General features: G+C 43.7%; 29 protein-coding genes, 1 long non-coding RNA gene and 1 other non-coding gene across 70 annotated transcripts in view; 16 read left to right on the top strand and 15 right to left on the bottom strand.

Annotated features, from left to right (window-relative positions):
- Positions 1-1,488: 1,488 nt before the first annotated feature.
- LOC129190840 (P2Y purinoceptor 14) lies at positions 1,489-6,488 on the bottom strand. Its single transcript, XM_054793491.1, has 2 exons — positions 5,837-6,488; positions 1,489-2,759 (listed from the first exon to the last, which is right to left on the bottom strand). Exon 2 carries the CDS (start codon positions 2,755-2,757, stop codon positions 1,765-1,767), a length of 993 nt encoding a protein of 330 aa, XP_054649466.1. The 5' UTR covers positions 2,758-2,759; positions 5,837-6,488; the 3' UTR covers positions 1,489-1,764.
- Positions 6,489-7,410: 922 nt separating this feature from the next.
- Positions 7,411-12,616, top strand: shkbp1 (SH3KBP1 binding protein 1). Of its 2 annotated transcripts, XM_054793450.1 has the most exons (17): positions 7,465-7,554; positions 7,998-8,051; positions 8,327-8,372; positions 8,453-8,585; positions 8,653-8,733; positions 8,810-8,974; positions 9,046-9,136; positions 9,220-9,410; positions 9,482-9,597; positions 9,675-9,762; positions 9,843-9,959; positions 10,037-10,207; positions 10,298-10,453; positions 10,515-10,611; positions 10,673-10,857; positions 10,949-11,051; positions 11,145-12,616. In XM_054793450.1, exons 1-17 carry the CDS (start codon positions 7,499-7,501, stop codon positions 11,836-11,838), a joined length of 2,544 nt encoding a protein of 847 aa, XP_054649425.1. In that variant the 5' UTR covers positions 7,465-7,498; the 3' UTR covers positions 11,839-12,616. The 2 variants fall into 2 exon arrangements, with proteins under 2 accessions (XP_054649424.1, XP_054649425.1); XM_054793449.1 differs by having other exon boundaries at positions 7,411-8,051; positions 8,327-8,376; positions 11,145-12,613.
- Positions 12,482-17,811, bottom strand: esrrd (estrogen-related receptor delta). Its single transcript, XM_054793483.1, has 8 exons — positions 17,610-17,811; positions 16,381-16,573; positions 16,153-16,297; positions 15,511-15,627; positions 14,944-15,048; positions 14,712-14,873; positions 14,292-14,564; positions 12,482-13,177 (listed from the first exon to the last, which is right to left on the bottom strand). The coding sequence occupies exons 1-8, from the start codon at positions 17,651-17,653 to the stop codon at positions 12,939-12,941; spliced, it is 1,278 nt and encodes a 425-aa protein (XP_054649458.1). The 5' UTR covers positions 17,654-17,811; the 3' UTR covers positions 12,482-12,938.
- A 200-nt stretch (positions 17,812-18,011) lies between these two features.
- On the bottom strand, positions 18,012-57,572 carry LOC129190811 (latent-transforming growth factor beta-binding protein 4). 9 transcript variants are annotated; one of them, XR_008573085.1, is made up of 38 exons: positions 56,636-57,571; positions 53,835-53,899; positions 51,889-52,276; positions 48,688-48,869; positions 40,678-40,920; positions 40,533-40,612; positions 40,279-40,449; positions 38,629-38,731; positions 38,203-38,259; positions 37,819-37,941; positions 37,325-37,501; positions 37,121-37,258; positions 36,187-37,008; positions 35,952-36,077; positions 35,619-35,750; positions 35,407-35,532; positions 35,200-35,316; positions 34,948-35,067; positions 33,509-33,622; positions 33,291-33,410; positions 33,100-33,219; positions 32,899-33,024; positions 31,556-31,693; positions 31,346-31,468; positions 31,132-31,263; positions 30,929-31,054; positions 30,656-30,811; positions 30,313-30,564; positions 30,162-30,233; positions 29,755-29,883; positions 27,261-27,401; positions 27,036-27,188; positions 25,320-25,421; positions 25,032-25,203; positions 24,628-24,914; positions 24,405-24,557; positions 21,353-24,336; positions 18,012-18,144 (listed from the first exon to the last, which is right to left on the bottom strand). XR_008573085.1 is itself a non-coding variant. In XM_054793438.1 (38 exons), the coding sequence occupies exons 3-38, from the start codon at positions 52,435-52,437 to the stop codon at positions 24,194-24,196; spliced, it is 5,916 nt and encodes a 1,971-aa protein (XP_054649413.1). In that variant the 5' UTR covers positions 52,438-52,494; positions 53,835-53,899; positions 56,636-56,688; the 3' UTR covers positions 19,921-24,193. The 9 variants fall into 9 exon arrangements, 6 of the variants coding, with proteins under 6 accessions (XP_054649413.1, XP_054649412.1, XP_054649411.1 ...); XR_008573084.1 differs by having other exon boundaries at positions 18,021-18,144; positions 21,348-24,336; XR_008573083.1 differs by having other exon boundaries at positions 18,065-18,144; positions 19,255-24,336.
- Positions 57,573-57,862: 290 nt separating this feature from the next.
- LOC129190828 (interleukin-1 receptor accessory protein) lies at positions 57,863-67,565 on the top strand. The gene is made up of 13 exons (XM_054793471.1): positions 57,863-58,110; positions 58,799-58,884; positions 60,611-60,806; positions 61,029-61,112; positions 61,197-61,404; positions 61,521-61,689; positions 61,774-61,845; positions 64,951-65,077; positions 65,911-66,059; positions 66,128-66,271; positions 66,643-66,786; positions 66,885-67,286; positions 67,419-67,565. Coding segments are annotated over exons 1-12 (1,779 nt in total). The 5' UTR covers positions 57,863-58,108; the 3' UTR covers positions 67,283-67,286; positions 67,419-67,565.
- Positions 67,394-70,964, top strand: LOC129190844 (uncharacterized). Its single transcript, XM_054793503.1, has one exon. The coding sequence runs from the start codon at positions 67,394-67,396 to the stop codon at positions 68,174-68,176; it is 783 nt and encodes a 260-aa protein (XP_054649478.1). The 3' UTR covers positions 68,177-70,964.
- A 4,363-nt stretch (positions 70,965-75,327) lies between these two features.
- Positions 75,328-84,803, bottom strand: gmnc (geminin coiled-coil domain containing). 5 transcript variants are annotated; one of them, XM_054793492.1, is made up of 8 exons: positions 84,541-84,803; positions 83,510-83,591; positions 83,356-83,437; positions 79,535-80,521; positions 77,587-78,368; positions 77,403-77,485; positions 77,216-77,332; positions 75,328-77,068 (listed from the first exon to the last, which is right to left on the bottom strand). In XM_054793492.1, exons 5-8 carry the CDS (start codon positions 77,663-77,665, stop codon positions 76,403-76,405), a joined length of 945 nt encoding a protein of 314 aa, XP_054649467.1. In that variant the 5' UTR covers positions 77,666-78,368; positions 79,535-80,521; positions 83,356-83,437; positions 83,510-83,591; positions 84,541-84,803; the 3' UTR covers positions 75,328-76,402. The 5 variants fall into 5 exon arrangements, with proteins under 5 accessions (XP_054649467.1, XP_054649469.1, XP_054649472.1 ...); XM_054793494.1 differs by lacking the exon at positions 83,510-83,591; XM_054793497.1 differs by lacking the exon at positions 79,535-80,521 and having other exon boundaries at positions 77,587-77,690.
- ostn (osteocrin) lies at positions 84,548-90,849 on the top strand. Of its 5 annotated transcripts, none has more exons than XM_054793511.1 (7): positions 84,548-84,848; positions 84,965-85,156; positions 88,854-88,959; positions 89,848-89,934; positions 90,141-90,313; positions 90,400-90,526; positions 90,590-90,843. In XM_054793511.1, the coding sequence occupies exons 3-6, from the start codon at positions 88,918-88,920 to the stop codon at positions 90,485-90,487; spliced, it is 390 nt and encodes a 129-aa protein (XP_054649486.1). In that variant the 5' UTR covers positions 84,548-84,848; positions 84,965-85,156; positions 88,854-88,917; the 3' UTR covers positions 90,488-90,526; positions 90,590-90,843. The 5 variants fall into 5 exon arrangements, with proteins under 5 accessions (XP_054649486.1, XP_054649484.1, XP_054649482.1 ...); XM_054793509.1 differs by having other exon boundaries at positions 89,815-89,934; positions 90,590-90,839; XM_054793507.1 differs by lacking the exons at positions 84,548-84,848; positions 84,965-85,156 and adding an exon at positions 85,178-85,726 and having other exon boundaries at positions 90,590-90,849.
- Positions 90,840-97,669, bottom strand: LOC129190820 (protein IWS1 homolog). The gene is made up of 15 exons (XM_054793453.1): positions 97,474-97,669; positions 96,476-96,558; positions 95,588-96,239; positions 95,368-95,427; positions 95,063-95,270; positions 94,893-94,947; positions 94,697-94,803; positions 94,472-94,622; positions 94,308-94,390; positions 94,107-94,236; positions 93,840-93,957; positions 93,654-93,765; positions 92,718-92,774; positions 92,450-92,561; positions 90,840-91,510 (listed from the first exon to the last, which is right to left on the bottom strand). Exons 1-15 carry the CDS (start codon positions 97,514-97,516, stop codon positions 91,382-91,384), a joined length of 2,100 nt encoding a protein of 699 aa, XP_054649428.1. The 5' UTR covers positions 97,517-97,669; the 3' UTR covers positions 90,840-91,381.
- A 111-nt stretch (positions 97,670-97,780) lies between these two features.
- wdr74 (WD repeat domain 74) lies at positions 97,781-101,839 on the top strand. The gene is made up of 2 exons (XM_054793486.1): positions 97,781-98,582; positions 98,773-101,839. The coding sequence occupies exons 1-2, from the start codon at positions 97,974-97,976 to the stop codon at positions 99,292-99,294; spliced, it is 1,131 nt and encodes a 376-aa protein (XP_054649461.1). The 5' UTR covers positions 97,781-97,973; the 3' UTR covers positions 99,295-101,839.
- Positions 101,840-102,010: 171 nt separating this feature from the next.
- zgc:162872 (BAR_ACAPs and ArfGap_ACAP domain-containing protein) lies at positions 102,011-112,737 on the bottom strand. Its single transcript, XM_054793452.1, has 22 exons — positions 112,612-112,737; positions 111,596-112,500; positions 111,459-111,516; positions 111,152-111,271; positions 111,029-111,082; positions 110,886-110,944; positions 110,499-110,682; positions 110,374-110,418; positions 109,238-109,333; positions 109,070-109,144; positions 108,837-108,940; positions 108,676-108,727; positions 108,448-108,548; positions 107,997-108,371; positions 105,918-105,987; positions 105,736-105,830; positions 105,075-105,154; positions 104,845-104,999; positions 104,642-104,751; positions 104,451-104,561; positions 104,295-104,356; positions 102,011-104,224 (listed from the first exon to the last, which is right to left on the bottom strand). Exons 2-22 carry the CDS (start codon positions 111,646-111,648, stop codon positions 104,109-104,111), a joined length of 2,175 nt encoding a protein of 724 aa, XP_054649427.1. The 5' UTR covers positions 111,649-112,500; positions 112,612-112,737; the 3' UTR covers positions 102,011-104,108.
- A 208-nt stretch (positions 112,738-112,945) lies between these two features.
- On the bottom strand, positions 112,946-115,521 carry ilkap (integrin-linked kinase-associated serine/threonine phosphatase). Of its 2 annotated transcripts, none has more exons than XM_054793488.1 (10): positions 115,071-115,521; positions 114,639-114,779; positions 114,416-114,533; positions 114,232-114,338; positions 114,068-114,161; positions 113,867-113,954; positions 113,651-113,787; positions 113,435-113,554; positions 113,241-113,322; positions 112,946-113,162 (listed from the first exon to the last, which is right to left on the bottom strand). In XM_054793488.1, the coding sequence occupies exons 1-10, from the start codon at positions 115,108-115,110 to the stop codon at positions 113,028-113,030; spliced, it is 1,062 nt and encodes a 353-aa protein (XP_054649463.1). In that variant the 5' UTR covers positions 115,111-115,521; the 3' UTR covers positions 112,946-113,027. The 2 variants fall into 2 exon arrangements, with proteins under 2 accessions (XP_054649463.1, XP_054649464.1); XM_054793489.1 differs by having other exon boundaries at positions 112,947-113,162; positions 114,652-114,779; positions 115,071-115,090.
- A 144-nt stretch (positions 115,522-115,665) lies between these two features.
- LOC129190843 (fibroblast growth factor 12-like) lies at positions 115,666-146,082 on the bottom strand. 2 transcript variants are annotated; one of them, XM_054793502.1, is made up of 5 exons: positions 145,706-146,082; positions 127,041-127,151; positions 123,773-123,876; positions 122,973-123,171; positions 115,666-119,657 (listed from the first exon to the last, which is right to left on the bottom strand). In XM_054793502.1, exons 1-5 carry the CDS (start codon positions 145,731-145,733, stop codon positions 119,488-119,490), a joined length of 612 nt encoding a protein of 203 aa, XP_054649477.1. In that variant the 5' UTR covers positions 145,734-146,082; the 3' UTR covers positions 115,666-119,487. The 2 variants fall into 2 exon arrangements, with proteins under 2 accessions (XP_054649477.1, XP_054649476.1); XM_054793501.1 differs by lacking the exon at positions 145,706-146,082 and adding an exon at positions 128,978-129,843.
- A 1,080-nt stretch (positions 146,083-147,162) lies between these two features.
- LOC129190830 (nucleotidyltransferase MB21D2) lies at positions 147,163-153,720 on the bottom strand. Its single transcript, XM_054793473.1, has 2 exons — positions 153,340-153,720; positions 147,163-152,846 (listed from the first exon to the last, which is right to left on the bottom strand). Exons 1-2 carry the CDS (start codon positions 153,587-153,589, stop codon positions 151,582-151,584), a joined length of 1,515 nt encoding a protein of 504 aa, XP_054649448.1. The 5' UTR covers positions 153,590-153,720; the 3' UTR covers positions 147,163-151,581.
- Positions 153,721-153,957: 237 nt separating this feature from the next.
- On the top strand, positions 153,958-158,287 carry LOC129190836 (presenilins-associated rhomboid-like protein, mitochondrial). Of its 2 annotated transcripts, XM_054793484.1 has the most exons (11): positions 153,993-154,047; positions 154,665-154,713; positions 155,854-156,046; positions 156,107-156,247; positions 156,320-156,368; positions 156,514-156,609; positions 156,719-156,868; positions 156,940-157,010; positions 157,082-157,183; positions 157,251-157,348; positions 157,630-158,287. In XM_054793484.1, exons 1-11 carry the CDS (start codon positions 154,008-154,010, stop codon positions 157,748-157,750), a joined length of 1,110 nt encoding a protein of 369 aa, XP_054649459.1. In that variant the 5' UTR covers positions 153,993-154,007; the 3' UTR covers positions 157,751-158,287. The 2 variants fall into 2 exon arrangements, with proteins under 2 accessions (XP_054649460.1, XP_054649459.1); XM_054793485.1 differs by lacking the exon at positions 154,665-154,713 and having other exon boundaries at positions 153,958-154,081.
- A 379-nt stretch (positions 158,288-158,666) lies between these two features.
- Positions 158,667-162,896, top strand: LOC129190847 (claudin-4-like). Of its 2 annotated transcripts, XM_054793513.1 has the most exons (6): positions 158,667-158,779; positions 158,841-159,073; positions 159,177-159,341; positions 159,425-159,506; positions 162,282-162,395; positions 162,613-162,896. In XM_054793513.1, exons 2-6 carry the CDS (start codon positions 158,857-158,859, stop codon positions 162,707-162,709), a joined length of 675 nt encoding a protein of 224 aa, XP_054649488.1. In that variant the 5' UTR covers positions 158,667-158,779; positions 158,841-158,856; the 3' UTR covers positions 162,710-162,896. The 2 variants fall into 2 exon arrangements, with proteins under 2 accessions (XP_054649488.1, XP_054649487.1); XM_054793512.1 differs by having other exon boundaries at positions 158,667-159,073.
- Positions 162,897-163,276: 380 nt separating this feature from the next.
- exoc3l2b (exocyst complex component 3-like 2b) lies at positions 163,277-191,254 on the top strand. 2 transcript variants are annotated; one of them, XM_054793447.1, is made up of 15 exons: positions 163,277-163,462; positions 176,454-176,948; positions 177,062-177,288; positions 185,474-185,736; positions 185,824-186,096; positions 186,167-186,285; positions 186,389-186,503; positions 186,711-186,821; positions 188,402-188,502; positions 188,575-188,691; positions 188,770-188,905; positions 189,170-189,292; positions 189,377-189,532; positions 189,596-189,717; positions 189,833-191,254. In XM_054793447.1, the coding sequence occupies exons 2-15, from the start codon at positions 176,491-176,493 to the stop codon at positions 190,122-190,124; spliced, it is 2,613 nt and encodes an 870-aa protein (XP_054649422.1). In that variant the 5' UTR covers positions 163,277-163,462; positions 176,454-176,490; the 3' UTR covers positions 190,125-191,254. The 2 variants fall into 2 exon arrangements, with proteins under 2 accessions (XP_054649422.1, XP_054649421.1); XM_054793446.1 differs by lacking the exon at positions 163,277-163,462 and adding an exon at positions 166,604-166,799.
- Positions 191,255-191,489: 235 nt separating this feature from the next.
- Positions 191,490-196,874, top strand: LOC129190817 (zinc finger protein 345-like). The gene is made up of 6 exons (XM_054793451.1): positions 191,490-191,983; positions 193,877-194,057; positions 194,152-194,438; positions 194,542-194,611; positions 194,769-195,540; positions 195,679-196,874. The coding sequence occupies exons 1-6, from the start codon at positions 191,846-191,848 to the stop codon at positions 196,466-196,468; spliced, it is 2,238 nt and encodes a 745-aa protein (XP_054649426.1). The 5' UTR covers positions 191,490-191,845; the 3' UTR covers positions 196,469-196,874.
- A 1,629-nt stretch (positions 196,875-198,503) lies between these two features.
- Positions 198,504-202,895, top strand: LOC129190815 (zinc finger protein 345-like). Its single transcript, XM_054793448.1, has 6 exons — positions 198,504-199,276; positions 199,799-199,979; positions 200,063-200,409; positions 200,537-200,606; positions 200,761-201,529; positions 201,724-202,895. The coding sequence occupies exons 1-6, from the start codon at positions 199,139-199,141 to the stop codon at positions 202,517-202,519; spliced, it is 2,301 nt and encodes a 766-aa protein (XP_054649423.1). The 5' UTR covers positions 198,504-199,138; the 3' UTR covers positions 202,520-202,895.
- Positions 202,896-203,120: 225 nt separating this feature from the next.
- LOC129190832 (E3 ubiquitin-protein ligase rnf168-like) lies at positions 203,121-212,275 on the top strand. 3 transcript variants are annotated; one of them, XM_054793475.1, is made up of 10 exons: positions 203,121-203,386; positions 203,809-204,003; positions 204,082-204,283; positions 204,348-204,412; positions 205,884-206,039; positions 206,159-206,241; positions 206,362-206,434; positions 207,275-208,703; positions 208,783-208,913; positions 209,010-212,275. In XM_054793475.1, exons 2-8 carry the CDS (start codon positions 203,845-203,847, stop codon positions 207,932-207,934), a joined length of 1,398 nt encoding a protein of 465 aa, XP_054649450.1. In that variant the 5' UTR covers positions 203,121-203,386; positions 203,809-203,844; the 3' UTR covers positions 207,935-208,703; positions 208,783-208,913; positions 209,010-212,275. The 3 variants fall into 3 exon arrangements, with proteins under 3 accessions (XP_054649450.1, XP_054649451.1, XP_054649449.1); XM_054793476.1 differs by having other exon boundaries at positions 207,275-208,913; positions 209,010-209,076; positions 211,895-211,924; XM_054793474.1 differs by having other exon boundaries at positions 207,275-208,913.
- Positions 212,276-212,498: 223 nt separating this feature from the next.
- LOC129190852 (transmembrane 4 L6 family member 5) lies at positions 212,499-214,717 on the top strand. Its single transcript, XM_054793519.1, has 4 exons — positions 212,499-212,652; positions 212,723-212,877; positions 212,963-213,155; positions 213,644-214,717. Exons 2-4 carry the CDS (start codon positions 212,723-212,725, stop codon positions 213,662-213,664), a joined length of 369 nt encoding a protein of 122 aa, XP_054649494.1. The 5' UTR covers positions 212,499-212,652; the 3' UTR covers positions 213,665-214,717.
- Positions 214,718-216,337: 1,620 nt separating this feature from the next.
- On the bottom strand, positions 216,338-223,151 carry LOC129190851 (protein phosphatase 1 regulatory subunit 14A-like). The gene is made up of 4 exons (XM_054793518.1): positions 222,467-223,151; positions 218,546-218,626; positions 218,419-218,451; positions 216,338-218,326 (listed from the first exon to the last, which is right to left on the bottom strand). The coding sequence occupies exons 1-4, from the start codon at positions 222,677-222,679 to the stop codon at positions 218,189-218,191; spliced, it is 465 nt and encodes a 154-aa protein (XP_054649493.1). The 5' UTR covers positions 222,680-223,151; the 3' UTR covers positions 216,338-218,188.
- Positions 223,152-224,373: 1,222 nt separating this feature from the next.
- Positions 224,374-232,496, top strand: spint2 (serine peptidase inhibitor, Kunitz type, 2). Its single transcript, XM_054793482.1, has 10 exons — positions 224,374-224,906; positions 227,006-227,176; positions 228,630-228,680; positions 230,305-230,340; positions 230,713-230,874; positions 230,963-231,013; positions 231,077-231,244; positions 231,308-231,352; positions 231,412-231,520; positions 231,612-232,496. The coding sequence occupies exons 1-10, from the start codon at positions 224,504-224,506 to the stop codon at positions 231,694-231,696; spliced, it is 1,281 nt and encodes a 426-aa protein (XP_054649457.1). The 5' UTR covers positions 224,374-224,503; the 3' UTR covers positions 231,697-232,496.
- Positions 228,462-228,549, bottom strand: trnar-ucu (transfer RNA arginine (anticodon UCU)). Its single transcript is given in 2 exon segments — positions 228,462-228,497; positions 228,513-228,549. It is a non-coding gene; the product is annotated as a tRNA-Arg (tRNA).
- LOC129191457 (solute carrier family 35 member F2-like) lies at positions 232,455-237,910 on the bottom strand. Its single transcript, XM_054794828.1, has 8 exons — positions 237,828-237,910; positions 237,586-237,766; positions 236,620-236,727; positions 236,379-236,538; positions 236,136-236,292; positions 234,201-234,253; positions 233,964-234,118; positions 232,455-232,708 (listed from the first exon to the last, which is right to left on the bottom strand). The coding sequence occupies exons 1-8, from the start codon at positions 237,908-237,910 to the stop codon at positions 232,517-232,519; spliced, it is 1,089 nt and encodes a 362-aa protein (XP_054650803.1). The 3' UTR covers positions 232,455-232,516.
- Positions 237,911-240,595: 2,685 nt separating this feature from the next.
- On the bottom strand, positions 240,596-257,782 carry capn5a (calpain 5a). 2 transcript variants are annotated; one of them, XM_054793458.1, is made up of 13 exons: positions 257,610-257,782; positions 257,468-257,535; positions 256,374-256,537; positions 253,660-253,791; positions 245,149-245,348; positions 244,840-245,032; positions 244,520-244,713; positions 244,328-244,405; positions 244,050-244,245; positions 243,758-243,880; positions 241,695-241,891; positions 241,272-241,617; positions 240,596-241,194 (listed from the first exon to the last, which is right to left on the bottom strand). In XM_054793458.1, exons 3-13 carry the CDS (start codon positions 256,527-256,529, stop codon positions 241,018-241,020), a joined length of 1,992 nt encoding a protein of 663 aa, XP_054649433.1. In that variant the 5' UTR covers positions 256,530-256,537; positions 257,468-257,535; positions 257,610-257,782; the 3' UTR covers positions 240,596-241,017. The 2 variants fall into 2 exon arrangements, with proteins under 2 accessions (XP_054649433.1, XP_054649434.1); XM_054793459.1 differs by having other exon boundaries at positions 241,272-241,408; positions 241,493-241,617; positions 257,468-257,777.
- On the bottom strand, positions 246,155-246,602 carry LOC129190853 (small nuclear ribonucleoprotein F-like). Its single transcript, XM_054793520.1, has one exon. It carries the CDS (start codon positions 246,562-246,564, stop codon positions 246,304-246,306), a length of 261 nt encoding a protein of 86 aa, XP_054649495.1. The 5' UTR covers positions 246,565-246,602; the 3' UTR covers positions 246,155-246,303.
- On the top strand, positions 248,798-250,713 carry ompa (olfactory marker protein a). Its single transcript, XM_054793517.1, has 2 exons — positions 248,798-248,972; positions 249,134-250,713. Exons 1-2 carry the CDS (start codon positions 248,904-248,906, stop codon positions 249,563-249,565), a joined length of 501 nt encoding a protein of 166 aa, XP_054649492.1. The 5' UTR covers positions 248,798-248,903; the 3' UTR covers positions 249,566-250,713.
- Positions 257,763-261,308, top strand: LOC129190833 (uncharacterized). 4 transcript variants are annotated; one of them, XM_054793481.1, is made up of 4 exons: positions 257,763-259,405; positions 259,764-259,883; positions 259,971-260,343; positions 260,410-261,308. In XM_054793481.1, exons 1-4 carry the CDS (start codon positions 259,384-259,386, stop codon positions 261,206-261,208), a joined length of 1,314 nt encoding a protein of 437 aa, XP_054649456.1. In that variant the 5' UTR covers positions 257,763-259,383; the 3' UTR covers positions 261,209-261,308. The 4 variants fall into 4 exon arrangements, with proteins under 4 accessions (XP_054649456.1, XP_054649452.1, XP_054649455.1 ...); XM_054793477.1 differs by having other exon boundaries at positions 257,765-259,405; positions 259,711-259,883; XM_054793480.1 differs by having other exon boundaries at positions 257,766-259,405; positions 259,711-259,883; positions 259,974-260,343.
- LOC129190856 (uncharacterized) lies at positions 259,689-271,286 on the bottom strand. Of its 2 annotated transcripts, none has more exons than XR_008573089.1 (8): positions 270,854-271,286; positions 270,396-270,456; positions 270,092-270,136; positions 267,886-269,823; positions 261,831-262,103; positions 261,511-261,707; positions 260,955-261,164; positions 259,689-260,689 (listed from the first exon to the last, which is right to left on the bottom strand). It is a non-coding gene; the product is annotated as an uncharacterized LOC129190856 (long non-coding RNA). The 2 variants fall into 2 exon arrangements; XR_008573088.1 differs by having other exon boundaries at positions 270,546-271,286.
- The window catches only part of myo7aa (myosin VIIAa), a 26,908-nt gene continuing 11,307 nt past the window's right edge, over positions 261,504-277,104 (top strand). The window contains exons 1-22 of one of the 11 annotated variants that reach the window (XM_054793428.1): positions 261,504-261,712; positions 263,073-263,138; positions 268,459-268,572; positions 268,657-268,809; positions 268,974-268,991; positions 269,454-269,638; positions 269,709-269,830; positions 269,979-270,121; positions 270,291-270,404; positions 270,535-270,603; positions 270,666-270,750; positions 270,847-270,923; positions 272,931-273,050; positions 273,119-273,261; positions 273,336-273,546; positions 273,654-273,789; positions 273,863-273,969; positions 274,178-274,237; positions 274,427-274,564; positions 274,732-274,890; positions 275,013-275,105; positions 276,930-277,024. In XM_054793428.1, the coding sequence (XP_054649403.1) occupies positions 263,121-263,138; positions 268,459-268,572; positions 268,657-268,809; positions 268,974-268,991; positions 269,454-269,638; positions 269,709-269,830; positions 269,979-270,121; positions 270,291-270,404; positions 270,535-270,603; positions 270,666-270,750; positions 270,847-270,923; positions 272,931-273,050; positions 273,119-273,261; positions 273,336-273,546; positions 273,654-273,789; positions 273,863-273,969; positions 274,178-274,237; positions 274,427-274,564; positions 274,732-274,890; positions 275,013-275,105; positions 276,930-277,024 (2,360 nt within the window). In that variant the 5' untranslated portion in view covers positions 261,504-261,712; positions 263,073-263,120. Of the gene's footprint in view, positions 261,713-263,072; positions 263,139-264,640; positions 264,871-268,209; positions 268,330-268,458; positions 268,573-268,656; positions 268,810-268,973; positions 268,992-269,453; positions 269,639-269,708; positions 269,831-269,978; positions 270,122-270,290; positions 270,405-270,534; positions 270,604-270,665; positions 270,751-270,846; positions 270,924-272,930; positions 273,051-273,118; positions 273,262-273,335; positions 273,547-273,612; positions 273,790-273,862; positions 273,970-274,177; positions 274,238-274,426; positions 274,565-274,731; positions 274,891-275,012; positions 275,106-276,929; positions 277,025-277,104 lie in introns of those variants that run through there. The other 10 variants (XM_054793430.1, XM_054793429.1, XM_054793424.1 and 7 more) reach the window with 10 other exon arrangements.

Genomic DNA, 277,104 nt, shown 5'->3' on the forward strand with positions numbered 1-277,104 from the left:
CAAGGGATTAAGAGGAAATAGCTACTTATTTTGCACTATTATTTCACTCCCTCGTTAGACCGCGGCTTTTCAGAAATTAATGAATTAACAAATGATCTCTGTTTTGTGATAGACTATGGTCTATTATTAGTTCAAACACATTGAAATACAAGTGATATGTAGTATTCTGGTCACTAGGCGGCAGTAATGACAGAAAATATTGATGAGACATTAGCTTACATTGCTTTACCTTAACACTGCATGAAGTCAGTCATGGCATGTTCAACATGAGTTAAAAAAAAAAGTTATCCTCCCATTCCATGTGGAAGTGGTACGTTTTTGGCTTCTTAAGTTTAGAAGAAATAAATTCGAGGTTAACTGGTTAGCTCGCTAGCTAGTGGCCATCTCAAGTCTCTGCAGAGTTGGCCAATGTGGTGTAGAGAATGAATAATATGAGTATAAAGGTGATTAAAGGGGCGTTATTTCATGTCTACGGGACTCTAATAACATTAAAAACTGTATTTAGAAAGTCATAATAAACAGGTGCTCTGTGCTAACTATGAAAATATTGCATTTACTAACACTGAATCCCATGTTGCAGAAATTATCCCATTTGGGTCTGGAACCAATTAACAGCTATAAACGAGGGATGACTGTAGTATTATTTAGTTCTTATTGGCACATAGCGGTTAAAATTTTTTTACAAATACCTGTAAGTGTGTCGATAGAAATATTTATTGGTCTGTGTTTCATACTGATTATAATCATCAACACATTTTCTAAAAAATTATTAAATAATCTTGAAAAATGTCCAAGTGAAAAGTGAGATTGTCATACTGGTCCTGTATTTACAATACGGATCAATGCCAAAATCTGTATGTTATCGCCCACCACTAGTCTGAATGTTTACTGCAGTGAGTTTCAAACCTCCAGTGTTGACTTAAAACTCGAGTAGAATTTTGCTGTTCTCACCTGAGGCAAGAAGTTGAGCTGAGAACAGGAAGTAGACAATTAAGCACACTGTGTGTTTGGCCTAGCATATGTCTACTGAGTGACCTTTGTGGTCGTCAGTTGTGTTACAATGACCCTCTCTGGGGTCAACTTTTATTTTTGAAATGGCATTTCATCATGAGAGCTGGTCAGTAGTCTGTTGCTTCTTTGCTCAGAGCTTAATTTTGAAAGGTTCAATTTAATTTTGAGAGGCTACTTAAATACTTTAACTAGCATCCCAACGCTGCTCTCTAGTGGTCATACTGCAGCATTTTCACCTAGATGCATACGGACGCCACCAGAGGGCAGTGTAAATACACACTACAGTACTGTATATGGCGACCAGTGCAGTAAAGTCTGAGTGAGGATGATACACTTTAGATATAAATGTAAATGGTGTAAGTGTTTAGTCCAAGTGGTGTTTGTTCTCACTGTGCAACATGGCCTAAAACACAATGACGCAAGCATACACACAAACACACACACACACACAGCTTCAGTGTAATACTCAAGTCAACTTTTTAATAGTAAGAATAAAATGCTGACGTGTGCTTTCACACTCGTGAGCAAGCTGCCACCAAAGCAAACCAAGTGCTTTCTACATGACAACATGAGCGTGACTTTTGTCAGCAGTCTGGTGTTGCTGGTTTGATGTGCCAGCCGTCATGGTGCTCCACTTCCTCATCACACGTCAACAAACTGTCCCGCTTTACTTTGACTCAACTGTCCAATTACTTTGTTACTGTTCTTTCTAATTAACATCTTCTCCTACCACATGTCCCCCCCGGCATGGTCCTAAATATTGCTGAGGCTGGGGGCGGTGGTGAGAGACGCGGGTCTCTGTCTTGTGGACAGCTTCCTGAGAAGGGATTCTCTGAATGTTTGGCACATGAGGAAGTAGATGATGGGGTCGAGGCAGACGTTAAGGGCGGACAGGAAGAGTGTTCCCTCCTTGAGCTGGAACAGCAGGAAGCGCAAGGCTCGGCTGAAGCCAGAAGAGGGCATCTGGCTCAGAGTGTAGGGGATGCGGCAGATATGATAGGGCACGAAGCACACAAAGAAGACAGCCAGGATGCAGAAGATGCTGCGGTTGGACTTGCGGCGCACGTCGGCACTGTCGCGGTGCACCCTGCGGTACGACTGGTAGACCCGGCGGGCAATGGAGGCGTAGCAGAAGGCCAGAACCAGCAGGGTGATCCAGAACAGTGCCACGCTGAAGAGGGTGGACACCTGGTGCCACTGGACCCCCAGCGGGCTCTTCAGCAGCATGCAGTGCCGAGAGCTCCCCTCGTCGGCTGGCTGGCTGGTTAGCACCGCATTGGGTAAAACGCAAAGGAGGAGAAGGCTCCAGGTGAGCAGCGCCAGGATCCGGGCCACGCTCACACTCTGCAGGAAGAAAGAGGCCGAGGCATGTCGCACAATCTTGACGTAGCGCTCCAGGCTGATGAGGCCCATGAAGAGGATACCCACATACATGGACGAATAGAAGAGCACCGAGGTGTAGCGGCACACCACCACGTGAAGGCGCCACCCACCCAGCCCCAGCTGGACCGCCACCCTGAAGGGGAAGGTGGCCAGCATGAGGAGGTCAGCCACCACCATATTCTTCAGGTAGACCACCAGTGCTGAGTCGCTGGGAACACGGAAGAAGATCCAGGCGGCCACGCCGTTGAGGGGCACGCCCACCACGCAGATGACGAAATAGAGCGATGGAAGCACCTGATGTGTGAAAACGCTGCTGACGTCTGATTGGTTGGTGGGGAAGCGGGTGGAGTTAATGCCATCCATCCCTGAGAAAACATGAAAAAAAGTGAAAAGTGAAAACTTCTCAACAAGGAAGTCAAGTCTAACGGGGGCGGCAGTGGCTCAGGAGATACAGCCAGGAGATGGCGGTTTGATCCTCGCTCCTTCCACCCAGTCACTGTCGTTGTGTCCCTGGGCAAGACACTTCACCCACCTTGCCTCCAGTGCTGCCCACACTGGTGTGTGAATGTGAATGAATGTTTGGTGGTGGTTGGAGAGGCTGTAGGCACGACTTAGCAGCCATGTTTCCGTCAGACTACCCCAGGGCAGCTGTGACTGCAGATGTAGATTACCACCAGTGTGTGAATGAGGAGTGAATTAATAATGGGTTCACTTCATCGTGAAGCGCTTTGGGTGCCTTGAAAAGTGCTATTAAAATCGGATCCATTATTATTATTATCCATCCATCCATTTTCTATACCGCTTCATCCTCATTAGAGTCGCGGGGGCATGCTGGAGCCTATCCCAGCTGACTTCGGGCGACAGGCGGGGTACACCCTGGACTGGTCACCAGCCAATCGCAGGGCACATATAGACAAACAACCATTCACACTCACATTCACACCTATGGGCAATTTAGAGTCGCCAATTAACCTCACCTGCATGTTTTTGGGAATGTGGGAGGAAGCCGGAGTGCCCGGAGACAACCCACGCGCACACAGGGAGAACATGCAAACTCCACACAGAAATGCCCAGGGGAGAATCGAACCCAGGTCTTCCCGATCTCCAGGCTGTTACTGTATTGGCCAACGTGCTAACCACTAGACCACCGTGTGGCCTATTATTATTATTATTATTATTATTATTATTATTATTATTATTATTATTATTATTATTATTATTATTATTATTATTATTATTATTATTATTATTATTATTATAAGGCTAGGGTGTCCAAACTTCTTCCAGCAAGAAAGAAAACTTGAAGGATGCTGGGGACATTTTGATACCAGTGACATACATCGAGGTTTATGGCTGGTGAGGCAAAATTGAAAGACTTTTATATTTAAGAACTATTTTTTTGTGTTTGATCTTTTGTTTGTTATTTGCAGAAAGCATCTGATCGGCCTCTGCCTTTCCGGAGCTGATAAATGTGTGCAAGGGTGCTCTGCTCTGCTCTCTTCTCGCTGCTCCCCACTCTGCTCGTGCTGCCTTTGTCTGCAGAAGGCTCATTTCCACCCCGTCATGCTCCAGGGCCGCTCAGCCGCTGGCTGCTGGTATGACGCTGAGGAGCAGGTTGGCTTTCGTTTTTCTATTAGTTTTTAATTCTTGTTTGTCCTGGTGTGACTGGCTTTCCTGTTTTCAGTATTGGTTTTGTTAAGGGTTTTTAGTTGCTTCTTTTTTCTTGTTTAGCAGTGAGGTGACAGGATGACAGCCTTCTATAGGGTGCACGAAGCAGCTGATCATGGATCAGCCTAGGATTTGATTTGTAAATGTGCAAATTCAGCAAAAAAAAAAGATTGGAATCATACAGAAAATACATTTATAACATGGTTCTATACATAGAGAAATATTAATATTTATTTTATGTTATTATTTGTTTCGAGGCTCTGCCTCGCCTGCTTCCCCTGATCCACACGCCACTCCATGATATGTTAAAGATGCTTCCGCCCACCGAGACAAAGAGACTGTACGCCTGACAAAAGAGCTCACGCCATTCATGCCGAGTGAATCCTCTTCCTGTGTGTTTGGAGGCGAGCGACAAGGAAAACAGACACACATGCACATGGCAATATTTTGGGGGCCAGCCAAATTATGAAATTCATTTTCATTTATTGTGCGATTAATTAATTAATTTATTATCGTCTCATGCCTCGTGCCCACGAGACAAAAGAGTTTTTTCTTAACTCGAAACCTTGTCACGTTTTAATCTTGCGAGATTTTGTGACACCCCTACTAATAATATAGCTAATTAATAATGAATTTATTTTATTTTTACAACATACTGCGGGTCAATAAAAATAGAGCTGCAGACCATAAATGGCCCCACTGCCATAGGTTGGACACCCATGCTGTAAAAAGACGACGTTAATAAACACTGAAATGTGACATGAGCCATTCTTTCTTGAAATTGCAACAATCAACACAACCAAACTGCTCTAAATTCCCTGCACACATTCACATGTCATTGTGTTCACTTGTGATTCATGTTCGTCCAACACATACTTCCTTCTTCCATCGTGCACAGGAGGACAAACAAGACCCCCGAGGGGGACCACGCGTGTAGTTCCTCAGTGGGACTGACTGTCCCGCTGCCAAGTGACCACTTCACTGACCCAACATAAACGCATGATAAATAGCAACAATTATGGAATGTTGTCTTCATCTTGAGTCTATTTTTGACCGCTTTATTTGACATGACACAGCTGTACGACTCCCACTTGGAATATTTCACATCTCAACAGATTCCATCCATCCCAGAATTGTTTCTCTCCTTCAGCTGACTTTTTTTTTTTGCATAACGACCCAACCCTCAACGGTGTTGAGTCCTGCTCAAGCAGCACCCTAACTTGACTAAAGTTAGGGTGTCACAAAACAGGACAAGCACTTTAGGATATTTGAAGAATTGAAAATGATGTAAGAGAGGCTCCTATGTGACATGTGACCGGAGACACAGACATTCTGACGCATTGTCCACAGCCCCACTCCACTTCTTGAGTCTCTGTGCTGCTAAAAGCCTGACTGAAAGCGTACATGTCCACTCATGGACGTGTGGAGTCCTTCATGCATTTTCGAGTAACGTTTTGAATGTGAGGTACCACAGGGGTTAGTCCTGTGCCCTTTTCTTTTTGGATAGTTGTCTTCTTCCTCCTCATCATCATCAGACTTTACACCTTTTTTCACATTTTCTTTCTCCCACAGCTGAGCAAACAGTGTGTGTATGTTAGTGTGTCTTGACTAACACTGAGTTTATCGACATCATAAATAAATCGCACTTCATCAGTTTGAACTGGAAGACATTAAAAGATAGCATGTTGAACTTTCACTTTCACAATAACAGCTTGTTGAAAGAGCGCTAAATAAAGCATTAACTTTGCGCTGCATTGTAAAGTTTAGTACTTACCTCACAAACATTGGACGAAGCTTAGCTGTGAGCTGCTGACTTTGTGTCTTCTTGTGGTTGCACTTCTCTGTCCGTCTGATGATGTCCCTCCGCCCACGGTCTCCCTCTCTCGCTCTCTCTCCTCATGACCATGCCCCCATGGCGCCATCATCACCGTTCCTCCGAGTCGTGTCCACCAGTCAGGCATCCTAGCAGAGACGCATCATTGCCTGCCAACATGACTGTAGTGACTTGGGTATGGGACAATTTTTGGTTCTCTTCAAAGTCCAGTTTTGACACTAATGTGTCCCATTGGTTGCCAGGTTCACCTTCATTCCATCCCTGATGAGACATCAGGAAATGGTCCAGACTGAAGCTGGACTCTTGTTTTCACTTGGTCCACAACGTCCTTCCTTCCACAGTGTCATCTTTGGACTAGGCTGCACTCGTCCACCCACCCCCAGCTGAGAGTCCAAACAAGGTCTACCCACGCTGCTTTGCTCTTTTGAATGACAGGAAGCACGCCAGCAGGATGTGGAGCATCTCTGCTTAAACAACATCTGCAGATGTAAGCACCAATGCAAATAGAAACACTTTGTTTTCAGAAGCAGGTTGATAGTTCAGTGTTCAACACTTCTTTGTCGGCAAGGGCCGATACGCCATGGTGCTTCATAATTACATACATACTCAAAGAACTGTGGAGCACTAAGCAAAATACAAAAAGATTAGTTGCCTCTAGCAGAAGCGCCATATTTATTCCCTTACTGTAGTGACGTGTCAGTCGCAAACGAATCGGCTCTAAGAGCCGTCTCTTTGAAATGAACGACAGGAGCCGGCTCGTGTCTTTGGGAGCCAATTGGGAGCCTGTTATTTTTTTCCTTGTCTTTTGTTCTGTTAAAGGCAAATGTCATTGGTCAAGATGTGTGTCGGTGTGTCTGTGTCCACACTGAGCACAAGGAGGGTCGGGGTTAAACACACGTTGTGGTGCTCTTAGAGCTGATTTGTTCTGGAGAAATTTGCATGAAGAGATCTGACCTATTTTGGCTTAATTTGTCTATTGAGATGGGTCTTTGTTTTTGTATTTTATTTATAATGTAACATTATCATATTTTTTGTAGCTGCTCATTGAGGTTTCAATAAGTCTGTTTAAATAATAAACATTTGATTTCATGCAGTTTTTACATTGTTAATTCATTTTACACAGTACACATAATTTGGTAATAAATCGACAATAAAATCTGAGGAGCCAATTGGGAGCCGAAAGAGTCGGATCTTTTTATTAAGCCGAGCCAAAATAACCGGCTCTCTAAAAAGAGAGTGAGTGACACCTGTTGGTGTGGTGGAGACATGGCAGTTACATTAAAAGAACTGTGATTAAAACAGTAATTTGAAAACCTATAGGAGTGTCACTTTTCAATCAACATAATGAAGATAATTATATACTAGTGCAATGTGCTAAATAGTCACTTATTTGTCTGCGACTTATCTTTGCAGCAGAAAATGAGACTGAGTCCTGATCCAGTCCCAAACTCCTCTGCAGCTTTTCTGTCCATCCAGAAGCCTTCACTGTCCGGCCGGAAGTGGATTTAAACACCACGAACGGCAACTGAATAGCTCCCCAAACATGGATTAAAATTGTAGTTGTTGTTTCTCGGGTCGCCGGTGCTTCAGAGTGTCGAGCCGATGTCCAACACGGCGAGGAGCGGAGACTTAATCCACTTAAACGTGGGCGGGAAAAGGCGAGGAAGCGCAGACATATTTGATAGCTAAATGCAGCTAAGCTAGCTTAGCTGTGGGAAGTTTCCAATGTCGGACACGTTCAGGTCCCAGCAACTCCGTCACTTAATTACATCCTTTCACATAGATCTACGGTGTATTAAAACACACACCCTGGGTCTTGTTACACTAAAGTGCAGTATTCAACGAGCCGAGGCTAAACGTTAGCGTAAACTTTGGGCACAAAACAATGGCTACTGTCCGACAATGGAAGTAACTAATTGTGACATTCTATTTCCTGAAACACACAAATGGCTGATTTTAAAACAACTGGTGGGACGAAGGTTGACGAGAAGTTTCACTCTTAGCTCCTCAGTCTTCATGTTTTGTCACATTTCCCCCTCTTAGCTTCTTTTGTGTTTAAAAACACACTGAAGTGCTCTCTGAAATGTGTGTTTCTTTATAGGTTCAGCACCTCCCGACAGACGCTCACTTGGGTTCCTGACTCCTTTTTCTCCAGGTGAGTGAATAAAACAAACATATACCGAACTGCTCACGCAATAATACTGTTTATTATGTTTTATATATAATAATATTAACATTTAGAATATTGTAATTATTTTTAGAAATAATTAAATTCAAACAGCATCACTGAGCAAGAGACAACTGAATCTTGTAGTGTTAAATGTTACTTGTTTGATGACATTACGACTCAAAAGGATGTTCATATGACTTAATTGCAACAATTGTATATCACTATTATAACTGTTGGGCGGCTTGTGTATTTCTTTTCAGTCTTTTGAGCGGACGGATCTCCACTTTGAAGGATGAAACCGGCGCCGTGAGTCAGTTAGCAGCAGCTAGCATCAGGTAGCATGGTTGTCTTTGTGCTGAGTGGTAACACCCCCTTGTTTGCCGTAGATCTTCATCGACAGGGATCCCTCTCTGTTTGCACCCATCCTCAACTTCTTGCGGACCAAAGAGCTCCACCCGCGCTCCATCAGTGTGCACATGCTCATGCACGAGGCCGAGTTCTATGGGATCACGCCGCTCGGTGAGCTAGTCCGCCGCACAGGATGTGGGATGTTTCCCGTGGGATGACGTCCTTGTTGTGTGTCCAGTGCGTAAGCTGCAGCTGTGTGACGAGTTGGACCGCTCTTCCTGTGGAAACGTCCTCTTTAACGGCTACCTGCCGCCACCGGGTAATACTAAAACACACCCAGTGGTCTCATGGCATCCTCCCCCGATGGTGATAATGACTTCCTGTCTATGTCGCAGTGTATCCAGCCAAGCGTCGCAATCGTCACAGCGTGGCGGGGTCACAGTTTATGGCGGGTAGAGTCATGCCTGGGGAGAGAGCGCCCGTCAGACGCAGTAACACCATGCCCCCCAACCTGGGCAACTCGGGGATGCTAGCCAGAGGGGAGGACAGGATGCCTGGAGGTTAGGAACCTCTGCTTGTCAAAGTTGGCAGAGCTCTGCATAAAAATTACCAAGACAGAATATTTGTGTAGGTTTGTCTTCAGATCCGGGCCTGGTTCGGATCATCTGTGGCCATCACAACTGGATTGCGGTGGCGTACTCTCAGTTTGTGGTGTGTTACAGGTACGCGTCATCGCCAGCAAAGCTTTTATTCCACTGTGACAATAACAACTTTTAAAAAATGTTCCCTGTGTTGCATCTGCCAGGGTGAAGGAGTCCACCGGGTGGCAGCAGGTCTTCACGTCTCCTCGCCTGGACTGGGTCATCGACCGGGTTGCGCTCAACGCCAAGGTGATGGGCGGCTCTCTGGGGGACAACGACAAGATGGTGGCCGTCGCCTCAGGAACTGAGATCATCCTGTGGTCCATCTGCTCGGACGGCAACGGGAACGAGATAGGTGAGTCTGTCGTTCCCCATGCGGCCAACAGGTGGCCTCAGAAGGAGGCCTCAAAGTGTGTTGCAATGCAGGCGTCTTCAGCCTCAACGTTCCTGTGGAGGCGCTCTTCTTCGTTGGTAACCAGCTGATTGCCACCAGCCACACTGGGAAGGTCGGAGTGTGGAATGCAGTGACTAAACACTGGCAGGTGGGCTTGAGACGCGTCTCATCGACGTGCGCGTGAAGAACCGCCGTCAACGTGTTTTTTTTTTTTCGTCTGAGCAGAACCAAGATGTTGTTCCCATCAGTAGCTACGACACTGCGGGATCATTCCTCATCCTCGGATGCAACAATGGATCCATCTACTACATTGGTAACACACACACACACACACACACACACACACACACACACAGCTGTTACATCTGCATGTTGTTGTTGTTGTTGTTTCAGATGTCCAGAAGTTTCCTCTTAGGATGAAAGACAACGACCTGCTGGTGACAGAACTTTACCGTGACCCGACTGAGGATGCCATCACTGCGCTGAGCGTGTACCTCACACCAAAAACCAGTAGGGACCCTCAGAGACACCCAGTGCCGCGACTCGTTAACGGTCATCTTTGTCACGCTTTTCTCTGTACCTCTCAGGCGACAGCGGCAACTGGATCGAGATCGCTTACGGCACCAGCTCCGGCTCGGTTCGGGTCATTGTGCAGCACCCGGAGACAGTGGGCTCGGGCCCTCAGCTCTTCCAGACCTTCTCAGTCCACCGGAGCCCCGTCACCAAGATCATGTTGTCTGAGAAACACCTCATCTCAGGTACCGGACAGGGACCGTGTGACCTCTTTGCTTGCTGTCCCGTTCTTAGCAGATGTTGTCGCTAACGTTTACTTGTTGGTGGGCCACCAGTGTGCGCGGACAACAACCACGTACGCACTTGGACCGTCACCCGCTTCAGAGGCATGATCTCCACCCAGCCTGGCTCCACGCCGCTCACCTCCTTCAAGATCCTCAGCCTGGACGATGCCGACGCTCATGCAGGCTGCAGCGCCGGCACCGAGATAGGTAGCATACTAGCTGTTAGAGGGGTCAAGGGTTGCATGCTAACCTTGTGTTGTGGTGTCAGGACCATATGGTGAGAGAGACGACCAGCAGGTGTTCATCCAGAGAGTCGTACCAGACACGGACAAGCTCTACGTTAGATTGTCATCCAACGGCAAGAGGTGTGTGTGTGTGTGTGTGTCATTGATATTTCTGGTCTTGTCAACGCTGATTGTTTTTTAGGGTGTGTGAGGTGCGCTCAGTGGACGGCACGTCAATCACAGCCTTTATGGTCCACGAGTGCGAAGGATCCAGTCGTATTGGCTCACGTCCACGGCGCTACCTGTTCAGCGGCCATGGCAACGGCAGCATCCAGATGTGGGACCTGACCACCGCCATGGAGATCGCCGGCAAAGTAGACATCAGAGGTCAGACCCGTTGGGTCCCCACCCTCGTGTTATTATGGCGAGCTCTGTGATTGGTTGGCGCTGACGTGGGCTCTGATTGGATGTATTGCAGCACTGGGCGGGCCTACAGAGGAGGAGTTGCTGGAGCTCTTGGACCAGTGTGACCTGGCTCTGACCAGAACACCTGACAGCACGCCCAGAGCCTCCACGTGCAGGTACACACACACACACACACACACACACACACACACACATCCATCCACACACACAGATGATGATGCTCATTGTGTGACTTCCTGTTGCTCCAGTCTGTACTCACAGCTCAGTGACAGCTTCAGACCAGAGCGTCTTCATTCTGCAGGAGGAGGAAGAGGAGCTGGCGCGTTGGGTTCATCTGGGTCGCTGTGCGGTAGCCTTCCTCGCCAAGCTCCGCCCCCAGTCCCACTCACCAGGCCCACCCGTGACCCGCCCTCCTTCGCCTTCCCCGCCTGTGGATCACAGTCCCTCTCCGGCTGCAGCCCGCGCCCACATCGCCATATGGATCGAGACAGGGAATGGGGGTCTGTTCACAGGGGAAGTTTTGTGGAGCGCTGCCAGGAGCTCGCCAAGGGTTCTGAGGTGGTTACAGGGTCGGAGGGCATGAGGCGGAGTTTGGCCGTGTGCAGCGAGTTAGAAGCTCGCTTCGGCCTCAGGACGCCGAGCACCTTCTCTGTGTCGCCCGGCCCACGCCCGTCCCCCCGGGGAGGACCTTCTTCTGTGACATCATCATCACCATCACCACAATGCAGGGCGACGCCCACTTCCCCCACAAGCCCCGCTTCAGCATCTGCAAGCCCAACACGATCTCAGACACCCGGTTCCGTTAGACGCAGCTCCGCTACTTCTCCGTCAGACCTCCGGACGTCGCCTGAAAGCCTGAATAGTCCAGACAGCCCAGCCAGCGGCAGCACCAGCAGCTCGACTGCCAGCCCCAAACCTCAGATGAACGAAACAAGCTTCTGACCATCTGACAACTCATGTGACAGGAAGTTCCGCCTGGTGGCTACTTCCTCTCCACCGTCTGTTGCCACAGTTGCCACCCTAGCCAACTTGTCGCCAAAGCTGCCTGACAACATTCTGACTTCAGCCAATCCAGTCAAAGGTTTGCTAAGCTCCTCCCTCTCGTGAGCACTGCCACTTCTACTTCTACACTTAATTGGTTGTCTTACATTTGAAGGGGAAAATAAGCTTTGAAGTGTTTGCTAGCTTGTTTCATTAGCTGCCTTCAAGTGCCCCGAAACAACATGAAATGTAGCTTCAGGTTTTGTAAATGTGAGCACCTTTTCTATTTTCTTACGGTTTCTGCAGCTCATTTTCTGACCCGCTTGGCCTTTGACCTCGCGGTTTTATTGTAGTTGTGAATGTGCACACTTTTTAACAAGCATCAGGAAACACCAGCATCATTACGCTTCCGAACAACTTGTATTCAGCATTCCATCATTATGACATCATTTGTAAATACGATGAGTGAATGTACTCAACTTTGTCATCTTTCTATCAAGTGTGTGTGTGTGTGTGTGTGAGTGATAGAGCGAGACAGTAGACAGATTTTCCTACAAGTGATTTGCTGTAAAACAATATAAAATTGAAAGTCTGACTAAAAATATTGAAAATAGGTTCTTTTAATGCAAATGAACTTGCATGAAGGTTGATTCAAGTAAATTCTTCAGCTCAGTGAAGAAAACTAATCAGTGATCGATAAGTGATCAAAGCGCTGTCAATCAGCAGGTCATCACACAGTTACAAGTCTTAAATCATCAAAAATGAACTTGAGAGCACCCTGCTGGGTAAACATGTAACTAAAGTTGGCTAAGCCCCGCCCACAAAGCAGCAGTTGCATCCGTGCCCGCCGTCTTGCTAACCAAGCTAGCATATAATCAGTGCTAATGCGCCTGCTTGTGGCACCAAATATTCCATTTGGCGGAAAGAATCCACACAGCGAGGTGTGATAGTCTACTTTTCGAACAGTTCTTCTAGACGCAAAGTTCTGAACAGAACTGTTTCCAGTCCAGAGTCTTTCATTGTTCTGCTGTCACTGAGCATGGATGATGGACAGGAAGTGCTCAGACCTTGGCGTCCAGCATCTCCAGCAGTAGCCTGTGAAGGGGAAGGCGGCGCTGGCGGTGAGTCCTCAGCAGAACCTCCACGGCTCGCTCCGCCGTCTCACGTAGCAGCGGAAGGCTCATCAGCAGGCGTCCCGCTCGGTGCTGCTCCCTGCAGGACGACTCATACTCCTGTAAGGCCTCGTGTAGACCGTCCTGGAAGCGCTGCACCGAGTCAGGACAGTCCAGTGGGTCCACATCTAGTGAGGCGGAGACATGCAAATTAAGTGGATGAGTGCATCTTACCCAAGAAGATGAAAAGGATAAATCATATTTTATAACCAGGTCCTCCAGTAGTCACATTCTTTATTATTAATGTTATTGTTTATGATAGACAGTGTCTGCGTGCGTCCATGCGTGCACAGTCACAGCTGGAGGGACACATCAGACTTGCTTTGTTTTGTGCGCACTATTGACGTGCACGCTCTGCTAATGGGCCTCATGTCCTCCAGCAGACAGTTCAAGAGAGGAGACCTCCACCGGGGAGTCTATCACAGACTCTTATTGATCGCAGCTTCAGACGGCTACAAACTAACGAACGCAGCTGCTTGTCTCATCAAGTAAACAATTAAAACATCACAATGCTTGTGACATCACCAATGAAGAAACACTTCAAAAAGAAGACACACACATATGAAGGTACTTACCAATCAATATTACTACAATGCCCCCCGCCCCCAGCCAACCACTGATCAATACCAATAACCACTCCTCAGGGATCAATACGCTCACACCAACCCCTCCTCCCTTAACATCCGTAAGTCTCCCCTCTCATCGAAGCTCTACAACATTTGTATTTTGGGATTTTTTTAGACTTAATTACATGCTAAAGCCAATGCAATGTGGGTCAAAATATACTATGTACTTAAACGCAGGGTGTCCCTTAAGTCTGAGCTTATAATATACACATAGAGTATACTTACATTTAATACTTATGTCATTTCATTCTTAAATAAATAATGACTTATTTAGAAATAAACATCGTTTTAATAAATTTAAGAATTCACGCACACATATATGGAATATTACAAGTACAAATATATTCAAATTTATTTAAAAAAAAGATGAAAATATGTATTAGTGTATTTATTGCATTATATATATTAAATATAATATATGAAATATAAGAAATGTATAATTGTAAAGTATATTAATTTGTATGGATACCCTGTATATTTAACCGACAAAGCACATTTTTTTTTTTTGTAGTAATTGTTCCAATGTGAGGCATTGATTTATTTATTTGAACCTGCCACGGGCCGCAGCAGCAGGACTATGGACCTCTGGTGTACAGCTGTGTGTGTGCGTGCGCACCTGCGTTAGCGAGGGCCATGGCCTTGAGGGTGACCACCTCCTCGGTGCTCAGCTCCATGAGGCGGTAGCGTGACGTCAGGTGACGTAAGGCGTCGTACAGCTCGCTCAGGCCGGCGAGGCGACACTGGCTCTCATCCAGGCGAAGGTTCTTGGCGAACACCAGCTCCTCACCCGCCGCGCCCTGCGAGCGCCAGGCCACGCCCACCAGTAGCGCCTCCATCCAGCCACTCTGCAGCAGTGACATCTGGTCGACCAATGAGAGCGCAGAGAAACCTGGAATGTACAAACGTGAAAAAGTCATGTATGTGTGTGTACATGAATACATCACAGCATATCATAGCAACACCCTGATAGCAGGCACATGTGCCCCCTAGTGGCTGTGAGTCTCCATACCAGAAAGTAGCTAGCATTAGCGTGTACCTGGGATCTGCTTGGCCCAGCCAATCAGAACGAGCAGCTGGCGGTTGAGGAGGTCACAGAGGGTAAGCAGGGTGCAAAGGCTGCCGTCATTGGTCGATTCATCCTGATTGGCAGCCAAAGGTGCGGGCTCTGTCAGCAGCAAATGGGAAATGACCTTGTTTCCTAAGAAATGCACAAAGAGTCACATGACGTTCAAAATGGTGTTCACCAGTGGCGTCACGTTTTCACTCACGAATGCTGCAGGCTGCGTGCGGCACTCTGGGATGTGAAGCCATTCCAGCCTCCACTCGTCTTTTGTACTTCTGGCGTCCTCCTCTCACTCGATCCATGCGAACGCCTGCCGAAAACACACCTTGCTGACTTTCATACAACGCCGCTTCTCCACCATTATGGGAGTCCATAAGCTAACATGGAAGCCAACACGGAATATCACAGACGTTAACGAGAGATAACGTGGAAGCAAACAGGGAAGTAAGCTAACACAGAAGCCAGCATGGAATAACACGAAAGCTTACATGGAATACCATGGCAGCCAATGTGGAAGCCATCATGGAATAACACGAAAGCCTACATGGAAGCTAACAGGAAAGCCAACATGGAATACCATGGCAGCCAATGTGGAAGCCGTCACGGAATGACAAGAAGCCTACATGGAAGCAAACATAGAAGCCAGCATGGAATAACATTGACGCTAACTGGGAAGCCAACATGGAATAATACGGATGCCTACATGGAATACCATGGAAGTCAACTCCGGAAGCTAACATAGATGCTAGCGTGTAGAGGAACCACCACTGACCTTCCCTCATCATTCCGGCCTGGAGACACTTCTGGAAGCGACACGCTTGACACGCTTTCCTCCTTCGCTTGTTGATCTCACACTCGTTCATGACAGGACAGCTGTACTCCATGTTGCCTAGCAACCACAGACACTTTGTATTCAAAAATGTCCATGGCAGGTCACATGACAGGAAGTGCCGTGGAGCAAAAAGAGCAACTTGAAAACATTGACCTGATCAGAAATAAACAACGGATTCGAAGTGTCCTCATGAGGATATTTGATACATTCAAGATCAATCGGATGTGATTATTGGCGCCAACATGCGATGCCCATGCCGCCATCATGCTGTGTGCTCCCACAGTAATCAATAGAAAGACTACAAGTGTTTGTTGGGACTCAGCCTAGCGAGACTTATTGAGATTGGGATTGATGAGTCGCACCCCCCCACCGCCCCACACCCCCGCAGACATGATTTAACCCAAATAAACATCTGACGTCCAACGTATGTGAAAAAGCATCCACTTCAAATCTGCCAAAGTACACTACAACGGTTTTATCCAGCAGGGAAACATGTACAGTCTTTGTGATTCTAGTTGAATAAGTAATGCCTTCGTGGTCACATGATCATCAAGCAGGAAGCACGAGTGCTGCATCTATCACCTTGGATGGTACGCTTGAAGAAGGCCTTGCAGGCCTCGCAGGACGCCACGCCGTAGTGGAAGCCTGACGCCATGTCGCCACACACCAGACACAGCCGCTTGGGCGCCACAGGCGGCAGGAAATCACCTCTGAAGAGGGCCTCCACCTGCGGGGGCCAAGCCACACTGTTACAACTTCAATGGGGGGGGAAGAAAAGCATCCTAAAAAAATGTTTACAAAGTTTGCCACCTCGTATGAAAAGTGATCCGACGTGGAAAAACACGAGGAAGCGTCAGACGGCGCCGTGGAACTCGACCCTGACGGGGAGTGCAGATGCGGGGGTCCACACAGGAGGCTCAGGGGGGAGGACGAAGACGAGGAGGACGACGGTCTGGGAAGGAGGAAGGCTGGGGGGGAGGAGGGTGAGGAGGCGTCCAGGAGGCTGCCGAGGAAGACGAGAGCGTGATGAAGATGATAACAAATCATCGGCGTAATCTTGAACTACAAATCTCTGTCCTTTTTGGATCAGAGTGAGACATCTCGGTTAACATCAGTGTTATATTGTTGAAATGACTATCTTTCCCTTTTGGATCAGAGTGAGACATCTGTCATCATCACTGTTTTGTTAATGAAATAAAAGTATCTTTCCTTTTCAGATCAGAGCGAGACGTCTTAATCTTAATCTTAATCTTAGTCAAAATCACTTATGATATAAAATATTAATACCTTTCCCGTTTGGGTCAGAGGGAGACATCTTGGTCAACATCTCTGTTCTGTTAGTGAAATTTAAAAAAATGTGTCCTTTTTGGACCAGAGTGAGATGTCTCAGTGAACATCACTATTTTGTTATTGTAATAATTGTTTATTTCCTTTTTGGACCAGAGTGAGACATCTCGGTGAACATCACTGTTATGATATTGAAATAAAAACAGCTTTCCTTTTCCAATCAGAGTGAGATGTCTCGGTGAATATCACTGTTTCGGTATTGTACTAATAATATCTTTCCTTTTTGGATCAGAGTGAGACATCTTGGTCAACATCAGTGTTATATTATTGAACTAATAATATCTTTCCTTTTTGGGTCAGAGTGAGACATCTTGGTCAACATCACTGTTATATTATTGAATTAAAAATGTCTTTCCTTTTCAGATCAGAGCGAGATGTCTCGGTTGACAATATCTTTTCTTTTTGGAACAGAGTAAGACATCTTGGTCAAAATCACTGTTGTGATATAAAATATGAATACCTTTATACATTTGATATCGGTGAACATCGCTGTTGATGTTACTGATAAAAAAATATGTATTTTCCTGTTGGACCTTGGTCGACGTCAAAAGCTGTCCAACAGACTGTAAAATAGTATTTAAAGGTCGGATGACGTTCTATTGGCCAAATGGGTCACATGGCACCATCATGTGACTGATACAAGCGGCACTTGAAGAGAAAGTTTAGCAATAAATCATCTGGTTGAGTCTCACCACTCTGTGCTGACCAAGTGATAGTCCAGATCCTCCACATCCATCCTGGTCCTGATCCAGTCCACTTTAGAACCTGGTCAGGATAAAAGATGACAGAAGGTGCGTTCGGGTGCAGTGGTCAAAAACAATACAATAATGCAGCAGACAGGTGACAGGAAGATGGATGAGAGCTCGTCTGAGGCGTCTCTTATTTATCTGCGTCCCATCATGGCAGGGAGGGGGTGGGGCCGGGCCGCTCAACCAATCACCAGGGGCGGATTGGTTCTTCAATCATCTCTATTGATTTGGACAGTGACAGATGTAGGCCGAGCCGCGGCTCGTCTGCACCGTTATGAAACATCACAACATTGTCCACACCCCAGTGCCATGGAACCTCGTTTGAAGTGGACCGTTTGGTTCTGACCCGCTGTGGGCTGTGGGGTGCAGATCAGGGTCACACAGCAGCTCAGCTCCCTGTAGGGATCTAGGTCAGCGCAGGTCACGGTTCCCTGGAGCAGCAGCAGCGCTACACTCTCACTTCCCGATTCAGTCACGTCTTTGGAGTGCAATAAAAAACATGTATAAATACCTGCATGCTTATGATAGAATTGATTATCATTGCTATCATTGACAAGACATTTTCAACACAATCAGTGTTTCTTGCACTTTGACAAGTACGTTTGTCCCCTTGCCAGGTGTTTTTGCTTTTGTGTTGTTTTTCTTTGGCTTTGTGGACAAGACATTTTGATACGCATTTGTGTTTTACAGCGGTTAACTTTTGTGACAAGTCTGTTTGTCCCCTTTTTGTGTTTGCTAAGTGTTTTGTTTTTGTTTGTTTTGCTTGTTTTCGACGAGACATTTTGGTATGCATCGTGTTTTTTGCACTTGTGTCAAGTGTCTGTCCCCTTTGCCGTTGTTTTGTTTGCTTTAGACAAGACATTTCGCTCAACATTTGTGTTTTACAGTGCTTAACCTTTTTGCACTTTTGTGACAAGAATGCTTGTCCCCTTTTTCTGTTTGCCCAGGGTTTTGTTTTTGTTTCTTTTTCGACATAGCGTACGTGAGTGTTTGGGGTTTTTTGTGCTTTTTCTTTGGCTTGTTTGCCAAGTGTGTTGTTTTTTCTTTGGCTTTTTGACAGGACATTTTGATATGCTTTTTTTTTTGCAGTGGTTAATTTTTTGGGGAACTTTTGTGACAAGTATGTTTGTCCCCTTTTGTGTTTGCCAAGAGGTTTGTTTTTGTTTCTTTTGTTTTTTTTTGACAAGACATTTTGCTATGCATGGTGTTTTTTGCGCTTATGTTTGCCCCCTTTGCGTTTGCCAAGGGGTTTGTTTCTTTTGCTTTGTTGACAAGATATGCATTTGTGTTTTACTGTGTTTTTTCTTTTTTTGCACATTTGTGACATGTTTGCTTCCTTTGTGCTTGCCAAGTGTTTTGTTTTTGTTTCTTTTGCTTTGTTGACAAGACATTCTGATATGCATTTGTGTTTTACTGTGGTTAAACTTATTGTATGTTTGTCACCTTTGCGTAGTTTGCTTTTTAGACGTAGCATACGCAAGACATCTCGCGATGCAGATTTGTGTCTCAGTGGTTGACATACATAAACACATCTTTAGATAATCTTAACTAAGCAAACAGACAACCTTACCTTTTGGTGACAACTTACCTTGGGAACATGTCAGCAATACACAAACAGCCAAAACAAGTCAAACCAAGAGCATGTCCGACCCTGCTCTTCTTTAAGTAAGTACAATTGGACCTGTTTGGGGATTCTCCTGAAATGAAAATGGTTAGCAGGTCATGCAGTGGTCCCCAATCCCCGGGCCGTGAGTCATTTGGTACCGGGCCACAAAGAAAGAAGAAATAATTTCCATTATTTCATATTTTTTTAATGTTTTATTTTGAAAAGTGGCTGGATTCTCTCTGTTACATCCGTCTCACTTGACGCATGTCTATTTGTGTGCTAACTTTATCACATGCCGCACAGATAGACTACTACTGTATTTTTACCATTTTTCTTTCACCTCATCTTTGGTGTCAAATGCTGATACTATGTGGGAATGCATAAAGGTAAGTTTTGATGACTTATTGAGTGCTAATGTGCACATTTGTCTCAAGTTAATTCATGCTAGCACACTGCCTTTTACCACACACGTCAAACAGCCATGTCATCATCTTTCTGGAAAAACTTGGCTGGAACTTGAACTGGTGGATGGTGGGTCTGCATTCATTTGGTGCTTTTAATTTGTTATTCATGTCTTAGTTTTACACAATACATAACAAATAAGATAAATTAGATCGCTATAATGTACGACCCCCCCGTCCAAGGGAGATTGTGGGAACACAAGCCGGTCCGTGGGTCAAAAAAGGTTGGGGACCACTGCTTTACAGTACATACATAGTACTTATCTTGCTAGGTGCTAGCATATTACATTTAGATTTAGAACTTTAGCAGACGTCTGTAGAAGCAAGAATTAGCATTAGCATGTTATTATACTGTATAATAATACAGTGTTCCCTCATTAGGTTCCCAAAATAGCCTGCAATAACTGAAATCCACGAAGTAGCCAACTTCTTATTTATGTTTTAAGGCTGTAAAACCCCACACTGTACACTTTTTACACTTTTCTCAGACAGGCAATAACATTTTCTCACATTTCTCTCTTGTTTAAACACTCAAAAAAGTTCAAACCTTTGTTTGAATTTTAATGACCAACACAAGAAATGATTAAGTCACTCACGCATATTTCACTCCTGTGACCGTGCCTTTTTGTCATGGCGCCGTTCCGCTGTATTGTAGCGTTTTTGTATCCTTGTTAAAACATATTGCCGCAGACGAACTGAAGATTAATTTACAAGCTAGCAAGCAAGCAAGTTAGCGACGACACAGTAGACATGGCAGGGCAGCACAAAGGAGATTGATTGACAATGGTCTACAGCCAATCAGGATGCAGAAAACAATGGGCGGTGCAGACAGACGAGAGAGGGAAGAGACAGACCCTCAACATCTCACAATGCAATTCTTCTTAAAGGGCCAGGCTCGGCCTGTGACAGTGTTCATACTCTAAAATATCATTGAATTGTGTTAATTATGTTAATATTAACAATTACCTGACATATGGCTGGGATACTATATCAATATCACCGCTAATAAAATCTCATATATTAACCATTTTTCTATCAATTAACTACTTTATTTATTTGATGTACTGCAATTTGGTCGGTAATATTTGCTATTTAAATAAACGTGACCTTGAGATGTTGCAGAGGAGCCATTGGACAAAATACACACCCCCCCAGCCCAATGCATCAGCATGTTTGTTGGTATGTATCCTCTTCATTAGCGCACACCCACTGGACCCACTGTGTGTGTGTGTGTGTGTGTGTGTGTGTGTGTGTGTGTGTGTGTGTGTGTGTGTGTGTGTGTGTGTGAAAGCTGATATTCCGCTGGCTCACACGTTGTGTCGGTACTGAGTGAACCTGTTTAATCCCATTAACACTGCCTCAAGAAAGAGAGAGTGTGTGTGTAGACGGGCTTTATCTGCGCATAAACAGAGAAGGCATTAAGGTTACGGAACCAGGTGGGGGATTAGTTTGGGTCAAGACGCAAGCTTCACCTGAGTGACGGTGCAACAACATGCCAACAATGTGGGTCACTGACCGGAGGAGTTCAGCGTTACAAATGACAGCAATATATTTGTTCATGTTTTCTAACATTCTATTTGATCATGAATGAGATATTATGAATGGCAGACTGACCTCACCTATTAGGGATTTGAACCAGTGACCTTCAGGTGCCAAATCCACTGCACACCCTGTCTGCAGGGGAGCCGGCCTCACACACTCCACGTCACACAGAAGAAGACAAGTGTTTGGATTAAAAAGGTGTGCAAATATAATTCCGCTCCCCCCCCCAAAAAAAAGAAAAAAAAAAGGAGTACCAGAGACCAAAAGGAGTAGGATGACTTTGTACGTATAAATAGAAAAGCAAGCGTGAGTCTCTGGCACTTCTTACAGTGCATGTAATAACAACATCAGGAGGTTTCTCACCTTCAAAGCTCATGAAAACACATTCATACCAGAGGATAGGATGTGAAATATTCTTCAATATTTAGTTATTAGTTAGTTATTAACAATAATCCATAAATATCAGATGCAATTTAAAAAAAAAAACTTCTAGGGGTGCTCCGATGGATCAGCCACCGATCAGTATCGGCAGATTTCCGTGAAAAAGCACGTCATCTGCATATGCCGATACTTGCATTATAACGCCGATCACCTGCGCCCCCATCGGAGCATCCAGCCTACTTTCCCTTCACAAAGCCAAAACAAGCATGTCTGCCGTGTGGGACTTCCTGTCGTTGTGAGAGTGACGTAAGTTTTGCACCCTGCAAAACATGCCACGAAAAATGTCTCGCCGGGTGTGGCGCGTTAAAAAGTTTTAGTTTGGTGCGGCATCTGGGGGGTGGGCACTTGGCAGGGTGTGGTGAGTTTCCGAGGCGCCCGATCCTCTAAGTTTCACCAGTGATTTTGAAAATGTAAATCAAATGTTTTTGTCTAAATGTTATGGTTCCCCTTGCAAATCGTACAGCCCAGGGGCCACCAACACTGGTGACCCCTCGTGCAGCCAATACATTTAAAAATGTACACTCAATCTACGTGATTGGTATTGCTACCGGACGATTTCACTCATGGATGATCGGTACCTGTATCGGTATCGGCAGCATAAAACCCTGATCGGAGCATCCCTACTAACTACAAAAGCTACAACTAAAAAAAGATTCAAACTGCATGAGCTTAAACCTTTCGTCCAATAAAAAGACAATGATGTCGTTAATGGCGAGAAAATCCTCAAAGTTGTTGCAAAAAAGTTATGCTTAACATGAAGAATATTTCACAAACTGAATTTCCTCCAAATGAAATCAACTGAAGGGCAGTCACTTTCACGCAAAATACAATTAAATATGAAATACACTGAGTTAAGAATTTGAATTAGAGCCGGCTGGCCCATTATGTAATACAGTAATCCCTCGTTTATCGTGGTTAATTGGGTCCAGACCCGACCGTGATAAGTGACTTTCTGCAAATGGAATACTTTCATAGTTAGAGCATAGAAAACCTGTTTACGACCTTCTAAATATGTTTTTTAACATTATTAGATCCCTCTAGACATGAAATAACACCCCTATAGTCACCTTTACACTCCTATTACCCAATACAGTAGACATAATAAGAGAAAATAAGACATAAACAAAACTCATGCTTGTGTGTTGCTGTAAATGTGTTCCGATGCTAGGGGAGCTGAGCGGGGAGCTGAGCGGGGAGCTGAGCGGGGAGCTGACAGGAAGTGACGGCGGGGGTTCAGAGTTGAGTTTTAGCTTGCCGTGGTTTACGGCCTCAACAGTACCCCGTGTTAAGGAGTATTGCGCCTGTTGTGGGATAATTCAAACTTGCAATAAAAGCCTGTTGTTACGGCGATCGAGTCTGGTGCTTGTGTGTCTCACCAAACATTACAGTAACGTTACTGACACCTCGTGACCAGTGTAGAATACTACATATCATCACAACGTCATTGAATACATCTTCTGAATGCCTTATATTTGTATTTTAGTTCATTTAGACATTTTTATGCTTGAAAATGCTTAATTTAGGCAAAAAAATATATAAAATTTGCTTAAATATGAATATTTTTGGACTAGTAATAGGACGTATTTAACCACAAAACAGCATGCTTTATTAATTAATAAACCATGATAAGAACGACGCTGCGCAAAGTGGCGAGGGATTGCTGTATCGGCGGATGCTAAGGCGCCTTGGCCTCCAGGGGGCGCCAAAAATGCAGAAAAATTCACCTTCAGTAGTTTTTACTTTGATGTGTTAAAATGGAAAAGTTCACATTGATTCAAATGTAAAGAAATACCCAATTTATATTGCTACAAATAATAACAAATAAATGCCATGGTTTTCGTACATGGTTGCATATAGTTGTATATGTTTGCATACGTAGTTATAACATAGTGGAAATGGAGCTCATAGAGTGATTGTGTGCAACCTGTGTGATTATTTAAACTGTTTGATGTTGTTGTTGTATTGATAATTTATTGCTGTTATTATTTATCTCCTTATTTACAGGATTTTTATTTCGTGCTAAGATTTTTTTTAACATATATTTGCAATTTGTTACGCTTGTAAATTGGGTGGCACGTTATTTCACAAGTAAAGACAATAAAAACAATACTAATCAATTTCTTTTGTCAGCGTATGTAAATGTCAGATGGAGGGGGCCGCCATATAAAAATCCCGCCTACTGAGCCATTTTGGGCTCTGCTTAATATGAATTTGCGCTTGTGACCTTAACTCTTCTTCTCGCTTCCTTCCTTCAACAGTAGAAGAAAACCTTACGTCTCCTCAGGCTAACATCAGAACAGACGTCCTGACTGAGCTAACAGAGACGCTAAATGCAAATTCAACCTCAGAGTCTTCAAGCTGGCCCAGTTTGCTTGACGGTCCACGTTCAGGTCCTGCTCAGGTTTAGTTGGAAGTTAATAAAAAAAAAAAGGTCTTAATGAGGTTCTCCGGACCATTTTGGACCAGTCCCGCCTGGTCTAGGCGGCCACACAGTGATTGGGCCTGTGGGACATGATGTAGCCTCTCCGACACACGCAGCGGAAAGAACCGTCCGTGTTGACGCAGCGTGAGTTGACACACGGGAAGTCCACGTCCACGGCGTCCTCGCATTCGTTAACATCTGCAAAGAAAACACCGTCGAGATGACTGAGTCCTAGAAGTGAAGAACAAGGAGTAGACGTGTGTCACCTATGCACGTCATGGTGGTCATGTCCAGCTGGTAACCATGGTAACAGTCACAGGTGTAGCCCTCGTCCACGCGGATGCAGGTGCCGTTCTGGCAGTCGTGAAGAATCCCACAATCCTCTGCTGCACTCAGTCCGGCATAGGAGTCGTAACGCCCTGAAGAGCACAGGAAGTGAGGTCATCACAGCCTCCAGCTTTAATGTTGCACTTTCCCGATGAAACTCACTCTCATACACCCTTCTCGGGGCCCCGCCCCCTCTGCTCCTGTCACCGAAGGGGGGGAAAGGCGGGCCTGGCCCCCAAGACTCCTGCTCATCCTCGTCCTCATCCAGATCCTCGTAGGCTCCCGGTAGAGGAGCCAGGCTGAGAGGAGGAGCGTCAGGCCGGGCCGGAGGTGGCGGCCGAACCCCAAAAGCCCGCTCCGTCCGAGGGTCTGAGGGGAGGCGGGGGAATGAAGGCCTGAGCGGTGCTCCATCTGGGACACCGTAGTCTCTTTCCGAATAGTAACCACTGCTGCACATCAACATACAACGTGCGTGTCACTGGAGTAGCTCATGTGGATTCGTACGCCTCAAAGTAATCCCCTACAAAGGGTGACGTGTACAAGGTTCGACTGAGTTTAGTCCTCACTCAAAGGGTTCTCCTCGGTAGGTTTCATCAGGTAGGCTGAAGCTGGCTGGGGTCCTGCCTCGGAAGCCAGAGCTGCTGCCCCCTCCTGGAGAGTAATCATCATAGTCGGGACCACCAAAGTCTGTGCTGGGGGGGAAAGTGTCGCGACTGAAGGGTGGGAAGAACAGAGGAGCTGAGGGGGAGAAGTAGAAGCAAGGGAAGAAGACGAGGAGGAAGAAAACAAAGAGATGAGGACGTTAACAAAAAGCAGGGAGAAATCCAGAAATAAAAGTAAAAGCTGGTTGGTACCGCCTCCTCTTCCTCGCCCAGATGGGTCTGATCCAGTCGAGTCTGGGAAAGGTTCCGGAAAGACGGGAGGAGGAAAGGAACTGCACAGGCTGGCAAAGTCATCTGTGGACACACGACATGTCCGTCTGTCAATCACGAAGCAATTCCAGATGAGGGAGAAAAGCAAGAAGGCAAAGACGCACGAGGCTCAGAGGTAAACATGCTCACATTCAAAGACACTTCAGCATTTCCAGGTGTGATTCTCACAGACAAATAAGATGATGCAGTCATCAAAACGCTAACTTCACCAGCCTGTGGAACCTCACTCCACTCCACTCCACTCCACTCACCATGAAATCATCAGCGAAAGCTCACTTTTTTTTAAATTACAGCTGCAAAATAGCCCACCAGGACGCCAATGTAAAGGTAGGGACCGTTAACCTTAATTTTCACAAATACTTGTGCTTTTTTGTTGTGTTGTTAAAGTATATTGTATATGTTTATAAATTGGTATATCGTTTACAAACTCTGGGAATACATTTTTGGACACAAGAAGCCAAGAATGAGAGCCAATACAGTCGTCCCTCGCCTCTCCGCTTCAAATTTCGTGGCTTCACCGAAACACGGTGTTTCCAAAAATATTCAGTATTAATGAATAAATCATGCTGTTTCGTGGATGAATACTGCCTTTTATTGTTTAGAAAATAAGCATATTTAAGCAAATTGTACGTATTTTTGGACTAAGTTTTCAGGATAAAAATGGCTCAGTGAATAAAATACAAATAAAAGGCATTCAGAAGACGCATTCAAAGACGTTGGTGATATGTAGTATTCTACACTGGTCAGTAGGTGTCAGTAATGTTACTGTAATGTTTGGTGAGACACACAAGCACCAGACTTGATCGCCGGAAGAACAGGCTTTTTGTGCAGGTTTGAATTATCTCACAACAGGCACAATAATCACGGGCTACTGTTGTGGCCGTAACCCACGCCAAGCTAAAACTCAACACATTTACAGCAACACAAACAAGCACGAGCTTTATTTATGTCTTAGATGGCTTAGTTTCTCTTATTATGTCTACTATATTGGGTATTTGGAGTGAAAACATGACTATAGGGGTGTTATGTCATTTCTAGAGTGCTCTAATAATGTTAAAACCCATATTTAGACGGTCATAAACAGGTTTTCTATGCTCTAACTACCAAAACATTCCATTTATAAATAAAGAATCCTACTTTGCACAAATTCAATTATCACGGTCGGGTCTGGAAATGAATAACTGTGATAAAAAAGGGATTCCTGGAGTAGGTTTTGCTTTTGTTTACTTATAATGCACAATTTATTTCATTTAATAAATAACTAGGAATAATTGTATTTGATGAAATTTGTTACATTGTCCTATGCTGTTATTATACTATACATTCTAAAACTGTTCATAAATATGTGTGTTGATATAAATATGTTTTTGTTTTCCTAGAATCTCCTGTCCTGTGTTTATTTTATATACTTGTAGGATACAATTGTACAGAAGTATCTACCAACTCCAGTTTAAGCAGCAAACTAGTAGGGTGTGAATGAATTGCACCCCCTGCTGGTTGCTGCCATGGACTACAATCAGTAATGTTTCAACACAAAGCAACTACAAAAGTAACTTTGTTAAGATATGTAGTACCTCGTGTGAGTAGTAAATAGTGTTGCTAAGTAGTTGTTTAGCCTCATTGTGTTAACTGACTCACCTGAGTCAGTGGAGGGGCAGAGGGCGCACTCCATGCCCCAGCCCTCGCCATACAGACAGCAGCAGTCCGTGAAGGTGACTTGCGCCCCCAAGAGGGGACTCTGGCACATGAAATCAGCGCTGACGGTCTGCCAGCACACGGACAGGTTCTCATCTGCAGGCACAAAGAAGCTCATTATCCCTCATGAATATTCATGAACTTAAATGCTCGTTGAAGGCGGCTCACCCAGGGTGAGGTGAGACGAGTTGACGCAGTTGCGCTGAGTGTCGTCGAGCACCAGCGGAGGCGGACAGCTGCAGTAATACGAACCGATTGTGTTGACACACTGGCCTCCTACACACGTCTCCTGCTCACACTCGTCCAGGTCTGAAGACACAATCACACTTTTACTTTCAGTACGCCCACGTTACACACTTATTTTGAAGTTATGGTCAACATTGCAGCTCGTTTTTTGCTCACTGAGGCATAGGCCATATTTAATATGAAGTATTTCAATGTACCCTGGAATTAGTCATTCCTTTTTCACCTGTCTTAAGACTCAAATGTAAACGATTACACAAAGCTCCACTTTATTCACTTTTATTTGGAAGTTTGAAATGGTGCTGCTGGGTCAGGTGATCAATCAAAAGTGCTTTTTAATATTCCATAACTTGCACAGTTTGAACACGATGTTTTTGAGATGTCATATTATATTATATTGTATTACAAATTTGAATTGTTTTTTAAATGATTACCAAAAAATAGGTTGTTTTTTTCAGCAGAAAACACATCACACACCCTAACTCAGTAATTTAGAAATAAGTGAAAATAAAGGTCAAATGTACAGCAGGGGTCCTCACACTTTTAAAAAGTCCCAAAGCTCTACCTTCTACTATAAATATAGAAAATATACATATTTACTACAGTATATTAATTTTAAAAATCAGAGTACGCGTATTTATGTACATCATACAGGTATATCTTTCTATAAAACATAACCATCCGTCCATCTTCTATGGTGCTTATCCTCACTGGGGTCGTAAGTATGCTGGAGCCTATCCCAGCTGACTTCAGGCGAGAGGCGGGGTACACCCTGGACTGGTCGCCAGCCAATCACAGTAAAACATAACATACATAAAATCTAACCAGTCAACTTTGAAATACTATTGTAAATATTAATTATTAGTATTTCACATTTTCAAAGTTTTTCGTCAAGTGCCGAGATTTCACCCTTTTTTGGCGGTCCTTGAATACGCCATAGTTGCTGTGAGAGGCAAAAGTGAAACTTATACAGTGGTACCTCGGTTTTCGTTATTACCGTAAATCAGTCCAAATGAAAAGGCCATTTTTCCCATAAGAAATCATGTCAATACAATGAATCCGTTTCAGACACCCAAAATATTAACAAAAAATACATTTTCGAGAGGATAATTATAGTTTTACATGCACAAAACTGCACAAAATAATTATAAATGATGAATGGATGGAAGCAATTGTTTATGCAGACTTCCCGTACATCCTGGCGAGAATGAATTCAGTCGAGTTTCTCTCCTTTATCAAATTGCCGGCACTTGCAACTTTCTTTGGCCCCATGGCGGATTATTTAGCAGTCGCACTCAATAAAAAAATGCACAGACAGTGAGTCAGCGATGCGTAGGGTGCTTTGTTTGGACACTGGATTTCGCAGAACGATACAGTACAGGGCAAACAGACTAGTTTGTTACGTGTTAGAATTTTCAACAAAAACTGTATCATACAAAAACTGGGCATACAAAAACCGAGGCTTTACAGGATATAACTTCTACATCGTAACTGATTCCATACGTTCATTGATCGTCTCACATTAGCGCTCATTATTGGTGAGTACCTATAAATGTCATACTTTAAATGTGTTTAATAAGTGTGAGACATACTAAAGAGAAAAGAGGATGGGTTCTGTATCGAATCGAATCTAATGATTCCAACAGTCACCTTTATTGCAAATGTTGATCCGAAACCGGAGAACGTCAACATCAAGCTGTCAGGAGGGTTAGGAGGCGCAGCCAGCCATGTATCAAAAGTAGACATTTTAATGGCCGTCTCAATTACTCATAGATTTTCAGCAATCGCCTGAAGCGTAACCCGTGCAAAAAGCGGGGAGCAGTATCGTATAGTGTCAGCCAACCGGCATAATATAAACAAAATGCTAGTTAATCCACAGTGAACGTGATGATGTCACTCTTTCACACTTCTATGTGGAACTTTCTGTGGTCTCCACAGAGGCACAACAACTTTACACAGTCACACTTTGTTGACGGGACACACTGATGGGGGCAGGGGGGCAGGTGATTTCATGACATCATTGCGGAAAACACTCGCAAACTTCACAAATTACAACATGTGTGAGGGAATTTCACGTCAGTGTTCCACACGTGAAGTTTTATTACTTTTTTGTGTATTTCCATGTGACCACATCACACACAGGTCATGTGACTGGCCAACATGTGACTTGTGTTTTGTTCAAATTTAGCCACACTTTGATAAACAGGTCAAGAAGGAATGTTCCACTTCTGTTGACTGTTTAGAACTTTTAAATGACATGTTTTGTTATGTGTTAACTTTAGCTAGCCATTGGCACTCTTACGGAAGCAGAACCTTCCCTCCACTCTTTCATCTTAGGCCAGCATGGACTCATGACAAGACCACAATAATCAAATAACTGTGTGTGTGTGTGTGTGTGTGTGTGTGTGTGTGAGCGTACCAATGCACTCCAGCAGTGTGCTGCTGTACACAAACCCGCTGGAACAGTAGCAGTTGTATCCGGGAATGTTGTTGACGCACACTCCGTTCTTGCACACCTCTGTATGGAAGCGTTTGCACTCATCCACATCTGGCAAACAGTAAACATTGGCGCCCACGTGCGTGACATTTCTTTCACAAGACAAACAGTTTACAGATGTATTTCTCTTGAAAATGAGCACAAACGTTGTGGAGATGTTGACAATATTAACTGGGAATGTCGATTTCTCGGGAATTACAGGAGAATTCAAAGAGAGCTGATGTCAAAGAGAGCTGTAATGATGAACAGGGAGTACAGCACATATCATAGCAGCCCTCACATAGCATGCACATACGCCCCCTAGATACTGTATGTGTGTGTGTGTATACCTGTGTAGCTGAAGGCTCCAGCTCCAGTGGTCACGTATCCTCTCCCACTGGGACACAGCGACAGGAAGTCAGCTGCACATAAACCATCACGCATGACCAGTGAGCGGAGGTACGCCCTCCCATGACCGCACCCCAATGAGCGGCGTCTCACCTGTGCCAGCTAGGGGACAGGCGTGGTATTGGCAGCCCAGGCCCCACCCCTCTCCCAGTGTGCAGCAGCACTCCTGCTGGCTGGTGTTGGTGGCTAGCAGGCTGCAGGAGTCACCCCCAGCCAGGTTGTAGTAACACTCTCTCAGCTCACCGGGGCTGGGTGGGGGGAGGGGGGGCAGCACCGGAGCCAAGTCAAATACACTGGCATGGAAGGAGGATGTGGACGAAGATGAGGAGTGGATGGGGAAAGTCCCTGCCGTGGAATAAGAAACAGGTTGCAATCAAATACAGTAGAACCACTAAGGTAGGTGGGTGTGTGTGAGTGTGTGTGTGTGTGTGTGTACCTTGCTGTGGTGGCGGTGGCGGGGTGCTCACACACTGTCTATTCGTGGTGTCAAACTCTTCTCCAGGTGTGTCACATTCACACATGAAGGATCCCTCCATGTTGTCACATCGAGCAGAACCACACACACCTGGCATGGACACACATTCGTCCTCGTCTGGAAGACACAAGCATTCAATCGGAATGTCCCTCAGTGACCTGCAGACCATCAATCCCATTAATCTGGACAAAACAGCCCCGCCATTTGATGTGTATAGTGAAGACAGTCACATACCCACACAGAACTTTCCATCAGCGGTGGAGGTGAAACCTTGGTCACATACACACACGTACGTTCCCACCACATTCTGACAGACCGCGTGATCACCGCACACTGTCCTGTTCACACACTCGTCCACGTCTGGTGGAGGAGACACACAAAATATTTTTTTCCACTGGGAGGAATGTGTCTGTGTGCGCCTGCAGATGTCTGCTCACCCTCACACTGGCCAGCAGCAGACACCTGGAAGCCTGGCTCACAGGAAGTGAGGCAGCGGTAAGAACCGATGGTGTTCTCACACCTGAGCGCTCCACAGACTGAGCCTCCAGACGAGACGCACTCGTCCACATCTGGCGCGGACACACACACACACAGACACTTGAAACCAGACCAGTAATAAGCCTAACATTTACGGAGTGTGTGTTTGTGTACCGAGGCAGGTGGTCCTCTCAGGGTTGTTTGTGAATCCAGGATGACATCGACACAGGAAGGAGCCGTCAGTGTTGACGCAGTCGCCGTCCGTGCACGCCCTCGACCTCGTGCACTCGTCCACGTCTGCACAGACGACCAGAGAGCCGTCACAAATTGAGACATGGTCATGGCATCAGTCAAAGTCAACAAAAGAGAAGGCGGCGTGCTGACCAACACAGGTGGTCTTGTTGTTGCTGCTGCTGCTGCTCAGAGTGAATCCTTGAGGACACACACACGTGTATGAGCCTGGTGTGTTGACACACTCTCCCGTGGGGGGGCACCAGTTCTCCTCCAAGCATTCATTGATGTCTGACAGGAGACATACACACACAGATATACGTCTGTGTTACCATGGTTACCTCATATTTTGGTGCATACAGGTGCACACCTTCCAAACTACAATTACCTCAGCTGTGCCACGTTAGCGTTACTATTAGCAACATCCACACTAATCCACGCTGATCACACTAATCAGACTACAGTCAGTGTAGACTAGAAATGTCCAAAGTGAGGCCTCCGGGCCATTTGCGGCCGAAGGCTGTTTTTTTTTTCTGAAAATATTAAATTACATAAAAAAACAACATCAAAACTGGAAAATAAGTAAAGTCAAACTATTAAGAGAAAAAAGTTGTAATCTGATGAGGAAAAAGTCTTAATTTTACGAGAATAACGTTGTACTATTAAGAGGAAAAATAACGTCATTTTAGTAGCATAAAGTGGAAATGAAAAAAAAAATGTTATTTTTTTTTTAAATGTTGTAATATCATAAACAACAAAACAACAAATAAAATTTGAATTTTTTGAAGATTAGGTCCCAGCAAAAGTTATAATGTTACGAGAATAAAGTCAAAGTATTATGGGAATAAATTCATAATGACAAGAAAATTAACAAGAAGAGCTAAAATTGCTGAAAAATGTAAAAAAACAAAACAAAAAAAACCTGCAAAAATGGACAAGACAGCTGTATTTAAAAAAAATATTAAGATAAAAATACTAAATCAAAATTTTTAGGGTAAAAAAAGTCATATTTTAACAAGAAGAAAAGTCTCAATTTTACAAAAACTCATAATATTATGAGGAAACATGTCATTTATATACTGTATGTTTTTTTAAGTATTATGAGAAACAAAACAAAAATAAAGGTGTAATTTTTGGAAAATACAGCTTACTATGTGAATAAAGTCAAAATATTAAACTATACTAATAATACTTTTTTCACCTATATCACAAAGCTGAGATGCAGTTTTTTTCTTGAAATACTGTACAGTATATTGAACCAGTGTCGGAGCTACGTGGTGCCAGGGGTGACCACCCCGGTCACTCTCCGGCCACCCCATTTCAGTTATTAATTTATTGCTACCCCTACGTGAGTAATGGTCTCACCTTGGCCACCCCAATGAAAAATTTCTGCCTCCGCCACTGTTTATAACTTCTTAGCATATTGTATCTACATGTCGTTTTACAAGAAAAAGTTTGGACACCCCTCGTGTAAACAGTGGAGCAAGTATGCTCACCTCTGCATTGTCGCCCCCGTCCGAAAGTTCGATACCCTGGAAGACAGTCGCATCGGAACGAGCCAACAGTGTTGACACACACACGTTCTGCCTCACAAGCCGAGGGGCTCACGCACTCGTCGACGTCTGCGCGAGAAAACACTAATGAATCACACATCATCAACAAAAGTTAGTCCTATGAGTGTGCGTGCGTGTGTGCACCTTCACACAGTCCGTTCACGGCACGGTAGCCTTGGTGACAGTCCACACACTTGTAGGACCCCTCGGTGTTGATACACTGCCCACCTGGACACAACGCTCCGTCCTCACACTCGTTCACATCTGGAGAAAAAAGGAGATGTGTGTTTGTGTCTTTGTGTGAATGTGTGTATGTGTGCGCGCGTGCACTGTACCTGTGCATTGTCTATTTGTCAGTGTGTATCCCGGTCGACAGGACACACAGCGGTACGAGCCCATAGAGTTGACACACATCTGACCAGGACACTGAGATGGCTCTGCACACTCGTCCACATCTAGGCACGAACACACACGGACATACACACACACACGTCAGTCATTCACTCATCCCCACAATCCTGTCTGTTCCCAGTCCATCTTTGTGCACGTTCACCTGTACAGTTGTTGTTTTTCAGCTTGTAACCGTGGCGACAGACGCAGCGGAAGCTCCCAGGTGTGTTTTCACAGCGACCGTTGGAGCAGAGAGACTGACGACACTCATCGATGTCTGCGGATACAAAAACACTTGAATGAATTGTGTCTATTTGGAAGACAACTGCCACTCAGTCTGATCAGGCTTCTTTTGCTCTTGGCAATGCTCTATAACCTCGGTTCCCAAAGTGGGGTACACATACCCCCAGGGGTACACCAATAGTGACAGGGGGTACGTGAATAAAAATGAAAAACAACTAGCACCTAACACTTGCAATTCCGAGTGCGCCTGAAAGTCTCACGGTGCAAGAAGGGCGCAGAAAGGAGATACAGCACGTGGGGTAACTGCTCTGTGTGCATCATATGAAGAAATAAGTAAGCTTGATGATTATTTTGTACATTAAAAGTGTTTAATCTTGAAGATTTAGTTTATATTGTTGTTCAGATTCCCGCACAGCGCAGCAGTGAGAACCTGTCAGTGTGAGTGGGGATTCCCCCTAAAGTGAGGCTTTATCGTCGGTTGTATGTATTTTTGTACTTCAGATATTGCTTTATCATGATTGTTACATTTTCCCCTTCAACTTGGTATTAAATTAATATGCAGACTTAAACCATAGCCATCTTGAGTGGGCAAAATAGTGATGCTCAAACTGAACCCATTCAAAACGGAAGGATGCCAACATCAGACTGGAATAAAGGATATGTAGGATGATTACTTATCTATTTGTCAGTGCTCATGTGAAACTTTATCAAAATGTGACCGTGCAAAATACACATTTTTGAACCGGAAATACTATAAAATAAATTAACCAATTAATAATGTTCAATATTTCAAGTTAATTCAGATAAAAAAGGTGTGTGTTTTTTTAAGTGTGGTGGAGTGGGGGGTACATGGCTTCAGGTCAAATGTCTGAAGGGGTACGCCACTGTAAAAAGTTTGGGAACCACTACTCAATAACCCATAGCTCTTAGTCTTGCAAATGAGGTGAAGCCAGGGCCGAGCCAGAACAATAGATGCTAACGAGCCAGCGTCAGAGTCGTTCATACCCAACCCAGGGAGCGACACTTCCCTTTTATCGGAGGTGCTAATAGCAGGAGAGGATTATACCACTACTCCGCCCAGGCTTAGTGTAAGGAACCAATAGAAGGAGGGTGTTGGCACACCAATTCCGCCCACTCTTACTGTATTTAAGGCCTAGGCTACCAGCACTTATTAGTTCGCTGACGAAGCTCTTCGGATGAGGAGCGAAACGTCCGACACCTTCTTCACAGAAGTACAGATGACGTCTCAAGAAGCCTTTCCCTCACTGCTCAATAAGATATAGGCAATAAGAATAATGCTTTCTGGTTTTATGATCCCATATGACAAATGATGATGTCAACACTAGCAAGGTGTGTCACCTGTGCAGAGTCCATTGAGAAGTCCGTATCCAGGCTGGCAGGACACACAGCGGTAGGAACCTTGATTATTGACGCATTCCTGACCCGGACACAGCAGAGGATCCTCACACTCGTTCACGTCTGGGAGACGAGACACACATACACAATGACAACATGCAACAACTAAAAAGACGTCATGTGATGTTTTTGACTTCCCAATTCGAGTCCCTCAAACTAACAGCTCGCGAGTTGATACCACCACGGCCTCCTTACCTGTGCAGGTGCTGCCGCTGAGCTTGTAACCATGGCGACAGGCACACGTGAAGCTGCCAGCCGTGTTATGGCAGCGAGCACCACTGCCGCAGGGACTCTGCTGGCACTCGTCCACATCTGGGAGTTAAGGGGGGGCGGCGAGTTAAGTGAGGACAGTGACGTTATGTGAGCAAGCATGAGGACGTGAAACTGGCAACAGGAAGTCACCTTGACAGCTGCTCTGCTGAGCGTCGCTGCTGTATCCCGATGGACACACACACCTGAAGCTCCCTGCACTGTTCACGCACTCTCCGGGTGAGCACACACCTCGAGACCGAACACACTCATTCACATCTACACACACAGGCACACACAATTGAGTGGATTTTTGTGTGTTGTGGGTGTTTTTATTCGATGTGTGTGTTTGCATGCACACTCACCTTGACAGTGCGTGCGCCCAGAGTTGGCCTGGTATCCCTGATCACACACACAGGTGTGTTTTCCACCCGGCTGCGCCACACAGCGACCAGCGCCACACACACCTGGTTTGCTCTCACACACATCTCGCGATGCTACACACACAAATCATGTAATTTACCACTGACGTCTGAAATGTCTCAAATGGCCCATTCAAAATAAATAAGAGCTCTAGATAACATAGTAATCAAACAATAGAATGACCTGGATGAATGATAATGTTCACAGGCATGAATAATAAAAGTCGTGTTGTGTGTTTTGGTAAGAAGATTAAAAGTGTGTTTTCTGGCACTCACGCTGGACACGGGGAGGACGTGTCGTCGGCTTCTTCGGAGGCGGGAGCTCTCCGCCAGGCCTTGAGTCTCGCTCAGGGATCTGCTGAGGCGGTACTGGGAGAGAATCTCCTCTTCCTGTCGGCAAATCTGCTCAAACACACAGAAAGGAACCAAGCAAGCAATTGGTCATGTGACCTGTGTCAGACAGTTCATCCAGCAATTTCACTTCCTCTTGTGCCTAGACTCCCACTGGTACCTTGGATCCTGCTGGTTCCTTGGTTCCTGCTTGTGCCTTGACCTCCACCGGGACTTTGGCTCCTGCTGGTGCCTTGGCTCTCGTTGGTGTTGCGACTGCTGGTTGTTCCTTGATTCTGGGTTGAACCTTGACTTCCACTGGTGCCTTGACTTCTGCTGGTGCCTTGGGTCTTGCTTGTGCCTTGACTCCCACTGGTTCCTTGGGTCCTGCTGGTTCCTTGGGTCTGGCTGGTGCCTTGGGTCCTGCTTGTGCCCTGGGTCCTGCTTGTGCCTTGACCTCCACTGGTACTTTGGCTCCTGCTGGTACTTTGAGTCTGACTGGTGTTGCGACTGCTTGTTCCTTGGTTCTGGGTAGAACCTTGTCTCCCACTGTTACCTTGGTTCCTGCTGGTACCTTGAGTCTGGCTGGTGTTGCGACTGCTGCTTGGTCCTTGGTTCTGTGAAGAACCTTGACTCACACTAGTGCCTTGGTTCCTGCTAGTGCTCTGGTTCTGGCTTGAGCCGTGGCTACCACTGCTTCCCTGGTTCTGACTTGTACCGTGACCCCCGCTGGTTCCTTGGTTGCGGCTGGTACCTTGACCCCCACTGGATTGTGGTGGTGGTCTCTTCGACGATGTGGTTGGTCGTGGGCGGTTTGGCTGAACCGGGACACTGCCTGGAGTTTGAGGTTTATGCCGGGCGGCGCTCCCAGGGTTCACGGGTTTAGGGGGAGGGGGACTGACAGCCACGCGAGGAGGCGGCGAACTGGGTCGGCTGGATGAGCTCGCTGTCCCTCTCGCTGGGGGTTTCTGCTGAGACCTAGTGGCCCCGGCAGAGGCAGCACCTGAGGAAAAAAGAGGCAAATGGACGGAGGTGAGATCTCTAGTCATAAAAAGGGAGGAGTTGGCACTGATGAATGGGTCACTCTATGTCCAGTGCGGTTCTGTGACTCGTACCCTGGCGATCCATGTTGTCATTGGTTACCAGCTGAGCCCCTCGGGTGCCCAGCTGCTCTGCCGCTCTCTGACTAAACTGCAGGGCAGAGGGAGAGTAGTGGTAACCAGGACCAGCAGGACAGATCTCCTTAAAGGTCGCTGGGAGAGAAGACATCTTCAAGTGATACACTGCACCTCCTATAGATCACATGACTGGAGACCGACCTGATCCGAAGTAGGGGCACCGCTGGCAGGCGGGACCCCAGGCCTTCCCCACTCGGCTACAGCAGCAGATCTGTTTAGTGATGTTCCTGAGGATGGGCAGGGAGCAGGAGGATGGACCCAGACCAGAACCCAGAACCCGGTAACACTGACCCTTCTCTTCTGATATCACACTCTGCGCTGAGAGAACCACGTACAGATAGACTTTCAGTGGTCAGCAAGCAAAACCAGAACAAAACTTTACAAAATGTACTGTATCACACTGGCAGCTGAAATGAAACTGAATTGTTGACACATTGCTGTGCACGTGTACTTTAGCGCTCTCTGGAACTTTGGCTTGCATGTATTTTTGTGCAAGCAAGTACTTTCCCTGCGCCGATACCACTTATAGTTTTAACACATGGATTTATGACTGGCCAACGGATTTTATTGAGACTCAGGAAGCTGACCCGAGTTATTCCTGATGTCATTCTCAAGAGGGGTGTGTGTTTACTTACAGATGCAGAGTCCATGTGAGGCGTCCAAGATGAAGCCCAGCTTGCACACGCAGCTATAGCTCCCCCCGGTGTTCACACACATGCCGTTCTCACAAAGTCCCGGCTGGAGGCACTCATTCACGTCTACAAACAATTAAGAGATATGGATTACTTTCATCAATCATTTGCTTACATTCAGTAGCTGAGCCAACACCTTCTTTCACCCATGACGTCTGACGAGCTTATATTTTTAAATGTCCTCAAAGACAAAGAAATCATAGCGCGTTAGTTCAAGTGTGGGACATTCCAGCATCAGTGGTTAGTTCAAATTGTCTAAACTTCACCTGTAGAAAATCCAACTTTATGACATAATGAGACCTCACGAAGCTGCGATATCAAACTCACCAACACAATTGGTTCCGTTGCCTCGCTCGAAGCCAACAGGACAGCTGCTGTTTGGACCTGATGGTGATTAATGATGGATTATTGCACAACGATCACGTGACCACATGTAAGAAAGCAAACTAAAAGATAACATTTTTAAGGTGACCCAAGTTTGACATCAGAAGTGAGTTGAGGTTCAGTTTAGGGTCGTGTTTTGGAGTTTTGGTTGCGCTCGTTAAGGAGTAAGGAATGCGTGAAGTCCTCTGTGTGTGTGTGTGTGTGTGTGTGTTATATAAGCATGTGGAAACCTTCCCAAATATTTTACTCATCCAGGATCACCACACGCTGACAGAGGAGAGCAGTGTGTTTGTTTTCTTGGAGTGGCTCCTCTTTGTTTGCTGCTGTTGTGGAGGAAAGAAGTCAAAGGTGAAAATGAAGTGTGCTGACCTGCATGTTGAGGGCACAGGACGCAGTCAGTCGTGCCCCAGGCCTTCCCGAGACTTCGGCAGCACATCTCCTTGCTCCTCAGGCCCGGCAAAGGAGAACTACACTGCACACACAACAACAAACGACAACATATTGAATCAAATCTGTCAAGAATGTCAAAATTATGAATCCCATCCAGGTTGAAGTGAAAGCAGCAAATCCGCACAGAGCAAACTACAATAGGTTGTCTAAGCATGTGCCTCCTGATGGTGGCGCTACAGGTAGGATCATGTGTGTGTTCTTCTTCTGGCCGGCAGCATCACTGGTACGTTTGCCTCGTGTTGGATGTTTTTCACGTGAGGGTGGAAGTAAAGTTTACGACTCTGTGATTCCCTGAAAGGCTGTCAGGAGACGTTCTGGTTCACATTAAGTTCCTGGATGCAGAGGTGCACACATGTTTCGCTGCATGTGAAGACAAAAACAGCCTGTTCGCACTTTGTTTCGGACACAAGCCGTATTTCACGCTGGTCGTAAAAATAAGCGCTTTCGTCTTTGGCTAGAATTTGCCACAGAAGCTGCCGAGACACTACGTCCACGACGCGACAGCCTAATTTATGAACTCAAGTCTTCCAGTGTTAACTTAACCTACATACGCTTTGCAAGTTATTCTTTGCAGTGTTCAAAGTTAAAGTGAAATGGCTTCCTGGAATAAATGTCAGCCACTCCTTGTTAAACATTTGAGGTTAATCCCATGGACGTGAACAGGGAAGGAAACAAGGGGGCGAGCATAAAAGGACTATACAGTAATCCCTCGCCACTTTGTGCTTCAAATTTCGCGGCTTCACTGTATCACAGTTAAAATATATTAATAAATCATGCTGGTTCGTGGTTGAATGCGGCCTATTAGTCCAAAAATATGCATATTTAAAAACATTTTATGTATTTTTGCCTAAATTAAGCGCTTTGAAGCATAAAAATGGCTAAATGAACTAAAATTCAAATATAAGGCGTTCAGAGGACGCATTCAAAGATGTGACGGTATGTAGTATTCTACACTTCTACCAGGTGTCAGAAATGTTACAGTAATGTTGCGTAAGACACACAAGCACCAGACTTGATCGCCGGAACAACAGGCTTTTTATTGCAGGTTTGAATGACCTCACGACAGGCTCGTTAATCCCTAACACGGGCTACTGTTGCGACTGTAAGAATCGCCAAGTTAAAGCACAACTCTGAACCCCCAACGTTTCTTCCTGTTCACCCCCAACTCATCTCCCTGACCACCGGATACACGAGTCTTATTTATGTCATAAATGGCTTATTTTCTCTTATTATGGCTACTATATTGGGCAATACGAGTGTAAAGGTGACTATAGGGTGTTATTTCATGTCTACAGGGCTCTAACAATGGTCAAAAACTTACATAGAAGTCTGTAAACAGGTTTCCTATGCTACAGAAATATTCCATTTATAAATAAGGAATCCTACTTCACGGCAATGTATTTATCATGGGCCGGGTCTGGAACGCAGGATTACTGTATAACATAAACTTTTAAATGCCCACAGAAAAGTGGATGTTTTGCTCCCCAGTCAGCAGTATGATGACCTAGGGGCTTTGCCCTAGTCCACCATCATGCTCTTAAAAAGACGAGAACAAAGTGAATCTCTCACCTGTCCGTCTTTCACCTCTCTGAAGCAGTACTTGAAGCCTGTGTGTTGGGTGTAGACATCACCTCTCACCGTCTGGGCCTGGACCTCCACCCCTGCTGGTGCAGGAGCCCCCGCGGATCCCGAGACCGTGCCTGTTGAGAGCGTTTGAGGCACGGGGATGAATCCAGACACCTGCAGAGTGAAAGATGGACACTTTGTGGACACAGAGCTAATAATACTGACCGCACGTGCCATCAGCCAATCAGAGTACTGACCTTCATCACTTGGTGGACCTTCACGCTGGCCTCAGGGGGGTGCTGCACTCTGACCTTCACCATTGAGCGACTAGGAGCTGCTGGGAAAACAGAGTGGTCAAAGTCGTGAGGACCAGTGAGTGCGACCAAAGAGAATCTAACTCACATCCAGGCCTCCCTAACTCCTGGTTCTGAGCTCCCAAAGGCAGGAGAAACTCAGACTGGGTCAGGTCCTGATTGGGTGCCATGACTGACAGGCCGGCAGACTTGACAACCTCATTGGTGGACGAGGGGGAGGAGGTGTGGGTGACTGGGATCTGGCAGAATTTTCCAGTGAAGTTTGACGGGCAGAGGCAGCGGTCCTTAAGCAAGCAGACGCCGCCGTTCTTACATAGCAGAGGACACAGAACTGCGGAAAGAACCAGAACAACACGTTTGGATTATTAGTGCATGCCAGGATGAAATGGCTGCCATGCGGTTGCTATGAGACTCCCAAAAACATGCGACGGAAGGAGATGTGTTGATTTAAAACACAGCCCGGCCCGTCCTGGTCCAGAGGCCACTGGGCACTGGGATCCAGCCAGCCAATTCCTACTTCCTGTGCGACAGGAAGTGCTGAACCTGCTGCTAATGAGCCGATAACACTCTGGACAACTGCAGCAGACAGGAAAAGTGCAGCTTTTTTTGTGTGGTGGTGTACAGTACTACAAACATATTGCATTTCAACGTTAATTTTCATTCAAAGACTTTCCCTTCACCTTAAATCAACAGTTTGAATGCAGATGATGCAGTCATCGACTTCTTCCCTCAAGGACATTGCCTTGTAATTTGCTTTGACTGTAACTCTCTGTCTGACCTTAGCCTTAAAGATTACAGCTAAAGAAGCCACTAAAGAAGCCAGCCTTCAGTAGTGGTGGGCAGATCGATTCAAATATCAGTAGCACAAATCTTATTCATGCCTTAAATGGCTTATTTTCTGTCATTATGTCTACTATATTGGGTAATGTACTGTAAGTGTAAATGTGACTATAGGGATGTTATTTAATGTCTAGAGGGCTCTAATAATGTTAAAAACACATTGAGAAGGGCGCAAACAGGTTTTCTATGCACTAACTATGAAAATATTCCATTTATAAATAAGACATCTTACTTTGTGGAAATGTACTTATCACGGTCGAGTCTGGAACCAATTACCCGCAATAAACGAGGGATAACTGTAGTTCAGACTTTGAGATTTGATGACCCAGTAAATAAAGTAAACTTTGCTTTGTTTCTGAAACAACAATAACAGCAGAAGTCAAACCTGTTGTGTGTTACAAGGCAGTTTTGGGTGGTCCAAACAATGACAATGTTAAAAAGTTACTCCTACAAGTCCAATGAGCACCTCCAAGGGCGATGGTGAGTCAACTCGCTGTGCGCGACAAATCTTGTTTTCACCATACCAATCAACCAGCCGACCCCCCCACCCCGCCAAAAAAAAACCCAAGATAAATTCTGTTGACCCATGGTGTTGACCTTTGATCTGCGTGACATCATCACCTGCTGGTTCTGGTTCTTCCACGTTCCCAACACTGACTGTTTAAACATTCACACATCAGCAATAAAACATGTGACGCCAATGAAAGCCACATGTCCTCTTGTGCTCAACACATCTCTGAGCTCACTTTCATCACAAAGTCAACCAAACAACCGCTTGACTAACAGCAGGTGGCGCTACCGCTTCTCCTAATCCCATAGCATTGGCACGACAAAGTCAACATCAATTTGCCGCTTTGAGGAGGAACTCACAGACTCGGAAGCCTGGTCCGTCTCTCCGTACCCCCGCCGGCGGTGCTGGTCCGCTGAAGAGCGTGGTCACGTTTCCTCGCTCGCAGTGGTTGATGCATCGCTCGTGGTTGCAGCGCACCTTACAGATGGTCGGCGTGAACATCACCTGGAGCCTCTCCATGCCCCCTGGCCTACCTCCCACCCGGGCCTGCCCATCAGCAGGCAGAGGACAGAGCAGGATGACGACGGACGACAGGAAAAAGACGAGTCTCGGCCGCAGCATGATGGCAGTTGTGGCTCCTCAGTTTGTCTTGAAGAGGCTCAGCATCATCCACACTCAAGAAGGCGAGTTTGAGCTGCTCCACCAAGAAGAAGAAGAAGGAGGAGGACAACAAGGAGGAGGAGGTTTTGTGTGTGTGAGCACAAAGTGAGCGAGCGCTGCTCTAAAAGCCAGGAGAGAGAGATAATTGAAAGCAGTGTGTTGGAGTGGGCTCAAGTCCAAAATAAACGTCAAGCACCGATCCGCTCCATCAGGCCACACAGACACCGCCGCTCTCCTTCACGACTTTCCTGCTTTCTTCTCCCGGTTTCTACGTGGCCTGCTGCAGCTTCTCCCTAAGAAGGCTGCAATAAATAAGCTGACCATCTCCCTGCACGGCTCGGCTCCAGCATGTCAGAGTGATGATGCAAGCCTGGCTTGAGTTTCACCCTTACAAAACATGTTGCGGCTCAAGGAACTCCTTGTGCAGCTCGAGGAAACTCCGGGCGTGTCAACTTTAAACCTGCATGAAGTGATTTATTGGCCACTTGGAGGCCGCTGAAACAAACACAGAGCGTGTGCTGTTTGTGTTACCATGGTGTTGTGTCATTACCAAACGCTCACATGTGGAAGCAGGCTAAGCGACTAATCTGCATACCGTGTCTGCATGCTGCAGGCCCGCTTCTGCCATCCAGGCTTGCTGGACGCTCGTTGGGAGAGGAGATACAAACGCAAGAACAAAGAGGTGATGCAATGTCACAGCGCAGCATCCGGAAAAGTCCTCAAAGAGAGAACAGTCCAGAGCACTAAAGTGAGGCAGGCTGCAGTTACACTACATGGTATCACCATTTTAACTCCCAAGTGGTCCAGTCACTGTAAGCAGGGAAAACCACATGGATTTAAATATCTTCACAAAGACCAAACTATACGCTACTGTGTGTTTACAGACTTGTACGGATAATACAGGCGGCTTTTGTTCTTTTATTTCGCTATTTTTCCTTCATTATGTCTCCTAAGCGTCAGGCTTCTGATAGCAAGAAAAGAAAAGTGAAAAGATAAGTGAAATTCGACATGGGAAAATACTCAGAAAGTGGAGAAGCACCGATCCACATTTGCTGCAAGCCCGGTCCAAATCCCTTAAACGCATTCAGTGACCATCATCTGACAGGTCATTTAATTTAATTTAACTTAACTTAACTTCCATCCATCTATTTTCCATGCCGCTTGTCCTCAATGGGGTCGCCAGGGTATGCAGGAGCCTATCCTAGCTGACTATGGGCGAAAGGAGGGGTACACCGTGGACTGGTCATCAGCCAATGGCAGATCTTATTTAATCTTACAATTCAAAATAAAAATCAGTAAAAGTTATCAAATAAATTAAGTACAAGGAATAAATTAAACCATAATTTAAAAAAGGAGGAAAAACGTCTTAATTTTATTAACTCAAATTAATTTAATTTAAAAATTACAATTAAAAATAAGAAAATAAATAAAATACAAGGAATACATGAAACCATAATAAAAAAGGAGGAAAAACTCCTATTAATATTTGTATTAAATTAAATTTAATATAATATGTCCTTCAAATAAGCTGCCCTGTGTACAGTGTGAGTGACTGAGGGGTTTATTTAGCTGTAGTTTAGCTAAGTTCCGACTTACACTAAAACTCGACTACATCGGCTTCGTAAAAACAAAACTTGTATATAGACTGAAGACCTTATACTAACATTGTGCATGCTGTGTGTGTGTGTGTGTGTGTGTGTGTGTGCGTGTGTGTGTGTGTGTGTGTGTGTGTTTCAGCAGACAGATGTTCAGTCCTAACGACAATGAGAGTGATTGACAGGTAGTGACTATGGGAGGAGGTGGGGGTCAGGCCGCTATAAAAGAGCTTTAAACACACACACACACACACACACACACACACACACACACACACATGTAAATGTTTGTGAGCGCTAATCTCCGCCTGCATTGACAACAAGCGCAGGCTGAGATGCTGACAGGTTATCTGTCTTTGGTTGCTAGGATACAACGAGGAGGTGAGGTCACACAAACCAAGACAAAAAAGTTTAGATTAAAGTGACTCTGGCATGTTTCCTGTCCTGATCTCGTCTACTAAATCATATTTCATTTCCTGTTTCCTTCCCATCACAAGGCAGACACTTCCTGGTTGATAGCGACAAACCGTGGCTAACTTGAATTTGTGTTCGGCCTTGTTCCTACCATGTGTATGTAGTCTTGTGGGACCCTCGTAAAGAGCACAGGGACAGTTCTTTATAAAGGCGTCTTGTTCCTGCGGCTGTTTGTGTATGAGCTCATGTCCTGACACACTTAGTGAGCTGTGAGGTCCATAAACAGCCGAGCAGCGCGGAAACACTGTGAGCATTATTGCTGCACCGCCATGCCACACCTCCGAGGGACAACAACACGATCCACGCCAAGATGTCCAACGCTAGCCTTCAAACAGACAAGGTCAACAATCACCAAAAGCAAAGACAGCGTCCATCGCCCCTCAGCTTGATGCAACAAGGTCTTTCATGAAGTACACACAACTTTTATTCAACGTGTACGACAATTCTGAATTCAAGCAAAGGTTTCAGGTAAAGTACACCTCTAAAGTCAAACCTAGACGTCAGCGTACCTCCCGAGAGCTCAGTTCGAAAAGGGCGAGTAATTGATATAAATGCATACCGTACTTTCGCGACCATAAGGCGCACCATATTAAAAGGCGCAGTCTCAGTTACGGGTGCTATTTCTGTGTTTAACACATACATAAGGTGCGCAGTATTATTGGGCGCAGGCATGGTAAAACATACGCTAGCTAACAGCTGGGCAAGTTCTCCATCAAACACGGCAGGTTCCCTCTTGTCATTGTCAGAGTCAGTCTCGTTGCCGTGTGGCTCCTCATAAATGATGCCGGCTTTTGCAAAAGCTCGAACAACAGTGCAAGCAGACGCGTTAGCCCAAGCATTCACAATCCATTCACAAATTGTGGCGTAACTCGCTCGCCGCTGCCTCACACTCTTAGTAAAGCTGTGTTCACCATCTGCCATCCATCGCTCCCACGCCGCTCGCAACTTCACTTTGAACACCCTGTTTACACCGATGTCCAGCGGTTGGAGTTCCTTCGGGCCACCTCGCTTTGTTTCCGCGGAAACCCAGCTCCGTCTTCTTCACTTGGCGAAGCTCGTTTTCCTGCTCCTCCACTTGCGAACCATGGATTCTCTCGTGGCTGCTCGATTCCCATGTTCCTCCGCGTAACTGATAGCTTGCAGTTTAAACTGTGCTTCGTAAGCCTGTCTCTTCGTAGGTGCCATTTTCGGGAGGTCCTTAGCCAAACCCATGTTGTTTTGCACAATGTACATACCGACACTATATACCTACTGGGGGCGAGCCTTTAGCGTCCTCTTTCAAGCGCACCCTTCCCCCTTTCACGTCCGCATGCTGTCCTCAGTCACATCAGCCTTTCTTCTACAGCATATAAGCAGTGTGTCGACAGGAAATGCTCCCAGTCAGTCAAGAGGAGCGCTCATCAAAGTCACACATCATTTACTCGGTGCACACATAAGGCGCGCCGCATTATAAGGAGGCCTGTCTATTTTGGAGAAAATTTTGGAGAAACTTTTAAGTGCGCCTTATGGTCATGAAAATACGGTATTTTTGACACACGGCTCCCCCTCCTGCTAGCTTGACCTTCTCCAATTTCAACATTTGCAATAAAAGTGAGTGTACTCATTATTACATTAGCTTCAGCCCCGGAACGGTCCCCTTCTCTCTTCAATTGCCATTGTTCACTCGCGACACAATCCAGGTTTAAGCCCTAAATATACGTCACGCACTTATTCAACGACATTTACAGTAAATGTATATGTGCTCACCACTGATGAATGATTACGTAAGACGATCCATCAGCAGTCACAGCACACAACTATGGTGCGTTCAATGACCGCCAAACAAGTTGGGAAATCTCAATGATTAATGAAAAATCCTTATCAGGCAAGGATAAAAACATAAACATGTAAAAACGGTGGTCTTGCTAACAGTGGTACATTTCACCCGTAGTATCATGTACTGCTTTTATAAATGATGACCTATTTATGGTAAATGGGATGAGTCGGCCTATTGTGATGTGATAGTATGTACTATCATCATTTTTTAAATTTGCTACAGTTTCTCAAATTTTTTTCCCCTCCCGATTAGAAACAGGAAGTTCATCCATTTTCTATGCCACTTGTCCTCACTATGGTCACAGGGTTATGCTGCAGCCTATCCCAGCTGACTTTGGGGGTGAGAGGCGGGGTGGTGGCCAACCATTCGCAGGGCACATATAGACAAGCAACCATTCACACTCACATTCATACCTATGGAGAATTTAGAGTCTCCTGTTAACCTAACATGCATCTTTTTGGAATGTGGGAGGAACCCCACGCACGGGGAGAACGTGCAAACTCCACACAGAGATGGCCAAACGAAGACACAGATCTTCCAGATCTCATGACTGTGTGGCCAACATGCTATCGACGAGGCCACTGTAGAAACAGGAGAATGGAGAACGGGTAGGATTTTTAAAAAAACTCTGCTTCTCCCTACTCCTTGTTGGACATGTTGAATTGTGCAAATGCAAACATGTAATATTGCTCAGTCTAACTTGTATAGCAGGTTTGAAAGAAAAGAACCATAATCATAACCCATTGTTTAACCCCGGAACAGACTATTTCTATTTCCATGATTTCCTACGGGACTAATGACCAGGGGTGTCCAAACTTCTTCTACCGCGTATAGAAACATTCCAGAATGCTTTGATATTATTAAACTTTTCACCACTCAAAGATGGCCGCCTCTCCAGGGCTTGCGCACAAAAGCAGGAAGCGGTTAATGTTGTAATCACATTGCAGGGATCAGGGCTGAACTGTGTGACCATGTTCACCTTATCTGAAGCCCCCAAAGCAGCATTCCACTGGCATGACATCAGCAGCATTTTGTGTGTGTGTGTGTGTACGTGCAGTGCAGTGCATCAATCATCAAGTCCATATCAGCTTCACATTGGCTATTTGACAAAATAAGGATTAGGAGCTCCGACCTGGCTTGAACACAGTACATGTCTGTTAGCTTAGCGTCATTCGTAAAAGATAAACATGCATTAGTGCACACATTGAACATACACAATGTTACACATTAGGTCAGTGGAAACCTTTTATAGTCTGCTGACGTTAGCAAATAATAATAACATCACTGTAATGCACATGCCAATCTTCAGACCATGTATGGTACTTTTACTAAGACTTCCGAAAGTCGTGATGCGAAAAAGTCACAGTTCACAAGATCTCGTGGAAATCTCGTGCAGTTCTCCTACCCGATGGATAACTTAAATAACGTTAATAACTTAAAACCACACCAACCTTATAATATGGCGCTTCCACGACATGTAGAACAAGACTACAGAAATCACTTGCAACTAACTGGCGCCAGACCCGACTGTCTTAAGTGGATTTCCTCAAAGTAGGATTCCTTCTATATAAATAAAATACCTTCGTAGTTAGAGCGTAGAAAACCTGTTTACAACCTTCTAAATATGTTTTTAACAATTATTAGAGCCCTCTAGACATGAAATAACACCCCTATAGTCACTTTTACACTCATTGTACCAAATCTAGTAGATATAAGGTAATCAGAGAAATTAAGCCATTTACGACATACGGTAATAAAACTCCTGCTTGTGTGTGTTGCAATAAATGTGTTCCGGACGTGTGGACAGGAAGTGACTTTGGGGGTTCAGAGTTGAGTTTTAGCCGGATTACCGCCACAACAGTTGTGCGTGTTATTATAATTATTATGTCGGTTGGTCGCGTTTCTGTTCCTGACAGCTAGTGAGCACTATAGAATACTGCATATTGGTGCCTTATCCTTGTATTTTAGATCATTTAGCCATTTATACTTGAAATTATACTTGAAAATTCAAAATATGTAACATTAACTAAAATAAGCATATGTTTTGACTAAATAAGCACGATTTATTATGATTTTGAAAAACCCTGATACAGTGAAGCCTCGAAATTTGAATGGAAATGTGGCAAGGGACGCCTGTACAACATTTTGAAGTTGAATGTAGGATAGGGCCCCTTCAAAGTAAATGGGCGTGCAATACTTTACCTGCAGCTGCAGCGGCAGGTACAGTGAGGTTTCCCTCCCCAGCGTTTAACGTCTTCAGCGATGACGCCGAAGCTCTGAGTTTTTTCTTCTCCTTTTCAATGTGCTTCATCAGGACGGCGGTCATCTTGTCCCTTCTTCCTCCCACGGTTTTCTTTAGCAGGACGGCCTGGGCCTCACGCAGACTGTCAAGCACACGCCAATAAAAATGCCTCATAATGAAAGAGTATGCACACGATGTTCCTCTTGCTGGAGCTTTCAAGTTTATTTGGCCTTCGTGCTGTGTCGCAACCAAAAGGCTTCATTGGCAGATGGAGCTGGCGGGTGGAAAATTAGCAGACTTGAAGTTTATTTGAGGACTTTAATAGAGTCAGTGTCAATTAAATAACATCAAATGCAGTAAAAGAGTGGCTGAGGTGCACGTGCGAGAGATAGATCACTGCTTGTATTGCTGGCTAAATCCTCACAGCTAGCATTCTCTCATACAAGTTAATACCGTATATCTTTGACATGAAGACTGAGTGGTACAAAAAGTGGGTATGCAATATGTAATGCACATAGGGGCACCGCGCTAGAAGGGGCACCAAAGCGATAGGCAGGATTTTTAGGAAGTGTTTTTGTATGAATTGTGCTGTATAATTATACCTGTAACTACATTATTCACGTACTGTAAGTCAAACAATGAACTAAATAACATATAATTACTAGGGTTGCGAACGATAAAGCGATGCAAACGGATATCCGGTTTGACAAACGAGAGATGCGGCCCCGTCGGTAGCAGCCTCAGGGACCACACTGGAAAACACTAAAGGCATACAGACCCATCATCCACCAGTATGAGCCTGGAGTTTGTTTTTCAGAGAGAAGATTATACGTCGCTGTTTGATGTGTGTTATGTGTGTTTGATGTGTGTTGCACCCTACAAATATGCACATTAGCACTCATTAAGGTCATCATATCTTACCTCTATGCTTTCCCACATGTTATCAGCATTTGGGACCAAATATGAGGTGAAAGAAAAATGGGGTAAATACAGTATAGTAGTCTATATGTGCAGCGTGGGAGAAATGTAGATGATGCGTTCAAGGACAATCGAACAAACAACATAAACATGCAAAACTGGGGGATTTCTAACTGTATATTGTTTTTGGAATAAAATAATGGCCCATATCGATGTCATTATTTTTTTAATCATTGCGCCTGAAAGTTTCCCTGTGGCAGCCCGGTGGTTGGGGACCCTTGCCTTACAGCAGGGGTCACCAACGTTTTTCCTTGTGAGAGCTACTTTTACAAAATGAAAATGGCCAAGAGCTACTCATTTTTGTAGCATTTATTTTCAGAGCTTATTTTAAACCCAAACAAAGCGAATATGCTTGTTTTACCAGAACATGAACAAAATGCTGGTGTCCACAACTCACATGTTGTATTTCAGAATGCATTTCTTTCTACTGTTCTTTCATTATTAACTGAAAACCTGAATGAAAAGCAGGCTCGCGGGCACCTCATGTGGTCGTGGGGGGCTACCTGGTGCCCGCGGGCACCACGTTGGTGACCCCTGCCTTACAGCATGCTTGATGTGTATGATATGATTTTTATACTTTTGAAAATACTGTAAGAATGCTACTTTTATAGAATTCGCTTCTTTATTTATAATGTAAGATTAATGTCTACATCAACAAACGTAAACGTAGAATCATATCTTTTATATACTGGATGGAATCGTTCTGTTTATAAAATATATCGATTTTAAATCGCGTTGTAACCCGTGTGTCTAGATGCGTCTCGAATCGTCTATCACAGAGATTTATATCCCTAATAATTACATTGTAAATACGCTGATCACCTGCTGTATTAAGCAACATAAAATAAAAGTCTGCAATGAAAGTCTTATCAATAATAAGTCCACTAATATCTGTTAATGACTTTTACCATTATTAGAGCCCTGCAGACATGAAATAACCCCCTTATAGTCACCTTTACGCTCCTATGATTCTTTGTTTCCGCCACATTGCGCAACACTGATGTGGAGGCTACAGGATCACTGCAGGGCCACAAGAGACGGCCGCCGGTCATAGAATAAAGCAGGCTACGAAGCTAACTAGTTAGCCTCCAATTTATTTGTTCTAAACTTAAGAAAGTGTTTCAAACAGAAACACAGAGGGGAAGAAATAAAAAGCAAAAAACGTACCACTTCCACACGAAATGGAATGTAATTAAGTATTAATACATCTATAAAGGGTGGCAGTTGCCCAGGAGGTGGAGCAGGATGCCCAGAAACCGGAAGGTTGGGCGGTTCGATCCTCGCTCCCTCCACCCAGTCACTGTCATTATGTCCCTGGGTAAGACACTTGACCCACCTTGCCTCCAGTGCTGCCCACACTGGTGTATGAATGCCAATGAATGTTTGGTGGTGTTCAGAGAGGCCAAAGGCACGAATTGGCAGGCACGTTTCCGTCAGACTACCCCAGGGCAGCTGTGGCTACAGATGTCGATTACCACCACCACCAGGAGTGAATGAATAATGGGTTCACTTCATCGTGAAGCGCTATAAAATCGAATCCATTATTATAAGATATTATACTAGTAGCTATTTGCTTTGTCATCTGTAATACAAAAGCTAAGATGTGGATGTTTTGTTCAGATAGCTTAGCATATATTGACTGACCTCCATTGGATTGTTTTTAGTATATGTATTTACAGTATTGTATCAAAAGTATCAACATGGCCCTTCCGCATCTTTGAATTTTCCATATGAAAAAAGTTTGGACACCACTTCTATCCGTACCAAAGCAGAGTTTAGAAGCTGCTCTTCATGATCAACCAAGCTCTTCTTCAAGTATTTTTATGTTCATTCCACAGATGCAGCCTCGCTTTGAGTCAACACAGAGCAGTTTTATCCGTCCTGAAGTAAAAAAACAGCCCGGGGGCTGCTTGGACTCCCACGGTCTGACCTGACTGAGGCCAAGACCTCTGACCTCAGCCAGGCCGACCTCCTGCTTGAGTCTGTGTTGGGAGTTGGACACGTCAACGTCTCAACTGACTCAGAGCTGGGAAAGTGAGAGTGAGCCTAGTTGTTACTTATGGAACAGAGTCTCGACTGAGGAGCTCCACCTGCTGCTTCAACATGGAAACTGCAACAACTGTTGCTTCAAAAAGAGGATGATGATGGAAAGAATACAGAAAGACAGAAAGTTGATGTCTCACCTCAGAAAAGTCTTCTTTGCAGGTACAGGCTTCATGTCCACTTTCCTCTCGTCCTCCAGATGAGAGTGTCTGCTCTCTCTGCTAGAGTTTAGATGTCCCTCAGCTGAGAACTTGACCTCCTCTCCCACCTGAAGACTTCTCTTGTTGTCACCTTCACCTCTAGACCCTAAGAGTCTCACACTATTACCTTCTGGAGGTTGTCCAGCCGAGCGTTGAAGATCTTTAGCTATGTCTTCAGAATGGCTGGAGGAGGGAAGACTCAGGTGCTGGACGGGACCTGTCTTTGAGATGAAGGATGCGCCACTGGATGGTGACATCATTACCTTGGAAACCACACACTGACCTTTTGGACATGAGGCAGTGCCACGGCAACCAGGGAGACACCTCCCTGCAGGAGGAGGGGATGTAAGGTGATTAATACAGTGTATTATTAATAATAAATAGAGGCTTATACAGACATAAGCCACACCAACTTACAGTAAACAATTCCACCGTACCAGCATCAATATCTGTGTGTCTACACTGTACAGCTACAGCAGGGGTGTCCATAGTGCGGCCCGGGGGCCATTTGTAGCTCACGTCTTTCTTATTGGCCAGCGGCACATTCTAAAAATATAATTTAACAAGAAAACTAAAAAAAATAAAAAGTAAAAACAGCAAAAATGGAAAAATCAGCAGTAATTTTACAAGAATAAAGTCAAAATATTGAGGGAAAAGTCATAAACTAATGAGAAAAATACATTATTTTATGACAATAATGTCATAATGTTATGAGGAAAAAGAAGAAAAAAGTCATATAAAGTATTTAGAGGAAAAAAAGTCACAATTTTATGAGAAATTCGTAATATTATGGGGGAAAATAATGTCATTTTAATAGTGTAGAGTTGAAATATTAAAAAAGATATAGGTTTTTTTTTTTTTTTAAAGAGACACAAACCAAACAAAAACATCAATTTCTATGCCGCTTAATCCTCACTAGGGTCGCGGGAGTATCCCAGCTGACGGGGTAGAGAGGCGGGGTACACCCTGGACTGGTGGCCAGCCAATGGCAGGGCACATATAGACAAACAACCATTCACACTCACATGCATACCTATGGACAATTTAGAGTCTCCATTAACGGTTTTTAATGTTTTTAGAATGTGGGAGGAAACCGGAGTACCCGGACAAAACCCACACACGCACGGGGAGGACATGCAAACTCCACACAGAGATGCCCAACCGAGATTCAAACGCAAATCTTCCACATCTGAAGACTGTGTGGCCAAAACGCTAACCACTTATCCACTGTGCGGCCCAAACGCTAACAAATTAAAGGTGTCATTTACCTAATATTAGGTTGGGGAAAAAGTTATGATATTATGATCATAAAGTCATAATATTACAAGGTTAAAACTTAAAGATTTTTTAAGAAAAAAGTTTAAATATTTGGGAAAATTAAAAATAAACAGCAAAAACAGGAGAAAAAGACTAAAGCTGATAGTAATAATATGCTATATTACCTACTGCATATCACAAAGCTGAGATTAAATATATGCAACTTCTTAGCATATCTACATGTACATGTGTTGGCTTAGAAAAAATCTAAGTGGCCCTTGCATCCTTTCATTTTAAAGTAGTGGAGAACGCTTGGACACCCTTAGTCTACAGTGTGAACACTGTGTGATGTGTACCGCATGTGTGTACTGTATATGAGAGCAAGCAGGTGACCTTATCGAAGTGTGTTTTGGCGGACATGCTGTTCAGTGCTTGTACTTACAGACGTGTACTTTGGTTTTATTTTTGTTGTTTTAATGTCTCATAAAATTAAATTAAAAAGCGCTGTGTATACACACACACACACACACACACACACACGCACACACACACACACGCCACATTACCAATGAGGGAAACAGGAAATTAAGAAAGCGGGCGTGGCAGCCATGTTGGAAGTTAATACTCACGTTTGACACACCTGCTGGTTCTGATCCATCGCACCTGACAGCACCTGTCGGCACATGCACCTGATCTACACAAACACACCACGCACACAGAGGGAAGTGTTCATGTCAACATGAGGTCGTCAGCAATGAAGTCACTGGTCTGACAGATTATTACTTCAAATGACAAAGAGGACACATCATTTCCGTGACAACAATGCCTTTTTTTGTTGCGTTTTCTTCCACAAAAAGCCCTTCGGGGAAGTCAATTAGCAGATCAACGCTAACTTCGTGCTCCTGAGAGAAAGTGGCGGGGCGGCGTGACCTCGCAGGGGTGTGCGACAGGAAGCGCGCGGGTCAAACTGGACTTTTGTTGGTTTGCGCCATCCGCTCGCACGTGTTGTTGACGCAACGAGTGGACTGCATGGCACACGAGGAAGTGGCACACACCGAGCGTCAGCCAGAGGGAGGACGCGACCTCTCTGAGGATTTAATCATTACTCACAGTGTGCTGCTCGTATTGTAGGGAGGGGGCCTGGCGCACGCGCGCGCACACACACACACACACACACACACTCAATGATTTAAACATCAGTCAAAACATGTCATTGTTGTGAGGGGTTAATATGACAAAACAGTGAGCAGTGTTTCAGTCCACATGCATTATTCCTACTTTGGCATAATACAGTAGCTCGCAAAAGTGAGTACACCCCTCGCACTTTTACAAATATTTATTTTCTCATGGGACAATACTGAAAAAATGATGCTTTGATACAATGTAACGCTTGGATAACAGTGTAAATTTACTGTCCCCTCAAAATAACTCAAGACGCAGTCATCATGCCATGTCTAAACCGCTGGCAACAAAAGTGAGCACACCCCCTAAATGAAAATGTCCAAACTCTGCCCCAACTGTCAATATTTTGTGAGGCTACTGCTAGATATTGTTAATATGATTACACTTTTAGATTCAGTCTAATAGCTTCTCATTGAAGGCCTTCATAGCACACACACACACACTCACATAGCACAATCACAGTTGCACAACACTTAGATATGACTGATGGAAAAATACTGGTACAAGAGGCAGACACACAAAAGATGCATTGTTCGCACTCTCTCACACAAGCTTAACTTTTGCAACTGCTTTGTATGCGCTGTACACCCATCAATCTTCCTTGTCTGTTGTGCTAAATTCCAGCGCTGTAACCAAATAGATTGCTTTTGTTTTTTTAAAACAATTTGAAAACCTTTTAAAATTGTATGATCGTTGACTACTTCCAGCAAAGCGGGCCAAGAACTGTGAAGAAAAGCCAAAGAAAAGAAATAGCTTTTATCATTACTACCATTAATTTCCATGCGGCAGCACTCATAGGTCTATTTTATACATTTTATTTCATTCAACTACCGTGCAGCAAGGCCTGCTGTATGGTCTTGGCCACCGTGCTGCAGCTCAGTTTCAAGGTGTTCACAACCTTCATGAAGAGCAATTTGTTTTTTTCAGATCCTCAGGCAGCTCATTGGCATGAGGTGCCATGTTGAACTTCCAGCAACCAGTGGGAACGATAACAAATTGAACACAACTGCTCCCCATTCACAACTTACACCTAGTAAGAAAAAATGAGTGCATGTATGTGTGTGTGTGTGTGTGTGTGTGTGTGTGTGTGTGTGTGTGTGTGTGGATGTGCGTGTGTGGGTGTGGGGAGTCCGCTAGAATGCTGTTAAAAGCAGTCGTGTCGGTGTCTTAGGCGTCTTTGTTCTCCGGTGAATTCATTCCAACACAAAGATTAAACGACAAACACCTAACGCTGACCTTTCAAGACTTAAAGTACTTTACTGAGGTTTGAGGCATGTTTATTTTTCACTGACATGAGGTCACACTAACAAGAACGCATGGAGGCTAATTTATGAATAGAGCACACACATCACATCTAAGAACGCATCTGAGATGGTCCTCACCGGACACTCACTGCACGCATGGTGGCGCGTTAAGACAGCCGATATGTGTAAATTGTACTTTCAGCAGCCTGACTAATCACTCATCCTCCTAATGTTTTTTTACACACACACACACGCACACAGGGTGAGTCAGTTCACTGGGTTTAGCATCAATCGTGTGTTTGTTGACTTTGCATCCATCAATTTACTGACTGACTGACTGAGGAGAGAGAGAATGTGACACATTCCTGAGGTGTCAACATGGTAACACACCTGAGTGGCTACTGACTGGCAGCCTCCTTCAAGGTCAAAGACATTTTACCAGATGGTTTCTGGAGCAGCTTTGTGCATTCCCTTCATGTGCATATGCTTTATGTACTCTTTGTATGTGGAGCGTATGTGTTTAGAAATGAGGCAGACACCTGGGAAGTAAGAAAATACATCTAGAATCTGGAATTCCTACTCGGGAACATGGATGTACTCCTTGCAAGGGGACTATTTGCTACTTCCCGGCAGTCAGGAACAATCTATAAGTGATTCATCTGTCAATGTATCACACTAAAGAGCATTAGAATGGAAGCAACTAATATAACTAATATAACTAGTATACTGATACATTATATCAGTAATCGATGATGGGTTTGACAAGTAGTATACACAAACATGGTGTATGACAATGGCACTGAAAAATATATTATTATTATTATCATAGTACACATGCAGCGGTAGCCATTCATTCATACTCTTTACAATATGAACTATATACAAGCTGTACATAAACAACTATATAAACAGTCTAATGCGGGTTTATGTTTAGCACTGTTAGTTTTAGTGTTGATTAAAGTAATAAAAAAAAAAACAAGTGTCAAAAGTAGAGCCAAGCTCACCTAGTCTCGGCAGCTCTCTCTGGGGGATCTCCTCCGAGCTGCCCCGCGGGCACCCTCACCTCCACATCCGGGATCCGTGCCTGCAGCCCCGGGCCTCGCCGACTTCCCTCCCGGTCCCCTTGCGCTCCTCGCTCCCCCGGGGAAGCAGGATGCTGAGCGGCGGCGTGCACGCTGACGCTCCAAGTGGTGCAAAGGCACAGCAAGAGGACGCGCATGGCGACCATGAATTAGAAAAGAACCAAATTCAAGTTAAGAAAGTGTGAGATCTGACGTGGGTTCGTGCGTGTGGGCGTGCTCGATGAGGCTGCAGAGGCGAGCCAAAGTGTGAAAGGCCACAAGTGTTAAGAGACACTTTGCAACGTGTGCGGGCCAATAGAAGAAGAGCAGCGCAGCCAATAGGGAGACGTCATTGACATGTCACGTGATGCAACACCAAACCCAAGTTAATGTGGACAAAAATGTGTTGGAATTGAATTCAGTGCGATGAGCGGTCCTAAGTGGTGCAGGTGAATATTTACGTGTGAGCTTGCACCTGCTGCCAGGGAGCTTGCTCTGCCTTGTAATGACAGCTCATCTCCACTAGGGGGAGACATTGTGCCGACTTTGCGTTGTGACAAAAACAGCGCTACTTTGTCTACTTACGACTACTATTACTAATACTACAACCCTTGTACGTTTTAAATATGCTGCACACTGCTCATACTTGACAACTGAGCCAATTGTTTGACTTCTTCCAAACTGGAATGTCATGGTTTGTGTTGTGCTACCTAGGCTACGGCTGTAACATGGCTATCGTGTAGTTATGCTAGCGCTAACATAACTTGCACAACATTCAGTCACTTAACAGACCACTGGTATCAATTACACACGCGTTTGTCTATTAAAATGGTTAACTAAACACTCGCTTTGAATCAATTTTGCAGGTACCTTTGTGTCAAAAAATCAGGTGTACCGACCTGGAGATTTAAACAGGTATAGCGGGAGAAACCAATGTGTCTCATATGAAGGGGGCGGGGGTGCCAGGATTGCACCATGTTCGTTGACTTTGTTTGGTTAAGTCATTTGAGACATGATGTCATTTACATGTGTAAATGAAATACACTCACATGTTTGAGTAAGGGCTAGCCGCTGCTTGTGTCCCTAATGAAGTGGCCACTGCCTGTGTGTACTGCATACGTGTGTGGTTCTGTGGGAAATTAAACAAAAAAATCGATGTCGCAACACTTTGGAGGAGGAGCATTTACCGGAATACGCTCAACCTTCCTCTCATGCACACACGCTTTCTCTTACCATTTAATGTGTCTTTATCTGTTCAATTTGAACGCGTGCAAGCTCATCTTAATGTCAGGAAGCAGCGTGTGAGTGTTCATACAGGAAGTGATTCAAGCCTGTCAGTGGGACGGTTCACACCGAACACTTCATGCCGTCCGGACTTTGAGCTGCTGGCAGACTGGTGTTCCCAAGTTGGAGTTAATGTAAGTTCAAGTTTATTTTATATATTTCGCTATGAGGTATGGTATTGTTCACTGTCTCTGTCAGGTTTTATTTAATGCCTTCATTATAACAGAAGGTACAATTCTTTGTGAAGTACTTCGATATGTATTTCACTGTTTCATTTAAAGTACATGCAATTTCCTCGTCAGGCAATTCGGCCACAGCTCACTGATCCACTGGTTGATTGAGTTCAGAGTGGGTGTGATGAGCAAAAACATAGCAGACTCCTCCTTCAGCTTTGTTTTTGTCACACAATTTTAAAATGTGCATTTTTGCCAGAGACCTTGATGAAACTTTAATGTGGAATACTTTTATTCACGTAAATATGCCAACGTTGTGCTGTGTGAGACAGAAACATGTATTATTTTTTGGCTTACTTTATTACTACAATGTGCCGAGGGCCGCAAACACCCCCGAGCCGCACTTTGGGTACTCCCGGAATACATAAAAGTAAAAGCCATGAGACATGCACGAGGATGAGGTTCGTAATCATCCATCCATCTCGTCTCCGTAACGACCACTGATTTAACGCCGCCTCAGCAGTCGGTGCACTTGTATAGCGCATGCGTGTACACACGCACACACGCACACACACACAGGCCGTTGTTCGATCCTCCTTTGTTGCCAGTGTTGAGTGAAGACTGTGCAATAAAAAACGTCTCATTGCAGGACAGCCTTCATCTTCACCCTCCTGCGCCTCTCTCTCGTGGTTGCCACGGCGACGCCAGCCATCCATGAGTCCAGTGACCCATCAGGTAGGTGACAACTGAAAATAACAAATGTTTTTGGGAGTTTCTTCATCAAAGTGTACATTTACCACACCACTAATGTGTCCAACAATGTGATATTAAAGTCACATACAGTATACATAAACAACAGTAATTCCTTATTTATAAATAGGCTTTTTTCATAGAGCATAGAAAGCCTGTTTACAACTTCTAAATACGTTTTTAACATTATTAGAGCCCTCTAGACATGAAATAACAGCCCTATAGTCACCTTTACACAATATAGTTGACATAAGAGTAAATAAGCCATTTAAGACATAAATAAGACTCATGCTCGTGTTTTGTTGTAAATGTGTTCACTCGGGGACCTGAATGGCAGGCAGACAGGAAGTGACATCGGTGATTCAGAGATGAGTTTAGCCTGGTGTGGGTCACTGCAGCAACAGTAGCCTGTGTCTTCATTGGGGATTATTGTGCCAGTTGAGATATAATTCAAAACTGCAATAAAAGCCTGTTGTTCGGGCGGTCAAGTCTGCCGTTTCTGTGTCTCACCGCATATTACAGTAACATTACTAACACCTAGTGACAAATGTAGAATACTACACATCATTCACAGTGTCTTTGAATGCGTCTTCTGAATGCCTATTATGTGTTTTAGTTCATTTAGCTGAATGCTTAATTTAGGCAAAAGTTTCCTTCAATATGAATATTTTTTGACTAATAATAGGCCGTACACTATCACAGAAAATGATTTGTTAATATATTTTTGAAAAACCGTAAGAGTTAAACTGCAAAGTGCAGAGGGACAACTGTATTCTAAAAAAACACAAACATTGGTAATAGTGTTTCTCTACAAAGTGGCAACTGTCCATGCATTTTGTTTTTTAAATTTAGTATGACTGCTAAATAACCCGCCATGGGGCCAAAGAAACTTGCGAATGCCAGCAATTTGATGAAGAAGGTGAGAAACACGATTGAATACAATCTTGCCAAGATGTACGGGAAGTCCGCAACAGTAATAACTTCCATCCACCATTCTTCATTTGTAATTATTTCCTCCGCCAAGCGCAGCACAAAGCGCAAGCGCAGTGTGGAGGTTATGTTTTTGCCGGCGTTTATCTGTTGGTTCGTTTGTGTTCAAAATAACTTCAAAAGTTCCAAATGGACTCCGCAAAATATGGTCAGAGCACTTGGGGAAAAAAAATACATGACAAGTTTCCAACGGATTCACACGGTTTGGTGGGAACTATATTGGGGGGAACTATGGCGCTTGGCTGCTTCTCTAGTTTCACGTTGTTTTCTGCATGTACTGTAAAACTATAAAATATATTTTTGGGTGACTGGAACAGATTAATTGAATTTACATGATTTGCTATGGGAAAACTTACCTTGGTTTTCGTATGTTTTGGTTTAAGTCAGACCTTTTGGCACGAATTCCTGATGAAAACCGAGGTACCGTTGTATTTAACGTTTTAAAATGTTTACACTACATCTGTGGAGGCTTCATTAAACACTGAAAGTGCATGCACGCCCCGCCCGGATGCCCCAAGAGACCAGGGCTGTTTGTAATTGTAATGTGGTGTGTGTGTGTGGAGTGTGGAGTGATGGTTCGTGTAGGTGGAGGGTGCTAGAGAGCATTTTAATTGGAAGACAAATACGCCACATGGGAAAACTTGACAGGTCAATTACAGACACACGACATGCACACAAAGTGCACAACCATTAATTGCACCACTCCTGGTCTTGCTCTCAGAGGCAGCCTGCTACGACTGGGGGGAGTACACCTTGGAGAGGGTCTCCGTCCTGGAGGGGGAGGCAAGCTGGCTGTCCTGTCCTCTCTTTCGTCACCCCTCCCTTTACAACTACTCCTCCTCCCAGAGCGCCGGACAAAACCTGGTGTGGTACCGCCTTTTTGACGGACACGAGCTGGAGCAGCCAATCACGCACAGGTAACCTTTGAACCCTAGCTTGTCGCTGAGAAATACAGTGGAGCCCCAGCGTTTGGTTCAACTTTAGGGGGGAATTTGTCCCTGAAAGGGGAATAACAGCTGTTCCGAGGTTCTACATGGGTGTTGTTTCTTGTTTGGGATGACTGACTGGGTCAAGTGGCTTGTAAGGATTTTGTGTCCATCTCCATTAGGGTCTCATTTTGTGTTGCTTCTGTGCTGCAGCGTGCGGCTCAGCAAAGCGAGGGAAAGGTTGCTGCTGCAGCCGGCCATCGCCAACGACACGGGCCAGTACATCTGCATGCTGCGGTCAGAACCACAGCTGATTTCTATCACCATCCAAGTACACCAGAACGCTTCGCTTTGACCACCGTGTGGTTGTGTTTCTCACAGCAACAAGTCACACTGCAGTAAGATGGCCGTGCGTCTGACGGTGTTGCGGCGCGACGAGGCGTCACCGGGCTCTGAATGTGATCTGCCGGTTGCCACGGCAGCAAGTCAGGTGGTTATTTATTTGCAGAAGGGCAAGACGATCAACTGCCCGGACTGGCAAGAGGCCACCAACATGGCCGACAGCCCACCCACTGTCAGCTGGTACCATGTGAGAAATCTAGTCATTTTACCTTGGCTCTATTTTTTGCAACGTCTACCAAAATAGGGGTTTCCACGGGTGCGTGTGTGTGTGTGTGTGTGTGTGTGTGTGTGTGTGTGTGTCAGGAATGCCAGCAACCTAATCAGTGGACCAGTGATCGTGAGCAGATAGGCGCCAGTCTAGAAGTCCACTACATGACTGACCCTTACCAAGGCCTTTATTACTGTCAGGTGCACTACCAGAGGGGGGGTCGAGCACTGACCTTCACCAGGAGCGTCAACGTGACCGCCGTCTGTGAGACAGCCCGTGACATTGCTGTCATGTCACAAACACACACACACACAGTAAAGCTGTGACATGTCGCTTGTACTCTTTTAGATTCACCTTCCCAGCACGAAAAGCCCAGCATCCTCCAGCCGACCGAAGACCAGGTCTTCCCTGTCAAACGAGGTGAGTGACCCCTCAGTAAGCTGTCTCGCCGCTGTGATGTCACACTCTTATTACGCAGCTCTTGTCATCACGCTGGAAACACAAGCTTGACCAAAAAATAGCATGCTCAACTAAAGCGCCATACTGTACATTTTGGTATCGATCTGATACCAAGTAAATACAGGGCCGGTATTGCCGATACGGAAATAGATACCGATACTTTTTACTTGAAAGGTAAAGCTGAACTGAACTCTGAACCCCCGACGCCACTTCCTGTCCATCTGTTTTTCAAGGCCCTAGGGTGGGGGGCCCCAACCAGCGGGCTGCGCCTTTTCAGGCACAATGATTAAAAAAATACACTTAAAAAAAATACATTTGTAAGTAACTACATCAAATTGATGTAAATGCATATCAATTTTGGAAATATAGGCCAAAAAATAACATACAGTTCGAAAACGTTTTTGCATGTTTATGTTGTTTAGGGTCATTGTGTTTCGGAAAGCTGCAACCCATCCCACTGTGTTCCTTGAACGCACCATAGTTGTGTGCGTGTGCTTCTACTACTATTACAGTCATCTCTTGTCATATCGCGGTTCGATTATCACTCCCTCACTGTATTGCGTTTTGTCAGAAATGAATGAATGATCGCTGTTTTGTTGTAGACTGTGTTCTGTGATTAGTCAAAACATATTGAACATGACAGATGCAGAATTCTGGTCACTAGGTGGCATTGAGACATTACATATTACCTTAACACTGCATGAAGTCAGCCATGGCATGGCGGACATGGTAGAGTGAAAAAAGGGTTCTCCTCCCATTCCATGTGGAAGTGGCAAGTTTTTGGCATCCTAACTTTAGACGAAATAAATTTGAGGCTAACTGGTTAGCTCGCTAGCATGCTAATTCGCTAGCTTGCAGCCGTCTTGGGACCCTGTAGCATAAGAGTTGAGCAATGTCTTGTAAACAAAGGGGGCCGGGGCGGTGCTGGGGGAGACCGTCTCTGGGGGATTGGGAGGGCCGGACTGGGTGGGGACAGGGGTGTGGCCTGCGGCCCGCGGCTTGCCCAGGTCCGTGCTGTGGTGAGTGGCCTGACGGTCGTGTGTCCTGGGTTTCTCCCCGCTCGGTTCAGGCGGTGGACATGTGGGTCCCCCGTCCTTCCTGCTTCACTGCACCAGTTCACATATGTATAGGACTTTGGGGGGTGGTCCACGGTCAGGCGTGTGGGGTTGCATTGCGGTGGTTTCTTTGCCCCTGGCATGCCTCAGACTCTGTCGCCCCTCAATTTTAGCCACACAATAGACACGGTTGGGGAGGCTGGGCAGGTGAGGGGCCCACCATACTTCAGCTGTTTGACCAATTTTATTTGCCGTGTTGGCTGTCACTCACATACATTCCTACCATATACATACATACTTGTCCTCACACTCCGCCCCCCTTTTACTCTGCTCTTCTTTTCTATCCCCGTTCCGGCCGCTCCAAATTTGTGTAACAATAAACATCAAATAAAGTAAAATAAAATCTACAGTATACTTGTATAACAGAGTATTTTACTTTGGTGTTGTTTCTGTCTTCGTTTCACACAATACATAAATAAGATAAATTAGTACATTATAATGTACCACCCCCATCCTGGTCCACTAGAGTCAGTCTGTGGGTCCAGAAAGGTTGTGGACCACTGCCCCAGGAAACACCATTTACAGTAACGCACACGAGCATGAGTCACATTTATGTCTGAAATGACTTATTTTCTCTTATTATGTCTACAATATTGGGTAATACTAGTGTAAAGTTGATTATAGGGGTGTTAGTTCATGTCTAGAGGGCTCTAACTATGTTAAAAACTGTAATTAGAAGGTTGTAAACTGGGTTTCTATGCTCTACAAAAATATTCCATTTATAAATAAGAAAGCCTACTTTGCGGAAATATACTTATCACGGTCAGGTCTGGAACTAATTAACTGCAATAAACAAGGGTTTACTGTAAATAGATACTATACTGTAAGGCAACGTATCAATATCAACAAAATAATACAATTACTTACTTTTATTACATACATTGCGCAAAATAATGGTACAAAAATAAGTAAACCAAAGCAAAACTCCTAGTGGCTTTTTTTTTTTTTAAACTGGAGTACCTATAGAAAACCCACGCACACACGGGGAGGACATGCAAACTCCACACGGAGATGCCCAACGGACATTCGAACCCAGGTCTTCCCGATCTCCTGACTGTGTGGCCAACATGCTAACCACTCGGCTACCGTGCGGGAACTTGAAAATAATGTTTAGTAATGTCTAGTATGAATGTATGTAATGCATATGCTACAATTAGTGCCACAATTAGTTTGAAAACAATTTAAGATATAATCAAAATGTTTCACTGCACTGTATTTTGAAAAACATGCACCGGAATCGCCTCTCTGGCGTGTCGGCACTATCTGCTCATGTCACGGCACGAGCGTCGTGTTGACGTTCACTGTGTTCCTTATCATGCAGATTTAAAAGCTTGTCCGTAAAATGTGTAGTCCATTGACGACAGCTTGTCACATGCGAAGCCTATCCATGCCAGCGTGTGTGATCGCCTACAAATACACCGTGCTGTCATAACCCTGGACTCTCAATTTATACTCTTTATGCAGGACACATTTCTATAACGAAAACATTTCAATTGTATTGTTTTGTTAATTGTGTTATTTTGAACTAAAACTATATTATTAACTCTCACTCAAGTGCTCTCAGCAACTTTGCCATTAAACAGTTTTTCAATGTTCTCGGTTCATGTCCTGCTGGTTGTTGAAAAATGTCAAATAAGTTCCTAAATAAATAAAGTCATAAAAAATGTGTCATATAAAAAAATAAATTGCACACGCAGCAGCGGCACGACAGTAGCGGCAGTCCCATGCAGCCCACCACCACAGCTTCAGAAAAGGTTTTCCTAGGGGAAACCCTGATGTAACAATCATGTAACATGGATGCTAGTATATAGAGTGACAGTACCCTTAATATTTATACAACCCAAAGTGTGACCGCTTTCATCTAAAAAAAAAACAATAAAACTAAATAATCAATTTGGGAAAGTTTTACAGTGTGACAAATTTTTCCTCTTTCGTTCTTTCCTCCCCTCAGATTCGAATGTGCGTCTGGTCTGCAGAGGATATTTTCCCTACCTGGACTCAGCCTGGGAGATCTGGTGGACTGTCAATGGAAAGACGCTGGAGGAGCTGGCCGACCCAAGATTCTCCAGAACCAACCAGTACGACAACTTTTACTTTGTAACGGGAAAATCTTCCATGCGTTTTGGACCTAGAGAGTCCTGGAGCCTCATGTACAAAGGGTGCGTACGCACAAAAAAAATCGGCATACGTCTTTTTCCACGCACACAAAATGTGCGCTGCTCCACGGCAACTTCAAGGCTATTCAAATTCTGTTACCTTGGGGGTAGTCAGAATCACTCACTCGTGATGCCACCACAACTGTGAGCACAGTGTCCCCCAAAATGGCTGCCATTCACTTCTCAAATGGTGTGAGTTGTCACCTCCCCCCCCACCTGGTTTGGCCGCACTTTGCAGTGGGCAGCCATCCTCCGCTTGACTTCCACCTTTGTATCGGACCATATTTTTATGTCTGGAGGTGTCAGCTGCTCCGACCCCACAGCCTTACCCGCGTCACATACGGTTCCCCACTCTAATCTCTTGCGTTTGGCACTAATTCCAGAGGACAATGAACCAAAAAGCACATTTTTACACGCCTCGACTTCATTGTGGAGCGTCTCCAACTTACACTCGGTGAAATTCCTGAACGATTCATTCTGTTTTATGACCCAAAAGGCAGCAGAATCGCATGTGCTGGGCATAGAGTCTGGTACTCCAACATGTGCGCTCAATTCAACGTTGATTGGGACGTACAAAGGAAATGTGCTTGGATTCATGCTTGTGCACAATTTCATATATCAGCATTTTCTCAGTTTTAAGCATACGCCATGTTTCAGTAGGAAACCCACGCAAGTCTTTGTACATGAGGACCCTGGTCTATGCTTGTCTTGCTTCATCCTGTGGAATTTCCTCCCGGTCTTGTGTTTGCTTGCAGCCAGGTAAATTACGACTTCGGGAACCGCATCGAGGAGAGCGTATTGCTGATCCGGGACTTCCGCTCTGAAGACCTGACCACGACGTTCAACTGCTCCGTGAGGAACAAGCAAGGCTTCGAGACCCGCAGAGCTCAGCTGGAGGAGGAAGGTGAGAGGAGACGCAGACTCTTTGTTTGGACACACGCTTTAATGTGGGCCTTTAATGTGTTGGATCAGTGTCTTTGCCCACGGTGGAGCTGGGCTGTGGTCTCGCCCTGACGCTGGTCCTCATGCTCGTACTCTTTGTGGTCTACCACGTCTTCTGGCTGGAGCTGCTGCTGCTTTACCGCTCCTGGTTTGGTACTGACGAGCGCGACACAGGTGAGCGTCACCCAGTCATGTCATCATGTCCATGTGTAGAACACTGGAGAGCCAACTATATGGACAAAAGTATAGGGACAGAGCTCTAAATCAATGAGAGGTTGATTTGGTTGAGTTGAGATTGAGTGTCTTTGGCAGTTCCAGAATTCTAAATCTTAGCAAGACAATTCCAGGTCCATAAAGACATACTTAGATCTTGGCCACAGTCTTGAGAGTTGAAGCTCTTCTAGCTGCAAAGGAGTGGACTGATTGAACCCCATACAAGGTTCATCCTTGCTGCAGTTACATCTTCAAGAGTGTTGCAAGCCAAGGTTGTAATTTCCAGTGGAGATAACATTTTTATGTGTGTGTGTGTGTGTGTGTGTGTGTAGATGATAAGGAGTTCGATGTGTACATCTCGTATGCCCGAAACAGTGATGAAGAGAAGTTTGTTCTATGGACGCTTCGCAGAGTTTTGGAGAACGAGCTGGGATACACAGTGTGTATTTTTGACCGGGACAGTCTGCCAGGGGGGAGTAAGTTCACACTGACACACACACACACACACACACACACACACACACACGCGCACAGTCATCTATCCATCCATCATGAAACCCTCATGTCCCTGCAGCCATCACAGATGAGACTCTGAGTTTCATAGCTCGTAGTCGGCGCCTCCTGGTGGTCTTTGGTCCTGGTTACGCCTCCCGGGGCTCGCATGCCCTGCTGGAGCTGAAGGCCGGCATCGACGGCATCATGGGCGGCCACCTGCGGATCATCCTGGTCCAGTACAAGCCGGTGCAGCGGCAGGATTGGGTGCAGGAGCTGAGGATGGCCCGCGTGGTTCTGGCACTGGTGCGTTGGCAGGGTGACAAGTCGAAGGAGCTGACGTCTCGCTTCTGGAAGAAGCTGAGGGTGGAGTTACCCGTCAGGAGGGTGGGTCTGGAGGAGGAGGCGGAGCTTATGTTCAGTCAGAACAGAACCAGCAAACACACGGACCTCAATGAAGCACACAAAGTCCTGAAGTGAAAGGGTAATTAGGACCGAAGCTTGATTGATCCACTGGAAGTTACCACCAGGCGAAACCACCATCATCATCATCGTCAACAACAACAAACTGCCATTTGTGTTTAATATTCAATGATGTCATCTTGTCTTGTGTCAGATCCCTCACCTGTTCTGGTCCATTCCATGCTGAGGAGTCGCCGCCTGCTGTTTGTCCTCAGTCCTGACTTCCTGGCCGAAAAGAGCTTCAGCCTGCTGGAGTGTCATCTGGGTCTGGACCTGCAGCGTGCCGGCAGGGTCTGCGTTGTCACGGTTACATACAGCTCCATCAGCAAGCTGCGCTGCCAAGAGGTAGCCCGATTACGACAGGCGGCCTCGAGCGCCATGACGTGGCGAGGGAAGAGATCCGAGCCACAGCGGTCGCGGTTCTGGTTGCGGCTGAGGCTGGCTCTGCCCATCCGACCCATCACTATGGGCAGGAGGTTGATTGACAGCGCATCCTCTCACTCGGACCTGGCTTCGCTGGAGCTGCTCGGTGCTCAGATCCTAACAGCACCAGCGAGGTCAAGCGTCGCCACCACACAGGCTGCGTCCAATCACAGCCACAGACGAGTCCCACCCAGAGCGAGGGGCATGACAGCCACCAAGCCACAGAACAGCAAGGACTGCTCAGCGTGTTTTGGATTTGTGACAGCACCACAATGTAGAATACAAACACAGAGCCTGAACTCCTCCCATCACGCGCATTATTCCGCCCATGTTGAGCACTGTCCAGCCAACTCTTCCAATCATGCTGCCAGCGACTCAGACTCCACCCACATTGATCACAGTAATCCAAACCCATCCAATCATCTTCATTGTAGTTCAAACTGCGCCCATAATAACCCTTGGAAGTTGATCTCTGTACAAACTGACTAAAGTGATTTTAAACGTGCAACGTTTAAGAAAAATATTTGCATGCTGCTGAAGGATCTGCAGGATTTTTATGTTTTTTTTAATTACAATTGAAACATTTTGTCACTAATTATTCCCATCTGTGTTCGTTTAATCTTTATTCTATTGCAAGTCCTGCGGTTAAATTGTTGCTGACGTGAACAAGGGAGCGCTTACTTCATCCTCCACACCAATAGGGGGCAGCATGGCACCACAAATGTGTGGTCTCTAGCACAGCTTTCAACAAACAAATGAGCTAAAGTTTCAACCAACAAAGTGAGAGCTGTTGAGAGATACTGGAGCCTGAACTGCTTTTAAAAAAAAACACATGTAGCCGCTGTATCTTAGCCTGCTAGCGCTAGCATGCTAACATAACACAATAAAACCAGTAAGGATGAAGTGTCAATGAAGCAGTTAACCACTTCCAGCAGAAACCACTGAAATCAGCTCACTTCCTCTCTTCTGGCTCAGGTTTCCGACACAAAAGGGCTTTTTCACAGCATGGTACCTGCTTAGGTTGCCCCAGCGCCTCCTGAGCCCTCCTTGGCGTCTTCTCCTGTGAGGTCAGAGGTCAAGTGGAATGCTGTGTGGCTTAAAAGCCGAAGATGAGTAAATGAATTTTTTATTGCATCACATTAAGGGAAGCTGGCTCAATTGCGACCTCTGGTGGACTACTTGCTATTAGCAAGATTTTAAGTGGAATTTGCTATTTTAAACCATTTGTACTTTCTCTGAGAGACATTTGAGCCACGGTGAACAAGGACTGGAATGTGGCAGCTGAGATCTGTTCTCTGTTGACTGGATCAACTGGTTATTATAATTACAATGCTTTATTGTATGTGTGTGTGTGTGTGTGTGTGTGTGCCATGTCTAAGGTCGCCTCCATTCAGTTACATGCTTTCAACACGCGTCTGCTGCTACTTGAGCCTCAACTAAAACACACTGTTCTTTTCTCTATTTTTATGCTCGGTTATATTTGACATAGACTGAAAGTGAAAAAAATTAAGACTTGATACACTCCTGATTAGGTGTCTAGTGGCATGTTGGCCACACAGTCACAGTCTGGAGATCGGGAAGACCTGGGTCGATTCTCCCCTGGGCATTTCTGTGTGGAGTTTGCATGTTCTCCCCGTGCGTGTGTGGGTTTTCTCCGGGTACTCCGTTTTCCTCCCACATTCCAAAACCATGCATGTTAGCTTCATTGGAGACTCTAAATTGTCCATAGGTATGACTGTGAGTGTGAATGGTTGTTTGTCTATATGTGCCCTGCCATTGGCTGGCGACCAGTCCAGGGTGTACCCCGCCTGTCGCCCGAAGTCAGCTGGGATAGGCTCCACCATACCCGCGACCCTAATGAGGAGAAGCAGTATAGAAAATGGATGGATGGACACTCCTGATAACAATCTTAAGACTAGTTGAAAAATTGCTAGAATTTGCATTTTGCACATTTGGATCTTAATGAGAGCTACAATATGCAAAAGCAAGAAGGGGGAGTGAGACAGAAACATTTGGAACTTGTCATTTCAACAACAAAAAAAACTGAAATAGGTTGTTTAACACCTGATCAAAAGTTTAAGACCACAGGCTATAAAAGCCAAAATTTGCTCAAAATGTTCATTTTCTATCAGGCATTCACACTGTCATGCCCGCCTGATGGCTCTTTTTGAACATGGTGGGATTGTGGAGATGCATAAGCAAGGCCTCTCGCAGCGTGCCATTGGTGCTGAGGTTGGGAGCAGTAAATCAGTCATTGTAAATTTTTTTAATGATCCTGAGCATTATGGAACAAAAAAGTCAAGTGGAAGACCCCCCCCCCCCCCAAAAAAAAAATCACACCAGCGCTGAGCTGGAAGATCCGATTGGCCATCCATCAAGACACAGGGCGGTCTTCCACCCACATTAAGGCCCTTACTGGTGCCGACTGCAGCGCAATAACCATCAGACGGCATCTGCGGGAAAAGGGTTTATAAAACAAAAAAGGAATTCAAAAACCTCGTCTCCTTCAACGCCACAAAACTGCCCGTTTAGACTTTGCCAGGGAGCGTCAAACATGGGACATTGAAAGGTGGTAAAAAGTTTTATTCTCTGATGAGAAAAAATGTAACCTTGACGGTCCAGATGGCTTCCAACGTTACTGGCATGACAAGGAGATCCCACCTGAGATGTTTTCTACCCAGCATAGTGGAGGGGGTCCATTATGGTCTGGGGTGCTTTTTCATTCAGTGGAACACTAGAGCTTCAGGTGGTGCAGGGTCGTCACACGGCGTCTGTGTGGTAACAGCTGGGTTTTTCAACAGGACAACGCTGCAGTTCACAATGCTCGCTTGACCAAGGACTTCTTCAGGGAGAATAACATCACTCTTTTGGACCATCCTGCATGTTCCCCTCATTTAAATCCCAGAGAGAATATTTGGGGATGGATGGCGAGGAAAGTTTATAAAAATGGCCATCATTTCCAGACAGTTGATGCCCTTAGTGAAGCCATCTTCACCACTTGGAGCAATGTTCCCACTAGCCTCCTGGAAACACTCGCATCAAGCATGCACAAAGCAATTTTTGAAGTGATTAACAAGAACGGTGGAGCTACTCATTACTGATTCCTACTGAGAACATTTTTTGTTCTGGTTTGGAGAGCTATTTGTTATCTTTAAAGCGATGGTCCTAACCTTTTGACCAGCTGATAAACGTTTAATTGTTGTTTTCAATAAATGACTTTTTCAAAGTGCTTTTTGTCTCACTCCCCCTTTTTGCTTTTGCATATTGTAGCTCTACTTAAAACCTCATTAAGATCCAAATGTGGAAAATGCAAATTCTAGCAATTTTTCAACTGGTGTTAAGATTTTGATCAGGAGTGTGTCTGTGTGTGTGTGTGTGTGTGTGTACATATATATATATTTCAAAGTATTTGAGCAGTGTTTCCCACAGGACTGCAAACTATGTGTGGTGGCGGTGGGTCGTCTAATTTGCATAATTGGCCATGACACGTGCATGTACAGTATTTGTGGTAGACGCTGTAGGAGAGACGAATAAACTTGTGGGAGACAAAAAGTGTGTGAAAAAACATACAATGCACAACAAATATGTTTATTATGACAGCACATATGAACTTTTTTTTTCTCCCTGTCACAAACAAGACTGAGCCGCCTGTGAGTGCTTTGAGATGGGGGAGGGGCCACAGGGGTTCCCGCTGCTCGTTGAGATGAGCGATATGCACTTTCATGTCAGAGTCGCTCTTAGAAAGGCTACAATTTTTACATATTCATGTCTTTGTTTCACTGATTATGTTTTGTCAAGCATTAAGACAGGGGTGTCCAAAGTGCAGCCTGCAGCTGTTTTTTTGTTGTTTTTTTTTTTAATTGGCCCGCAACACATTCCAACAACAAAAAGCAATCGCAAAAATTAGCAATAATTTTACAAGAACAAAGTGAAAACATTAAGAAAAAAATTAGGAAATAGTCGCAATTTTACAAGAATTACATCGCAATGTTACAAGGAAAAATACCATAATTTTAATCACAAAGTTGAAATATTAAAGAAAAAAATGGTCATAATATTTTGAGAAACAAAGAAAACAAAATAATCTTATAATTTTTGGAAAACTGGTTGGGGAAAAATGTATAATATTTTGAGAATGAAGTTCAGATATAATGTGAATAAAGCCATGATTACGAGAAGAAAATTTACAAGAAGACACTTGAAACAGTTGTAAAATAAAATAAAAAAAATTAAATCTAAAAAACAGCTGTGATTTTACCAGAATAAAGTCAAAATATTAATTAATATTAATAGTCAACGAGGAAAAAAAGTGGCAATTTTACAAAAAATAAATGTGTAATACGAAGAAAAATAATGTCACTTCCATAGCATAGCGTTGAAATATTAAAGCAAAAAAAATATTCTTAAATCATAATATTATGAGAAACAATGCAACAAAACAAAATAAAGATGTAATTTTTGGAAAAGTAGGTTGGGGAAAAAGGGAATAAAGTCATAATATTACAAAAAGAACATTTACATAGGCTATGGAAGTAGAAAGTTTAAATATTTGGGGGAAAAAAGAGCAAAGACTTACGTTAATACTAATGATGTGCTTTTCCACCTATATCACAAAGCTGAGATGCAGTTTGTTCTTGAAATATATATAACGTCTTAGCATATCCACACGTGTTGTTTTACAAAATCAAGTGGCCACCCCTGCATTAAGTTTCGCACTTTGTTCGGCGATCCTTCAACGCACCATAGTTACATTATTTGTCGATTATTTTCTGGCAGACCGGGTGCGTATGAGGTGTGTTAACAAACCGAGTTACACAGACCGTGCCGTTATAAGCGAGGACGAACAGGTAGCGCCAAATTTATTTGTGGCGGCCCGCCACGTGACTGAATGGGAAACACCGGACATGGAGAAAGGACATGAACTCAACCATTGCCATTACCAAGACTTGCGAGTGTTTTAGAGGTTGAGCAGCACAAAAAAGCATGCTGGTATGTAGTTAGTCATAAAGACACATTAACCAGTCTACACATTAAGCTAAGAGCTGGAAGATGTTTACCAGGGATGCTCCAGCCATGAATTATACCTGGAAAGTTGTACATGTGGTGGGGATTCAAACAATAAAACAGTAGTAGTGGTAGTGGTGGTGGTCCACAGGTCTCCTTCACACTCACTGATGTTCAAAAGTTAAGAGTCGTTCAATTCAAGACATCATATCAGACGCGTGTGTGTTCAGTCATGCTTTCGCCTCGTGCTCGTTGCGTAAACATTAACATTCACTTTTCACGCGCCTCCTGCTCCTTTTCACACTCCATCGAGCACGGCAGCCAAAGAGTCAAAGGTGAGCGACATCTTAACTTAAACGGCACGCTTATTAGACCCTAAAAGCAATGTGCCTGAACAGACAAACGAGTCAATGAGTGAATGAATGAACGCACGCATCATTCATCATTCCTATTCTGCGGATAGTTAGGACCGCTGCTTTAGACAAGCAGGTAAAAGTCGTACTAGCTGAAGTTTTGGAAATGTTGGGCTTAAATTCTATAAATATCCAAACAGCTATTCATTAATGAATAGAATATGTTATTTGATCACTGATTGCACAAGCAATTAACTAACTTGTTAGCTTCACAGCCAATATTTAGAAGGTGATTAGACTGAAATATAAACACACACACAAAAAAAAGCTGACAAGTTTTGCGTGTTGGGGTTACATGCACACTTAAATCACGGTTACATTCACTTTATATTAAAAGCAAACATTTTATATTCACGTTAAGGCGTGGCTAAGTGCTTCGTCCGCTAGGTAGCTAGCTGATTTTTTTTCTCAGTTGTTGAATATTGAAGTTATAGGCTCACATCACTTGACCAGAAATGACATCAAGTCACAGAAAGATCTAGATTTAGATGTGCCAACATAAACTAGTTCACCGTTTGCTACTAGCTGGTGGATTGTGTGCGTCACATGATTCAATTAATCCATCAAACATGCGTGTTACTCACGCCGTCCATGATGACAGCAGCTGTTAGCTGATTGACGCTCTTCATGTTAATGTGTCCATACCTGTCAACCCTCCCGTTTTCACCTGGAAACTACCTTATTGTGTCCCACTTTCCCGGTGCCCACATGTGATATTAATTTCCAGTATTTTTCCAGTTTTTAAGCATCGTGGGGGGAGGGGAAATACCTCTTCGTGTTCTGCCAGTGCAGCACAGCTTCCGGTCCACTCGGCAACATCGGCGCCACACATCCTGTAGCCGGTAAAGTCAGAATTTATCTTATTTTATCATGCAAATGTTATGGTATGATGTTTCTGGCAGACGGGCTGCCATCATGTGGGCGGGGCCAAGAGATGATTGCGGGTTAATGTAATGTGCCTCTGTTACACCTCCACCTGACTGACAGCTGCTGGCCCCGCCCACCTACCCTCCAACAGCAGCCGCCATGTTAGAAAGTTTGTCCCATTTCTTTCCAAGTTTAGATGAAGACTGTACATGCTGCTTTTCCTGTCTTTCAGTGTACTGTAAGGTGATGTCAAAGTCACCAGGTCCACTCAAGAACCAGAACCACGCCCAGACCGTGAGGGAAAACAAGAATCAGCTGTGAGAAGTGTCGACTCATTAGTGGTCCACGTCTTGGGGTGGGCGGGTAGTGGGGGCAAGCTGTCAGCATCCACGAGAATGGGCCGCCGAGGCCGTTCTCGCGGATCAGCTGAGGAGGATTGAGTTTCAGCCATCCAGCCTCCTTAATGACCCCTTTCCGTGGCCGGCAGCGGCTCGCCGCCAACACGAGAGGCTGTGATCCTCAGCAGCACCTCTTTCACATTCCCGTGTCGCGCTCAGGAGTCTCAATCTGGGCGACATCTGCGGCCCGGCCCAGCCTTGTCATTAGGGACAGTTCACTCGGACACCGTGCCCCAAAAACTTCCCTCGGCCTCCGAGCGCATCTCAGGGGACCGGGATCCTGTACTGGGGGACCCCCTGGGATATGAAAGCCCACCATTGTTACCTGTCAGGGGAGGACCTGGGGGATCTCCAGGGACTCACGGACCACCTTTTGTTCTAGAACGCCAGGAAGAGATCTGACTACTTTAGCTTGGAAGTAAGCTAAAATGCTAACGTAAATGTTAGTAATCATAACATGATGAAAAAATACTTTTCCAGAATGGATGGCGTCCAAAGTGCGGCCCGGGCACCATTTGTGGCCCACTGCTTGCTTTTTATCGTCCCCGAGTATGTTGTACAAATAAAATTAAACCGAAAACATACCAAAATGGAAAAAGAGCAAAAAGGCACAATATAACAAGAAAAAGCCAAAATGTAGATAATAATAAATGATAACACAAAGACGCTTTCAATATATACTAGTACAGCCATCTCTCTCCATTTCCTGCTTTGAATTTCACAGCTTTGCTTTATCACGGTTCTTCATTCATTCATTTTTCCAAAACATATAAATTAATAACTCTGTGCTGTTTTGTGGCTGAATACGGGCAATTATAATTTTAAAAAATCTGCATATTGAAGCACATTTTATGTATGTTTCTTGCCTAAATTAAGCATTTAAGCACAACAATTGAACTAAAATACAAATATAAGGCATTCAAAAGATGCATTCAAAGAGCACCAGACTTCATCGCCGGAACATCAGGCTTTTATTGCAGGTTTGAATGATCTCACAACAGGCACAATAATCCCTAACACTAATTCGACTCTGAACCCCTGACGTCACTTCCTGACCGCGCTACCGGAGCACATTTAGAGCAACACACACGAGTATGAGTATTATTATTTATGCTGCAATCCCATAAACACTGCAGGATGAAGCAAAAGCCAAGGCAAAAGAAAAATGCTGCAAATGAAAAAAAACACACAACCTCCCCCTAAAAAACACATGCATGAGCGAAATGCTGCAAGTTGAAGGAATAAAACAGAAGTCACCCAGGCTCCTGAGACATCCCAGGGATGCCAAGAAGAAAGTTGATGGAATTAAACTGTCTATTTTTCGTTGATGGGGTGGCCTTTTATTGTGGCCAGCCTAAGTGCAATAATCGTGCTGTCTCATCAGCATCTTAATATGCCATACCTGTGAGGAGGGTGAATTATCTCGGCAAAGGAGAGGTGCTCACTGTCGCACATTTAGACACATCAACAATATTTGAGAGAAAAAGGCCTTTTGTGTACAGAGAGAGTTCAGATCACAAAATATGGGAGCAAAAACAAAAGTGTTGCATTGCCATTTCTGTTGCATGTGTGTTGCGTTGTATGTAAAAAGTGCCAAATGTTGACAAGTGTCGTCGTCTGTTCGGACAATGCTTGTTGTCTTTATGAGGTCAGAATTATTTTAGTTTGAGTTTTTATTCAAAACATGTCTTGTTAGCAGACGGTGATGTCACAGTCTGAGTTCATAAAAACAAAACGAGTTGCCCAAGGCACCTGCTTCACATCCACAACAATGTCCTCCTTGCGTCTTTTACAGCTAACATACAGCCACTTCATTGGGAACACATGCTGTCTTTAAAAAGATAATAATGTTTATTATTGTGTGTGCAGCCTTCAGTGACGCTGGCTGCTAGTTGTTAGCGACTTAGCTCTTTAGCCACACTTCAACTTGACTTTTTCTACACTAGAAACTAATAAAAAAATGATCATTACAACTGAGCAGTTGTTGGCGGCACATGATTTCAATTGACTAAACAGTTTTCAGGCAGTTGCTGTCATCCAAGTGCATTGTGGGACGTCTGCGTGGGCACCCAAGTGAAGTTCCAACATCCCTGAGGGTCCCTCCTGACGAAGGCTTGTCCCTGAGGGAAGCTGAGGGTCTTGACGCTGCTGGAGGGACTGAGGGACATACTGAAGGCCAAGTCTGAGTGACCAGCTCCTTGGGTCCAGGACTGGCTTTCAACTGGACTGGCGGTCCAAGGTGACCAGTAGGCTGAGTGGAAAGGCTGAGTGGAGGAGCAAAAGTACGGCCCTCGTGGCGTCTGGCTGAAACGTCTCTCCGCGTCTTCATGCGATCCTGTCCTGGTCCACATGTGGACAGGAGTGAGTGAGTCAGCGTAACTGAGTGGGCCTTCAGAGCTCCTGTAGCTGCACTCGCTCTCGACAGGAGAACTTTGGTGGTAAGAAGGTGGCGGCGTGACTGACAAACTTTGCTGGCATACGGCTGAAGACCCATCAATGGTATCTCTGTCCTTCAGGCCCAGCGTCCTCAGGACCCACAGATCCAACGCCGGCTCTGACGTGGCCGGCGACTCCGAGCGGAACTCGGAGGCGAGGTTCCTGCAGACACGCTTGCTGACCTGAGGGGACGCCTGAAGACCGACGTTGTGGAAAGATCCGTGGTCATGCATCAGGTTTCTCTTCAGCTTCCTGGCGGTCAACTTGCGGACAGCAACATCATCATGACAAGATCCTTATATCTTTTCCTCTCATGAGTTGGTGTTACAGTGCCACCTAGTGCTTTGGCATGCACTGGACAGCATAAACAACATGGAGGAGGACAGATAAAATCCAACTTTTTCACTCACCTTGCTTTTCTCTTGCAGGTTCCTGACGAAGGAGGAGTTGAGGAACTCTCTGAGTTTGCTGTTCTCCTCCTGGAGGCGAATCAGCTCCTCCTCCCGCTGCAACAGCGTGTCCTGAAGCTGCAACAGTCACACACACACGCTTAGAATACACACATGAGATGAGACGACTGGCATGTTGACGCGTCACCTGTTTGTTCCTTTGCAGGTGTGGAGACAGCTGCTCTGCCCACATGTCGCCAGCAGGGGGGGTCCTGTTAAACACACACTCCTCTGACACACACACACACACACACACACATTAGCTTGAAGAATAATAATGAGTAAAAGTAGTGGCTGGAAATGTAACTTTCAGCGTTACAAGACGTATTCACCCCACACACACGACGCCTCGCCAACACCGACGAGGTCACAGGCATCGCTGGAGGCCCAAGCAGAGGTCAGGGTTTCCATGGAAATGTCAAGAGTTGAACAGTTTCTGTGACAATGAGGAGATGCTTGCTTGAGGAGATGATCATTACCAACACCTTAGCATGGACTCCTTGTGTTAAAGGACATGTTAAGAAAACTGGTGGGAGATTATACATCCTGGGACGTACTAAAAACCTCCTCCCTCTCAGAGCATGAATCACCATCCATCCATCCATTTTCTATACCGCTTCATCCTCATTAGGGTCGCGGGGGCATGCTGGAGCCTCTCCCAGCTGACTTCGGGCAACAGGCGGGGTACACCCTGGACTGGTCGCCAGCCAATCGCAGGGCACATATAGACAAACAACCATTCACACTCATATTCATACCTATGGACAATTTAGAGTCTCCAATTAACCTCACCTGCATGTTTTTGGGAATGTGGGAGGAAGCCGGAGTACCTGGAGAAAACCCACGCGCACACGGGGAGAACATGCAAACTCCACACAGAAATGCCCAAGGCATACATTCGACCACTTATAGAGTATGCTTCTCCTATTTGGAGTGGAGCAGGGACCACAGCACTTACACTATGAGACAGACTGCAGCCTCCGATTACTAAAAATCGAGGAACCACTCAGAGCAGGAATTCTTCCACTTGAACATAGGAGGAAGGTTGTATCCCTTTGCACTTTTTACAGACACTTCTTCATGAAACCATCATCAAAACCAGCTGGAATCCTGCCTGAACAACAAATGCACGCATTACTTGATCTTCTGCAAGTAGTCAGCCCCACGTAGTCAATATTCCCCCGGTCCAACACCCAACGTCATCTTTCTTCCTACATCCCAAGAACAGTCAGGTTGTGGAACTCCCTCCCATCAACCATGTTTCCAGAGACTCCTAACATGAATTGTTCAGCAAAAGTCAGCAGTTATTGCACATTTTTTGAACAATATTATTAGTGAATGAAATACAAAAATCGGCTTTTTGTGTTGTGGCTATTTATTTATTACATTTTAGGGACACTTTGACGGCACCACCGGGCCTTGAACCTGCTCATGAAAACTTTTAAATAATGAATTCATGGGTTTTTAACAATATCCCCAGGGCAGAGCCGGCTGGCCCATTAGGCAATATAGGCATGGATGCAGTGGCCTCCAGGGGGCGTCAAAAAATCAGGGGGAAAAAAAATCCTTCCATCCATCCATTTGCTTCTCCTCATTAGGTTGATGGGAGGGGGAAAAAATCACTTTCCAAATTATATTAAAACTAGTTATTACTATAAACCGACACATTGATTCAACTGTAAAGCAATGGCCAAATTATATTTTTTTAACATAATTTTGCATAGTTATATATTGGAATTTTATATCACTGTTTATATAGTTATTTATTTTTTGCGTATAGTGTAGTCATTGCATAGTGTAAATGTAGCTTATATAGAGTACAATCTGTGTAGTTATTTAAATTGTTTAATGTCAATTACTGTATTCATAATTTCGTATTATTATTTATTAACATATTTTTGTATTTATCTGTAATTTATTTAGCATGTAAATGACACGTTATCTTACAAATTAAAGACAACAGTAAAAACAATGCCATTTTATTTATTTTAATAGTCAATTTTATGTCTCCGCAAAATACAATAAAACAACAAATGCATACTGTTAATTATCAAGAATAATACATATGACTGTTATTAATGTGGTACACTGTCATGTGTAATGGTGCAACTTCAAGGTGAAATACTACAAAATCTACATGTATTACTGCAATATTGACCGGTGTACTAAAGTATTACACCCTGCCAACACTAACATTCCACATGTTGACGTCCAAGTTTCATCAAAACTAACCAACAAAAGATGCCGCATGCATTTCATGCCACTTGCACGTCAACTCACCCACACGCGCACACGAGACGTGGCCTCGCGACGTCCACGCGCAGCGCGCACCCTCAAAAGTCTCCCCCCAAAAAGTAGAAATAAAGTCCAAAATGGAGAAAATGGAGGCGAGAAAACATGAGCTACCGCTGCTGAGTGAAAGTGAAAAAAAAAAACACACCAAAAACACCTCCTCGCCGAGGCTCACTGACACACGCGCACGCACGCGACGGCCATTAACACCTCGACCAATCACACTGATGTAGACTAGTGACGTAATCCAGTCGCGCGCATGTATTAATATATTCTACAATCAGGCATCAGCAGCAGATTATATGACACACTTTTTAGTACTGGAATTAAGTATAAAATTAGAATAGAAAATAACGTGAACAACAACATGATATCACGCAAACGCACACACAGTAAGGTGCGTTCAAGTGCAGCAACAGTAATTAGACGTTTAATTATCAAAGTGAAGTAAAGACTAAAGTCACTGTTTGCGGTTGGGGGGAGACATAGGTGTCTTGTCCAATCATGCTTTGCGTCAGTGAGGTTGATCTCATGACGTCATCTTATTATGGGATGGAGCCATCAAAAAGGTGCAATTAAAGCCAAACAGTTGTCATTGCTGCGTTTGGCAGCCAGGGGGCGTGTCCCTCAGCAGGCGCCACACTTGGATGTCTGACGCGTTGCCAGGCAGCACGCTGGGTTGTCCTCTTCCAATTAGACGCAGCCGCCGGGTCGCCATAGTCGGACAAACGCCGGCAGGATTACCCGACGTCTGTGGCGTTCGGGTCAGGGACCAGCTGCTGTCCTTTAGTGGACCCAGGGTAACCCTTGAGCCCTGGTGCATTGTCCACTGGAAGGAGACTGGGAACAAAATGGACCTTCTTCCACCAGGTGTCAGTTCAATAGATATTTACAGCATGTTTGGCCACCAGGGGGTTAACAGTTAGCATTGATTGAAACACCTCAGCATGTCTCAGGTCCACGGTCATGTGATGACTATGAGGAGACATGGACAAGTAAGTAGTCAACTTAACCAGACCAGACTGGATGAAAACTGACACGTTCAAAAATGTGACCCAAAAGGACGAAGACGTTGCCGAGTAAAGACACAAACGATGACGTGCTAGCATAAATGTCACAGAGTGGAGTGTCTCGCTGACTTTGTGGACTACAGGTGGTCTACCTGGTGGTCTAAGTCATGTCATGAGGACAGATGCCAAATCCCGCCCGCCCCGCCTCCTGCTCCGCCTCCCCGCTGGGATCCTAATGACTGGGGGACGGACGGCGGGATTTGTTGTACAACAGCAGCGGCTGCGCGGCCGCCGGCAGTGAGCTCGCCGCCGGACGTCTTTGAGGCGCTAACAGCCACTCACGCCCTCGCCACACGCCTCAGCGTCCTCTTAACAACTGCGTTTGCTTGTCCGCTGCGTCATGACCGAAGTTGACAGACAGGCCATCGGGTGAGCTCACCATAAACCCACTCGGGTGTGCATGTTGTTAAGTGTAACAAGAAGTTAACCACACTAGAATGAAAATAATATAGTGGACACCTAACAGGCAATGAAGAGGGAATGCTAGCTTTTTTATGATTTAAGTTTTATTTCCTGTTCTATGGTTATCATCACACTTTACCACCATTACTGGTACCCTTCTGTCGTAATGTTTAAAAAAGCCAAATAAAGAGAAAATCAAAAATTTGTGGGGTAGATACTCATTGGCATGTTTCTCCTGAACATATTGGTTGAACTCCAAATTGTACCACCTTTGAACCGTTCCATTTTGGAGGTTCCACTGCATGATGTTTTTGTGTGTGTGTGTGTGTGTGTGTGTGCGTTAAGCTGCCTGGTTAATGTTGAGTGTGTGTTGTCCCCTGTGGAGACGAACTAAAGACAACAATCTGGAACATCTGACTTCTGCACAGGAGGTCTCACATGTACACACACGCACGCACATACGCACACACACCTACACACACACACACACACAACTACCCCCCTCAAAACATGATAAAGTGGGAAAATGGATCTTGTGAGTGCGTGTCCACGGGGAAGGTTGTAAAGCTAAGTTAAGCTAAATTAAGCCTCTTTTTACCAGCACAATGGCGGCATGCTGACAGCTCGGGGCCAATTAGAGGGAGAGACAGAGACAACACGTACACACCTACATGCGTGCACACTTACACACCTACACACCTATAACTGTGCTCAAAGCAGCTGCTCCTAACATTTATTTATCAAGATTATCATAAATAATAATAACCATCATAATAAAGTGCCTTATCCAATAATAATAATATTTACTTCAATAAAGATGCAACACACACAAAATGTTCTGTTGACCAAGAAATGATCACATGACCTTTGTCCATGAGACCAATCTTTATGGCTGCTAAAATCATTATTGTATTTATGAGTACTACATGCTAGTAATTCTATGACTGATGAGTATTTATGAGTACTATGTTAGTACTTCTATGACTGAGTCGTATTTCTGGAGTACGACATGTTAGTACTTCTATGATTGAGTAGTATTTATGAGCACTAGAATAGTATTTATGAGAACTACTGTACATGTTAGTAGTACTTAGACTTATGAGTACTACATGTCAGCAGTTCCATGATTGATTAGTATTTGAGTAGGATGTTAGTAGTTCTATGGCTGATTAGTATTTATGAGTACTACACAGTAGCAGTTTTGTAATTGATTAGTATTTATGAGTAGGACTACTACATTTTAGTAGTTCCATGATTGATTAGTATTTGAGTAGTATGTTAGTAGTTCTATGAATGTTTAGTATTTACAAGTATTATGTTACTAATTCTATGATTGATTTGTATTTTTGTGTACTATATTTTAAATTAGTAGTTCTATGATTAATTAGTATTTACGTGTACTACACATTAGTAGATTGATTAGTATTTATTAGTACTATGGCAATAGTAATAGGACTGATTAGTATTTATGTGTACTACATTTTTGTATTTCTATGTTACATTAGTATCAACGAGTACTATGTCCGTAGTACAACGATTGATTAGTATACCAATACTACATGGTAGTAGGTCTATGATTGATTAGTATTTATGAGCACTGAAATGGTATTTATGAGTACTATGTTAGCAGTTCTATGATTGATTAGTATTTACAAGTACTACATGTCAGTAGTTCTTTGACTGATTAGTATTAATGAGTACTACATCTTAGTAGGTCCATTACTGATCAGTTTTCATGAATACTACATGTTTGTGGTTCCACACTTAATTAGCAATTCCGAGTGTTAGTAGTTGTATGAGTAGTCATGAGTACTACTGTACTTAATGAGTACTTTTTGTTGTGCAACCTGATTGCGTGTCAGTTTGCGAGCCCCGCCTTCATTCCTGTGTACAAAGTCCTGTGACATTCATCCGCCACAAGTGAAACGAAGTATCAGCAGTACTCCCACCTTAATCCCACCTTTACTAAGGAGCTGACATCGGGTCGGGTGTCGAGCGGCGGCGAGCTTCCCTGCCAGCCCCCTGATTGGTTGGCCGCACGCCTCCAGGTGGTCAGGAGAGGGCGTGACCAGCATCTGAACGTGTGTCGCTGCTCGAGCATTGTTAGCATCTTTTCTTGTTGTGTTCGAGGAACAAAGCGTTCCAGTGATTGGATACTTCCTGTGTGTGTGTGTGTGTGTATTGTGTTACAATAAGAGTGAAGGAATGAAGTGTGCTGCAGGTCTTTGCTAGAATTTTAAACCACCAAATTCCATTCAAAAAGTAAAACCGTTTAATACCTTAATGACCAGCTTATCACTTTCACTGCTGACGTGTGTTTGTGTGTGTGTTTCTGACCTCGGCAGTGTCACATGTTGCTTCCCGCCAGTTGAGTGTCACTATGAGCCATCCCCTGATTGGCTGCCTGCTTCACCTTCAACTTGGGAACAAGAGTGCAAAGTTTAGTTTGCTACGGTACATAACTGTGTTTCTATTTACCAAAATGATGTACCGTATCGGTCTGTAGTGCACCATCTTTTGGCAGCCTGCTGTTGTGGTACCACGCACTGTCACGGGGTACCTCAAGGGCGGAGCTAGACAAGGTGCAGTTAGTTCAACTTTGTTTAGTCAATCCAAACCACCACTTTAATCAGGTTTAATGCCAACAGGAATAATTAAAAAAAACACACCCAACAACCTCAAAAACAGTGGTAAATCAGTTAATTTGTTCCGAAAGGTCAAAAACCGAGACGTATGACAACCGAGGGAAGTTTTCCCATAAGAAATCATGTTAATCAAATTAATCAGTTTCAGTCAGTCGGTGTTTCGGCCTTTCATCACTAGACACCCTCATCAAAGGCGGCCAACGACAGGGTGATCGATCATGAGTAGAGTAGTGACTGGAAAGTAGAGGGAGATGAGCGAGGCAGTAAGGTCCCAGCCTGGGATCAAAAACACTGGCCCGCCCACTGGGTCATCGCTCAGCGTCCCCTGAAAAATGCGGGATGGATAGAACTCATTGTTGATGCAGACTTCCCGTACATCCTGGACAGATCGAATTCAAAAGTGTTTCTGACCGTCTTTATCAAATTACTGACACTCGCAACTTTGTTTCGCACTCGATAAAAAATAGACAGTGAGTCAGAGTGCTTTGTTTGGGCACTTTTCGCAGAACAATACAGTACAGGGCACACGGACAAGTATGTTACGTGCAATACTGTATGAAAACCGAGACAATGTAGGAAAACTGAGGCAAATTTTGGTGAAAATTTTCACTGAAAACCGAATCATACCAAAACTGAGTTTTAACTGTATAGACCACAAGTTTTTCCTTAATTACATATTAGCATGCTGCTCTAACATAACTAGCTTTAACATGTTCATCTCCTCTTAGTGTGAGCGCCCCCTACTGTGATCGATACATAAATAAACCCACGGGCTAATGTTAGCTTCATGGTTAGCTAGTGTGCCGACTCCTTGTCTGACTACCACCCCCTGCTGGCAAGGAGACCTATCTCCTGTTGATGTAAAAGTACAGCTTACATGCTAGACGGTGCGTTCAAGTGTAGCTTTAAGGCTCAGAAGGTAAAAGGTCAAGATGGGGGCGTCTGTTGGTGGATGTGAACGGCACGTAGGTCGAGACCACTGAACTCTATAACTGGAATGGCCCCGATCGCTTGCTGCGCATTGGAGGCCTGAAGCCACCGGAAGTATAGAAGTCGCCATGTTGTTTCACCCAAAACAAGAAAGCCTAACAACTAAAAGGAGTTCGAGATGCTGTCTTGTGCTGCTATTAATTGCACAAATCGTGATACTCGTGAAAATCGCGAGAAGGGACTTACATTTCACAGGTAGGTAAATGCTTATAAATAATAAAAATAGTTTAAAAAAAATAGATACTTTAAATCAGTAAGCATCTTTTCATCTACAGGTAATTAGTTGTAAATTTCCCCTTATTCTCCTTTAGATTTCCACACTGCAATGCTCAACTTCTAAAGCAATGGGTAGTAAATATGCGGAGAGACAGGTGGATTCCTGCAGCCAGATCGCAACTCTGTTCAAGTCATTTCACCGAGGAGAACTTCGACAGGACCAGCCAGACAGATTGCGACAAAATGCAGTTCCAACAATATTTGACTTACCTGATCATCTTCTAAAGGTATGCATTGCATTTAACTTTGATACTACGTAGATCCTTATCATAACAAATACCTTGTGAACACTGAAATTGAGTTGTTATGCATTGTAATTTCACACCATAGAGGTAGGAAAAAACTTGAAATTTTGAGATTTGGGTCTAGTAAATTTGCTCTGTTAATTTTTATACCGAAACATAATAAATGTAGTGAATGAAGATACATGTACGTGTATGTGTGTGTTTTTTTGGGTGAAGCAAGATGGCCGACCAATGGCTTCATGCCGTCAGCAGGGACGCCCCTTCCAGTAGTATAGAGTTCAGTGGTCGAGACAGCAGGAGAGCGAACAGCTGCCAAGCCTGACCACTGATCTGTATTATATATCTGAATAGCTCATTGACGATGACTTGTGAAGGCAAACGGCCGCCATGTTGCTACTCGCAAGAAACACTTCTCGGGCAAGCTTTTTGCATTCGTAGTGAACTTCTTTTATTAATTCGGATTGGACACACATTTTGCCTAAAGATGCCTGCATGTGCAGCTATTAACTGCACAAATCGCCAGTTCAAAGGCTGTGGACGAACATTTCACGTGTAAGTATGATTGAAATGTTGATCTATGATTGATAATTTAAGGGTTTTGTCGATCTCTCAGATATTTTCGATCGTGTAAAATTCCTCTGATTAAATGTATGTCCAGAATTGATACGTTTATATAGCTCTATAATACCTAAGAGGAAATTGACGTATTTTTTTTGTTATATCATGATATATGTATTTTTTTTAAGGGACGAAGGTTGCGTTATTTGAAGGAATGGGAGAATCTCAGTGCTTCCATGATGCTTACCAGGCATTGTATACAGCCAGTTTGCATACAATTAACCCTGCATGACCCTTTATTTGGATAAACAACTAATTTTTTTTTTTTTGCTGCTGAATGACTGACGTAAAAGGATTCATTCATATGATATGTTCTGGAAAATAATATTACTGAACATGCATACCGGTATGTTTGAGATTGCAAACAACGTATTGTCTTACCCAAAGCATATGGTTTTGTTTCAGTGTTGCTGTTTTTTCTGTGTGTGTGGTTGTATGTGTTTATGGTTATTACATATTATGGTTATCACATATTATTCCTGTGTTTTTTGTTCAAATATATTTCTATATCAGAAAAGAGGTTATTTCTATTTCATAACACAAACAAAAAAAAATCAGCAAAATGTTAAATGATTTTAAAACTTGTCCAAAGTCACTCTCTTTTATGATTCATATTTTGTACAGACGAGAGCATAGTGAATTGTATTAAAGTAAGAAAAAAAGTAAAGGATCATGACCATGGATTTTAGTCCAAAAAGGGATGGGATATGCAGATAAAATTAAAATCTCTTTCTAGAGGAGTAAAACTATGCATTGCTATAGGGGAGTGCTGAGCCAGGGTGCAGAGTAGAATTTTGTCCTAAAGGCAATGAGAATTGGAAGGGGAAAAAGTACATTTAATACAGCCAAAAGATGGAGAATAACGTATCAAATCGTTTTTAAGGAACGAAGGTTGTGTTACTTAAAGGAATGTGAGAATATCCCCGCTTTTTAATTTAAAATATAGATGTTCTGCGAGCCTCTTCATCTGCTTTATACACTACGTACGCTGTGCGAATGTCGTCGCGATGTGAGTGGTAAGATGGCGTCTCTGTGGCTTCAGCGGCTTGCACTCCGGCGTGCAACGTATGAGCTATCCAGATATATTATACAGGTCAGTGAGCCTGACGGGACCAAGTAGTGAAGCGTGTACTCTACCTCTGCTGCCCTCCTGTGGATACAGGTGGAACAACAGTGGACCACGACTTTGGCCAAGTGGAGCGAAGGTTTTTAGCGTTGTTCGCGCATGTAAGTGTTTTAAGTTCAGTTTTTCCCTTAGATCATATTTGTCCTAAGTAGTAATACACTACAAATATGTACTACAAAGACAGGGCTTGATGATTATTTTGGCAAGTCAAAGTGGCTGGAAATCCAGTAGATGGAGGACACCACGAAAGAGCAAAAAACCCAAATGCTAACATCATCAGTGTCATTTGTGTAGTGTATATTTGTGTAATATATCGAGTAATATGTTTAGTGAAGATTCACTGTGATGTATAAACCTTCCTAAAAAACTTTAGTTATGATTCTGAAAGCTATGTGGGTCGCACTATCGCCTTTCTAAACAGGAAGAACCAACTAGATTTAAGCTACTCTTATTTGTATGTAAATGCAAATATAGGACACGCAGTGTAACCCAACTGCAGGGATGGATATAAACTTGGTTGGGATGGCAACAGGGAGGAGGAAGGCCCAGGCGGGACATGGGGGCCAGGCGAGGCCCAGTGGACGTAGTGGAATGACATCAGTGTGACCTGAGAAGGTCGTCACTAATTAACAGCAGGGTTATTTCCGTCATTATTAGCAGCGGCTAGATTGCTATTAATAGTCCAGGTGTGTTTTCTCAATGAGACAATCCTCCGTCCTGAGCGGGGAAGCGGGGGGGACGTTCGGCCCAGAGGGGACATTTGACATTGGGGGAGGAGCCTGTCTCCCATAGCAACAGCAACACAAAGAACTAGTACACGTCCAACACTGAGACTTGTATTTCAAACTTTACTTGTTGGTCACAAAGCTTCTTACACAGACACATTTTGTCTTATTATTGAATATACAGTATAAATGTTGACATTGGTACTATATGAGCACATGTCACAGTAGTCATTTGGCAACATGAGTTTATAGTTCTGTACTGCATCATACTGAGAAGTGTTTGGAATTCTGTGAATCTTTCATGTAACTAATTAAATCACTAACATATTGCAAACAATTGTTAGTACGATGCAGTACAAGCACAATAATCACAATAATGAGGTTATCATTTCCATGAAGAAAATGATGTCCGGTTTAAACAACAGGGGCCCACGAAGAGATCCCTGTGGGACGCCACATGTGATGCAACAACAAGTGCTCGGTCAAAACGGACTTAGTCATAAAAGCTTAAAATTGTCACAATCGTTTGTACTGTTAAAATGAGCATTTGTGCTGTCGTAGTTTTTGGTTCAGTAAAGATTGAAGTGTCCAGCGATGACGCCATCAGCAATTTGTGCGGCTTTTGTTTTTGAGTTATTACACATTATTTTATACGTCAATTAAAGTTCTCTTATCAACCCATCTGCTCTAAAATATAGATGCAATCTTTTGTTCCATAAAAATGATTGTTGTGATTTTTTTTTTTTTTTAATTCTAAAAGCATCCAGCGATGACATCACCAAGTGCACTCAGCTGCCCCAATTGCTCCAAATGAAACCAAAATAGTCACAATCATTTGTGCTGTTAAAATGCTCATTTGTGCTGTTTGAGTTTTTACAGATTGCTATCGGTCAAATTTCACCCAGAACCCCATTTGGACAAAAAAAAAAAAAAAAATCGCAATTGTTTGTGCTGTAAAAATTATCGTTTGTGCTGCTCTACTACCAAAATAATCTAATTCTTTGCTGTGTTTGCAACTAATTGAGCAAAAATGGTGTCGCAACTGTCATGACCTTCTTACCTGATCATAACTTGTCTTGCGATTGGCTAAGAAGTTTTGATAATGGCCTTCATTCAAGCTGGGAGGAGTCGAGGGGAAAGGAAAGGTGAGTCGAGGTTCCAATAAGAGCAAATGAACCTCATGATGCAATCACACACGTTATACTTCCAGTGGAAAAGGGGTTCAGGAAGTGCTGTCACAGGGGGCGAGGCAGACAGCTGCTATAAAACCTGACATGAAGTCTGCACACGGCAACACACAAGAGGACACATTGAAGGTAACATGCATGCGTGTATGTGTGCCGTTCCCGCCGCAAATTCATATTTTTACATTTTATTACATTTTCTGATTTCTTGCTGACCGTTCTTGCTCTTTTTCTGATCATAATCTTTTTTTTGTTACAAGTTGAACATATTAAAATGTTAAAATATACAAGTAGTGTAGCAGTAACGGTATATATTAAAGTAGCAATACAAATGTTGGCCAGGGATGACTGTCACTGAACTGTATACATCAGTTCTACATGTCATTTTTACAAGAAAGATGCCTGATTTTATTTATTCATTTATTTTTGGGGAATAAAATGAAAATTTTGCATGACTCTGCATTTGCGAGTTATTTATAATTAATATGAATAATAATAAAACATTTGCAGCAATGCATCCAATCCACGTCTTCTTGTGAATTAATTGAAGATTATTCAATATTTTAATATAATAAATATTAATAACTAATATTAGTTTTTGTTAGTGAAATTTAAATGTCTGTCAACACAGTTTAAGGACCTTAAGAAAAAAAATTGAGGATGATTTTGAAGACCAAGGTGAGGGAAGACCAAGATATTTTTGTGAATGAAGAATTTACTGTGTGTGTGCACGTGAACCTACTCAGTGCATCATCAAGAATGTGTTTGACGTTGGTGCCGTGTGTGTTTATGCGTCTTTATGTGGGGTTGCCAGTGTCAGTGTGTGTGTGTGTCTCAGGGGGCAAAGCAGGAGCTCGTTTTTGGACGGTCAAAAGGCGTTTATTTGCAGAGATGGAAAATACTAAAATTAGCTTGATGTTGCTAGACAATACACATCGTCAGCAAAGCTAAAACTGGCCTGCTGTGTGTGTGTGTGCTCCACTGGAGGTTTCAGCACACTGCAGGTGCTGTTTGTTGCAGATGTACCCGTGTGGCTCTCTGCTCTTCTTCTGTCTGCTGGCCATCACTGTTAACCAACACTTCGCTGACCAGAGCACCCTCCAACAGGTCAGAAAGCACTCATAAGCTATATGGACACAAGTATTGGGACACAGCTCTTAATCAGTGAATTAGTAATGAGATTGGATTAGTCAAACTTGACCAAAAGCAAGGTCCATGTCTTCCCAGAAAAGTTGCTCAAAGACTCAACATTGTCGTCACTTTTCACTGCCTCGAGCTGTCCCAATACTTTTGTTCTCCCACCTGTGTTGCAGCATGTAGACCGGTCCAGGACGGCCACTGGGCCACAAGTGCGTGGATCAAAGTTGGGTGTGAAGATGGAGAGCGACATCATGGAGCTAAAGAGGAGGAGGAGTTTTCCAGTCAGCGTCTCCCCTTTAGACCGTCTGTCCATAGGCGCCGTGGCCAGCAAGCACGCATCAAGCAGGTGCAGTGTTACTATGACAACTAAAAAAGTCCACTATGATGTCGTTGTAGTTCTCACCTGTGACCTGCTTTTCTTCCTGTCAGCAGCCAAGTGATTGAGTTGCCAAGGCGACGGCTCCGGCTGCCTCCCATCGACAGGATCGGCATGCGTCATCTGCCAAACAGGAGGGGATAGGCCACACCCACTCCCTCAGGGCACACCCCCTCAGGACAGGTAAAAATGCGCTCATTCATGAATAACTTTGATGGTCACTGATGACATGCTTCTCTTAATCAGCCACCTCTGAGCCACGCCTACCAGCTGTTAATCAACCATCCCACGCAAGTCTGTTTTTATACTTTAATTGTTCAAAAAGTGCCCTTCAAAAGTGTTTTTGCTAATATTGAATAAAAGGCATTCTTAATATTATTGTTAGTGTTAGATGTGTGTCATTACTACTCAACAGTTTTAAATAAAAACATCCAACATCCTCTTTTATGGTTAATAAATTCTAATGTGTGTAATTGAAGTCAATATTACAGTCAAGTTGGCTTTGAGTTTTTATTAAAAAAAAAAGCATCAGCGACCGCATGGGCCGACTGAGGCTCTACAAACTGACCCAGAAAGAGTTGTGACAGTCATCACCAGTGAGACCTGATGCAAGCAGACCACAGACCTGAGCAGCAACAAAAAGGTTGAACAAAAATAATAGAAAGGATGCTAGCCCAAAGGGTTCTGAACTGTTGTGACCTCTCCAACCATCCATGACATCTGTGTCAAATTGTCAATGTGCCTCATTGATGCTTAAACGTCACCATAACAGGCCGGTGTCACTCACAGAAGCCATTTTCACTGCCAAGAGGTCGTCGTTATCATCCAGCATCAAGATGATAGCTTGCGAGGGGAGATGCTCCACACGGTACATTAAAAAGTGCAACACAGTGAGAGGTGATCTCTTTTGATAATTAAAGAGATGACGTGTAGTCGACAATCACTCTCAGGTCACATGACTGACAGCCAGACTGAGTTGAACCAAACATTGAAAAAAAGAAGAAAAAAAAATACAATAAATCCTAAGGGGCTTTAAAATCAGAGTGGCATCTTGTTGCCCTCCACACTGATTTTGACGGCATGACCTGTCTTGGTGAGGCGGCGGATGTCGGCGAATCGTCGCATCTGTTTGTCCATGCGGGTCATCCCCCCTCTCTTCATGGGACCCTGAGGGACACACACAAAGCGAGAGAGTGATGTTTCAGCCATAATGATACATGGGAGGTTGTCATAGCAATAAAAAGCTTCAAAATGTCATCACAAGTTGGACAGCTGGACCAGAAAAAAAACACACACACACACACACACACAGTTCAGGTTAGACGGGGCTGGACCATCAGAGGGTCCATCACTGCACGCTGCATGCAGGGTGCACTTACTGCCCCCCTCAGGTCAAGAGCAGGTACTACAGGGGCATTCGGTTGCCCTCCACGCTGATCTTGACGGCGCCCTGGGGACGTAGCTGTTTCCTCTGCTCGGCAAAGCGCCGCTTGTGCTTCTCCAGGAGGCTGAGGCCTTTCTTACAGGCGCTCTGCAGAGGACCAATCAGAACTCAGCTGCTGACATAACCAACGCTCCACTCTCTTCAGCAGCTGTCATCCTTTCCTGGTCTGTGCTGGTGAGAACTGCTTGAACGGAAGTTGCTATGTCTGCTGGCACGTTGGTGACAGCACAGAACTTGGAACATCGCACACAACTTACGGATCGCAAAGAGTTTGTGATGTCCGACTGTTTTGTGTGGCCATGAACGTGTCAGACGGAGAGTTTGTGTGTGTGTGTGTGTGTAGGCCGCTACGTTCAGCTGATACTCTTTTGGTTATGTTTGCTGACAACTTTAAAGCACGGATGTGGCTCATGGATAAAAAAAAAAATCTCTGTGGTAGTGGTATCGGCAATTTCCAATACATGAAATACCCTGGTATCGGAACCCGACCCCGATACTGGACCGGATCAATCGCTTCCCTAATTTTATCACAATAAGACATCATAACAGATGTAAGGCATTATATCACTGTGTGTTGTGGGGAGGAAAAAAAAAAACAAAAAACACACACACTTTCAGTACCTCCTCACACTTGGACTGACATACGACTGTGAAACACTCACCCGGCTGGAGTCCATCTCCATGTTCCATTTGGGCCGTACAACATAGTCTTTGTTGGAGGGCATTGGCACTCGAGCCCTGGCACAGAAGCCCGGGTCACCGGGTCGCAGCGCTCTGTGTACCGGACACAATTTAGAACATTCATGTAAATATGAGCTGCAACTTAAAAAAATAAAAATAAAAAAATCTGTTTTTATTGTCTGGTTCATCATCTCACTGCATTACATGTGTGTCCAAAGGCTGTTACCATGGCAACACAATCAAACTTACTTCTCCTCTCCGGTCAGCTGCTTCTCCAAGTCTCGACGCGGCGTCTGACCTCCAGAACTGAGGAGACAAAGAGGAGGTGGTGGTCAGCGTCACGATAAGAACTTGGCAGGTCCACTGACAGCTGACAATGAACCTGGGTCTTCTCAGGTCCAACCTTGCATGCGGTTAGTGTTACAGTTCACCGCAGAGCAGCCAGCATGACATCACTCACGTTACAGCAGAACCAACACTGAATGTTGCTCTCACTGAAGGTTCTGGTCACATATCTGAAGGAAGTTTTTGGTTCTGCAGCAATCTTTATTTATTTATTTTTTAAACTCAAGTTGCCGCCATGTCAATCGGACTGGTGTGCATGCGTGTCGGAGAACATGCAACACCTGTCATGACTTATCTCGGCCGGTGGCGCTTCTACAAAAAACATGAAGGCTGCAGAAGCTTGTATTGTCTCTGGTGAACTTTAGTACATGTAGTTGTGTTGTGGGCTCGCTCTGAGCCCACAAACGAACAAATAAGGAGAATGACAAACAACAATCAGGTCGTGGGTCATGTAAGTCGAGTGACAAGCATGCGTTTGATGAGAGAACCTGCTTGGTGGAGAGAAGACGTCTGGTTCCTGCGCCCTCTCCACCTGTTGTGGCTGACTGGGTGGAGGAGGTAGTGGAGGAGGAGAGATGAAACAAAAAGAGGACAGATGATGCTGAAGACGAGAATGTGTGATGAGGATGGGAAGAAGTGATGATGATGAGAGGAGATGACCAATGAAATGTAAGGAGCACTGAAGCTAGCTAGTTAGGGTGATGAAGACAATGTTAATGTGTGATGCTGGCAGACGTGACGTCGGGCTGTCCAACCAAAGTCCAAAAGATGTCTGGTCTCACGGTGGAGAATATAAGAGACAAGGTCAATGTAGTGATGCCAGAGAGGTCACTAGGCTACCTTAGTCGTCTGCGCTGAGGCATCTGCTGGTCGAGGTCTCGCTGCTGTCGCTCCTCCCTAGTCATTCCTTTGTAGTTGGATGTCAGGCCAAAGATGGGCCGAGACCACTCGTCTGGACACAACAACAAGGATTTGGTACTTTTTGTTACTCCAGGATCGTTTGCTTGGAGCATGAAGACTCCTTACTGATGAGCTTGAGGGCGAGGTCTTTGTTGGATCGGGATTCTTTGGGATGTTTGTACAGGAACATGACGGCACGTCCGATCCCGCTGTGCTTCAGTGTCTCCTGGCTGACGCTGGGCAGCTGGAGGTCCGAACACAACAAAACCACTGCTTGAGTCTGTGGGCATGGTGACTTTTGAACTGGACCACCAGGCTAACCAGGCCACTTCCAGACCAGGCTGTGGCTGATGGCATGACTCAATCATGCCTAGTACTTGTTCTTGCACTCACCTCCTGCAGGATCCTGAGCAGCTCTTCCCGGATTCGGAGCGCAGGCAGTGACTTGTCAGGAAGCGGGCTGATCCATTCTTTAATGGCCGACATGACCCCGCTGTCGATGAACGTTTCCTTCAGGTCCTGCCTGGGGGAATACACATTCAAAGAGGACTTTGGGTTTGGACCACGTCTCTGCCAGTGAAAGAAAGCGCATACTTTTTCAGGTGCATGACCACTTGAGGCAGAAGAGTGAGCTTTTTCAGCGCCGGTTTCTTCTGACTGTTCAATGTTCTGTCCTCCTGGAAGAATACGAATGAGAAAGTCTGTCGGGAACAGGAAGCACCATGCCGTCACCCGTGGTTTTATTTTGACAGGCAGACCTCGGCGGCCTCGTTCATCTTGGTGATCATGGCGCTGACCACGTCATCGGCGTCGCTGATGAACGTCCCGCCGTCACGGTGGCGCCTCTTCTTGCCGCTCATGGCCTTCTTGCGAGCGAGCATGATGTCAAAGTCGGACATGAAGCTGGTACTAAACACACACGCATAGCAAAGTGAGTCCAACAATAGTAATGACATACTTAAGGTGTTCCGTGTGATGCACACTCTTGGCCGCTGCGGTCGACGCCCTCATCAGAATCAGACTCCTCCTCCATCTGCTGCTTCTCCTTGGTCTCCTTCTTGTCTTCTTCCAGGTCCTCCTGGTTGAAGCCCTGCACGCACGCAACAAACCCTCCTCTCGTTTAACAATGCTGCTGCAGGCGCTTGGCATTATTAGCACATCACATGATTAAGTACTCACTGTGAACTCCTCCTCCTCATCTCCAGACTCTCCAAAGATGTCTGCTATCATTTTCCTTGGAGGCAGGCAGGGGTCAAAGTTAAGAGATGAGCGTTTAAAAATATATAACAATGCTAAACTACAGTCAGGAATGACGACTAAGAACAATGAACGTAATGTTGTGTACGCACTCCTCCTCGTTGTCTTCAGAATCGCTGTCGCTACCAAACAATGTCTTCTCGTCCTTTTTCTCGGCCGTGGCCTTTGACCCCTCGTCGTCGTCACTGCCGCTGTCAGAGCCCAGCTCTCTCAGTTTGGCTGCCATACTTTTATCCGGTCCCTCAGATTCGGCGTCGCTGTCTGAGTTGTCGTCGTCCGACACAGCCCGACTCCTCTTGGCTGAAGAGCAGACAACAGTGTGTGTGTGTGTGTGTGTGTGTGTGTGTGCGTGTGGACACTCAGTAGCCACGTAGAAAGTACTTCACTCTGGTCTCACCTGGTTTGTCTGCCTGTTCCTCATCCTCACTGTCTGATAGGATGGCCTTCTTCCTCTTCACTGCAAATACATTAATTGAAGGTGCCATTCATTGAATACTGCCAATACTAATTACCTCCACCAAGGAGGCATAATTATGTTGGTTTGTCCAATCTACAGTTTTTCACATATATAATCAACCTGGAATTTTATTAGAGTGAAGCTGATCTGAGGTCAGTACCTGGCTGATCGTCGTCATCGCTGTTGTCTGAGGTTTTGTGCGTCTCCTGCGTTTCTCCATCACTTCCTGTGGCGACCTTCCTCCTCTCACCCTCCTCTTCCTCCTCGCTGTCTGACTGCATCACAGCCTTCCACTTTCCGCCTCCTCCTATGCCCTCAGCGTCCCCCTGCCGCGTCTCGGCCTCGTCGTCAGAGTCAACTGGAGCCGCCTTGTGTCTGGCGCGTGTCTCTGCATCAGAGTCACTGTCAGCGTCGGAGTGGCGGCGAGGAGACTTTGCTGCGGTGTCCTCGTTGCCGGAATCACTGTCTGCGGCCGCTTTGGCAGCGTCCCCCGCTTCCTCCATGTCCGAGCTGCTCCCCCTGCGCTTGGGCGGAGATGATGCCTCGCCCTCCTCGTTGTCTGAGGCGGTGCGTTTAACCGGCGACGACGCCTCATCGTCGGACACGCTCATCCTGCGTTTTCCCACAGAGTCATCGTCGTCGCTGTCGGCCAGCCTCGGCGCCTCAGCTTCAGAGTCGCTGCCCTCGTTGTTGTGGGGACCGGGGGCTTCCGCCTCAGAGTCGCTGTCAACAGCTGGCCGAGCCTCATTGTCTGAGCCGCTGTCATCCTGTCGCTTGTTGTAGGACGCGTCCTCGTCATTGCTGCCCTCGTCCTGAAGACAGAACCTCTACAGTCAAGCGGCATCAACATCATGTCCATTCCTCGTGTGCTTTAAATGATGAGTAAAAAAGAACTCATGTGTAACTATTATACCTCTATTTAAAAAGCATGTACGGCACATCACTTAAATTCAAGTTTGCAATTAAACTAAAGACACCGACTTTGCAAAACTATAAACATCAACATGTCCTCAGAGAGGAAATCTTCTAATGTATGAATGGTCCTGACCTCAGACTGATGTCTGTTGCTGCTCACATCTTCGCCGTCTGATGCTGGATGTTCATCTTGAACTGGAGTGCCTCCTCCATCATCTGTGGAATAAAATTGGTTAAATAAAGGTTTCATGGGCTCATTGAATTGAACAATAACCATTTAATTACAAATCAACTGTAAGAGCGTGGTAAGCCCGATTATTTGTTGCACAACCTCAATGTTCCTCTGCATGGCAGAGGTCATAAGGGCCAGAAAACTCAACAATTCCGCATGCACTTTTATACATTCTGAAGGGGAGTGGCCAAATAATGAAGCAAGTTATTTTGCAATTAAGCCAGCCTGCACTTGAAAAGACCGAGAAGAGCATCATTTACAGGGGCTTGTCAGGTTAGGTTGATAACCTTGAATCAACGAGGAATAGCATCAAATTACTACTGAAGATTAAACACAGTTGCAAGTTAGTAAGAACAATAGTTGGTACATACCATTGGTCTCTCCGGTCTTCTCTTGTTACAATCATTAAATTGACCAATTATTTACTCTGTACAACCACCTAGCATCATACAATGCATGTTATAAGTATGCCACATAGGTCAGAGGTTTGAAAGACATTTGAAAGACAAGGCATTTTTAGCAGCATAACTGTCATATGAATTGTCATACTATCTGATGAATACACGTAGTGAAGTTTATTTTTAAACAATCTATTCTCAAAAAAGACAAATTCGACCGAACAATAGTATGTCACGATTAAAAAGTTTTTTAGTGCTGCCTAACAAAATATTGTAGTGCTGTATTGTAGTGCTAGTAAATTTACTGCTTCCTGCCACTAACACTATAGGTTACCGGTTAGTCACTCTCCTGTAATAACTATCACTATTAAAAGTGGGTAAGTCACATTCCAAGAGTATACATTTAAGCATGCAATCAAGGTTACAAGATTGTAATTCCAATGTTGTTATTTGTAGCCAACCGGGTTAGCTTGTTCTGTGGCAAACATAAAAAGTATTTACCGGAGTGGCTTCCAGACATGAACTCGTCCTCTTCTCCGTCCATTTCCTTGACGAAGACTGATTTAATTTGCGGCGACGACGACTCTGTATTATCCACACTTTGCCACAAAGTGATTTAATGAAGCCTAAACAAAACAAAAAAAGAACCCTAACAACTGCTAGCTAGCGTTGACGTCCGATCCAAAATGGAGCGACCCTGTCATATACGCATGCGCAGTGCACCCGGCGCCTACTAATGACGAAAAGGGGCGTGGCACTCGGGTATGACCTCTGACCATTTCATACATCACTGACGCGCGACGCAGCGACCAGGAGGAGACGCGTGTTTGGATTCTCAATGTACGACATACATCTTCGAGCTGGTACTGTTAAAACTACTACGAAGTTGGTGCCTTTAATGCTAGTCCACTTTGTCAGCAAAAACAGAGTTGGTACCATTAAAAGCGAGTCTACTGTCATCACTACAGACTTGGTACAGTTAGAAGCCTAACTCCGCAGACATGGCTGACAGCAGCCGGCCTTGCACAGTGTGGCTTGGTTCGGAGACGGGCATCCTGAAGGGGGTTAGCGTGTCTCAGAAGAAGGCTTTTAACTTCTGCAACAGTACCCACTTGAGTCGCGAGCACGAGGTGCGCGCCCTCTGCTGGTCCGACCCTGTAGAGACCGAAGTCCTGGTGGCCTCAGTAGACGGAAATGTTAAGACCTTCAGCGTGGAGAAGGGTGTCTTCACCGACGGCCGCCGCTGCGGGGACCCCGGCGAGGGCTGCTTCGTCGGGCTGGCGGTGCTGAGTGACACCTCGCTGGCGACGTGCGCGGAGAGCGGCGTGCTGCGAGTGTGGAAGGAGGACAGCAGCGAGCCTGCCGTGCAGCTCAGCGCCGGTACCAACGTGTGCCGCATGAGGCAGAACCCGACCCACCGGCACAAGGTGGCCACTGGCGGAAAGGACACTTGTCTTAAAATCTGGGACCTGGAGAAACCCGACAAGCCGGTGTTCACCGCCAAGAACCTGCGGGATGACTGGTTGGACCTACGGCAGCCACACTGGGTCAAGGACATTGCCTTCATCCCTGGGTCCGACAAGGTGGTCACTTGCACGGGCTACCATCAGGTGAGTCCACAATGCGCCAGACTTCTTTGAAAAACAGACAGCTTCACACTTCGCCCATTGGCCGGCGACAAGTACATTTTTCCAGAGTTGTAACAATTTTATGTAGAATCTTTGTGGTCTACACCACCATTTATGTCCCATCACAGGGAAACGCAAAAAATAATGATCCAGGTGTCTTTTGTCCCTTCAGGTTCACGTGTATGACCCCTCCTCACCCCAGCGTCGCCCCGTCATGGAGGCCAAGTTTGGGGAGTACCCGCTAACCGCGCTGTCTCTTCCGGCTACTGGAGGCTTGGTGGTGGTGGGAAACACTCACGGTCAGATCGCCATGCTGGACCTGAGGAAAGGTTTGGTCCGAGGCTGCCTGAAAGGTCTGGCGGGTGGCGTGCGCGGCCTGCAGTGCCACGCCTCTCAGCCCGTGGTGGCGTCCTGCGGCCTTGACCGCTTCTTGCGCATCCACAACCTGGAGGACCGCAAGCTGCAGCACAAAGTCTACCTCAAGTCACGCCTCAACTGCCTCCTCCTTGCCAGCCGCCCCCTGGAGGTTTCCGCCGTGGATGCCACCCAGGAGGTAAAGGAGGAGGAAGAGGGCAGGGAGGAGGATGAGGTGTGGGACGCCATGGAGCAGGTGGAGGAGAATCCAAAGAGGAAAACATCAGAGGAGGGAGCAGAGCGGCCGCAGGAGAGCAAGAAGAAGAGGAACAAAGACTAAGGGGCATTGGGGGGCCTTCACAGCGTGGGACTTTTAAGCTCCAAGCTCAACAGACTGAAACCCACCAGAAACTCTGGTGTCATTAATATGACATTCTGTCATTGTGCAGAAGTTCCTCTTTGAATGCATCACTTCAACTACTCATGTTTTCATAAAGGTTAAGGCAAAATACTGTAAAGATTTGTCAGTTAACAATATTTGATATTTTTACAATTAATAACAGCACGTTACACGTGACTTGGCATGAGGCTTATCTGACTTTTAATGGCGCATAATAGGCAACCAGATACCAGACTCATGTTTGAAATGGTGTTTAATACATGTTAGCATCACACACAGTAACAGTCAAGGATGAGTAAAATATATAATTAAAAAAAAAAAGATAAGTTCTCCTAGTAGATGAAATGACATCGGGTGTTTTCAGCAGCAGTGTCAGCTTCACTTTCAGACATTTTAAATAGTTTGCATCTTCACAAAAATCCACCGGGTTCATGAAAATGCTATGAGGTGACTCAAATGAGGAAAAGTTCCCTTTGTGTAAACGTCAGACGTTAGCTTATTGGCAAGGCTAAATAACATCTTGGTATAAAACATGGAGGGAATTCCCGCCTTATCAGTTCCTGACAAAAAGTGTGTGGTCCCTGGCACAGTGCAACGTTCAGGTGCATGCTGCCAGCTTACACTAGGGGTGTCCAAAGTGAGTTTTTGTCCCTCGGCGTATTGTAAAAATAAAATAAATGTATTATTGAGACATTATTTATAGAATAATCCCTCGTTTATTGTGGTTAATTGGTTCCAGACCCGACTGTGAAATGTGAATTTCGGTGATGTATGAGTCCTTATTTATAAATTGAATATTTTTGCAGTTAGAGCATAAGAAATATGTTTATGACCTCAGTACAGTTTTTAACATTATCCTCTTGACAAGAAATAACACCCCTACATACACCCTTATACGCTTATTACCATATATATATATATATATATATATATATATATATATATATACACACACAGTGGCTTGAAAAAGTATTCATACCCCTTGAACTTTCCCACATTTTGTCACGTTCCGACCACAAACATAAATATATTTTATTGGCATTTTAGATGAAAGATCAACACAAAGCGACACACAATTGCGAAGTCGAAGGAAAATTGTACATGACTTTCAAATTTTTTTTTAAATAAAAAACTGAAAAATGTGGCGTGCAAAAGTATTCAGCCCCCCTGTGTCAATACTTGGTGGAACCACCTCTCGCTGAAATTACAGCTGCAAGTCTTTTGGGGGTATGTCTCTACCAGCTTTGCACATCTAGAGACTGGAATTTTTGCCCATTCTTCTTTGCAGAACAGCTCAAGCTCAGCAAGATTAGATGGAGAGCGTTTGTGAACAGCAGTTTTCAGATCTTGCCACAAATTCTCGACTGGATTTAGGTCTGGACTTTGACTGGGCCATTCTAACACAGAAATATGTTTTGTTTTAAACCATTCCATTGTAGCTCTGACTTTATGTTGAGGGTCGATGTCCTGCTGGAAGGTGAACCTCCGCCCCATTCTCAAGTCTTTTGCAGATTCCAGCAGGTTTTCTTCCAAGATTGTCCTGTATTTGGCTCCATCCATCTTCCCATCAACTCTGACCAGCTTCCCTGTCCCTGCTGAAGAAAAGCAGCCCCACAACATGATGCTGCCACCACGTTTGACAGTGGGGATGGTGTGTTGAGAGTGATGTGCAGTGTTAGGTTTCCGCCACACATAATGTTTTGCATTTAGGCCAAAAAGTACCACTTTGGTCTCATCTGATCAGAGCACCTTCTTCCACACGTTTGCTGTGTCCCCCACATGGCTTCTGGCAAACTGCAAACAAGACTTCTTATGGCTTTCTTTCAACAGTGGCTTTCTTCTTGCCACTCTTCCATAAAGGCCAGATTTGTGCAGTGCACGACTAATTGTTGTCCTATGGACAGACTCCCCCACCTGAGCTGTGGATCTCTGCAGCTCTTCCAGAGTTACTGTGGGCGTCTTGGCTGCGTCTCTGATCAGTGCTCTCCTTCTGCAGCATGTAAGTTTCGGTGGACGGCCATGTCTTGGTAGGTTTGCAGTTGTGCCATACCCTTTCCATTTCTTGATGATGGATTGAACAGTGCTCCGTGAGATGTTCAAAGCTTGGGAAACCTATTTATAACCTAACCCTGCTTTAAACTTCTCCACAACTTTATCGCTGACCTGTTTAGTGTGTTCCTTGGACTTCATGATGCTGTTCACTGACCAGTGTCCTCTGAGCAAACCTCTGAGGCCGTCACAGAACAGCTGTATTTATACTAAGGTTAGATTACACACAGGTGGACTCCATTTGATCATTAGGTCAACAGCTGATCATTCAGCAATCATCAGGCAACCTCTGAAGGCAACTGGTTACACTCAGAGAAAAGGGGGCTGAATACTTTTGCACGCCACATTTTTCAGTTTTTTATTTAAAAAAAAAATTGAAAGTCATGTACAATTTTCCTTCTACTTCACAACTGTGTGTCGCCTTGTGTTGATCTTTCATCTAAAATGCCAATAAAATATATTTATGTTTGTGGTCGGAACGTGACAAAATGTGGGAAAGTTCAAGGGGTATGAATACTTTTTCAAGCCACTGTATATATATATATATATATATATATATATATATATATATATATATATATATATATATATATATATATATATATATATATATATATATATATATATATATAAAAGCCATTTAACACATAAGACTCGTGCTCGTGTGTGTTGCTGTAAATATGTTGCGGTGCTCGGAGCTGAGTGTGGCACGGCCAGGAAGTGACATTGGGGGTTCAGAGTCGCGTTTTAGCTTCGCTGACAACAGTAGCCCGTGTTAGGGATTATTGTGCCTGTTGTGAGATCATTCACACCTGCAATAAGCCTGGTGTTTGTGTGTCTCACCTAACATTACTGACACCTAGTGACCACTGTAGAGTACTACATATCACATCTTTGAATGAGTCTTTTGAATGCCTTACATTTATGCAACCATTTTTATGCTTAAAAATGCTTACCGTATTTTCATGACCATAAGGCGCACTTAAAAGTCTTAAATTTTGTCCAAAATGGGCGGAGCGCCGCATGTGTGTACCGAGTTCCAAAATCTGTAAGTGTTGCTGTGTGACTTACGAGCGCTCCGCTCGACTGACTGGGAGCGTCTCCTGCCGACACGCTGCTTGTATAAAGGAAAGGTACGTGGACGTGACTGAGGACGCTAAAGGCACGCCCCAGTAGTTATATATGTATATTTTATGAAATGGCGCCATCTATCCATCCGGGCAAGGACTACCGTGGCGAAGCAACATTCAGCGGATTACAAGGAAAGCTGGCCATCTTCCGCTTCTACTGCAGTAAAAACATTGCAGACAACTACTACCCAACTACATCACCAACATGGACGACGTGCTCACTTTCAACATCACACACAACGGGGCACGACAAGTCGGCTTTTACTGTTGTGCTTGGTTGCCATGGTAATGGACAAACTACTACCTGTGGTGATTTTTAAGAGGAAATGCTGCCTAAAGAGAAGTTTCCAGCCGTACCAATCAAAGGGGCTAGAAGGAAAGAGACCGGATGTTTTTTTCACACGCGTCACAAGTGCACCAAATGAACTTGGAGCTTAACATCATTCCGGGAGGCTTGACGAAGGAACTCCAACCGCTGGACATCGGTGTAAACATGCCGTTTAAAGTGAAGTTGCGAGCGGCATGGGAGCGATAGATGACAGCTAGTGAACACAGCTTCACTAACACTGGGAGGCAGCGCCGTGCGAGTTTTGCCACTATTTGTGAATGGATGTAAACACGGCGTTTAAAGTGATGTTGCGAGCGGCGTGGGAGCGATGAATGACAGCTAGCGAACAGAGAATCACTAATGGATTGTGGATGCTTGGGCTAACGCGTCTGATGCACTGTTGTTCGAGCTTTCACAAAAGCCAGCATCATTTCTGAGGTGCTGTACGGCAACGAGACTGACTGACAATGACGACAGGGAACCTGGCGTGTTTGATGGAGAACTTGCCCCGCTGTTCATTTGGGATACAAAAGATGAGGACCTGATTTCAAGTGGGTTTGATAAACTGAATGAGAATGCTGCTCTTAATTTACCTAAAGAAATAAAGCATTGTCGCTTCCTACGTGCTACTGAGCGAAACGGTATGTTTAAGCGTGCATACCTGCGCCCAATAATACGGTGCGCCTTCTGTTTGTGTTAAATACAAAAATAGCACCTGTAACTGAGACTGCGCCTTTTAATACGGAGCGCTTTATGGTCGTAAAAATACGGTAATTTAGGCAAAATTGAAGGTAATATTTGCTAAATATGCATTTTTTTTAAAATATCAGGCCGTATTCAACCACAAAACAGCATGATTTAGCCATCTTTAAATGTACCAAATTTGGACACCCCGGCTTACATGGATGTCAAGTTGTACAAAATCATCATCTCCTCACAGTTTGACAGCCTAGTTTGATGGACGTGTTTACAATAGCGTGCTAATAAACACACAATGACAATGCTAACACGCTGATGTTCAACAAGTTCTCACTTTAGTGTGTTAGCATGCGACTTAGTTGACAGGAATTTAATCATAAAAGTTATTCCTGTCTTGACCTCATGATGGGGCCACAGGAAACTAGCACAGTCTTATATAAAGGTTAGCATTGTTTCCAGTGACTAAGGATGTGCACTTATGCTGATGTGGAGGACATATGTCTGTGTTACAGTCATGTTAAGGCAAGGTGAAGAGAGGTACCGACCAATCACGGAATGTCACCCTCTCTTGCGTGACTGAACCTGCGTCTGGCCAGTTTCTCGGGGTCATGTGACGCCATGTCGCTGAAGTCTCTGAAAATGTCCTGAAAGGTCTGGTCGTCTCCTGGGGTACGACACACGTGTTTAGGTTGAGTGGAAGTGAAGCAAGCATGCGAGGAAAAAACCTCACCGACCTGCTGCTCCGAACACGCCTTCAGAATCTCTCATCTCCTCGTTCATCCGCGCCATGCGAAGCCTGAGGGAGAAGAAGAAACACAACTGGTACCGTCACGTACAACATAAAAGGCAACAACAAAAAAAAGGTGGTGTGTTTGTGATCATCAACTCACAATGTAACAATGTCTGCATGTGCCGTTTCCACGGCGATGGCCAGCGGGTCCTGTCCGCTCTCATCCACGGCGTACTGATTGGCTCCTCTCTTCAACAGGAGGCACACCTGCCTGTAGCATCACATATGAATGTCACCTCCAGTTTAAACTTGTGTGTGTGTGTGTGTGTGTGTGAGAACATGTGTTGTTACCCCGTGTGTCCAGCGGTGGCGGCGGCGTGCAGCGCTCCCCGTCCTCGCAGGTCTCTGTGGTTAATGTTGGCTCCATTCTGCAGCAGAAACTCACACGCCAACAGCGACCCCTGCAGGCAGCACAAAGGAAAGAGAGCTTTCCGCCACCTGCTGATGTGTTTGTCTGTTTTATGTCTACATATGACTATAAAGGCGGTTTATACCCCAACGGCTGCTCCTATCAGGGCCGTGCGTCCCTCCTCCTCGGCGATGCACATGTTGATCTCTGCCCCCTGGGCCAGCACCGTTATCATGGCGACCAGGTCACCAGCCACAGCGGCCCGATAGAGACGCAGCCCGGCTTTGTCCACCTCGTGCTCTGCAATGGAGAAGATTGACAATCAAGGTGCCATTTTGGCATAAAATGGCGTTTGCGGCATTTTGTTGGGCTTACGTTTGCTGTCTGAGGCGCCGTCTCGCCGCACAAATGTCTTCTCCACGTACTTGTCTCGAATCCATGCCTCTTTCTCAGCACTGACAAACATTGATTATTGATTGACCTTACACATATATATTATATACAGTCATCCCTAATTTATAGCGTTTTTTCCAGATCCGACCGCGATAAATGAATTTCTTCGATAAAGGATTCAATGTCAATAAATTGAACATTTTCATAGTTAGAGCATCAAAAACTTGTTTAGGAGTTTCTAAATAAGTTTTTTAACATTATTAGAGCTGTCTGCCATCTCCTAGTGTAAAGTATTAACTACATGAGGCACCATATTTGCAGAAATGGCTTGTTAAATACAGCAATGTTGCTTGTCTCAATTTTGCAACTTTGGCGCTTAAATGCTTAAGCCAAAAACCTACCACTTCCACACAGAATGGGAGGAGAACTGTTTTTCACTCTCACGTTGGACATGCCATGACCCAGTGACCCACATATCACTTGTATTTCAATATGTTTTGACGAATAATAGACTATAGTTTACCACAAAACAGCATTCATTTATTAATTAAAGAATTTCTGAAAAACCTGATATAGTGAGCAGGCGATAATCGAACCACGATATTGCGAAGAACGACTGTATTCTGTTATTGCGTGTCTTTACCGGGGGCTCTCCGTGGTGGGCTTGAGTCGTCCTCTCTCTGAGCACAGTGCCTCGTAGATCTCGTTGACGACGTCGTTTCCCAGAACACACAGCAGCTGCGAAGACGAGACACGTCTTTGACTTTAGCGTTTCCTGGAAGCCGGCGATTAAGATCTGATCATTTGAGGTCATCGGATTTTCACCTTCAGCTGCTCCGCCTCCCACGAGTCCAGCGTAAGCGAGCGCACCTTGGACAGATGGACACCCAGGCTCCTGCACACGTCATGACATCATTCATCATGTGACCACTGTGGCATAGATGTTTGTTTATATGTGTGTAAAATGTGTGGTATGTCTGTGTACTATGTCTGGATGTGTGTAGGTATATGTAGTATGTGTGTGGAATGCATAGTAAATGTTTATTTATGTGTGTGTGTGTGTGTGTGTGCAGAATGTGTGTAGGAGTTTATGTGTAAATGTGTTTATGTGTAAATGTGTAGCATGTACAGTATGCAGTATATACACTGCTCAAAAAAATTAGAGGAACACTTCGAAAACACATCAGATTAAAACTGGGGGAAAATGATCTTGAATATCTTTCCTGATAATAAGTGGGTGATCTCCTCCCAGATCTGGACCAGGGCATCACTGCAGTACCTGGACGCATGGAGGAGATTCCAGGAGACAGGTAGTTACTCCAGGAGAGCTGGACAGGGCCGTAGAAGGTCCTTCAATCCTGAGCAGGATCGGTATCTGCTCCTTTGTGCAAGGAGGAACAGGATGAGCACTGCCAGAGCCCTACAAAATGACCTCCAGCAGGCCACTGGTGTGAATGTTTCTGACCAAACAATCAGAAACAGGCTCCATGAGGGTGGCCTGAGGGCCTGACGTCCTGTAGTGGGCCCTGTGCTCACTGCCCAGCACCGTAGAGCTCGATTGGCATTTGCCATAGACCACCAGAATTGGCAACTACACCACTGGTGCCCTGTGCTCTTCCCTGATGAGAGCAAGTTCAACCTGAGCACATGCGACAGACATGAAAAGGTCTGGAGATGCCATGGAGAACGTTATGCTGCCTGCAACATCATTCAGCATGACCGGTTTGGTGGTGGGTCAGTGATGGCCTGGGGAGGCATATCCCTGGAAGGACGCACAGACCTCTACAGGTTAGATAATGGCACCCTGACTGCTATTAGGTATCGGGATGAAATCCTTGGACCCATTGTCAGAACCTACGCTGGTGCAGTGGGACCTGAGTTCCTCCTGGTCCACAACAATGCCCGACCTCATGTGGCTAGTGTATGCAGGTAGTTCCTGGAGGATGAAGGAATTGATACCATTGACTGGCCCCCACGTTCACCTGACCTAAACCCAATAGAACACCTCTGGGACATTATGTTTAGGTCCATCCGGCGCCGCCAGGTTGCTCCTCAGACTGTCCAGGAGCTCATGGATGCCCTGGTCCAGATCTGGGAGGAGATCCCCCAGACACCATCCGTAGTCTCATTAGGAGCATGCCCCGACCTTGTCAGGCATGTGAACAAGCACGTGGGGGCCACACAAACTACTGAGAATCATTTTGAGTTGCTACAATGACATTTTAGCAAAATGGACCAGTCTGCTGCATCATTTTTTCACTTTCATTTTTGGGGTGTCTTTGATTTCCCCCCTCTATAGGGTGATCATTTTCATTTCTATCAAATTTTGTGGCATCATTTTGTTACTAATACATCACCCACTTATTATCAGGAAAGATATTCAAGATCATTTTCCCCCCAGTTTAGATCTGATGTGTTTTTTAAGTGTTCCTTTAATTTTTTTGAGCAGTATATGTGTGTGTGTGTGTGTGTGTGTGTAGTATGCGTGTATCTGTAGTATAAGTAGAATGTGTGTATATGTGTAAATGTGTAGTATGTATATTATGTGTGTAAGTGTAGAATATGTGTGTGTATTCATGTGTGGTTATGTAGTGTGTGTAGAATGTGTGAATGCGTGTGTGTGTGTGTGTAGGCGTGTACATACGTGTATTTTTACGTGTATTTGCATATGTTTTTTATGTGTAGGATGTGTGTAGGTGTCTATTTGTAATTGTGTAGTATGTGTAAATATACAATGTGTATAGTGTAGTATGTGTGCGTATAATGTGTATGTGTAAATGGGTAGTATATGTGTATTATGTGTAGTGCGTATAGTATGTGTGTACATGTAGTACTGCATATGTATGTTTGCTTGTGTTTTAATGTGTAGAATGTGTATGTGTATGTGTGTGTGTGTGTGTGTACCGGTGGATTCCGGAGCACTCGATGCACACGGTCACACCCAAGTTGACCGACGCCCACCGTGGCTCCTCCTGGCCGCAGTCACAGCAGCGATGGTTCCCGGCGCCCTGCATGGCTACGGCCAGCACCGGCGTTCTTTGATTGGCCGATGAGTTGTTGCCTTCACATGGAGGGAGGGGCTCCTTAGACTGGAGGACACGTGAGTTCATTAAGCAACAAAGAGATGTGAGAGAGATCATGGGTGAGATGAAAAGTGAGGGGCGTGCCTGTGTCGGCTGAGCGTCGCCTCGCTCTCGATATGCCATGTCGATGCTGCCCTGCAAGGCAGACAGCCACGCCAACTTGACGTGCTCCGAATCGGCCTGCAGAACACAACACCTGCACACACACACACACACAACATGTCAGGTGTAAAGCCTACAATCATCACTTCATATATGTGTGCGTGCGTTACTTCTGCACAGAGAGCAGCTCGAAACAGAAGCGGCGGTCTAAGTGGTCCAACGACTTGACGGCACAGAGTCTCAGGTCCTCAAACAGAACCGTGGACGCCTCCTGCAGGAGGAAGTCAACACTTCACAACAGCTAAACACTCCATGATAGCTAACATTAGCAGCTAAACTTAGCCAAATTGCTATCACTAGTTGACGACAAACGTAGCCAGTGAGCATGCGTGTCTCACCTTGTGGGACTTCCTGTAAATAAGCTGGTTGTCTCTGATGGAGAACCAGCATCTGTAGAGAAAACAAATAATGCCAGCATATATGATGTATCACCTGATAAACATTATTATTTTACATTAGGCAGAGAAACATTATTATTATTATTATTTTTTTTTTTTACCTTTTCCAGGTTTTGGACTTTCTCCGAGAGCGCTTGAAAAGGTAACCTAGGATGATGTCATCACTGCCAGGACACCAGCTGACCAGCGTCTCTCCTGAGGCATCCTACACACACGCACAGGTTCTTGTTTACCATTTTCACACATACTACCAGTCACAAGTTTAGATACACTTCAGCCATGCATTCAATGAAATGAAGTGTAAAAAGTGATGCTAGCGATGCAGCTGTCTTACTCTCTGCTGGACCAGCAGGTGAGAGTTCTCCAGATCTTTTCTTCTGCTTGCACAGTCTCCTGAGTACTGAGACAGCTGAGGAGCAGAAACAGCACAAGGACACATGGATGGAGTTTCTGATGACCAAGCAATCAAACCTTAGAACCTTATGTGCTAAGAGGTCTGCACCTGCGCTGCCATGACCTTCATGGTGGGCTCCAGGTCTCTGAGAAGGTCGAAGCCTTGATGGAAGAAGGTGAACTGAGCGTTGACGAAGGAGAACACCTGACAACAACACAAGTACTCTCAGGGCGTGCTCATGCTGATAATCCCCAAAGTCATGGAAATTTCAGTAATACAGCAGAAGAGAAGTGGTAGAGAAGAGAAGCAATGTAGCCAAGTCATAGAGCGACTGGAATGTGATCGATCCTCGCAAGTTATGAAGGATAAAAAACACAATCCATAATAAAAATGAATTACAAAGAGTCAAAGTAATCCAAAAGTGTTAACCCACAGCACGCACACTCACCTGTGAATACATTTATGTGTGTGATAAAGACGTGTCATTTAATGAATGCAATAGTTCCTCTTGCAAGTTAAGTAGTGAAAGCTGCCACCTTGCATAGTAGAAACAATCAGAATGACAAAAAAATAATAAAATAAAATAAAATAATTCACAAAGTCAGGTAAATTGCAGTAAAACAGCAGAACAGAAGTGATGGCGCATACACGCGCACGACGTAGCGGGGTCACAGAGTGACTGGAGTGTGATTGCTCCTCGTAAGTTATGAACGATAACCGACACACTTCAGAATAGAAATAAAACACAACGAGTCTGAAAAAATCATCTAAAAGTCAAACCCACAGCGCATACTCAACTACTACTACTTTTGTCTGTGTAATAAAGACATATCACTTAATTAATGCGATCACTCCTCTTGCAAGTAATGACTGACAGAGGCTCCTCACAAGTCAATTCATAATAGAAATAAAAATAACAGTAATAAGTCAAACCCGTAGCACACTCGCAGCTACATTTGCATGCGTAATAAAGATGTGTCAATTAATGAATGCAATCGCTCCACTTGCAAATAACTAATGACAGAATGACTCCACATAAGACTGGAAATAATCCAAAGTGAGAGAAATTGCAGTTATACAGTAGAATAGAAGCAACAGGACAAGCAAACGGGCCGTAACAGGAATGCTCAGTGTGAGCGACACCAGCTGGCACCAGGAGAGGGCGGGGGGAAATCGTACCCAGCGCGCCTAGCAAGGGACAGGACAGGTTTATGTTCAGATACGTTAGCCTCGTCCAGACTCACCGAGTTTAAGATGTCGATCCTCTGCTGAGTCTTGAAGGTATTGAGCTGGAGAAGAACAAGTAAAACGGTCCGTCAATGAGGGAGAGTCTAACCCGGTGGCCCGACACAAGATGGCGTGGTTGTACCTGCAGACAGTAGTCCAGGGCAAAGTGCTGGTAGCATTTGCGGGTGGCGAGCAGCAGGTGGCTGGCCTGCTCGGCATCGGCGGGCTTGTGGCGAGGCACCTGAGCGTTCTTCAGCACCGCCGTCTCTAGATCCTCACCGATGCGCACAAACTCTCTCTTCGTGTCTGCCAGCTGGGGCAGGAACCTCGGAATCATTCAGACAAACCAGTCAATCACAGCCACGCCATATTTGTGTAGTGTCTGGAGACTGAATAATTTCTCCTCTTTCTCGTAATGTCCGAGGGTATAGACATTTCTGGTTAAAAAAAAAACAAAAAAAAAACTGTTCACGTCAGATTGTACTCCACCGTTTGCTAGCGTGAGTGTGTGTGCTTGTGTTCGACATACTGCTTGCACAGGTTGGTGAGCTGTTGGCTGATGGCTCTCTGGGTCTGATCCAACAACATCTGACAGCAAATAGACCCAGCAGTCAGAAGGACAAAGTGTGACTGAATGTGTGTGTGTGTGTGTGTGTGTGTGTGTGTACTGACTGTGTGGAAGTCGAGCACCTCATGGAGACCTTGCTTAAACTGGCTCAGACAGTTCTGCGTGGGAACAACCAGGACATGAAACAGGTGTTTGGAAGGCTGGGGTGCAAAACAACATGTCCTTACCGTGATGACGCCGTCCTCCTTATGGTGTTCAAAGAGCTCGGCCAGGCTGCCGAGGAACAGCTGATTGGCTACGTTGTACGCTTGTCCCGACTCCACCATCTTACCGCACAGCCTCATCACCTGATTGGTCATATCACATGACAAACACCAATTACAGCGGCCTCCTGATGTTAACAAAAGTAGTAACGATCGGGGTGAAAGTAGTAGTAGTGGTGGTGGTGGTAATGTAGCAATAAAAATAGTGCTTTGTAGAAAAACAACAGTGTCAGTACAACACATGAAGTATGATAAAGTAAAGTACCAGTACCTTATCCAGCTGTGTCTCCAGCAGAGCAACATCAGCCTCAAAACGTTCCAGGTCCAGTCTGAATAAAAGTAAACAGTGCGACATCAACAGCGCATGCGCATTCAGGAGCGTAAAGTTGAGCGACGGACCCTCCTCACCTGAACTCAGGTGAATCGTTGACACACTTCTCAAAGTCGAGCAGCGACTCCATGTTGTGTGATGGTGGTTAAAAACTTTACGGCGCGATGATGCTCGTGCACAACCCGGATAGCGGCGCCGTGCTGGCCTGCTAGCTCTCACTCATTATATTACCATTCTAAAGTGTAACACGCGCCAAAGGCTAACAAGATAGAATAATGCCTACCGGATAGCTTCACAATCAGTGTCGCGTAGCGTGCACGCAGCTTGCATGTATTACATGTTTCCATAAAAGTTAAACTTGTATTTGGTACAACAGCTGTCCGAATCACAAGAATGTTTACTGAACCCCGCCTCCTGCCCACTTCCTGCTTACTCTTCCGCCTGCAGCGACATCTGGCGACCATGACCGGTACCACTGAACTCTATACTACTGGAAGAGGCGTCCTTGCTGACCGCATGAAGCCATTGGTCGGCCATCTTGCTTCACCCAAAAAAGCACACACGCATACACGTACATGTATCTTCATTCACTACATTTATTATGGTTCGGTATTAAAATTAACACGAATTAACAAAAATTCCATTGAAACAGAGTAAATTTACTAGACTCAAATCTCAAAATTTCCCTCCAGTTTAAGGTTTTTCCTACCTCTATGGTGTGAAATTACAATGCATAACAACTCAATTTCAGTGTTCACAAGGTATTTGTTATGATAAGGATCTACGTAGTACCAAAGTTACCTTTTGAAGATGATCAGGAAAGTCAAATATTGTTTTGTCGTAATCTAACAGGCTGGTCCTGTCGAAGTTCTCCTCGGTGAAATGACTTGAACAGAGTTGTGATCTGGCTGCAGGAATCCACCTGTCTCTCCGCATATTTACTACACATTGCTTTAGAAGTTGAGCATTGCAGTGTGGAAATCTAAAGGAGAATAAGGGGTAATTTACAACTACTTAGATGAAAAGATGCTTACAGATTTAAAGTATCTATTTTTTTAACTATTTTTTTTATTATTTATAAGCATTTACCTACCTGTGAAATGTAAGTCCCTTCTCGCGACTTTCACGAGTATCACGATTTGTGCAATTAATAGCAGCACAAGACAGCATCTCGAACTCCTTTTAGTTGTTAGGCTTTCTTATTTTGGGTGAAACAACATGGCGACTTCTATACTTCCGGTGGCTTCAGGCCTCCAATGCACAGCAAGCGATCGGGGCCATTCCAGGATAGAGTTCAGTGAGCAGTACTGCAGCTGTTTGGTAAACTGAATTATTAATTCAATTATTTCATAACGCTAGTTTGTGTATTTATTATTAGGTGTAAATGTTGTGATTGTATTTACAGTATATAACACATAACAGCCAACAAGAGGAAGTAAAGAAAACGATTTTATTGGAAAACAAAGTAAATTCATACGGTGTGTTTATGTGTATGTGTGTCTGTTGTGTTCAGAAGTCAATAGAAACCAGAATGACGGTGACGTTGTCGGCGCAGCCTCGTCGGACCGCCTCACTGGCCAACTGTTGGCAAGCAGCCTCAAACTGCTCCTCCTTGTCTGTCAACTTCTGGTCAGCACCTCCTTCCTGCAGGAGGAGAGTGTACAGATTTGTTATCATGTCCTTGAATGAAGCAGAAGAATTAACCAGATTTCCTCTTCGTACCTGAAAGAGGTCTAGTACAAATTTGACAGCTTCATCAGCAGAAAAGACTTTGAACAAGCCGTCACAGGCCAAGATGATGAACCTTAGAGGGGACAGGAGACAGTTTTTTGGGAACCTTCTCATCACGCCCACGTGTGTGTGTGTGTATGAGATGACAACTTGACAAATGTGCCGTGTGTGTGGTTTGCTCTTGCCTGTCACTGGACGTCAGCTGACACCTCCTCAGGTCAGGTGTGGCTATGACGCCACAGCGTTTGTACTGACCGTCTCCAATGGAGCGAGACACCTCAAGGACGCCCAGCACCCTGCCGTCCCTGTGGAGAGACAGGAGGGTTGTCTTATTATGTCATCATTTCCGCTCATAACATGGGTACTCGTAAGAGAAACAACCACATGGAGTGCTGCTGTACCTGACGGTGCCTCCCGCCCTCTGGATCCTCATCCTCTCCTCGTAGATAGTCGGGTTGTGTTCTTTACTGAGCGCCAGCGTCGCTGGCCGCCGTTCCTCTGTGGATCCTCCCTCCGCCTCCATCCGACACAACACCGCCTGCGCACAAACACACGTCAGGACAACTAGCAGGCCCGAGGCAGATAGACCGGGGTGTAACGTGGCCACTGCACTGTACCCTGCTGTCTCCCAGGTTGGCCACGTAGACCACGTCATTCAGCACCAGCATGCATGTCGCCGTGGAGCCGTCTTTCCATGCTGGCTTCCTGAAGGACACGCAGTAAACAAAGAACAACAATGGTGGGCAACTTTCTACTTGTTTGTGTGTCCACCAATCAACACACCCGCCCTGGTGCACACTGATGTTAATTAGTCTTACTGGCTAGACGCTTTCTTCAGAAAGTCCTCGTCTGTTTGGCGGAAAGTGTCTATGAGACATTTTTTAACAAGTTTCTCCAGGTTGTCAGTTTCACCTGGAAGAGACGACACATTTGGCCATGAAGGGGACAATGCTGACTGACACAGAATGTCCCAGCTTCTAACCTCGAGGAAACTTCTTAGCCAGGGTTTGGTGAAGATGCTCTGCGGCAAACAGAGACGCTCGAGCCCCGCCGTGGCCGTCGAACACGGCAAAATACGACACCCGAGATCTTGGGGACAAAGACATGCATGAGACATCAGCCAAAGAGAAAGGGTTACATATGAGATGTGTGTAGATGTGTCTCACACTTGACTGGGCAGTGCTGACAAACAGGTGCTCATGTCGGGCAACAGCACGTGAGCGTCCTGCATCTCGTCACGCTCGCCACGCCTCGCCGCCACGTAGCCTCTCAGCAAGGGGAGGCCTGACACACACACAGACGCACAGTAACTAAGCCGCCTTATTGTAGCATGCTTCATGACAAGTCCACCAGAGCAAAGGATGCAAACATTGTGACACAGGTGAAAACCTTCTCTACAAACTTTCTTGTTCTCCTCCTCTTCCTCTTCTTTTCGAATCGTGGGACACACTTCATCCTCTCGTTTTCGTTTTGCACTCTTCTCTTCTTTGGTGGATGGTGGCAGGACTGCAACAGCCGCTGAGACGACACCTGACCACATATAATACACAATAAGTTCCAATAGAATCAGCAACCACGTGTCGTAATGCCAATTGAAAGTTTAAACCCCCAAAATAATTCAATTCAGTTACAGTGCACACTTTATGATCTTTGTATGAACCAATAATGAAGTTATTCATTCAAATTAATCTCGCCATCATTAAGACATGAAGTGGCTCCTAACGACAATTCAATTACGTTTCGATTACCTTGTCGGTGTATTGGTAACGGAGCAATCGCCTACAAGTAGTAATCAACGTACCCATCAAAGCCTTCACTCACCGGCCTGAGTTGGCTCCGGCAGGTCGTCAAACAGATCCATTCTGACTGCTTAGCGCCACAGCTAGCCACCTAGCCTAGCCTAGGTTAGCTTAGCCGAGCCTGGTTGCTTCTCTGGAACGCCGCAGTCTTGGGAGCTCCCGGGGAAAGCAGGTGAGGTTTGCTGACAGCCACAAGTATGTGAAATATTACTAGGTAACAATTGCACTAGAGTTGAACTTCAATAAGTACTTGTAGTTAAATATTGATTGTCTTAAGGTTGAGCGACAGCTTTGCCCCAAACAGGAGGGGTCGTCTTCTTCATTATCTGTTATGACGAGTCCACCAACGAAAAAGAGCCTGAGCGCCCCCCCATGTGTTGGCCTGTGTATTGCACTTCCTCAACGTCATTTATTATTTAGTAAACACTTTGAAATATTAAGAATATTCGGAGCATGTCAACTAATTCCTCAGAGGCCTTTACACTTATATAACATTATCCTTTAGTTTACTATTTTCTTTTTCTTCTTTCATCTTTTTTAGTTTTACAGCTAGATGAACTAGGGAAATATTATACAAAACCTTAAATTAAAACACAAAAACAACCAGACAATGCATCTTGTATCATTCTTTTTTTGTTTAATTTTTCAATAATGTCTTCGTTTGCGATGATACTTCTAGTACATGATGCATTAAGATGGAAGTGTCTCAGATAAGGCGCAAACATTAGCAAACACAAAACAGAAATAAAGAGTGCAAATTGAGAGCACATTTCAACATGGCTGACAAACTGCCGCCATCACTTGGTTATGACATCACCCCACCCCAGGGTCTCTGGCTGATTAGCAGGCTGATGGATAGAAACTGAGGAAAATGTCGAATGTCAGGTAAGCCGATCCCTCACACAGCGAGTCCTTTCTAACATGTCCACTTGTTTATCGCCATCAGCGACAACCGACTTACGTTACAGTACTGTGTTTTTGTGCAGACTTTCACACAGTACACTTAAAACATGTACCTTGTGCTGCGATGCCATTCAAGAAGCAGACTGAACAGAAAACAGGGGAGCGTTCACAAACGGTGGATGTACAGTCCCAAAAGTGGACGGCGGCGTGGACTGGCAATGATGGGCGAGTTGCCTCCATCAAATGAAAGAATGGCGACACAAACAACAAAGCATGCATCACAATTCAGCTGTCAGGTGGATTTATTGATATCTGTGCGCTCACTTTTAGGCGGCTTCACATGCAAATAGTCTGCTTTTTCCCCCCCTCTTGCAACAAGAAAAACCTTTTGAGTGCCGAAGCGTCACGTGTCAGCCGAGGCGGGCTGATGGGAGGTTACTCAAAGGTCATTTAACCTTTTCTGAAAGGCATACCATCTCTAAAGTACGACGGCGTATTAGGGACATATTGGGGAAATTTCCGAGGAAAAAAGACTTAAATTTATGAGGAAAAAAAGTCAGGTTTGACAAAGGCCACGAGTCCCCCCTTTTCATAGGTGTCTCAGGCAATGCCGTTTTTTTCTTAATTTACAAGAAAAAACTTGTAATATTCTGAGAATAAAGTTGTAAATTTACGAGAAAAACTCGTAACTTTATGTTACAGGCATTGCCTGAGACAGCGATGAAAAGGGGGGACTTATGTGATCTTTTGTGAAGGGGGCGGAAGTGAGAAGGGCATGCTAGACATGCTAATGTGTTTGCGCTCAACTGCTCTGTTTTGCTGCCACGTTATAAATAAAAGCTTGCCTGAAGCAAGAGGAATGTTTCCTTCTTTCCCGAAGAGCTACTATGCTTTATTTTCCCTCTGACACGTAATATTACAACTTTATTCTTGTAAATTCACCACTTCACTCTCAAAATCTCAGTTTTTTTTCCCCAATGTGGCCCTAATACTCATAGTAATGAAGCTTTTTGTTTTTGGAAAAAACGAGAAAAAAGATGAGGATGAAAAGATAAAAAAACTTGCCATTTTTGTGTAAGGGTTTCATTCCATGTAAAACTTTTGTTGTATTTCCTCACAGAATCAAAATTAACTTAAATACGGTCAAAGATGCTTTCAGCTACACAACATCTAAAAATGGTAAAATATCCTTGCAGCTACATAACGTCATCTACAGTCAAATGTTACCTGGCGAAAGACAATATTTTATAAATAATACATGGCACAAATGACCTTGCAAACATTGAGTCAAACGCAACAAAGTAAAAGTCAAGACGAAGAATGTGGCAGTGTTGGCTGACCGAAAAATGTCGAGTCCTCCCATCAGCCGACATCCAGCGACGCTCACAAAAGTGACGTGTCGCTTCTTCCTGGTGGGCCGGGCTGATTGGAGGAGCCTGATGTCATCATCACCCCTTCACAACTTGCTTGTCGTTTTACAACCAAAACATAAGAGTTGTGTTGAACACATGCTGCCTCCGCCGTCTCATCATTCTCAGCGTTATCATGTCATCGCATTTTGCATCAGCGCATGCCTGCACACCACTCGCTTGTGTCTTCATCAATTGTTTAAAAGGAACTTTTGTCCAACACGTCATGCAATACTTACGCCTGAAAGTGTTCCACCTGATCGGACCCTGAACGCAGCACGAATGCACGCCAGTGTCTTTAAACGACTCACGTCTCTGCTGATCATCCTCCGAACCAGTGTCTCACGCACCCTTACGCCAAGGCTCAAATGTTATGCAACAAAAAAATGTAATTTGGATTACACTAATGACTCTTTGCGCTACCACTGACTGGTGAATTGTTAAAAAGTTAAGACAGCGATGGCGTTTTAAGCGAGGACGTTTGCAGGGAGTTAGCCGTGCATGGTTGAGACAACAACAATAAAAATGGCAGCCTAGAGAGCTACGGTAGTGCCACGGACAATCAATGTTGTCAATACTTAACATTTCATCACGTGCACACCCACTCCTCTCTTTGCAATGTGTTGGTCACAGTACCCACTAGTGGCCCGCGTGCACACTGCAGTATCATCCACTGACGCTAGGCAGTGGTTCTCAACTGGTGGGCACCCAAAAAGTGCGATAACGACAGAAAGTAAAAAAAAACAACAAAAAAAACAATTTAAATATTTGTATTTAATAAATAAAATAATACAATTAAATATTAAATAATAAAAAAATACATTAAAATTTAATTATAACAAAAAAATAAACATACCTCAGACTATTGGAAAATCGCATACAAATATTTAATGTGATTTAAAATATTTGTATTTCAATACATTTTCAAAATAAATAAATTTCAATAATTAATATACATAAAAAATTGCAGAAAATGACATGAAATATTCTCATGTAATTTTCTAATAGTCTGAAGTATATTTTTATTTTATTTTTAAATGCTAATATTTTGAAAATATATTTTTCATTGGCATCTTCTTCCTTGGTATATACAAATAATAAGTATTTTAATATTGATTTTTTTTTTGTCATTGACATTCCTCTTAATATTGCGTTCTGAAATACAATTTGCACGTCATTGAGTGTATTTTTGTTTCTTTAAAAATGACATGTATGCGTTTTGAAGGCTATTTTAACTAAAAGTAATTTAGCGTGCTTTTTACCTCGATAAAAGTTAAAGACCATGGGAAAATGCAGGTCCCAGGATGAGACCAGTTGAGAAGCCCTGCTCCAAGGGTCTTTTTTTTTTTTAAGCAATTTTAGCAAGGCCGTTGTCGTGGACACGTGGCGGACCCTACACTGGGAAACACTGAAGTCGTGCGTCACAAGTAGCTAGGTCTGAGAGGACGCAGTAGTGTAAACATTTTGGAATAAATGACAGAAGCATGCTTGGTGATGGAGACAAATGGAAGCTCTGTGAGGGTCAACACCGCACTTTGGTGTAACTTTCAGTCTCAGCATTTTCAGTGACATTTGATGCGACGTGATCAAACTGTGGTGAAAATATGACAAGACAATAATCCATGAAGCAGGCCACGCACTTTGACCTCTTTGACACGTCACTAATGAATCATAAAGTCTGACCAGGATGGAAGCACACAGAGGATTGGAAGAAGAAGAAGAAGCAGCGGCAGCATGGTGAGTTGAAAGAAAGTGCGTAGGTTCTAAAAGGACGTGATGTTCCTACATGGCTTAAAGCTTGGCAGTTCTCAGCGCTTGCTCCTTCATTTTGTTGTCACGGGTGACGGTGATGATGACGATGTGGCGATGAAGAGTAGATGTGCTAGCCCCCTGGCGCCGACACAGCGGGGCTTTTTGCATAAAATGTAGATCGTCATCATCAAAGTCCTCTTTCGTACTTTTAAATAAGCCCCTCCCCCCCTCCTTCAGATTTTTTTTTTTGCTTCTTTTTTTCCTTTTCTTTGTTTTTGTTGGAGTTTCCGTCGTCATGGCGTTTTGTTGTCATCGGCGTGGTGCTGAACAGTGGGAGTGTTACATGGGAGTTCCTCCTGCACGGAGCGCTGCAGGCTATGAGCCCTCCTGCTCTGTGCAGTCCTCCTCCTCGTCCTCTTGCTGCTGCTGCGCCTGCGCTCGATCGGGGCTCCTCGCTCGCTCCTCGCTGTTCATGGTTGGGCTGCGCGACGTCTTGAGCAGTTTCTCCTCCAGCTCGTGCAGCGACGGCTCCTTGTACATGCACACTGCGTGACAAAAGCGCAGAGAGACACACACACACACACACACAGTAAAAGATTGTCACGTAAGAAGAGGGTCACTTTGTCACTTTTTCTCATGTTCAAAAAGAGCTTTTTTTGGCATGAAAATTTTAAACATGTGGGATTTAAAAGCTATTTATATTCCTTGTCGTTCCTTCCTGGTTCTTGGGACCTCACTGCTCTCTCAGAAGCAGTCCATGTTCACATACTTTAAAAGGCTTTCAAAAAATAAAAATAAAAAAAAAAGGATAAGAGCAACATATTTGGTTACAGCACTGGACTCTAGCATCAACGAGGAAGATTGATGAAGACCTCAGAATACATACATTCAGAATACATAGAAAGTGAAAGTTACGTTTGTGTGAAGGTGAAAGTTAAGCTTGGGTGAGAAAGTGAGAACAATGCCTCTATTGTGCATCCGCCTCTTCCAGTATTTTTCCATCAGTCGTGTAAGTGTTGCGCAACTCTGATTGTGCTATGTGAGTGTGTGACTTAGAAAGGCTTTTTATGAGAAGCTATTAGACTGAATATGCTGTTATACTGAATCTAAAGGTGTGATAACAGTGGTGTGCGGTCAGGGCCAAAAAAGCCTCCTCACAAGCAGTCCTGCATTTACAACTTAAATTCTCGTATTTGCTCCATAAAATTGTATTAATTTATTTCAAAAGTCAATTATTTTTGTTTAGTTTCTTGGTTGCCATATCAATGTAATCTGCCCAGGGCCTTCAGAGTCAGGAGTCATATACAATTTAGAGATTTTTTTGTTTTTAACCAATCAAACTTCATAATCACCTCTCAGGGCCAGTTAGCCAGACCACAGTGACATCAGCACTTTTCCATCCTCTGAGTGGTTGATCAGAGCAAAACTGTTCCACAAGCTATGTTACGTCCACAATTGCTGACTGAGGAGGAGGAACTGACATCACTGGTGAGTACATGGATTTCTTTAAGATGTTATATTTTTTTCATGTTATTAAATAAATACGGATTGTGAAGTACTTCAAATGATGTTCTAGTGTAGATGTTTGGAGTTGTCCGAACTTTAAAATCACCGAGCCGTTCTATTTACGTGCATCACATTTGGCTGAACGCCAGCTAAACAAACACCGATGTACCGCCGATCACGGGTGGAAAATAGTCACCAACTCAAGGCTACTAGCACTAATGTAAATCAAGTGTATTGGTGGCTATGTATTCAAACTATGTATCGCAGCAATCTAATGGCAATCGCAGAAAGAAGTCCTAGCAAAAGCAGCATCTGCTGGAATAGGATTGGAATGTAAAGGTTCCTAGTTTACACAGGGTGCAGGGGGAACGGTTTAAGGGAGACACAACAGATATTGCGGCGTAATGTGTCATGCTGATTGTGCCTGCTGCTGAAATTTACAATAATGTTCAAGTGAGCAAGTATACAGCTCTAACCATCCATACGTTAAAGTTCAGTTTGCAATGGACTAGAATGAAAGAGTCCACATGGCTCTCCCCTCCTCCTTCATGCACTCATCACCGTGCTCACCCATAATAAATAAACTTTTGGCTCTACACAACCTTCATGTCACGCTGTCACAAGGTGAAGAGACGAGGAGGAGGTTGAAGGACGAAGAGGAGAAGAAAGTTGACAGATATTTTTAAATGACGCCGAGGGAGGATGGGAGGGAGGGGGAGCGGAGCTGGAGCGCTGAAAGCAGAGCTGGAAGCTTTGTGTTCCCGCTTAAACTTCCAAGTGTGACACTAGAGCTTCACTTTGTCCTTGGACCGATAGGACGCTCACGCAGGACGACCGCTGCCTGCAGAGCGCTACTTCAAAACGTGAGCTTCAGTCACGTGCACGTTGTCGACAAGAAGTCTTGGCGAAAGTCAGCGGCTGTCAACAAAGCTAAGCCAGGGGTGTCTGGAAGTGTGGCCTGGGGGCCATTCTCATCTCTTAGCTTGTTTTTTTTTATTGACCCTCGGCATGTTGTTTAAATAAAATGAATTTATTATTAATGGAGGTATTTTATTACATAAATTAGTATTTGAAAAAAAACCCCACTAATTTGCTTTGTCGCCTGTAACACAAAGCTAAGATGTTTTGTTCAGATAGCCAAGCACAGTTTGACACGCTATTATTAAGGGCCAGCGAGCAGGCCCTGTGATTGGTTCAAGAAACAGACCCATTGTTTACAAACTATAGTTTAAGTGACAATGGCCAGCACTCCTGATTCTGAAGGCCCTGGGCAGATTACACTGACATAAAAGATGAAATCTGATTGGACAAAAAAAATCAAACATACACATAAATGCACTGGAAGCACCTGCAGCTCAGAGACTATGGAATGAATAAAATAGACTGTTGGGAATAAATTAATACAATTAAAACAATTACATGGCACAAATACTAGAATTTAAGTCGTAAATGTATGTCAGTGCTTCTGATAGTGTGTAGGCAAGCAGAAAAGGCACTGCTGACCCTGATGGCACACCATTGTGGATATGGCTTTTTCTTTTTCTTTCTTTTTTTTTTTTGAACCACAGCACATGCTAAAAATATAATGTAACAAGAAAACTAAAAAAAAACAACAGCAGCAGCAAAAATCAACAGAATAAAGTCAAAATATTAAGAAAGTTGTCTTTGTACAAGAATAACATCATAATAAAAAAGGAAAAATTATGTAATTTTAGAAGCATAAAGTTTAAATATTAAAGAAATAAGACGTTATTTTTAAAAAGTTGTAATATTATGAAAAACAAACAAAATAACAAATAGTTGTAACTTTAGTTTGCAGAAAAAGTTGTAATGTTACGAAAATAAAGTGAAGACATTGGAATAAAGTCATAATTACGAGAAGAAAATCTACAAGAAAAAAGTTTAAATAGTTGGGGGAAAAAACAGCAGAAATGAAAAAAGCTCTAATTTTACGAGAATAAAGTCAAAATATTAAGAGGAAACAGTCGCAATTTTATGAAAATAAACTTGTAATGTGAGGAAAAATTTCATTTTAGCTCCGTAGAGTTGAAATATAAAAAAAATATAAAATTTTTTTTTAATTGGTAATATTATGAAAACCAAACAAAACAAAATTAAGTTGTCATTTTTGGAACATTAGATTGGGGAAGATGTATGAAGATTATTTAAGAAGAAAGGTCGACCTGATTTGTTTGGATTTGGTATAAAAATGCTCCCATTGTAAATAATGATAAAATAATCATAATAATCTGTTTTCAACTATGAAAATCTTAGTTAAATTCTAAATTGCACAAGCTCAGTGGCGTGTATCGTACATTTCAACAGAAAATAGAGATGTTGACGTGCGGTCTTACCTTCAATGGGTCTGGGGACAAAGTGCGAGCAGGGTTTGGTTTTCTTCACACGGTTTCCCTTCATGATGACGCCATCCTTGTTGAGGCCCAGGAACCAGGCTCGGCCCGACTCGTGCTGCCGGTACAGCGTGGACGAGTAGATGACGTAGTAGTTCTCAAACACCGACTCCTTGAACTTACACTCGGCCGTGAAGATGTCCTGATGAACACACACGGGCTTTAATATTTCCTTTTGCACGCATTTTATGAAGAGATGAGCAGAGGCAGGATGAAGAATGCCACTTTAAAGTTTATGTGAGGAGAAGACTGAATAATGCATAAAACGGCATCATGACGCCCACTGACAGGGAGGTGTTACAAGTACGACGGAGGAGGATGAGAGAAGACATTTAAAAGTCAGCAGATGAATGAACGCATGCATGGCCTGCAAAAGCTTAAAAATGATGCTTATTTTATTTTATGATTTTAATATTATTTTTAAAAATATTTTATATATATTTACATGTTATTATTTCTTTATTTTATTATTATTTATATTTATTATAAATTTTTTAAAACTCGGAATATTTATCTTATATTTATATTATGTTATTTAATATTTTATATAATGGTAAAAATTATTTATATACTTTTTTTTTTTTTTACTAATTATTTATATTATATTAAGTAAATATATATATATATATCTTGAAAAATCAAAAAGACAATCTTTTTTGCTAAATCTATTTGTTGACAATCTTGACATAAAAGTTCTTAATTTTTTGTTGTCAAATCTAATTATTTATGGATGGTGATCTTACAGACGTGTAGAGGAAGCCCTCAGCATTCATGGCCACATAGAGTCCAGCCTTCACGCCCTGCATGGCTACCACCCGCAGGCCTACTGGGATCAGGTTGAAGAGGGCTGCAGACACACAGAGAACACGTAGAAAGAAAGCCTTCATGTTAAAAATGCGCCTGATCCAAGTCAAAGCCGTTTGGCTCTCGCAGTTGGTTAGTGAGGGAGCAACAGTGGCCTCTACTGACAGTAGTGGTAATGACAGGACAGAATGCATGAAGGACTATAATGAATGTTGTTCTATCACTCATATTTTAAGCTCAGGTGGTTTTGTGGTTGTGTAATGCTGCGTTAAAGATGTAGGCACAAACAAGACGCTAGTTTGGAGCCAAGCAGTGAGCAGAATGTAGCAGGATCATCAACATCTGTGTGGATTTTGGATGGCTGGTACTGATCCTAAACGGCGTGTACAAGCTGCCAGATGATAAAAGAGCATTGTGGGTGAGGATGAGGAGGAGGAAGAAGAGGAGGAGGAGGCCCGTGGCAATGTCTGATGTTAATCCTCTCAGGGAGAACTGGGAGACAAAGACCTGCTCCTCTATTTGGAAGCATGGACACGGATTTATTCTGCAGGTCTTAAAGCCCAATCTCCATTGATATCACTGTGCCAACAGTTTACTAAACACATGAAACAACCGACACGGAAGCACACTGGTCCAAAACACACAAACAACCATTCTTAGTCCGAACGTCTTGAATAAGCTGAATGTTTTCATGTTGGAATGCTTTGAATTGGTTGAGAAATTAGTGTGAAAAAAATTAATAAAAATAACAAATAAGGCTACTTTGGTGCAAAATAACATACTGTATTGTGTAGAATTCACAAAATTCGGCAACAGTGGCTCAGTAGGTAGAGCAGGTCGTCCAGAAACTGGAAGGCTGGCGGCTCGATCCTCACTGCCTCCAACCAAGTCACTGTTGTGTCCCTGAGCAAGACACTTCACCCACCTTGCCTCCAGTGCTACCCACACTGGTGTATGAATGCCAATGAATGTTTGACGGTCGGAGAGGCCGTAGGCACGAACTGGCAACCACGTTTCCGTCAGACTACCCAGCTGTGCGTACAGATGTAGATTACCAACACCAGTGTGTGACTGGGGCGTGAAGTGCTTTGGGTGCTTGAAAAAGCGCAATAAAATCAAATCCATTATTATAATTAATTATAAAGTGATAATAACACAGAAGTAAAGAAACATTATAGTGGATCCCGGCACATTTGTGATTCAGCATTCACGACCCCACAAATTTGCGGATTTTTGGCCAAAAAAATGTTTCATTTGTATTTTTTTCCTCTGAAAGGAGGACGTTGTTTCCGCAGAAAACACACATCACTCACATTAAGAGATACTGCAGAAAAAATGTACAGCACACAAGTACCACTCTTTAAAACATCCACCATTTTGTTACATGATTTGGTTTTACTTATTTTAGTCTCTTTTAAATCTATTTTATTATTTATTGTTGCTTCAAATGCTTGTTGTTTAAATTTACTTTATTATTCCTATTATTTTTTACTATTTTTTGGTTTTTAATAGTTTTTATTATATTCATTTGAATGTACTTGTTCTAATTTATTAATTCACAACTTTGTGCAGCACTTTGGAAATGGTGTTTATAAATGTGCTATAAAAATATAGTGTGTTGGATTGGATGTTTATGTCTTTATGCTTGATTGATGATGCTTTTTCTCCAAGCACTGAGATTTCGCACTTTGTTCAGCGGTCCTTGAATGCCCCGTAGTTGCTGTGACACTTACACAGTAGATCCCGGCTTTTCCCGGGAGTTACATTCCACGCCTACCACCGAATGTCAAAAGCCAGCGAATCATTGACATTCCCACAAAAATGTCCATTTTATTTTAATTATGGTTTTTTTTTGGTCTTTTTTTATTTAATTTGTTATGTTTAATTTATTTAAAAGCTCTTGACATTCCAATAACAATGTTAAATACTCGAGAAATTAGAGGCTATTGCTTTTGATACAATGTACTCTCATTATTATGCCATATAATTAAAAATGTTGTCAATAATATTGATTATCGACAATAATTTGTAGGACAATTATCGTTTAGCAAAATTTGTTATCGTGACAAGCCTACATCTGTTCATTGATCATCTTTCATTATCATTCATCAGAGGTGAGTACCTGTACATGTGTTTGAGTGTGTGAGGCATATTGAAAGGGAGGGGGGTTTGAATCTAATCAAACAATTTTTACTACGAATGTTGATGAGTTTGCATCTTTGTGTGAGTTTGCATGTTCTCCCCGTGCGTGTATGGGTTCTGTTCGGGTACTCTGGCTTCCTCCCACATTCTATTTGGGTCTACAGTATATGTGCTCTGCAATTGGCTGGCGATCGGTCCAGGGTGTACCCTGCTTCCCGCCCAAAGTCAGCTGGGATACCCGCGACTCGAAAAATAGAGATGGCTACTTCGCCGATTTCACTTATTGCGGCCTATTTTGGGAACCTCTCCCCCTGCAATAAAAAAGGGAACACTGTATATGCAATCTACTAATAGAATTTCTATAACGTTACACTCTTCTGTACCCTGTGCATATGATACCGGCCTGCTTCCACCCACTGAGACAAAGAGACTGTATGACTGACAAAAGGGCTCACTCACACGTTAATGCCGTTCTATGGAACAAACGCGCGACATGACCTCCTTGCTCACTTGACCTAAACCCTGCTGAGTACTTGTGGGCCCATGAACGTAAGATTTACACCTTTCTGAACAGTGTCTTGGAGGCTTTGGTTGTTGCTGCACAAAATCAATAATGCAAATTGCCTAATAATTGTGCACACAGTGAGAACTGCGGACTTGGTGCCTGAGGGCACAAATTTGGACAGTGTAGTGTTGTCCCAAATTCAATAGTGTTGCACACTTTCCGGAAATGACGATCGCAATATTTACATACTACTTCTTCTCTCCTTTTTAATGGAGAATTGCAACCACTCGAGTTAGTCCCTCCTCTTCCGCTACATAGTCAAGATGGCGATGTCTGAGGGTGGTTAGGCTGCATGACTGCACAAACACTCATGCACCGAATTCTGCCCTACTTCTCAGTGTGAACACACTTATGCACTCAAAATGCTAAGTAAGCGTGGAAGTGAGTGATTTGGAACACAGTCATAACTTCGAAAGGCAGCTAATGACTCCGTATTGCTGGCACGTTTGGGACAAGAGGTGGGGACATACGAGTTGGGTGGAGTTGGAGAGGAGACTCACTGTTGTCGCTGTTTTCGTCCTTGTTTCCGCTGATGGTTCCATCAGGTTGCATCTGCAGGAAGAAGCCCTGCTCGCTGAAGAGACGCGTCACGATGCCCTTCAGCTGCGGCTCTGAAACACAACAACACACACTCAAAATGTAGTTTGGGATCGCCGTTAGAGTGCTCCAAAGGCATCAGCACCCATCTGTCTACTCTCAACACTCTCAGCACATTTATAATTCAGGTGTAGGATTATATTTGACGTTGGTGCAGCTAGCTACATGTGCCGTCATGTTACCTCCTCACCCTCACAGTGCTTTTCTGTGTTCTGACACAGGCTCGGTTCACTGTGACATCTTTTAAGTTTGTTGTCTCTAAGCTGATCTTCCCACTGTTTTCGCATTGTTCTATCAAAGATGGAGGAGCAGCGGGGGATCCAAACATCCTTTCATAGCCCACAGAGTCCAACATGGAAATGTTCTGTGCCGTTCTGCCTCAGTGCCCCCCTGAGAAAGAACCCCGAGATCAGCAACCAGCTGACAAGAAAACTGAGGAGACCAGATGATGCTCCACATGACAATGTGGGCCAGGAGGACTCAACACTGGCAGAAATAGACCAAAACACACAGAAGCCAATGTGGAACACACACACACACACACACACACACACACACACACACACACACACACACAGCGAGATAGACAGAGTCCTCAACAAGCACTTCTTCTAAAGGTGCGTTCACATTTTAGTGCAGTCTGTTTTTTCCTTTCACACCTGTATTTTTGTCAGTGGAACAAATACAGTTAAGCGTACGCATGAAGTCGCACCTGGATTGGACGGCATGTGTGACGTGCACATTGTCCCACGACCTTACGCACCCAAAGCAACATGACGTCTCCCGGGTGACATACACTTGAATGTCAGATTTTTCACCAGCTGCTATCTTGCCAACTGAGTTGTAACAAAGAGGATATAAATGATATTAAGACGCCATTATAAAAAGGCACTTCTGGCCTTAGAGTTAAAGTGACATGAGTACATTTTTTTAAACAAAAAATATAAAAACACCACCGGCGGCTGGCATATGTTACCAAGAGTGGTTTAAAAGAACAGATTGTACAAAAAAAAGTCAGTATTTTTCACAATTACAAGTTAAACTTCATCAAAATTGGTGTAAATTGACGTTGGCATGTACAAGATGACTGGTTAGTCACTTGCGTAGAGGGCGGGATATCATGCTTGTAGTGCGTTCAAATGTTGGCGAACAGTGCCTTTAACTGTTGCTTTTTCATCATTTTCACTCAGCTCCCTGTTGGCCTGCTTAAGGTCGCATTTTGTGACATCACATCCGGTGTTTTGGTGCTTTGGTGCAGTTGGCGCGGGGCCGACAACCATCTCTCAGGTGGTCTCGGTCCGCCTGTTTGGTCCAGTCCTTTTGGTCCTGTGCTACGTTCACACTTGGCCAAAGGAACTTTACTAGTAGAGCAAAATGATTCTACAAGAGACAAGTGAACGCACCCTAACATTGCTCTCATCCCATCACACCAAGCTCACAATGTCCTTTGCACAGAGAGCCTCACCTGTCTGTGCTTGTTTGCATGTACGGCGTTGAAAACTTTTTCTCTTCTAATGCGGTCTCCTAAAAAATATTTTTTTGATGTAAAAACCAAGAGAATCCCAGAACAAAGTGCTGTACTTGGTGTTGTTATGCAGCACAATTGTGTCAGGTCCCTTTAAGAAGCTATCGCCAAGGAAACGCTGCAGCTCATAAATGTGTAAGGTGAAAGCTGTCAGATGTGCTGACATTATTTCTCCTGAGAAAAACATGTGATTGCAGAATCAAAGCCTTTGGTTTTTCCAATTATGTAAGCCCATAAACCATTGTGTACTTTAGAAGTTCATCGTTTGTCTGACCTCCAAATGGACGCGTTGGGCAGCAACATGCCCCAACCCACCTGGTTTCCGTCTCACCGGTTTCTTCTTTCCGCTGCAGAAGCGGACTTTGCTGAAGACGCTGAAGATGTGTCGCTCGCACAAAGACCTCGGGTCCTTGCTGGGGCTGGAGCGCCTCTTGCTGGTGGCGACCTTTTCGCTGTTGGATTCGCGGGCTTGGCGCTTTTGTCGGATCAGGGAGCTAGCGATGGCCGCCGCCATCTCCCTGCGAGGCGGAGGGACGTTTCAGTCCAATAAAGGCGGCATGTCCGCAGAGCGTCCCGCGAGATGATGCTCCAAAGAAGGTTTGAGAACACCTTAAGGATCCTTTACTTGGTGCACTTCGCTTTCATTCTAGATGCTGTTGCTTCCCGTGACAAACTCGTTGAACTCACCCCACTCAACATACGTAATCTTTTCTCGTGTGTTTCAATCCAACGTTAGAAGTTTATAAAGTTAAAAGTGAGTGAGCCATCCTCAATCCTCAAAACAAAAGCAGACATCTTCATCCAAGTTTGAGCAGCCGCAAAGCATGCTAGGTAGTTGAGCAGGCACAAAGAAGACGCAGCACATAAAGAAGCAGCGCTTGAACCATCAATATTCATGAGGACAGCAGCGAGCGTGTCTTCATGCCTCGCTTTGCGGCTTAAACTTCAGCGAGCACGAGGCAGCAACACGGGCGAAGTTGGTCAGACGACGGTGTCGCTCAATTATAATTGCTTAAGTACGAAAGCATCGCTGAGAAAATGCGGCTGCTTTGGCGCGGTCCTGACGCCCGACTCCGCTCTGCCGACTGTGGTGGTGGTGGTCCTCGTCGCGGGATGAGAGCTGCTGAGTGTTGAGGGATGCCGAGAGCCGAGGAAGAAGAGGGGCGAGAGAGAGAGAGAGAGCGACAGAGAGGGGCGGGAGATGGAGGTGTAGAAGAAGCTCCTAAAAATAGTCAGCCTGATGTTTCATGTTGCTCCTACATCGCATCGTTTGCCTCCATAGACACACCGCCTGGTAGAAGCTGCTTCATTTGTTTGTTTAAAGGAATTGCCCTTACACTCCAATACGTGTGTTGGACTGATGAAGGAAGCAAAAGGATCAAACTCAATGCAGCACTTTTGGTACACACATTAAGACAGGATGTTTGAGGAGCACTTTGAAAAACACTTCCAAGTGGCTCCTGTGCGGGAGCGATCACAAAGATGTTTAACATCTGGAGCTTTGAGATGTTTGAAGAGCCCACATGGTTACATAATCCATCTTCATGGCTGCTGCGGAGAAGCCTTGTGAACATCTTGTCAAGGCTGAATAACCGCAGAAGAAAAAGAAGCTGTTGCCACATGCTGGCTAGTGGATTAGTAAACAAGGATTTTTTTTTTCCAACTGAAAACACGTGAACTGTATTGTCGTGTTGGTTGTGTCGGCTTTTGGACCATGGAAATGCCAGAGAACATTTGGAAATGGCTCTCAAAGTGGACGTTTCAGACCATACATGAGCCATTACTTCCAGAAGCTCATATTGTGCAGCAGTTGTGTTTCTTACATGTTACGTTTGATTGGTTTTGACTTCTTTTTGAAACCATGTGTGAATGTTTTGCCAACATATTCATTTGTGTGTGTGTACAGTGTGTGATGCTTCCAATTCTATCATGTTTTTTCACAAATATATTAATTAATAAATCCTGCTGTTTCATGGTTGAATACGGCCTGTTATTAGTCGAAAAATATGCATATTTAAGCAAATTTTGCATATTTTTAAGCATTTCTAAGCATACAAATGGCCAAATGAAATGAAATACAAATATAAGGCATTCAGACGACACATTCAAAGACATTGTGATGGTATGTGGTGTTCTACACTGGTCACTCGGAGTCAGCAATGTACACTGGAATGTTCGGTGAGACACACGAGCACCAGGCTTGATCACCGGAACAACAGGCTTTTATTGCAGGTTTGAATGATCTCACAACAGGTACAATAATCCCTAATACAATTTACTATTCTGGCCATAACCCACACCAAGCTAAAACTCAACTCTGAGCCCTGGACGTCACTTCCTGTCCGCCTCCCCACTCGGCTCCCCTAGCACCGGAACACATTTACACAAGCATGAGTCTTATTTAGGTCTTAATCGGCTTATTTTAGCTCATTATGTCTACTATATTTTAATGCAAAGGAGACTATAGGGGTGTTATTTCATGTCTAGAGGGCTCTAATAATGTTAAAAAATGCATTTAGAATATTGAAAACAAGTTTTCATAATGATTGCTTGCGAGCAATGAGAAGTTGTAACGTGACGTCAGAGACTAACTGCACCTTCTGCCCTAAATAGGAGCACACATTCTGATTACAGTAAGCAAGAATGAGCCTATTGGGTCAATTTAAAAAAATCACACCTCGATTGAATGACGTATGTGATGTGAACGTTGTCGCGTGTCCAAATCAACATCTATCGGGTTACGTGCGCTGGTAGGACGTTTATGGTGGAATTTTTACCAGCTGAGATGTAACAAGGAGGATATAAATCACAAAAGGACGTGAAAAAGTTTCCCAGATACGTGCAGCGAGGAGATGGTGTTTCAAACAACTTCAGCGAACTGTAACGAGGAACACGGCTACTCCTTTGTTGAAAAGAGTCAGGTATGTTTAACTACCGTCTTCAAGCTTCTGGGCTTACGTTTAACTCTTTTTTTTTCATTATTTTATTCATTGTTATGTTGGGTTTCGCTAACCACGGCCTGGTTTTGCTTACATTTGGTGACATAACTGCCATTTTGGTGCGGAACTGTGTTCACACTTGACCAAGTGTACCATACCAGCAGAAAAAACGTACCAGAGCTTGTTTGTGAACACAGTGTGAGCTGCTGTTGCTGAGACGTGTGAGCTACAGCCGAGGCGCGCACACATACTACACCAACTCCTCACCGAGTGACCACACTCGCGTTACGCAACCAAACGCAGCTTTTAAGCTTTCCGAAAGCTAACGCTCGCTGCGTCGACGAGCGCGGCGGAACAGATTCACTGAATATTTCAGCAGCAAACACTTTGATGCTATTAAAAAACTAATCCACCACATCGAATCGGTTTGCTTGTGGGCCCGAGGCGGCCGCACGCAGACAACGCGGCGATAAAGTAGAACTCCACATCAGTAGGGAAAAAAACAGGTCAGCGCCTTCAATTACTGTGGTGTATTTGTGTACCTGCACACTGGGACTACTGAGATATTTTACACCTGAATGTGCCACCACGGCTCACAGCTCACACCTGCATCACACGAACACATTATCATGACTCTGATGACTCACATTTAAACGCCAACTCTGTTCATGCTACAATAACTTCTTACCAGAGATGTGCAATTGACAACAATTCAGGCGCCATTCTAGTGCACTAACAATTAATTCCCTGACCTTCACACATGAACACTACCTGTGTGCGTGTGTGTGTGTGTGTTGGGAAGGTATGTTTCCTGATCAATACACAAAGTGCCTCATCAGAGGGCAGAAGAAAGAGAAGAAAGTCAGCAGGTAAAGATGAAACCTCAGTACAGCACACACATCCCCCCTCACTACACACACACACAGACTGGTCCTACTGGTCACATGTAGTTTTTAATTGTGTTGATTAGGTGTTTTTCAAGAAAATGCATATTTAATTATTTATTTTTATTCAGTATATTTATAATATGTAATCATTATTTGTATTACTTTCAGTAAGCACTGGTCTATATGATACCGTTCATATAGAGCCAGCCTCAAGCCAGAATGGAGACACGTCGCCCTCTGCTGGCCACAAGCACAACTGCTGCTGACACTGCTACTTCTGATCTTGACTGATGGAACTTTCGCTTGGTTACATATTACAACTACAAGCTGCAGCCAGTTTAAGTCTGAGCAGCCCACCACACGACAGTGTAGCACCGACAGTGCAGCTTTGAGTGCGCTTTAAATGTTTGATGGCAAATCCTTAATTCAGGACATCCTGCTGCTGAAACATTCATGACGGTGAAAACAACAAGCAGCTTCATCATCACTTCAGTCTCCTCGTCACACATCATTCGTTGATGTTTCGCTGCATCTGGTTCTCATTTTTACTGACTTTGATGAGCAACTTTGTGTCTGCCACTCCTGCAGCTCAAAACGTAGCTGATCCTTGCTAATTGGTTGCTTCCTTGAAGCTTGGACGCACTCACCAGTCATCACACTGTCACGCGTCAACTACTGTCGCCGCTAGAGGGAGACATACAGCCATCAAAAGGCAATGAGGCACACACGCAAAGCCTCATGAGAACTCATCAATACTTAATGAAGGCAGAGAGCGTATTTCAACAAACTTTATGGACAGAAGTGGTGGAACATATATCTGACACATCAACTATTAGAAGTCCAGGATAGAATTTAGCGGTTTTAGGTACTCTTGCGTTCACACTAAAAACTAAAACTGTTTATCTTTCTTTGGTTGGTTTATTTATTTTTTTTTTTTCCCAATGCAACCTCACGTCGGGCTGTGCAGTTCGTTTTTTTCATTCTGGCATAGTGTCTTTGTAGATTTATTTATTTAGGAAAATCTTCAACAAACTCTAATGTCCATGCTTGTGATTAAGGAAGATGTAGTCACCCATGCAATTCCAATTGCAACATATTTTTTTTTATGACACCCTTATTTTGTTTACACAATTAAGCAAGATGTGGCAAACAGCGCTCTTATTTTGAAGGCCGGAAGTGTGTTGTGTGTGTGTTGAGCAAACGTGCTTCTCGTCTTTTTTCACTCAGAACTTGCACATCGCCAGCGGGCATTGCAAAATACTCCTTACATTACAGAGGTAAAACACAACACGGTGAAAATAAAGCCTGAGTTGCACACACACAGCCGCACTAGCATGCTCTGTTAAACTAAGCTAACCCTAGCTTCCATTCACACTCCATATGAGGAGTTTCTGCCAACTTTTGCCGGTGTTTTAGTTCACCATTTCGACATGTTTAGTTAGTGTTTGCGCCACTATTGAGCAGTACGCCAGGGAAATACTTTCCCACGCGAGCGTTCCTTCTCCATTTCATTCATAGATGGAAAGACACACAGACAGATAACAGGATTTCCCCTACGACTTTTTGAAGCTGTGGTGGTGGGTTGCATGGGATGCAGACTGCCGCTGCTGCGTCATGCCACTTAGGGCTGTTTTCACAGGCTTGAACAACAAATGGATGAATTAACTTTAAATGCCTTTCTCTTTTCTTCCACTCCTTATCTGTCAAGTGCCAACATGGCAGACAGGTGATTCCGGAGCATGTTTTTCAAAATAAAATGTCTTGAAAAGTTTTCATGATATTTGACAGATATTTTATTTCAAATTAATTGTGGTCAATATGTAAATAATAGGCTATAAATGTATCTATACAATTTATTATCTAAACAATTTATTATCTGGTGTGTTGTGTAGCTTTATGTATTATTGGCTGGTAACTGTTGGAAATGTGCTATACAAATAAATTTGACCTTGACCTATCTATATAGCACAGGGGTGCTCACACTTTTTCAGCCTGTGGGCTACTTTGTCCCAAAGATCTACCTCCTACTATAAACATAGAGAATATATCTATATGCGCATGGCTCAGATCAAGGGTACCCTTAGCTGTCTTCAACTTCACTTGAGTAGTATTTGAAATTGTTGTTCTAACAATGTGTACTATCCCTATCACTCTGACGTTTATAGAGTGAGGAAGCTTACCAAACCATACATTAAGCCTGTTCATGTTTTTATTTTGCGCTAGTACGGCTATATTGTAAAAAAGTGTCTATATTTGGACATTGAAATGTTACATGTAAAGCATGTCTACTTTTGTTGTGAAATTAACAATATTTTCTCTGATAATTTTGTCATGATTTCTACTTAGAATTAAAGAATGATGTCTGAAATTGGTTTATAATGTGTTTTATTCAAATATTCTCAGTGTAAAAAAACATAAATGTCGTGTAATCATTAGTGAAAAGTACATAACCTTTGTGTCTGCCTGCCGATGAAAATTTTTAAGAAGATAATTCCATGGAAAAACAAACCCCATGATGATGACAATGGTATATATTCATGAAATAATTACTCAACTCTGCAACTAAAGTGATTTTTTGTGTATAAAAGAGTAAAATAAGACTATTTGAACAAAAGTCTAACACATCCAAATTCCGTGTCAGGCCAGTAATGTACGTACACTTCGAGCTCACAGCGTAAATTGCTTATTGCTAGTAAATATTGAATTTGAAAATAAAAAGTGCCTTCTTGGGCCAAACAAAACTTGTGTTCTTCTGCCGGTTATTTGCCAAATACGCGTTCAGCAGGGGAATGTTTCGTTATGTCCGCCATTTTGTGTTAGCGTAATGTACATTCAGTCATGACCTTGGAGAAGCAGCATCATTCAATTCAACGAGCAATCGGCGGTTTAACAACCATTGTCAAGTCTAAGGTAAGATTTTTTTATTTTTATATATATTGGAGAAGATCTTTATGCACTTTGAAATTATTTTTTTTCGTCAAGTGAGTTACAAATTTTGTGTTTATCGAGCAGTGTAACTCGTTTTGACAGACGTTGTTTTTACCTCTCGTAGGTCGCCGTTCGTCTCCTGGCACGAAACAGCGAAAAAAACACGCGAAGTGGGCAAAATTATTCATCATTACTAGTCGGATTTACCTTACTTTTATCCGTCATATTATATGTCGTTGACATTTATTCAAACCAAATAAAATTCTAGCGTGTTCGTTGATAAATTGCTCCGTATTTAACCCAGAAGCGATCGGCGTGTCCCTCATGGGAGGTCAAAGATCTTAGAATTTTAGGTCTTTAGCATGATAATTCAAGAACCACTCACTCAGTGCATTTCACTGAATCCTGGCTCATGTTGCCACAGTGCTGCAATGATTAGCTTATATTGTGGAGTTGATAGGTCAAAGTTTATGTCATTACAGTCTTAAGAACGGCTGATGGGATTTGTAGTCTTTGTAGTGATACAACAATGGCATGGTAAGGACTGAAGGTCAATTTTTCTTTGCCATATTTTCAGAGCTTTAACTGAAGATCTAGATTTGTCTCTTGTTTTTATTTACTTTATGATACTCTCTCAAATATAAGTTACTTTTCTAACAAAAGTCAAATCTATGCAGAGATAACAGCATAAAGTGGACACCGACTTACAGTATGTGCATTAAATTTAAGAAAGAGTAAACTTCGGAGGGTTGCTATGGGAAATGGAAAATGTCTCGAGCTCTGGTATGTTGGGTGTGTGTTTTGCAATGTTTGAAGTTTGTGTTTATAACATTACCAAGGTCTATCCATGAGTTTGACATTTTACCTAAAATGTAACACTTGGGTACCCTTGATCTGAGCCATGCACATATATATCTTCATTTTACTTATAAATATGAGTATTTAAATGGCAAAATGGTAAATGGTCTTTCACTAGGTATAGCGCTTTTCCACCTCCAAGGCACTCAAAGCGCTATTTATGTACATTGTACATAAATACTAATGATTAGTATTTCACATTCACAGTTTCAAAGTTTCTACAGGTCATGAAAATAGTTGATGTCGTTCAGTAATTCACAATTCAAATCAACAAGGCGATAAAAGATAAATACACATAATTCCTTGTATTGCTATACATTACAGATATCGTATACGAGAAAGGAAAAGGATTATGCAAAAGGTGGAAAAAAATGTTGTTCTCTGATGAGAGAAAATGTAACCTTGACGGTCCAGATGGCGTCCAACGTTACTGGCATGACAAGGAGATCCCACCTGAGATGTTTTCTACCCAGCATAGTGGAGGGGGGTCCATCATGATCTGGGGTGCTTTTTCATTCAGTGGAACACCGGAGCTTCAGGCGGTGCAGGGTCGTCAAAAGGCGTCTGTGTAGTAACAGCTGGGTTTTTCAACAGGACAACGCTGCAGTTCACAATGTTCGCTTGACCAAGGACTTCTTCAGGGAGAATAACATCACTCTTTTGGACCATGCTGCATGTTTTTCAACTGGTCTTAAGATTTTCATCAGGAGTGTATGTCCCATTAAAAAAAAAAAGGTTTTGTCCACCTCAACAAAGAATATAGCATCCAGAATCATCCAGAGGGAAAAGTCAGCACTGTTGGCTTACCCTTTACAAACTAATGGCCTGTAATGCTTTGCTTGATACATGACAAACTTTAGGTTTGTTTTTTCCACCAATGAGAACGTGGTGTCATGTTTCATTGTCTGTTTACTTTCGCTTTCAAAGCAAAAAGTGCATAAAAATGACAATGACACAATCAGGGTGAACATTACTGATCATAAATCTCACTCAACTTGATCGATTTACACCATTTAAAGACTTGTAGGCAGTTTGAAGTCGGCACTTTCTCTGCACGACGAAAGGGAGCGTCTGCGAGGCTGCGCCTTTACGCTACACCACTTATCATGCTGCACCTGCGTAGGCCGCGGAAACAAGGTCGTCTGAGAGTTCAGAAAGTGGACAGAGTGATGACTTCACAAGTTCACGCTGATATTTATAACCAGCGCTTATTTCTCTTAGCACACATTATTACGACATCATTCCAGCTTCCTGTGTTTACAAGATTGCTGTGTAAATGTAAATGTGCGCGCTGTGTAATTGTATGCCAAATGCGCTATTGTAGAAATCCAAAAAGAAAGTAAAGAGGATGTCAAGTTTGTCAAGAGTGTGAAGGCGTTTAGCGCTGAGCCTCAGACTGCTGCCTTTCCATTTTCGCTTAGGTGGCTGTTGAGGTCGTGCTGATGGAGAGCCAAGTGGAGTTTCCATACATTAAAGAGACGGACGTGAGGTGGGAGTGAGGACTCACCCTGCTGGCAGCTCTCTTTGACAGGGCTGCCTTCATCCTCGTCTACCTCCTTGCTAGTCTTCTCGCCGGACAGCAGACGCTGCAAGAGGCCGCAGTATCGAGTCATCCGGCACTTCACAGCTCGCCAAGTCCCTCTATATCGATCAATCCACCAATCAGGAAGTTAATCAATGAGAGAGTGTGTCACGCTGAGGTCTGATCCAACAGTGCCTTACTTCTGTTCATAGCTGGGCTCGCTCACTCCTCCACACCTCTCAGCTGTTTCGCCACCAACACTTTTAGCCACTCTGACATCAGCAGTGTAAACACACTGAGGCCTGATGGGACGCAACACACCAACCTCTCCGATTTTAGCCATTAGAGATAACAGGTAATCTATGCTAACGCTTATTTAGCATTAATAAAATGCAGGTAATAGGCCTGGGTAAAAAATCGAATCAGTCGATTTCATTTCAATTTTGCAATATCGATTCACAGGGCATGAGATTGATTCCTCGAGTTGGAAGAGCTCGCCCCGCTAATGCTACAAATATTAAATATTATATAAATATTTAAATATTAGGCCTGTCATGATAAGATAGCAGGCCGATAATTACGACGCTCACAATAAATTGACATGTGCACACATGCATGTGTGTTTCATCTGCTCGTCTCTCTGTGCCACACAGGCTGGATGACAAGAGCATCTGTTTGTGCGCATTGGTTCTATAGTGGAATGAACGCAGACAGTGGGCCATCTCATTCAACCTCTTTGTGGAGGCGGTGCGACTAGTGAGTGGATACAGAGGGTTTAGGTGTTAGCCTCGTGAGGCAGCATGCAATAACACGAGTGAAGGCGCAGCCGACAGCCCCAGTGTTGGAATATTATGGTTTTATACACAGTGAACACGGTGAGCGCATGAACATTGACGACCGACACAACCGGGGAAAAAAAATGCCGAAGGAGGTGCTCGGACAGCAGAGCCTTCGTCCCGACAGTCAACGCTTACTGAGGCGTTTCGTCGGCAAAAATAAACAGAACAGTGCAAAATGGTCCACGCTCACAGACAGTGTCGCTCGCTTTATTGCAAAAACATACACACAGGCATTTTCTGTGTGAAGCTAATGTCTCACACAGGTACACTGTACACTATACCTGAGTACCATCTAGTGGTTCAAATCTGGATTACACCACTCATGACAATGAAAAAATGGTTTAAAAAAATGTTGTCGATAAAACCGATTATCGACGATGATTTGTAGCGCAATTATCGACCAGCAAAATTTGTTATCGTGACAGGCCTACGTAGCGGTGAAGCCAACAAGCTACTAGCATGTACTGTGTAGTACTTCTCAGTGCTGTCAAGAGATTTCAAAAATTGGGTGATTAATCTAATTAATTAATCCAATTAATCTCTTTTCTCAATCTCAATCTCAAAGTTACTGAGGAAAACCCTCACATTGATGTAGTTTAATTTGAATGCATTACATTATTGTGGCAGATCAAAATATTGATATAACAACAACAAAAAGTGGCTTTAAGTCATTTATTGTTTTGAACAGACTTGAACAAATGCAGTCCTAGCCGTTTACATCCCGCCGTATAGTCCCAAGTGTGACTGACCATTGTTTTCCCACCTCCAACAACTCAAGCACAAGAAGCCCAACAAATAAAAACTGACTTTATAAAAAAAAAGTAAAATGGATACAGAAACAGTAAAGGTAGAGATTGACAATTAGATTGATACAATAAAAAAATAATGCAATAAATATGACTGTAATTAATTCATCATAACTAGTACTTGACTGTCAAAAAATTTGTCTCCTATAAATCAAAGCTATCCGGTTAAACACAGCCTCGTTACATTAAATGTCTTCCGTGTCTAACATGTGGTTTATTAACATTTCCGGAAAATCGACAGCTTCCTACTTCCGTAACTGAAGGATCATGGGAAACGTAGTCCAAATAATAAAATATCTACATCCGCAATCTGATTTGTCTATAGATGACTACATTTTATTGTAAATTAGCATTAGCAGCCCTAATTTCATCAACTAAACCTACAAATGGACATTTTTTGTGATCAATAGTTTGTCAGTTTATTCATGCATCACTTTTTTCTATATATAATTTATTTTTACTCACTGTATACTACTAAAGCAAAGCATATTTGAAATGATCCACAATTAAAATAAACATGAAACAGATGACTTTATTTCTTCTTTTAATAATATTACATCTACCAACATATTTCCCATTGCACAGAACCAGTAGGAAAAGTAAAGTGCACCAGTAGCAGCATGTATAAAATTAACAAACTTCAGCATATTCTGAGTAACCAATATTAAAAAATCTGCCATTATTCACAAATAAATAATAGACTTCTGAATTCAAACTAAAATGCTGAGCATAGAATCTCAGATTCTCATAGAATCAGAAGATTTTTGCTGCATAGCAAAGTCAAAAACAGCTTTCATACAAAAAATACAGATTTTTGTACCAGGGACTCTCGTACAAGAATAATGCTTCATCGTCTTTGTTTCAGTACGTGGAAGCAGGGCTACTAGTGAGTAGATACTGTACACAGGCAGAGTGCTAGCAGTTAGCAAGTTAGCAAGCAAATGCTAATATGAATGAAGGCACACAAAAGCAATAGTTTCTAAGCCGAATGTCACAGCTCCAGTGTGGATGTGCAGCGGAGCCTTCGTCCCGACAGTCAATGCTTACTGAGACGTTTGATCGGTAAAGTAAATATGTTAAACAAAACAGCGCAAAATGGTGCACGCTCACAGACAGTGTCTATCGCTACATTGCAAAAGAAATGCAACCTTTCAATACGTTTGAAAAGCCAACAGTTCGGGAAATGTTAGAAATGTTTGACAGACAGTATGAATTGCCTGGAAGAACGTACATGTACATGTCACAAACAGAACTCCTGAACTGCATAACCGAGTGAAAGAAGACATGTTGAAGGACATCGGAAACATAGCATTTTACTCTGCCACCACAGATATGCGGTCCAGCTCAAATATGTCCACCTACATTAGTTTAACAAACATAACTGCGTGTGTGTGTGTACTTTTTAGTGGGGTGTCGATACAGGCAGCTAATGTGGCTCACACAGGTACACTATACATGAGTACCATCTAGTGGTTCAAATGCGAATTACACCTGTCATGACAATAATTGTAATGGTCTCAAAAATGTCGAAAATATCAATTATTGACGATAAATTGTAGCACAATTATCAACCAGCAAAATTTGTTATTGTGACAGGCCTAGTTTATATTTAAGCCATCAAAAGTAGGTACTTTGTTTTCACTTTTTTAAAAAAAATTCAGGGGTGCACAGATTACAATGTTCTGGCCGATCACCGATCTTTAAAAAGCCTGAACTGCTGAATCCCAATTTTGGCTGATACGGATTTTTATTTAAATAACTGATAGCATACACCGTCAATGCTCCAATCTTACTTTGTTGAAAAACATTAACAATACAATAACGACACAAACTTGTTTGTTTGCACATGAGATAGTTCTCTCAAATATAAATGAAAAGTTTAGCAAATTGCTGTCCAAATTACTAAACGATATCAGTTCCTTCAGTCTTTTTATTTTTCACATTTTAAAAACAAAAAAAACTTGTACGTAAGTAAGGATCGGCCAATCCCCGAAAATTCAGGAAATCGTCTCTGATCGATCAGTGCATGCTTATAAAAATGCAAACACTTCATCTGCCAATATATTGGTTATCCAAATGTTTTTACTCCCTAATATCGGAATCGGCTCCAAAAAAATCCGTCGGGCCTACCCATAACAGTTGACCTTGGAGAAAATGACAACATTGTTTCAAGATTCGTGTGTTAGCTTATGGCTGTGCTGGTGTTAGCATGTGGCGTGGTCAACCAACAGGAACCTGGCCTGCAGTTAACTATTGTTAGATACCGATGCAGAGACACACACACAACATACAAGTTTTACAGCCGAGTCTGTGGTTCTGATCCATGTTGGGGTCCTAGAACGTGATCTCGCAGTAAGAGGAGAGCAGTTATTCTGAGACTGGAAGGTGAAGCAGACTATTTTTATCAGAAGCGTTCATCAAACACTGTCAGAGGACGACGTCATCCCTGCAGCTTGACTCGCAGGCTTCCTTCTCGCATGGAGCTAAACTGCAGCCTCATGTCGGAGGTCTCGATGCATCACCAAGTCATGATGATTACTCGAAGTAACAAACATAGACTGCAGCTTTACTTTGAATGTGCTGTTTGTGTATTGACGATGCATTGTGGAAAATGCTTCTTCATGCAGGAAGTGATGTGACTGTGTTGCAGCGTCTGTTGGCTGATGGGAGTGTTAATGCATATCTAGACTCCATCTGCTGCAGCCACATAGTCACATTACATTAAAACCTTCATCAAGCCAGATGTATAGCTATACGGTATATAGTGTGTGTGTGTGTGTGTGTGTGTGTGTGTGTGTGTGTGTGCAAAAAACAAAAAAAGGCCTCATAAATAATTGAAAGGTCCGCGGAATGTCGCTACATGACGATACACACTTCCAGGTTATCGTCACTCTCATTCGCTGTCTCTCACTCATCAAACTGTCCCCATGGCAACCGTCTTAAAAGGAGCACATCAGCCTATATGGTCCCACTGGCCCATTTAGAAGTCCAATATGACTAAAAGCATTTGTACATGATGGTCATATCAGCCTGCATCAAACGTCCTTACATGTCAGCACTGATGATCCATGCCAGCTACGAAGCATATTTCAAACTCAATGGGACTTTTAATCGATCTGGAAGACACTTTCCAAAGTCATCTGGTCTATGAGAGTCTCCTCTACGCTTAACGTGACCCCTCCCAAGCGGAAGCTGAACCAACACACTTGGATAACAATGTTTAAAAGGACAGCTGTGTGGTTAAATTTCTTTCCCTTTACTACTATATTCATAGAGGCTGCACGGTTCTACATTTCATTGTTATGATGTTGCTGAACTGAAGGCAGAAGTTTAACGGCACAAACCTTGCACAAACGATGGTGACTATACTGTATTTGTTTAATTAGAAGAAAATGGGGGGCTCGGTGGACTTAGACTGACCTATAAAATCATCTTTAATAACACAAAAACAGTACAAATTATCATTTTAACACCACGAACCTTGCACAAACGATTGTGACTATTTTTGCTTATTTGAAGAAAATGGGGGGCTGAGTGAACTTAGATCGACCTAGAAAATAATCTTTAATAACTCAAGTATAAAAACAGCACAAAGGATCATTTTAACAGCACAAACCTTGTGCAAACTACTGTGACTGTTTTTGTTTAATTTAAAGAAAATGGGGGGCTGGGTAAAATTAGATTGACCTTTGATAACACAAAAACAGCACAAATTATCATTTTAATGGCACAAACAACTCACAAACGATTGCGACTATTTTTGTGTAATTTGAAGAAAATGGGTCGCTGGGTGAACTTAGATTGACCTAGAAAATAATCTTTAATAACACATAAACAGCACAAATGATTGTGACTATTTTGTTTAATTTGAAGAAAATGGGGGGCTGGGTGAACTTAGACTGACCTACAAAAAAGTATCTTTCATAATTCAAAAATGAAAACAGCACAAATTATCATTTCAACGGCACAAAGGGACCCCCCACAACCACATGAGGCGCCTGCAAGCCTGCTTTAGAATCAGGTTGCCAGTTAATGTAAGAACACTAGAAAGAAATGCAGTCTGAAATACAAAATGTGAGTTGTGGATACCAGCATTTTGCTAATGTTTTGGTAAAACAAGCATATTTGGTTGGGTTGAAATAAGCTATGAAAATATATGTTGCAAAAATGAGTAGCTCTTGGCCATTTTCATTTTGGAAAAGTAGCTCTCACAAGAAAAAACATTGGTGACCCCATGATATAGCCAATAGTACATTTAAAAAAGTACACTTAATCTATGCGATTGGTATCGCTAGCGGACAGTTTCACTCACCGATGATCGGTATCGGGATCGGCAGCATAAAACCCTGATCGGAGCATCCCTAATTATTATTATTAAAATGCACACTACCAGGGAAGCTAAAACGTATCAAATAACCCAGAACACAATGCAGACCTCAATATTATTTAAAGTACTGAATTGTTCTCATACGGAAGAAGGTCTGAAGTGTCTGTGTTAAGACAGAGATAGTCTTCAAGACCATCACTCGCAGCTCTGAGACTATGCTGAATCCAACAAACACAACAGAGTGGGACATCTTCATTCTGACAGACTATTAGTGGTGATAGACGACTGAAGGCTCATTAAAAGGAATTATTTAAATCGTCATGGATATTGAAAAAGTGCACTTTGAACGACACCTAGAAAGTGCTAAGTTTAAGAGGTGGCAATCTCAGACACGCACGTGCACACACACACACACACACACGCACGCTGTTTGGGTGTGTCTCAGCAGAAAGACAAGACAACAAAGACAAGGACCACACTCGTCCTCTGGGATGGAGTCTCTCAGGTTACTGGCAGTGGGTAAAAACATTCCAGAATGTTATTGATCTGATCCCACAATCAATAGACACACACACACGCAGACGCACGCACGCAAACACACGAAGACGCACAAATGTATGCTGTAAACAAACACACTGACAGTGAATATGACGGCTCATTTTCCATCCACTCTGTGGTTGATCATGACTGTGAAGGCGGCACATGTTGAAAAACCACAAGTCAACCTGCTTCATGTATCGTTTGTTTTCATACAATAACGCCATGACGGACAGCCATGTTGGGCCAGCGGGACGGAAGTGGACGCCGTGCTGATGTCAGCGAAACACTTGGTTACAGCAAGTAGAATTCAAGCAACAAAGTAGCTTCTTATTCCGATAGCCCAGTAAAAGAAAAGTTACACAGCATAGTGACGGCCATTACCTCTTTAGTCGGGTCAACATGTACTGCGCAGTAACACTTGACAAACTTCATTACGCTAGCGAACGACATGTTCATTCCATGAATTCATCAAGTCCTGAATTGATCATCGCATTTCTAATGAGTGCTGACAGTGTTGATATGACCTTCTGCTTTATTTAAACAGAACGGATGAACAATGAGGCCGTATTATCTGTGCCTTCTTCTGTCTTAGACCACCTGGACCATCACCGTAGGACATCAAGTAGCTAACAATGAGTGTGGGTCATTCCAAAGTGAGGATGATTGACAAGCAAGAACTAGAATAAAGTACAACGTTAGATGCCTGTCTCACCATTCTTTGGACTAATTTATGATAAATGTACTCGTAATGTATGTCCTACTGCCTATTTGTCCCCTTTTCTGTGGTTGTCCTGTCCGTCTCCCTGCCTTGTTGTCTCACTAGACTCACCTGCGTTTCCATGTCCTCCTGTCTGCATTGATGTCTTGTTACAGTCTCACATAACTTCACTGGTCTTACAATCACCATTAATGAGTCTTTCCCCACTTTTCTGTCTTTCCGTGTCCCTCCTGTCTGTCTCTCTGCCTATACGTATGTCAATTTCTCTCTTCACAAATCTCTCTTTCCCAACCTCTCTTGTGTATCTCGTACTGGTCCTCCTGTCTGTCTTCTCATTCTGCCAGTCTGTTTCCCCCTTGGCCTTGTCTTTCTGTCAATCTTTTGCTGCATCAGGATTGTTTTTTTTCTGCTGGGCCCCATAACAAACCCAGCACACGCACACACGCACGCACACACACACACACACACACACACACACACACACACACACACACACACACACACACACACACTGCGCCCCATCCCATAATAACCACACCTAGGCTCTCCAGAGCAGCTGCATTCAGGATACTGCAGTAGACTTCTACCCAACATGCATCACTCCATGGCGGTCCCCACCCTCCATCCAAGTTGCTCCCGTCATCCCGCAGTGAGGCAAACTTGAATCCATTCTTCTTACCTGCCGGTGCCTTCTCTTTACCCTCCATCTGCCTCTCGGTTCGGTTCGGTCCTGTGAGGTCCTCTCGGTCTCTTGTCCACTCGTCTTCTCTCCTTCCTGACTCAGCGGAGTCAACACGCGTCGCTAGTGGGTCGATGCCAACAAGAGCCCGTAGAAGCCACAGAAGACGAAACGCTATAAACTAAGCTCAACGCTGTTAGCTTTCAAAACAAATGATGCAGGCTAATCTTCTTCCTCTTTTCCCGCCTGCGGACGCCGAAGCTCTTGCGTTCACCTGCGCCGTGTCCGCGCGCGCTCCACACTCTGTGCGCGCTCTCCTCTCACTGTGCGCGCGCCCTGCTGCTGCAGCTCGTGCCAGGAGGGTGACGTCATCGCCGGAAGGGGTTTTTAAGGTGACACCGGGTTGATTACTAGATGGATACTTTCACTGTGAATGATGGCTGTCATAAAAACCTTTATATTGCCTTAAGTAACGCTTAAGGAAGTTAACCACTGCATAATGTAACTAAAATAAAGTAAAATGACACGCCCTTTGAAGACACCTGACAGACTGGACAGCAGGGGTGTCTTTTTCCACCCTACATTTTTCTATTTTTGTAAAAAGGATCAAACAAATATTTAAAATTTAAGTCAATGTTTTGTATTATTTACAGTAATATTATAGGTAGCAAAATTGCAGCTTTTTCTCTTTACATTGTAATTGTCTCTTTACATCTCTGTCTTCCATTTTTGTTTAATTTTATTTTCCACAGGCCAATAAAAAACGTGGCCCCCGGACTGCACTTTGCAGGCTCCTGGTGCACAGGAAGGTGTTTGCATAGCGATACTGTCACCAAATGGCCTTTTATATGTGTAGTGTGGTGTGTATGTAATTCATATTTGATTAATACAACAGTTTTTCTCATATTGATACTGTATGTGATGCTGTCGCATGTTGCAGTAAGTTATAGTTCCTGTTCTATGGTCATTATCACACTTCTGCTTTTTGCCATCACGATAACCAAAAGCCAAGGAAAAAGCAGAACACAGTTGTTAAGATAATCTTTCAGATCAGGGGTGTCCCAAGTGCTGCCCACGCCACATACGAAAGATACAATTGAGTAATAACCTACAAACTACAAAAAAACAGCAAAAATTGAAAAAAGTTGTTTCAATGTTAATAATGTTAATTGAACTTATGAAATAAATTTCAATAATTTCATTTAATATACTGTAAGATAATTTGACATTTGAGGCATATTTTTGGCTCCATAATTACAGCATCTGACTTGAGTTTACAGTAAACCTGTGTAGAGGTGTGTGTAATATGCATGCTAGGCTACCAGTTGGCCATCACTTTGAAACAAACATGCAGTGTTTGTGTTCTTTGGAATAGCCTTCATCGGCATAGATGCGAGTTTAAAATGTGACGTGTGTGTCAGCAGGAGGACAAAAGGCAAAGAGGAGGCACGGCTTGTTAAAAGATTTTATAGTGACTCTACTGTACAGTGAAGAAGAAGGCTGGAGCTATGGTGGACGTTGCATAAAGAAATCCATCCTTTGAGAAGAGAGCAGAGCAGCAAAGTAGTGAGAAGATACAAAATAAATCACAGTTCAAAGGTTGTGTACATGAGAAGGTCAAAGGTCACAACACATGGTTTACATTTCCACCAAGCAGGAGTGTGTGTGTGAGTGGCACTTCTATTTTGTTTTAGTGGTGTGGAGAACCTTACTGTGTGAGAGTGTGTTTTCACTAATTGCACTTGAGGATGAGAAAATGGATATCACATGACCAATTATATTTTCTTAGCTCTTTTTTGGCATTATTAAAGGAAATATTTAGGATTTTTCGCGACAAAAAACAAAAATAAAAACAATAGTGCAACCAACCCACCTGTATCCCCTGGGAAAATCCCATATTTTGCCATTCTTTCCCATTACACTCCCGTTTAAATAGTTTCCTGCAATTTCATTAAAAAAAACAAACATTGGTGACCGTATCCGCGCTTGAACCACAGCAGACAAATTTTCTGCGCCGGGGGAAGCAATTTCCCTTCTTTTCAAAAGCAAACGTTGACAAGTATGTGCTCAACATAACCAGCTCGGGAAGGACTACAGGTCCCATGATGCTTTGATACGAGACAACTCCAATACCTGTGGCTTACTTCACATTACAACAAATCATTTCTTGATCATACACTGAAATTTCACTCAAAAGGCCAATATCCCTAACTTTCTGTGGTTAATCAATCCCAGAGGAGCATCAGCAAGCGGGTCAGACGGCAGCTGAGAGGTTGTCAGAGCTGGTTACGTTAACAAATACAAAATAAACCAAAGGAGAATAAAATGTGTGTGAACTTAAAAAAAACAATACAAAACTGCAAGTGACTTTACAAAGTCTTCAATATACAGCAGATATGTCATCTTTCTAAAAGTCAAAAACTAAAAGTGATTGACGACTGCGGGCCGTGACCACATCCAAGAAAAAAAGACGACACCGATGGGAGAAAGCGACACAAGCCGGTGGAGAGATTAGTGCACGTCTTCTCAAGGAACATTCCGTGACATCTGACCTGACTGTGTCGCGATGCAGCAGATTAACCTGAGTGCTGACACGTGGAGGACAGCAACAAGTACGCAGCGTCTCGCCGCCGACATTTGCGGTCTTACAATCAAGTTTGCATAAAGGCGAATCCCGAGGCGCCGCGTGGGAGCTATGTCGTCTTAGGAGTGTACGGAAAGCAGACGTGACAACCAGTGAAAAATGGTGTAATATGCATGCCAGGCCACTAGTTGGAGCTGAAAAACTATCACAAGTGTTTGCCTTCTTTAAATAGCCTTCATGAGAGTAAATGTGAGTTTAAAATACAGTCAAACCTCGGTTTTCGTCAAAAATTTCACCAAAGCTTTTTGTACAGTATTTCACGTAACAAATCAGTCCATGTGTCCTGTACTGTACCATTCTGCAAAATCCAGCACCAAAACAAAGCGCCTTACATGTTGCTGACTCACTGTCTGTGTATTTTTATTGTGACTGCTAAATAACCTGCCATGGGGCCAAAGAAAGTTGCGCGTGCCAGCAATTTCATAATGAATTCCACCTCGCCAGGATGTACAAGAAGTCCGTATCAATATATGCCCCATCCATTCATCGTTTAGAATTATTCTGCTTTGTTTCCCACTTGTAAAACTATGATTACCTATAAAATATATTTGTTAATATTTGTGGGTGTCTGGAAAGAATTCATTGGATTTAAATGATTTCCAATGGGGAAAAACTGACCTTTCTGAACAAATTAACAAAAACCGAGGTGCCACTGCATGATGTTTGTGAAGTAAACACTCAACACTTAAAACACGTGTACCAGTACATCACTGTTTACATTGAAACTCTATCAGATAGTGTTCTGTTTTTAAATATTTGTGTTTCCAGGCTCCAAAACACTGTGACTGTCATGTAAACTTACAAACAACGCTGTTACAATCACCATCAGTGTTGTGTACTTAGGAATGTTGGTGTTTCGGGAGCATTGTTGGTACAAGAAAACTTTTCTGGAGTGTCGCTGCGTACCGGCTGCTGCTCCTCAGGCTACTACAAACTCACACACACACACACACACACACACACGTATAAAGCACAGTAGATGTCACAATCAGGACTGGGTGGTCGTACACAATCCAGAGGAGCGTGGTGCTTTTTTACATTCTGTGCAAAAATTTGACGAGAAGTCGCGTCGGTCAGCTTCCTGTGTACCCTTCGCTTCATTTGGAAGTTACTAACATGTTTGTAAGACCATAGTACCATACAAGGGACAGTCCGCCTCTAACAGGAAGCTTCTTACAATCGTACAGGGCGACAATCTGGCTGCTGTGACAATCTGGATAAAAGTGTTTAAAAAAACAAAAAAAAACTTGCTACATACGGAGGACCAATCACGTCAACTTAAAAGTGTTGCATCTGATACTACATTCACACACACACACGCACGCACGCACTGTTGTTCAACAGAATCATTCACATTCATTTGTTTCATAATAATGACACAATTGTGATAATGCCTAATGATGTGTCTCACAGTAAAAAAAACATTTACAGTGTTATTTTTCTACGAGTGTCTCAATTGGCGCGCATCCCGTACTTACGCTTAGTCTATTGAGTACATATGTGCATTCACACTGAGACCTACTTTATACCTCAAACAACACCCAAGTCACGCAAGCTGTACACAGACCACATGATGGACATGTAAAATACAGTAATCAGGATATTAAATAAAAGAATGGAATTAAATAGTAATTTAAAAAAATGTGTTCACTGTCGATTTCATAGGAGCGGATCCTTCCACTTGTTCAAGGACACCATCTTTGTCTTTGATGATGGTGTCGGTGGTTGAGCATACAGCAAGTATTAATCAAAGTTTCTCCCAATCCTGAGAATTTTTGTCATTGTCTGGTTTCACTTCCACAGTGGTGGCTTTCCTTTTCTTCGGCGCACTGCCATCAGGAGAGTCTGACATGACATCATGAAGTGCGGGAAGCTGGCAAGGGACAGTGGCGGAAACGCTGTCCCACCTCAGTGTAGCTCTCAAGCTAGTCCCGTATTTGCAAACCTAAGCGTTTAGGTCAAAATTAGTTTTTAAATAACTAATGGGAGTGCGTCGTAACCGCGAAATGTTACACGAAACATTGCAAACCAAACAAAAAACACCTGGCATGGATTTGCAACAGCACGGCAGTCGAAATTCACACCCACAAGGAACTAAGTACACAGTGTACATAATACAGGCGGTCCTTGTGCTACATTTCATGGGTACGACACATTTTCAAAAATTATGAATACAAAAAACACAAAAAAAACGCAATGACATACGTGTGGCAGAAGAATACATAGTCGCACGCCGCTACACTGAGGAAGGATAATGCCACTTTTGTTCTTTTTACATAACTTTTTTTCCCCTTAATTGTCTCCCTTCATGTTTTCATGTCTGTGAGGCAGACTCTTCTCATGGGTCAAAGAAAAGGAAAGTGAAAAACAAAGCGAAATTAGATGTCGTAAAATGCTTAGAAAGCAGAGAAACACTGATCAACACTAGCTGCTTGTCCAAGCAGCTCAAACGCGGCGACCATCATGAAGGATAAAGATGGTACTTTTGAACGTGTGCTCCTGCGAAATGGACAGTGATAACTAAACAGTGTAGTGGTCTCATTATTGAGACTTCTTTCCATGTTTTCCATTTAATTCTCATATTTAATATTTTAAGTACTGCATTTTATATGTCCTTCACGTGTTCTGTATACAGCGTAAGAGACTTAGATGTCTATTTAGAGAGAGAAAACATAGAGCGAGGACCTCATGTATAAATGTTCTGATGGAAGTATTCCATTTTATCCTCTGATCTTTTTGAAGTTAGAAAATTGTAATTAAAATTTCAACTGAAAATTAAAAGTACATTCTTTGAACTGTTTTTAGTTGAGCTTTGTGAAGTACTATGTGACATTTGTTCACATGGTGTCTCGAGTATTAACGCTCTAGGTGAGTGACGTAGTCTTGATGAGTGAACCACTAACAAGATCAGCAGATCCTCTAAATTTGTGAGTCAAGTTTCTCTCTCTTATTTTACTCCCAGCATTCTTGATTGTTGCGATATCTGGATTGCGTGTCTTGGTGTCTTTATGGATGTTTGTGTCAAGGCCTCCAGCAGGTAAAACACAGTGAAGGGAGGAGGGGGAAAGTAGAAAAATAACAACACTAAAAAAATGAAACATCATGGCAAACATGACTTGACGATCACCTGACTTGAACTGTGGCAGAGGAACATAACAAAAATGTACAAAATTAGGTTTGAGTGGAGGTGGGTCACGAGTCCTTGGGGGGGTGGGTGGGAAAGAGGTCCGCTTCAGAAAAACTTGTCGTCGATGCGAAAGTGCGGCCGCGTGACATCGTCCGGGTTGATGAAGACTGAGATGGACTTCCCGGGATTCTCTGTGACCAGTTGTTGGAGCTTCTTGGCCAGGCGGTCATCCGGCTGGTTCTCGCCGCCGGCGTCGGACTGCGGCGACGGCAGGTTGTTGGTGCTGCCCCGCCACTGCAGCTCCACCGTCAGCCGGTTGGCGGCCTTGGCGTGCTCAATGGTGGTGCGCAGGTGCTCAGCCGGGTCGGAGCGCACGGAGGAGAGCTTGCGAGCATGCAGCATGGCTGTCTCGTCCGACAGGTGCTCCAGCATGTTGCACTGCGGGATGAAGTAGTTGGGACACGTCTTGTTGACCAGGCAGTGCTGCAGGTCGTCGATCAGGCCCAGAAGGAAGTGGGCGGAGAAGTCGTCCAGCGCCAGGTAGTTGGCAGGGAGGCGGTCGCAGGCCCACAGCATGATGCTGCGCAGGTGGTATGGGCTGATGGCTTTGGGCCGGGACAGCAGCTTGATGATGATGGCTTTGCACGCCTGGTAGGCTTGCATCAGACTGGACGAGATGCACTTCTTCAGCTGCACCTCGCTGCGGGCAAACGACAGGCGCCACTCGTTCTCTTTGCGGCCTTTATGGGAGCACGTGGGCACCAGGTAGAAGCCACTGATCACCTCCTCCTCGGTAATCTTGCCATCCCAGAAGTGGTTCTCCATCAGCCAGCTCTGAGCAACGGCCGGCCACCCTTTAAACGACACCACAGGGACGATGTCGTACAGCATGCGGCTGCTTCCCACGCCCAAGATGACAGAGATGACCGTCCCGTTCCTCTCCACCTTCTCGACCCTGGGAATGCCCCTCTGAGGCTTCTTCTGCACCTCCAGCAGCACCAGCGAGATGGACTGGTAGAACCAGTCGGCCACCAGGGTGGGCGAGAAGAAGTAGTTGGTGGTCCCGTTGATGTGGTCCACAATGGTGCAGCAATCCTTCCACTTGTTGATGGTTCCCTCGTCAAAGAGGCGCAGGCTGAGCCACGAGTGGCCCAGAGCCGAGTGCCGCATGTCCAAGGTCACTGGCTGGTTGCGGTCGTGCAGTTTCAGCGCCGGCACCAGCAGCGTGAAATCCATGTCGTAGTCTGTGCCGCGGGCGTAGACGCTGAGCTCGTCCAAATCCATGTCTACCACGCCCTCCCGGACGCCCCCCGACAGCAGCAGGTACTCGTTGGCCACCGGGAGCTTCTGGTCCAACTTCTGGACCATTCCTGAAGGACACAGCGGAGGGGAAAATGATTGACATAACTTAGACCTTAGACATAACTGGGCCTTCGAATTCCAAACATCGTGGTGCTGTTATGAAGTGGCAAGCAGACAACAAGGAAACATGAACAATTTGCAGTGGAAACTACAGTAACTTTAATTCAAATGGTCACTGTGCGTTTCATCCCTTTTGGCCCTGTCGACTTTTATTTTTATGTGGATGGATGGTTGTTTGACCCCCTTCGTGTAAAGCTGAGCAGTGGATCAGTGCAACAGCACAAGCAGCAAATAGAAACAAAGGAGGCTGGGGACAGACAGTCAGCTAAATTATTCATTATTAATCATGAATGCAGTGCTGTCACTCTTCTAGTCACCATCATAGCACGTATGCTGTGGTCAATATCACATTTGCAGGCCCTCTGTTTGCACTAAATGAGGTTGGAAAAGAGCAGGTGGAGTATTCTTTCTGCAGAACGTGTACGTGTGTGCGCTTCTCACCCAGCATGGAGAAGATGAAGTCCTTCGCCGTGTGGATCTCCAAGGCCCGTTGGTCGTCGTACTCCCGCTGGTCGTGCTTGCTGAACTCCTGGATGAGCCGGTTCAGGTCCTCCATGCGGGCCGCCGACCTGAAGTCGAGCTCGGGCCCGACGCCCCCGCCACCGTGAGGCAGCCTGCCGGCGGCCATGGTGGGGCTGTTCCCAAGGCTGCCCGCCGAGCTGGCCCGGCTGGAGAGAGCAGGGGCGGCCATCTTTCCTCCGCGGTCACAGTGGCGCCTTCAGCGGCGTTTCGTGCTGCTCCTGGCCGTGATGGTGGGTCTAATTCAGTATTAACGAACCGAACCGACACCAGCGGACTGCATCCAGTTCACGCCATCTAACAAAATCGCCGGAAAGAGGCACCGCATTTCCGCTGATCACGCCTTCAAAATAAAACGACAAAACTTTATTCTACAGTGATTGTCTAGCTTTTTTTTTTACTTTGAAGACAGTAGAAGGAAGTTACGTCTGTGTAGTTAAATCTACCGTCACATTGACGTGTTGTTTTGTTATTTCGGGTGTAATGCTCTTTTCTTCCTCTAAGCGTCGTTGTTGTACAGCCCGTCCAGTCTCTGTGCCACCCCGGAAATGATCTGTGTCGATCGGTGTCGATTCACAGGGGTCACCAACATGGCATGGAGGAGCTACGCCGTCCTGTTCTGTCGGACCGGTGAGGACGTTCTACGGAGTGTGAAGAGAGGCAGGTGGGAGACTTGGCTGGCCTAGCCCGGCTTGATAGGCAGGCAGACAGACCTCCGCAAATTGGAGTTAGCATTGTTGGCATTAAGAACAGTCAAAAGTTAAGTAGGTGCTAGCTGGCTGTCTTAATGCTAACAGAGAGCCTTAAGTGACTGCGTTATTGTAATTGCCCTGTAGTTTCTAAACCTCGCCAGGTTTCCGCTAAGCCGCCTCACCTTTTTTTTTTTACTTGAAAACAATGTTAACTAATATATTGAATGAATGTATATATATGCTATGTAGATACATAAATAGTTTATTATTTACGTACGTATTGACTAGAACTAGTTTGAAAACAATTAAAAATATCATAAAAATGTTTCACTGCGCTTTATTTTGATGAACATACACCACAATCCCCTGTCTGCCCTGTTGACACTTATGCGCGACCAGATAAAAGTACACGACCCGTCTTGTGTTGACATTAACTTTGTTCATTATTATCGTGAGAATGAAAAATAGTTAATAGTTGACGACAGCTTGTCACAGGCTAAGCCTATTTATGCCACCATGTGTGATCGCTCACGTCTCAATCTCATTCGACTTCAGCAAGTTTTTGTCCCACGGGCGAGCTACAAGTGACTATCACGTTCATACGGTACGTGCTAACTTACTTTTTTAAAGTGTCACTTAACAATTTTGCTCTCTTGTTATCATTAGAGTACTTATGGCTTGTCTTATATGTGTGTCTTAAGTTGTTCAACATAAACCAGCTTTAGACTGACGCTATCATTGGGGTCTCCAACAGGGTAGCTCGTATGCTTGCAGTTGATGTTGAGTAGTTCACCAAAAAATATTTGCTTCACATCTTAGTATCTTTATAAGTGTTCTATTCAAACATGATGCCTGTATTTAATGACAAATGAGCACACTGAGTGGAGATGTGCTTTGTAAATAAAGTACAGTTTGAATTTGGCAGTCACATAAAACACAAATAGTTCACCTCTCCTTTCTTTTTGTCAAAGTAGCTTTAATAGTGACGCAATTTGGATACACCTGTGCTATCATAACCCTGGAGTCTGAATTTATACTGTTTATACAGGACACATTTCTATAACGAAAATATTAAAATTCTTATTTTATTTTGTTAATTGTTATTTTGAACAATATGAAAATATATTATAATTCATTTCCCATGTATTCGTTTTACTCTAAAACAAGCAAGTATTGCAAAATGTAGTACTTTCGTACGCATCACATAGTACTATTGGACTAAATAGGTCAGGTGACAAAAGGAGGCTCGACATCTTAAGACTCTCAGTTGAAGCGCTCTCAGCAACTTTGCCATTCAATTAACAATTTTGCAATGTTCTCGGTTCATGTTCTGCTGGTTGTTGAATAAATAAGTCAAAATTGTTATTTGTCATAATAAAAAAAAATTACAGACGCAGCAACGGCACGACACAGTGGCAGCAGTCCCATGCAGACCACCACCACAGCTTCAAAAAATCCTAGGGGAAACCCTGCATGCTGAGCGTTTTGTAGTTAAACGGAGTGTCGTTATGTCTTTGTTTTCTGTAGTTAGTCATTAATTCATTCATCCAGTACAGTATAATACTTTAGGTGTCATTACTGTATCATGTTTATTCTATCCATATTAGATATCTTTTATCTTTGCCTTTCATAATCCTAATATTGTAATATTAATGTTATATGTAGTTTAATAGCTACAATGTAAACCTTAAACTTAGCGATGCTGTGGCAGAAAGTTACATATTGAAGTTCTCCTTGTGTCCAGCCGGTGGCCTCACAGCTTCCAGCAGCGTTGCGGCTTCAGGAAAGTCCCCAGGAAACCGGAAGCCAAAAAAGTAGATGAAGAGCTGGGACCCGCCCACTTGGACTCCTCTGAGGTGGCGTCCCACCGGCAGCTTCATTCCAGCTCGCCGCGGTCCTTCAGCCGCCTTCTCCGCCCCGTGGTCTTCACCGTGGGGGTATGTTACCTGCCACCAGGTGGCTCTGTTACCTTGGACAGGTGCTGACTGTCATGTTAGTTTACAGGTTGCTCCTTCGGCTCGGCGGCCATCTGGCAGTACGAGTCGCTGAAGTCCCGCGTGCAGAGCTACTTTGACGAGCTGCGAGCGGATTGGCTGGACAAAGTACGGCCGCAGAAGCGAGGAGATACCCGCAAAGAAGTGAGCAGAGAGGACACGTGAAGTTGACCCTGTCACACACACACACATTCTGATTGGCTCTTTGTGTTTTAGCTCAACCAATGGTGGAACAGTTTGAGTGAAGGTCAGAGGACAGTCACAGGTGAGCTGCTTTTGATAGCCAGCCTCCCTGCTTCGCTTCTTTTTACAATTATGACGCCATAAGTTTTGAACCAGTTTGTCACATGGAAAGGTTTTTTTTAAACGCAGAAACATTTGACACTATGGATATATTTGATGTCTCTCAGCGATCATTGCCGCGAACTTCCTTGTGTTCTGTTGTTGGCGTGTGCCGTCACTACAGCGCTCCATGATCAAGTACTTCACCGCTGACCCCGCCTCCAGTGAGTGTGTGTGCGCACACCTCTTGACACTGAGAAATGTGCATTTTGTGTCCAAAGTAGTCCTAGAAGGGTCTGGTTGGTCTAAATGTACTTTCCCGTGGTCTTGCAGAGACACTGTGCTTGCCCATGGTGCTGTCCACCTTCAGCCACTTCTCCTTCTTCCACATGGCTGCCAACATGTACGTCCTGTGGAGCTTCTCCAGCAGCGCCGTCTCTATGCTGGGCCGAGAGCAGTTCATGGCCGTTTACCTGTCTGCAGGTGGGAGAAGCAGGAAAGGGTCCACGTGACCCCCACCAGGTACACGCTGACACTGTCGTCTGTGTGCTCAGGTGTTATTTCCTCCTTCGTCAGCTACGTGGGCAAGATGGCCACCGGGAGGTTTGGTCCTTCGCTCGGAGCGGTGAGCACCGTCTTTGATCATGCACATTTCAGCCTTATGACATGTGTCCAAAACTATGAATGTGCTCGCAGTCTGGCGCCATCATGACCATCCTAGCGGCAGTTTGCACCCAAATGCCGGAGGCCAAACTGGCCATCATCTTCCTCCCGATGTTCACCTTCACTGCGGGAAACGTAAGACTTTCTTACTCCTTACTCTCTTCTGTCCACCCACTCAACTGTTCCCTCCCTCTGTCTTTAGGCTCTGAAAGGCATCATCGCCATGGATACGGCCGGGTTGGTTTTGGGGTGGAAGTTTTTTGACCACGCTGCTCATTTAGGAGGAGCAATGTTTGGCATGTAAGTAACTGACATGTCAACAAATCATTTAAAGCTGCAGTCCACATGTGGTCCTCACGGGGGTGGTATTGTCACACCTGATGGGCGGCTGAAAACTCCATTTACTATTACCTATCTACTTTGACTTCTAATGATTATTTGATATTATACTGCTTATTTATTTGTGTAATTAATCCATAATTTGGTCTGTTAATGGGTCAGACCAATGTCAGTCCATCAATAAGTCATTTTGAACAGTCCTTACATAATTGGTCCCCTCCATCCTCTCTCTCCTCCTCCAGCTGGTACATCATGTTTGGACACAAGCTCATTTGGAAGAACCGCGAGCCTTTTGTCAAGTTATGGCACGAGCTGAGGACAGGCGGCGGAGGCAATGGAGGCCAGCGAGGAGGCTCCGAGTAGGATGTGGAATGAACTGATGGGAACAATGTGGTCCCGACATGTAAACATGATAAATAGTTGTACAGACCATTTGGTGACCTGGCCTCCAGGGGGCGTCCCAACATCCGTGAACACCAAATATGATCACGAGGCCATCATGGCTGATTTATTTGATTCTAGTCCAAACTTTGGGGAGTGGGGGTGGACTTTGATCAATTCTGTGCATTAATGCGCAAACCAATCCATTTTAGGTCAATTTATGCTAAGCTGTCTAACCAAAACATTCAAATCTTAGCTTTGCATCACCGGTGGAAAAGCAAATTAGTGTAAAATCTTACAATATTTCTAATTAATACATAATTTTATTCTTAGAACATGCCGAAGGACTTGCTGGCCCCAGGAATGCATTTTGGACACCCCTGGTCTAATAACTTGAAAATGAGGTTACGCAATATGATTATACATATTCATCACTTTGTTTATTCCACTCATGTATGAACTGCTGCTTTATGTTGTGTTGAACTTTTTATGTGGCACTAATAATAATAAAAAAAAAAATTGTCCTCATTGGAGCTGAAAGCGTCATATGTTGCTTTTATAGGTCATGTTGCAGACCTGCAAACAAAATCTGTTTGCTGTTTGACTGTCTGAAGTCCGCAAACGTCTCATACACACACACACGTGCATGTTTACTTTCTGAATTTATTTTGGTAAATAAGAGTAAATGTGAAGTCAGGTTTATGGTAACGTAATGGATGCTGACATGACATCTAAATGTGTTGTCCTCGTCTCAGCCTGTGTCTGTGATGAAGGAAAGGTGCACAGTTTGGGATGAAACTGGCTGCTTTTGGAGCGTAAACAATGATGTGTATGTTCTGGAGGGTCAACCTTCTGTGGAGTTCATTGACCCGAAACGCTGAAGCGGCTCAAAGCTTCAGATCAGATCAGCTTTGCACTGCCAGCCATCACATCACAGACCTGAAAGTAGAATTTTAGAGAGTAACTCCACCGCAACTCCACTTGGCCTTGACCTCCAGACTTGAGCGGACAGTAAGGACACTAGACGTCCCGCCCCACCGTAAGAATCTGAATCGGTTGCCTTGTACTGCAGGTGAGTTCTGAGCAGCATGGCGGCGGGCCTGCAGGTGGTGGGTCTGGTTTTGGGTGTGCTGTCGTGGTGTCTGCAGTCCAGCTGCACGTCATCGCAGCTGTGGAAGGTGCGGAGTCAGGCAGAGTCGGTCACCAGCAGTCAGTGGCACTTTGAGGGGCTCTGGATGAGCTGCGCCGCCACATCACTCGGTTCGGTCCAGTGCAACAAGTTCAAGACGCTTCTGGGCCTGCCAGGTGAGACCCACCAATGACCAGCTGATACTGTGTGCACTAAAGACTAGAACAGACCAGAGGTGTACTGGAAATGTCCAAAGTTGTAATAATCAGTGTGGTCCAGTCCACCTGCAGGCATGCCGGGCCCTGATGATCATGTCTGTGGTGGTGGGCCTGGCCTCCATCATTGTGTCTGTGCTGGGACTCAAGTGCACCAAGATCGGCAGGACCTCGGACCAGGTTAAAGGTCAAATTGTCTTGAGTGGAGGTACCATGTTCATCCTGTCAGGTACGACATCCTGAAACATCATTGCCAAGACCGTCATGAACGCTACCAACTCTGTGTGTGCGTATGTGTGTGTGTGTGTGCAGGTGTCTTCACTCTGATTGCAGTGTCTTGGTATGCTGGAAGAGTCATCCATGACTTCTACAATCCTCTCTACAACGGAGTCAGGTCAGGAGAACAATGATAATATCGATGACATTGATCATGAGGATGATAGTTTCAGTGAAAGGAACAATAAGGATGAAAAGGATGAGGATAACTGATGTGAATCATGACAACAATAGATAAGACAGGTGATGACAAATTCATGATAACAAAGATGAGAATTTCTGAGAGTCGCGGTGATGAAGAAGATAACTGATGAGGAGACTGATGTAATGAAAAGTATGTTGATACTTATGATTATGTTGATGAGAGAGTAAAAAGATGAAAATGATAATACCGATAATGATGTAGATGATAATGTTTAAGAGGGTGATGATCATTTTCATGAGGTGTTAGAATGTAGGATGGTGATGCTGGTGAACACACTCGGGATCATTTTGATTGAGAATTATCATACTGACGAGGTGGATGACACCGATAATGACAACTGATGAGAAGGTCTTTGACGAGCCCGATGGTGATAATTGATAATAATGATGATGAGGTAGTGGCTAAAAGGATCTTGATACTTAGGAGGATGATGGCCATGTGGATGAGGGGACATGCTGATGAATTTGATGATAATACCGATGATAATGGTTATGAGGATGATGATCATTTTCATGAGGTGATAAAATGAGGATGATGCTGATGCTGGCGAAGACACGAGGGATCATTTTGAATGATTGATGGTAATGACAACAATGATGAGGTGGCGACAAAGGATGTCGATACTTACCAGGGACAATGTTCATGTTGATGAGGGGGTATAATGATGAAAAGTATGATAATACAGATGATGTTGGTTATGGGGATGATGGTCACTGATGAGATAACTGATGAGAATCATGGTAACAAAGAAGGACATTGATGAGTCTGATGTTGATCATTGATGGTAACGATAACGATGCTGAGGTGGTGACAAAGGATGTTGATCATGGTGATGAGGGAGTATATTGATGATAATACCGATGATGATAGTTATGGGCATGATGATCATTTTGATGAGGGGCTAGAATGAGGATGATGGTGACATTAGTGATGATAATGCTGATTCCGGTGAACACACTCGGGATCATTTTGAATGAGGAGAATTATCATTCTGATGAGGAAAATGGTAATTGATGGCACTGATAATAACTAATGAGAATCGTGATGACGAAGGTAATTGATGAGACTGATGATGATAATTGATGATAATGATAACAATGATGAGGTGGTGACTAAAAGGATGTTGATACTCACGAGGATGGTATTGATGAGGGGGCATAATGGTGAAATGATGATAATACCGATGATGATGGTTATGAGAATGATGATCATTTGATGAGGTGTCAGAATGAGCATGATGATGACATGGATGATAGTGCTGATTCTGGTGAACACAAGATAATTTTCAATACTGATGAGGAGGATGATAACTGATGACACTGATCATGAGAACTGATGAGAATCATAATTGCAGTGATGACAAACATCATTTATGAGGTAGTGATTATGATAATTACATTTAATGAGAATAATGATGTCATGAGGTGGTGACTAAAAGGATGTCGATACTTAGGAGGAGGATGATCATGTTGATAATGGGGTGTACAGTAGTGATGAAAATGATGATAACACTGATAAAGTTGATGATAATGGTTATGAGGATGATGGTCATTTTTGATGAGGAGTAAGAAGGAGGAGGATGATTATCATTATTAATAATTCTGATGCTGGTGGATCATTAGGGATAGTGGTTAGCATGTTGGCCAACACAGTAACAGTCTGGAGATCGGGAAGACCTTGGTTCGATTCTCCCCTGGGCATTTCTGTGTGGAGTTTGCATGTTCTCCCCGTGTATGCGTGGGTTTTCTCCGGGGACTCCGGTTTCCTCCCACATTCCAAAACCATGCATGTTAGCTTCATTGGAGACTCTAAATTGTCCATAGGTATGAATGTGAGTGTGAATGGTTGTTTGTCCATATGTGCCCTGCGATTGGCTGACGACCAGTCCAGGGTGTACCCCGCCTGTCGCCCGAACTCAGCTGGGATAGGCTCCAGCACGCGACCCTAAAAGAGGAGAAGCGGTATAGAAAATGGATGGATGGATGGAATTATCATACTGAAGAAGAGGATGATACTTCATGACAATGATAACTCATCAGAATCATGACAATAATGAATGACAATGATCCTTGATTAGAGTGATGATGTTGATTACGAGGATGATAATGTGGATGAGGGGTGTAATGATGAGAATACCAACAATGGTAAGGATGATAATTGTTATGAGGACTACGATCATTAATGATGATAACACTAATGCTGGTGAACACACTGGAATGAGAGCGAGAGAATGAGGAGGAGAGTGATAATACTGATGAGGTGGTGACTAAAAGGATGCCGATACGAGGATGATGGTAATGTTGATGAGGCGTTATAATGATGAAAATGATCAAACCAAATGGTGTCAATGATGTATGATAAACATTTTGATGAGGTGATGAAATGATTGATGATGATGCTGATGCTGGTGAGCACGCTAGACATAATTTTGAATGAAGAGAATGAGGAGAATGATAATACTGATAATTTGATGAGGGGGAGAAAGAGGATGAAGTTTATACGGGTGATGTTGATCATGATATCATGCTAATGATAGTGAATGTGAAGAACAAGGATGATAATGAAATGATAATGCTGGTGATTGGGAACAGTGATGATAATTTCCGTGATGCTGATAATAATTATGGTGATAATGATAAGAACATTAATAGTGATGAAATGATGATGGTGATGATGAGTGTGCTGCAGGTACGAGCTGGGCACTGGTCTCTATCTGGGATGGGGCGCTTCCGGTCTAGCCCTGATAGGAGGTTCAATGCTGTGTTGTTCCTACAGGAGGAGCTCGTCCACCCCTCCTGCACGGTAAATCCTGCATCCTGCACTGCATAACTTTTCCCAGAAGGGGGCGGTGCCAGTCAAATTGAAAATCATAAACAACAAACTCACCTGACGTCCGTGCAAATACTTAATTGCCACACTATATAGTATGAATATGACATATTGTTACCATAGTATTAATGTCACAAACGGGTCAAAAATAAACCTTGTTCTTCTTCTGTGATGTCATTTGCTCCTGCAGACATTTCTCCTACAACTACTCCAAAAACAACCAAGGTCACAACATCTACACGGCCGCTTCCACCTCTGACAGCGCCACCGCTAAAGCTTACGTCTGACCTGCTCCCTGAACGCATCACACAAATCAAAGCACAGTGATGATGTCCTCTTTTTTGTGTATGTTTGCTGTCATCGTGTGTGATTTTACTCATGTGTGATTTACACATGAAGTCTCATTAGTTGTAAATAAAGTGTAGAAACTTTTATTTGAACGTCAGCACGTGATTCATATTAAAGCTGCTCACTTAAGACAACTTTTGTGGAGTGTGAAGGGATTTTTTTTCATATTTTAACTGCACTTGCACACTTTATTCGATACATCTGCTCCGTCTAATGAATGAGCTCAATGCATTAAATAGCTGCTAATACATCACAGCATATCATAGCAGTCCCCAGACACAATGCCAACATGCCCCCTGGTGACTGTGCGATCTGGTAAGTGCTGTGATCATCCACTGATGATATAATATGTCATACTTATTTATAGGCTTCTCCTACACGCTTTTGAACATCAGATGTGTGTGTGTGTGTGTCAACAAGGGAGGAAGAGGAAAGGATGACCATATCCTGTTGCAGCTAGAAAATAAAGCAAACAGGAAATGAGGAGCAGAAGTCTCCAAGAGCCCAACAAGGCGCCAGAGGAGACGATCAGGAACCAGCTCAGGCGAGCGGAACCACGAGCAGAACCTGAACCACCACCTGAAGGAGAAGGGGAAAAAGAGAGAAGCCTCATCAGGTGTCCTGGCGGAGAGATGTTTGAGTCGTGAGGAAACATCTTGGAATATTTCCGTCATCAAAGAAGAAGAAGTGAGGTAGGAGCTGCTTATGAGGACACTGTCATGTCGTCGTCGTTGTCAGTCCTCACTGCTTCATGAATGAATGAATGGCAGAGAATAAAAGACAGTGAAGACATCACACAACATGCACTCACTCACTCACTGGCGCCCCCTGAGGAATGTGCCAGAATTTTGCTATTTATGCTTAGACAAAGTAAACAAATTCTAAGATGAAGTGGGAGACACTTCCTGTTTACTGGATGGGCGTGGCCAACTCTCTCCCTGTTGGACATGTGTGAGCAGTTTGCAGCTTTTATGCCATTTTTTGACTGTAACAAATCACGCCCGACAATACATTTAATTAAGGATGCTATAGATCAGTGATGCACAAACTGCGGCCCACGGGCCACTTCGGGTCCGCCAAGCGACTTAATCCGGCCCACCGGGCATTTCCAAATTCCTTTGTTTAAACCTTTCACATGGAAAGTGTAGCCGACAACATGACTTGCAGTGCTATTGTGGCACGCTTGAGTCGCCAAAATAGTCAGATGCAATAGCTTGTACAAAGAAGCCATCCAAACAACACAACACGTCAACACACAAAACACACAAAGTACCCTACCTACTGCACCATGTGGGCATACAAACAAATATCTATGCGCAATACCAATGCCAAAAAGTACACCCATATACTGTATTCCTGCTGCAAGGCACGCTGGGTAGCTTGTGGTACTCTTTCTCGCTATATTTTGCCGGGTTTGTCGCATTTTTGCTGGATTGCAAAATATTTTGAGGAGGTCGTCAGAGAAGTAAACAAGGAGGAGTTAACATACTCCAGGGTGTACCTCGTCTCTCGCCCGAAGTCAGCTGGGATAGACTCCAGCATCCCCCCGCAACCCTAATTAGGATAAGCAGCACAGAAAATGAATGGATAGTTTATGTTGTTGCTGCAGCTGGACTACCCAGCATGCCTTGCGGGCATTTGGAAATAACAGTTTTAAGTTACATGTTATATATAGCGCTTATTTGTTGATTTATGTGATGCATTTATGCTGTGGGTGTGTTGTGTTTTGGTTTTGTTGCACCGTGAGCAAGTATGTCGTTCTGTTTGATGCCATCTATATATAGACGGCCCCTTCGTCTAATTTTTTTAACCCAATGTGGCCCGCGTGTCAAAAAGTTTGCCCACCCCTGCTATAGATGTAATTAGCCAACTGACAGACCATTGCACTGTACATCAGGGGTGTCCAAAGTGCAGCCCCTGAGGCCATTTTAGGCCCCCAGCTTGTCTTTTATTGGCCCTTGGTATAATCTAAAAATACAATTGACTCATGAATAGTAAGATATGCCCTGTTTCAAGTTTCAGTGGGGAATAGAATAAAAAGGACAAGGGCGTAGCACCAAATTCTGGGTCCCTGTACAAAAGCCTATGTTATTTTTACTAAATGAAAATTCCTTACTGGCTTAAGTGCAGTATTAATAGTTCCAGTTTTTAGCCCCATTCCTGTGTGTACTCAACAATGGCAACACACTGCTTCTGTTTTTGTCCGTTTGCGTATTTCACCAGGAAGGCCATGAGTTCCCAAACAAGAGACTTTAACGATGGAAGGGAGTTTTCAAGCTCTGGCTTCTTCAGGGTACCGCTATTGCGAACCATGACTCCCGCTAGCCGCAGGGTGTCCAAACTGCGGAATTTTAGTAGCATACAGCTGAAATTTTAAAGAAAAAGTCAGAATATCTTGAGAAACAAACAAAACAAAATAAAGTTGTAATTTTTGGAAAATTAGGTCGGGGAAAAAGTTATAATATCATGGGAGTAAAATAAAAATATTATAGGAATAAAGTCATAATATTACAAGAAGAAAGTCGAAATAGTTGAAGCGAGAGAAAAACCCAGCAGAAATGGAAAAAACAGCGGTCATTTTTTGTCAAAAATAGTAGAGAAAAAAGTTGTTTTCTATTCTAACAAGAAAAAAAGTTGCAATTTTACGAGAATAAACTCTGAATATTATGGAGAAAAATAATGTCATTTTAGTAGCATAGAGCTGAAACAATAAACAAAAATGTTTTTTTTTTTAAGTCGTAGTATCATGAGAGACAAACAAAGTACAGGTGTAATTTTTAGAAAATTAGGTTGGGGAAAAAGTTCTAATATTGTGGGAATAAAGTTGTAATAGGCACTCAAGGTGATACTTGATATATAAAATACATATAATAGGGGAAATAAGTATTTGATGTCCAAGAGATTTGAACCCAAGTCTTCCAGATCTCCTGACTGTGCGGCAAACATGTTAACAACTCAGCCACTGTGCGGCTACAAATGTAATATCATTTTTTTAAATTAAAAAATGTAATGATTAAAAAATCATAATTATAAATAGATTTAAGTTAGAAAAACATATAGATAATATTTGAAATATATCAATAGAAATTATAAAAAAATAAAAATTAAATTAAATATATTAAATTAAATTAAATTAAATAAATAAAAAAGGAATGATCCAAAATTTGCCAAAGAAGGGAACTTTAAGTTGACAGCTATTATTTCATGTGCAAAAAGATTTATTCGCAATTAACTTCACACTTTATTTCTGTACAGTTTAAGCTGAAAGTTTTACGTTTGAAGATGAGCACGGTTTTGGACCGTCATAAACCAGTGATCAGTGAACTAGTGATGCTACAGCGGTGTGGTTTTTTTTTCCAATAAAAAAATATTTTCTCTGCTTGAGAACCACTGGTCTAGTACATCATCATCATCATCATCATCATTAATCATCATCGCTAGCATTCAAAAGTCTCCAGTAGGGCTCCAGGAAATGAATGTTGTGTGTGTGTGTGTGTTTGTGTGTGCGTGTATGTGTGTGTGTGTTTAGCAGCTAATGCATGTGCCAGGAATGTCGACACACGCTCGCTCACTAATCGCAGAATGAAGACTTTGTATTTTTCCTGCAGGGGGGGAGGGCCTCATTCAGAGGACAACCATGTGACCTCCAGAGTCAGGAAGTAGTCAAAGTTGTCGGGGCAGCACTACATCTGCCCTTCACAGAGTAGTGATGTGTTTAAGGAACCCGTAGTAGTACTTTAAAGGGTCCATCATGTTGCTGTTCTACCTGGTTGACCCACCCAATCAACCTGCAGACGCCTCCTTCGTCGCGTCGCGACTTTGACCTTAGCGTGGGCCCTCCCACTTCCAATTGCGACATGTCCGACCGCCCATAAACGCAGCACAGTGCAGGGTTCACTCGCGTTTATCCGTCAAGGGAACCGAGCCTAATCGAGCCATCATCATCACCATCATCGTACCTATCAGCCTGCAGCTCGGCTTTAAGGAGGCTTCTGATTACACTTTTAGCAGACAACATGACTCGTAGCGGTGAGTGTGTCTGGTTCGAATCCCGCGAATTAGACTTTTTTCCTCCTGTTTTTGTCTTTTTATGCAAAAAAAACGGAGCGTTGGGAAAGTGCAGACTGTAGAGGAGACGCTGCTTATGAGGAATTCCTGTTAGCGTCTTAAAAAAATAATAATGAGTGAATGTGAAGAGTTGAACAAATAATGAATTAAGTTGAACGTGTGTGTCACTGAACGCCGCATTTTTACTTTCAGTGTGGTCATAAATTGGCTTGCGTGCAGTGTGACAATAAAATATTATGAATTAAGTAGAAACTTTCTTATTATGCTGACATTTTTTTTCATTTGGACCATGCTGCGTTTAAACTTACAGGAAATCTCAGAGACAATCTTGAGGATAGTTTGACTCACTGCATGTTGATCATTGACAGCCTCTCAGACACTGTCATGAGTAGTTAAGCTGTGTTTTTTCATGTCATGTCTTGATATCGGTGTTCATTTTATGGGAAAACACCACTTTGGTGTTGGATTTGACACGTTTGTGGTCTTTCAGTCAACATGAGTGTTTATTCTTGCCCTGAAATCATGTTTGCACTTGAAGGTTAACAGCTAACACCGCAGCAGCATTGCCGAGCAGGAAGGTGTGCTTGTGTGCACCTGTGCTACAACGTTCATGTGCATTTCCACGCTTCATTTTAGGTACAGCATCAAACGCACGGGTGTCCAAACCTTTTCCTCCAATAAATCCAACATAACTTTGCCAAGAAGTTATATGTATTAAAAGGAAAAACATCCTGCGTCGCAGCTTTGTGTTGCAGGCGACATCATATTATTTCAGTATCAGTATCAGATTCCTGATCCGTGAGCCACGTCTGTGCTTCAATGTTGTCAACAAACGTAGCTAGAAGAATATCAGCAAATATAGCTAAAAGAGTATCAGCAAACGTAGCTGTCTCCACACATGCACTGCGGCCGCCCACTCGCCACGCACGCCTGACGCGTTCACGACCACACAAAACCGTCGGACATCTGCACAACACAAAGCTTCAGAGTCGCTACAATATCATACTTGCCTGTAGGGAGGAGTTTATTACAGCCTCATATAAAATCAACGATAATGCTAATGTAGCGATCTGGAAGTTAAGATGTTCTCCCCGTGCATGCGATGCTAAGAGTCCTGTGTTGTCCGACTGTCTGTGAAGCCGTGAAGGCGTCAGGCCGAGCGCTTGTGTGTGTGCATGTGTGGACAGGTGTGTTTGCTGATGTTCTTCTAGCTACATTTGCTGATATTCTTTTGGCATGGTTTCATATCAAAGCAAACAGAGCTCTGGTGTCTGGAACTGTGTCGTAGCGGCAGATATCTAAATTCAGGCATCGGGATTGGAACGAAAGTGGAAAAAATGTGGATTGGTGCATGCCTAGATTTTTTTTTTTCATTTTTGTTGTTTAATTGTATTTTTAGAATGTGCTTCGGGCCACAAATGGCCTCCGGGCCCCACTTTCAACACCCCTGATATAATGACATCCAATACAAATACATATGTCAGCCTTTACAAATATAATGTTGATTACCGGTAACAATATATTATTTATTATTGTGTATTGCAGGCGTGTCCAAAGTATGGCCCGGGGGCCATTTTGGGCCCTTCATTTGATTTTTATTGGCCCGCGGCACATTGTAGAGTTATAATTAAGCAAAAAAAAAAGTGAAAATAGGCACAATGTTAAATGTTGACCTTAATAACTAATAATAACGCAAACAAAATTAAACATTTTTTGGGACTTTTTACAAAAATGGTAAATGTAAATGTAAATGTAAATGTAAATGTATAACCAGCATCTTTTGATATTTCAATGTGTGGCCCTCTGCGGAAAAAGTTTGGACCAACTGAACGGCTCTCTGACTGTGTCATTAAAAGCAAACGTTAATATGTTTCTATTGGATGTGATGAGAGGATGTACCTAATGAGGTGTCCTGTGAGATGCTGCCTTCAGGCGTCCTGAGACAGGTGTGAAAAAAAAAAAGTGTGTACGCAGTTAATGTGATGAATGATTGACTCAGCTGCACAATGGATGTTGTTTGCATGCAGGATGACTCAGCCAAACATTCAACATGGGAATTTTCTCTGACGGAAAACGTGAAGAAAGGCGTCCATCTTTGTGTGTGACGTGCTCACGCAGGGCTTTTATCGAGCGCCGCGTTCGCTGGCACATGAAAGAGAAAGCAGTTGAAAGGTCACATCCGTCCTTTTTTCATCTGTCCACTTCCTGCCGGCACAGTGAATGAATGAGCCAGAAAGGACTCAAAAGCTGGAATGGCTGAAAAAGGGGAACAAACGCAAACACCAAAACACCCCACAGCCCCCACCAGGGTTTTTTTGGGCTTGCTGACTTTCACATTTTTCACTTCCGCATGAAAATTGCTGAACCTTCGCTTGAACTCCTGAACTTTGACCCCGTATGCTGGTGTTGACCGAAGTGCAGCATGCTAGCTGTCTGCCAGCATCACCCTGCTTGGACTGTGAGCGTATGTTTGATAGCAGGAATGCAACACGCCCGACTGTAAAGCGACTGACTCCAGAACGCCATGTTGAAGCGCACCTGTGGTTGTCATGGACACCAACAAGCTGACAATTGGTCTCGCTGCAAGGACGTCCGGAACTTTTTCCATCAAGGGCCACTTTGATATTTTGTAAAGCAACGCATGTGCTAAGAAGTGATACACACTTCAAGGAAAGAACTGCATGTCAGCTTTGTCACATAGGTGAAAAAGCCTATTACAATATTAGTAGCAACTTCCCGCTTGGCTCCTTTGCTCCCATTTTTGCTGTTTTTATTTTTGAATTTCCAAATATTTAAACTACTTTTTAAATAACCTTCTGTAAATTTTGTTTTTGTAACATTATGATGTTTTTTTCCATAATATTACAATTAAATTTTCCAAAAATGACAACTTTATTTTGTTGTTTGTTCCTCACACTGTATTACAACTTTAAAAAAATAAAATGTTTTCTCTATGCTACTAAAATGACATTATTTTTGCTCATAATATTATGAGTTTATTCTTCTAAAATTGCGCCTTTTTTCCTGCTTTGAATACTACTTTTTTTGTCCTAATATCTTTACTTAATTCTCGTGAAAAAAAATTATTTCAATTTCTGCTGCTGTTATTTTCAATTTTCCAACTATTTTGACTTTGTTCCCGTACCATTTTGACTTTATTCTCCGCAACCTAATTTTCCAAAAATTACAAGTTTATTTGTTGCTTTGTTTCTTTCTAAAATATTATTACTTTAAAAAAAAGCCCCTTTTTTAATATTTCAACATTATGCTACTAAAATGACATTAATTCATTATTTGTTTTTATTATTTTATTACAACAGTATTGGCATAAAATTACAGCTATTTTTTGTTAGAGTACAGATTTTTTTCCTCTTAATATTTTGCCTTTATTCTTGTAAAATTACTGCTGATTTTTCAATTTTTGCTGTTTTTTTTTTTTTTTTTTAAGTTGTCCTGTTGAATTATATTTTTAGAACGCGCCGCGGGCCAATAAACAGCTGCGTGTCATAAATGGCCCCCAGGGCGCACTTTGGACAACCCTGTCTTACTGTAATGGTGCAGCGGCTCCCCTTTAAAGCAAAGGACGTGAGTTCAATCTCAGCCCACGAGCACTATTTTTGTTTTTTTATTCTGTTAATTGATTGATTTGCACAAACAATAATTTACTGAATAATTTGTTTCCCACAGAATAGAAATAATCTGTCCCAGGGTCAAACCGTGGCCACCATAAGCGCTTGATTAAATGCACAGGCGACGTTTTAATCATGATCTTTCTTTTGAGGGTCAGAGTGTGGTTCCTGGGTGTGCCGCCGTGCTTGCCCAGCATCATTCCGGTCATGTGACTTTTCGGAGGACACGCAGCAGATGTTTTGCTCGCGTTTGACGCTGAGCAGAGGTTTTTTTTTGTTCAAGTCCCAAAGATGACAAAGGATGAATCCGTTTGGAATGTCAGCCTGCAGGCTAGCTGGTGTGGCCAGTGTGTCTTATTATGGGATGTTGAAGTGGACAGTGGACAGGAAGTTTTAAGGATCTTCTCTGGAGACGCTTGGCTCTCATCACCGCAACTACAATTTGAAACATCTGGATCGCTGACCCCTGAGGTGGACTTGGACTGCTGTCCTTCACTGCCTTGCTGGAGGACCCAGTGGTCAGAATATTCCAATGCTTCGGGTCCAGTTCAGGTTCTGGGCCTTCCATCTAACTCAACTTTCTTCTCCGAGTCTTGATGCTAAGCTAGCCTGTGGCTCTGGCCCAGCTATCATTGGTTTGACTTACTGTATTGATCAAGACTGATCACGCCGATCTGCGTCTTCTGAGGAAAGAGCTGCACAGATGCATGATGGGAAAATCTGGTTGTGATCCACTTGAGGCTCAGAGTGTCTGCATGTTTTCGTGCAGAGGTGGGAGGAAGTCAGCGTTTTGCACGTCTCAAATCTTTAATCCCAAGTCTCAAGTCAAGGCAAGGCAGGTCGAGTCAAGTCCGATGTCATATGCTTGAAATTTTTGAGCCCTTACACGTATTAAGCACTGTTAAGTGTTACCTTGACCTCTTAATTTGTTCATTAAATTCTCCTCAGCAGCATGTTGACACATCCTGGTCTTAATCGCTGCCACTCTCCAGCAGTCTGGCGCTCGCAGAAATGTAAGCCACTCGCTTCTTGTTTGTTCTTAAACCTGATTGGACGTTAACAGATGCATTCGATGAGGCAGATTCTGTGGGAAAATATGGCGTCTTGCTGGAAATGACCTAAAAACGGTCACGTTAGGCGAATACTTCGATTGGGGGACACGTTTTACTCAACACACTCTCAGAAAATCCCAGGTAGTTTCAAGTCATCAGACTGAAGTCCAATTCAAATCCCGGGTCATTGCTGTCCAAGTCCAAGTCGAGTTGCAAGTCTTTGATGATATTGTCAAGTCGAGTCCAAAGTCATTGAAATTGTGACTCGAGTCCAGTCCACACCTCCGCTCCGGTCTGACACAACAAAGATCTTTCTCAACTGTCAGGGTGCTCCACTCGCTCGATAAAAATGCACAGTGAAGCAAAAGCGGAGGGCCTGACACGAACACAAAGCCCGAGCTGCACGGGAACTTTCAGACTGGCTTTGTGATGCAAGTGACCGCATTGGAAAGTTCTCTCACTGCACACGTGGTCACAAAACATCAACTTTGACCTCTTTCATTTGCCAGTAAAGTGGAACTGTACCACACTTCTTCTTATTATTGATATTATTACTAGTGATGTTTCATGAATAATCAGCTTTTGAAGGTCCTTGTTTCCATGGTAACCAGGCAGTGGGGGCATGTGAAGTGAGCAAATATGAGCTGAGGAGGAAATGATAACGTTTGAACAGGAAGTGCTTATGACTTATTTGTCCTCGTTGGCCGTCCTGTGTTGCTTTTCCTTCGACATCAGCGCCTTATCGTCACATACACACACAAGGAGGAGGAGGTCAAGGCTGAGTTTTGGGCTGTCGCCTGATTGGCTATCTTCTTGTCTTACTGGTTTCCTGTTTGCTGACATAGAAAGGTGGCGACCTCTTGACCTGTACTGTCAGTGAGGACTTTTCTGGATGAATGATGGTGATGACGATGACTGACTGAGTTGTGTACTTTGCGCTCCATTAACGGAGCAGCGTCTCAGTGGCGCCCCCTTGCCCCCCGCTTCTTTTAGCTTTTTGGACCGGGCCAGGCCCCGCAGAGGCCCAGTGGTGTCGGGGCTCTGTCCGTCACACTATCGCTGTCCTTTCCGCTTCATTGTTTGTGTCCAGAAGCTTCCGTGATGCCCTGCGACCCTCTTGAAGAAAACAGCGTGGGTTTCCTGACCTGCCGCCGAGGCTGCTGGGTATTTATGGAACCAACGCCGCACAACGGCTTCCCACTCCGTCCTGCCCGCTCTGTGTGTGTGTGTGTGTGTGTGTCTATTTCTGGCAGCAGCAGTGTGTCCTGAGCTGGTGAGACTGGAAACTGATCACATCAACAACATCCGCACGCACACACACACCTTGAATTCCTTAAGCTACACGTAGGAAACTTGAAATAAACGTGACATTTTTTTATGTTAAATATTCATCAGTGATGGGCGTTAGACGTTGTTTGTCATCTTCAGTGTTGCAGCCACGCTGTGTAACGGTCACTGTAACAGCACATTTAGCATAGACGCTAAAGATCAAGCTAAATGCCTATTTCTTTTTTGTTGTTGTTGTTTTTGTGGAACCACCCTGGCAAAAAAATTGTCTGATACTACAATAATGTCTTAGGTTTGCTGTATTCTGTTGATTAATTGTGAAATATATCAAGAAATAATTAATAAGAGTAGTAGTCCCTCCAGTTGATAGTAGTAGTTGATACCATAACAACAGTGTGTTTTAGCCAGTTAGCCTAGCCTAGCTTTAGTTAGCTTAGCTTTTCTGGGCTCTTTCATAGCCTAGTATGGATATTTTCTATTTTTACACAATTTATAAGGATCATGAGGCAACATTTGTCACCTAGAAATGTACCAGTAACAAACTTTGTACTAGTTTGCCAGCAGAACGTTGTTTTAACAAATTAGCTTAGTTTGGCTAAATTTAGTCTATAGTCTTTCTGGATCAATGTTGGAATTTGTATAAAATTGTCTGACAGCAACGACTGTTTTCAACGCCACAGAGTACAACTTTCTTCTTAAATCTTTGTAAATTTTCTTTTTGGAATATCATTACTTTATTACCATAATATTTTGACCTTATTCCCAAAATATTATAACTTTCCCATGCCTAATTTAAAAAAATGTCAACTTTATATTATGTTTTGTTTGTTTCTCACAATATTATGACTTTAAAAAAAACAACATATTTTTCTGTAATATTTCATTTCTATGCTACTAAAACAACATTATTTTTTTCTCAGAATATTACGACTTTATTCTTGTAAAATTGCGACTTTTTTCTCATTAAAACACAACATTTTTCTTTTCATATTTAATACTTGTATTCATTTTGTAATATTTATTCTATATTAAACACTTATTTAAACATTTCTTTAAAATGTTAAATTAAAAATTGTATTAAAAATTATTTAAGCATTAAAATATATTTAATATTATTATTTTTAATACTTTTCTTTTCATATTTTGACTTTATTGTTGTAAAATTATTGCTGTTTTTCCATTTCTGCTGTTGTTTATTTCAATTTTGCAATTTTCTTCTAGTAAATTTTCTTCTTGTTTTATTCCCATAATATTTTGATGTTATTTGCAGAACATTATGACTATTTCCACAACGCAAAAAAAAATTACAACTTTATTTGTTGTTTTGTTTGTTTCTCATAATATTACCACTTTTTTTTTAAAAATAGCGTTGTTTTTCTTTTGTATTTGAACTTCACGCTACTAAAATGATGTTATTTTTCCTCATAAAATTGCAACGTTATTATTGTAAAATTGTGACTTTTTCCCTTTAGAGTACAACTTTTTTCTCTTAATATTTTGACTTTAGCCTTATAAAATGACTACGGATTTTTTTGTTTTTGCTGTTGTTGTTGTTGCTGTTGTTTTTTTTCTTGTTATATTATATATTTTTTGAATGTGTCGCAGGCCAATAAAAAAACAGCCACCTTCAGACACCCCTGTCTTAGTGTCATATTTTACTCTCCAAGTTTAGAAGTTTTTTTTTAATGTGTGCGCACAATTTTTGAGTCTTTTTTTCTCATTTAGTGACAAGTCATGGCATATTTTGTCCATTAATTGTGAATTTATATTGAGAAATAATTGAAAAAATTCTATTTTAGGAGCGGTGAGACTAGTTAAAAGTGCCAAGACAAACTTACTAGACTGGCCTATGACGTTGTTATTATTGGATTGTACTGAAACCCAGTACAAATACGTTTACTACAGTAACAACACTATGTTTTAGCCAGTTAGCCTAGCTTGATTTAGCTAAACCTTTCTGGGCCTCACATCTATATTCTCTGTTTTTACACAGCTTGTCGACTAAAGGGGTACGAAAGGCCGTAAAACTTAGGATTAGTCTCCCCTTGTTTTAACAAATTAGCTTAGCTCGGCTACATTCAGGCTCGTCTTTCAGGGCCGCGTGGCATGTTTGCAAGTTTTTATTCCTCATTTATTGAAAAGCTTTGCCGTATTTTGTTGATTTTGTGTGAAATATATTGAGGAATAATGTAAGAAATGACTATATTTCACGAGCAGCATGATTGTCTTGTGGTGAAAGTCCTCTCGTCGCCCTCGTGAGTCAGTAGAGACTTGATCCCAGCGCAGCCCTCGTTAATGTTTGAAGACTTTATGAGGAACATCAGCAGCTTTATCGCTGGGGGCGTCACGTAGCTGCTAACTGGGTTACTATGGTTACCAAAACGTCTATATATTTGATGCAAGGTGCTGGCCAGGTGACACATGTATGAATTTATGATCATCCATGCTCCTGCAGCCAATCAGAGAGCAGGCTTTCTCGTAGGATTTATTGTCAGGTGTGAAAGTTAAACAGTTGATTCCTTCATTCTGATGTTGAAACTTTGTCTTGATGGGTGTGAGCAGCGTTTTACAAGTGATTATTTATTATGGCTTTTATCTCTCACTATTGTATCTTGTTAACATGTCAAATATGTCCAACCACACCTGAGAGACCATGACAACTTTTTTAAATGTGGGCGTATTCCTTGGTTTAACACAAACAAATCTACTATATTATCTCTGAATGAATTACTTGGTCAAGTGTATTTTTAAAAATGTTTTTAAAAAGATGATATTTAGTGATGGGAATGATCCAGTGCGGTCCAAATTTGCGCAAAATGCGTGCTTGTAATTGCCCTGAACTGTTATCGGCTCGAGTACAATGGCACATTGTTAGCATTAGCCAGTTAGCCAGTGTGTCTCCAGAAAGCCAGAATAATGACGTGAAAATAATCAAATCTTCGTCAACTGACGAGACTGGCCTTTTGCGTTGTTATTGTTTTGTATGGTTTGTGCTGAAACAGTGTTTGTTTCTGTAACAACACTACAGTATGTTTTAGTCAGTTAGCCTAGCCTAGCGTGATTTAGCATAGCTTAGTTCATTTGCCAATTGAAGCGCAAACTCGTGGTTTACAATATTGAATTTTTGGGGTTTTAGCTCTGTTAGCTATAAATGATATTCATCAAATGGATTAAGAAATTAAGATCTACGTTGTTGAAATATTTGACTCTGTGTATACTGAATTTATAGAATGTAAGAATTTTGCTTTTTTTGTTATTATGCCATTTTGCTCTTATTTTTCCAAGTTTTTTTTGTTTTTGATTAATTTCATTCCTACAATAAAAAAATGACACACAGGCCGCACTTTGGACACCTCTGGCATAGCTTTTCTGCAGCTTGTTTTTAATGGCCTGCGGCATATTGTAAAAATACAATTAAGCAAGAAAACTAAAAAAACAACAACAAAAATTGAAGAAAACGTGACAAAAGTTGACTTTGTGTTGGTTTTAACCAATTTCCAAAATTAAAAATACATGAAAATTGCCTTTGTGGCCCTCGGAAGAAAAAGTTTTGTTGTTCCCTTTCACACAGGCACTGTCCCACCATTCTGTGCCATTGTGAAAGGTGATGAGCTGAAGCTGATTGGTGTCCCTCTTCTCTCTTCTAGGTTCCTCCACCCCTCTTGCCCCTCCCCCAGCGCCACCATGCCCATCCTCAAGAACCTGCCGGTGCGCCTGAAGGGCGGCGGTCCGACCCTCGACAACGCCCTGTTCATACGCAGGATGAGCCTCAACATCAACCCCCACCACCACAACCCCTTCGACCACGACGACGACCACGACGGCGGCGGCCATGGCAACCACTGGTCGCCAGGCGGCTCCTTCCTGGACGGCAATGTTCCCGGGGACCGCAACCCGTTTGAGGACGAGGAGGACGAGAACGAGGCCAACGAGGGCAAGAAGGGCAAAGGCGGCTCGAGGAAGGGCTCCTTCAAAATCAAGTCCCCCCTGAAGAGTTTGGGCAAGCTGGGGAAGAACCTGAGGATGTCGGCGCGCAGCAAAGACAGTGCCGCATCCTCGCCGCAGGGGTCACTGCAGGGGACGCCGTCGCCTGCGGAGAAGAAGAAGCGAGGCAGGAGGAGCTCCGAAGGAAGTCTGCTCAGGTAAACACACAACATTCCCTACAGATGAAGAAGATGACGGTCGGAGGTTGTTTGCCTGCTGATGACTTGGAGTCAAATGGACGCCACCGTCTCTTTCTTTTTGCTTTTTGCAGGTTTGCAGGGAAATACCGTGACACCCTCAGCTTCCGGACCAACGGTGAGCTCAACTGTGCGGAGAGCGAGTGCGACTCCACCAGCCGCCGCGTGTCCTTCATGAAGATGGTGGGCTTGGGGAAAACGAAGAGGGAGTCCGGTGCCGACCACTCATCACAGAACCCCGAGGAGCCGCCGGCGCACAAGGAGCCGGAAGAGGAGGTCAAGCCCAGGGAGCCGCTGTCAGGTAGGAGACGCTGCGAATGTACGTCATGGCCAGCCATGCAAATTTGCCAATTGCACCTGTACTTCCAACCCACCAGTGCCACAAATAGATTGCAGTCCTGTGGGAAACACTGAACCTACTTTCAAAAGACTTTAAGCGTTCTTTTGCATGTCATACTTGGTGGAGAAACTCAGAGGAGCCACCGGTGGAAGGCAAATGATGCACTTTCCACTTTGAGCAAGTTCTGAATGTTCAAGTGCCGGCTTGTTGTTGCCAGAAGCAGGACAAGAGACGATCAGATTACTGTGTGTGATTGCTAAACAGTGCCAGGCTGTTTGGACCTTCATCAGCCTTGTGTACCGTTTACACACCAGCAAGTAGGCCACACCCAGCTCACACAAAGAACACCTCCCTTGTCGGCGTGGCCTTCAAACAACCTTGACAACTGGACAAGCACTGACAAGGTCCGACCCCATTTTGACCCCGGCTTGTTGTCGTCATGCACGTTAGCATGTCTGCACAGCTGGAATGCAGCGAACGTCTTCAAACATCTCACCTGCATGGAGACAAGTTTTCTGCGTGGTTCTGATGGCCAGAACTTGATAACATGTGCGCGGGGTCCGCCTCAGAACCAGCATGTTCTTCAAGGAATGTCAACAAGGAGCAAGTTGAACACGACACAGCATAGCAGAACAGAGCGTCTCTCACAGTCATGCAAAGCTAATGCTGAGTTGTCTCTTCCGGGTCCTCAGTTGGACCCTGGAACAGATTATTTCTCGTTACATAATTTCCAACAGGAGAAATGGCTTCCAAAGCGTGCTAGAGGAGATAATGTTGGACTTTATAGGTATAAATGTCAGCAGTGTTTGGGAAACATCCAATGGCTGCAGAAGCTCTGAGGTAAAAGTTGCCATGGCGATGTCACCTGCTTCCTTGCCACTCACTTGCTGCGTCTGCGTTGCGTAACAGGCGCTGGGTCACGGCGTGTTGATAATTTGCTCACATTGAGCCCGACAGGAGCAGTCAAACATTAGCACGTCCTTCATTGCCTTGGTGGAGGTCAGCACTGCCTTAAAAGTTTTACTGCTGCTGGGTGACTTCCTGCACTCCGACAGCCTAAAGTTATTTATCGTCTTTAAACAGGAAGTAATGGCAATTCATTGTGTGTCATGGAGTGTCAGGGAAATAATAAAGGGACAAATCATTGTTAGAGAAGACGTTTTTTTTCCTCTTTTTAGTTTTTCTTTAGCTTTACTCTATCTTAGCAATTTTTCCAACTTTGTGAGCCAAAAAAAGGTGTCAACTTTAGGTGTTTTCACCGAGGGGCACGTGCTGATAAATTCAAGAACGTGTCGGCCATTTTGACATTTTACATGTTGTAAACAGGCTAAAACCAACCCATGTAAATATGCTCAGTCATGATACACTCCCATAAAATTTTAAGACCAGTTGAAAAACTGAAAGAGTTTACGTTTTACACTGTTGGATCTTAAGGAGGTTCTCAGTGGCGCTTCAAAATGCAAAAAAAAGAAGTGGGAGTGAGACAAAAAAAAACCTGAGAAGGCACTTTATTGTAAACAAGCATTAACGTGAAATAGGCTGTTCATCAGCTGACCAACAGTATCTGACCATTGTGAACTGCAGCGTTGTCGCCAGTCATTACCACACAGATGAGGGCCTTCAGTCATGAGGGATGACCCCTGCAACATCTCCGCATAGCCAGCTGCCGTTTGACGCCCCTGCACAACCTGAAGCTCCATTGTTCCATTGAAAGAAAAAGCAGCCCAGATCATCACGGTGCCGTGTGGAAAACACCTCAGGTGGGATCTCCTTGTCATGCCAGTAACGTTGGAAGCCATCTGGACCGTCAAGGTTACATTTTTTTCTCATCGGAGAATAAAACTTTCTTCCACCTTTCAATGTCCCAGGAGACGAGGCCTTTGAAGATACCTTTTGTTCTAAAAAGCCTTTTCTTGCGGATGCCGTCTGATGTAACAACCTTCATTTGGGCCAAGTATCGTCCCATGTCTTGACGGACAGCCAATGGGATCCTCTGGCTCCTGTGACATTTTTTTGGGCCTACCACTTGACTTTTTTGTTCCATAACCCTCAGGATCTTTGAAAAAGCTTAAGATGAGTGTCTTACTGTGTCCAACCTCAGCAGCAATGGCGCGCTGCAAGAGGCCTTGCAGCACAGAGAAAGCTTTTTTGCCTTTGCCATCAAGACATCATGACAGTGTGAATACCTGATAGAAAACAACATTGAATCCACATTTTTGCCAAGATTTTGGCTTTTAAAAGGCTGTGATCTTCTTATAATTTTTCAACTGGTCTTAAAATCAGGAGTCTATATAAGTGACAAAGTGTAGTGTTGTCACCATTTCAATGCTTTCTCATTACTTTCCACCTTCCACTGTACTTTTAAAACTGTTCTTGTCTAATTTTTTATTTTAGAATGTTCCGCAGGCTCTGGTCTACTTAAAGGCAATAGTGAGCATTTAGGGTGTGCAGTGGAAGAGAAGTGCTCTTCCTGGCGTGGAGCTGCTGGGTGGTGAAGCTAACATAGAGAAGAATGTGAGAGTTCACGTTACAACGCAAACACTGCTTCAGTTCTCACATGCATACACACACACACACACACACTTTTTTATATACATTAATATAGACATAACGTGTCATCTTTGCCTCTGAGGGTAAACATTAATGTTTCAGACAAGGCACTTTTGTTTCCTGAGGCGACATTCCTCAGGCTGACTTCATCCTTGACACAACCTTCGGCTTCTTATTTCATCCTCTTTTCGCTTAGTGCAAGCCTTCGTGTGGAGTTGGCCAGCACCAGCAGGGGGCAGCATATCGCCTGCCCCAATATACCAGATAAAGACAGCGAAATGAACAAAATGTCAAGTTTGTTTTACACGAGAAGTGAAAATATATCACCCATCGTCTTTGGCTGGCGTTACCAACCCCTTCATGCTTCACTGGACTTATCACCGCCCCCTGTGGGATGAAGTGGAACTACAAAGCGCTAGTCAGGGGATGTTGTCGAACGTGCGGCCTGGGGGCCATTTGCAGCCTGCAGATTGTTTTGGTTTTATTTATTGGCCCTCGGCACATTCTAAAAACACAAGCAGCCTACAGTAGTCCCTCACAATATCGCTGTTTGATTAAAGCTTCCTTGCTATATTGTGTTTTTTCAGTAATTAATCAATTAAGAATTAAGGGATGATCGCTGTTTCATGGTGGTCTATTATTAGTGAAAATATATTGAAATACAAATGATATGTAGTATTCTAGTCACTAGGCGGCAGTAATGACACAAAACATTGAGACATTAGCTTATATTACATTACCTTAACACTGCATGAAGTCATGAAGTCAGCCATGGTATATCGACATGATAGAGTAAAAAAAGTTATCCTCCCATTCCATGTAGAAGTGGTAAGTTTTGGCTTGTTAAGTTTAGAAGAAATAAATTTGAAGCTAACTGGTTAGCTCGCTAGTTCACTAGCTTGCTAGCTAGCGGCCATCTCGAGTCCCTGCAGAGTAAGAGTTGGATTGTGGTGTAAACAATGAATAATAGGAGTATAAAGGTGACTATAGGGGTGATATTTCATGTCTACAGTGCTCTAATAATGTTAAAAAAAATTGTATTTAGAAAGTCCTAAACAGGTTTTCTATACTTTAACTAGGAAAATTTTAAATTTATTAACATTGAACCCTATATCGTGGAAAATTATTTATCGCAGTTGGTTCTGGAACCAATTAACTGCTATAACCGAGGGACGGTTGTAAACCAGAAGTAAACAAAAAAAACAGTAAAAGTTGACTACAATAGCACAAAGTGGAAATGTTAAAGCTAATAGCATGAATGCACGTCGTCAAGAATACAGAGATTTTGTTTCAAATATACACGGCAGTCGTCCTTTGAACCACTTTGCGGTTTAAACATGTTGCCCCCATTCTATGGCATGTTTTCCAAAAATATTTTAATAATTGCTGTTTTGATTAATAATTGCTGGTTGACTACGGCCTATTATTAGTCCAAAATGCATATTTAAGGACATTTTATGTATTTTTGACCTAAATTGAGCATTTTCAAGCATAAAAATGGGTAAATGAAGTAAAATACAAATGCAGTATAAGGCATTAAGACTTTGATAAACTGTAGTATTCTACACTGATCACCAGGTGTCACTAGTAACACAAGCACCAGACTTGATCACCGGAACAACAGGCTTTTATTACAAGTTTTATTACAAGTATTATTACAAGTGAATGAATCATCATCGTAATAATAACACTACTGTTGTGGCTGTAATCCAGCTAAAACTCAACTCTGAACCCCCAACGCCACGTCCTGTCCACACGTGTGAAAGACATTTATTGCAACACACATGACCACAAGTCTTATTTATGTTTTAAATGGCTTATTTAACAAACCGAGATAAACTAGGGATTACTGTATATCACTTTTTAGCATATCTACATGGGTTGCTTTCAGCCTATTTAAAAAACACATATATACAGTCAAACCTGTCTTAGCGGCCACCTTTATAGAAGGGCCACCTGCCTATAGCAGCCACTCAAAAATCCCCCCCAGCAAATTTACATGTTATAGACCCTGTGTATAGCAGTCACCTGTCCAACGCAGCCAGCGGCCACCCATTTTGTCTCCCTTGGTCAATATCTGACCTGCATATAGCAGCCAAATTACCAACTCAAGTAGAAGCTTCATGCACGAAAAAGTTTTGTTTTTCAATCAATGAAGGCGTCGTGTGTGGACTTTAATTTTTGAGTCCTAGCTCAGTCACTAGCTCATTCACAAGATCCACACAAACTGTCAGTTGTTCCACATAAAAAAGCCGTCTTCTTTTGAGCTTGCTATTTCCTGGTCAAACATGTAACTTTAAGAGCATTTGCACCAAAACATTACCGCAAAGTAGGCTGGGAACAGGACGTGCTCCCAGCGATGCTACAATAAAAAAAAAACATATGCTAGCATGCATGCGGCAGCGGGAGCAAAACTGAGTTCGGTTGTACTTAACTGAAGTATTTTATCAGTTATCAGCTGTTATTAAGCCTCTAGCTTCCTTTTAGTAAGTAAAAACCTTGACTATGATTGCTTTGCTTCTTCCTACTCCTTTTTGGACATGCAAAATTGTGAATTGTACTATGTGATGTGCTACTGTTTGACTCATGCATGTTCAGGATTAAAACCATGAACCATGAACCATGATAATAACAAGCCTAGTAGTGCTGTACAACTTTTATCAGCAGTCCGCAGTGCCCTCTACTGGTCCACATTATTATTATTAATTTTTTCCCTTTTTTCCTCTACTGGTCAACATTCAAACTGGACGCCAACCTGTCTATAGAGGCCACCTGTCTATAGCGGCCACTTTTGCAGACTCCCTCTAGTGGCTGCTATAGACAAGTTTGACTGTATATCAAAATGACCCCCCCCCCCCCCTTGTCCCCTGAAGTAGGCACTAAGCAACATGTTAGTCTGTCACACTAATAACATGACACTTTTGTGCATTTATATTACATTTGACTATTTTGGTTGCCTCCAGTAGAACGTACGTATGGATTTCTTTTCGGGAAAGCGCTAAAATTACAGCATCCGACATCCTTAATGACACTTTCATGATATTTAAATTGGCGCACGGACTCTGTGTGTGCTGTGTGAGCGCCTCTGGTGGCCGTGGAAGGAACTGCTGACTCAGCAGTCGCTAGCGCCACAGTGACGCGGAGGCCTTAAAGATGGCGACTTAAAGATGGTGGTGTGTTGGTATGAGGAAGCGGGTGGTGGTGGGCGGGGCCTCAGCCCTCCAGATGTAAGAGATTTCCTGGAGTTGAACAATACCAGCAGTGTTTCTGTGGAGGGTGCACGTGTGCGTGCACGTACGCTCCTCGTCCGTCGTCTGGCTCGGAGGTGCTTTCAAAGTGCCGTGATATTGCCTTACTGTGGCCCCGCCCTGTTATCGACTGACTGACACGCTCAGCATCACAGTGATGGAAATAAACACAATAACACATCCACAGTGGCTTCCTGTGCCAGCAGCCAAGATGTCTGCCAATGTGTTTAAAGTGGTGCTGCCTGAAATAACTCACACAACTCTGAAGGCCAACCTTTGACCTTTTACGAGAGCAGGAACTGCACTTGAGAGTGCTGTGGACCACCACATTCCACCTTTAAACATCTGCATGTGTGTGGAAGTTCAAGCCTGCCATGTCGTGCTCACATTGTTCCCTTTAAAAGATGCTCTTCCTCTCAGTATGTGTGTGTGCGCACGCATGTGTGTGTGTGTGCCATCCTGTCTTCCTCTGTTGACGCCGAGGCAGGCAAACATCTGTACATCCTTACACACTTGTACATTCACACACACACACACACATTCAGGTATATGTGCCTTGGATGGTGTGCTGCCCAAACCATCCCAGAGTTAAATGTGTGTGATACACCTCCTCTGGGGGGCGCCAGAGGACTTAAGGCAGTGGTGTCAAACTCATTTTTGTTAAGGGCCACATCACAGTTATGGCTACCCTCAAAGAGCCACCTCTTATAACAGTGAATATACTGTATATGAATAGAAATGCATACAGTATTTGCCTCATGATATTATACATATGCCCATGCATTTGATTATTTTTATTTTATTTTATTATTTTTATATATTATGTATATATATTTTTTAACAAATTGATAGATAACTTGCTTTGATTTCATATGTCAATGTCACAAGCAGATATTCAAGTATTTATTTATGATAGCAAAAAAAAATGCTCGGCATGATCGGACAATATTCAGTTTTAGAAGATAAGTATGTGTGTGTTTCTCCAGGAATCTGCTGGAGCAACTTCTCCAGTGTGGGGGACATGGCCCCCAGTGCTCCTATGACCGCGGGCACCACTGTTGCGTTCACCTTTCAGGCTCTCTCCAGCTCTTCCTTGAGCCATTGGTATTTCTCTAGTTTCTCGTGTTCCTTTTTCCTGGTATTGCCATCATGGCGGATGGCTACATCGATCACAGCGGCTGTCTTCTGCTGTTTGAATCAAGTCAACAAGCCGGCATCAGATGGTCAGGTCTCCACCACCACTGAGGAAAGGCTACACACCTTGACCCTCACCACCAAAACTACAACCATATGTACAGTATGCTATGACATCTTGCGACACTGGCCTTTTCCTGTGTTTGAACTCAAACCAGGAATGCTTTGTAGCATATCACCAAAAATATAGTAGTTCTAATGCTCAAAAAGCATTTGCGCAGTGATACAGATGAGGTGTGTTCAGGTGAAGGGATTGGAAATAGCATATTTTATCTGGTTGGTGTTTTACTATACTCAAAGGTCTTTTCAAAGATCAATGTTTTGAGGCATGCATACAATAATAGACTGTACATTATCCTGATATTTTTGCGTTTCCAAGTTGCATTTTACAAGAGTTTTTCTACTATTTGTGGTATTTGTATGAAATTTTATGCATTAACCATGATGTGACATCTCGACCATTTGGTAGAGGTCAATATTTTTAAAACTAAAAGGTCTGTTGAAAAAAAAAAACAAAAGATTGTTGTTATTACTCACCCAAGGCAATAAGAAATGCAAACAAAACATTTTCGATTGCTTTTTTTCTTGGTGAGGCAGTTAAAGGGTTAAGGGGAGGTGGAGACGCCTGTAAAAAAAATAGAAACATGTTTTATTTTGGTTTTTTTTCATGTTTATTAAATTTGATAATTTTAGTGAGGCCTCATTAGGGGCGCGGCAGTATGCTGGGATAGGCTCCAGCATACACCCGCGACCCTAATGAGGAGAAGCAGCATAGAAAATGGATGGATGGATGGAAGTTAAATAATGTCTTTGTGGAATACGAGAAGAAAAAATACAATATGTAATAAGTTAGGTTTTTGTACTGTTAATTCAATTAGATTATTTTAGCAGGACTGTATGAATGTGAATGAATGTTTGGTGGCAGTCGGAGGCCGTAGGTGCGAATTCGCAGCTACGTTTTCATCAGATTACCCCAGGGCAGCTGTGGTTACACATGTAGATTACCAACACCAGTGTGTGACTGAGCAGTGAATGAATAACGGGTTCACTTCATTGTCAAGTGCTTTGGGTACCTTGAAAAGTGCTATAAAATCTAATCCATTATTCTTAATTTAAGACTTTTTTTAAAGTCCTTGTCCCCTTGTGACCTTCAGTCCTAGAGATCCTGCAGCTGGTCAAGAAGCGGGACCTCCTGCTGGCCGACACTCACATCCTGGAGCTGGAGCAGGAGTGTAACGAGTCGGATGGCGGGATGCAGCCAGAGGACGTGGGCAGCCCGAGCGTCAAAGATGGCGGCCGCAGGAAGGCGAAGGACGTGGAGCTCCTGTACGAAGAGCTGCAGAAAGAGCTGTGGGCCGTGGTGAGGGAATCGCTGCGGTCGCCCACCGCCGGTCCCAACCTGGGTCTGGTGGTTCAGGTGAGGATCTCTCCACCCTCCCAGTCTGGTCTCGGCAGGAGCCAGGTGTGGTTAATTGTGGTGCTATTAAGGCGTGTTTGAGTGCAGGTCCTGCAGCAGGAAGAGCAGGCTGATCTGGCCCGAGCCTGCAGCGAGTCGGCGGTGGGGGTGCCGGCTGGGTCCAGGCCGCGGCAGCTGAAACGTCGCTGGAAGGCGGCGGTGGAGGAAGCCGCCGACAGTTCGCTGCCTCAGAAGGCAGAGTTTACGGCCGGGGAGCTGGGGGGGTACCTGGACCGCATCCGAGCCCGCGTGGTGGAGGACCTGGGTGCCGCTAAGAGGAATGTAGTGTCCATTTATCCCGAGGAGTACCACGCCCTGCAGGTGAGACAGGAAGTAGCATAAAGTGTGTCAATCCATGGACCTTAATAATGAACTCTCTGTCACCCCTCAGGTGTACATGCAGAGCTACCACCAGGCGGTTGCTAGGCGACTACAGGCCATCACTGACCAACAGCTGGAAATCACTGATATTTACTCTCTGCTCGACTGGCTGCATAACATCTACAACAGGCAGGGCACATGTACAGTACACACACACACACACACACACACACACACACACACACACGACACGGATTGTGACATCATCATACATGTGTCATGTGTGTTTCAGGGATGTTTTGGCAAAGTTGTGTGTTACGGATCCTTTAAGCGGCTCTCAGGTCAAACCTCTGCTGCCTTCAGAGACCCTGGAAAGACTGGAACAGGACTGTCTCAACTCTGTCAGGGTCAGACACAACTACACAACAACTACGCTACACGGTCTTAGATTGACAGCGGTTAGAGGGGCGTGTCTGTGTATGACCGACAGCAGGCAGAGGGTTTGATTGATGGGAGCTGGAGTCGGGGTGTGTCTGTGTTTGATAGACAGCTGTTATGGAGTTGACGATGTTGGTGGCAGTGTTGTGAGGTGCGTTTGATTTACGAACCTGCAGGCTAAGGTGACCACAGAGCTGAGTCAGGTGCTGGACGACGAGGAGAAGAGGTGGTTTGAGACACTGCACGTTGAGGAGTATCACATCACTCTGGCCAAGACCATCATACAGGTGACCATCCTGCCTCTTTGTTACCATGGCTACTGTCGCTACACACACAAGCGGGCACGCACCCGCGTTGTTTTGTGTCTGGGGACATTAAGTCTTATGTAAAGGTGAATTCCGCTACGTTTTGTTCTCTGATTGTATTCTGACTTTGTCCTTCAGCTGCTGCCAAAGTCAACATCAGCAACTTCCTCTTCTCTCTCGCACACGCACGTGCACACACGCACTTTAGTATATATTGGGACCAGATGCTGCCCTCCAGTGGCCTCAGAAGTCATAACAGCAATTACAGGAGATCCCAACCAGCAGTCTTTTATTGACACTGTAATAAAGCCTAGATTATGCTACTGCATCAAGGTGCCTAACAGTACACAATGCTGGCTCGCTCCTACACCTCCACACCCTCTCGTGTAGGCTGACGTTGACGTTCTCCTCTGATTTCAAGTGACTGTTGTAACACAGCGATTAACAGCTTCCATAACACTCCCCGTCTCTCTTTAACTTCCATTGATCACTCGCAATGAAGGAAGCTCACAAGCTGAATGCATAGAAGCACAATCCAATTTAAGCCCTAAAAATGACTCACTCTTATTAAAGGCATTTTAAATTGTAAAATGTATAGTTACTCACCACTAATGAATGATAATGAAAGATGCTTGATAGAACAGCTTGAGTCTGAGTCACAGTGTAGCTTTTAGCCTGGTCAACAACCACGCTGACCGTGCTTCCACCTCCTGTCACCCCGCCTCCATCTCCCTCTAAAGTGGCTAGCAGTGGTACGGTACACAGCTGTGATATTGTTATGTTTGACATTGTATGCTTTAATATCATGTATTTAGAAATTATGACCTACTTGGGGTGAATGAGATGGATGTTCTGCAAAAAAAATCTGTAGAGTGTCAAGGCAAAATCTGCTTCTACCTCCAAAACAGACAAGAGATGAGACAAGTTCTTTGAGAATAATGGGAGGTACAATTTAATAACACTTGCATGCAAGGAGCCCTGAGTAGATGGCTTTTAGAGAAAATGTTTAACTTCTACAGAGAATGATGTTACTATCTAGAATGCACATAAGAGAGGGGAGGGGTTATCTAAAATAATAGGCTAAAGCTATTCTCCCACATGCCCCAGATGCCTAAGGCTATTAGAATCAGGGGATAAGTATGTGGAGGACTTGTACTGGAGACAAGAGGCCTTAGCCTCGAGCAGATAATCATAGCAAATCAGTGTGACATTAATGTGTATCTTAACAGAAATTCCCATGTATTTTAGTGCATAATTATAACTAATATTAGTCAAATCAAATGGAATAATGAACACAAAACATTTTTAAGTGCAATAACAAACTATATTTTTGGAGAGAGTATTCTCACAAATTTTTAAAAAAATGTTTTGATCAAAAATCCGCGAATGGTGAATAAGCGGGGATGCTCTGTGTAACAGGCTGCTTTGTCTTTGAATGCACCATGGCGCAAGCTGTTACAGCAAACGCTATCATGGTTCTGATCTTGTCATGTTCTCGAAGGTCTCTGTGACACAAACCACAAACAGATGATGAAAATATAATTTCATGGTTTGTTCTACAGAGGCTGCAGGTTGATCTGGAACGTTCCGCCTCCATCAACAGGAGTTTGGGTTCCAGAGTGGCTCAGTGCAGCCTCAACGGCCTGGCGGACTTCCTTTACAGGTGCGCGTGCACGCCCACACGCACGCCGACAGACAGTACAACATTGACCGAACGGACATTGTTGTCTTGCAGCTTCCAGCGTAAAGTGGAGCTCTTCCATGAAGGTATGCAGAGTGGAATGTTTGGAGATCATGAGGACGGATACGTGTCCAGAACCGTCGCGCTGGTCAACTGCTGCCCCCCCTTCAGGTGACTAGCTGAGGACTGCTCTCAGTCAAATTGAAACATCAAGTCTGTCTTATAAGAAAAAGCTGTGTGTGTGTTCAGAGGTTTTGTGCAGCGGTGCGCTCAATGCGAGCCGGCGGCCAGCGAGGACTCTCTGAGGCGGGCCAACAAAGCTCTAGACCACATCGTCCAACAGGGGGTCCGAGTCCTGTCTGAACGCCTGTTCCTGCACATCAGGGTAATATTCATACACATGCACAGTGAAGGTGCACATTTTGGAGTGGCCTTTTATTGTGGCCAGCCTAATGCACACCGGTGCAAAAGTCATGCTGTCTACAGTAATTAGCATCTCCATACAGTATGCCACACCTGTGACGTGGATGTATAATCTCGGCAGAGGGAAAGTGCTCACTCACAGACTTGTGGTGAGTGTATATATATACAGTATATGTAAGTGAACTGTGTGTGCGTGTGTGTATGTGTGTGTGTGTGTGTGTGTCAGCCTTTCTTTGAGCGTCTGGTGAAGAGGAAGTGGCTGAGCAACACGGAGCCATACGAGCAGATTGAAGCTGTGATTAAAGAACATTTCAAGAAATATCACAGGATGGACAATCCACCATACCAGGTACATAAGCACGCACACACACATACACACCCACACCCACACACACACACACATTACAGCAGTGTGACCTGCGGTGATCTTCAGCTCCTGGTGGCGGAGGTCCATCGTCGCGTGGTGATGGAATATCTTCGCTCGGTTATGCGAGGACGGATCATCTGCACGTCGCTAAAGATGAGGAAGAGGATGGCCGGCCGCCTCCGAGACGAAGGCGGAGACATAAAAGTCCTCTTCAAGGACCTGGTCAGTGTCAGAGGTCACTTTGTGGACATGTATGAGTGTGATATAGTAACGTGTGTCCTTCAGGAGTCTCCATCGAGCTGGCTGGATGGCGCTCTGTCGCACATCTCAGAGGTCATCCAGCTGGAGGACGTGCCGTCCATCCAGATGGAGGTGGGAGTTCTGGTGCAAGAGTTTCCCGACGTCAGGTACCAGCACGTGAAGCCAGTGTTGATGTTCTTTTTGGGGAAAAAAAGCACATCCTTAGCCAGAGCTGCCATTTCCAGCTGACCTGAACACAGCATTCTTCCACTTTCTCTCCAGGAAGAAGCATGTGTCGGCCATTTTGAATATCCGGGGCATGACCCGGCAGCGGGAGCGCCAGGAGATCCTCAACATCGTCAAGGACATCGAGAGCGGCGATGGCGGCGGCACGGCCCGGCTGTCCAGGGACCGCGCCCTCTTCTCCGAGGTTCCGGTCACTTCCGAGGTCCACTGCCTGAACGTGGGCCTGAGTCGCATTGCCCTCACCGCCTCTTCATGCTTCGCCACGCTGCGGCCGCGCAGACGCAAAGCCCGCACGTCAGTCCACGAGAACCCGGATGATGTTCTCTAAAGAGTCTGGATCAGTTTGGGACCAGCGGGACTCGACTGAGTATTCTTAGCTTGCTACTATTCATGTAAACATGACAAGACTGAAAAACTCCCAAAATGATTTAGAGATGGCCTCATGTCAGTGACCTTCTGTTCCATGGGTGGGGGACATGCATCCCATGGGCCATATGGGGCGTGAGCGCCTTTTGGTTGGACCCACCATGCAATTCTACTAAATACTAAACATTACTTTGATCAAATGTTTTCATAAATTTAGTATAGCCCTCAGAGGGCTTCATCAAAGTTTCCCCACCCATGTTCTACAGGCTCTGGATGACTTTAACGGCGCCATAACTGACAGCTTCTCACTCTATCTAGGCTAACCATATACTGCGCCTAATGGATCCAGTTCTAAAGGATTGTCCAATTGGTGGTGAAGATGTTTTGTCATGTGACCTGCAGTTCCGATGGTGGCCACTAGACTGAAGCCTCCGAATGCCCTCCACGTTAGTGGACACTGTCTGCAGACATGACCTAAGGACGGCATTCATGTTTGCGTCCTTCAGTTTGGACATTTTTCACTGCAGGGACTGTGGAAGCACTTTAAGCCAGGATCCAAACGGGAATGTGGGAATGTGGTGCTGAGACCGGACTGAAGACCACCGGGATGCTTCTTTATTATGATATGTTGCACATGAAGAAAGAAAAAGTAGAACTATAAATCACGGTACTAGACGACCATGTGACCAGTCTGATTGTATTTAAAACAACAATGATGGTGTTGGTGTTCAAATAGATTGATCGTGTTTTGGTGGTAACTAATTCTAAAGTTGGACATATTGATCAGGGTTTGAATGCGGAAGAAAATTATCACTCATTGACTCACTATGACACAAATAAATACTTTTAATGTGCAATCAGCCACACTCCGATTTCTTTTTAAGCATTTACAAACTAGCATTTAAAGATTCATCAACAGGAAACACATTCTGACTCTTGTTGGCTGAATTATTTGAACATTCTTTTAAAAAAATATTGTTTTTGTTTTATTTCTCCCCACCATTAGGCACTTTCCAGAATAAAATCAAGATGAAAGTTGACTCACATCCGAACTGATTTGTAATTAACGACAATAAAACAAACTGTGTCTATAAAAAACATGTTATTGGCTCATTGTGTTTCAGACAAACTTAATTTGATTGGTCCACAGATTATTGTCACGAATCAACATCGCCATGCAGTAACACGTTGTGACCAACAGAGGCCAGTAAAGACACGAGGCAAAGACAACCTCGTTAAAATATGATTGGCACTCATTTATATAAATAATATATTTAATTTCCTAATATTAAGGCAATTTGGCCATTATAAGACATTCAAATGTGGACTTTGGCAACCGACTGATAAAAGTGGAAGGAGGACACTTCCGGTAACGACTTATATTAGCACCTGGCAGCGGAAACACCACTACAGTCTCATGCCGACATTTCTATTTATGTAAGAAGCTAATGTTTGTTGTTCCTTTTGCTTGTTTCGGGTGTGTATTTTAAAACCGTTAAACGCATGGCGGAATGACCCGGAAGTAAACACCACAGCCATCTTGGACGTCCTTAATGAACAATCCATCCTCAAAGACTGGCTCAGTTTTTACCACAGCGGGCGATCGTCAAGTTGAATGTAGTAGTTTAGAATATTACCGTATATTTATCCAGGGTAGCTGCCTTCACAGTCTCGCGGCGCACCATGGAGCGGTTGGACGACATGGAAACTTTCCGCTGTCAGACGGCGCTCATCATGGAGGTGGCAGTGGAGTCGGCCGTGTGTGCCCTCCAGCAGAGCCTCGAAGAGAGACAGCAGGCTGCTGGTGGCGATGAGCTGAAGGTAGGATGATGTTTTTCCGCCACAGTAAAACACTTTATTTCACCAGCAGTATTGGTCGTCAGCAAGCTGGCCTTTTATCGGAGAGAATGAAAGCGCTCTAATGGGAATCCGTTGTCATTACTGTTTTCGCTGACGAGTGGCTTTTAGTTGTTACCTCGATAGGATTCATTACATCGGATCAGATTATATTTAATATTATATCATTTGACATGTATTCTACTCCGATAACACATCGTGGCAGTGCTATGTTGAAGTAAACAAAAAGTCAGTGACTGACTGAGTTTGAACCAAAGACATTCTAGCGTAAAGACTCCTTGCTGGACGTGTATTTCCGTAGTACACCATTGGCGGGCTTGGCCACCATGTTAGTAGGCAGGATCCTCAAACAGTGCACTTTGAAGATGTTCTCCGCACACTGCTCAATTAATTTCTCAAATAGCACAATCCAAAAGCCTAGATTTTTCATTTGTTTTATGTTTTCCAAAAACATAGACAGATATGTGTGTTATACACTGTACATTGGTGTCCCGAGTATTCTTTTTGTAAGTCCTTTCGTAATTTGGTTAAATAAGCAGCACATATATATGTACAATGTACATATATACAACAGAAAATAGTTACGTTTTTGAATGAGTTCAAATATGACTTTTCTATGTTGTCCACTCCCAAGTTGCCAACAGTTGATGTATTCAACTGTGTATGTGAATAATGAATATCACTTCTCATATAAATTCTTTGAGCTTTTCCACGATTTCATGTGCTTGCACAGATTAAGTTCATCAAGCACGTTACATGTAAGAATATTGTAGCAATTTTTGGTTTACAAATGCATTTCTTTTTAGTCATTTTGTATATTGCTTGGTAAGCGTTGGGAACACAGTACAGGGAAAAAGGAAAATAGTTATCCCTCTTTTATCGCGGTTAATTGGTTCACCATGAGTAAATTTCTGCAAAGTGGGATTCAATATATGGAATATATTTGTAGTTATGGCATAGAAAACCTGTTTATGATCTTCTAAATATGGTTTATAACATTATCAGAGCCTTTAAAACATGAAATAACACTTTTACATTTGTATTACACAATATAGTAGATACAATCACAGAAAATAAAGACATACGGTATTAGACATAAATAAGATAACATAGACTCACACGTTAGCAGTATCTTGTTTTTTTCGTGGACAGCGTACTTCCAGCATGCTTCCGCTATTAATGGTGGCTTTAAGTGACTTTACACTCATATCACCCAATATAGGAGACAAAATGAGAGTAAATAAGAGGTAAATAAAACTCCTGCTCGAACAGTATCACAGTAAATGTGTTCCCAAGGGAACCTTAGTGACTGAGTCTAGTGCCTGTCTCACCGAACAATTGCTGACACTTAGTGGCCAATGTAGAATACAGGACTACATTCAAAATTAGAGAATGCTTCTTCTGCCGTGTATTTGTAGGAGTATTTATTTTTGTAGTAGAGTATTTGTAGCAGTAGTAGTTGTTGTTTGAGTTCATTTAGTCATTTTTATGCTTGAAAATGCTTAATTTAGGCCAAGAATAAGTACAATTTGCTGAAATATACATTGTACACCCACCCAGCTCGCTTGCGAACTTTCTGCTTCATTGCATACTCCACTCTATTGCATGCACTTTTGGATGATTAGTCTATCTTGCACATTTTCTTTGGTCTGAACAGCCTGTAGGTCGCAGCCTTTCAGAATAAAATATTTTTGTTGGTGTGCTGTTAGTTTGAACAGATAATTACAGCACACTAACTTTTGACCATTTAGTTTTGTGTGCATTTCCCAGTAGAACAAAATGCAAATTTCTGATGACAGTACATGTACAGAATGTGTAATAGTAGCTACCACAACTCATCATCTGCTCATTTTGCAGCCTCAGCTGACCGCCATCTTGAACATGATTGCAAAGGAGGCTGTTCGTAAAATCTACAGTGTCTTCAGCGAGCTGTGTGTGAAATTGGTGCAGGAAAAGGAGGCCTGGAAGGGCAAAGTGGAACAGCTGGAGGCTGAGCTGAGCTCAAAGGACAAGTCAATGTCTGCTAAGAAAACAAATAGTATGATGAATGAAAGTAAAAGACGCTTAGACCATATGAAGAAAGCACAAAATTAAGTTGACATTTTTGTTGTTTGTCTTTCTGAACGCTCCAGATGGAGCTGCCATTCTCAACAAAGCCATAGAATCCTCCGGGAAAGCAATCAGCAGTCCTCAGCTGCCTCCGGTCATCATCAGTTCGCCCATTGTCCTGCCCGGTGGTCCTGCCTCCTCCATGCAGCCACCACATCAGTCTTCAAACAACCCACAATCTGACCAGCTTCCAGAAGTTAACCAGGATAAAGACCAGTCCTGCAGTGTGACATCACTTCCTGCGACGGATGATCAGCTGGCGTGCGAGGCGTTGGGAGGTGCTGAAGAAGAAAACTCTGATGACGCAATGGTGGACTTTTCTTCTCTTTTATTTTTTGATAATTTATTTGCCTCATCTTGCAACACAGTAATCGGTCTCTTGCTGACTTGCTGACTACTTCTTTGTTCTTCAGGAGGCTGAGGATGCAGAAGAACCAGTTGTAGTGAAAACTGAAGAGCAGATTTTGGCTCTCGCGCAACAAGGTGAGGTGATGGATTGTTATACCATGTCAACGCTGACGACTAAGACAATAGCGAGACATTTCTTGTAATAAAGAAGGTGAAGAGCAATTTCATGCCACAGCCTCCTCCACCTCACTTTGGAGGCAAACATTCTGATGAAACGTTATCACGTGTGCAGCTGCTGTCAGTGGTGTGGACCAGAAGGTGTTGGAGAGGAGGAGGAGGAGGAGGGAGCTGTATAAGCAGAAAAGGTACTTCTGTGAGCTCTGCAACAAAGGCTACCATCAGAAGTATCGGATGAAGATGCACATGTGCCGTCAGGTGAGGCCCTTCCCCTGCACGCTGTGCGAGAAAGGCTTCAACAAAGCCAAAACCCTGCAGAAGCACCTGCTGGACCACCAGATGAAAGATGCCCAGGAGCGCGACCCCGACAAGATGCTCCCCTGTGACCAGTGTGACAGAAAGTTCAGGCTGCCACAGCAGCTCAGAACCCACCAAGCCGCCCACCGCCGGAAGAAGACACCTCTGCAGTGTGGCACCTGCGAGCGCACCTTCACCTCACTGGCCATGCTCCGCTACCACGAAGTGACTCATGCGGAGGTCAAGCCCTTTAAGTGCGACATCTGCGAGAAAACCTTCCTTAGGAAGCAGTGCCTCCGTCAGCACCAGGTCGTCCACACGGACGCACAGCCCTACCCTTGCCCGATCTGCGGCAAGATGTTCTCCGCTCCCAGCAACCTGAGAGCCCACAAGAGGTCACACTCGGAGGACCGGCCCTTCAAGTGCAGCGAGTGCGACAAGGCCTTCAAGAATCGCATGGGCCTGCTGCAGCACCGAATCGTCCACTCGGGGGAAAAACCCTTCATGTGTCAGACCTGCGGGTCGAGATTTGGCCATAAGTCCAACTTCCAGAGACACCTGCGCCTCCACAGCGGAGAAAAACCTTACAGGTATTTTCTTGTGATCATCCCCCCTCACGGCTATTGATAATGTTTTATTATCAGGTCATGTCACTTCAGTCCAAAAGCTCGAGTAGAGTAGTTATTATTCTTCCATTAATACTGACCAAAGGGTTTGTGTGTCACCAGGTGCCAGATATGTGGTCAAGGCTTCTTGAGGTCATGTGCTCTGAAGACCCACATGGTAGTTCACGGCATGCTCAAGCCGTTCATGTGCGACCTCTGCGGGAAGACCTTCTTCTACAATTGTCTGCTGAAGAAGCACCAGCTGATGGTCCACGAGAACCCCATAAAGGGCATGGAGGGCACAAAGGGCACAACGGGCACGAAAGGCATAAAAGCGTTCAGCTGCAAGACTTGCATGAAGAGCTTCATCAGCAACACCACACTGCGTGTTCACGAGAAGCTCCACGCTGATATCAAGGAGTTTGTGTGCAAGATTTGCAGCAAGGGCTTCCACCTGCGCTATCTCTACGACTACCACATGAGGCAGCACAGTGGCGAACGGCCGTATGTCTGCGAGATCTGCCAGAAAGGCTTCATGCTGTCGTCGCTGCTCAAGCAGCACACGTATGTGCACACAGGCATCAAGCCTCACAAATGCCAGCAGTGCGGCAAGGCCTTCACGTCGTCAGCGAACTATCGCCGTCACCAACGGGTTCACACGGGAGAGAAGCCTTACGAGTGCGACATATGCAACAGGAAGTTCAGACAGCCCAGCCAGCTGAAGTCGCACATGCAGATCCACACGGGCATCAAGCGGTACTCCTGCCAGAGCTGTGGGCGGGGCTTCTCAGACTCCCGGCAGTTCAAGAAGCACAGCTGCAGCGACGCCCTGCATAACCCGCACAAATCCGGAAGCAAACGTAAGAAACAGAAGAATGTTTTTCCGTGGAGTGAGGGCTTTGTGAACGAATGATTTGTCATCCAAGAACTTCTCTGTGAGAGGTTTCAGTTTGAGGGATTGGTTTGCTTGGCATCAGGACTGAGCATCTGGTTAAGTCAAAAATTTTGGGAAAATCAAAGCTGTGATTTCAGTCCTATAATTACAAACACTTCAGCACTAAACCCAATAAAAATATTTTTGCTAAATGTAAGCTCTTGTCCATTCACTGAGCTGATACTTTCTCAGTGTACACCAGACAGTGGCATCATATGTTTATCTGTTAGTAGCTGAGCAGTATGCTCAGGACATCTTAAAAGTGTACTGCACGGGATCCTACTGACTGAAATGGCGGCCAAAGTCTACTGTGGAAGTAGTACAAGTAACACCCTTCGGTCACCCTTCTTGAAAAGGGAGACCAATATCTCATTCTGCCAATCCAGAGGTACTGTTCCCAGGTTCCATGAGATGTTGAAGCAACGTGTCAACCAAGACAATCTCACAACATCCTTCGACTGCCTGATGATATTCTCACTTGAGGTCAGCAGGCCTCCATCTCCGGGGGAAACAGTGTGGAAAGGGCACTGCTTCCCCTTTCTGAGGTATTGGAAGGAACCGGAGCCTGTAGGAAGCCCACTCAAAATTGTGTTCCATGGCCTCAACCAACTCCTCCCATGTGCCATTTAACTTGTCAGCTTCTTCAGGGTGTCCCACAAGCCATCCATGCTCGATGATGGCCTCCAGAACCTCTGATGTCCCCCATCCCCGGTGGGGAGGGAGCCTGAACTTGTGCCAGACGTTGAGACATTCAGACTAGACATAGTCTGACTCGATTCAACCCACAGTTCGGCTTTTGGAACCAAGCTCCTCGAGTGGGGCTGGACCTTGTTCTGCTCTGCATTTGCTGCGGAGGAGAAGCAATAAGTTGGCATGGGCTTATTTATAGGCCCCCAGCTCTGTGTCTGTCTTGTGTGTACGCACCAAAGGCAGCTTAGAGTACCAGCCTTCTTGGGGTACATTAGAGGGGTGCTGGTGAGCATCTTGCCTGGTGACTCAGTAGCTCTCCTAGGAGATTTCAGTGAAGGCAATTTAGGCAATGACACTGTGACCTGGAGGGGTGTGATTTGGAGGAATGGCCTCCCTGATCTGAACCATTGCCAGTCATTGTTAGGTTTCTAGTCTGTCCATAATGAACACCATGCTTGAGCATAATGTCTACAAGTGCACCAGGACGACTATGCTGCAGGTCTATGATCAAATTTGTTGTCGTATCATCAGACCTGGTCCGCGTGTTTTAGACAAGAGCTGTCAACTGGTCACCACCTCGTGATGCGTTGGATTTGATGGTGGGGGAGGTTGCTGGACAGACCTGGCAGGCCCAAGCGCATAGTGAGGGTGTGCTGGGAACATTTAGCAGAGTCTCCCATTTGTCGAGTCTTCAACTCTCAACTCCAGCAGAGCTATGCCTGCATCGCAGGGGAGGACGCGGACATTGAGTCCGAATGGGCTGCATTCTGTGCCTCCATTGTTGAGTCAGCTGATTGGAGCTGTGGTCTTAAGGTGATCGTGCCAGTTGGGACCGCAATTAGGTTCACATCTGCAGGTGGTGGGTCTACAGCAGGGGAATTCCTGTGTGGCTTTTTTAGGCTGGGCGCACCAGCACGGGGCACTGTGAGCCCTTTCTTGAAATTTGGCACTAAGGTGAGGCACCGGTGTCCCACAATCAGGCAGAAAAAGCTGCTCTATTAATAATCGAGTGACCGTATTTTGATTAGCGAAAACCAGGATACTTGACCCGGCAATGAGATACTCAAATGTTACAGGAAGTTTAGTCAAAGATGGCTTATAATTTCAGTCCATTTAAAGTATGCCTCTTCTGTATGGAGAGAAAATTGTTACAAAATTACTATCTACAACCAAAGTCATAACTTCCACAGGATGAACGTTCAAAAACCGGCATGAAAATGCTTCCAAAAACATTACGATCAAACGCTTGTTAGCTCTTGGAACGTAATCAATATTTTCAGGGAAAATGTGACCTCTAAAGACATAAGAATTTAGGAATTTGGTGAACCGCCATTGTGCATGACATCCCCAACTTTTTGAGACTTCAACTTGGAAAGCATCAGAAAAGTTACTCCCTGCGTGTTTTGCTTTTTCTTAGGCTTTTTGGCAACACTAATTGAAAAAGCCGCTCACACAGCAGTCTCTCTTGGATTACATCACACACAGCAGAGTGCACTAATGCCCCTCAATTTCATGCCACAATGAACACCAGGTCAGTTTAATCACTTTCTAAAAATGCAACAAAAAACAGGACAGCATGTGAAAACCGCACATGTCCTGGGAACACAGGACGTTTGGCCACCTTCATTACGAGGAAACCTATGAAACGGAAATGCCACTACCATATCGCATAACAAAAGTTTTATAGACGATATTTATGTAAAGAGCGAATGTTTGGTGTCCATTTATTTGTCACTGGCGTATTTTTAAAGCCGTTTACCTATGAAACGACTCCGTCGTGACCCGGAAGTAAACATCGCAGCCATATTGGACGTCCTTAATGAAGAGAACCATCCTGAAAGACTGACTCTGTTTATAACACAGCGGGCACTCTTTTCAACATTGATTTAGTAGTTTTTGATATTTTCCGTAAGTTTACATTTCTCCAGGGAAGCTGCCTTCAAAGACCCGCGGCTCACGATGGCGCGGTTGGACGACATGGAAACTTTCCGCTGTCAGACGGCGCTCATCATGGAGGTGGCGGTGGAGTCGGCCGTGTGTGCCCTCCAGCAGAGCCTCGGAGGGAGACAGCAGGCTGCTGGTGGCGAAGAGCTGAAGGTAGGATGATGTTTTTTCCCTAGTAAAACACTTCTTTTAACCAGGTGTAAGTAGCAGTAAGTTGGAGGTTTATCGGAGAGAACGAAAGTGCTCTAGATGGCAATCCGTCGTCACTTCCGTTTTCGCCGACTAGTCGTTCACAGGAACGTAACATTATGTATGTTCTTTAACCAGTTATCTCGAAATTATCCACTACATCGACTCAGATTGTAATTAATATGCTAACATGTGTCATTTACACATCGCGCCAATCCTATGTTCAAATAAACAAAAAGTAAACGACTGTCTAAACGGCCAGTATGGCTCGCAGACTTTCAAAATAAAATATTCTTGTCGGCGCTAAAAAAGATTTTTTCACCAAGTAATTGCACTGACTTTTGACCATTTAGTTACATTTATGTGCATTTCCCAGTAAAACCCAATGTAGATTTCTAATAGTACATATTTAGTACATATTCAGAATGTGTAATAGCAGCTACGTGAACAATGCAGCTTACCAGAACTCATGTCCTCCTTTTGCAGCTTCAGCTGACTGCCGTCTTGAATATGATGGCAAGGGAGGCTGTTCGTAAAATCTGCAGCATCTTTAGCGAGCTGTGTGTGAGCTTGTCGAAGGAGAAGGAAGCCTTGAAGGGCAAACTGGAACAACTGGAGGCTGAGCTAAGCGCGAACAACAAGCAAACATCTGCTAAGAAAACAAGGAGTATGATGAATGAAAGTAAAGGCCATATGAAGAAAGCCCTGAATGAATTGACATTTTTGTTGTTTCTCTTCTGAACGCTCCAGATGGAGCCGCCATCTCAGTAGACCCAAAGCGACCAGATGCCAACCCCATGATGCTCGCCATGGCCATCCTCAACAAAGCCAAAGAATCCTCTGGCAAAGCAAGCAACAGTGCTCAGCAGCCTCTGGTCATCATCAGCTCGCCCATTGTCATGCCGGGTGGTCCTACCTCCTCCATACAGACACCACATCAGTCTGCAAACAACCCACACTCTGACCTGCTTCTACAAGTAGAACTCAATCAGGATAAAGACCAGTCCTGCAGCGTGACATCACTTCCTGCGACGGATGATCAGCCGCTGTGTGCGGCATTGGGGGCAGCTGAAGAAGAACATTCCCATGAAGCAATGGTGGACTTTTCTTCTGTTTTATCTTTTGATAATATAATTACCTCATCTGGCAACACAGTAACCGCTTTCTATTTTTTAGGCCTTAAATAACCAAAGAGAGACTAGCTGACTTCTTTGTGTTCTTCAGGAGTCTGAGGATGCAGAACAACCGATTGTAGTGAAAATTGAAGAGCAGGTCATGGCTCTCGCTCAGCAAGGTGAGGTGATTGATTGTTGCACCATGTCAACAGTGATGACTAAGACAATAGCGAGACATTTCCTGTACTAAAGAAGGTGAAGAGCAATTTCATGCCACATCCTCCGCCTGACTTTGGAGGCAAACATTCTTATGAAACCTTGTCACATGTGCAGCTGTTGTCAGTGGTGAGGACCACAAGGAGCAGGAGAAGAAGAGGAGGAGGGAGCTGTACAAGCAGAAGAGGTTCTTCTGTGAGCTCTGCAACAAAGGGTTCCATCAGAGGCACCAGTTGAGGATGCATGTGTCCCGTCATGTCAAGCCCTTCCCCTGCACGCTGTGCGACAAAGGCTTCTACAAGGCCAAAACCCTGCAGAAGCACCTGCTGGGCCACCAGTTGAAGGACGCACAGGAGCGCGACCCCGACAAGATGCTTGCCTGTGACCAGTGCGACAAAAAGTTCAGGCTGGCACGGCAGCTGCGACTCCACCAGGCCGCCCACCACCGGGAGAAGACGCCTCTGCAGTGCGACACCTGCGAGCGCACCTTCACCTCCTCTGCCATGCTCCGCTACCATGAGGTGACTCACGCCGAAGTCAAGCCCTTCATGTGCGACTTCTGCGGGAAAAGCTTTCTAAGGAAGAAGAACCTCCGTGAGCACCAGACCGTCCACACGGGCGCACGGCCCTACCCTTGCCCGACCTGCGGCAAGATGTTCTCCACCGCCGGCAACCTCAGAGCCCACAAAAGGTCGCACTCGGAGGACCGGCCCTTCAAGTGTACAGAGTGCGACAAGGCCTTCAAGACTCGCATGGGCCTGCTGCAGCACCAAATCGTCCACTCAGGGGAAAAACCCTTCATGTGTCAGACCTGCGGGATGAGATTTGGTCTGAAGTCCAACTTCCAGAGACACCAGCGCCTCCACAACGGAGAAAAACCCTACAGGTATTCTCTCATTGTTGCCACCCCTCATGTCTATTCTGTTAAGTTTTATTATCGAGTTAAGTTACTTCAGTCCAAAAGCTGCAGTAGAATGACTTGTTGTTGTTGTTGTTGTTATTATTATTATTATTATTATTATTATTATTATTATTATTATTATTACAGGAATACTGACTGAAGTGATTGTGTGTTGCCAGGTGCACAAAATGTGGAGAAGGCTTCTCAGGGACGTGGGCTCTTAAGTCCCACATGCTGGTTCACGGCATGGAGAAGCCATTCATGTGCGACCTGTGCGGGAAGACCTTCTTCTACAACTGTCTGCTGCAGAAGCACCAGCTACTGGTCCACGAAAATGAGGACCGCATGAAGGTCGGCGTGCCTAGGAGGAGGCAGCGGCGGCCGTCGGGCATGAAGGCGTTCAGCTGCAAGACGTGCACGAAGAGCTTCAGCAGCAGCAGCACTCTGCGCAATCACGAGAAGAGCCACGCTGACATCAAGGAGTTTGTGTGTGAGACCTGCGGCAAGGCCTTCCACCTGCGCCACCTCTACGTTTACCACATGAGGCAGCACAGCGACGAACGGCCGCACATCTGCACTTTCTGCCAGAAAGGTTTCATGCTGGTGTCGCAACTCAAGCAGCACGAGCTCCTGCACACAGGGGTCAAGCCTCACAAGTGCCAGCAGTGTGGCAAGGCCTTCAGGACAACGCAGAACTACCACCGTCACCTGCGGGTCCACACGGGAGAGAAGCCTTATGAGTGCGTCATGTGCAGCAGGAAGTTCAGACAGTCTAACCAGCTGAAGTCGCACATGCAGATCCACACGGGCATCAAGCTTTACTCCTGCCAGAGCTGTGGACGGGGCTTCTCAGACTCCAGGCAGTTCAAGAAGCACAGCTGTGGTGACAACCTTCAGAACTCGCTTGTGTCCGGAAGCAAACATAAGAAACAGAAGAATGTTTTCCCATGGAGCGAGGGCTTTGTGAACGAATGATTTTTCCTTATTATTATATGCAGGAGTGATGACATCACAACTGCTTCCAACCAATCACAGTCCAGTAGAAGAACATTTGGCAGGGGATGGACTGCACAATCTATGTAGGAAAATCAAAGCTGTGATTTTAGTCATATAATTACAAACACATCAGCACAAAACCCAATAAAAATATTTTGCTAAATGTAAGATATGTTCTATTTACTGAGCTGGTATGATGCTCTCTTGTTAGACCAGAGGCATAATCTATACTTATAAGTAAATACTATTGTCTGTGTTGCATAATTATATTATTTCCAATGTTAATAAAAATCGTTGATGTAGTGCTGTCCATAATTCCTAATAAAAATCATTTCAAGCGTAGCTAAAGCTAAATCACGTCATTTTATACACATGATTTTAACATGTTTCACATACATTTTACTCGTCAGCCATTTAATGTCACTGCATAAACGTTAAGACTACATTACAATACATTGCAATGCTGATCTGTTAAAGTGTAAATGTGTAGTGTAACGGCCCACTGTTGTCATTGGCTTTTTGCGACACTTCGTCATAGTTGGCGACATTTGGGGGCGTGGCAATATCTGCGCGTGCGCCGTACAGCATTGTGTAGATTAGGCGGGTCATGCTTGGCAAAGATCTTCTGTCAAATGAATACAAAATAACGAGTTAGGACATCATATTGGTCTGGTTAACACTTTTAGTCGACAACTCATTCGTTCGCTTACCCGAGCGGAAGTGTCCGACGGCGTGTTGTCAGCTAATTTTGATGTTAGCTTGACAGCTAACAAGTCAATTTGATGTTCGGGTCACATACCGTAGCTAACTTTAGCGTCAACTAAGCCACCGATTGACAAGGTTCAGGTAATATAATAAATATATATATATATATATTATATATATTATATATTATATATAATAAATAGGTCTATACCAGCAGCCTTTCTGTTAAGTATCTTGCCTAGTACTTTCTTGAAGGAATGTTGACTGCACTGTTAGCTAAAGTTAGCAGCTAAGCTTTGTACGTTTATAGTGATCTACCTTGTCTCCTTTTCCTTTGGCTCTATTTGGCGGTCGTGTACTTTTATTCCATACATTTGTTTGTTTGTCTTAGAGCTATAATATACTCAGGTATGTTATGAATGCAAACATTAATGTCGAATAAAATGTGCATGGTTGTGATGCAACGCATGCTTTTATTAAAAAAAAAACATCTCGGTGTGGTTATGTCTTCATCAAAATGTACTGCAGAATCTGAATCAGGCTGAGATGGATGTCTTTGATAGGTGGATGCTGCTGAGACAGGCCACACAGGAGACGAGATGATGTTGCCAGATGCTGATGCAGAGATGGTGGTGTCAGGTGGAAAAGGGAAGGGGAAGAGAAGTAAGACGCTCTCACTGGACGACTGTGTGTGTCCTGTGTGTTTGGAGATGTTTTTGGAGCCTGTGACACTCCCCTGCACACACACTTTCTGCAAGGTGATTGCACACAGACTGACTCTTCTCACGGACTGCCTCATCCTAAATAAGTCTTCATGTGTATTTTGTACGTGTTAGGAGTGTTTCCTGGAGTCGGTGGACAAAAGCACGCTGTGCTGCCCCATGTGCAGGAAGAGGGTCTCCACTTGGGCCAGAAAGAACAACAAGAACAAGACGCTGGTCAACGAGAAGCTGTGGAGCCAAATTCAGATCAGCTTCCCTCAGCATTGTCAGCGTCGCCTCAACGGGCAGGACGCCGTCACCGAGGACGACATGGGAGGTAGGTCTCAGCATCCCGTAATATTGCGCACAGATGTTGATGTACTGTGTTGTGTGTTGTTCAGTGTTTTTTCCCAGGGTTAGCCAACCTGGAGAGCTGAAACAAGAATATCAGGAACAGATCACAAAAGTAAGTTTGTTCAGTACAGTAAAACCGCACATTTTGTCAAGTGACATTTTATTGTGGCCAGCCTACAGCATTTTCTAAGGCGTTTTTGTGGAGATGTACTGTATCTTAACCTTTGACAAGGGTGAGATGTGGATGATAAGTATGCCTTTCTGTAATATAATCATATTTATTTGATACATTTTTATGATCAAAGGGGGAAAATGTGATGGAAATCTTATATGTTAGCGTTAGGCCAATTGATTTGAACAAACTGTTCTTTGTTGTGACTATTTGCTCGTGGCTTGAGCCCTTCTGTATCTAAAAACAAGTTTCTCCAATGGTGTTTCCACGTCAATAGGTTCTTATTAATCCGGAATACGTCCTTGCACCTGATAAAGTCCTGATAATGTTTGCATAACTATACTACTCTCCTGTCCTTCTCCTGGGGGCACGTGGAGCAGACTCTCAACTCTCTGTTTCAACTGTCTTCTCCTTCTGCAGAATAAATACCGAAAAGAGAGAGGTGTCGTTGAGCAGTTTATTTCTTCTCTCCACCAGTGCTAACAGAAATTTTCCACCACAGTTTGGCGTCATGAATAGGAGATATATATATACTGCTCAAAAAAATTAGAGGAACACTTCGAAAACACATCAGATCTAAACTGGGGGGAAAATGATCTTGAATATCTTTCCTGATAATGAGTGGGTAATGTATTAGTAACAAAATGATGCCACATAATTTGATAGAAATGAAAATGATCACCCTATAGAGGGGGGAAATCAAAGACACCCCAAAAATGAAAGTGAAAAAATGATGCAGCAGACTGGTCCATTTAGCTAAAATGTCATTGTAGCGACTCAAAATGATTCTCAATAGTTTGTGTGGCCCCCACGTGCTGGTACACATGCCTGACAACGTCGGGGCATGCTCCTAATGAGACTACGGATGGTGTCTTGGGGATCTCCTCCCAGATCTCAGTGTGCATGTTCTCCTCGTGCGTGGGTTTTCTTCAGGTACTCTGGTTTCCTCCCACATTCCATAACCATGGATGTTAGGTTATTTGGCGGCTCTAAATTGTTCACAGGTATGAATATGAGTGTGAATGGTTGTTTGGCTATATGTGCCCTGCGATTGACTGACGACCAGTCCAGGGTGTACCCAGTCTCTCGCCCGAAGTCAGCTGGGATAGGCTCCAGCATTCCCCCGCGACCCTAGTGAGGATAAGTGGCATAGAAAATTGATGGATGGACAAATATAAGGCATTCAGAAGACGCATTCAAAGATGCTGTGATGATATGTAGTATTCTACACTGGTCACTAGGTGTCAGTAATGTTACTATAATATTCGGTAAGACACACAAGCACCAGACTTGATCGCTGGAACAACAGGTGTAGGCCTGTCGTAATAATCGATAAATCGATTAATTGAATGATAAAAAAAAACAAAAACGGGTGGACTAAATGAAAGGCGTCCTATGTTGTTGGTGTCAGCTTACAGAGGAGAAGCGGGAGCTGGACGAGGAGGAACGACGGGCCAGTGAGGAGTATATCAAGAGACTCTTGGACGAGGAGGAGCAGCTGCTGACGGAGGAGAGGAGGCGGCGGGAGGAGGATGAGCGACTGGCCAAAGTGCTCAGCAAAGAGCTGGTGTGTCTCCGTATCTCGTTGGAAAAGGCTTGAAAACGAGTCCTCGTGTTGACGACGAACGTCTCTCGTTCATTGCATGAGATGAAACCCCGTCATCCTTCTCCATCTTTCACTTGTAGAATGCTGCGCCTGTCTCCCAGGACAACCAGCATCCTGTTAGCATTGTGGCCAGGAAGAAGGTCAACGCAGGACACATAGAAAGGCAAGTCTTTTTGGATATTTTCATCCACTTGTGTATTGGAAAGTTTGAGAACTTACAGAAGATGTCTGGTGGGTTATGTTGTGTTTGTCTTGACCTGAGTGCTTGTTTGTTCATGTCCAGGTTCTTGTGTCGTATTCCGTCTAAATCGAGCCCGTCACACTGCAGCACAGCTTCCACTCTGGTGTCCAACAAGGTCAGCCATCATCTCTGACGTCTTCTTCTGATCATCCACAAATTTTTTTTACTTGTTGCCTGTAATGCTGCACCGAAGCTACTTAGGAATGTTGAACTTTTCTTTCCTTTTAACTCATTCAATCCCAGACATTTTTCAAAAGACAACCCCTTCAGTAGCGGCCATTTCAGACGATTTTGACTGATCTTTCAAGGCACACAGATTATTGTGTTCTATGGTTATATAAACATGGAACCTACTAAAAGAAAGATTAGTCGAGTCTTCCATCAGAAAAAAAGTTTGTTTCTACCTTTTTCCATTCTTGAGTAATCAGCAGTAGAACCTAGGTAAGTTTAACTTTCACTTTGACACAAAGTTGTTGCTTTTGTGACAGCTCAAATATCTCAACAACTATACCACATATAAACAACATAAAAAAGGGTTGTTTTACATCAAATAACAATTTATTTACAAATATAACACCATGAACTATTTACAATGTTCACATTTGGAACTAAACTGTGTGCGTTAAAATTTCCCTTCAATGTGTAACCTTCTGCACGCTACACTCATCTGTGCTCTTCCCCTTCCTCCTTGCTGTCGAATGTGTTTTTTTTAACATGTAATTGATCCATGCCAAGCTCTTATCAAATGCACTTCTGCCACCTTATGGCCGTTTTTGTGGCTTAAAACTGCTCTAAAAGTGATCTATACAGTTGCGTCATCACCTGTTTTTGCCTCTCTCGCAAAAAAACGTGAATGACGTATAAATATGTACGTACGTATAAAGACTTACAAATACATCTTTGGTATTGAATGAATTAACGGTGATTCTCAGTTAGTAAAATGAATTGTTTGCAGGAAAACATCCTCCTCTCTCAGGACGAGCGTCTCCCTCAGCTGGACTTCTACGGGTCTCCCTCAGCGGACCAATTAGAAGCTGATTGTGTCAGTCCACTCTCTGTGGTTTCTCCAGCAGAGGAGGAGCGGCGGAACAAGAGCCACGCCAGCGGAGATGAAGGACCCTCCTCAGCAAAGAGGAAGAGCTCCCAGCTGGAGCCGGAGGCCGACGAGGCGGTCATTAAGCGAGGGCGAAGTCACTGGCGCTCCCCTCAGTCCTCCACCTACTCCTCCTCCTCCTGTTCCTCTTGCTCCTCTTTGACGCTGGAAATGGGCACGACGGCGCTGAGGGGGATGGTTGAATTGGAGGCGGAGCTTCAGAGCCGCCGGCGTCAGGAGGAGGAGGACAGGCAGATGGCGCTGCTCCTGCAGCAGGAGCTCAACCAGGAGGAGAGGCAGCGGCGCACCGACAGGCGCAAAGGAACCGCCGACGCCTACCTGCTGCGACGTGCAAGCTCCGCCCGCAAGGCCGGCAGAGACCGCAGGACCCCAAAGACCTCCCCCCCAGCCACATGCACCTCCTCTGCTCCTCCCTCTCTGGCATCTTCCAGCTCCTCCACTCCTAGCAGAGGGAGCAAGCAGGTCAGCCTGACGGATATGTTCCCCAGCCTGAGCAGCTGAATGCTTCCCCCTCCACCACCACCACCACTGTCACCTGACTTCATGCCTTTAGTCTCGTTCCAGGAGGACCAGGACTTAGGCAGATCCATTTGTCTTCGGGAGGTGCTTCCATCTAGAATCTTTTCTATTTGAATGACTTTAAACTAGCAAAATGAGAGTTGCTATATTATGTACAAAAATGGTTAGAAAGTTGCCTTCAGACACATGCTGCTGAATTATTTTGGTGCTTTTACATTTCATAGGCAAAAAAAAAAAAGGTATTGAAACACGGACACTGCAGTGCAGGATGTTTGCTCTATGCCTCGTCGTATCCTCACTGAGATCTTCTGATGGCTTTTATCTCAGTAGTTCATGTCTCACATGTTTTCCTTGGTTGAGGACTTTAAAGATCCACACGGGACTTGTGTAACTGGCTTGGACTTGCAGTTTGATCATATAGAAGCTAGTTTAGCATCGTTAGCGCTACCGCAAATGTTGTTTTCATGCTGACAAGCTTTCCAGACCAGTTTTCATCTAGGAGAGGTTCTGATTCTGGCCTTGAGGTGCTTGTCATGTTGGAGCTGTAGTGTGACATCACTTCCTGTTCTCCTGCAACTTCTTTACGTTCTAAGAAATAAAAAGATGCTGAGAAATATGTTTAAACAAAAGAAGCAATTTCACTTCCTCTTGGGTCTTTTATTGCAGTTTTTGGTGGTTTTTTAGAAAAAGACAAGAAGTGGTTTTGATTTGAATGACGCTTGTCCTTTTAAGAGTTTGGATGCTTCTGGAGGTAAGACACGGAGGTATCTTTTTTCTTGTCACCTCATGGCGTCATTCATAAATGTTTTTCTATTTTTGTCACATCTTAGAGGAAGCATCATCACTATGTCGACCTTTCTGTTTCCTGGTGGGATGGGCCTGCAGATGTCCTCCAGCTGGACAGACACAAATTGTTCCGCTTGACATGGACCTACAAAACTGGCTATGACATCCACTCAAGGTGCTCTGACTCCTCAAATTTCTGGCAATGACCAAGACCCAGTAAACATGGCCGCTGTCCTCACTCAGGTGTCCTCCTCCCTTTGTCTTCCATCAGTGTTTGCATCTAAAGCCGTCATACTGCAGCCAGTGAGACGCGGATCCACGTCGTCCTGTGGGCTGAGGTTGGTGTTTGATGGCGTGAGCAGTGGGTTAAAGGTCAAACATGAGCAGGATTCCCATGAGAGTTTGCTGTTGTCCAAAGAGACACTGTGACTCACCCTACAGCTAAAGTAGGACAAACCACTTAAAGAACTGAAAATAGAAGAAAAACATGAAGTGCACAGAGTACTGAAACAGAAGTGTACATCTATCATATTTCTGTGACTATTTCACATTTACTCCTGTCATCACTGTCCTCATTCCGCTGGACAACAAACTAAAGCATTATTGTTACCCAGAAGGCTTTTGGAACATAAACAGTAAAAGTGACACATTTACGGTCACTAAAGCAACAGCAGGATAACATCATTTTTTTTGTGTTATAAGTATATATCCAGTGGAACCTTGACTTTTGTTCATGAGGCATTCCAAAAGGTCAGAAGAAAATCAAAATGTATGAAAACCAAGGCAATTTTTCCCATAAGAAATCATGTAAATTCAATTAATCAATTCCAGACAACCACTAATATAAAAAATGCATTTTATGAAGAATAATTATAGATCTACATGAAGAAAACAATGCAACATACTTATTTATATAATAGAGTAATTTAGCAGCTGCACTCAATAAAAACACAGTCAAACTGACAGTTGCGGCAGAACGATACAGTCAAGGGCAAATGTTCAGTGCAAATGTAACGTGCATATTTTATGAAAACCGAGGGAAAGTTTTCAACGAAAACCGAATCACATGAAATCTGGGGCATACGAAAACTGAGGTTTCACTGTAAATAGAATTGTTGCTTGCTTTTTTTTTTCACGGTATGGGCATTGCCCTGCTCCGAACCGGCATTAGTAGCACCAATGCTAATGGTAACACAACGCAGGGCGTGTCCAGGCTGGTCCACAATTGTACAGGTGACTAAACTGGAGATCATGGCCGCCACGACAACTGCAGACATGCTGTTCTTCTTAATTCTACTCGTAATCACATCTATAGGGTTACGTTTTATGTTTTTGGGGTCTCAAACTCAAGACCAGGGGTCACCAACGTTTTTTTTTGCGAGAGCTACTTTTAGAAAATTAAAATGGCCACGAGCTACTCATTTTTGTAGAGATGATTTTCATACCTTTCATACCTAATTTCAACCCAAACAGATCAAATATGCTTGTTTTACCAAAACATTCACAAAATGCTGGTATCCACAACTCACATTTTATGTTTCAGAATACTTTTCTTTCTAGTGTTCTCACATTATTAACTGAAAACCTGAATGAAAAGCAGGCTTGTGGGCACCTCATTTGGTCGTGGGGGGCTACCTGGTGCCCGCGGGCACCACGTTGGTGACCCCTGCTCAAGACCATATTTTGTGGGGCCCTATTTGACATCAAAGTTAGTGTTAGGGTGGCTTGTGATCTTGAGTCTCACAAGGGATGCTTGCCTAATGGAGGCGGCTTTTCAACTGGCCAAGCAAAAGCCAACACTGCACTCGCAATGAGCTTCACAGAGTGAAATAAAAAGGGGAGACCTAACTGCAATCACGGTGCAAAAACAAAACTGACAGGGCAACATGTAGCATGTAAGTAAACACACATAGGACAACTATTATGAGGAATAAACCTTAGCTGCAAAAATAAGAAGTGATAATGTTCATGGTATACAAATTGGTTCTCAATATAATAAATTATCGTTATATTGTGATGACATCATTTTATACCAGTCCCATGTGGACTCCTCTCTTCACTTTATCAATAAGGTTACCACTGAATATGGTTGTCTGTCAGGATGTAAGATTAATTGGGGAAAATGTGAATTTTTACCATTAAATAAGCATTGTAATAAATCATTGGTTCAGAATTGTAAAATGAAATGGAGAAAGACAGAAATAACATTTAGGAATATATATTACACCAAATTTGTACTCTAGCAAGAGATATAAATCTCAAACATTTAAAGCATAGGATGGAATCAAGATTGGAACGCTGGTCATATCTCCAAATATCTCTCTGGGGTCAAGTGAATATAATTAAAATGAGTATACGTCCAGCAGTTAATTATATATTAAAAATGATGCCTGATGTAATTAATAAAAGTTGGTTTAAGGAATTGCATACAATAATCTCACATTTTATGTGGCGTGGAAAAAAGGTTAGATGTTCTTATTAAGATTGTCTAGTTCACAAGCTAAAGGAGGATTACAATTACCAAACTTTTTACTTTATTATATCTCCTTTGGCTGTGAACAAGCAAGCCAATTATTCCACTCCACTCTAGATAAAGACTGGATTAATATAGAAAGGAAAATGTTTATGAACTTGGACATCAATGTATAGAGTTGATGTTATATGAAAAATGTACCTGATACATTATAACAGTCCAATTTGAAGCTACTTTTAATATTTTAAAATTATGTCATAATATACTTGGAATGAATCCAGCGACATCTGTAAACCAACCTCTCTGGTATAACCCCAACATTTTAATAAATAAAAAGGTAGTCAAATGGAATATATGGAAAGATAGAGGCATTACTAGACTTCATCACGTCATTCATGAGAAGTCTTTAAAATCATTTAGTGAATTACCTGAATATAATATACCTAGAAGCCAGTTTTTAAGTTACATTTCACTAAAACATGACCCTCGACCCCTACTTCCCTCCAGTGGCCCTCGGCTAAGTTTGAGACCCCTGTTGTTAAAGTGTCAAATGTAGACCAGTGATGAAAACATTTCCTCTGTGTTATTTGCGACCACAGTACACTTCCTAAGCCCTTATAAGGCAGCATCAATGTCTCCACGTGTCTTGTGTCCACTTATAAACACCTCAGCTTCCTCTTTAGGAGTAACTCCAAGGTGGACGTCCATCAGCTGGACAACTTCATGGTAAGTGGACCTGCCCTTACATTTACAAGTATAAGAGACAGCTAGGAAAAGCAAGTATTTGATTTGATTTTTTTTTTATTATTTTTTTTTTAATCTTTGTTCATACTGTATTGAATGTGATGAATGAGCCAAGCTGACATTTTGCAAATTAACTTTGAATGAAAGATTTTATATCAAAGATGTTTTTGGAGGTTTATTATTTATACCAAAATCAGTTTCTAGTGGATGTTAATGTCAACTAATGATCACATGACTACATCTCATTGGTTGGTTAGTGCAGCTTTAAATGGTGTCTGTTGTCATTTGAAATAAGTTGGAAGTTTAAATAAGTTTTGTGTTGTGCAGCATGACTGAACTGGACCAAGTGTAAGAAGATGTGTGTGTCGAGGTGTCTACGCTGTGTGGGCGTGTCTCTGGTTCCCTTGGCAGCCGTCTGCATGCTGGCCAACATCCTGCTGCTCCTCCCCGAGATGAAGGTCCACTTTCTGCTGGAGGGTCACGTGACCAGAGAGGCCACCTGGGCCACGGGGTTGTGGAGCTCTGGAGTCCTGGTGAGAGGGTCATGATGATGGTTGTTTTGTCTTGTGATGTTTTTGCTCCTCTGAGGTTCTTGTGGTGAATTTAAGGTTCCCGTGTGTGCTTGCAGGTTCTACTTGGCGCTCGAGCCTTTGTGCAAAGCAGCCAAACACGAGGCTGCTGCGCCTTCAGGGTTCAGGTGAGCATGTGTTGGTCACATGACGCCACATGATGACTGTAAATAAGCACGGTTGTGGTTGTGTGTCCAGATGTTGCGTCAGGCATTGTACTCGTGTGTGTGTCTGCTGGCGGCTGGCGTGTGCTGTCTGGTCAGTGCCACTGGACTTGTTCAAGGGCCTCGTTGTCTCTACAACACCACATCTGGGCCAGTCTGGGGGGTTCCGCTTAAACCCACCGCAGACCGGTAAGACGCTAGCCTACAAATACACACTTGACCACAGAATCCATCTGTTCAAGGGTCAAACTGTCACAATATATATGTGTGGCAGGGATGCTGGCTATCTGTACAACAGGACACAGTGGTCAGGAGTGTGTTTGGAGCCCAGAGGTGTGATCCTGTGGAATGTAGTTCTCTTCAGTGTGCTGGGGGCCGCCAGTGGGCTGCAGATGTTCCTATGCGGCACCAACGTCGTTAACGCTTTGCTGGGACTCATCCTGGGACGCGGCGCATGCAATAACAAGGTGACTTTTTAAGATGTCCAAACGCTACAAACACAGAAATGATCCAAAAACACACAAACAACAACAACAAAACAGATGCAACGGGAAAATGCTGCTGCAAATTATAAATGCCACAATCACATAAAAAAAAAAAGGCAAAAACACACTAACCCCAACAACTGCATGAGACAAAGGTTGAAAGTTCATAGAACAAAACTGACGTTAGGCAGGCAACCAGGGCCGCCAGACTTGAGGGATGTCAGTCTTTAACGACATGAGCGGGACGCCTAGAAGAAAGTTGGTTGGTGGAATGATGTTTTTAAATGTCTTATATTTCCGATTTTTTTACATGAAATTATATGACATCAACAATGTAAGTACATCAAGTGACAGTAATTTTTTTCAATTTTAATTTTTTTGGTGTGTTTGTGGTTTTTAATCATTTTTGTCTTTTGATATTTTGTTATTTTTACAATAGATTTGTGTGTGTGTGTCTGTGTGTCTTTCAGGTGGTCCCAGTTTCAGTGTGACCCCCGAACACGAGGATAGCAGCTGTGGTCCTTCTACTTTACTCAATTAATCTTTTCTTTTTTAGCAGTGGTACAGCACTGATGCACTTTTACAAGTTAAGCTCCTCACCATGAAACTTGAAAACACATTAAGCTGGTATAACGCATAATTAAAGCACAAATTATTGCACTTTTCATTTTTAAATAATCCAGGATAGCCTAAAACGTCATTCAAATAATGTCTACAAATTAAAAACTTTAAAATATGATGGAATAATAATGGAGTAATTGCGTAAATTCTATTATGTGTTATAAGTACTTTTATATATATGTATGTATGTATATATGTATATATATATGTGTGTGTGTATGTATATGTGTGTGTGTGTGTATGTATATGTATGTGTATGTACAGTATATGTGTAAATATATATATATGTGTGTGTGTGTGTGTATATATATGGGGGGGTGTGTATAGCTCTACTTAAAACCTCATTAATAATCAAAATGCAAATTCAAGCAATTTCTCAACTGGTAAGATTTTGATCAGGTCTATTTGTGTGTGTGTGTGTGTGTGTGTATATATATGTATGTGTGTATATATATATATATATATATGTGTGTGTGTGTGTGTATATGTATGTATATACAGATACAGTATATATATGTGTGTGTGTGTGTGTATATGTATGTGTATGTGTGTGTGTGTATATATATATATATATATATATATATATATATATATATATATATACATACACGTGTGTGTGTGTGTATATATATATATGTGTGTGTGTGTGTGTAACAGATGCCAGCCTGTGAGGCAGTGCAAGTGTACGTTGGTAAACCTCACTCCCTCTGATTTAAGAGCTGCGCTGAACACGCGGTCGACAGTCAGCGCTCTCGCTCTCGCCTCCCATTGCAAAGGTGGTGTGTTCGTGCCCCGGTGCGGGCGGTGCGAAACAGAGCAGGTTACATATGTGTGTGTGTATATATACACAGTATATATATATATATATATATACACACAAACACACACAGACCCTTTCAAAAAATTTGAATGTCATGGAAAAGTTGTTTAATTTCCATTATTCCGTTCAAAAAGTTAAACTTTCATAGATTATAGATTCAGGGCCCACAATTTAAACGATTTCAAGTATTTATTTGTTTATTTTTACGTAATTTGGGCTTCCAGCTCATAAAACCCACGAAAACAGAAATTCAAAAAATTAGAATACTGTGAAGAAATCACCATTTACTTCTCAGTTTTTGCAGAAATAAAAGAAAGAAATTAGGATCACATCAAATCAAAATATGGTACTTTCAAAACGATATGTCAATCTTCAATACTTGGTTGGGAATCCCTTTGCCTTAATCACTGCCTCGATGCGACGTGGCATTGAAGCAATCAGCCTGTGGCATTGCCTGGGAGTTATGGAAGCCCAGATTTCCTTGATGCTTGCTGTCAGCTCTTCTTTGTTGTTGGGTCTGGTGCCCCTCATTTTCCTCTTGAGAATACCCCATAGATTCTCAATGGGGTTTAGGTCCGGTGAGTTGGCTGGCCAGTCAAGCACTGTGATGGCATGGGCATCAAACCAGGTTTTGGTGCTTCTGGCGGTATGGGCAGGGGCCAGGTCCTGCTGGAAGATGAAATCTGCATCTCCATACAGATCCTCAGCAGAAGGAATCATGAAGTCCTCTAAAACATTCTGGTAGACTGTTGCGGTGACCTTGGATTTAAGAAAGCAGAGTTTACTAACACCTGCACCGGACATTGCACCCCAAATCATGACGGACTGTGGATATTTCACACTGGACCTCAGGCAGCTTGGGTTCTGTTCCTCACCCGTCTTCCTCCAAACCCTTGGACCTTGATTCCCAAATGAAAGGCACACTTTACTTTCATCGGAAAAGAGGACCTTGGACCACTGGCCAACAGTCCAGTCCTTCTTCTCCTTGGCCCAGTGGAGACGCTTCCTGCGTTGGCTCAGGTTCAGAAGTGGCTTGACCCAAGGAACCCCACAGTTGTAGCCCATCTCCCGGATGTATCTGAATGTGGTGTTTTTTGAAGCTGTGACTCCCGCCTCATTCCACTCTTTCTGGATCTCTGCCAGATTCTTGAATCTTCCCTGTTTGATAATCCGCTGAAGCCCACGGTCATCTCTTTTGCTGGTGCATCTTCTCCTGCCACATTTTGCCCTTCCTCTAGACTTTCCATTGATATGCTTGGACACAGCACTCTGTGAACAACCAGCCTCCTTAGCTATGAACGTTTGTGGCTTACCCATCCTATGGAGGGTATCAATGATGGTCTTCTAGCCAGTTGTCATGTCTGCAGTCTTCCCCATATTGAACCCAACTGAGACAATTGAACCAAACTGAAGCAATTTAATGACACCTGGGGAAGCCTGTGCAGGTGATTTGAGTTTAGTAGATGATTAGTGTGTGACACTCAGTTTAAAACATTCATGCCCTGCAAAATTTGGGCTGATTTCTTCACAGTGTTCTAATTTTTTTAATTACTGTTTTCGTGGGTTTTATGAGCTGGAAGCCCAAATTATGTAAAAATAAATACTTGAAATAGTTTAAATTGTGGGCCCTGAATCTATAATCTATGAAAGTTTAACTTTTTGAATGGAATTATGGAAATTAAACAACTTTTCCATGACATTCTAATTTTTTGGAAAGGGTCTGTATATGTGTGTGTGTGTGTATATATATATATATATACTGTATATATAAGTAGTATTTTTCTATTAAGTTATATATATTTGTGTGTATATATATATATATGTGTGTGTGTGTGTGTATACTGTATATATAAGTAGTATTTTTCTATTAAGCTATCATTTTGTCACTGATCAATAGTATTATGTGTTTATATGTATAAATTAAATAAAATGTTGGAATTGACAGCCTAATCTTGTTAAAAGCATATGTGGACAGCAGTGTAGTCGCACACCAGCAGGTGGCGGTGTTGCTTGCAGTACGAGCCTTTCATGAGGCATATTCGAGGTCTACAGGAACTAGAATTGTTGCTTTTGGACCTCTTTTTTTTTTTTATTTAAAATCATGTACAAACAAATTTCCCGTCAAGAACAAAGATGAGGAGCACAAAAGTGAAGCCAAAGAGACGCACAGAGGTGTTTGTGTGTGTGTCTTGTAACAGCTGGATGAAACTATCATCCAGGAAGTGCTTGCTTTTCCTTAACACACACACACACATATGGCATTGGCAGTGGCGTGAAGGTCAGCGAGGTGACATCATGTGTGTTTACACTGCAAACAGATATGTGTCTGAGTGAAATTAGCAGGAATGAAGAAAACAGATGCAAACACTTCCTCAGCGTTGCTCTGATGGGGTTGGGTCAGGTCAGGTGTGTTTGGGTCTCTTTATGGTGGATGGTCAGCACATTTATTTGGAGACGACCATCAAAAGGTGTTCGAGGTGTCTATTAGGTGTGTTTGTTTTCCAGTCCAGTCCCTCCCCGAGGCGATGTGTGGCAGGGGTGGGGGTCATTAAAAGTAGAGTCCCTCCATAAAGAAAGAGTTGCGACAAGACGAGTCGAAAAAATACGGTCACGTGACTCGTGGAGCCATCTTGGGGCCAAATTCGCGTTTGCGTTCGCCTTTTCTTTACAGTATTCTTGTTTATTTCCCAAAAATGCCGGATTGTTGTGCATTTGGATGCACAAATAGACATGACAAGGGTTTCAAGCTTTACAGATTCCCTTCAGATGTCAACAGATGGACAATTTGGGAAAATAAAATCAACCGTTTGGGCTGGAAGCCGAACTCGTCTTCAAAGCTGTGCGAGGTAGGCTCTGTATATGTTAAAATTTTTAAAGTCACAATGTTTTAAAAACTTGACAGAGTTTAAGGCATCTCTTGATGAGCTTGGCACGTTTTAGAGAGAGTGTGTTTACCTAAATATTGTGTTCTACTTAATTGTTTTGATATAAGAAAGTAGCCTAAACGTAAAATATACTATTAAAAAAACGAAAAAATAAGGCAGTCATGGATGCTTAGAGTTAAGAATGATCCTTGTGTAAATCACCTCTGGTTGCAAATAAAGTAATCCATGATCTTGAGCCAACTTATAAAACTGCATTCATTTTTAAATCTGTTGGCATTGAATGTATCGTGAAATTCTGCTTTTTATTCCATTTACAGTTGAAATCAAATGTTGAAGTTAATGTAACTGTTCCATGCTCAACAGAATTCTTTTTTTTTTTATGTAGACTGAATTTGCTAATTTAATAAGCAGTTGGCAAAGCATTCATGCATGATGTCCATAACAGTTCAACAATGTTTTCATTCATGCAGTCAAGTCAGTCAAATTATACGGTATTACACATTGGAAAATATAGATCTATAGATCTATAGGTCCCTTTGTGCGGAGACATTGCAATTTACATGCATTTTCGTACTGTGCACGCAAGCCGTGCGCTTGAATTGGCCCCAACATGGCGACGTAATCTCAGTTGTCGTAACTCTCTATATGAAGGGACTCTAATTAAAAGTAGTACAGGGACGCTTGCTCTGTCAGTGTAGCACCTCCCTATCGGCTGATCCTGGGCGGGTGGGGTAGATGTGGAGCTGAGGGAGGTCGATGCCATCGTTGTGTAGCTCCTCTTGCTTCTGTAAACCGTGTAGTTTCACCACCAGCTCGCTGATGAACAACTGACACACACAAACACTTTTCTGTCTTCTGCCACAGTTTGGTCGTTCGATGTTATATTGTTATTAAAGTGATGCACACTGGGATGTTTTACCTTTGTGTTGTTGTTACACGACTGAAGAATCTCCTGGAAGGAACAAACACACACGCACACATCATTCATGTAACAATGTTGATTATTGGTGCTGGTTAAGTTAACAAGACTTGAGGGAGGGTGTCACCTGCAGCCTGTGCATCCTCTCAGCGTCTGTCTTCAGGTCGAGAAGATCGTCGATGTTGACCTCCTCAGGCATGGCCTCCTCCTGAGGAGCAGCTCAATGTCAGACGCACCTTCTTTCGTGGAACAATACCACATTTCACGGTGTAACAGCAAGCACGGACTCTACCTGCACGACCTGTTTGTGCCGCTAGGGGTGACGTCACAATTGAAGAGCACATCACAAGGAGGCGCCCTAAACTATGTTTGGTCATTTCATTTTGTGGGGACTTTTTGACTGTTCTTGGCTAAAAAAAAACACAAGGATTGAGCTCCTATTAGATTGTGTGTGTATAAAAGTCACACTTCAAATAACACACACGTAAACATAGTGTGTGTTTGTCATTCCTTTCCCTCATTGCCGTTTCCTGTTATTTTCCTCCAGTCTGTTCTCCATTTATGGTCAATCACAGCACACTTTACACCACTTGTATGTGTGTATGCGTGTGTGTGTGTGTGTGAGAGAGAGATCAACCAGCTGATCAAAATTTAATTTGAGTTGATTATTGATTAGCGACAGTGACAAACATGACTTATAACTTACAATAAGTCACAAAGATCATCGGTGTGCAGCAGGTGTTTGTCTTTTGAGCATTAGGCTCCGTCCCCTGTCGTTTATCAGCTGCAGACATCAGCGTGACGTCGTCCTGACTAACTGGCGAAAGTGCGTGTGTTTGCATTATCGTTCAATGACTGATGTGGTGTCAGCAAGTGTCTCTGCATGCACGCTAATCTGTGTGTTGATCTTTGGCTGCTCTATAATAGAAGCTCCAATTGACCTCGATGGCTTAATGCTGATGTGTGTGTGTGTGTGTGTGTGTGTGTGTGTGTGTATATCCTTCTGTCCAATCAGCTGCTCTGATTTCACAATATTGACAACCTAAAGCCATGATGTCTTATAAATGTGTGTGTGGTACTTCTACTTACATGAATGAAAATGAGGAGTATAAATCACATGGTGTCAGCGTGATGTCATCTCACGGGTGTGGGGGTGTGTGTGTGTGTGTGTTGTGTTTGGTGACATATGGAACCATCCCCCCGTTCATGTCCTCTCCCCCGGCCAACACACACAGATGTCTTGCTAAATCAATCGCACTAATAGCTGTTAGCATGTGTCTTCTTTGTCCTCTTCCTGTTTGTTTTTCGCTTCATTTGCATTTTGTCTTTGAGAGTCTCCAGCAATTGGCTGACACTTAATTGGATGACATTATTAATGTTCTCACCAAGTGAGCGTCAAGCGAGATATCACCGGCGTTAGCTTGCCGTCCGAGGCGTGACCTTTGACCTCCTTGCGCCACAAGCTGATTGCGACGACGAGTTTGTGCGACATCTCGGTTTGCGTAATAACTTAATCGGGACACACCGAGGCACAGTCAAGCACGTACACGTGACGCTTTGTCTTTCTGTGTCCACTGGTACCTTCTTTACAAGTGTAAAAAGAAGCAAAGTACTGTTTACCGCTTGAATGTGGATATGTAACTTCCTGTGAGGATACTTTGAGTCTGTCGCTGTTGAAGTTTATTATGCGTCTTATGGTGGCGTTCCTTTTTGCATGTGAGGTCCCTTTGTCCTGTGTGTGTGTGTGCGCACGTGTGTGTGTGTGAGTGTGTACCCAGATGGTATGTCTGACAGGAAATGAACCAAACAGGCAGATCTGATTATCTATTTATCACCGGACACACACTTATTACCTGATTGTGATTGTCTTCATCTATTATGCATCACTATGCTTTGTGTGTGTGTGTGTGTGTGTGTGTGTGTGAGAGAGAGAGAAAGAGAGAGAGAGAAGACAAAGATGAAGCAAGGCTTTGTCCACTCACATCATCAGTCAGAATCCTCATGTATCTTTTTCCCGTTTGTGACACATTAATATCCCCACCCCTCTCAGAGGTCCAGGTTCGTCAAGCAAACGCACTCTGGAGCGTTTTAAAGATTTCATAAGAGATGGAAAACGCTTCAGAAATGTCTACCTCACTAACTTATGGTGCAGATAGAGTAAAGAGAAGTCAAAGTGTGAGCTGGACACTCTTAAGGAGCTAAGGAGGTCTGACTGTTACTTAGCAGGGTTACACAAAAACAAGAGAAAATAATCAAGTTGTGGTTCAATGCATCCAACCCTGTGTGGGTAGATAGAACACATGCTACCTATCTATCCATCCATCTATCTTCTATCCATCCATCCATACACTTACCTACCCATCCATATATCTACCAGTCCATCTATCCAGCCATCCATCATACATATATTTATCTATCTATCCATCCATATATCTCCCAATCCATCCATTTATCCATCCAACCTCCATCCATACATTTACCAATTATCTATTCATCCGTCTACCAATTTATCAGCTATCCATTCATATATCTACCAGTCCATCTATATAGCAGTCTACAATATTCATCCATCCATCCATCTATCTATGTACCAATACATCTGTCTGTCCATCCATCTATCCACCAATACATCAGTCTATCCATCCATCCATTCATCTGTCCATATATCTACCAATCATCCATCCATATACTGTACTATCCTTCCTGTCCATCTATGTATCAATCTATTCATCCATCCAAATATGTACCAATCCATCTATATATCAATCTATTCATCCATCCATCTTACAATTCATCCATCCATCCATCTACCTATCCATCTATATATCAATCTACTCATCCATCCGTCCATATATGTACCAATCCATCCATCTGTCCCTCCATCCATCTATATATCAATCTATTCATCCATCCATCTAATAATCCATCTATCTATCCATTCATCCACCTAGCTATCCATCCACCCATCTATATATCCATCTATTCATCTACCCACCCATGTATGCTCCAATCCATCTATGTATCCATCCATCTATCAACCTATCCATTCATTCATCCATCCATCTATATATTTATCCATTCATATACAGTATCTACCATTCCATCTATCTATCCATCCATCCATCCATCCAGCTATGACGTCATGACAAAGTGGATGCGTGCATTGAGTGTGGTCCTAAAGCTGTTTTTTCCCTTTACTGTAAAGCTCCATTGTAATCCTGCAGTTGATTATGCCGAACAAGAAGCAATGGTCGTCGCAGGACAAGACAAGAAGACACGAGAGAGCCTGCAGCATCGTCTCTGCTGTCAACTTCAATTTAGTCTGACATGAGCACCGACATGAACACTGAACACTCTTCCTCGCAGAGGCCTTCAAACAGCTTCCTACTAGCAAATACTATTGATGTTTCATATTAATATTATAATGCAAACTAACCATGTAGTATTTTGCATGTAGTATGTAGTATTTTCACACTATTTGTGAAGGCTACCAAGCTGACCACTTTTTTGGTGCCAATCACAGTTTTAGGGTACCTAAAAAGGGTGGAGCTGACCAGTCCAGTCAGTTGATTGGTTTGACACCAGGAGCAGAACATAAAGAAGACTCCCTCATGCACATCCACACGTCATCACTAGGGGAAGCATATGTGTCGCAGCACAGTACCCACCAGTCGGTTGTCCAGATGTTGATGCGCGAATAAAGACGTTGTTCTTCGGCATCTGAGCAAACTGAGTCAGACACAAGCTTGTAGACATAGCAACCGCTCAAAACTAAGTGGAAGTGACATGTTGTAGTTATGTAGCATTAGTTAAAACACTGTTACCCTTTAGTTGTGTACACATTCAGGACTCGTGGACCACAAGACCGCAACCTATGGATCTTTGTCTCAGACCATCAAATCACACACAGACCTCTAGTGGTCCTAATGGTGGATGTTGTTCAATTATGGGAGGTAGCCGCACCTTTGAGTCATGTGACTGAACAGGTACCCAAGTTGAGGTCCCAGCATGGTCACCTAGACCCAGACAGAGCGCTACCAGAACTCACCCGGCCCCTGTAGAGCTCGTCCAGCCCACAGTCGATCCACTTCTCCACGTCCAGCCTCCGCTGCAGCTCCTTGCGGTTGTACTTGACCGTGACTCTGGCCTGGCGTCTCTGCAGGCTGTGACCCGGCTCCCGTCCAACGTTGCCCCCGCCAGCGCGATTTGGTGATTGGTTGCACACCTTGTTGACCCGCCGCCCCACCCGGTTGGCTGCCATCAGGATGGGGAACGCCACAAGACTCAGGACACACGGTCTTTTTTGGAATCTTTTCTTGTTTCTCCCAAAAATTCCAAGTCAAAAGAAATAGTTGCAATAAATGAGATTGAATGGAAATTGCTGCTAATATTTATATTAAAATAACACAAATAATAGGAACAGTAACAACTAAATCTGTTTCTACAACTAAAAAGTGTTTAAATATAAAAAGAATACAAATAAGAAGACAAGCATTAATGTCCAGTGTTCAGCGTGCGTGATGCGCGTTCACTGAGGACGAGCAGGGAGGGGACCACGCGGCTGTTGCTGTTGCCTTTAGGTGCTGTAGGAATACTGCACAATCGACTGGCTTAGCTATTGACGGCTCCAGCAATCAAGTATCTGTGTTTCACATTTGAGTCTTTTATGTACACGACTGAACACATTTCATTGTTAGTACTAGTCTCTCTTCTGCCAACCAGTCGTTTATTCTGCTAACGTTTTTAAATATATATAACTGCGATTCGAAGAAGTCGTTTGTTCTTCGTGTAATGTACGAGTGGCTTTAAACGCAGCATCACGGCATTCCTCTGGGTCTTAAAGCCAGCCAAGTTCCCTCCGATAACACGTTGTCTATGGAGCAGCAGCGTCACCTGCAGGGTAGACTGTACAAGGACATACTGAAATAATAGGTTAATAAGTGAAGTGACGGCTAAAGGCGACTCCAAATTGTCCATAGGTATGAATGTGGGTGTCTGAGTGTGGTTGAGGTATGAGTGTGGTTGTTTGTCTATATTATATCCTGCGATCGGCTGGCGACTAGACCAGACCCGCCTGTCGCCCAAAGTCGGATGGGATAGGCTCCAGTATACCTCCGCTACACTATGAGGGTTAAGCAGCGTAGAAAATAACTTAAATTAAGTTACTGACGTCACTGGCTTGATATCATTAGCTTTATAACCTAAAACGTTTAAAAATAACTTAATTTACTGACGTCACTGGCTTTAATATCATTAGCTTCATAACCCAAAACGTTTCTAAATAACTTCATTTACTGACGTCACTGGCTTTAATATCATTAGCTTTATAACCTTCATAACCTAAAACATTTCAAATGAGTACAACTATTGAGAGTATACCAATATGATTGTGTTACTGCGTCCTTTTGTAAGTTGCAGAGACTCTTTTTCATATTTTTTAATATTTTTTTCTTCATCCATTCTTTTTCTATGCTGCTTCTCCGGGGGTATGCTGGAGCCTATCCCAGCTGACTTCACCAGCCAATCGCAGGGCAAATATAGACAACCATTCACACTCACATTCATACCTATGGACAATTTAGAGTCGCCAATTCACCTAACATCCGGAGTACCCGGAGAAAACCCACCCACGACCGGGAGAACATTCAAACTCCACACAGAAATGCCCAACGGAGATTCGAACCCAACTCTTCCCGATCCCCTGACTGTGACGGTGTGGCCTTCATCTTTTTTATAATTTAAAATCGTATATACTGTAAATAAACTGTCGATCATTTTCTATGAGCTAGTGACAAGTTTAACCTTTTTTTTAAACTAATGTAGTTGAATTAGAGGCTAGTCATAGTACCTCGTTTCTGTTTTCGTGGTAATGAAGGAAACGACAATGGTTTGTCTTTCAAGAACTCCCCGCCCCTTGCGTGACGTATGCACCAGTGGGCGTGGACATTGCCATCTTACCTGTCTAGCAGGTGACTTAACTGCGTCATTAACAGCAGGAATCAGCCTGCTCCGTGTTGTTGATTTTTTTTAAAAGTTTTTTTTCAGTGTTTCTTTTTTTCCAATTTTAGTGTGCTTTGCGAATAAGATGAAGATGAATCAGGTTCCGTTCAGGTGTCTTTTCGCCGTCGTCGTCGTCTTTGGCCTGGTTCTGGCCTGTGAGTGGGAGCAGGTCGACGATCCGAAACAGGAACTGGGTCCATCCTCTTTCGACGCCGGAGCCGACTTCCTGGACCCGCGGTACGATATCTCCGACCCGGAGAAGTGCCGGCAGGAGTGCTGTTTGGAGTCCCGCTGCCACATGGCCATGCTCGGCCGCCCGATGGACGGCAGCGCGCAGTGTGTGCTGGTCAACTGCATGTGGGACGGCAGGGACGTCTGCGTCCTCCAGCCCAGCACTCAATATGAAGTCCTCGGCAAGAAAAAGCCCTCGGATGTCACGGCGCCCCGTAAAGAACCGGAACCCAACGACAAACAAAGCAACATGAGTAGTAAGTAACACGCTTTCAACCAGGGGTGTCCAAACTAAGGCCCCGGGGCCATTTTGTGTTTTCTCAACATTACATTAGTTTCAACGTCTTTTAATGTATCAAAACGGCCCCTGTATCCATCATTTTTCTGTATTCGACCCTGGCTGGTAAAAGTTGGACACCTCTGCCTTAAATACCCACTGAAATAAGAACATTTTTCGCTAACACTAATAATTAGTCATGTTAGCTAAATGTAATGTATGCTAAAACTTCTTTATTTATTCAACAAAGTTGACTTTATCAAAGTATCAACAATGCTAAAACTTCTTTATTTATTCAGCAAAGTGGACTTTAATGATACATATGAAGTATCAACAATGCTAACATTAAATAACTCGCATCATTGCAAGCGCGTCTTGTTTATGTCAGTAGCGTTTTTTTTAGTAACAAAGCAAAGTCTTGTACCAGAAATGTTTCCCAAAGTGTGACGGGAGGACATGATGCCTTCCTGCTAGCAAACTAACCAGAATAACAACATAGCTGGCTTGACGGAGGTAATAGGTCTGTGAGGAGGAAGAGGACGCCATCACCACACTGATCAATCAGTTTATTAAAGTCCTGTTGATGACTTTTTATGCGTTGTCTTGTCAGTTGATGTTATTTCACCGCCCCCTGCCCACCCCCACTACCGTGTTTGTTGTTGTCCTCACACAATCAGTCAGGAGCGAACTTGTTGTTCCAGAGAATAAGCCAAGGCGCGCCCTACTCGTTGCACCGGTCAGTCTGGTTCCATTCAGCTCAGAAATCTACACCTGCAGGATTGTTCCACTTTTCCCTGGTCCCTGTTAATCGTTTGGGTGTGAGACGTCGCCTCCTTGCAGGTCTTCGTGCTAGTGTTCTATTGGTTGTCATCCAGGAAATAGTCTGTGCCCACCAGAGACATAGCTAGACGCCGCATCGGGCGCTGAGCCGTACGTCAGCGTCACCACGATATTGGATGTGTCATGGCTGCGCTGTAAATGAATAAAAGTAAATGTACATACTTCATACATTCACACACGCACTAATATACTCGGGACTAACTGTTTTCCAGTATATTAGCGGGGTTGTTAATGTGTAAACCAGAGGCATAAACTAAAATTTCTTTGTAGAAACAGTGTTTATAAAATGTGCTATATAAATAAAGTGGATTGGATTGGATTAGAAAGGCGATTTATGAAAGCAAATACGTTTACTTGTGTTCATTTACAGCGCAGCCTTGACACATCCAATATGGCGGCGACGTTGATGTACCGTGCAGTGGACAAACCCACTCGATGCGGCGTCTATCTACAGTATGTCTATGGTGCCCACAGCAACACCGACTGTTAGCAGGAGTAACTTGTAATGTGATGCAACGCTTGTTAGTTTGTGGGGAGTGAGGGAGTACAAACTGTATGTGGGAGAAAAGGGCTAGTATTCATTCAATCGTGTTGGCAGTCTTAACTGCTGTTAGTACTTAGATATCATATTGACTTTTAAACCTACTTTTTAAAGCTTCAAAGAGCCTTTACAACAAACGAAACACACAACACCCAGTAAACATCAGCTAGACTTGATAAAGAATCATGTTCTTTCTGCCTTCATCAAAGTTTGAATTCACTAACTTGCTTGTTGAAGACACTTGACTTTTCATGTAAAATCAGTGTTTCCCATACAGTCGTGTATTTGCGGCGGCCTACCACCAATCAATTTGGACCACCACAAATAGATTTGGCGCTAACTGTTCGCCCTGGCTCATAAACACATTATGATGGGACTGTCTGTGAATGGAGTTAGTTGTTCTAGCTCGGCACACTAGATGGCATCGTAACGCTGCTTCTTAACACACCTGTCCTGCTAGAGAATAGGAAGATGTAGCAGGAGGGATCAGTGTTGACTTTGTCGTTACATTTAGCGACTATTCAGGCGGGTGGCCACAAATAAATGAATGCATGGCAAACACTGTTAATGTAAATAGAGATTGCTAATTTTTTTGCTTTTTTTGTGCCGCCCAAGTTGTGTAAATGCATATATATATATATACAGTATATAAAAAAAAAAAAAAACATTTAGTGTCATTTGTGTGATTTTTGTTGCAGACCCCTGCCGTGAGCCCATGAAGGTTGGCTCGTGTCGTGCGTACTTCCCCAAGTATTACTACGACGCGGCCAACCAGACATGTCGCATGTTCATCTACGGTGGCTGCGGGAAGAACGGCAACAACTTTGACACGCTGGAGGAGTGCCAGGCAACCTGCAGTGGCGACACAGGTCACATGTTTAAATGTTCTTCTACACCGGGGGTGTCCAGAAGAAACAAGCAAAACAACTAATACATTTGTCATTTTTTGGAAAATTATGCTGCGGAAAAAGTTATGTTGTGAGAATAAAGTCAAAATATTATGGGAATAAAGTCATAATTGCAAGAAGAAAATTTACAAGAACAAATAGTAAAAAAAAAAAAACAAAAAACAAAAAACAGAAATGGCAAAAGCTGTAATTTTACAACAGTAAAGTAAAAATATTAAAAGAAAAAGGTATTCTAACAAGGAAAAAAAGTTGCAATTTTACGAGAACAAACTCGTAATATGAGGAAAAATAATGTCATTTTAGTAGCTTATAATTGAAATATATTTCAATTATAAGCAAGATGACAGAATAAATTTGTCTTGTTTTTTTTTTAATTATGGTGGGGGAAAATGTTATAGTATTGCAAAATATGGGAATAAAGTTTAAATATTACAAATTACAAGAAGAAAGTTGAACTAGTTGGAACAGTAAAAAAAAAAACCCAGCAGAAATGTGTGGGTGGGTGGGGGGGGGGGGGCTGTTATTAAGAAAGTCGTATTCAAACGAGGAAAAAGTCGCAATTTTGTGAGAAACTCGTAATATCGTGAGGGGAAAATAATGTCATTTTAGTAGCATAGTTGAAATATTGAAGAAAATCATTGTTTCTTTCTCGTTAAAGTGGTAATATTAGGAGAAACAAACAAGACAAAGTAGTCATTTGTGGGAAATTAGGGTGGGGTAAAGTTAGAATATGTGAATAAAGACAAAATATGCAGGGAATAAAGTCAGAATATTACATCAAGAAAAGATGATTATTTAAGAAGGATCTAAAAAAAAAAACCCCCAAAAACAGAGTGATGGGGAGAAAAAAGAGCAAAAACATTTAATAAGAAGAAGGTTAAACTAGTTTGAGCAGTTAAAAAATAAAAATTAAAAAAACTAGCACAAATGGGGGGGAAAAAAACTGCTTTAATTTTATGAGAGTAAAGTCGTATTCTAACCAGAACAAGTTTGCAGTTTTACGAGGATAAACTCGTAATATAAACTTGAAGCAAGTAATATACGAAAGTAATATTATGAGGAAAAATAATGTGGTTTTAGTCGCAGTTTAAATCTTAAAGTCGGAATATTACGAGAAACAAAATAAAGTTGTAATTTTTGGAAAAGTAGGTTGGGGAAAAAGTTATAGTATTATGGGAATAAAGTCATAATATTACAAAAAGAAAATTTGAAGAAATTTTATTTATATTTATATATATTAAAAAGTCGACTCTGGTGGGACTCGAACCCACAATCTTTGAATGTCCTCCTCAGTCGCTAGAAGTCCAGTGCGCTATCCATTGCGCCACAGAGCCTCACATTTCAGTAGGGGAGGGGGGATGGCGGGTCACATCAGACAAGGAAGCTGAAAGTGTTTTTGGTTCTCTCCTTTCAGATAAGTCGGCGAAATCGCTGAGAATGGTTCAACCCTTCAACTACTACATAAGTAATTCTTTCTCATCCTACCGATTAGAAACAGATGATGCTAATGACTCCCCCACACATTTAAAATGGAATTGTTATGATTTGGAATGTTTGCTGTTGGGTTGAAAAGCACTTGGAACATTCAGATGCATTCAGAAAGTAGGAAATGAGAAAATCTGATCTAAGATTGGGAAAACTTTATGTACAACATTCAATATACAGTACAAGTTCCTCCCTCAGAAGGTGACTTCAAACACCAGAGGTGGCATGTGAAGTATGTTTAGCACTACTTATACTTATAGTATGTGTCAGTAATACTATGGCAAGGCTTTACTTTATTTCAAACATGCATACAAGGTTACACTGAAACATAACACGTTAGTTACACATTTTAACATGCCCGAAAAGTAGGAAGAAGCAGAGTTTATTTAATCCTACACCTTTACTACTTTTTTTTTAATAGTAAAAGAGAAGGACAAAGATGTGTAATAGTAAAGAGTTGTAGATAGCTTTTACGGTAATACAAATAAATAACATAGAAATGACCATTTAACGCAAACTACTAGACTTTGAGGATTCAGTAATCCCTCATTTATTGTTGTTAATTGGTTCAAGACCCGACTGTGAGAAGCGAAGTTCCGCCAAGTAGGATTCCTTATTTATAAATGGAATGTTTTCCTCGTCAGAGCTTAGAAAATGTTTACGGCTTCTAAATTCATTTTTTAACATTATTAGAGCCCTCTAGACATGAAATAACGCCCCTATAGTCAATTCAATTTCATTTATATAGCGCCAAATCACAACAAAAGTTATCTCATGGCACTTTACACATGAAGGTCACACCCAAAAATGGGGGGGAAAAGTAATCATCTTCGTATCTTTTATAGCAGTCTGATGTTGGCTTGCTTCCGTTTGAAGGGGTTGAATGTGTCCACTACGATGATACCAATTTGTCCACTACGATGATACCAAATTGAAGGTGAAAGTTTAACAATCATGATAAAACAATTTTTGATAAAGTCCAATTTTTGAGGGTAATCCCCACTGACTGACGCGGCTGCGGCGTGTGGAGTTTGGAACACCAACATAAACTAAATCTTCAAGATGAAACTCCCTTCTTCATGTGCAAAATAATCATCAAACTTAAGTCTTTGTTCATTTGATGCACACACAGCAATCAACAGCTTTGTGCCGTCTCTCCTTCCTGCTCTGTTCTCCTAGCGCTGTGAGGCGTTCAGGCCACTCGTAATGTTGAGTGTTCAGTGCTAATTGTTTTTCATTTGTATTCATGTACCCCCATAACAATTGGCACACCCCACTTTGGGAACCTAGGCTTTAGGCAAACCATATGTAACATTTGCTTAAGCATGGATATTTTTGGACCAATAATAGGCCGTATTCAACCACGAAACAGCATGCTTTACTCATGTTTGAAAAACTGAGAGTGAAGCCGTGAAATTTGAAGCTGGAAGTGGCGAGGGATTACTGGACCACTTATCTTTCTTACTCTGACTTTTTTTTTATGTCGGACCTCCAAGTGGAATGTTTCCAACTTTCCAGCAAACCTGAATGCAACATAAGCACTGTAGCAAAATGAACCTAGCTTGCTGGTAACACTTGTTTTGTGTGTGTGTGCGTTTGTGTAGCGGCGGTACCTTACGCTGACCTTGCGGATGAAAAAGGTAAGAGTGATGTGGATGCTGTTGTTTAAACATCATTAATGATTGAAGAATGGAAGGTAGCTGTGAGGAGGAAGCAATCGCAAGGTGTTGATGTTTAACGTGTGTGGGAATGAGGTCAGGAAATGTAGCGTGTAAGGTGTTGATGGTGTCATGTGACACCTCTCTCTTTCTCTCTAATGCTATCTGCTGAAGAATATTCTGGTACGTTCAACTTTTTACCCCTCACCAGCAGACAGGAAGTGGAACCTTTTCCAGTGTGTTAGTATTTATTAGCAGCTTGTGTAGCGCTTCACATAGTCGTGGGTAGTTTATTTGGTGCAGCGGTGACGCTAGCATGATGATAGCACGTATGCTCTCTGTGGGCCAATCAAGAGCGCTGCGAGGCGGAGCCAGATGTGGGGCCTTGCCGCGCGGCCTTCCAGCACTGGTACTACGACAGCGAGGCGGGCGAGTGCAGGACGTTCATCTACGGGGGCTGCAGAGGCAACAAGAACAATTACATGACCCAGCAGAGCTGCTTGGACGCTTGTCAAGGTCAGACGCTGAGTTTTCAAGGGTCGGCTCAGTGACTCGCCACGTGCCGCCGTCACGCCACGACGTAACTTGTCCGTCTTGTCTGCAGTGACCGCGTTGCTGTCCGCCAAGAAACGTCCATCTGATGTGCACCGCTCAGGTAATCTATGGCTTCAGTTACCTTGAAGATGAAATTCTCCTAAAAGTGTTTTCGCGTTCTCAGAAAAGTGTATGTCTGCTCCTGACCCGGGTCACTGCCGCGCCGCCTTCCCCGCCTTCTACTACGACCCGGACACCGCCAGCTGTCAGCCGTTCATCTATGGGGGCTGCGGCGGCAACAAGAACCGCTACAGCAGCGCAGAGGAGTGCCTGGCCAGCTGCAACATGGATGGTAGCGCTGCTTTTATTTTGACACTTCCTGTCATGTCATGTGCTGATGTTGCTGTTCCTACAGGTTCCTTTGAGCAGCGGGACAAAGTCCGCAGCCGCTGGACTGCAGGTGGGTCCAGGTTTTGAGGTTTGGTTCTTGGAGGAGTTTTCATGTTCATCTTCCTGCAGCTTTCTTCGTCCTGCTGACGCTAGCGGCCATTTGCATCCTGCTGGTGTCCTCGTTCATCATCACCATGCTGAGACGCCTGCATTTCTCCCGCACTGCCTCTTCAGTCAGGTAGGTGGCGCCTTGACATGGACACTCCTCCCAGCCAAATAACAGGTACAAGCGGAGCGTCATGCCGACGTGTGACCTTTTGTCTCCCCAGTGACAAAGAGGAGCTTCTCCCAGACGAGCGCTCATCTCAAGAGTCTCTGGACATCCCTGAGACTCCCACGGCGGACAAGGCCTGAGGGTCCTCAGCGACAAGGACACTTCATTAGGTACCCAAGACTAAGGTGGTAGACGACCACAATATGTCTCAGCAGACACCCGGAGTTTCTCATGCAGCTAATAAATATTAGAAGCAGCACAATAACATGTGGAATTCATCCAATTCATATTTTGTAGTTTGTATTGGAGCCTCTCAGATAGTGTACCTAATGAAGTGGGCGGTTCTTCCTGTTGATCAGTGATTCTTCCTGCCTTTATGCTAAGCTAAGCAGACATTTAAACTCACATCTGACTACAAGGACTTTTTAAATGTTTCTTTTAAAGTTATGTTGGTGTTTGTGGTTAAAAAGCGTCTTTTTTTCATTGGCTGCTTGAATGCTTCCAATGAGTGTTGTATTTATCACGCGACTCTCAGCCTTGAACTTAAACAGATTCATCTCTGACATTCAATCATTTTACATGTTATCTTGTATGAAATCACCAATGTGTACCACCATTTGTGTGATTTTTTTTTTTTAATCATTTTAGTGGAAGAACATTTTTACTTTAATAAAAGTTGATTCAAGAGAAGAAAATGGAGAGATTGAAAAAATGTTTTCCCCTCGGTGTCTCCCCCTGCTGGCCATCAGGCTTAAAAACATAAGCACTAAAGATTTACTGATCAAACCGTACATTTTTAAAATTAATTTTGCATTGCTTCCTTTCACTCTAAAATCTGAAATTGTGAAATAAAAACTGCATCTCGGTGCAAAAGTAAAAGTGATTTATTAAAGTTGACTTTGACAATGAATGACATGTAATGAACATGAAAGTAATAAACGTTTAACGTAAGCGACTTGTTCACATTCGAGTGCAGAGTACATCAGTGCTCTGCCTCTCCCTTTGCTCCTCTTCCTCACACACTGCCTGTTTGGTGTGGCAATCTTCCTCGCTAGAGGGGGTGGGGGCGGGGCCTGTGGGTGTGGGCACAGCGTTGAAGATTGTGAAGCCAATGAGGATGACCACCAGCGACACCAGGTACAGTCCAGAAAACTGAGGGGGGGGGGGGCGGGTTCATTTGTTATCACCTTTTAGACCTTAAGCACAACCCTGACCAAACCTAAGGTCTAACATGAGCTGGAGTCCCAACCCCAGATCTCGCCCTGACCATAAACCAAGGGTGTCCAAGTGCAGCCCGGGGGCTATTTGTGGCTTGTGGCAGTTTTTTTGTTTATGAAAAACCCCAGCAAAAATGGAAAAATCAGCAGTCATCTTACAAGAATAATGTCAAAATATTAAGAGAAAAAAAGTTGTAATTTTAAGAGAAAAATGTAATTTTGGTCGCATAAAGTTGAAATATATATTTTTGTAATAGAAAAAAATGAGGTTGCAGAAGTCACAAGAATGAAGTCAAAATATGGGAATGAAGTCATAATTCTAAGAAAATGTACAACAAGAAAGTTGAAATGGTAAATTACAAAAACAAACAGCAGAAATGGGGGAAAAAGCAGTAATTTTGAGCATGAAGTAAAAATATTAAGAGGAAGTTATTTTGTAACGATAAAGCTGCAATTTTATGAGAATAAAGTCTTAATATTATGCGGAAAAATGTCATTTTAGTAGCATAGTTAAAATATTGAAAAACAATCTTTTTTTATTATTAGAAACAAAACAAAGCTGTAATTTTGGAATACCATATTGGAATAATGCAAGCTTTTCAATAATGTAAAGATAATTTATCATAATAATGCAAGATTTCCTTCAATAGGTCCTCTTTCCCTCAGTTGTAACGTAGTTTCAAACAAATTCGGCATCCTGACCCGTCCTGTCTTGATGGGCTCACCTTGCTCATTCGGTTTGAAGCCAAAATATTCCCACACCGATGCTGTGGCATTTTGGTTTGCAATCATCTTTGTTTTCCTCCTCACGTTACCTTGCGTTGCTACTCACGAGGCTAACTTGCTGCACAGCGTGTGTATGCTAGCCGCCCCGCCTCCCTCCACAGGGACAAAGAGACTGGATGACTGACATTCTGCTGTGGAACAAACGCGCCTAGGTGCTGAGACCAAGTGTTTGGAGGCGAGAGCCGAGGAAAAGAAACACGCATGCACATGGCAATATACTCTATCGAGGCCAGCAAAATAATCGAGTTCGTTTTCATTCGTCGTCGTCGAATAACTGATTTATTGATTAGCGCCGAAGGCTGCGCGTGAACTTAACCGGTTCATCTTGTCATCAAAGCGGCTTTGTAACCTACAATCACTTATTAACTCTTCAGCTGAGTAGGATATTCATCATCAGGACTCACGCTGTAGTGGAAGAGGAAGATGCCACAGAAGAGGCTGAAGAGGTCAGAGGTCAGCATGGACATGTTGACCGCCGTGGCGCTGCTCTTCTTCATCACCACGGGCATGAAGCTGTACAAGGCAAACATGCACGACACAAAGATCACCAGGAGGAGGGCTGCAGAGGAAGAGACATGAGGTCAGGAGCGACACACTCTGGGAACGGGAAGAACAGGAGATGTCTTGGTGCTCACACTCACCCACTTGCCAGCTCCACTGGATGGCGGCCACCTGGTGGCGCTCCAAGATCACCCTGCAATAAAAAGAAATGAAGACCTATGACTTATTAAAACACTACTTTGTGCTACAAATTTGGCAGCTTCACTATCACGGTTGTTCAAAAATATATGAATCATGCTGTTTTGTGGTTGAACACGGCTTATTAGTAGTAAAAAAAAAAAAGCATATTTAAGCTAATTTAAAGCATTTTCAAGCATAAAAATGGCCAAATGAAGTAAAATAAAGTAAAATAAAACAAATAAGACATTCAGAAGACACATTCACAGATGATGTGATGATATGTAGTATTCTACACTGGTCACTAGGTGTCAGTAATGTTACTATAATGTTCAGTGAGACACACAAGCACCAGACTTGATCGCCCGAACAACAGGCGTCTATTGCAGTTTGCATGATCGCACAACAGGCACAATAATCCCTAACACGGGCTAATCCATGCCAAGATACAGCATAACTCTGATAACTCCCCCATGTCACTTCCTGTCCAACACAGGAACATATTTATAGCAACACACCAGTCTTAATTATGCCTTAAATGATTATTTTCACTTATGTGTACTGTAATCGGTAGTACGAGTGTAACGGTGACTATAAGGGTGTTATTTAATGTCTAGAGGGCTCTAATGTTAAAAAAAACTTATTTCGAAGGTGTTTGATTTTTAAATAAGGAATCCTACTTTGCGGAAATTCACTTATCATGGTCGGGTCTAGAACCAATTAACCGCGATAAACGAAAGAGCATACTTACATTTAAACACTTACATTAACATACTGTACATACATATTACCAATTACATTAGCATACTGGCATCAAAACACATTCATTGACAGTAGTATTCTTACATTTAAATGTACATTAGCATACTTACATATGAGCACTGTCATTTGGACACATCTAAACATACATATGAACATTTATATTAGCATACTTACATCAACACGCTTACACATGAACACATACAGTATTACTGTACTTAGAGTACATATGAGCACTTTCATTAAGATACATCTAAACTTACATTTGAACACTTGTATTAGCATACATCAAAACGCTTCAATATGAACACCTACATTAGCATACTTACATCAAAATGAGATATAGATAACACTTAGCATACTTACGTTTGAACACTATAATAACATACTTACATCGAAGCGCTTATATATGAACACTTACATTGACATACTTGCATCGAAACACTTAGATATTAACACTTACATTGGTATACTTAGGTATGAACACTTACATTGACATACTTACATCGAAACACTTAGATATTAACACTTACATTGACATACTTGCATCGAAACACTTAGATATTAACACTTACATTGACATACTTACATCAAAACACTTAGATATTAACACTTACATTGACATACTTGCATCGAAACACTTAGATATTAACACTTACATTGGTATACTTACGTAGGAACACTTACATTGACATACTTACATCGAAACACTTAGATATTAACACTTACATTGACATACTTACATCAAAACACTTAGATATTAACACTTACATTGACATACTTGCATCGAAACACTTAGATATTAAAACTTACATTGGTATACTTGCGTATGAACACTTACATTGACATACTTACATCGAAACACTTACTGTAGATATTAACACTTACATTGGTATACTTACGTATGAACACTTACATTGACATACTTACATCGAAACACTTAGATATTAACACTTACATTGGTATACTTACGTATGAACACTTACATTCACATACTTACATCGAAACACTTAGATATTAACACTTGGTATACGTACATCTGAACACTTACATATTGACAATTACATATAAAGGCATACTTACATTAGCATACTTGCATGGCAACACGTACTTATGAACACTCACATGAGCATACTTACATCTGCACGCTGCTGATGACGGCGCCAAAGAGGCCCAGCATGCCAAGGAACTCCACGCGGCTGTGCTTCTTCACCGTGTACTCCTGACACACGTTGGACACGCCGTAGCACGTGGCGCTCAGCAGGGCCAGGCCGTCACCTAGCAGCATGTTGGAGGCTGCAGACATGTGACATCTCACTGACTTCGGTCGGCTCGGTCATGGTCTCCTGTTAATGGACTCAATCACACAACCGTGTTCTTACCGGACCCCTGGTCCCGTCCGGCCAGCAGGTCAGCCCCCACCATGGCGCCCACACCGAGCAGACAGATGCACACCGCCACATAGTGGACAGGCCGGTATCGGGTGTTCAGAACGCAGTACGAAAGAACCATAACCACTGGGATCACAAAGCAGTCCAGCAGCTGCAGACCCAAACCGACATGTTCACTCCCAATAACAGACGTACTACACAGTGTACACAGTATTGTGGTATTTCGGCCCACCTGCACACTGGTGATGGTGGTGTACTGGTAGGCTTTGACCACAGCGTAGTTGGCCTCCACATCCACCAGGCCCAGCAGAAGGTACTGGAACCAGCGCCTCCTCACAATCTGAAAGAGATTTCCAGCCCCTTTCATTTTAAAGGGGAACACCTCATTGACAACAAGAACACACTGTACATGAACGCATCACGACATGACGACCTTCATACGTGCAGGACTTTGAGTTCTTGCATGATGATGCTAAAGACAAATACCTTCTGCATTTTAATATCACAGTTGTAAAATACCCTCAGTGGACACGTCCTTAGAGACACATGCATCATCCAATGAGACCCAGAGCTGTGTGAAAATGTCTACTTTTATATACTGTATACACATTACATAGAATTAGCACATCTCTGTATATTATTATGTTTCCCCACACTCATGGTTTTGTGAAGTGCACACAATTTTATGCCTATTGTTTCTCTTTCTTTTGAATTACTGTGGATATTGTTCGCATTCGTTGCAATCCACATGCAAACAGGCGTACAATTAAGAGTACAGTAGATCCCCTTTATTCGCAGAGGTTGCGTGAAAGACAAATAATGGGCTCACCCATAAAAACGCCTATTTTAATAGTCTGACCCATTTTAAACCACTATTTAACGCATTGGGAATCCAGCGTTGCAAATTAAGAAGCGGTTTCAGGCATACAGTGCACAATATTGTACTTACAAAACGTGCAGTTACACATCACGTCTTGTCAAAGCATCTTCCGGCTGGAAAATGTTGAGTGAATCAACTTGTGAGACAGCAGCCTTTGGTGGATTCATAGCTGCAGCAATCATTTTCCCCTGCAGATAGCGCCATCACACCACTTTCTATTTAAGTTCACATTGAAAAAAATGTACAATTTAGCCAACCGCGGATAGACGGGGATCTACTGCAGCTGGCTACTGTAGGAGCTAATGAAGAGTCGGGTACATCACCTGGCCTGCAGAGCAGCATGGGGGCATAGGTGGCGCTGAGGAGCACGTAGTTGAGGAGGCTCTGCAGCATGGGCGTTTCCACGTGGAAGACGGAGGTCAGGTACTGCGAGGTGACGGCCGTGCCGCACACCAGCGCTGCCAGGCCCTGACCCATGGCCAGCGTCTTTGCCAGCCGCCTGACACGCACACACAGTCACATTCCAGAGGTGAAGACAAGGACGTGATGCGATCACTCACCAGGTGAAAAGCTCCGTGATCCTCCTCATGAGGCCCGTGCGCTGTGGTTGGGACGTCTCATCCTGCTGTGCTGCTGCAGCCATGCTACAAGAAACCACTCTGACCACCTTCTTGTTACTCAGCAGCAATCATTAACTGTCACGCTCTCAGACGGCAAAGGTCACATGAGAGCTTATCTCTGCGTGAGTGCGCACAATGTGAGGATAATAACAATAAAGTGCTTCCTTACTAGCTGCTCTGAGATAACGGCAATATAATCTGGTTGTGTCATGCTTTAGATACTGTATATATTTTTTATAAAAGGGCATATCTCTCTCTCGGTATATACTGTGTATATACTGTATATACAGTACATAAACATATACAGTACATATATACAGGTATACAGGTATATGTGCATGGCTCAGATCAAGGGTACCCAAGTGTTACATTTTGGGTAAAATTTCAAACTCGTGGTTAGACCTTGGTAATGTTATCAACACAAACTTCAAACATTGCAAAACACACACCCAACATACCAGAGCTCGAGACATCTTCCATCTCCCATAGCAACCCTCCGAAGTTCACTCTTTCTTAAATGTACTCTTCAAAGGTAAATAACATTTATCATTACGTATTATATCATTTTTATTATTGTTTTTTTCATTAATTAACCTCGTTTAATATTACTACTGCATCCAAACTCATATTTACATACATACACATATACTGTATATGTATACACGTACATGTAGTACCTTTATCACTGGTGATATTACCTTTTCCCCTACTTAAGAACCATTCAACATCTGAACAGTCGTCTGGAACCAATTGTGTTCGTTAGTTCGTCAGTGTATATACTGTATATACATATACATATATATATATATATCTTTGTTTTAAACGATTCGATACGCATCTATGCGATATATTTTACAAGCAAAAGGATTTGATCCAATTTGCTACAGTGTACAAACCACACCATTGAGTGGTTACATTTGCTGATGTAGACATTAACCTTACATTATAAAATAGAGAAGCCCATTGTATGAATGTGGTGTTCTTACAGTATTTTCAAATGTGTAAAGAGCACATCATATTCCCTGGCCACAGGAAATTTAAAAAAAACACACTTTCAAAAATGTAATAATTTGTAAATACATCTAAATTTACAAAAAGGGGTATCAATTTTGGAAATACGGGCCACTATTTTATTAAAAAAATAATATAGTTAGATATCCCAGTTTTTGCATCCTTAATGCGAGCGGGAACTTGTCTCACTTTGTTTGACGGTCCTTGAACACACCATCTAACGTTCTCCCACGCTGCACAGATGAGCTTTTACTGTATTTTTACCCTTTTTCTTTCACCTCATATTTGCTGCCAAATGCGGATACTATGTGGGAATGCATCAAGATTTGATGACCTTATTGAGTTCTAATGTGCGGATTTGTGTGGTGCACCACTCTGGAAAACTAAGTCCAGGCTCGTACTGGTGGATGGTGGGTCTGTATTCATGTCGTGCTTTTATTTTGATGTTGTTCCTTTCATAGTTTTACACAATAGATAATAAATAAGTTAGATAGCTATAATGTACGTATGTTTTGCTGATGTGAAAATCTTCCCCGGTGTCTCGTTAGTGCCCTGTCTAGTACCTTGTCTTTGTGGTAGTGACGGGTCCAGGCTATTTTAAACTTCGATATATAAAGTAATTTCAATATTGTGTACAATTGAATCAATTGAGCCTCTAGACTGGGGAGAACTGGGACCATCAGGATCTTGATGTGTCCAGGGTAAGGATCGAACTCGCACTTCCAGGGCGTTGTGGTAAACGTGGTATTGTAGTCTGTGTGTGTTATGTGTCACGGCAGCGATGCGCACCCTTTTAGGTCCAGCAGGTGTCAGTATTGAGCAACAATGCGACACAGTACTGACACAGTGTCGATAATGTTTGGTTAATGTGCCGCCACGCTTCACGAGGCCTCATCTACTCACCACTACTTTCTGGTCCCGTTTTGGCTGAGTAATTTTCCCCCGCTTGGCTTCTCCAAAAGCGACATGCCTTTGCCACAGTTACTACATATTTGTACTTCCTGCTTGGTTTTTCCAACAGCGTTCTTAGTTTTGTAGTAGTGGTAGTCGTTGTGGTCTTTTTCCTGCTAGACTTTTCCCTGGCAGCATTTTTTGTTCTTTGTGGCTTAGCTCTTACGTTTTGGACTCTATTTTTGTATTATGTTTTTGCGTTTGTATTGTGGAGGACTCTTTTCTCTGCACTTGGGATCCCAACTACGCCGTATCGCGACAATAGCATGAGATTTCAGATATCATGAGATTTTAATTGAAATTATTCCATTTTAGATGTTTTAAGACCCCATGGATACCTCGTCTCGGCCTCACGGCAGTTTGCTGAGAGTGCGACCCCTTGTGCAAAATGGGGCCCTACATTCTGCACAATGCATGTTTTGCATTTATTGCAAATGTTGATCCCAAATTGGAGAAGGGGACCAATCGCACCCTTTGCAGCCCATGTTTGTCGCAGCGATAGGTTATAGTTTTTTGGGCAGGTGCACATCTTGCTTCACAAGAGGGTTTTGCAGGGGGAAGAGCGCTGACGTGGTGTACGCTGGCACCTCAACTCAGGAGCACAATCGGCGAAATGCAACAAAAGCGTATTCAAGCATCAAAATGCAAGCAGACTTTGAAAAATGCGTACATGTTGGCAGATCCGGGCTTATGAATGAGTTATGTAGGAGTTATGAATAAATTAGTTGACACAGCAGATGCGTGATGGTAAAAAGATGACTTTTATGTTGGCACGAGCATACACAATGAAATGATGGCAAACAGTGGTTGTCATAGCGCCTACGACAGTGAAAATGAAAAGTTAATGCGCCATTAGTTTCCCACAAGTCTACAACAAAGTGTACAACTTGAACGCCTTCATTTGGTCACATTGTGCAACACAACTGAAAAAATGAGCGGCTTGATGCTTTTCCAATGACTTTTGATTTAAATAGCGTTTGTAGGCAAGTGTGAGGATAACATACATTAAAAATAGCAAAGTGGTTATTAAAAAGCAATACCTTTTTAAAAAAGTAAACTAGACACTTTGTAAAACTTTGTAACTGATTTTTTTTTTTTTAAAGATAAAAAAGCAGGTAAAGGAAATTGTCGCTGAAACTTTTTGGGATAAAGCTTTGTAAATGACCTCTCAGATGCCGTTGAGCATCGCGCTGCTCACCACGGCAATAGTGATGGTGCCAGGGAGGGTGTTGGCACCGCTATTCGCGTTCTCCTTTAATTGCAACGTCTCCTCGATGTCACCTGACTCGGTGGACACCGTCACCAGGCCCAGGAAGGTGTCCCTCATCATGTTGTGGCTGTACACCTGAAGGACACGTCAAGGTAAGCACATGAGCGCACATCGACACACACACACACACACACACACACACACACACACACCTCAATGCTGATTGGCTGGTTGAGTTTCTTCCTGTAGAAGACAGCCTTTGTGTCAAAGACAGGACTGCGTGTGCGTTGATGGAAAATGGAACGAACTTTGACTCCTTCACAGCTAATGATCACGTATGGGTTATAATCTGCACACACACGCCAAATACATATTATATAAAATAAAAATAACAACAAAAATGGTCTCTTAATGGACATAAAGTGTAGTGTACTTGTTTCAGAGGCTTCTACAGCGAGTCCTTCAGCCTTCAGGACGTGCACCTGAGTGACCAACGAAGGGTAACTACCACACAGACAGGAGCAGCAGGTGCGTCGGGGCACGTCCGCAGTCAGCTCCCTGCAGCACACATGAAAACACTTGCGGACTTAATTTGGAACACAATCTGGCCGGAGAGTCTAGCGCCGCCTTCCTACTTGCAGTGGCAGGGCACGTCTGTGAAGATGCGCAGCAGAAACTCCCCCTCCAGGTTGGCGTCATAGGTGGTGGGTATGACGACGTAGCGGCCGTATTTGAGGTCGGTGCGCTGGAAAACGGACCTGGAGTTCATGTAGGTGCTGCCGCCGACCTTCTGCTGGGGGGCGTGCATACGGAACTTCCTGTTCAACTCCACCTGTCATGTAAGACATTACTAATCAAACATTTGGAACATACTTTTGGCCTACATTAAGCATTTTCAAGCATAAAAATGAGCGAAAATACAAATATAAGGCATTCAAAAGACATGACATGAAGTAGCTTGTTGCGTGTGCCTTTAAGAGGCGGTGCCTGAGAAGCGACGTGTGACATCAGCTAGCTTGGGTTGACTGTTATCTGAGTGCCAGTAGCAAGTTAGCATTGTAAAGAGTGGCTGACAGCAACCCCTATGTGAATGTTCGCTGCATGGGTTCTCTGCTTGTTAATAAAGTGATTGAAGTGAATGGCGAGGCTCTCCTGAACCATAAACAGTGGCAAAAGAGTAGTGTTCTACACTGCTCTCTAGTCGGGATGTCCCGATCCGATCTTCAGGATCGGCTGCCGGTCTGCTGTATTTTGAAGATCGGCCCGATCCGCCACGAGATTGGGCCGTTCCGGTTGCCACACTCCAACGTGGTCGGTGCGGTAATGCGCCTCAAAGCTGGTTGCCACTTGACTCCCGCCACCCGCAAGAAGAAGAAAATGCAACACCACCATGCAGACATGTCCGCGGTGTACCGTGGTGAAGTTAGTTTCACGTTGGGCGTTGGAAAAAATAAATCAGTGACCAATATAGCCAGCATATGTCCTGCATAAAAACCATGGTGTTCTAGAAAGATGCACACTTTTTCCTGTACGCTGTGTGAAAAAAGTGGCATTAGGTTCGGGTGTTGAGTTTGAGTTCATCTCCAACCTGACCTGACCTTACCAGTACCCCACCTCCACCTTGCTTGCGTCTGAGTTGCAGCGGAGCTCTCTGCCCATTGCTGATGCAGCCACGGGCCCATCCATGTGGTGCATCAAGAGGCACTCTCATCTCATCAGTCCTTAAAACTTTTGAAAAATGTGTCTCCAGATATTCCATGGCCAGGTCATATAGCCTTTCAACTTGTGGGTCTTGATCAGTGGTGGTCGGGTTTCAGCCTTTCTTACCTTGGCCATGTCTGTGAGCACTGAACACCATGTACGGTACCGGTGGACACTCCAGGTAGATAATATGACAGCACTGGTGGATAATGGGCTCCTGGGAGCTTCGCGTTTGATTTTTCTCAAATATTTGGCAGTTGATTTGCATGTTTTTCTCTTGAACACATTAAGTGTGACCCTTTTGTGCACTTGCAACAAAACGTGTGATGTTTCTGTGGTCAGGTCCTAATATCTTGGCAATTTCAAGCGTGCTGCGTTCCTATGAAAAACATTTTACAGTTCTTGACTTTTCAGTCTGTTAAATCTCTTCTCTGGCCCGTTTTGCCCGAGGAAAAGAAGCTGCCTAATAATTGTGCACACCTAATAAAGGGTGTTCATCTTCTGAGGCCACACCCTCCCTCAGTACACACATGCACATAACCTGGTATGCTTAAACCCAAAAGGCATTCACGTTTATTCAGCTTGGGGTTGGAAAATATGCAGCAAAATGAGAATATGGTCAAAATACTGACTTGCCTAGTAATTGTGTACACAGTGTACATAAATACACATACTAATTGTGTACACAGTGTACATAAATACACATACAGTATTACACGATGCACTACATCAGAGGTCACCAACGTTTTTCCTTGTGAGAGCTACTTTTACAAAATGAAAATGGCCAAGAGCTACTCATTTTTGTAACATTTATTTTCAGAGCTTATTTTAAACCCAAACAAAGCGAATGTGCTTGTTTTACCAGAACATGAACAAAATGTGGTCGTGGGGGGCATGTTGGTGACCCCTGCACTACATATTGTAGTATAACTATATTCCAAATGTCACACGCGAGCACGAGCACACACACTCACACACACACACTCTCTGAGCTGACCCTGTATATGTCAAAGCCGATGGCCAGGTTCTGTCGTTGTTCTTCTTTCTCTGTGGCTACACGGTCTTTCTGCTGCAGACTGATGAGAACCTCGTCCACGGACTTCTTCACTTTGAACATGTACTACAGCAAGACAACACACGCACATTAGTGCACACAAACAAACATTTGAAACTAGTAATATCCAATCAAGTGTGGGATAAAAACAGCAGGAAATGATGTGAATGACTAAGAATGTGTTGCAGACAAACAAGTAGAGGAAACAACTTGCTAAGTCGATAGCAGTGAGCACCTGAGGGTTCTGGAGAAAAGACTCCTTGTTGTTGGCGCAGCCCCCGGCTCGGTTCCGCATCGCATTCTTGTCCTTCCGCCAGGAGCCGCGCACCAAAACCTCGTCCCAGGTCTTGTGAAGGCTAACATGGGACGTGTTGATGAGGCGACACATGATGAGGTCTGTGAAGTTGGTGATGAAGTCATCAAAGTTCATCCTGCAGGGGGAATAAGAGGAGGGGGGCATAAACATGTCCGTGGAGGGGGGTGAAAACAGTGAACGTGAACACTGAAGCTCACCAGAACTCGCCGTCATTTTGCACGACGACGCACATGGCCTCCCTCTCGCTCTTGCTGACCTGTTTCCACTCGTCAGAACTGCAAGCAGAAGATGAGATTGAACTTCAGCGCGCTTTAGAGACCTTGGCAGTCCACTGCAGCAGACGTCCGTTGGATGCGCACAAGGCGTTCTGTTCCAGATTCGGTGCCCACCTGTCGCTCCAGGCTCCCGTCCACTCGCTCTGCCCCCAGGGGTTCCTTATCCGGATCATGTTGACTTTTTCAGACTTGAGTGTGGCCATCAAGCCGCGACCCAGCTTCACCTTGCGAACGTCCGTCACCGCGTAGGCGTGGCCCATGACCAGGCCGCTGGGTAACTTGTCTTCCATGTTGTTGGTGTTGGTCACCTGCAGCAACAACACCAAGTTGGCTCCACCCACTCTCACTCGAGGAATGAAATGTCTGCAGGTGACCAGTGTCTACGTGATGTAACTCTTAATCAACACTATGTGACCTTGAGCTGCTGACCTCACCTTGATGGAGCAGCTGATGAGGCCTCCTCTGTTGTGGACTTTGAGGACTCTCTCAAACAACTCCTTGCTATTCTCCCCATCGTTCTTCGTGGCAATTTCCGTCAGGTTAATCAGCTGCGACACGCCGCCAGTGAAGTCCGTCAGGGCGTCGGCCGTGTTGCCCCCGTCCAACGCCTCGTAGCACCCGCATAACCTAGAGAACACCGTAGCGTCCATGCTAGTTTACACATCTACGTTTCACCAGTCTTTACTCTTCTTCCGCATTTAACACTGACAGCACTTGATTGGCTAGAATGAAGATGCGCTTACTTGGCGTAGGCCTTCTCCACCAGAGCGCTCCAGAACTCGCTGGGATCGTTTGAGTGACAGTAGATCAGCTTTCCGTTCACGGTGGGCAGCCGGTCGTCAACAACCACATCCACCCACTTGCCAAACCTCCAGAAGCGGAAGTGGAAGATCCCAGCGTAGGAAGTGTTGTGCCAAACCTGGTTCTTATGGTCGGGAATCACCTTGGGGGTGGTCACAAGAAAGTTACAAGCTGTTGTGATGTTGAAATTAGGGCTGTCAAAAATAACGCATTAATGGCAGTATTTATTTATTTCATTAATTATGTTACAATTTTTAGGCATGCCACAGCTCTTGTTATGACGGCAGACGGAGGCACAAGGTAGCGTCCCCAGATTCACAGAGTCGGACGTTCTTTTAGAACTTTATTCTGACCTGAATACAACAGCATTGAAATTCCAACACCAGATATAGATAGATAGATAGATAGATAGATAGATAGATAGATAGATAGATAGATAGATAGATAGATAGATAGATAGATAGATAGATAGATAGATAGATAGATAGATAGATAGATAGATAGATACTTTATTAATCTCCCAGAGAAATTCACATTTCCAGCAGCTCTGCAAAAAATGGCATAATAAATTTAAATCACTTCATCACACTATAAAACAACCAAGGCAAGAAAGACGAGATAAGAAAAGAAAAATAAGAAAATAGAATAAGAATAAATAAATACGGAACAGATCACTTCAAATTTGTAGTGCAAAATAACACATCATAAGGTGGCAAGTCTGGTCCTGTGTGTGTTTTTATCGCTCTCCCTTTGTGTTGTTGAAAAGCCGCATGGCGTGGGGGAGGAATGATCTGCTCAGTCTTTCAGTGGACAGGACAGTGATAGTAATCTGCCACTGAAACTGCCTTTCTGTTGGGAGATGTTGCTTATTCCTGATTTATAAATAGAATTATTTTCATTTTTAGAGCATAGAAAACCTGTTTGACCTTCAAAATATGTTTTTTAACATGATTAGAACAATAAGTACAATATTTTTTTTTATTGTGCCTGCATCGCAACAAAGAAAAAGTACAAAAAAAGAAGAAAACAACAAAGTAACGTTCATGCGGTTTCATTTACACGCGTGAAAACACAAGCACACTTTCAACTCTCTGGAATTATTCTCTCATTTCTCCGTCCTCCTCCTCCTCTTCGACGCCTCGGATGTACAAGACGTTATTGCACCTGATAAGGACTTCACCGAGGTGGCCTGCTAAAGCGCCATCCACGTACTCTTCTGTGTTGGCCAGCTGCATGTTCATGCAACCATCCACAGACACCAGGTAGCCTTTGTACTCCCTCCCCCACTTGAGCTTCACCATCACTGGCTTGCCTGTCAGGCCATTCAAGAATGGCTTTGGGTTCAGTGGTAAACTCATTCCCTCTCATTATTAGAACTCTCTAGACGTAAAATAGCACCCTTACACTCCTATTACCCAATATAGTTGATATAAGAAGCGAAAATATGCTCTGGAAGTCATTTTACATCATGAGCTCAGTGAATGCACTCATCGGAGTACTGTCTGGGATAGCAGCCAATGCGCACTTCGGCACTTTGCCTCAATCGTTTCAATTGACTTGTGGCTGTTTTGTGTGCGTGTCGAGTGTTTTTTTGTTGTGTCAGAAGGGTCACAACATGTATTGTGTGAAGGGTTGTAAGGATAATATCGTTTTATTAACTTAACGTTAGCTGAGTGAGTAAATATTACAAGTAGATTATAGAAATAGTTTTACTAACTTGTTAACTGAATGGATAACCATTTATTTAAGCATGTTATAGAAACACAAACATAAAGTGCATTCACATAATCAGCAGTCAGCTGTCAGATAGAATGTACTATGCTGGGATGGCGTGTGGTATTTTGTACAGAAAAAGGTGCTGATGAGAGTCCGACCACATCAGCTAAGACGCAATTCTCAGCTGTTGTCATCACACACATATCACCAAATGCAAGGGAGAAGATATTTTGGGATATCGTGGCGCCGATGGTCTGAGGAAAGCAATTACAAAAAGGTAGCGGGGACTAGCAATCGAGGCAGACTCTCTCTACTTCTGGTCAGGAAGCCACAGGAGGACACAGGAGAGACAGTTAGCCCGGATATCTGAAGAACGTGAAATTATTCTGTCTGAATTATTTTCAATACATTTTGTAAATCTTCGATTGGAGTGTGTCTTCTTTCCTTCTCATAATTGGAGATTAACAAACACGTAAGGGGAGGTAAAATTTGTTTTAATTAATTTACCAAAGTGGTCCTTGTGGCCTTATTAGGGTGCAGAGAATTTCATCTCCAACAGGCTTTAAAGTGTTTTTCTGTACATTTAAGATGTTTTAAGAGTGTCTTACTGTGTTTAAACATCAACTTGCCCAGGGACAACAGATGGAAACTAGAGAAGCACTTGGACAGCGCAGACCTCCACCAAGTGCCATAGTTCCCCCGATATTGTGAGTCACGCCAAAACAATGATCCTACATTTTTTGGATCAGTCTTTGATTTAATTGATAAAGAATCCTTTAAAAAATTATTGGCCCAAGACGGTGATCCGATCTGGGTGATCCCAGATTTTTATCAGCTCTTCCATATCCCATTTCTGACAAATCCTGAAAATTTTACCGAAATCCATTCAGAACTTTTCAAGTTATTTTGAACACACACAAACACAAACCGATAAACACCAGCAAAAATATAACCTCCGCGCTGCGCTTGCACTTTGCGCTGTGCTTGGTGGAGGTAATCGGACCTATTTAGATATCATGTGTGTGTTCATTAATACTGTATGTACTGTCCCTGCTTTAAAAATAAATGCATAAAATTAGGGATGCTTCAATCAGGGTTTTATGCTGACGAATCTGATACCGATCTTCCATGAGTGAGATACTGATCACATGGATTAACTCTACATTTTTCAATTTATTCATAATGAGTGCTATTGGCCAGGGCCACCGTTAGACAATTCCAACGACCACTGGCAAATAGGTAATTATTAAAAAATAAACTTTTGTTTAAGCATTTGAAATATTTGCATGTTAGAACTGGACTTTTGATTGCAAGACAGGCATGCGGTCACATTTTTTCCACTTTCTATCTTTACCGCCTTTCTAACATGGAGGCATCATCCGAGCGTATCCCGCACAGCGCTCCCTCCTGACGACACAGTAGCATGTTCACCCGAGTGCACACACGTTCTGTTATAAATAGAGGTCAGCGCTCCATTGAGCAGCAGCGCTCCCAGAAGTCCTCAGGAGACTCCCAGAGTTCCCTCCTGGACGTCATCAGTGCCTCGTGTTGCCTAGCAAACGCGCACACTTCCCTGCTCCTTTGCACTTGCACTGAATAAGACTTTGCCGCCACTTTTATTTGTGATTATCTTCACAGACCTCTTCCATCATGTCACTGCAGCACACATTGATCTCATGTCCTCTGCCACTGTGAGGGTCAATCAATGTTCCCAAAGTACTGTTTGCCTGCAGGCACGGCTGCGTGCGTGCGTGCGTGTGTGTGCGTGTGTGTGCGTGTGTGTGTGTGTGTGTGTGTGTGGGAGGAGGAGGAACACAACTGATGTACTGTGATGGAAATAGTTGTGGAAAAGGGAAGGGGGCGGCGGGAGTCTGAGAGGGACAAAAGCAGAAACTCCGACAGAGCTCCATCATAACATCCACCATCCAGGGAGGCCAGGGAACCCTCTCCTTGACCCGGGATCACAACCTCCAAGTGAGACATGGACCAGGCTGGAGCTCCATCGAGCACCATGGTGCTGGAGTTTAAAGAGGACACGGCGCTGACTGAGGTGCGCTTCTCACCGTGAAGATTATTTTAGCATTTCATTTTGGACTTTGATGCACTTTGAAAAGTTTTAAATGCTGAATTTTAAAAAATCTGTTTAATATGATCTGTTTTATGAGTAACAAACGAGTGTCCGACTGATGACTTTTTGGTGGTCTTCTGCAGAAGATGCGTCTTCGCGTGTCATCTCTGCAGCGGTCCGGTCAGAAGCGTCAGGACGGCGAGCGCCTGCTTCTTCCTCACGAGGCCGTCTACCGGCTGGACTTCCACAACCAGGAGCTGATCTTCTCCCGCTGGAACGTGTCCTTCGGTGGCCATGGCCGGGTCACCATCACGGGAATCTCGCAGCACTGGACCCCCGATCTCACCCACCTCATGACCCGTCAGCTCCTGGAGCCCATTGGTACGCTTTGGCGCAATGCCGATGACCCCGATGAGTCGCAACTTAAGTGTCTGGAGGCCGACATGCAGGAGTTTGGTGAGAGGATCGCTGAGCTGGCCAAGGTCAGGAAGGTCATGTACTTCCTGTTTGCCTTCAAGGACGGTGCCGAGGCGGCCAAGTTGCACTGCTCGGTGGCGTTTCACAGCGAAAAATGACTGTTAGCATGCTGAGCGAGGAAACGTGAAGCGCACAAACTAAGCGAAATAAAAGCGATGAATGCTATGATGATGTATGCCTTCTTGCTCACACAAAGCAGATTTTAAAAGTAGTAAACAAATCCACCAGCAGAGGTCACCAGCTAAAGCAGGAAGTCCTTATAAGGCCATCGTAATTATCCCTTTAAAGGGTCCCTGACATGGGTAAATTTGAAAAAATTACATTTATAGTTCATGATGATAGCCATGACAAGCTACTTCTCGCAGTTCAGCCCGATTTATGGAAGTGAGGCCATTGGGGTACTATCACTCAGGTAAACAAACATAGCGTTGTACGAGACGCAGGATGTTTGCAGTGATTATAGCAAAGATTTGAGCGATGTGTCAATAGCTTTTGAGGATGAAGAAACATTTGGAGATGAAACAGAGAACCTGCAGGACATGGACTTAATGGAGATGGAGATCGGTCGCCTTCAAAACACAGAATGTTAAGTGTAAATAGTTGCTTATCCTTCAATTTTTGTTTTAAATCGGCTTCTTACTGAGCGTAAAGGGTTTTTTATAGCCTGTTTGATTGTATTTGTGGATAAATGTTCACCGCCGCCGCCCCATCCCCTTCACTGTAAACATATCGCTGTCAAAAGATGTTTAAATATAACATGTGTAATGCTTTGCAGCCTTGTCGCTATCGTGGAATAGTGTTTAGAAGACATTATGTAAACAAGACATGATTTATTCTGTTGGTGGCAACTTTGACAGGGTCATTCTTCCTTGTTTTGATGTTTTTTCCTCTGTACCGGTGGAATATGTGTTTCTAGCATACTTCCAAGGCAAAAGCTTCTTATAAAGGTCTTCCTCCAAAGCAGTCATCAGTAAAATGATCATTGCAAAGAACAGAACTTGAGGGGGATGTCCATCTGTCTCTCATTGTCTGCACTTGCTTCGTACATTGTTGTCTTTAACTTTCCTCTTTTGGAAAGGAAAACAAACTTACAGAATCACTCGGATACTGTTAACACCCAGCAGCAACACAACCTTTTGTCATGACTGCTATTTTGATGAAAAATATACTGAACCATGTCGACCATCTACCTCGAGAGGCGTTTGTTTACTCTGCTTTAGTTGTCATGTGTCACCCATGATGTTACTTTCGGAAATGAGGCTGAGCTGCAAGCTACTTTGTCATGGCTATGAATGTACTGTCATGAACTATGAATGTAATTTTTGCATATTTACTGTTCGCTTTAAAAAATCGAACAATGTAGAACATAATTACACTAAGTCCCCTACTAACAAACATCGGCCGTGCGAACATTCGGAGATACGAACACAAGCCGACTGGTCTAGATTTTCATGTGTTTTGCCTTATAAGTCCATATTTATACAGCTACTTGCTTGACCGGCAAACCCATATTTATACTGGTACATGCTTGACCAGCAGAGGGCACTGTGACACTGCTAATGGGACCAACAGATACAGGAAGACGAGGAAGAGGAGAGAGGAAGGCTAAGAGTTTTATGATACAACCCGGACAGAGCGTGTGATTAAAGTTTATGAAGAGTTAATAGGCCTGCTTAATTCTACACCACCCACAGAACACTACCTCTTTTAGAAGAGTCTAAAGACGACGACCATTTGTCCTTTTTTTTCAATAACTCTTCCTCCTCCGCCACAACCAAAGACGTATGCTCGACCACTCCTCTTCAAAGGTAAATAACATTTATCATTACGTATTATTATATCATTTTTATTGTTGTTTTTTTCATTAATTGTCCTCATTTAATATTACTACTGCATCCAAACTCATTTACATACATACACATATACTGTATATGTATACACGTACATGTAGTACCTATATCATTGGTAATATTCATTTTTTTCGACTTAAGAACAATTCGACTTAAGAACGGTCGTCTGGAACCAATTGTGTTTGTTAGTTGGGGACCTAGGGGACAAACAATTTATAACACATATAAGATAAGTTGATGAATCATGTCAGGGACCCTTTAAGCCAAGGTTAGATTCTTGATTGAATTATGCGGCAAAACCAACGCTTATGTTTGGACCGCTGACACTGGTTATCATCACAACAGGATGCTCCACTGAGGCAGCGACACTTAAGTCTTCAGCAAATGGAAAAGTGAGCTAAGGACCCCCGAGACCACATGTGAACTGATGGTGGAAACAAAACCTGCACACACACACACACACACACACACACAGATTACAGTGCATCTTCATAGTCAAAATGGAGGGCACACCTTGGCTGCAGCCTGCAGAGGTACTATTGATTCTCAAGTCTCAACTAGCTTGCTGTCTAAAGCCCGACATGAAGCTGAGCTACACCCATGCAGACCTCCACTATAGCATATAACTCCTTATTCCAACCAATATATAGCTATAATATATAAATTCGTACAAAGATAATTATATATAAATAGATACTAATGTATACAGTCATCCTGTATAATACAGTCATTCTGTATAATAATGTAATGTCAATAATACAGTGTACCGTCAATAACTAAAATAACACATCCTAGAGCTGAATAAATGAAATATTCTTATTAAATAATTTGTTCTTTACTAGGTTTAATGTCACACAAAAATATCATCCACTTCGGGCGACAGGTGGGGTACACCCTGGACTGGTCGCCAGCCAATCGCAGGGCAATACATATATATTATAAAATATAATATACAAATATTCATTTATGCATTGAAAGACAGGTTGATATGTAGTATTCTACACTGGTCACTAGGGCTACACTGCAGGTCAGTTCCCATTTTTTTGCTCATATGTGACCTGTATCTCATTTTTCCATGTCAGTGTTAACACTACAATTCCATTTTTTTTCAAATACGACTCGGCCTTGTTTGCATGTTGATATAGTCTGAACGGTCAGGTCGCATATAACCGACTTATACATTATCGAAAGGCGTGGTTTACAGCATGAGAGTTGGATAAAGGTACTCACCGATGTAGGTAAAAGTTGTTCTTGTCATCCGAAAATGATTTTTTAAGAATGTCAGTGAAGCGGCTTACGGCAATGTTCCACCACTCCTGCCACTCACTCGCTCCTTGGAATAGACTTTGCAGCAAGTTCTCCGTGAACTGCCATAGCCTAAATTCTTGCCCACTTTCTTCTAAATCTCCTACGCTGCCTTTGCACGAAATCCTTGAAACTGCCGCAAACGCCTTAAGGAGCACACACACTGGCAGCAATCACACTGAAATGCGTGTTATGTCGTGCTGTGTCGTTGCTAATGTCAACGACCACAGAAAAAATTGGATTTGAACAAAAAATCCAAATTGGGCATCAAACCCTGCAGTGTGAATGTAGCCTGGGTGTCGGTAATGTTACATTAGCCACCACAATAAGTCCCAGAAGTTAAAACAAACTAAACAACAACAAAGAACTCTCCCAATCCTAACATGTGTGAGTCTATACTATGTCTTATTTTCTTTATATGTGAACTATATTGGGTAATATGAGTGTAAAGGTATAGGATGTTATTTCATGTCTAGAGGGCTATAACAGTTCTGAAACCTATATTTAGAAGGTTGTAAACAGGTTTTCTATTCTGTAACTACTAAAATATTCCACGAGGAATCCTAGTTTGCTGAAATTCACTTATCACGGTTAAGTCCTGAACCAATGGATGACTGTACATCAATGACTGGACAGCTTCTCAATCAAGCCCAATAGTGCCACCTTGTGAACAAGCATGTTACTGACTGCTTGCTTCAGCAGCCTTTAATCAGGCTATTTTCCAACATTAATAATGACATTGACAATGTCACACACTGCTTAGGACACTAGCAGGACTATGCTCCTGGTAAAGGTATTGCTGACCATGCAAGTGATGGATGTTTGGCCACTAACAACCACTAACAAAACAAAAAGACCATCAATAGGACATGTCCTGTAGCTCTGCCCTCAGCTACATAAAGACAACATGCCAACCCCATGTCAACACACACACACACACAGTCACATGACTCATGTGTCCACACCTGCACACACACACCATGCTTGGTCACTGGGTGGTCTTCGTGTAAACAAAGACAGAGGTGAAGGTGGCTCACCTTCCGCCAAAGTACTTCCTGTGAGGCCAGACTGGAGCAGGCCGCCACAAACCAGCAGTTCCCCAGCTGACCCTGGTTGAGGTCGTGGGCGCTGATACCGTCCACAAAGAGGCGTGGGTTGTCGCATAACTCCTGTAAACACGAGGACACAAAGGTTAGCAAGAACCACATTGTCTTTGGATTTCACGTCAATTACTTGATACTTTCTGCTCTTTGTAACTAAGGAAACTGCTTAAGTCGTAACGCTTGTGGTATTTTTATTGGCGTCATTTCGCAGCTTCACTCTGTAGGCCAATAATTATTACAAGTAGATTTTAGAATTACAGGTTGCAATGATGTTTATTGATGCCTAATAGTGCCTTAAAATAAGTACAGTATACAGTAGATGTAACTGTTTCATCAATTAATCCAATAACTGAGTGAGTGATTACATGTAGTTAATGGATTATGCTTTATGAAACTGTCAGATGAACAGATAACGTTGGTTTAAGTAGGTGAAAGGGGAAAGGGGAGAATAAACAGTTTGCACCAGCCAGGGTCAGCAGCCAGATATGGTCCAGAATGTAGTCAAACAACTTGGCACTATCGCCTGTTGGCGTCACCCAGCTTTGTCAAGGAATCTGGGAGAAACTTAACTTTGGAGAGACTTGCGCCAACGGTTTGAGCAAAACTATTATAAATAAAAGGGCAGATGGTACGATCGATCGGGACACTCTCATTCAGCTGGAGGAGCAGGGAACCGGTGCATGAGACGGGGTCCGAAGCTCCGTAACTGCGAAATGATTCTGTCTTACTTATTTTTCAATACATTTTTTAAATCTAATTTGGTGTGTGAGTCTTCTTTCCTTCCCATAACTGGAGATTAACAAACACGTAAGGGGGAGGTGAAATTGGATTAATTAATTTTCCAAAGTGGTCCTTTGACCTGGGGCTGCACGGTGGCTGAGTGATTAGCACACAGGCCACACAGTCAGAAGATTGAGAAGATCTGGGTTCGAATCTCCGCTGGGCATTTTCTGTGTGGAGTTTGCATGTTCTCACCGTGCGTGGGTTTTCTCCGGGTAGGTTAATTTCCGACTTTAAACTGCGTGGGTGTCTCAAGCTTGTTGATGTGAGCAGGAGTCCAGCATGCTGTACTTGTGACATTTCCCTGCCATTTTTTCACTTAAAGATTAAAAAGACAGAAAAGTTTGGCTGCCTGATCTCTTCTTGGGAAAACCAACCCGGTCGTTTCACTGTGTAGTATTCTACACTGGTCACTAGGTGTCAGTAATGTTACTGTAATGTTCGGTGACGCACACAAGCATGACACTTGATCGCCGGAACAACAGGCTTTCATTGCATGTTTCCATCATCCCACAACAGGCACAATAGTAATTACATAATAATCATAATCCCTAACACGGGCTACTGTTGCGGCCGTAATCCACTCCAGCTAAAATTTAACTGTGAACCCATGACGTCACTTCTTGTCTTCCACACACCCTGAAGACATTTACGGCAACACACACACAAGCATGAGTCTTAATTATGTCTTAAATGTCTTATTTTCTCTGATTAGGCCTACTACATCGGGTAATACAAGTGTAAAGGTAACTATACTGGTGTCATTTCATGTCTAAAGGGCTAATAATGTTAAAAACTGTATTTAGGAGGTCGTAAACAGGTTTCCTATGCTCTAACTCACATGTGTCAAACTCGTGCCCTGGAGGGCCGAGACGCTGCAGGTTTTCTCTCCAACCAGTTTCTTCAGCAGGTGATTTAATTGATGAGCTCCTTCTCTCAAACTGAAGGTGTTGATCATTAAAATCACCTGCTTTAGTGACTGGCTGGAAAGAAAACCTGCACTGTCTCAGCCCTCCATGGCACGAGTTTGACACCCCTGCTCTAACTACAAAAATATTCCATTTGTAAATAAGAAATCATACTTGGCGGAAATTCACTGGAACCAAGTCACCGGGTAAATGAGGGATTACTGTATACCTTACAGCAAGACACACGCCACACTTCAATGCAGTTCAGCAACTCTTCTTTCTTGGGCTGGCTCTAACAGGCAAACATTACTGCCCCCTATAGCCCAATGCCTGAATCACAGCTCAGAAACTATACACAATACTCCGGTCACTACAACATCATATGAAAACAGAAGAATCTAAATAAAAATATGCGCAAATGGAGGAAAACCATGTAAACAAACTGCTGGAAGTTGAATCCTTCATCACCCATTCTCCTTATGTCTCTGGACAAAGCCATAAGAAAACGCGCAAGCAGTGTTTCCGTTTTAACTTGACAACACTTATGTCCACGTCAGCCAGCCGGTCCAAGCAGCGACCAGCCTCTTCCTACTTCCTACTGGAGAAGGATGTGATGTTAGTAGGCGGCAGCAGGGTGGCACCATCAGTCAACCATCGCCAAGTAAACACCTGTACATATCAGCTGTCAATTACACGGCAAGCGAGGAAACATAATAAAACAAAACATGGAAACACACTGAGGAAAGGCAGCAAGGAAACACCCTCTGATTATGTCAAGGCTGGACCACAGGGAGCTCTAAAGCAGGCAGCCAAATGACAGAGGTGGTCAAAGCCACACACACACACACACACACACACACACACACACACACACACACACACACACACGCTCATGTACTCCACCCCCAAATAAAGGGTGTAATAAATTCCAAAAGGCTATGTGTAAAGCAGAAGACATACCTGTGGCCTCTTCCAGATGACGTCACCGATGCGGTTGTTCTGGTAGAAGAGCGACTTATCGGAGGCGGGAAAGCGAGGGTCCTTAAAGAGGCGTCCATTCTGGAGAGCATTCATCCTCAGACTGGCAAAGGTCTGGCCATCGTATGGCACCACCATCCTACTTCCTGCCGTGACCAGCACACAAACATGATTAGCACTGATCACATATAAACAATCATTCTGTTATTTAATGTGTGCGTGCGTGTGTTGCGTGCGTGTGTGTGTGTGTGTGTGGAGTTTTGACAGCGTACTTTGATGTGAGCGCCACTGCCCGCTCGAGCAGATGTTCAAACATCACATCATGTTCAACTTGTAATTGTGCTTTTGAAACACACCAGACCAAAATAGAACCCTGCCAGCTTGTCACATGACCACAAAAGGGAACTTTGTTTCAAGTGGTTTGGAACTAAATCAAGTACTTTACAGTGTTGGGACCAGGCCTGTTAGAACGACGAGCAGGCCAACGAAGGTTTAGCAAAGTCCGATCGATCTCGATCAATCGGTGTAAACTTCCCTTTTTTGTTGTTGTTCGGGCTGTTAGGCACCAGCCCGTCCCAATTGGCCAGTTAATTGCTCCTCGACGAGAGATTAAAATAGTGGCATATCCAGAGACTATGTTTGTGTCTTTGCAAACAGAAACAACTTTTCCAGGTGAAAAGGTCTTCTGAGTGTGTTTTGTGTCTGTGCTAGATAAGTTTTGTCAAAGACGTAAGGTAGCGTATTCACTTATCATATTTATTGTCGTGAAATGTATCATACTGAGAACTGTTCCTGAGAATTTCATGCAGTTACACGAGGTAACCAAAATGCCAGAAACGAATGTCACAATGTTGTCTTTTATTTTGACAGTAGCCTATGTATCGGAAGTGGGTTTGTTTACGCCGACGATGGTTTAAAAAAAAAGTTTATGCCTCACATTTTTTCTGTTGTGTGCCGCATTTTCGTAAAAATGCCCTATTTTGTGATAATTTGAGTATATTAAAGTTACGTTAACTTTAGATTATAGGGTTTCTTTCGTAGCGGTGCAAAAAAACAGCTTGTATCAAATGGTTTACCTCAAAAATGTCGCCCTGGCGTCAGCTATTCTTCTCGTCTTTGCTCAACTTTGTGTTTTCCTCTTCTCCTGTAGAGGAGAAGGATTGTGAAGAGTTTCGAGTGTTTAGAGTCCAGCAGAGAACATCAGGAGCACAAACTCGCCTTCAAACTCCTTCACGCATCTGTACGCGAATTGGTGGTGCGTTCAATGGCACGCAGATGAATTGGGAACAAAAGACTGCATTTCATTCTATACTGTATGTGTTTTTAAAGTAAAGCTCGGTTCCCTTCCTGGAGGGGGCGCGGTAGATTGACGTCAAACAAAACAAATCCCACATTGTCAAAGTACTGCCTCCGTTTATCAAACTTACTCGTGATGATTAGAAGTATACTGATGTAATGCTAACAACGACGAACATGACGATGACGTTTAATGTGGCGATTTACGTCATATTTAAGTAATACATATGTAATGCAGTGTGTGTGCGAGCTCAGAAGCGTAATTTGGGGATGAGAATTCGCTAACGCCCAGAATAATTTTATGTAGTTTCCTTTTCGACACAGTTTGGCTCCCGTGCTGCTGTTATGTAATACTGTGGCATTTAGTACTATTGATTGCTGGAATCATTACAAGAAGCGTCCTTTTGAAAACAGACAAGCTTTACTACTATCAGTTTTCAGTGGTTTTTAGAAGTCTTGGCGGTTTTGATATGGGGCTCGTGTTGGTGGGTGACAGTAGAGGTAGGCGAATCGATTCATATGTTGGTATTGCCGATACTAGTGTCATGACAGCAACACGAAAAACCCAAGTATGTTACCGGATGACGGTTGTGGTGTTAGTCTGGGTTTCTAATTGCAAATTCTGGTTGGAGCAGATTGAAGTGTGTGCTTTCTGATACATTTGTTACCGTGTTTGCTCTCTGGTGGGAGCGTTTAAAAATGTCTTTGTCCTTGTCCAGGCATTAGTCTATAGTTGTGTAGTGATGGGCGATACCAGATTTTTTTTTGCCTTTTTTTGCCATATCGACACCGATACTTTGTGATTTTTTTCCTCCCCTTCAAACATGGCAGAAACAGGCCATTTTAACAACTTTAATTTGTATTTTTCACAACACGTTAGTCGGAACAAATTACAATACTTTTTTTTTTTTTTTTTTTTTTTTTACAAAATATAACCCAAATGTCCTCTTCAGAAATTCAATTTTTCATATCTTTTGATCAACTTCAGCCCTCATCATAAAGGTAAAGGGGCCAGTTATAGCATTCACACGTTTGCATATTACATTTGAGATGTAGCACTTTAGCAGCCATCTCGTGAAGTAGGAGATGCTCCCCTGTTATCACAGTGTATCCAGGCAGGTTGCTGTTTGCATTTTTATTTAAAAATTGTTTAAAAGGCAAAGCCCAAAAGCTGGGCCAGAGGTTGGCAACAGCTTGTTGAGGACCTTTGGGGCAAAAAGCCGAATGATTTGAATGAATACTAGTTTTTGCTTTTGTTTAGTTGACAAAAACATGAAACACATTATAAAAGCGTGTGTAATGAAAGGGAATAATTGCATTATTTTGTTGACATTGTTACATATCTTAAATATTGTTAAATATTTGACAAATAAGTGTTCGAAAATCTTTGTCCTATGTTTCATTCTGGTTATAATGACAATCACCAGATTAAAGCAAAAATGACAAAATCATTCAATAATCCAGGGAAAACGAGTACATTTGTATCAGCCAAACTGCCCACCGCTACTTGACAAAGTTGACCACTAGAGGGCAGCAGAGGACAGCGCCAAGTGAGGCGATGGAAACGCGATGGAGGAGTTTGAGCAGTTTGCTGAGCAGACATTAATCTTTAACATCATCAGCAGACAGTTTGAAGTTTGTGTCATGTGAGAATGTGCACTTTACACTGGGACACTCAGGCGACGAGCATTCACTCATGACAAGGACACCTGTCGCAGGTAAATACAAATTATCTGGCTACATGTCTCGGTCTGTTTTTTTTTAATGAAATGTCTCAAATCATGTCAAATATGACTGTTTTTGATGGGATTTCTGCTGCTGGACACTACATCTGAATAACCAAACTATTTTCTAATTCTCTGTAAGCAAAAGCAGGAAGGGAGGGGATGAAGTTCAAGTTAAAAGACATGTTTTGTACAATTTGTTTACAGGTAGCAGGAGCAGCAGCATAATTGTCTTTCACTCTTTTTTTCGTCATTTAGCCAAGCAAGGCGCTGTCAGATGACTTTTATGTCTGCCTCAGGTTTGAAATGTTAACTTGCTGGTTAACTTTCACGGCTTTTTTGGCTGTCCCAGCGTATCCCGAGGGAGCAGCTGTTGGCCAGAATGCCCTGACGGTGGTGGTGCCCACCATCAGGGTTGAAGGTCAACCACAGGTGGCAGTGACTATTAAGTGTGGTGATGGAAAGGGGGCGGGTGAGTGAAAAGTCAAATGTCCACTCACTGCAGGTGAAGAAGCACATGAGCTACATACAGAGATTGTATGTGCTCCTCTTCCACCAGCAGGTGTGGTGGCCTACTGGCACACGCCCTTTGGACACCTCCAAACGCCTGGCTTCCATTCCAGACTGGACCCGGTCTACATGCACCATGATGGCCGCCTCGTGGTCAACAACTTGAGCAGCCTCCACGAGGGCTTGTATTACTGTCTCCTGCAGCATGACGGAGTGTCCACACTGTTCCCTTACCAGCTCCGCAAACGACCAGAAGATGGAGGGCGTGAACATCTCAGGGTCAGGAGGGAGCTTGGCTCCGTTCCAGAGGAGCAGAAAGGCGTTTCTGTCCAGTTCTTTGCAGGAGCTGTGGCGGCTTCAGTGCTACTCACATTTGTGTTTGGCTTCAGTGCAGGAGCTCTGAGCAGGAGACATGTTCTCAGGTAGGGAAACCTTACTTTCGAGCTGGCAGAAGTCCCATGGAATGCTTTTTAACTTTGTTCCTGCAGGTGCCTGCCGGGGCTCACAAGGATGTTACCTGCCTCATCACCACGGCAACAGCATCACCTGCCAGGCTCTGACATCACCATGGTGACACTTCCACCCATGTACAACAAGATGGAGCAGGTGAGGGACGATGAGACCACAAGCAGCTTGGGATCCAATCCACCTGCCAAACCTCAGAGAAGCTTCCGGGAAAGACGAGGCGAGGACGAGCAGGAGGCGACCGCCTACTTGGAAGCATGTGACCAGGTGGAAGGGAGGAGCAAGGAGGAGGCGAGAGGAAGGCTGGAGGAATGTGAAGGAAAGGTAACAGAAGTTAGACCATCAGGAGATGATTCCAGCAAAGAAGATGAGGAGGGGAGGAGACAGGAAGATGACGCGGACGAGGTTGGAGAAGTGGGAGGTTCTGATGGGAGGATGGAGGAGAAGAAGAGGAACGATGAAAATGAAGGAGAGAAGAGGGACGATGAAGATGGAGTAGACATGAGCAGTGAAGATTTGTCCTCACAAACAGACGATGATGATGGAGACAAAGGCAAAAAAGACGAACCATCCTCCTGTCAAGTCTCGCCGCCTCGTCCAAGTCGCGTCATTCGTCTCTATCAGTACGACGAAGATGGCCGCCGATACGGCCACCTGCCCGACGAGCCGAGCCCCGCCCCCAGACTCAAGCAGCGCTCCGCCTCTCTGACGCGCCTCAACACCATCATGGCCTCCGCCTCAGCTGGCCAGATGGACACGCCCCCAGGAGAGGAGGAAGCTGTGGGAAAGACAGAGAGGGCACACTTCAGCATGAACATTTAGAATGTAAACAAAACAAAACTTTTTCTTTGAGGTCTTGTGCATAAATACGCTTGGTGACAAACCCTCCAAAATAATTGTATTATTTTAATGAACTAGTAAAGTAAATAAAGACAAAAGACTATTTGGATCATCTGCATCAGCCTGTGTGTGTGTCTGATTACACCCCCCTGTGTGGTTGTGTCAGTAACATGCATGAGTGGCGGTGAATGAGCTGCTAGCATGACACGTTAATGCCAACCAGGGGGAGGGGGGCGGGATGAAGAAGAAGAAGGAGTCAAAGCTCTTTAAACACCCACACACACCTTCACATGAGCAGGAAGTGGACCTTCTCTGAGGATCCCTAACTGGATGGAGATCAGGTAGAGGCCAAAACGAAGAAGTGGAGGACGTGAAGACAACTCGGAAGGCTGGAAATGAAGATCTTTTCTTCAACCTGCCACCACTGTGGGACTAAAAGCTTCTTGCAGCATCGTCAGCATCATCGTCTGCCCTTCATCCACTGTGGTGAGAGACAAACTGGGTTAAAAAGTACTGTGCTGCAACAGCTCTTTCAAATCATTGGACCCTCTAGTGTAGCTACATAGAAATGATCTTAATTATTGGATCACATTACATGGTGTACCTAATTAGGTGTTCAAGTCTCGTACTTCTTGCTGTGAAGGTGACAAAGGTCACATGTAGAAATTGTGTTGACTTTGAAAAAGTCCTTGACCTTCCATTTGTGCCACCCCAGGAAGTCTCCCATAATCCATTGCAGTCAGACTGCATTAGCCGCCATTAGGCGGTCAGACCGGGCCAGCATGCCCCTCAGTGGGGGGTGATGGGAGACCCCCCCTCGGGCGGACTGGATCGGGTTGTGCTAATGAAGTCAGTCCAACATGTTTACTGGCGACATCTGATGTGGAAACAAGAAGACAATATTGACATTACATCACTATGTTGTCATATGATGAGCAAGCTGATGCTAACTGCAAAAACTGTTGTGTTTAGCTTCTTCACGTTGGCCCATCCCCTCCCTCGAGGTCACTTAGTTGTGTGATGGAATTTCAGAAGGCGTCCAATCAGACGCTCAGATGAACACACACAAAGACAGCAGGAAAACGTGTTGTCCAACTTGGTCAAAATATTAGAAACAGCTCTCAGCGTGATACAGTAGTGTACGAGCACAACAATAAACATGTTGTAAATTAATACCATTCTGACTAATGGTCTTTATTACTAGAGCGCATTACATTGTGTACCTAATCAAGTGTCCAGTATTTGCATTGAGTACGAGTGCACGTGTGTGTTTCCAGTCAGCACAAAGAGAGGATCAAACAAGAGTTCTAATTGGTTTCCCAAGAAGTCAAAGGATCAGAATGAAGGCTCATAATTGAATCATTAATTATTAACATGGACACACACACACACACACACACACACACACACACATAGGCAAGCAACTGAATAATTCATAAAGAATACACACCACAATACAAAGAACAAATAGACAATTATACAGTATGTTCATTAAGGCTGAGCTCGTGACATGCATACAGGATGTCATACAAGTGTAAAAAGAAGCAAAGCAGTGTTAATAGTATAAAATGTTAACTTTGCCAACAAGTGAGGACGCGTAGGGTGACGCTGGAGTCCTACTGCTTTGAATGTGAGTCTGAAAGAAGTCAAGTTAATCCTTTGACGCTCGCTGAACTGAGCTCTCGTGAGCTATGCGGACACTGTGAACGTTAGAGACTTATTTTTCCCAAAAAATATTTTTGTCAAATTCCTATTTTTCACCTCAGGGGTGACTGACTACTGAAGTTCCACTTTGATGGAACTACAGTATATTAATGTGCTCATATGTCCTCTTTGTCTCTGCCAGGACCAAAGGTACACCACTGATGTCCTCACCGGGAAAAGAACCACAACAATGGTCATTCTGCAGCAGGTGAACGCGCACACGCGCAAACACACACTTAACTGCTAAGATGTGTCTGCAGTTAAAAGGTGCTACCCTCCTTGTCTCCAAATGACACGTTTTTCACCCCAAAATATAAGAATACCAACCCCGGCTAGCATATGTTACCAATAGTGGTTTCAGAACAAAAGGTACCAAAGCAAATGTCTATGTAATACCTTGCCACTTTGTGCTTCAAATTTGGCAGCTTCGCTCTATCACCGTTTTTGAAAAATGTAGTTATAAGTAATCCTGTTTCCTGGTTGAAGACCGCCTATTATTTGTCAAAAGCTATGCCCATTCAAGCACATTTGACATATTTGGCCTAAATTAAGCATTTTCAAGCACAAAAATGGCTAAATGAAGTAAAATACAAATATAAGGTATTTAAAAGACGTATTCAGTAATGTTACTGTAATGTTCGGTGAGACATACAAGCACCAGACTTGATCGCCCGAACAACAGGCGTTTATTGCAGGTTTGAATGATCTCACAGCAGGCACAATAATCCCTAACACAAGCTACTGTTGTGGCCGAACTCACGTCCTGACGTCACTTCCTGCCCCTGCTCCCCTCAGCTCCCCTAGCACCGAAACACATTTACAGCAACACACACACACGCAAGTCTTAATGTTTTAAATGTCTTATTTTCTCTTATTATGTCTACTATATTGGGTAATACGAGTGTAAAGGCGACTATAGGGGTGTTATTTCATCACTAGAGGTCTCTAATAATGTTTAAAAATACATATTTAGAAGGCCATACACAGGGTTTCTATGTACTAAGTACAAAATATACCATTTATAAATAAAGAATATGACTTTCCAGAAAGTCACATGTCACAGTCGGGTCTAGAAGCAATTAAATGTGATAAACTTGCACCCCGAAAACAAGGTGTGGTGTTAATGGCTGTCACTCACTCAAGGCTCATGCACAGTAGTAGTATGCGTGCGCATACACATCCAGGCAGGCTCGAGAAACGTTATGGACAATTAGCGGTCATGGCTGAGCGGGAAAAGGGCGGGATATAGTACGTTCCAACGCTAGTGCCCCCATTGCAGCACCATCAGATTTTGCTGACGTTAATATACAGTGCTTTATGTATTTTACTAATTTATATGCGGGTTGTGTTCATATCAAATGTGTCATTGTTATTTATTTATGTGATCTTAAAAAAACATTTAATGGAGAGCTTGACATTTATTGTTTCATAGTGTGTGTTGATTGTGTGCGTGTGTGTTTTGTTGCACTCATTATCGAGCAGACACTCAGGCTGCACTGAAACATCTTTTGTGTGCAATTTCACTGTGTGTGTGCGTGTGTGTCTTTTTAAGGCTCAGTGAATGCGTTGTTGGCCTCATCAGTCTTTCTGACACACTAATTTGCTCAGACAGCAGCCCCCTTTGATGGGGTTGGGATGGGGGGCGTATGGTGAGCCAATAAAATGAGACACACACAATGATCAGATATCGTCCATTGTGGCGTGTTTGACTTCTGTGCTCACACTGAACAGGACGGTGTTGGAAACGTACTTAAAGTGTTTCAGATGTAAGGATGGACAGTCATATTCTGGTCCACCACTAACAAACACATTAGCCGGCACACGTTAACTTGCCGGTCACCATGGCAACCAAGTTAAAGCGGAGGGGATCCGACTGGCCGCTGGAGGGATGGGACCCTAACGTCCGCCGTCTGAGCTACAAGTACACCACCCTCATCAAGGTAAACTCTTTGGCTTTACGGAGCGTAGCAGCTTTTGCACGGCGCCGCTCTGTCATGCTTGACCTTAGACTGACACGTCAATCTAAATGCAAATGAGACTAGGCCCCCCCCCCCCCCCCCCCCGCTCCACTTAAAGTACAGCCACAGGGATATCGTTGTCCCGGTCACCAGCAGAGGGCACAGTGGGGACAACATTACTGTGCCAGTGTGCATAGTACAATATACCTGTAGTTAAAGCATTATTATTAAACATTGTCCTTTAGTACCCTAGTCTAGTTACTTGCATAGCTAGTTTGGATTTTTGTTTTGGGAGAAACAAAAATGTAACATTACCTCAATCATTTCCCCTCCCCACATTTCTTCCCCGTGAGATCGTTTTGTAACATTGTAAGTGCTGCTGTTGAATTGCAATCGTGACAAGAAGACAAGAAGCTACCAATATTTAGCGTTGTTTGTCAGCAGTGACATACTGGAAAGCTAACACCTGTTTGAATTATTTAGCTGAAGAAAGAGATGCACTGTACGTCATAGACACTGTGCTGGGATCAGCGTTAACGCTGACACAGTTGCCACAGTTTAAAAAGTAAAATAAACATTTGTTACTTTCTGCAAGACAAAGACAAGAAAAGTATCAAACAGTTGATTCTGGAACATTATTGGGCAGCTTAGCAGTGAGTGCTTATGTGTCACCCAATGCAACAGTGAGGCTCACTGAGGTGAATTTATTTTTTATTTAAGAGCAACTGATCACGACCGCAAAGAAATAAGATGTGTTGATCTTTAGTGGGCCAAACATCAAGTCAACCATGTTTATACTACTTAATGTAATTGAAAATGTAACATTATCATCAGCAGTTTGCAATTTAGACTTGATAAGTAACACCTCACCATTTTGACCTTTTGTAAGACTTACTACGATATTCTGTTGACTTAATTTGACGTCACAGTGCTGGATTTACACTTTAAATTAGGGGTGTCTAAAGTACGGCCCAGGGAAATTTGTTTGTAAGTTTGTATTTGTTTGTAGCAGATTGTAAAAATAAAATTAAACCAAAAAAACCCGAGCAAAAACGGGGAAAAATAGAGCAAGACAGCACAGTGCAAAGAGAAAGAGCTGAAATGTTGATACAGATAACGCCACATAAGAACAATTCGGGGTGTGACGAGATCTCACAGGATCAAAACATGACGAGAGTTCTCATTCGGAAAAAAACTGTCTTGCGATAAATAATTAATCACAAATGAAAATGAACTGGATCAATTTGCCGGCCTCCACATATTGACATGTGCATGCGTGTCTGTTTTCCTCAACTCTCGCCTCCAAAAAGACATCAAAAGGATTTGCTCTATGCATCGGTTTGAGCGCTGGTTCATAGAACAGGCATTCCATTGAGCGGCTTGGACGGAGGGATACCTCTTGTCAGTCATACAGTCGCTTTGTGTAAATGGGGCGGTGGGGCAGCGGGGCCGCTAGCATGCACACAGCAAAAGAGTGGAACCTCGTGAGGAGCAATGGAAGGTAACATGGCAGAAATTAGGAGGGGGTAAGAGGATTATAAAGCCATGAGCAAGGAGCCCATCAACTCAAACGAGCTAGTATGCCTGTCAAGTTGTTTTGGACTCACGCCAGCCTGCACTTGAAACGCTTTTATCAACCCAACTCCAATAGTTTTACTTGAGTTTTATTTCGCACTTTAACTATTTGCAGGACCTTGTCAGGTTAGGTTGATATCCTTTGAATCAAAGAGGAGTAGCATCAAATTGCTACTCAAACTAATCACAATTGTATCTTGAAGCAACAGTAGTTGTTACATACCAGTGATCTCTGCGGTCTTCTCTCATTACAGCCATTTAAGTAGTGGCGTCTCTTCGTTGTCCACTAAATTTACCCATTATTGACTCTGTACAACCACCTAGCATTATATAATGCATGTCATAGGTATCAAACAAGTTAAATTTGCATCATACTTGTATTAGAGACGTGCATTTTTAGCATCATATAAGCATCATGTACAGTCATGTGATGCTTATTTTTAGATCGAAACATCAAAGGCAACAAAACAAACTTGCCCACCTCAAACATAACCACCCGACCCAGTTATCCCATCTGGGAAAATCAGTACACATCGGGATGCAGAGCCTTCGTCCCGACAATCAACACTCACCGAGACATTGGATGGGCGAAGTAAATACAAACACAACAGCGCAAAATGGTGTGCGTTCACAGAAAGTGTAGCATCACAAAAGAAATGCTGCTCTTTAATATGGTTGAAAAGCAAGCATTTCAAGAAATGCTGCAAAAGTTGTATAGACCATACGAATTGCTTGTGAGACAATACATGTCACAAACGGCAGTTCCACAACTTCACAGACTAATAGATGACATATTGCATTATTATGATACATTATCATATACAAATATCAATGTGGCACCCCTGCATCCTCTGATTTTTCAATATTTGGCCCTCGTTGGAAAAAGTTTGGACACCCCTGCTTTAGATTTATGGCTGGGATGGTCCAAAATGCAGACAGCTGGAAGAAGATGTGCAGCAAAGAAGAACAGGTGGTCAGTGGCGTAATGTTCCGACTGCTCAGTGTGCCAGATGGAGAGTTGACTTCATTAAAGTAACACGTCACTGTTTTCACAAGAAAACAAATACTTAAAAGGTCAATTCATTGTCAATTTCCCAAACTTAAACTTTGAATTCATGTTTGTTGAAAACCTAAATGTGTGTTAAAAAGTTGATCAAGCAGACTGCATGGTTGTTTTAATTATTGTAGTTATTTGATGTTATAAAAAGAAATGACATGATTGACAGCTACCTTCTGTGACGTTAACTGAGCGATAGGAATGATTTAAAGGTAAAGACATCTCACTCTGCTTTTTCACAAAAAAACCCTGTTGTTAGATTTTTTATTATAGTAGACTGATATTATTATTACCGACTGATACAATCGTAGATTACACGAGCATCATTGGTTTTAAGAAAGGTGTAGTAATATTAGGGCACGTACAGACATCCTGGCAGAATGAGCTTGAAGTGTCTGCTCAGAAATCCAACACCTGCCGGGCACACCTAAGGAGGAAGCGGCATCTTGTTGCCGTGGACGACGGAGGGGAGGTTGTGGAGCCTGAGGGAACGTAGAGTCAAAGCAGGAGTGTCACCAAAATGTTACTGCAAGTGAGCACGTGGATGGACTTAACTTAGCCTTATCCACACGTAAGACGAGCTCAAAAGCAGGATGATCCTCAACTGACTTTTTACTATTTGATGGGAATAAGTGGACTGTGGATTGGATCATTTTCAGCCAACCCTTTGAGACTCATATCAGTGAGTGAGTGAGTGTGTGACCATGTACAAGCGTCGGGACTATGTGGACCTCTACGAGAAGGATCAGGCCAAATGGGCTTTGCTCCGAAATGTCAACACTGTCATGAAAAACAGCACACTGCTGCCGGTACGCTGCATGTGTGTGTGTGTGTGTGTATGTGTGTGTGTGTGCAGGGCTGTGTTGTGTGAGAATGTTTCAGTGAACATGAAGACACAAAGACATGTGAACTGACCTAAGTGCTACTTTTGTTGCCAGGGTGACTACGTGTGGCTGGACTTGAAGAGTGGTCGGGAGTTTGAGGTTCCGATCGGCGCGGTGGTCAAACTCTGTGACTCGGGACAGATCCAGGTGGTGGACGATGAGGGAAATGTGAGTTAGTATATGGTCGCACGCACACCAGTTCATCATGAGGACTTGGTCTTAGATCGTAATCATCTTTCCCTCCATGTCCAGGAGCACTGGATCTCCCCCCAGAATGCCACCAACATCAAGCCCATGCATCCCACCTCCATCCATGGTGTGGAGGACATGATCCGCCTGGGAGACCTCAATGAGGCCGGGATCCTCCGCAACCTGCTCATCAGATACAGGGAGAAGCTCATCTATGTGAGTCGACTGCTTGGTTGTGTTTCCAGCTTAAGACCCATCTGGACTCATCCAGACCTGAGTAGCCCACAGCCTTCTAGCTCAACCACTACTTCTGGCTTTTCTACTATCTCTTCTTCACTTTCTGCTTCTGTTTTGCCTTCCTCTTCCTGTTTGCCCTGAAGACAAACTGTGGTGGCAGGGTAAGTCTGCAGGTGGCTCCAGACATCACTGGCTACGGCAAATGTGCACACTGGACGGAACATGTCCCTTCTTGTGTCTGTACACTGCATTTTTGTGGCATGTAGCAAACTGTTGCAGACACTTTTGGGTTGTTAAGTACCTCAAAAAATGAGCTTGACAGATGAACTGCGTCTTACTTGTGGCGCTTGGTGGTAAGCAAGCTGACCTGTGCATGCGTGCATGTTGATCGTTCTCAACATGGCCGCCTCTTCTCTGGTGGCAAATGCTGACATGTTCGTCCACCTGAGATGCCAGACGCATGTTACCCCATCCTCTCTCAAACAGCCTCAACTCACCCATCTTACTTCAGAGTTTGTGTTGCTGCGAAACATGAGTATACACTTCCAAAATAACACTCACCCTGCTAGTTTACTTAGTCAGTGAGTGTTGACCCACTGGTGATGTTAGCATCCTCCTTCCAGACATACACGGGCTCCATCCTGGTGGCCATCAACCCGTATCAGCTGCTTCCCATCTACACGGCGGACCAGATCCGCCTTTACACTAATAAGAAGATCGGTGAGATGCCTCCTCACATCTTCGCCATTGCCGACAATTGTTACTTCAACATGCAGAGGAACAACCGTGACCAGTGTTGCATCATCAGGTAGGCTGCTGCACCTCTCGGTCTTACTTGCTCAGGGAGCCAAACATGTACTCTTGTGGGTGTCCAACAGCGGAGAATCTGGAGCGGGAAAGACAGAAAGCACCAAGCTCATCCTGCAGTTCCTGGCAGCCATCAGCGGTCAACACTCGTGGATCGAGCAGCAGGTCCTGGAGGCCAACCCCATCCTGGAGGGTAGCAACACTATTAAGGACACTCACGTCTGGAGGAACTTTTAGTCTAAATGTTCTCATATTGAAGCATAAATGACAGTCCTGACAGCACATCCACAAAGTAATCAATACATGTTTATAGCCTCACTGGTCACTTGTTTATCCTGCAGCCTTTGGCAACGCAAAAACCATCCGCAACGACAACTCCTCTCGCTTTGGGAAATACATTGACATTCATTTCAACAAGAGAGGAGCCATTGAAGGAGCCAAGATAGAGCAATACCTGCTGGAGAAATCGCGAGTCTGTCGCCAGGTATCACACCTGCAGCTGGTGGGACAAAACAGTGGTATAGTTGTCTTGCGGTGCTGTCAATCAAATGCTGACACACACCCATCTAGCTGCTGTCCAGATTAACCACTCTATGTAAGAAAAAATAGTTCAATATTACAAGTAAAGTGAAATGCTTCCTGTCTCCATGCAGGCCCACGACGAGAGGAACTACCACATCTTCTACTGCATGCTGAAAGGCATGACTGCTGATGAGAAGAAGAAACTGGGCCTGAGCAAAGCCACAGACTATACCTACCTGACTATGGTCAGTGGCCACCCCTCATTGTTGAAGTGTGTGTCATCTTTTTGGGACTTCCCTACAAGAAAAAATGCATGCAGTTAGATGTGACTGATGTCACACTGATGAAGCTGAGTGTGTGTGTGTGTGTGTGCAGGGGAAGTGCACCGTGTGCGACGGCCGTGATGACATGAAGGAGTACTCCAACATCCGCTCTGCGATGAAGGTACGTGCACTCAATTAACACTCAACACTGTTGTGTATGACCAGTGTCTTGACATCGTGCAGGTTCTGATGTTTACCGACAAAGAGAACTGGGAGATCTCCAAACTGCTGGCAGCTATTTTACACATGGGCAATCTGCGATATGAAGGTGAACGTCTAACTCTTTAATAATCTGACACCTGTTTACTCTTGACTAGTGTGTCATTACACATTTTAACACTTTTGACCCTTTACTGGCCTGCAGCACGTACCTATGACAACCTGGACGCCTGTGAGGTGGTCCACAGCCCGCATCTTACGACTGCTGCAACCTTGCTGGAGGTGATATAAACAATTTGATGGAAACTGTTGTCTGTTTTCTACTAATACTATGAATAATAATAATAAAAATATGCTGATGATGCTGAGTAGTATTGTTGCATGCAGCTCGGGAAGCTTATGACTTATAAGTCACCTATAGTAGGGGACCCATGGGAAAAGTCAACTATACCAGTGATTCCCAACACATACAGTAGTAGCCCGTCATGTGCGTTGTAGGAAATTGTCCAATTTCACTTAATTTGTCTGAATATATATTTGGTTCATCAGTCTAGTAAGTATAGTGGCAGGCAGAAAAATTTAATGCTCTTCCACTAGACGGCATAATAATAAACAATTCATAATTAACCTGTGTATCCACCTGTTGCCATTCATACAGCATTTTAGTTTGATTGTGTGCCATGAGATGAGCCTTGGCTTAATAGAAGTTGGGAAACACTGAACTATAATATATACACTCAACAAAAATAAACTCAAAGATCTAAATCAGGGGTCTCAAAGTCAACTTACCTCAGGACCGCTGGAGCAAGAGTCTGGGTGAGGATGCCGGCTCCCAGCATACTTTGCGGTACATGTTTAGTGTTAATGTAGTTGTTGTTTATTATTCCCCATAGTAGTAGTAGTTGCCCTATGTGTGTTTACTTAGCTGTTACGTGTTGTGTTGTCATTATGTGTTGGCACGGCAATTGTTAGTGTTCTGTCTACTGAGCCACCAACTCATTTCACTGTGTGACAAGCTCACTGTGACTTCGGTGGTTGGCTGGTGCTTGGCCTTAGAAGTGCCTCTGAATTTGCCCAGGCTTCGTGGCCGCACTAATCTTTGATGTCAAGTAGGGGGCCACAAAATATGCCCCGGTGGGCTGCGGGTTTGAGACCCCGTTTTAAATCTTTTTCTATCTACACAAAAGGCCATAAGACAGAGTTAGAGTTAAGCACAAATCTGTCTAACTCTGTGTTAGTGAACATTTATAATCCATAAGTCACCACCTATCAAGATGCTGAATAGACAGCATGATTATCGCAAGTGTACCTTCGGTTGGCCACAATGAGGACACTCCAACATGTGAAAAATGTGCAGTCTAACAGTAGTGGAGTGGTCCAAACCACCATTTGCCGAGCATCCCAGACTGTTCTGTGTTGTCGATGGAGTGGCCCATGCTAGTGGTGGGGTTATGGTACGGGCAGGCGTATGTTATGGACTACAATCACAAGTGAGTTTCATTAATGGCATTTTGAACGCACAGCGATACTGAGACAAGATCCTGAGGCTCAGCGTTGTGCCGTTCATCCATGACCAACATGTTGCAGCATGATAATGCACGGCCCCGTGCTTCAAGTTCTTGCATGACCTATCCACTGAGCGTGCTTGGAATACTCTGAATCAACATATTCGGTATTTGAGGCAAATGGTCACGTCGGATGACCGGACCTCACCCCCTCCAATACAGTTAAACTTCACATTTTGGAGTGGCCTTTTATTGTGGCCAACTTGAGGCACAGCGGTGAAATAATCATGCTGTCTAGTCTCATCAGCATCTTGATATGCCACACCTGTGAGGTGGGTAAATTGTGAATTATAAATGCTCAATAACACAGATGCAGACAGATTTGTGAACAATATTTGAGAGTGATAGGCGTTTTGTGTACATCGAAATCTTTGAGTTCAGCTCATGAAAAATGGGAGCAAAAACGAAAAGTGTTGCGTTTATATTTTTGTTGAGTATATATACTTTAGCCTTGCAAATGGCTGGCGACAGAACTCTCTTTGGGCAAGAGGCGGGTATACCCCGCCTCTTGCCCAAAGTCAGCAGGGATAGGCCCCCTACAACCCTAGTGAGGACAAGCGGCATAGAAAATGGATGGATGGATGGATGGATCTGAATGTTAATAATCGGGCGACAAGTTAAATTATATGAGTTATGTTAACTACAACAACTGTAACAGCCTTGTGTGTGTGTGTGTGTGTGTGTGTGTGTGTGTGTGTGTGTGTGCGCGCGCGTGTTTTTCCAGGTGGATGGTAAGGACTTAATGAACTGTCTAACAAGTAGAACTTTGATCACTAGAGGAGAAACAGTGTCCACCCCCCTCAGCATGGAACAAGCACTGGATGTGCGCGACGCCTTTGTGAAGGTGAATTACTGTAATGAAGGTCATTGGTTCATGAAGCCGACGCCACAAAGACGTGTGTGTGTCCACAGGGTATTTACGGCCGCTTGTTCGTGTGGATTGTGGAAAAGATCAACGCTGCCATCTACAAGCCTCCATCCTCACAGGCCAAAGCTATCAGACGCTCCATCGGATTGTTGGACATCTTTGGCTTTGAAAACTTTACAGTCAACAGGTACAACACACACACACAAGCACAGTATAGATCATGTGGGCATTATACAAAAACCCTGTGGTGAACCACACCAGCTTCGAGCAGCTGTGCATCAACTTCGCCAACGAGAACCTGCAGCAGTTTTTTGTGCGTCACGTCTTCAAGCTGGAGCAGGAGGAGTACAACCTGGAGAACATCAACTGGCAGCACATCGAGTTTACCGACAACCAGGACGCCCTGGACATGATCGCCATCAAGCCCATGAACATCATCTCGCTCATCGACGAGGAGAGCAGGTTCCCTAAGGTGGATGCACACAAATTGAGTGAACTATGGTGATGATGAGACACACATGATGTTGTGTTTCTTCAGACCCTTGGAGAAGTGCTCGTTTTAAAGAGCATTTGTTGCAGGGCACTGACAGCACCATGCTGAACAAACTCAACTTTCAACACAAAGTGAACACCAACTACATCCCTCCAAAGAACAATTACGAAACGCAGTTTGGGATCCAACACTTTGCTGGAGTTGTTTACTATGAAACGAGAGGTCAGAGGTCACCCCAGACTCATCACCAAGCCTTCACATGTGTGTATAACGCATGTGCGTGTGTGTCTTACAGGCTTCCTGGAGAAGAACAGGGACACTTTATATGGTGACATCATCCAGCTGGTTCATTCCTCCAAGAACAAATTCATCAAGCAAATCTTCCAGGCAGACGTTGCCATGGTAACACACACAAACACAAAATTAATTCAAGCATGAACACGATCAAAAATATTATCTTTGATATAGTTATTCTCTAAAAACAAATAATGGAAGTGGAATGTTGTCTGGTGGAGCCTTTTCCTGTCCTGCATGTTTCTACACACATCTGAGTCACTTCTCTTTGTACATGTGTGTGTGTTCTTTGCATGATCATCCTGCTTCGTTGCAGTTTCTGTGTGGTTTTACTCCTGCTTCTTGTCTCCATCTTCCTTCCAGCACTCTCCCTAAGGTAAAATATATAACTACGTATAAATAGAATGAGAGCTGTAATGCATATAGAATTAATAAACACAATCATTGCCACTTTTACATTAAAGAGGAAGAAGGCTGAGCTCAGGAAGAACAAAACAACCAACTTTGTCGCTGTCTGACGTGTTTGTGTGTGTGTGCGTGTGTGTGCGTGTGTGTGCACGTTTAGGGGGCGGAGACCAGGAAGCGTTCTCCCACTCTCAGCAGTCAGTTCAAAAGATCTCTGGAGTTGCTGATGAGAACACTGAGTGTCTGTCAGCCGTTTTTTGTTCGCTGCATTAAACCTAATGAGTACAAGAAGCCCATGGTGAGTGTGTCTGTGTGTGTGTGTGGCGCATACTTGAACAGAAAAGTTTGACTTTTTAGACATAAATCTTCATTTCTTACAATGCCAAGTGTTGTCTGCACAAAAACAAAGGTTGAACTTGAACCCCCATTTAAAGACAGCTGAGTCTTGTTTGGTTTGTGTCGAAGCTGTTTGACCGGGAGCTGTGTGTGCGTCAGCTGAGGTACTCGGGAATGATGGAGACCATCCGCATCCGCCGCGCAGGTTATCCAATCCGCTACACCTTTGTGGAGTTTGTGGACCGCTACCGTGTGCTCATGCCTGGAGTCAAGCCGGCGTACAAGCAGGTGTGGTTCCAAAATATTAGACCACAAGAAAACTGTGAGCAGATCATAGCACTTAGCAGGTGTCCATCCATATCCTGCTGGATAGGGCACATAGAGTTCAATACTGACACCCTCTGTTCTAGGAGGATCTGAGGGGAACCTGCCAGAGGATAGCTGAAGCTGTGCTTGGCCGAGATGATGACTGGCAGATGGGAAAGACCAAGATCTTCCTCAAGGTGTGACATTTGAACAATAACACATTTAAGTTTTGTTCTCTCCTACAAATACTATCAACGTGTGTAAGTCGAGAAGTCATTGATGCTGGATACTAACACTTAAATGGCACACAACTGTCCAATTATTAAGAATTGAAACATTAATACAAGTCACTCATTAAGAGCTGTTACGTCCATAAAGTCCATGTATGTACAGGAAATGCATGTTATGGTTGAATGTTGTTGGTGATCCTGTACAAGCACAGCTGACTGTGGATAAACCAGCTGAAGCCAGTGTGAGTGAATTCTGCTCTGCTGTTTCCCGTACACATGATCACTGACAGGAAGACGTGTATGTTTTGTTTTCCCGCTCTGTGTCTGTGTGTGTTTGCTGGACATTTAGCTACCCAGAATAATATGCTCTTTATAAATGTTTTGATGCATTGCTTTACTGGAACTGTCAGGGTCATCCGGACACAATCAGTGAAGGCAACTTTGTGGTTTAAAGTGATGTCCCTTGACTCTCGTGTGTGTTTGTTGCTGACCCCTGTCAGACTGAAGAGTGCCTCATCTGTTCAGGAAGCCTAACAGGAAAGAAAAAGTGCAGGGGGTCAAGGGAGGAGCATTACCCACACTTTCCTGACAGGAACCTGACGGATCATCCAGAGTGCCGATGGATTACAAGAAAAGATTGACTCAAACTGGAATGCTGACTGAATTTCTCAGTGGACAAATTGTATGCTTCCAACTTTGTGGGAACACTATGGGGAAGACCCTTTTCTGTACCCAGTGCACAAAGCAAGCTCTATAAAGGCATGCTTGTGTGATGAGTGGTCAGGATGTTGAACCCAAATGCATCCAACCACCAGAGGGTCAGCAGAATCAGCAGTAATATTTTATTAACAGTCAGGTTATTCAGCTGAGGTGATTCCTGGATTCCTGGAAGTGATTCAGGCGGGAGCAGCCGTCTACATAGGTCAAAGGGTAGGGCATGTTGGAAGGGCTGAGCCAGTGAGGGGGTACAGAGGAACATAGTGAGGAGAGGGGAGGGTAGGGGAGGGGAGGGGAGGGCAGGAGAGGGGGAGGGGAGAGTGACTGGGGAACAGGAACTGGAATCTCCTCTGTGAAGACAGACCGGTCAGTCAGACAGAACGATGACAAGAGCAAACAGCTTACTGGTGATGGCCAGGCACATACTTGGGTACAGGCTGGTGGCAGGGGATCAGACCAAGGCAGGTAAGGAATGTAACCTAAGGATCGGGCTACGAAGCAAACAGGCGGCAGATCGGGTATCAGCAGAGTTCATAAACAAATAATCAAAGAAACTTTCACAGGTGGAACATTCTGTGTTGAAGTTCAGACACAATCTGTGTTAGGGAAGTGAGCTTGCTTTTATGAAAAGATAATTGCTAGTCCAAAGCAGGTGAGTAAGGAGGCTTGATCGCCAGATTCAGAGCAGCTGTGTGGGGGCTGGAGAGTAAGAAGGTCGAGGAGGAGGAGCAGAGAGCAAAGAGCAAAGAGTGGAGGCACTTCTCATATCACACCTTGGATGAGTTTGGTCCAACATCATTGGCCTCTGATCTCCCCAAAGACACACTCAAAAATCTTGTAGAAAATCTTCCCAGAAAATAGAAGCTTTTATAGTTGTGATGGAGGAGCAACTCCACATACTTTTCACTTTCTGGATGTGTTCCAATACTTTGGCCATCGACTGCAAGTTTGGGATCAGACTCGACTCTTGGGACAACATGAATAGTTGTGTGTGCAAAACTAACAAGGTGTGAACAAATGCATGGGGATGTAGAGATGTAGAGACAGATGTAGATAAACTTCTTGGTTCTGTAGGATCATCACGACATGTTGCTGGAGATCGAGAGAGACAAGGCCATCACTGACAAGGTCATCCTGATTCAGAAGGTTGTTCGAGGTTTTAAGGACAGGTATGTCCACGTTACTTTGGCCAGGCTTCCACATGATTCAGGAAAGCTTACACTCAAAGTGATTTTGTTTATTTTCTGAC

This window comes from Dunckerocampus dactyliophorus, chromosome 12 (assembly GCF_027744805.1).
Source record: "Dunckerocampus dactyliophorus isolate RoL2022-P2 chromosome 12, RoL_Ddac_1.1, whole genome shotgun sequence".
Taxonomy (NCBI): domain Eukaryota; kingdom Metazoa; phylum Chordata; class Actinopteri; order Syngnathiformes; family Syngnathidae; genus Dunckerocampus; species Dunckerocampus dactyliophorus.

Coding starts and splice junctions, on each gene's coding strand:
- LOC129190840 (XM_054793491.1), bottom strand. CDS start 2,757: ATGGATGGCATTAACTCCACCCGCTTCCCCACCAACCAATCAGACGTC.
- shkbp1 (XM_054793450.1), top strand. CDS start 7,499: ATGTCCAACACGGCGAGGAGCGGAGACTTAATCCACTTAAACGTGGGC. Junction 9,763..9,842: donor TGGATCCATCTACTACATTG/GTAACACACACA, acceptor TTGTTGTTTCAG/ATGTCCAGAAGTTTCCTCTT. Junction 9,960..10,036: donor GTACCTCACACCAAAAACCA/GTAGGGACCCTC, acceptor TGTACCTCTCAG/GCGACAGCGGCAACTGGATC.
- esrrd (XM_054793483.1), bottom strand. CDS start 17,653: ATGGATGTGGAGGATCTGGACTATCACTTGGTCAGCACAGAGTG. Junction 16,574..17,609: donor CACTTGGTCAGCACAGAGTG/GTGAGACTCAAC, acceptor CTTCCTCGGCAG/CCTCCTGGACGCCTCCTCAC. Junction 16,298..16,380: donor CGGATCACTTTTCATACGAG/GTGGCAAACTTT, acceptor TGGCCCCCGCAG/GTGGAGGCCCTCTTCAGAGG.
- LOC129190811 (XM_054793437.1), bottom strand. CDS start 56,859: ATGGTCGCCATGCGCGTCCTCTTGCTGTGCCTTTGCACCACTTGGAGC. Junction 37,942..38,202: donor CAACGGAACCAATTGTGTTG/GTGAGTTTGATA, acceptor AATTGTTTGTAG/ACGTGAATGAGTGCCTCCAG. Junction 30,234..30,312: donor CTGTCCCCTAGCTGGCACAG/GTGAGACGCCGC, acceptor GTTTATGTGCAG/CTGACTTCCTGTCGCTGTGT.
- LOC129190828 (XM_054793471.1), top strand. Junction 58,885..60,610: donor TGAGTCCAGTGACCCATCAG/GTAGGTGACAAC, acceptor TCTTGCTCTCAG/AGGCAGCCTGCTACGACTGG. Junction 65,078..65,910: donor AGATTCTCCAGAACCAACCA/GTACGACAACTT, acceptor GTTTGCTTGCAG/CCAGGTAAATTACGACTTCG.
- LOC129190844 (XM_054793503.1), top strand. CDS start 67,394: ATGATGTCATCTTGTCTTGTGTCAGATCCCTCACCTGTTCTGGTCCAT.
- gmnc (XM_054793494.1), bottom strand. CDS start 77,665: ATGGAAACCCTGACCTCTGCTTGGGCCTCCAGCGATGCCTGTGACCTC. Junction 77,333..77,402: donor ACCTGCAAAGGAACAAACAG/GTGACGCGTCAA, acceptor TGACTGTTGCAG/CTTCAGGACACGCTGTTGCA. Junction 77,069..77,215: donor ACCTGCAAGAGAAAAGCAAG/GTGAGTGAAAAA, acceptor GCTGTCCGCAAG/TTGACCGCCAGGAAGCTGAA.
- ostn (XM_054793506.1), top strand. CDS start 85,536: ATGACTTGTGAAGGCAAACGGCCGCCATGTTGCTACTCGCAAGAAACA. Junction 85,727..88,853: donor TGTGGACGAACATTTCACGT/GTAAGTATGATT, acceptor TTATACTTCCAG/TGGAAAAGGGGTTCAGGAAG. Junction 88,960..89,814: donor CACAAGAGGACACATTGAAG/GTAACATGCATG, acceptor GCTCCACTGGAG/GTTTCAGCACACTGCAGGTG.
- LOC129190820 (XM_054793453.1), bottom strand. CDS start 97,516: ATGGACGGAGAAGAGGACGAGTTCATGTCTGGAAGCCACTCCG. Junction 94,391..94,471: donor AGATGAACGAGGCCGCCGAG/GTCTGCCTGTCA, acceptor GTATTCTTCCAG/GAGGACAGAACATTGAACAG. Junction 93,766..93,839: donor CCTCGCCCTCAAGCTCATCA/GTAAGGAGTCTT, acceptor TGTTGTGTCCAG/ACGAGTGGTCTCGGCCCATC.
- wdr74 (XM_054793486.1), top strand. CDS start 97,974: ATGGCTGACAGCAGCCGGCCTTGCACAGTGTGGCTTGGTTCGGAGACG. Junction 98,583..98,772: donor CTTGCACGGGCTACCATCAG/GTGAGTCCACAA, acceptor TTGTCCCTTCAG/GTTCACGTGTATGACCCCTC.
- zgc:162872 (XM_054793452.1), bottom strand. CDS start 111,648: ATGGAGTCGCTGCTCGACTTTGAGAAGTGTGTCAACGATTCACCTGAG. Junction 108,728..108,836: donor AAGTCCAAAACCTGGAAAAG/GTAAAAAAAAAA, acceptor TTTTCTCTACAG/ATGCTGGTTCTCCATCAGAG. Junction 104,357..104,450: donor CATGCAGACATTGTTACATT/GTGAGTTGATGA, acceptor CTTCTCCCTCAG/GCTTCGCATGGCGCGGATGA.
- ilkap (XM_054793488.1), bottom strand. CDS start 115,110: ATGGATCTGTTTGACGACCTGCCGGAGCCAACTCAGGCCG. Junction 114,162..114,231: donor GGCTAAGAAGTTTCCTCGAG/GTTAGAAGCTGG, acceptor CGTCTCTTCCAG/GTGAAACTGACAACCTGGAG. Junction 113,955..114,067: donor CTGAAGAAAGCGTCTAGCCA/GTAAGACTAATT, acceptor CGTGTCCTTCAG/GAAGCCAGCATGGAAAGACG.
- LOC129190843 (XM_054793501.1), bottom strand. CDS start 129,176: ATGGCGGCGGCCATCGCTAGCTCCCTGATCCGACAAAAGCGCCAAGCC. Junction 127,152..128,977: donor ACCGGTGAGACGGAAACCAG/GTGGGTTGGGGC, acceptor GTTGTGTTTCAG/AGCCGCAGCTGAAGGGCATC. Junction 123,172..123,772: donor AGGGCTTCCTCTACACGTCT/GTAAGATCACCA, acceptor TGTGTTCATCAG/GACATCTTCACGGCCGAGTG.
- LOC129190830 (XM_054793473.1), bottom strand. CDS start 153,589: ATGGCCGCCCCTGCTCTCTCCAGCCGGGCCAGCTCGGCGGGCAGCCTT. Junction 152,847..153,339: donor CTTCATCTTCTCCATGCTGG/GTGAGAAGCGCA, acceptor TGTGTCCTTCAG/GAATGGTCCAGAAGTTGGAC.
- LOC129190836 (XM_054793485.1), top strand. CDS start 153,966: ATGATCTGTGTCGATCGGTGTCGATTCACAGGGGTCACCAACATGGCA. Junction 154,082..155,853: donor CGGAGTGTGAAGAGAGGCAG/GTGGGAGACTTG, acceptor CCTTGTGTCCAG/CCGGTGGCCTCACAGCTTCC. Junction 156,610..156,718: donor CACCGCTGACCCCGCCTCCA/GTGAGTGTGTGT, acceptor GTGGTCTTGCAG/AGACACTGTGCTTGCCCATG.
- LOC129190847 (XM_054793512.1), top strand. CDS start 158,857: ATGGCGGCGGGCCTGCAGGTGGTGGGTCTGGTTTTGGGTGTGCTGTCG. Junction 159,507..162,281: donor CCTCTCTACAACGGAGTCAG/GTCAGGAGAACA, acceptor AGTGTGCTGCAG/GTACGAGCTGGGCACTGGTC. Junction 162,396..162,612: donor TCGTCCACCCCTCCTGCACG/GTAAATCCTGCA, acceptor TTGCTCCTGCAG/ACATTTCTCCTACAACTACT.
- exoc3l2b (XM_054793447.1), top strand. CDS start 176,491: ATGCCCATCCTCAAGAACCTGCCGGTGCGCCTGAAGGGCGGCGGTCCG. Junction 186,822..188,401: donor TGGCCAAGACCATCATACAG/GTGACCATCCTG, acceptor TTTGTTCTACAG/AGGCTGCAGGTTGATCTGGA. Junction 189,533..189,595: donor AAGTCCTCTTCAAGGACCTG/GTCAGTGTCAGA, acceptor TGTGTCCTTCAG/GAGTCTCCATCGAGCTGGCT.
- LOC129190817 (XM_054793451.1), top strand. CDS start 191,846: ATGGAGCGGTTGGACGACATGGAAACTTTCCGCTGTCAGACGGCGCTC. Junction 191,984..193,876: donor CTGGTGGCGATGAGCTGAAG/GTAGGATGATGT, acceptor CTCATTTTGCAG/CCTCAGCTGACCGCCATCTT. Junction 194,439..194,541: donor AAAACTCTGATGACGCAATG/GTGGACTTTTCT, acceptor TTTGTTCTTCAG/GAGGCTGAGGATGCAGAAGA.
- LOC129190815 (XM_054793448.1), top strand. CDS start 199,139: ATGGCGCGGTTGGACGACATGGAAACTTTCCGCTGTCAGACGGCGCTC. Junction 199,277..199,798: donor CTGGTGGCGAAGAGCTGAAG/GTAGGATGATGT, acceptor CTCCTTTTGCAG/CTTCAGCTGACTGCCGTCTT. Junction 201,530..201,723: donor AACGGAGAAAAACCCTACAG/GTATTCTCTCAT, acceptor GTGTGTTGCCAG/GTGCACAAAATGTGGAGAAG.
- LOC129190832 (XM_054793474.1), top strand. CDS start 203,845: ATGATGTTGCCAGATGCTGATGCAGAGATGGTGGTGTCAGGTGGAAAA. Junction 206,040..206,158: donor AAGTGCTCAGCAAAGAGCTG/GTGTGTCTCCGT, acceptor TTTCACTTGTAG/AATGCTGCGCCTGTCTCCCA. Junction 206,435..207,274: donor CCACTCTGGTGTCCAACAAG/GTCAGCCATCAT, acceptor AATTGTTTGCAG/GAAAACATCCTCCTCTCTCA.
- LOC129190852 (XM_054793519.1), top strand. CDS start 212,723: ATGTTGCGTCAGGCATTGTACTCGTGTGTGTGTCTGCTGGCGGCTGGC. Junction 212,878..212,962: donor CTTAAACCCACCGCAGACCG/GTAAGACGCTAG, acceptor TATGTGTGGCAG/GGATGCTGGCTATCTGTACA. Junction 213,156..213,643: donor GCGGCGCATGCAATAACAAG/GTGACTTTTTAA, acceptor TGTGTCTTTCAG/GTGGTCCCAGTTTCAGTGTG.
- LOC129190851 (XM_054793518.1), bottom strand. CDS start 222,679: ATGGCAGCCAACCGGGTGGGGCGGCGGGTCAACAAGGTGTGCAACCAA. Junction 218,452..218,545: donor AGAGGATGCACAGGCTGCAG/GTGACACCCTCC, acceptor TGTTCCTTCCAG/GAGATTCTTCAGTCGTGTAA. Junction 218,327..218,418: donor CGTGTAACAACAACACAAAG/GTAAAACATCCC, acceptor TGTGTGTGTCAG/TTGTTCATCAGCGAGCTGGT.
- spint2 (XM_054793482.1), top strand. CDS start 224,504: ATGAAGATGAATCAGGTTCCGTTCAGGTGTCTTTTCGCCGTCGTCGTC. Junction 230,341..230,712: donor TGACCTTGCGGATGAAAAAG/GTAAGAGTGATG, acceptor GGGCCAATCAAG/AGCGCTGCGAGGCGGAGCCA. Junction 231,353..231,411: donor CCGCAGCCGCTGGACTGCAG/GTGGGTCCAGGT, acceptor ATCTTCCTGCAG/CTTTCTTCGTCCTGCTGACG.
- LOC129191457 (XM_054794828.1), bottom strand. CDS start 237,910: ATGGCTGCAGCAGCACAGCAGGATGAGACGTCCCAACCACAGCGCACG. Junction 236,728..237,585: donor TGCTCTGCAGGCCAGGTGAT/GTACCCGACTCT, acceptor AATCTCTTTCAG/ATTGTGAGGAGGCGCTGGTT. Junction 234,119..234,200: donor CCAGTGGAGCTGGCAAGTGG/GTGAGTGTGAGC, acceptor CTTCCTCTGCAG/CCCTCCTCCTGGTGATCTTT.
- LOC129190853 (XM_054793520.1), bottom strand. CDS start 246,564: ATGAGTTTACCACTGAACCCAAAGCCATTCTTGAATGGCCTGACAGGC.
- ompa (XM_054793517.1), top strand. CDS start 248,904: ATGGACCAGGCTGGAGCTCCATCGAGCACCATGGTGCTGGAGTTTAAA. Junction 248,973..249,133: donor AGGACACGGCGCTGACTGAG/GTGCGCTTCTCA, acceptor GGTCTTCTGCAG/AAGATGCGTCTTCGCGTGTC.
- capn5a (XM_054793458.1), bottom strand. CDS start 256,529: ATGGTGGTGCCATACGATGGCCAGACCTTTGCCAGTCTGAGGATGAAT. Junction 244,714..244,839: donor TCATCAGCTGCTCCATCAAG/GTGAGGTCAGCA, acceptor TTGTTGCTGCAG/GTGACCAACACCAACAACAT. Junction 244,246..244,327: donor CAAAATGACGGCGAGTTCTG/GTGAGCTTCAGT, acceptor TTCCCCCTGCAG/GATGAACTTTGATGACTTCA.
- LOC129190833 (XM_054793477.1), top strand. CDS start 259,718: ATGTTAACTTGCTGGTTAACTTTCACGGCTTTTTTGGCTGTCCCAGCG. Junction 259,884..259,970: donor TGGTGATGGAAAGGGGGCGG/GTGAGTGAAAAG, acceptor CTCTTCCACCAG/CAGGTGTGGTGGCCTACTGG. Junction 260,344..260,409: donor AGCAGGAGACATGTTCTCAG/GTAGGGAAACCT, acceptor TTGTTCCTGCAG/GTGCCTGCCGGGGCTCACAA.